Source organism: Thermobia domestica, chromosome 3 (assembly GCF_964235325.1).
Source record: "Thermobia domestica chromosome 3, izTheDome1.hap1.1, whole genome shotgun sequence".
Lineage (NCBI taxonomy): Eukaryota > Metazoa > Arthropoda > Insecta > Zygentoma > Lepismatidae > Thermobia > Thermobia domestica.
The window spans coordinates 87,402,418-87,689,838 of record NC_137456.1 but is presented as its reverse complement, the minus strand read 5'-3'; the positions used below and the strand labels follow the sequence as shown (position 1 = coordinate 87,689,838).

Here is a 287,421-nt window from a genome sequence, read left to right as displayed (position 1 = left end):
TTAATGGCCTCCTCCATCCCCATAGCCGGCCAACACATACCTTTAATTACCATTTACATATTTGTAATGTTCAATATAAGTTATTGTTATTTACACAAAATTTAACATGTAAGTATATAATAATATATGGACGATACAGCAACACATACCTTGACATTGCAAATTACACTTTTTTAAAAAACAATAAAAAGTAGTCAAGAATATATTGCCACCTCTACCTGAGCCTAATACTACCAACTCTGAGACACGTTAATCCTGACATTTACATTTTTAAACAGAATTTTGTTTTGCTTTCAGTTCTTGAATGTGTTCTATGAGAGCGTCTTGTTCTTCTTTGTAACATAATTCCATTTGTTTCTTCCTTCTTCCAATATCTTAACTTCAGCACTTAGTTTTCTTCTTTTATCTTTGATTTTACTTTCCTCTGCACTTTGGATTCGTTTGTTTAAGGTGTTCATCATAGCGTCTCCGAGCTGAATGAACTGAGAGAAGCATTCTTCGATCAATAGGCAGATTCCACAAGTCCATAGTACATAAATACATTATGCTACCATAGAATCTTCGATTTGGTTTTCTACAATAAGTGTCTTATTGATTGAGAACCCGCCCTCCACTGAGGCATTGCCGTGAGATAACATTAAACATATTTTCACAACATGTCGCAAATCGGAATATATTTTTTTCTTGGACATTGCCTTTGCAAAGAAGTCATCTAACCTGATGCTGGCCATCTTCTTCTCGTATTCTATGAAGTGAACTGCGAGAGACCCCTGGAGTTCAGTACAGAAAGACAAATTGACACTGCTTTCTCAGGTACAGAATTACATATTCTGTTATGCTCATGTAGAGTTCATAGGATGAGTTACATCCTAGTCTGAGCAAGCTCGAGATTGTTCTTTTGTAGCCTGGGGTCCAAAACTGATAGAGCACGTACTAGTTTGTACTTCAGAGGGCTCCTTTCCACAATCTTCTTGACTGTACCCAGCAAAAAGTTTCGACAGTCAAGCCTGAAATCTAGTTTATCTTTATCTGATGCTTTCAGTTCTTTCAGTAGTTTTTCTGTCTTAAAGCCAATGTCCACCTTTCTTATTTCTAGTAAATTTTCATTTGCGTCAAACCCGAAGCAAGAAGCTTTACTGCACTGTCAGCAAGTTTCATAATGCTTTGTTTGACACAACGACTCATTAGATTCCGTAAGAGATAGAAGTTCTGAGTACAGGAGACAAACAAATGACTCAAGACTCTGGAATTTCCTTTAAAATGGTTCACACTCTGCTGTGACAGTTTTGAAGAAACATAATTTACACTTCACGAATTGTTTTGCACATTTACTTTTCAGACTTTCCATGACATTTTACGAAAAATGCATGATTTCCCTGGCATGTTTTCATTTCCCTGATTTTTCAGAATGTGGAAACCCTGGAATTAACATACTGACCAATCTCGAAACTTGCCAACACATTTTTCGTTCTTTCAATATTTCATTTCTTTGTCAAACTTTATTCTCATTCAAGTGGCATAGAACATAGTAAGAGTTACTCAACCTTATCCAGATCGAAAACGAGTGGCCAGTTGAATCTGCTAGTAGCATTTCGTTGATTACTACAGAGTTAAGGTCCAATAAGGTCATTATAATTTTCCTACGGTATTCAATTAAAGTTTAGTCACTTCACTCAAATTTTGCTTTCTGAAACCTTCTTCTTCACTATGATAACGGTAGTGATAATAGCAGAACTAGAAAGCAGTATTATAGTTTCGGCAATTTATCATTGCCTTCATTAGACTTTACATCTCATACAAAGTGTCTGATCAAGGCAAAAGTAAATTGCCAAAACAATAAACACAAGTTACTATTGAGAAAAAGCAGAAAGGTTACTACTCACCGCAAAAAAAAATATGTAGCAGAATTTTCTTCTACATGCAACAGGTAGCGCTTTCGGAAGAAGATGCTATTTCCTACTTCGGCCTGTTAAAGACTCGAAAAGGATTTAAAACATGAAGGAAGGGTAAAAAATTGGTTAAAAGGTTAAAATATGTATTAAAAAATCTTAACCTTTTAACCAATTTTTTACCGGTCACAAATATTCTGCTACATATTTTTTGCGGTGAGTAGTAGCCTTTTTGCTTTTTCTCATTGAACATTATCACCGCTAGCAACAGGTTACTATTATTGATAACTAAATCAGATTTTATTTTACTAGTTCAGGCATAAACTTTTGGATTTGTACTCACAAAATATTCTAAATTTACACTTTTTAGAAGGTTAATGCTGATTTATGTGAGTTGGATAATGAACCCTAGTTGAAATACCTATTCTTCCCACGGGAAGAATACGTTTATGGTAAATATTTGAACTCCTTCCCCCCTTTAATGTGTATTTGAATCGAAATGAAGTGAGAAAAACCCCAGTTCAAACTAAGTGATAATCTGCGCCTTTTTGCCGTAAGTAGTAAGACACCTTTTCCTGGAATTTTCTTCTTTAATTCTAGTCATTTCTTTGTTTTTGTGCGTGTGTGTCTTTGTTTTGTGTTTTTCAATTTAAATCGATCTGAAGAGTGTACAACAGCATATTACATACTTGCAAGGTAATACGATAAATAGACGGCAGTAACTGCTAATTTTTAAATTTTGATACTTGCCCTCGCAACTAATCAGAATACTACATTATATACGCAACTATACACAGACTAATATATTCATAGTGAGTACAAGCACCTTATTTTCATAGAGAAATGGATGCTAACTATGTTCAAAACTTCATTTCAAGCGAAGCAGTCGTTATTGCTATAAATTTATTCATCATTTTCCCTCTTAGGATGCAAATTTCAATTAGTGTAATGATACAAACCCAGTCCCATTCAAGATCTATTTATTAAAAATAAATAAATAAATAATAATTTTATTGTAGTATTTGCCATTTTATTGAAAAAATGAGAAACCTAAATATAGAAATTGTCTTCTTTTAGCTTTTAGAAGCAGAATTTTCTAAAATGCTTTAACACGTTTCAGCTTATTTTTAGTATGCAGTTTATACAACAAGTTTCATCTACTTAACTTGAGGAACTCGGGAGCTCTTAATTTTTGACTCTCTCCTCCCCCAGAGCTTGGGATATACGCATTTTAAGAATTCAAAACAGGTTTTTCTACAATTACCACGATATATGCCAAGACAATGGTGGGACCTTTAAAACGGACAAACATTAAACGAGGAAAGGGTTGATATTTTCTTTGGTTAATTAATCTACATAAACACAAAATTACAGTTTAACATAACATTTATTTACCATCACTAAACCAGGGGTACATTTGTGTGCATCGTAAAGTCTGCCTTTCATTCTATGAAACTATTTACAGAACCATTAATTCAAAATTTAATGGCCCCCTGCTTCACCTTGTTCTCGTTTGTAGCCGAGTTGCTCATCTTCAGTATGTGGCCAGAAGGTTGGTTTATTCACTGGATCCAAAGCCTGCAAGAAAAAGGTCAAATCATTAACAGATTCATCAAAAAATTAGTAAGATGACAATCAGGATCATATTTAAGACATATTTCGAATTTCTGCACGACAAATAACTCGTTTATCCATACGTATAGATGTTAAAAATTACATCAGGTACAACAGTTCCCACAGTGAATCATATTCTTGTACATAAATAAAACGCAGGCGTACAGAAGATTGTTCGTTGTATATACGATCATTTTCGATTTGGTGCTGCCACCTGGCGTATCATGCTGGAACTATGAGTTTGCTGGCGGGAACAGTATTATGTCTGACCTAGTAGGTGCGTGAGGGTTGGTAGTGAATGTTATCAAATGGCGCCGAAAATCAACCGGTATTGGGAGGGTTAACGCCCCTTTTCCACGCTGTTTTCGTACGTACGCATTGTGAAACAGTGTCGGGAGAATGGGTTAACACTCGCGGTGACTACTATGAAAGGTATTGTGGCCCGTTACACACAACAGACTCCCCATACGAAATATTTTCCAACGTAAGCCACCAAAAGGGCTGCACGCAAAGTGACAACCGTAGTGCTACGGGGATCCGTCGATTGGCGTGCCACGAAAATCCTCGACGAACCGTGATATGGGCCACAGATTCCATCTCGCACCGCGAACAAAACAATTCGCAGGTGCCTCAAGTTGAAATGTGTGTGGAAGGCCTGTGTACGCCATCTGCTATCGCATCACATTGCCGAACGTAAGACAATTCCCACAATTGTACGGAATGGAAGCGAACCAAGTGATGATCCATATGGACAAGGCTTCCAGTCATACCGCCAGAACATCACTATCTTTTTATCAGGGAATGGCAGAAGAATTAGGAATTCGTGTCATTCCATTTGAAGACATTCCTGTGAAAAGCCAAGATGCCAGTCCAATGGCTTTTGCGCATTTGGACTGATGAAACGTCGTCGTCAACATCGCCGCCCGCACATCCTGGATGGCCTATGGAAAGCCTGTAGGGGACAGAATTCCCATGCCTGTCATTTGCCAGAGATTGCTGCAATGGAACTGCGATGCCATCTAATAGGCCACAATGCTGAAGCTCCAAAACAACATAATCGGTGGTGCCCGCGCGGTATCTCTTAAGATGAGTACCCGTTAAAATAGGTCTGATATAAAGCGAAAAACCTTCTGGATTAATATTCAGTGTTCCTACTTATTTGCAAGCACGAATTCCCTGACTTTTCCAAATCCCGATTTACAAATTTCCTGGTCTATATATAATTTAAGAAACCATACTTTTTTCCCGACCAAAGGGGATTTTTATGAACTGTGCATATACATGTATATAATGTGAGAGTGTATAGACAAAGAAGTTTTGCAAAACGGACTTATTTTATAAAATATTCCCTTCCTAATAGCCAAGTAAAGCAAAATGAGAAGTGAGTTCTACGAAGTACCAGGTATCAGAGTTGTTCGTTTCATATTTTCCAGTGAGAAATAAGGAACCGGTGATTTTGTGCAAATGCATTTTATTCAGCAAAATCATCTTCAGCTTCAATATTCAAATCCATTTTCCCTACGAGATACAAGTTTATAAATCCCTCAACCATAGACATCTACAGCATTCACAAATTACTATAATTGTATATCTTTCTTCATTATTCATTTCAGATCAGTAGCGTTGCTAGAATTTTTTCAAGGGCGGCCAATGAAGAGCCCAAGAAAATTGAGGAGGCCATCTCCAATGAATGACAACTAACTAACTAACATCCATCCATCCATCCATCCATGCTAGAGTTTTTTTTTTTTCGACTCACCCTAATATGCACCCCCATAAATTTTGGAAAGTCGGCGCCGTTGCTCCACAATGTTGTAATTTAGAAAGTTTTCACTTTTTGGATGTAGAGCGGTGATTGATCTAATGATTTTACCACACGATTCAAAGCAGTTTTCCATCTCAGTGGTTGCCTTATCAATAGTAGGCAGAAAAATCTCTTATTATATTATCTTTAGAACATTTGTTTTCTGCCTCCAATGAAGGAAGAGATTCATCCAAAATGAATTTGTGATATTTCGATGGCGAATGTCTAGTTCGTTTCCACAAGGAACCCCTATAGTCTATCTGTTTCCGACTCTGGAATTTCAAGACCATTTTCTTTGCATATCTCCAAATATTATTGATAAATTTGTTCGAATGTTGTTCGTTGAGAGTCATATTCCCCAGATCTTTTTTTTTTTTTTTTTTTTTTTTTTTTCCACAGCGTTTGAACTAGTGTATCTACAAGAATCAAACCTTCCGATATGTCTGCATCTACTTGAGATAAGGCGAAGCTTAAAGTTATAGCATGACAGCAGTCATCTCAAATTTTAAGACCGCGAAAACATTTTCTCTTGTACAGATTACACTAATTTGCCGGATGGAATGATGGAAGTAAATAAATATCACAAGTTCCAGATTTGGTTTAATACCACATAATAATAATAATAAAGTAAAAAGTGATAGACAAGGACAAATGTTAAGACAAACCTCGCACAGAAAACAGGAACTGAGCTCTAACAGGACATTGACTTGACGTCCCAGCCCACTTTAAATTTTAAGCCTTGCTCTTGAAGCTTAAGTTTCACTTTAAAGTAAATTGCCAATAATCATCATGTATTCTTAATATTTCAGAAAAATGTCCCGATTTCACATTCTGAAAATGTGGTAGCCTAATCAGTGACGAAACTAGATATTTGGCGCCCAGGGCAAATTTTGCAATTAGCACCCCCTTCATTTACATCTATACCAATAAACACACAGATTAGTTTGCTGGCTCCCGGGGCAACTACCTCGGTTGCAGCCTCTTGTTTTGATCCCGCCGTAGTTTAAATATTTTTGGTTACTTTTACCCTTGAGCTCTAAAACTGAGTAATGAATTTGCCTTCACTTCATTAAAATGATGAAGTGAACACACACTGAAGAAAGAAAGAAAAAAGAGGAAATGTTTTCCTTTTCCTAATATCAAATAGTGTCATAACAGACATTTCAATGGGAACTCCTTCAACAAAAGAGGTATACGTGGCCTTTCTCTTTCTTTTGTTTACCTTTACTAGTTTTTTTTTTTTCTTTTCTTTTCTTTAAAATTTGTCGTGAACTCAAATACACAAACATTTCATACCCACAACGAATGGCCAAAGCTAAGCGGTAGAGCATCAGCTTAAGATTCGGAAGATGGTGTGATCGATCCCTCATGGATCAATATTTCGACTGAAGAGTTTACCAAGATTCTTCCTCGGTATCACTAGGAAAATTTTTAACGCCCTTTTGACTCATTTCCCTCATTTCTATCCCCTGAGCCTCGGATGTTTCAAAGCCTTAAAATAAATTCAAATGTAGTTGAAGTAACTTAACGCTACTATCCTGTAGTCGATGCTAAATTAACCCTTTAACTGCCACAATGTATTAGCAAAAACTTCCCTAGGATCAAAACGTAATTTTGATTTTCCTAATTGTATTTGGACCGGTTTTGCTTACTGCATGTGTATAATCTTCGAAGGGAAAACAAAGTGTGAAGCACCCATAAGTGCCAAGCGGCACAAATTTATAAAAACAGTGAGGCATAGCGTTGATGCCTCATCGCGGTTAAAGGATTAATATTGTTAGTTTTGAGATTAGATTTGGAGGGGTATTAATTAGTACATTCTGTTGAAATTGCGTCACCACTGATTTACTGTTCTGCATAATTTCTACAATGTAATTTTCTCAGAAATACTTAATGCTTAATTTTCTCAGAAATGGATATTTGGACGAAGAACAAATATAAATGTGATAAAAGTGGCTATTAACTGACTGAACTTACTGAATGGAATATCTGTGGACCAGTCCCACAAACTCCTGATATCTCCAGCAGTATCAGTCTGTGTGTGTTAGGGGGGCACTATGGGGGGCCAAGAATTTGAGCAAGGGAGCCTGGCTCCCCAGGCCCTCCCTTGGCTCTGCCACTGTTCCAGATCTCCCATTACGTTGGGTTGGTGCGACTGAACTTGCCGAATTTTCCGTCTGGTAGGAAATCACCTATTGTACCAATGGATAGACCGAGGTCATGCATCCGTCATCACAAACTCGGTACATGTCTAGACTGAGGTGCTCAGTAGGTCAGAGATGTTGCACAGAGGAACTGTAATTTCCCTTACAAGTTCAAATCAGGACATTCCACATACCTAGCCACGAAAAATATCAACAATGCATTTGGACCAAGAATGATAATCGAATTCACCACACACCACTGGTTTGTAAATATGTGCCGGTGACATTATCAAAACGATCCTTGGCCTGGAGGCTCATTTTTTAAACTGTTAGGTACACATACTTTAGTTCGGAAGTAAAGAAAGCTGAATTAAACTACAGACACTATAATATAAATAGGAGAAAAACGCATAAAAAATATGAGACACTTAACAACAAGGTTTGTCATGAACTGCCCACAAAATATAACTAATAAGAGTATTTTGTTTAATATACACAGTACAGAAGAAAAAAAAAATACTTGAGCTTCAAATATTATTACAAACAATAGTCGAGAAGAGGAAGTTCCGAAATGATTTCTTTCGCCAGGAAGTCTTATATATATATATATATATATATATATATATATATATATATATATAAATTTCTTCCACATGACTACTATATGTTGTTTTACACTTATATTAAAAACTACCCATTGTCCACAGTATGACATTCAATGTCCTGTATCCTTTAAAAAAAAAAAAAAAAAAATCCATACAATGCAATGCAACCTTACGACCTAGAAACAAAAGTACAATATACCGGTTAACTCTATTGTTGTTTCAGTTTTCATTCAAAACAAATACCATTTAAAATGTTAAAATTCTTTACAATATTTCTACTTACATATTCTGGCATATTGTCCCTCACATCTTCTAAAGTCATCTGTTCATATGGCAACATTTCTCTCAATCGTGTAATTTCTGCGCTGTATTTAGCTAAGCGATCATTCGATTCTTTCTTGAATGCCTCTATTTCACGTTCCTAAAATAGAACAATGATAAAATATTGAAAATGAAAATATTTACAGTAAGTCACTTTTAAATAATGACACAAAGGAACAAATTCAAGGACTATGTGATGTAACTTGGTCGTAGGAATTAATATAATGAATCATATTAATACTATTTCGTAGTGTTTCGTAAATCCTAATTATATGAAGAATACAATTGACTGTACAGACGAGAGTATTAGTCAGATGTCAACGAGAATTAAGGGATCTTTCATTACAAAAACAAACTAGTTTCTTGAAATTGCAAAATTTACCTTATTCATTTTGTAATTTAATTTTTACTGAGCCTTGCTACGTAAATACTATTTAATATAAAAAAATTTAAAAAAATCAAAAGCATTATTCTTTTTCCCCACCCAGACCAGCATTTTTTAAATAACAATCACTGAAGAATGGGCTCTCTTCATTACACGATAATATATTGTTGAATCAATTCTCCTCTTAAAATTCTCTTCTATTTCAAGATTGTTCACTCTTACCACTGTATTGCGAACTTGTGTTGTGTATTCGAAATTTCGTTCTGTACACAAATTTCATTTGTAACTTCTGTACTAAAATTTCAACATTTGTTCGACCCGGCGCATAAGTGCAAATGATTGTCGCAACGTTCTGCCGCGTAAGAGTTTTACTCCATTTAAATCCTTGCACAGACTTTACTAATTTTATAAAGAGGTATCGTCGAACTTTCAACATTTTATCTTCGAATGCAACATAGTTACCGCACTCTTAGTGTATTAGTTCGAAATGAATCCTGATTGAAGTCTACAGAGGAATAGTTTACAAATTTTAAAGTAATACCTTAAGCTTCCTTTAAGTGCTAGGAATAGGAATAGGAATTATATTTCTGGTCTGTCGGCAGCTAGGTCATTTAGCCCGTTATGTATATGAGGGATGACGTCCCTCAGCGAACACAATATCCGATGAAAGGGAAGGAAGGCAGCGAAATGGGACCATTATGTTAGATACCATCCCGACATTTGGCTGAGGGAAACCCAGGAAAACCACTCATGAAGGCTGGCCTGAAAAAGCTGTTACACTTTTTCGACCGAGTGTCTCCACCGGGAATCGAACCCGGGACCGCTCGCACCAAAGGCGAGAGCGTTAGTGATTATGCCACGCGGAGCCACTCCTTTAAGCGCTATTAAGTTCTGCACTGCTACATGTAAAACCACATTTACAGTTATTTAATCAGGAAACCTATTAATCACTATTTCGTCCGCTTTGCATTTAGTACTATTTCCGTACATTCACTATGACGCAAGCACCATAGCAACCTAGTACCAACTTTATTAATTCACCATTTCTTTCACAATAGTCTGGATTAAGCTACAATATCCAAGAAACGTAAAACAGGCAAGCAACTTTCCTTTTTCTTCGAATTTCACTGATGACCTACACATAAAAAGATAAAATATTACTATGTGAGTTATACCTTTTCTCCTAATAGTAAATGCAATTCCTGTGTAAAATTCGGAACTATAAAACCCGAAAGTTATCCAAGCATTTAAAGCGAACCTTCTGAACAAAAAGAAACAACTGTTGCATGTTTCAATAATATCTACATGCAAGCACTTTATGGTCCAGAATGAATCACTATAAGAAAAGGAATCAATGCAGCTAAGAAATATAATTTTTGCGCGAAGGGCACATTTCAGCAATTCCATTTTTTGTGAGGGGCAGGGGATAAATAATACCATTTAAGCTCCTCGCCATTAGAGGGATTGGCTCAAAGATAAAAGTTTCTTGCTACATATTACCATACGAAGACGAATGTACAAATGAACCTTGGAATAAATTCACACCATGCATTAAAAAAAAAAAAAAAAAAAAAAAGGCTAATTTTAGTAAAACGTTTACCATTAGGGCACCCTGAAATAATATACAGTTCTTAAAACATAAAAGCTGTGTCAAATATTTGTCCGCTCAATTTTGCTAGTGAAGTATGGAATCCCCCCCCCCTCCATACCATTTCCAAAAGAACTGAAAATAAAGGACCTATGTTGAGAATGGCCAAGAACCATTTGCCGAAGTACTCAGTTCAATAAATAAAAGTTTTTTCATGTAAGTACAAGAATTAAACAAGACCTATGTGATTATTCCTAGAAAGTCCTAGAGTGAAAAAATAAAAAGGACGTCAGTAGGCAGTTATTTTTCGGAATTCAGGACAAAATAGGCAAAATAAATTTTGCTGAAATTGAAGTATAGATTCCCGAAATGAACTTCAACATGTTCATTTTTACCATTAGACATTTCGTCGAACATCCGGTTTCTAGTACTAATAAATTAAATATTTGAAAAATAAATACAGAAAGTATCTTACTGCTTCCTTCTGCTGGGCGTCAATGGATGGCGTTACATTTTCAGATGGATAGGGCACTTTTAGAGCCTGATATTCCTTCTGAAATCCATCCACCAAACCAGGAATCTGTACGCGAGTCTTGTAAAAGTTCCAATCAATCTTTGGTGGCTCTTCCGGGTTGGCGAGTACCCTGAAAATAAACAAACAAAATGGGAAAAAAATTAAAAAAAAAAAAAAAAACTACAACAGGTACGTCATGGATGGAAGATCAAAACAGTCACTAAAAATTGAGAAAATGTATCTAAACAAAATGCCCTTTCTCCACCACCTCCTACATGTTTTCTTATCGTCTGAATAAAGGACAAATTTGAGCACGCTTTTCCACATTAATTACAGAGTATGTCAAAGACCTGAACTCAGATTCGTCCATATTTTGTCTATTTATGATTTTGGGAAAGAAATAGGTGAGAAGTATTAAATTTTTTATGTACTTATTTATTCATTTATTATTATTGGGTGATTGTACATAATCATAGCATTTTACTGTCAGTGTCACGTTCTGACAACTATACAAATAGAAGGATGGGAGAAATGGGGGGGGGGAGGATTTAGGATTTAAGATTTCTAGGCTTTCGGCATGTTAGTCCGTTACGTTTGAGGGATGACGTCCCTCAGTGGGCTCATTATCCAGGGACAGCGAAGGAAGAAAGCGGCCTGGGACCTATATGTAGGTACCATCCTGCCATATGCCTGGTTGAGAGGAAAACCTCATTCAGGAAGCCTGGCCACTTTTTCGACAGAGTGCGCTCACCGGGAATCGAACCCGGTACCGCTCGCACTGAATGCAACAGCGTCAGCGACTATGCTATGCAGGGCTACAATGGGAGAAACAAATCTTATTAGGCTCAAATTTTTTTGTTTCTTAGAACTAATACCGAATTTAGCCTAACAGACAACTGAAGGTGTAGTCACATATTTCAGTTTGAACCGTAATTATAACAGTTCGTCCTAGGATTATGTTGTCAAAAATACAGTTAGAACGAAGGAAATAAAAAAGGGCACACAAAAGTCAATTTAGATGGTAGATTTTAGCTTTTATCTTTGAATAATAATAAATGGTGGCAATGACTATCATTATTGCTTAACCATTTTTATATTTTCATTACCTCGACTATTTTTTATTTTCCTCCAACTTCCTTCATCTTTCAATTCACTACTCTTTCAAACAAGTTTTCTTTTTTTGATTGGTTGGAGCTTAAGGCCCCTTTCGCTATCGCGATTACATAAGAGTGAAATGGTATTTGGACCACATGGTTTCCCATTTGAATCGAATTGGGTTTCCTGCGGCAAAGGCACGTACGCTAACCATACAGCCATGAGGAACTCTGTTTTTCTTCATGCCTCGCTACGTCATTTATTGTCTATTATTTCACATAACAGCTCTTATATCTCTAGTTTCTTATACGCCCTCGCTAGGATTTCTTTGTTTTAACTACTCTGCTTCACAAACCTTAAAAAGCTTAAAAGACAACAAAGTAGACTAAAACAAAAACAGAGAGATTCAATAACGAAAATGAACATTAAATAAATGGTACAGTGTTCTTAAATCTGGATAGCATTAAACCCCATCAGAACGGACTTTAGCGTGACAGGTTAAGACAGCCAATACGGTATATAAACACTTAAAACAGACAAAAGCTATAATACTTTGCCTCTTCTATGTTCTGCACAAAACTAGAGATCAATCACAGAGGGATACGGGCTACTACCTTAAGACAGTTTTTCTCAGGTCAAGAAAGACTCGTGGTGGTAGTGGTTACTGTGCGCTATATTTAGCCCACGAGCATCTTAAATATGAGTCATAAGCTGATGACCATGCAGGTCACTCAATATAGGTACTGTCTTCTGTTTTTAAAGATGCAGACAGAAAATGTAATTGTTTCAGACGTGTATTATCATCCATAAAATACAAACCAAATGTTCCGTGAAAATTCCTAACATCTTGACAGTTTTAAATGATAAAACATTGATTTTCTTTATGGATTCAGACACACTAAATGGTGACAGAAAGTATAAGTGCTGACTATAATAAGAGCAATAAATGACTGGTTTAAAATGAAAGAAAAAAATAGTAGTCCTTCTCCTTTAGCTTAGATATCCCATATAAAAAGAGTTCAGTTTTACTTGTAGATTTTTTATAAACATTTTCTATAAAGAAATCTCTACTTAGCACAATAATTTCTTTGATTAAATTCTCCTTCGTACTTCGAGATGGACAATTATATTTTACTTTTGCTTGGTATTTTTATGCATTTATATTTGTATATTATTTTGTTTTGTTATGGTTTCGTTAATAAATATGTTTTCATATTCTCAGTTTTCATTCTTGTTGGCAAGTCCGTTTCTAAATGAATATGAAGCGAGATTTTTTTTTGAACTTATTCCCCTAGACACTCAACTTATCAGTGGAATTTATTGAGTACGTTTATTTCGGTAAGCCTCAAAATGGGATTTCCAGTGTACAGTTTTTCTTAGCGTCCTTTTAGAAAGGCAATATAGACCAGTTCATAAGCTCTTTCGCTTAACCTTTTCAGGACGGGCAGGGATTTCAAGAAAATCGTAGACCTTTACTTTGGCGGTCCTAGCACCCCTCCTAATTCTTCCATGGGTATGAATTATACCTTGTTGGAAAGCTTATGTAACAAAGATTCTAGTAAGATAACCTTTGAGGCTACCGTACCCAACCCGTAAAAGAAGAGAGAAAAAATGAAAAATTTATTTTTTCCGAAATTTGTGCGAGTCTGGCAATACTGTTTCTAGTCGTACGTTAGAAAAAATATTCTGACCTGTAGGCCAGACATTGATAATAATTATACCAAAAAATGAAGGGCAAAGGTACAATAGCTAGGTAAAAAAACTCGGAAGATAGAATCTAGGTGAATCATCCTGTTCCTATTTTCCCGAGAAATTTTCGTCTACCCTTACGTTGGCAGGCTTGGCGACGCCCCTAAATGTCACACATAAACAAACCATACCTCGTTGGAAACCTTATAGAACAGACATTTCAGCAAAGTAACTTTCGTGTCTCTCGTACCAAACTAGTAAAAGAAGAAGACGAGTCAAAATTTATGCGAAAAAATCTATTTTTTCCAAATTTGTCCGACTATGGCAACACTGGTATTAGTCGTACGCAAGGAAAAAAAAATTCTCACATTTAATCCAGACATTGAGAACAATGATATAAAAAATGACGGGTTTAGGTGCAATAGGAATGGAGAAAAAAATTCGGAACACCCAACCTACGTGAATCATCCTGTATTTTGCTCGAGAGATTGTGGTATACGCTAACATTGGCAGGCTTGGCCACGCTTCTAATTGTCACAAACATAACAGCTATACCTCGTTGGAAAGCTTATGGAACAAACATTCCAACAAAGTAACTTTCGTGTCTGTCAGGCCAAACAAGTAAAAGATAAAGAAGACGAAAATGAAAATTTTAGGGAGAAAATCAAGTTTTTCGAAATTTGTCGAACTATGGCAACCTGTTGTTTGTCGTATGCAAGAAAAATAATTCTCACATTTATCCCCGTTATTGTGAACAATTGTGCAAAAAATAAACCGTGTAAGTGCAGTAGGAATGCAGAAAAATTCTATTTTACTAACGGCAGAGAATAAACTCGCATTGGTTCACCTAACATTGTTCGTCGAAAGATCATTGCTTTTCTTTCCTTTTGCTTCGGCAGGAAGATTTTGGAGTTCAAAGAAATGTATTGCATATTTACGACCCTTAGGTTCAACTGATAACTATAGCTGACCTTGACCAGGCTAAAAATAGAACGGTGCGTTCTGAGGTGATAACTGTTTTCCTTTCGCTCTCTCTCTCTCTTTCTGTATGTGTGTGTGTTCGATAAGTTACCTTGTTGGAATATCTGTTCTATAAGCTTTCCAGCGAGGTATAGCTGATATGTTTTTGATAATTAGAAGCGTGTCCATGTCTGCCAATGTTAGCTTATACCACAATCTCTCGAAAACATACAGGATGATTCACGTAAGGTCTGCGTTCCGAATTTTTTTCTTCACTCCTATTCCACCTAAACACTTCATTTTTCTACATAGTTGTTTCCAATGTCTGGCGCAAATGTGAGAATTATTTTCCTTGCGTACGACAAATTTTAAAAAAATTGAATTTCCACCCAAAATTTTCATTTTCGTCTTCTTTTTCTTTTACTAGTTTGGCCCGACAGACACGAAAGTTACCTTGTTGGAATGTTTGTTCCATAAGCTTTCCAACGAGGTATAGCTGATATGCTTGTGACAATTAGGAGCGTGGTCAAGCCTTCCGATATTAGCGTATACCACAATCTCTCGAGCAAAATACAGGATGATTCACGTAGGTTCGAGGTTCCGAATTTTTTTCTTCACTCCTATTGCACCTACACCATTCATTTTTTTATATCGTTGTTCCCAATGTCTGGCGTAAATGTGAGATTCTTTTCCTTGCGTACGACAAATAACAGAGTTGCCATACTCCGACAAATTTCGAAAAATTTGATTTTCCACCCAAAATTTTGAATTTTCGTCTTCTTCTTCTTTTACTGGTTTGGTCCGAGACACACAAAAGTTACATTGTTGGAATGGCTGGTCTATAAGGTTTTCAACGAGGTATAGTTTGTGAGTCTGTGATAATTAGGAATGTCGCTAGGGCTGTCAACGTTAGAGTACATTACAGTGGATATTGAATAATATACAGGATGTGTCACGTAGGTGTGGGGTTCCGAATTTCTTTTTCCATTCGTATTGAACCGACGGGTTTGACTTTTGTGTATCATTGTCCCAAATATCTGTCGTAAATGTGAGATTTTTTTTCTTGCGTACGATGAATAACAATGTTGCCAGAGTTCCTCAAATTTGATTTTTTTTTTTTTTTGTCTTTATAAGAAAATATACAATAAGAAAAAGGGTAAATTCAATACCCCTCCTATTCACTCCTCTCAAGCCCAAAAGTCATGGACTGGGTATGGCTAGTAAGTATGTTCATTTGTCTCTATGGATGTCATTTTTTATCCTTGTAGCTCCATCAGGGGGTACCTCCCCCCAAATTCTGAAGGGAGAGAGGGAAAGCTATAAACACCCAAGTTTGCCTCCCTCCCCCTTCACGGCGGGACCCACTACTTGAATGATATACACAGGATTAGAAAGATCCATCCTTTCTGAAGAGATACATACCAAGATCATATCTCTAGGTTAATTAGGAGCTGAGCTAGAGAGGTTTGAATTGCTGGCTCAAGGGTTGAGCCGTTGGTCCTGAAAAGGTTAAACACTTCATCAGACAGAGAGGAACAAGTAGGAAGAAAAAAGGTAAAAAAAAAAAAAAAAAATAAATAAAATAAAATAAAATAAAATACCAGGTGAATGTAATGTGCATGTGGTTGTGTGATAGTTCTACCAAATGAAAAAATGAAGTTTTTGGGTTTTGCATCCCACGGTAATGCCGGCTAGGCTAAAGGAGACGGTGATGAGAAATGAATGAAATGGTGGAATGAAGAAAGTGGAAGGAAACGGGAGAACCCCGAGGAAACCCACGCACACGGTGTTTGTCCACCACAAAGTTCACCTGGCGGGGGCTGGGATCGAACCCGGAACCCCACGCACCTGAGGTGAACGCTCGTAACAAAAACTTAATCAAAAATGCAGTTACCAGATATTGCTCGTGAAAAACGATTGGTAAACTGTATTCCGACTGTATGGTTTGTATTATTTCCAATGGAAATAATGATTGCGTGAGAATAGTTTGTTTTGGATGTGCTCTTCTGGAAACTTATGCCAGGTTTAATGAAGATTGAGGGATAACTAATTTCTGCAAGTGGGCCTATAGATGAATTTATCTCGTGTTATGCAAATCGAGCACGGGAGACAAAGCACTACTACGATCTAATAAGAGCAATGATTGTAGTTTCTAAGAAATAATTGTAATTTCCAAGAAAATACTACATTTACGCACATGCCCACTTAGCTTACTCCCTATAAACGAATCCGCGCGCTAGCACTTGGCTTTCCAGTTACGCCCAGCCGTAAATTGTAACAAGAGATAAAAATTCTTGCTTTTAGTGACCACTTAACACAGGTTAGAGCGTGTTGCACAGCAATATTATTTTCTTTATAGCATATCAGTTTATAGGTATATCATCAATCTGAACATTATTTAAGCTTGCGTCAACAAAAATAATACTGTATAATGTATTATTGTGTGTTTCAGATGTAAAGCATCATGGGCAGTAGCCAATGGTGCGCGATGTTGCCGGATATGGCACTCCCCTTTCCCTTCTCGCTCTTCCTTCAGTCGATATTATGACACATATATTGACACAAACTTATGAATTTTGACTGTGTATCCTAGAAGTACACCTTGTCTCAAAAAGGTTGAGCGCATTCTTTATTGCTGTTTCGAGGCAAAAATTTTCTAAGTCCAACTTCGGGTATCTTCGGGAAAAAGTAAACCAGGTTCGAACCTCGAAGCCAACCTTTGCAATCGGGAAAAATCTTGCAGATGTGTTTTTCTTCTTTTAAATATAGTAAGACTTGTTACCAATTATATGTAAAAAGCAACATTGATTGAAATACTTAATCATACAATATTTCGAAACTTTGTATTATGTCAGCACATGCTTGTTTGTCATTTTGCTCTCCATACTTAATGGAACATTTAGATACGTAAACGAATCTTTCCATATGTAAAAGAATGGTGAAAGTTAAGATATAGAACATTATTCTCTCCTGAGTACTAAAGTAAAAGTTAAAGTAGAACAAAAACAGCATTTGCAGTGGATATGAATGTAATTATTATCTTAAATACCCCTATATACCGCTAGAACTATTTTTCGAAAAGCGCTTGTGTTAGCTCAGTGGTACGCCGTTGGATTTCAAATCGTAAGGTTGAGGGTTCGATTCCCATGTGGGGCAATGCTTTTTTTTATGAAATTCTATTTTCCGCAATGCATGAAAAATTATATAAAATAATTACATTAAAATACGTCAGTTGTATATATATAACATATAATCATTGCAGAACATAGTGATTATTATGTTTAAAATATAACAGGTGTTCACAGTACGTTGGTATTCTATGATATATGTGAATGTTAATTACAAATTAAGAAAATAGTAACATCGCAATAAATAAATTATGTAGTGTATTTATTTGTAGGTATTTGTCATATAGAGGTTACTTCTCAACATTCGTATTACAGCATGTCATTGATATTCTTGAAAAATTATCCGAGGCATAAAAAGAGGGTATAAACAGAGAATCCAAAGTCGGAACGCTCGCAAGAAATTCATGAACCCCAAAGGTCACGTGAGCAGACTGGAATTGTCCTTATGAAGCATGCCACAGCAGAAGGTCTTTACATAGATTTTCAATTCAATACTTGAGATATGCTTTTGCAATGTGCAAGTGGTGATGCCTTTGGTCGCTCTCTCTCACTTTCTCGCTCGCTCACTCTGTATTTATATATATGAAAGTGGATGTATGTGTGTGTTTCGACATAATTCTGATATGTCTAGAGCAATTTTAACCATATTTCTTACAATCTGGAAAAGAATACTGTCGGGATACATATTAAAAATGCTAGAAAAAGATCGATATTAGTATCGAATCCATAGTTTCGTGGTCGCTTAGGTAAACAGTTCTACTTTCAATTCAAGTCCAATTAAGCTCCCATTAGCATCCAGGGTGGTTACATAGCGACAAAAAAATATCGAAATCAACCGATATTAGAGTTGTAGGGTAAGTTTTCAGTGCCGCATTTCCCATTAGTCCAACTAGGCCAGTGCCTAGAGGGCAACATATTTGAAGAGCGCAAAGTTTAAAATTTTAATTTTTTTCGTATGAAAAAGTTTTAAAAATCGAGAGCAAATATACTATTTCATGAGCAATCCTCTTTTACTATTCTAATATATTTAATGATAGCGTAAGAAATACAAAAAAAAAAATTCAGAACATATTTCCCATTTATTTTTTGTTACGTAGTTGTAACTGTAGCATCTAGTGAGTGGTATTTAACTGCAATAAATTCACTAATTAAGCATATTCGAATTAAGTTTTATTTGTAAGTTAGGGATCAAGGGGCGGAGAAATATGTAGTTATTGGGGGCGCCGAGAGCAAAAGTGCGTAGGCACGCCGAGCTTCTAAATGCAGCACTGTTCGCTAAATTAATTGGTAGAAATTTTAATGCGATTTAAGACCAAATTTAGTCCTAGCGGTGGCGGTATCCGTTTGCTGTCCTAGGAGGAATGAAAGAGGCTGACATCAAAATTATAAAAAAAAAGACCTACATTAGTGTCGAATCTATAATTTTGGGGGTCTCTTAGATAAAGAGTGGCAATTCAGATGCCATGTAAGTTAAGCCCTCATTAACACAATGAAGGAGTTTGTGAAATTTGCGACATGTAGAAATAATTGAAAATGACCAATGTTAGTATACAGTACAACCCATATCTTTCGTGGCCGCCAAGTTCATTGGGAGCAGTTCTGATTACCTTTAAGTTTAAGTTCAACTTCCAGTAGGAGTGAGATCCCCCAGCACATCTAATAAGGAGAGTTGAGTTGTTGAGTTGATTTTAGTTTAGTGTCCCGTTCAGCAGCGAGGCTATATGAGACGTGGACCTACTGATTAACGTGGAATCTGAACCACATGAGCTCCCGCCGGGAATCGAACCCGAGTCTCGTCTTTTAAATGAAACAAGACATGTTAAAATCAAAGATGGAGTGGGTCAGTGGGTCAGTTGGTAAGTGGGTGAAATGGGTCAAGATTTGTGAGTGGGTCAGTGGATCGTGGGTCAAAAGGACGTGACCTACTGCGAAACACCACTCACTCACCAAAAATATTTCGTCCAAAGAACATTTCGTCCAGAGACATTTAATCCAAAGACATTTGGTCCAAAAGACAATTCGTCCAAATGACTTTTCGTCCAAAAGACAATTGGTCTAAAGGACATTTCGTCCAAAGGAGAATTGGTTCAAATTGCATTTCGTCCAAAATACAATTGGTCCAAAGGACATTTCGTCCAAAAGACAATTGGTCCAAAGGACATTTCGTCCAGGGATGTTTAGTTCAAAGCACATTTCGTCCAAAGAACATTTGGTCCGGTAACGCTTTGGGGTCAAGGGTTTTTTTCTATTAGAAGAGTAAAAGTGATTCATATAACATTATGACTCAGTAGCTTCTTATTTCTAAAGAAAATTTGAAATAGAGATTTATTCCGCAATTTTCATTTCGATAGAACAAATAATGCTGAGATATTCAGAAAAACGTAAACGCCTGAAAACAATATGGCCGAACAACAGGAGTGAGGGAAAGGTTGCAGTGTGAAGTATGTTGCTGTAATAACTGCTAACATGACATCTAAAATTTTCATGTTGTGAATGAAATAGTTCTAAAATAAGTACCGGTAACTAAAATTAATGGAGTTTAAATTTGAGTAAGCTAAATATTAGTTATTCAAACCCTTGTGTTAGAAAAGTGAAAAATTATGTGTCAAGTATCTTTGAAGAAATACTGAGAATAGAAAAATACACATGTGTGAAATATATTCTTACACGAAAGACCTTACTTTACATAGGGTCTCTAAAATGTCTACCCACAATTTCATTTGCTTTGGTCCACTACTTCCTGCGCTATTACGGTAATATTTACTTTTTTTTCGGAGGAGGCCTAGGCCCCAACAGTGTTTTCCGCACAAATTAAAACACGTTTCGTTTATTGTTTTGCGAATTGTCCCTATACGAGGTTTCGTTGCAATTCTCCATACTCTTTAAGAACCTCTGACGTATAATTATTTGCACTTTTGACATTTCGTAATCAACAGTTTAAAAGGTCCGTGATATACGCAACCGCTTTTTTTTTTTTTTTTTTTTTTTTTTTAAGGAAAATACGAAACCCAATTACCTTAATTTACGTCTACAATATCTGTTCACAGTTCCATTCAACTCTGTACACTTCTTCTTGCCTTTTAGGCCTCAAATTTTAAAATTTTGGGTGGGGGATTTTGTCCTTAAAACCGTTTTTCCTCAGAAAATAAACTCGCATTCGTTTATTTTTTGCGTAATGTTGTTTCAATGTGTCGTTCCAATTCTTCATGTCCTTTAAGCACTTCTGACATACTGTTATTCGCACTTTTGATATTTCACGATCAAAGTTTTGTAGGGGTCTGTGTCCCACCCAAACCTTTTTCTTTTTTAGTAAAATACGAAACCAGTATTCCCTTATTTTATGTCTACAATATCTCTGCACAATTTCATTCACTTTGGTTCATTTCTTGTGACCTTTCGGGCCTCAAGTTTCAAACTTTTGGATGGGGGCTTTTGCCCCCTAAAACCGTTCTTCCACAGAAAATAAAAAACGTATTTATTTATTTATTGCGTATTGTCCCTACTCAAAGTTTCGTTGCAATTCTTCATGTTCTTTACACACATCTGACATACAATTATAAGTACTTTTGATATTTCGTGATCAAAGGTTTGGAGGGGTCTGTGCCCCACGTAACCATTTTTTCCAGGAAAATACGAAACACGTATTCCCTCATTTTATGTCTGCAATATCTGTGCACAATTTCGTTCACTTCGTCTACTTCTTCTTGCCTTTCGGGCGTCAACTTTCAAAATTTTGAGTAGGGGTTTTTGCCCTCCCTAAAATCATTTTTCCGCAGAAAAACACGTATTCGTTTATTTTATGTGTAGTATCTACCTGCCTATTTTTTTCAAAATTGGAGTGTTACACTTGGGAGGTATTACTTGTGAGTCATAATGTTATATGCATCACTTTTACTCTTCTAAGAGAAGCAAACCCTTGACCCCCAAGCGTTACCGGACTAAATGTTCTTTGGACGAAATGTGCTTTGAACTAAACATCCCTGGACGAAATGTCCTTTGGACCGATTATCTTTTGGACGAAATGTCCTTTGGACGAAATGTCTTTTGGGCGAAATGTTCTTTGAACCAATTGTGTTTTGGACGAAATGTCTTTTGGACCAAATGTCCTTTGGATCAATTGTCTTTTGGATTAAATGTCCTTTCGACCAATTGTCTTTTGGACAAAATGTTCTTTGGACAAATTGACCTTTGGACCAAATGTCCCTGGACCAAATGTGTTTGGACTAAATGTCTCTGGACGAAAATCCTTTGGACGAAATATCTTTGGACGAAACGACCCCCAACTACCCACCGCCCCATTCTGTTCAGCGCATTGTAGACAGCATCTTCTGAACACTGGTGAGCTTGTCTACATTTTACTTTCAAGATCTCCATTTTTCTTCTTTTTTCATTTGTTTCTAATGAAGAAAGCTCAGGCATTTTTGGCTTTTGATATTTGCAATTGTAAGAGTGGCAATAGCAATAGGAGTTCAATTTTGAGATACAGCTTGTGAGCTTTTAGAGGAGCTAACTGCTGGAAAAAATTGAATCACCTGTAATATATGAATTATTATACCTAGTATAAAAAACTGAAAGTAACTATGTCTGCGTGATTATCACGGTCAAATTGCAAAGTCAAATGAAACGACATTTGGTATATAATCAGGCCCCAATCCCAACTGGGAAGTTATCATACGCGTATCACTTTCATTATAACACATATACTTAGTAGGGAGTAGGTGTCCGAATTTTTGCGAGAAACTGAGTATCTTACAAGCCGTTCAACTTAAAGAGCTGAAATTCAGTATATAACTCTTTAATAAAAATAAACAGAACGTGTCCTGGCATTTTTAAAAATGTGTTTTATGAGCGAAGGGGGGGGGATTTTCTATATATTGGAAATTGGTAGTGGGTTGATTTGTTGTAAAAATTATCGAAAACAATTGATATTAGTTGAGGAACTAATTGAGGAATGAAAACTACAGTCCTTTGCATTTTATACCCACTGCTTTCTATTATAATAATTGCTGAAGCTGGTGTTTAATATATGGATCGTTCAGAGCATAAGGCAATCAAACCATAAAGTTGTGAGAAAAATTGACATAACATTTGTATTCCAAGCCTAATTTCATGGGCATTTTAAATTAGTACGGCATGCTTAATTATATGGAAAACTAGTTTTTCTTTCTTTTTTTCTTACGTTGGTCTATTTTATCTTGATTTGATACTTTCAAATTTCATCCTGTTTTCTACTGAAATGTATATGTAAGCCAAGAAAGAAATAATTATATATGATAAATTTAAATTCATCTTAATTTGAAAGATGAGAAACACTTTACCATTGTATATCGTAAAGGTCAGATTCACCGGTATTGTAACAGAGCGGTGCTTGAGCGATTGACGGTAGGAATTCAAACTCCGATAAGTGAAAATTTCACAGTCTTGTTTTATTTCAAGTGTAACCTCTTTAGTCAATGGGGAGAATGACGTGGATCATGAGTCAGAGTTGATTACGTTGGTGGGTAGGAGTTGGTCACAATGGTTCAGAGTGGTTCATAGTTGGTGGTGGGTCCATTCTGTATTCTACCATTAATTTCATAATTCGAAATCACCCTGTCCTTTAGCTTAAAGACACAATCGTGGAACGTAGAATTTAATATTAGTGATGTAATAAGCCCATAATGGGTGGCTTCTTGTTTTACCTTGGTGCATTATACTTTTGCAATGGTAAGACAAGTTTTTACCTCTTCTGGGTAGTTTCACAGTTTCACATTTGTAGAGGTGGTCACGGAGTTTTCAATGAAGGATTTATTACCATCTTGAACGCTCGCTATTTTGCACAAGTTAGCATAAAGACTCGAGACTCCTACCATTTAAAAAAAATTAGTAATACTCTTAAATTTCATACTACTTGATTCCCCTTGCCATTTTCAAATTTTGAGTTGCATCCCTCCTGAGACCCTCCGGGGAACCTTGGGGCAAATCTTTTTCCTCGACACGGGGTACCTTTCAAATTATAAAATACATGTTTTCCGGTGTTGACATCTGTTTCATCGTTTCAGACTTTTATTAGTGTCAACGGGCTTCATGGATAAAATATACGAGTTGAGATGGTAATTTCTTCTTAAGGTGAGAAATTGATATGATTAAAGAGCCCATCTTGAAGTGGTTACAAACTACATTCCAAAGTTATTAGAAACGCTTTCGCGACCCCAGAAAACTATTACTTCGACAAATATTTAAGTTTTTACATTTTATTAATCATATCTCCAAGCCCCTCATCCTGTGAAGATGGGGATGACTTCGGATATAACGCCATTGAGTGCCTCACTACTCATCTCAACGACCCAGAAAACAATGGATAACACTCTACAATCAGTCATTTTACACTATTTTTACATGTCACTCCTCCCAACTTCCATCCCTTGAGGTATCTGAATTCCACAATATTTTTTTTCTTAGATTGAAAGTAATATGTCTCCCATGTTAGGTAAAAGTTGCTCCAGACATTCCGGAGTTTCGCTGGAATATACACGTATACATACATCAAAACATTTGGAGCTGTGTGAGCAATGCTTTCGATGTTGCTCCTGTAAATTCAAAATCCAGGTGGCATAGTCGCTCATACCAAAACGTGGCATTCAATAACATTGTGTTTGTAATAGTGTCACGAACTCAAACTATGGATTTGACACTAGAGACATTTTATTTTTCATCCTTTATTGTCCGCCATAATAATGGGTGTTGAATCGATTGAATTGATTTTGAGTTTAACGTCCCGTCAGCAGTGAGGCTATATGAGACGTAGACCTACTAATTAACGTAGAATCCGAACTACATGAGCTCTCGCTGGGGGCCGAATCTGGGTCTCCCACACCGAAAGCGTGTGCGCTATACGCTTAACCACAAAGGAGCTTTACGATGAGAGTTAAATTTGGACTGTAAGTTGCTTTCGGAGTTGTAATTATTAATTTCTGCAACAACGAGAACTATGGATTCGACACTAATATCGGTCGCTTTTACTTATATATATATATATATATATATATATATATATATATATATATATATATATATATATATATATATATATATATATATATATATATATATATATTTTAGAGACGGCGAGAAAGGGACCACATCCATATACAAAAGCCTTGCAGATTATTGAACTGAAATCCTTTGGAAAGAAATCCTATTCTGCCTTCTTTCTCGAGTATAAATAAGTCTCTTAGACATGACTTCATGTTCGTAAATTTCCTGTTTACATGGTTTGGGGATCGGGAGTTTTGTGTCTGTAACGAAGATTGGAGTTTGTATAATAATTTCTGTTTATACCCGAATAGTCTCTTTACCTTTCAGAAAGCGTAAATCACTTGCTGTAAAGAGAAAATTCAGAAGTAACTTCCGATGACAAATAGCTGCAAATAAATACACTACATAATTTATTCATTGCGATGATATTATTTTCTTAATTTGTATTTAACATTCACATATATCATAGAATACCAACGTACTGTGAACACCTGTTATATTTTAAACATAATAATCACTATGTTCTGCAATGATTATATGTTATATATATACAACTGACGTATTTTAATGTAATTATTTTATATAATTTTTCATGCATTGCAAAAAATAAAATTTCATGAAAAGAAGCATTGGCCCACATAGGAATCGAACCCTCAGCCTTACAATTTATAATCCATCGGTGTACCACTGAGCTAACACAAGCGCTTTTCGAAAAATAGTTCTAGCGGTATATAGCTGTATTTAAGATAATAATTACATTCATATCCACTGCAAATGCTGTTTTTGTTCTACTTTGACTTTTATTTTAGTACTCAGGAGAGAATAATGTTCTATATCTTAACTTTCACCATTCTTTTACATATGGAAAGATTCGTTTACGTATCTAAATGTTCCATTAAGTATGGAGAGCAAAATGACAAACAAGCATGTGCTGACATAATACAAAGTTTCGAAATATTGTATGATTAAGTATTTCAATCAATGTTGCTTTTTACATATAATTGGTAACAAGTCTTATTATATTTAAAAGAAGAAAAACACATCTGCAAGATTTTTCCCGATTGCAAAGGTTGGCTTCGAGGTTCGAACCTGGTTTACTTTTTCCCGAAGATACCCGAAGTTTGACTTAGAAAATTTATGCCTCGAAACAGCAATAAAGAATGCGCTCAACCTTTTTGAGACAAGGTGTACATATAGCAACTAAATTAATTAGGCCAGTCAATGAATGGTCGAATAAGGAAAAAATATGGTGGAAAGCTGGAACAAATTTTATTTTCTTTATATAAGTGTCCGGAACAATACTAATTTTGCACCACTCTACCACCCCGGATTTGGCTGCCATCTTGGAAAAATAGCACCAAAAATTAGTTTTTTGTAAATATCTCGCATGGAAAGCATTTTAGAGCAAAACATGTTATTACAAAAAATAATCTACATTAAATTCTCTACAAGAAATGTTCTCTACATTCTTTTCTCTAGGATGCACCGTTTAGATGTTATAGGCGTGGCAAATTACGCATTTTTCTTTCAGCATCGCTTTATAGCAGAATCTTAACGAAAATTTTCTGACACTAATTTGTTTTAATGATTTTTGTTATATAAAATATAAATTAATATATTTTTCATTCATTGCAGGTGTGACTAAGGATAAGTAATCAGGTCTATTAGATCATCTATGTTCAAGATGTCAGCTAAAAAATGTTTTATCTGTGACAAACTTCTCGGTGATGATGTTACATGTATAGTAAAAGAACATTAGTAGACTGCAGTATTAAAGTGCAAGATGGAAACGACTGTCAACTTAAGGGATTGAGAAGTGTTACACTTCATCAAAAGAGTAGAAAAGTTTACACAAAAACAAGAAGTAGCAAAGCGTTGCTATTACAACGTACTTCATCACCGATGCCGATAACCCTTAGGTCAGAAGTACTAAGATTTAATTTTCAAGAAGCCTATCTCTTTCGTAGACAATATTAATCAGGAATTTTTAAAGGGACAGGATAAAAAAATTGTGAGTGTGTAAGAGAGTACATCGTGTCGAAACCATTCAAGTTAAAGATTCTATTATGGAAGAAATGACGACTGTTACTATTATGACTGGCAATATTCATGATTTAGTTGCTGCTGAAGCCAGATATCATTCCTCATGCATGAAAAAGTTCTACAAGATTTCTTCTAGAATGAAACGTGGTCGTCCGAAAGATAATGTTGTTTCAGATGTCATGGCTTATGCTTTCAACTACCTTGAAGCTCAAAGAAGAGTGTCAATTTTCATTCAGTGAATTTTTTCAAGATTATAATGATACACTGCCAACTGAAAAAGCAATAAGAACTGAAAGAAAATTAATCAGAAGATATTTTCATATCAGCAAACAAAGAATGCAGGATGCAGAAGAGCCGAAACTTGAAAGAGAGCTTCCTCAGAATACGGTGCACACAGTCCTAACGAAGAGAGAACATTAAGAAAATGCTTACTACCATACTTTTGATTAAGATGCACCGCAAGTCCTACTTGCGATGAGGCTGATAGATATTTTGGTGTAGTTGCTGCAATTATGACATGAGAAATTGTCATACTTCCCCTCCCCATTTTGTGCTATTCCCTGTCTTGTTTTTCAATATAATAGTATCGAGAAGGCATTTTAAGGTTCCAGGAATGAATGAACCAACGTCATTCAAAGATTATCTGCTGATGGCTATTCATCAGTTTCATAAACCTGAGATCTGGTATCTTCACAATTATTTGCTCAACTGTCATTATGATTCTCAACATCTCTTCGTCCATATACTTACGCTTTTGACTATCATACCATGCATCCGTGAGAATTTTATGCCCTGTATCACGGAAGCAAACTATGGACTTCATGTTTTTGTTTGCTGGTATAATAATATCTTCTGAGTAATTTTCTTTCAGTTTAGTTCTTATTGTTTTTTTTTTTTTTTTCAGTTGGTAATGCATCATTATAATCTTGAAAAAAGTCATTGAATGAAAATTGGCACTCTTCCTTGTTACCTTCCATAATAGAATCTTTAACTTGAATGGTTTCGACGCGATGAACACTCTCACGCTCACTCACAAATTTTTTATCCTGTCCCTTTAATAATTCATCTGATTAACATTGTCCACAAAACAGATAGGCTTCTTGAAAATTAAATCTTAGTACTTCTGAACTAAGGGTTATCGGAGTAGGTGATGAAGTACGTTGTAATAGCAACGCTTTGCTACTTCTTGCTTTGTGTAAACTTTTCTCCTCTTTTGATGAAGTGTAACACTTCTCAGTCCCTTAAGTTGACAGTCGTTTCCATCTTGCACTTTAATACTGCAGTCTACTAATGTTCTTTTACTATACAAGTAACACCATCACCGAGAAGTTTCTCACAGATAAAACATTTTTTAGCTGACATCTTGAACATAGATGATCTAATAGACTTGATTATTTATCCTTAGTTACACCTGCAATGAATGAAAAATATATTAATTTATATTTTATATAACAAAAATCATTAAAACAAAATAGTACCAGAAAATTTTCGTTAAGGTTCTGCTATAAAGCGATGCTGAAAGTAGTGTTGTAAAAAAACGTTTTTTTTTTCTGTGAAGTTTTTTTTTCAATAAAAAACATTGTTCTTTTTCATGTTTTTTTTTCAAATGTCTGTTTTTTTTCTGGCAACTATTATTTATTGATTTATGTTGCAGATTATTGAAATAATCAACAGAACTTGAGTCGAAGTCCTCGTAACATACAAATCGTTTGTTTCTTTGTACCTATACGAGCAAAATTGTGTGATTATTCCTTTCGGACCCAGGTCATTTTTGGCGTTTTCCTACATTTTCAGTTAGTGACTTATTGCTCAAAAACCATTCATTCGATTGATATGGTTAAGACCTTGTTTTTTAGAAAATGGATATGGCTATGTTTTGGTGTAAGTTGCTTTGCAGTGTTCCCAACGGGTGGGAAATTATTGAGGTAAATGTAGGGGTGAAAATTTACAAAAAATTCCCTAACCGAATTTCGATTTTTTTTGTATCTAGCACCACTGCTGTTATATGAGTTCAAGTCACCTAAAAAAATTCTTTGGTGTGTTGACAAGGTACAGTGAAATCGTGAAGTCGCTGGCTTCCATTCAAAGAGGGAAAGAAAAAGTTCTCTGTCATCATACACATGAAATTTTGACACTTTTTACGCCTCAGAAGCAAAAATCAAGAGATATGTCGGAGCTACAGCTTCTCTAATTACCCTATTGAAACTTTTTATGGTGCGTTCAGTAGGGCAAAGAGGAAGCTTTCAGGTAGTGGTACGTTTGTTTCAATGTAGCCAGCAAGAGGGTAATAATAGAGGGGAAAAGGGAAATTTTCCGAATTTCTCACCTAAAATCGGGAATTAATTGTTTTGGCTGGAAACACTGCCATCAGACAGACGAAAATTATCTGAAAATAAACCTTAGTAGTCCAAGAATATATCCTACAAGTATCATGGCGATATCTAACAAAATAAGCACGAAAGTTTAAAAAATATCTCATCCTACCTCAGAAATTCACCATTTTCTTACCATTTCCAGAACATGGTTCATTATAAACCTCAACTGTACTTTTTCTAATTATTCTAGTGAAACTTTTTATGATGCGCTGTGTAGGCTAAGGACGAAGCTTTTAGACACTGGCATGTTTGTTCGAGTGTAGCTAACCAAAGGGAAATAATAGAAACAAAAAGGGATTTTTTTTTAAATTTGCCTAAAATCTGGAATTAAAATTTTCTGTAGCTTGCAACATTGCTATCATACACACACAAACTATCTTAAAATAAGCTTTGGTATCCCTCTAATATATCCTACAAGTATTTTGACGATATCTAATAAAGTAAGCATGTCAATAAAAAAATCTCATTCTACCTTAAAAAAATCACAGTTATCTTTCCAATTAGTGAACAAGGTCTACTGTAAACCTCAACTGGACTTCCTCTAATTATCCTATTGAAACTTTCTATAGTATGTTGTGTAGGGAAAAGACGAGACTTCCAGATACTGGTACGTTTGTTCCGATGTAGCCAACAAGAGGGAAATTATAGAGACAAAACAGATAATTTTCCCAAAAGTTCCCCCTAAAATCTGGAATTAAAATTCTCTGTAGCTGGCAACACTGCTACCAGACAGGCGGAAACTATGTTAAATTAAACATTGGTACACCACTAATATATCCTACAAGTATTATGGCGATATTTAAGGAACAAAGCTTCTAATTATCAAAAATATATTACGGTAAACATAAAAGGGAAAAACTAGAAAAATCAAGGTTTAGAACCTAAATACGAATTTTTCGTGCGCCCCCTAATTACCCCATTGTAACGATCTGTACTTGCGTTTGTTAAGGACAAATGTTCGATTGGCCTAAGTTTGACTTGCACTCGGACATATAGGTACGGATTTATAAACAAAAATCTCGAGTTTTTTTGCCAAATTTAAGGAAGTTTTAATTTCCCTAATTGGCAACACTACGCGCAGGCCCGTCCAATTGATGTCAACAGTTAGGTATCCATCCGAGGTATCTATCTGGTAAGTCTTAAGGAGGTCTTTCTACAACGAAGGAAGCTACCGGGAAAAAAGAAGTAAAGGAAATTCGAAAAAATTCTCGAATTTTTGACGGGTGAAATTTGAGAAGAAAATTCGACACCAGAAGAAAAACAAATTAATATGATAAACTATGGCCCAACCATATTTGGCAAGAATAATATCCCGATATCTTAATTAGTGTCTACACAGGAGCGAATTAAAAAAGTGACACACCGTGTGTGCCACTTTGGCCACCTAGTGTACATTTGATTACATTTTTTTTTTACTACTAACCCGTGTTGTTGTAGTTATAATCTCGACTAATAATAATATCGTTGTTGTAAACAATAACTTTATAAGGAAAATTTTCTCTCCTGTTTACATCTTAGCTCCAACACTGTTGGTGAGAAATGCAGGGTGTTTCAAAATGAATATCGGGGTTTTAAGTCTTCGTAGTACTTATTATATTTTACGTACAGTTATAAGCAATGCATCAAATAAAAGAGCATCTCAAACAGTCTTTGCTACAAGTGTCCGATGTGAGATTCATTCGTCACATGGTACACATCTAGTCGATAGGCGAGAAAGGCCCATAAACCTTCCGCCATATGGCACAAAACACATTCAATTTAGGGGAGTCTCGTTTCAACTGTACCATCTCCTGAGGATTTGCTGACGGCCAGATGCAAACATTATGAGTGTTCACATTAGGTGAAATGTCGATTTATCACTGAAGACGACACGATCCAAAAAATCTTCATTGTTATGCAGCAATATTTCACTTGCGAAATTGGCACGTAAACCGTAGTCTTTTGTGTAGGCTTTAGACCTGTAGCAACTGCAAACGATAAGGACGTAGTTGCAAGCGTCTCCTTAATATTCTTCACACAGATGGTTGCACTGTAACTACAGATTCAGTCTTTATTATAACACAAAAAGCTTTCTGCTCTCTAGTCTCCATCTTTGCTACTTGCTCTTTCTAACGGCAGACAGAAGAAACAATGCATGTACATGCGTGCGTACAAAACTGTTTGAGTTGCTCTTTCATTTGATATAATATTTATAATTTTAAGTTAATTGTAATAGATACTACAAAGTTTCAAAACCCTAATATTAATTTTGAAACACCCTGCATTACTTCAAATTCAGTCATCCTATATTCATGTCTTGTACATAGGCCTACATATACAAGAAGTGCCATTATTATCAACTGCTAACTTTCATCATCATACACACGGCCGGCCCTAGGCAATTTGTCGCCCCGTGCAATGGCATAATTTGCCGCCTCCCCCTTTCTCCAGAAAGAACAAATCTTAAAAGTCATGATTTTAAGTATGCTACTCCAGCATGAACAACGAAGGGGAGGGTAAGTGTAGTCGCACTCAGAAAGGCTTAAATACTTACTAAAAATGCAATCCCGTTGTGTCTGTTTTTTTCTTTAAATATTAATTTATTATGTGAAAGATAAAGCAAACACACCTGCAGAAGAAAGATGGTAATCCTCTTTATAAAATTCAATATCGAGCTTCAATCTCAATGTATCGGTTTGCAATTAGAATGCAACTAGTTCTTTTATCTTTATTTCTTGATTTTTCTTCTACATCTTGTTAACATTATTTAAAAAACTTGTTTCTATCTTCAATGATAACGAAATTGTTTCTGACAAAAACAAGACTAGTTGTCATATCAAAACTGTAATAACTTACTAAATGGAACAGATATTCGATACTATTCGAGAATTGAATTCTTGCATTTGAAAACAATCAAGCAATTTGTGCTCGGATGAATTCGACCATTTGCTTTAGCATTGTCCATGTAACCTTAAACTAATGCAACCTAAACATAATTTATGAATGTAGTATTCAAATAGATCAGCTTAGTAAATGTAACTACCATCATCATGAAGTCTGTTTCCAACAAGAAATATTTAATTTAAATAATATACCTACTTATAACTAGAGACCGGATGTTAAGCAAAATGCCTGTTCTTTAATGCTAAAGATATAATCAAAAATAACGTTTTAAAGTTTATATCGGGGATTATAGTTTCGATTTAAGCCAACTTTATTTTGCCTATTTCGCCTCTCACTGCCTAAATAATTGCTTTAGTGCCTAATGTTGCGTATTCTATGCATTTTCTTTGAAATAAGATTTAATTGGGAAATATTATAATTTATATACTGTAAATAACACAAGAACATGGTACATTACAATCTCTCTCTCCCTATATATAATATGAAATACATATCAAGCTTCGTTCTTTACATATAGAATGAAAGAAGACATTAACAAACAGGTATGTTGCTATATTCTTTGAACACTATTTATGACTAATCTATTTTTTAAATTGTATTGAGTATTTATCTTCATTATTTCGAGTTACATTTTAGTGCTATTTTACTGCTTATTTTTTAAAATTTTAAATGCCTATTTGCCTGCCTATTTTTCAAGTTTTTAGTGCCTAAACATCCGGTCTCTACTTATAACAGATTTTGCCGGACCCTCCAAACTTGCCGCTCCACGCAAATGCACGTTACAGGTATGGTAGAGCCGGCTCTGCATATCATATATATCTAGTAGAGAAATTATTTATATATGATATTTAGAAAAATACTATTAGCAAATTAGTATTAGTTTTTACCTTTAGACAAGTTATTTGAATTGAATACTGTTTGTGACATTATTTTCGTACATATTAAAGGCCTGCTTTCAGGAAAAAACAAAATTTCATTTCTACTTTTATTTCTTAGTTGATATTGATGAAAATTGCCGAAACCCGAATTGTTAATAGGTATGGTATTCATGTAAATTGTAAAATATTTGTAGCGTATTAGTATCTAGCGTTTGATTTATGTTGCATTTTACGGTGATTACACCTACATAAAAATATTTCATGCTTAAATAGACGTAAGATGCATTACAAATAACTATTTGAAAAAAAACGAAATTTAGAAAAAAAAACGAGAGGCAATGTTTTTTTTAAAAAAAAAGTACATTTCTGAAAAAATACGAACGGTTTTTTTTCTATTTACAACACTAGCTGAAAGAAAAATGCGTAATTTGGCACGCCTATAACATCTAAACGGTGCATTCTGGAGAAAAAAATGAAGAGAACATTTCTTGTAGAGAATTTAATGTAGATCATTTTTTGTAATAACATGTTTTGCTCTAAAATGCTTCCCATGCGAGATATTTGCAAAAAACTAACTTTTGGCGCCATTTTTCCAAGATGGCAGCCAAATCTGGGGTGGTAGAAGAGTGGTGCAAAATTAGTATGATGTTGTTACGGACACTTATATAAAGAAAATAAAATTTGTTCCACCTTTCCACCTTTTTTTTCCTTATTCGACCCTAAATCATCCTTTATAGACTGGCCTACTTACCTGTTAACTTATTCCAGTGGAAATGCTAAACACTCGTCTTCAACACTACTTTCGCTATCGTCTATGTCAGTTAATATTTCGTCATTGTCTAAATCTGAGTCTTGTAAATTTATTATTATGGGTTCCAAAAATTGTAAACACAAAAAATAATTCTTCGAGCTTGACTTCGTAGCACTTGCCTTTCTTTTCTTTTTTTTTTTTTTTAAAAAAAAAAAAAAAAAGAAAACTCCGCTTTGTACTCGGTTTGCTTAAATACATTGTCAACTATAATTTTGGAGAACAAACGATCTACCATGAAAGAAAGCAACCCAGACAGTTATGAATTCTGTTTATGCTAGAAGAAAAGTTACGTTCCTACATAACTAGCCCCTTTGTTTCCTTAACAGTTTTCATTAACAAATAACACTCTTGAACTTGGTGTACGTGTCACAACAGCAATCCGTCTGATTCCTAAGCAACTCGACATGTTCGAGTTTGTTTTGGTTTACGATAATTTATGACACCATTCAGTCGCCTTATGCTTCTGAATCTCTTCTGGAGGAGGAAAGAGGGAATAAAAGTCGAACATAATAAGGCAGTGAAACGTCAAAGAAAAAAGAAACAGAAAACATACTGCGTTTCTTCTGTAGAATAAGGAAGAATCTATCTTGAAGTAAATTTCAAAATAATATTACGAACTTCCCATACTTTGTTCTTACGATGTTAGGCATATATATATATATATATATATATATATATATATGAATCAGATTTGTAGCCACGGAGGAATAGGGGACCCTGTCTTTCCAAAATATTTACAGCTCCAAAATGTGGTTTGGCTGGCATAGGTTTAATAAACTTATTTAATAGTTAATGCAAATGAAATGAAATGAAATCTGAGTTTTACGTCCCACGGTTATGCCGGTTAGGCTAAAGGAGACGGTGATAATGAGAGATGAGTGAAATGGTGGAATGAAGAAAGTGGGAGGAAACGGGAGAACCCCGAGAAAACCCACGAGCACGGTGTTAATGCAAATGAGAGACGTTTATAATAAAATATGAATATTTAAAAAAAATAGATCATCAATATGGTTTCTGTACCTAATTAAAACAACTAAAATTAATCATATGTTTTATATTCTCATATCCCTAACTTGGCGCACTGTGAACTCTCTACTATATTATTGCACAATAATATCTGAGTTGATATTTTTTCCAGTTTTTTTTTCCTTTACTATTTTAACCCATATAAACACAAAGTCAGATAAACAGACTGCTATAAACAGCGTTTGTTTTCTTATGAATAGCTTATTGATTCATCTCTTACAATCCGGTTTTCAACTTCAGTACTGTCAAGATCCGTCTTTTGATAAGGTAGCATCGTGAAAATATAATATGTGTATAGTATGTATGGTGAGTTAAAATGCTTTCATATTGTGAAAGAGGTCATTTGTTCTGTTTTTAATGTGTGAAAAGCTTTCCTCCCCTGAAAGTAACGTTCCCCTAGAACAACCCGCTAGTTACACCCCTGATTGTCCTGTAATAAAAGTGTAGTTCTATTTCAAATCGAAGAAAAGTCCACTGGAAATTAGACACGGGACTCATCGCTCGTTTCACTAATTGTTTTATATGGAAACCTTTAAAAGTGTGTATCATGACAACCAGTTGACATAAAAAGATATAGTTTTCACGTATATGTTCGTACTTCTTTTCTCTACTTCGTAAAGTGAGCAGTTACTGTGCTAATACAATATTTCTAATAAGCGCCCCTGCTATTGTCAAGATTCGCAGTAGCGCGAGAAGTCAGCGTGCAGAACTGCTTGTCGCGAATTGTCAACACCGCTCAAAGCCAATTGGACGCCGCGTGAAGCCTATTCAAGGTCATACCGCTTGTCATCTGAAACACACAGGGTATTACTGAAAGTAAGAAATAAGTTTTGAGGGATTCTGCAGATATACTAGTTTTAATTCCCCTGAGCTTTCCTGACTTCAATATAAATTTTCTCTCCTTTTTTTCTTGCTGGCCTCCTCCTTCCCTTGTAGCCGACCATACTTTGCCTTTGCGTAAATTTATATGTAGTGATTACAAAAATATATAAATAATTCTTATTTTCTATATACTATTACCATATTAGCAGCAAATTAAAAAAAATCTCAGCTCATTACTGACTGGTGATTACTTTTGTTCAGCACTTGGTACCAATTAATGACTTTGCACACATGTAAACTTATATATGGATGGCATTTAGTACTGCCCCAACTCGTTTCACGGCTCCAGAACAGAGTATCTTGTTTTGTCTAAATTGTGATAAAGGCAGAAGAAAACGGGCCCTGCTGGGCTTCTAACCCCTTCGCTCGGTCAGTTATATTTTATTAAGTAAGTAACATTGGAGATCTTATATGTGTGCAAGATTGGGGAAAATATTGAATATCAGCCCTTATATGTATACCAAATTTCACTTCTTCCAGCCGAAGTTTAGAATGAAGGGGGTGAAATATGTTTTTTTTTTTTTTCCATTATTTACACTCATTACGGCTAAGACAACAGCACTGATACGTAAATCAACAATTTTTATAATGTTTTAAATTTTGAATTTTTTGCAAAGTTTGAAGTATGAGATTTCTAGTGATACGTGGAATAAAAGGTTATTTTTATTTATTTTACAGAAACTACATCTATATGTGGGATAAAAAAAAAAGAAGAAAAGAAAAACATTAGTGAACTACCTTAGTTACATCCCATCTCAGCGTACCAATGAACTAACCCCGAAATACCTAATGCTATTCCAAAAGAGAAATATATATAGGGTCTTTGGCATCCCCAATAACGTTAAAAAAAAATTTACCATACCTGCGCTTTTAACCACGTAGTAGTCTCTAAGGAAGCTATGATGGAGAAGGTTCTAGAACGCAGGTTTCCCCATACAGTCAAAACTTCCCTAACCTTAAGCTAACCCGTTTCCACCCTTACTCTACTTTACTATATCTTTTTTAAAGCGGCCCTAATTACCGATGCGTAGCTGGAGCGTGTATTGTAAAGTCTACCCTTTTGAACTATTATTTGTAGTTGTGAGGTACTTAGTGAGTACTTCAAATTATATGACCGTAGCAAACCTCCCTCTATAAAAATTGTTGCGTGAGTACCGCAGGATTCTGAAACATGTATTTTTGGATAGTGCACATCTTAGTTCCTAAGTGAAGTCTTGACCCGACTAAGGTAGTTCCCATAGTTTTTGCACTATAGACCTTTAAAGTTCATCTTTTCATATTTTCGGCAGCCTATAACTCCGAAAAGAAGCATTTGTGCACCCACGTTGGTCTATACTTTTTGTCTTATCTTGGTGTCAGGAATCATCTCCCAATCATTGTCGGTTGTTTTGAAACACCCTGTATAATTCGTATTTCATAAAGTTAATGTTTTAATATGTCTTAAATGAAACTAAATATCTTACAGCGTAAAATAAATAGTTTTATTAGGGGTGTGGTGGCTCAGTGGTGCTTGGGGTCCCTGGCTCGATCTCAGCTCGCGCCGTGTCGATTGTGGTGGACAAACACAGTGCTCGTGGGATTTCTCGGGGTTCTCCCGTTTTCTCCCACTTTCTTCATTCCACCATTTCATTCACTTCTCATAAGCACGGTGTCCTTTAGCCTAACCGGCATAATCGTGGGACGTAAAACTGAAAGATTTCATTTCATCTTTTTCAAATAGTTTTATTGTTAAGGTATCCAGTTCCGATGCTTTGTGCGTTCAGTTGCGGGAATTTCCCGAGTACTTCTTTCGCGACGAAGTTTTTTTTTTTTTTATTATTATTATTTCCCCCGAAAATAGAAGCTTTCTTTACTGTACAAAGAAACTTCTGCTAGTACGGAAGTTTGAATCCAGCACTTGAAATAGTAAGCGTTACATACTCCTCGAAACTCTGAGCATTAAGCTTCTTAAATTTGACAAGAATTTTTACGCTATTGCTGCTGTTGATTCTACAGAATGCTCATTTGAAAAATAGCAACAAATAACTGAACTAAACTGTTGTTGGAAAACCAAATTTTACTGAAGAATACTTGTGTTACCATCAAAGGCAATAAAAATAATACTAATAGTTTTATTAATACACTACATAATTAGTAGTAGTACCAGCACCTATGGCCCTATACCCATCAGGTGTATGAGGGATAACATCCTTCGGCGTCGCCGAGTGGGCGAGTACACTATTCACGGGAAGTATTTTCTAAAATATAAAATTGCATATTTTACTTCAAATAGGCTATAAGCACAATCCATACATTAATTTGTTCTATAATTATCTCAAACTAAGGTACATCTTTTTAAAATCCATTCAGTGCATTCAGAATTTTATAAAGGATTTACGTTGAATGTTGTATACCTTAACGTGTAAGCACCTAATTCGCCCAAGGAAAGTCCAAAATCTAACAAAAATCACTTTCAATGTGATCACCTTAGTTGTACGGTCTGCAGCAAAAAACCTGCAACATATGCATGTAAGTTTATTGTGAAACGACGAAGTCTTTTGCTCCAAAATAAGTGTGCAGGAGAGGACACTGAGGTTTCTCCTGGCGAGATTCGAGCTACTTAAACGTTACGTTGATTCTCTGGGCTGTTAGGCGTGGTTTCAGAATAAACTTACATGCTCATGTTGCAGACTTTTTGCTGCCGGCTGTACCAATAATATACTCACGAAAAGCTCGAAAACAGTTTTTTTCTTCTTCTTCTTTCAGGTGGGTCCAACCCTGCTTGACAGGGACGGCATTTATAAGTTAGTGACACAGTGGGACAAGTGTTTCAACGCTCATGGTGACTTCTGAACAATATTTTGGGTTGGGTTGGGTGCTGTATCGTCGGACCAATTTTAGGAAATTTACGGGGTCAATTGGAAAATTTAAGTTTGTGAGGAAGAATGAGTGAAAGTAAGGTAAGGGGAATAGTAAAAGTGGTTGCATTTGTTGATTGTTTTTGATGTTGTAAGCGGCATTGTATGTGGAGGCGGATGGACTATTTCGAAGAGAGGTACACTTGTTTTACTATACGGATCCGTACATTTTAAAATGTAGAGAAATATTTGGGCAAGTCTTTAATTCGTCCATTTCTTGTCGAGAACAGAACCCAACAAACTCATGCAGGGCTTCTAACCCCTTTCTACCACTACTACTAAGGTGTACTACTACTCCTACTACTAGTTATACTATGGATCGGTATACTAAAACTACCCATCGAATAACTTAATCTAACGTAACTTAATGTGATCGAACCAAATAGAACCGAATGCAGTACATTTTGGTACTTTTTTTCGATTTTCAAATTGGTCCGGCAATACAGCAATAATGTCAATATTTTTAATGCACACAAACCACAGACGCCTCTAGATAGTTTACAAGTGTCCGCTCGAAATAAAATTTATTTCACGAATTATGACTACTGAACGGGTTTCAGTTGATCGCCCCTTATATACTGGTCCTTGTATTCTTATTCTGGCATTAGTGCTGTATCGCTGGACCAATTTGAAAATCAAAAAAAGTACGAAAAATTACTGCACTCGGTTATATTTGATTGGATTACATCATGTTACGTTAGATTACGTTACATTAGGCGTGCAGTTTTATTATACGGATCCGTAGTATAAGTAGTAGTAAGAACGGGTTAGAAGCCCCGCAGGGGCTGGGTTGGTTCTGTTCTCAACATGAAATGGGCAAATTAAAAGACTTGCCCAAATTTTTCTGTACACGGCCTATGTTTAACAGAAGGGGTCCAGCTCTTTTCTCTAAAAAATGTTACAATTTTGGTATTTTCTGTTCACATTCTGTTAGTTTAGGTAGCTTAGGTTTGGTTAGTTTAGGATAGGTTAGGTCAGTTTAGCTTAAGTTATATTAGTGTAGGGGTCCCGCATAATTTTCCAAAAAAAAAAAAAATATAGAATTTCGCTTATTTCTACTAATATTAGGTTAGTTTAGGTTAGTTCAGGGTAGCTTAGGTTAGATTTGTTTACGTTATGTTACGTCTAAGTACTTCCATCACTCATTTCTCCTGTAAATTTTGTGTTTTTTACGTGCCTCTGGACCCCTTGTACTAAACATACTCCCTGTACACTTTACAATTTATGGATCCGTATAGTAAAACAAGTGTACCTCTCCGCGAAATAGTCCATCCGCCTCCACACAGTGCTGCTTACATCAAAAACCACCAACAAATACAACCACTTTCTTAACTTTTACTATTCCCCTGACCAGACTTTCACTCATTCTTCAAAACAAATAAATAAATTATCCAATTGACCCGGTAAATTTCCTAGAATTGGTCCGGCGATACAGAACTTAACCCGGTCCTTGCATTGTTGTTCTTAATCTGTATGAAGTCGTGTTCCCATTATGAATCTGAACTGAGGTGCAGTTTTATCATAAGGATCCAGATTGTAAAATGTACGGAAAAAATTGGGTAAGTCCTTAATTTGCCTATTTTATGTCGAGAACAGAACCCAACGAAGGCTTAAGTTTAGAGGTGCTCCTCCAGTCCAGATTTGCCCTTGGACTTTGCAACATACAAAAAACAGTGCTGATATTAAAAATTGTTACATTTCACATAACTTCAGTACTCCGTGGGCTTCACAAAAATTTAAAAGGTTTTCTTCATTATTTTTGCGCATCCGTTACACCTGTTCGCCATATTTTACAACTACCATGCTGCTGAAACCTTCCGCGAATGCTTCCGCATCCGGTAAATAGTACTAACTTCCATATATCTTTTCTCGTATTAAACATAACTCCTGCCGAAGTTACATTCCTAAACATCAAATTATCCTTTCTTACCTCATTTCTCCAGTAAATTTTCCTGATTTTTACAAAAAGCGGAGGGGTAACTCTAAACTTAACCCCCAACGAACCCCTGCAGGGCTTCTAACCCATTCCTACTGCTACTGTTAGTCCTACTCAGTTGCGGAGCCAGGAGGGACGCAACCCCCCCCCCCCCCAGAAAAGGAAAGTTTCTTTTTATAAATTAAACCCATCGCAGAGTTTGGAGCTCTTAAAAGTAGCTCTAAGTAGCAGCAGTATAACAACCCTTCCCCCCCCCCCAAGAAGTCCGTCCTGGATCCGCCCCTGGTCCTACAACTACTTACACTATAGATTCGTATAGTAAAACTGTACATGAACTGGAACTCTCTCTTCAAAGCTGTATTATAAGGAAAAGAGAGGCCCGCTCTAACTTCACCTATATTTAAAACGGATAATGTAGCCTAACTGTATGAAAGAATATTTTCCATAGGAATGAAAGGACAAATAATTTTAATTTTTCAACAATTATTTCTAATAGTGTCTTTGAACTTAACATACACTAAATCTGGAGTATTTTGACATACATAATAATTATCGAATATAGAAAAACTAGTTTCAAATTCAGAGAATTGTAAAATGGGCTTCTTACGTAAGCCTTAAAACTAAGTATTTACAATAGAGAAAATACGCACACACCTCCTCAAATAGCCATCGCTTCTTGCTTTAAATGCATTATAGCTTGATTTTTGGGCTGGTGGTACTCTTTCACTCAGTGCAACCCAATCTATTGCCGATTTTGATATTCTCCTCGCTGCAGCCATTTTCGGTGCCTTATCCGCTGAAAGCAGAAAGGGAACACTGTTGCCAAGACGTGGATACAAAAAGCGCTAAACGAGAAATGAAATGATTCGGGTATCTGTTGGCTTCATTCCGCAGTGGTCTTCGCTAAATTTGCAGATCGCACGAGCGTAAATAATGTAGTAAACAATTATAACTGGAATGTCTACTATCACAAACTGAAACACAATTTTGGGTTGCGTTAACGTTATCCATTATGGAATGGGGCCCTATAACCACTGTTCTACTGCCGGTTGCACAATGTCCCTCTACGAGCTACAGCTCAACTATCGTTGCATTTTACATTGCACTATTTTGGCTTAAGCGGCAAATGGGCTATCGCTGAACTTCAGTCAGTTTTTCGAATATGACTAATGCTTCGTTATTTACGAGTTAAGCTGTTGGATCGTACAGCTGTTGGATCAAAATTGAAATTTGTTTGAAACATTGAAAATAAAACAGTCTTCTTTGTTTATTTAAAGTTGAACTATAAATTCAGAGAGAAATTAGTGCTGAGGAAACAGCATGAGTGTGGGTTTTCTCGAAGCTCCCTCGTTCTCTCCCACTTTCTTCATCTCATCATTATTAACCCCCCCCTGCCTTAAGGGGTTCTTTCAGTTAGTAGAGTTGTCATCGATTCAGTAGAACTGACGTCACTTTCGATTCAATCGACCAGACCTGAATTAACCCATTTGGAGGCCCCCGGGTCTAGAAAAAATATGTGGCCCCTGCTAACTTAACCTAATACATTCCTGTAAAAGTACAGAAGGAATGTTATGGGAATATGTTTCATATTTATAGTCATATTTTATTTTATGATGATGATTGCATCTTCATGATTCCTTTTAGATAGCCAGTTGAGATTTTGATCTGAGTGGAGGACCCTATCCACCTGGAGACCCGGGGCCGTAGCCCCTAAGCCCCTCTTTAATCTCGGCCTGCAGTCGACTGTGTAAACAGGAGTTCGACTGAATCGTCTGTGTGAATCGACTGGCAACAGGATTGAAAGAAGTTCTATTTTTTGTAGTCGATTCGATCAGAAATGAAATGAAATTAAATATTTCAGTTTAACGTTCCACAATTATGCCCTTTGGGCTAAGGGAGACGATGACTATGACTAATAGTATAGTCGAGACGTTCTATCGGTCCCCAACCGGCTTCCTTTGTACTCAAGCAGAAAATTTACCCTAACCGCCCTCATAAATAATACTCCAAGTAAGCCATAAACGGCACGTGTTCCGTGTCGAAGTAATACGTTGTTGCCATCGTTAAACTTTTATTATCGATGGATACATTATATAATAATAATAATAATAATAATAATAATAATAATAATAATAATAATAATAATAATAATAATAATAATAATAATAATAATAATAATAAAAAATCAACAATCATTAAAGGAATTCAGTATAATAGTATGGACAGGAGCGGTCAAGGACGGATTTCTCTGAGCGGCAAAGAAAGATTGTATTTTTTTCTCATCAGGCTTCTGCGGCACAGCCTTGCGGGGGGAAGAACAGGGGCGACTACTTAACATGTTTGGTTCGTACAAGCGTTATCGTTATGGAAGTTACATAATATTAACAATATGCTATATTTAAGAGTAATATAAGCACATATCATGAAACTAATGATTGATTTCTTTTTTCTCTTCATTACAACGAATTCAAATTAAATGAAATATTTCAGTTTAACGCCCCAGAATTATGCCCTTCAAGCTAAAGGAGACGGAAGAAGGAGGACGCAATGAAAACAAAAGTAACGAAAAAACTAGATAAATCTGTCTTTCTGCGAAGACTACTGAAGAATCAGTAAGCAAGAGGGTGAAAATTGCAACATCGCTTTCTTTTTCAGCAGGTCAACTGGCAGGCCACCCTCAACTGGAAGGACATGATGAATTATCCCTCCCACGTAACAAAGAAACACGTGGTTTCCTTCAATTGTGTTCTGCTCCCTTTGTAGCCGCCTGGGGATGGTTCGAGCGATTTTACTATAGTAGAACTGGTGGAATGAGAAAGTGGAAGGAAACGGGAGTACCTCTAGAAAATTCACGAACACAATGTTGTCCACCACAAACTCACTTGGCCGGGAATCAAGCTAGGAACCCCACGCACCAAAGGTAAACGCTCTACCAATGAACCATCTTGCTCTCCTCGATTCAATCAGATCGACCGGCGAAGTCGACTACGTTGCCAATAGAAACATCTTACTTGTTTTCATCGAATTCAACAGGATAGGGCAGCTTCAACAGGGACGATTGGGCTACGTTTGTGCTGGATTGATCCGTTGAAATTTTCATATGTGTTACCAACCGAGATACATAATAAACGAACTAAAGTGGTAATGCTGGGTTGATAGTCAAATAAAAATCGTCAGAATTTGAAATAATTCACAATCAATTCCAAATTAGTCTTAGTCATTTGTGTTACGTTTGTGTTGAATTGTGTTATTGCTTCATATTTTCTTGTCAGTACGAATGATCGGTAATAAAGAATAGATAATGATGCTGGGATGACATGAAGTGAAAATCGCCATTACTTAAAATATATATTACAAAATGTTAAAAAATGATTTGGAAACGAATGTGCTACGTTTGTGCTGGATTATGCCATTCAAATTTTCTTTTGCATTATGAATCGGAATAAGTAATAATGGAAATAAAGTGGCTACACTGGCTTGGCAGTCAGGTGAAAATGACCACCAATCCAATATTTTCAAACAAGATTCAAATTAAGCTTAAACAGTTGTGCTGAGCTTGGTGAATTGCGCCGTTGAAATTTTCATTTGTGTTTTCAACCAAAATGCTTAAGCGAGAGAGATTCATTAATAATTGGCTGGAAAATTTTATGGTTGTTTTGTGCACTCTATTGAAATTTCTTTCATTCGAACATATACTCCTTTTAATCTCAAAGTCAATTTTTTTCCTTTTCAAAGTCCATTCTTTTACCAAACATCGTTTTCTTTTTATTTCTTTTTTTTAAAATTTCATCTTGTAATTATTCTGCTACAACATAACGTATTGTTACAGTATCTTTCCGCTGGGACATCTTTGAACTGAAATTGCTGGTCGGGTAAATCGACAAGCTGCTTTTAATTTTGATTGAAATAATTGAACAGAAACAAAAGAATGGATTCGACGTAGTTATTTCGATTTAGTTGCAACTGCAGAGAGTCGATTAGCCATGCGACTAAGTCGAACAAGTGAATACAGGGCTTTAAGGGGTTTCCACTTACCCGATTTCTGGTCGATTCAGTTGAACTGTCGTTACTTTCGACTTAGTCGACTATGAAAGTAATGGGGCGTTTACACTTAGTCGATTTAGTCGCACGACTAAATCGACTCACTGCATTTGCCACTAAATCGAAGCAACTAAGCCGAATCAGATTGATGGATCTGTTCAATTATTTCAACCACAGAAAATAGAACGTCTTTTAATTCAGTTGCCAGTCGATTAGTCGCCTTCGATCAACAAGCGATTAAGTTGAAGTCCCGTTTACACGGTCGATTAAGTTGAAAGTGACGTCAATTCAACTGAATCGAACGCAAATCGACTAAGTGTAAACGCCTCATAAGACTTCGACTGAACCACCTCCTGGTCAAAGGCGATGAGTCGACTGGGAACTGAATTGAAAGAGATTTTAAGTTATTTTTGAGGTGGGTTTGATCAGATCGACAGCGGCGCTGTCACTACGCAGTGCTGTCATTCAAATTATTTAACAACCGGTTCTATGATAAGCGTGTAAGTTAATTTAATATTAATGTTATTACTATGTAATTAACTTATGAGTTTGTCATTATATTATTATTATTATTATTATTATTATTTATTCCAAACAAACTAATAACATGACTAGGATTCAGTCTACAACGTGCTTATACAAAGGTTAATACATTTATATTGATCTGAATTTGAATGTGCCACTTACTTAGAAAATGCCGTGTTTCCACCACCGGGATCGGTTGTGTTCAAACTGCAGCTCACCTCTACTGACTTATCCGGTATCGGACTTCCTTGCAAGAGATTGCTTTGCAGTCACTGGCGGATCCACGGGGAGGGCGGAGGGGGCGACCGCCCCCTCCAAAGGGTTTTTTGAACTTTCAGCATTTATCATTGGGAAATACTAACATGGTCTTTTCCCCGACCGATCTAATATGTGTGACAAGCGTAGCAGAGTCTAATCAAAATGTGTGGTACTTAATAGTACTTAACAGACATATTTGAATTGTGAATACGTTTCCTTGGGGCGGTCACCATAAACCCCAAGGGAGCGAGAATATGATTCATTCGTTGGACGAACAGCTGTAAGAAGGAGGGTAAGACGGCTCACTCTTTGAACTAAAAACGTATATTTTAAAATTGTGTCCTAGAAAAAGGTTATGGGAATGGAATTCGGGTCCTGAAACTTCAAGTACCTTTACCTTGAGTAAAGAGAAATATAGAATCTTCAGCGCTCCTTACCGGAAAGCTTTCTGAAACTGAGACTTTTCAGTTGATTGATTGATTAATATGTATTTACGTCATTTGCCAAAAGCGATGCTTTACAGAACGAGGACTAGAGTTTAAAGTTGGATCTGAACCACTGTAGTGCGTTCGATGCTCACTCACCGGGAATCAAACCACAGAACCCCTTGCATCAAAGATCAAAGGTACGTTCGCTAGCTACTAGATCAACAAAGAGAGCCGTGACTTTTGGAGTTCAACACGGAAACATTAGGAAGGGACCAGGGATTTATTATGACTTCAAATGGCATTTCATATTTTCTTGAGAAATAACACAAGTTTGTTATTGTAATTCATACATAAAAGACGAAATCCTGAGTGAGTAACTTCGTACAGGCCAAACCACATAAGCTAGAAACTTGAAATTAGGACAGTATATAAGATTTGTTACGTAGGGTATTACTAAGGAAGTTTTTTTTTTTTTTTTTTTTTTTTTTTTAAAAATTCGAAGAAAGGAAGGGAGAATGGGGTGGAAATTACTTTAATAAGATGGCCATCTCTTTGAATCCGTTACGACTAGAGTCTTGAAATTTGGCATTTGGATTTCTCATTTAAAATAATTTGACACGCGTTTGAACTTTTTTTTTTTGATATAGTAAAACGGAGAAAAAAGAGATGGAAAGAAAAAGTGGCGGCGATTGCAAATATTATAATAAGATATCAATATGTAAGAATCTTTGAAGGTTACAAACATGAAATTTCGTATATGGACTTTCCACTTAAAATAATTCAATACGTATAGCAGCATTTTTTATATTTTACCTAGAAGGGAAGAAAAGGGGTGGGGTTATTATTATTATTATTATTATTATTATTATTATTATTATTATTATTATTATTATTATTATTATTATTATTATTATAAGATGCCATATCTCGGGATCCCTTGCGGTTAGAAACATGACAGTTGGTAGTTTGATTTTTCATTTAAAATAATTCAACATTTATGTGAACGTTTTTTTTTTTTTTTCACTTAACGTAGAAAAGAAGGAAAAAAGGTGGGGCTGGTTCATTAAAATGCCTTACGAGGTGTTTGAATTTCGTGACACAGACTTAGCTCAATCCAATTCTATATGAAAGGCAGAAGGAAGAACGCGAAATATTGTGCCACAGTACCACGTAGGAACATCTGCTACGGCCGTATGTCGACCAGATTGGGGATCTGGGGCGAGCCCCGCCTAGACGAAAGCTAGTATAATATACCTAGGTAATTTTATTGTTGTTGTAAGCATAACTATAATTATACTATGTTTCTTGGACCCCACACATTTATAGAGATAGATTAATTTTGTATTAATTTTTCTAACTGCTGTCCCGCAAGTTACTCAAAATATAAATGATTAGAGCAAATTGTACACTCTTTCGTTAAAATGAATGATATCGTCAATACAGTATTTTCTTTTGTGCAAGTACTGTGCCAGACAGTGCATCTCATATGTTGCGGTGACTGTGTGTGAAGTGAATCATGACACCGTCACGTCTCCGAAACGGAAGTACGTATTTAATTTAAATCTACAGAAAAAATACTCCCATTACAAAAAAGAAAAAAAAAGAAAGTAAATACAATTTCGGGTCCCAAAGTGGAATCTGGGAATCTTTTTTTTTTTCCAACCCCTTCCAGCCCCGGATTCATATGAGTCCCATTCTTGCAAATTAAATACTGGTCACCTTGAAGCTACGCTCATCTTCGACAAAGCGAACCGCCCCTCCCAAACAATCCTTCTGGATCCGCTAGTGTTTGCAGTTAGATATGGGTATTGCATCCCACTCCTCATTACAGGGTTTCCACAACCCTGATATGCTGTAGACTCGATGGGTTTAGTCACCTTTTGAAGAGTCCGAAAGCATAATAGTTCATCGGGTCGGCATCTGGACTATTGACACGGATGTCAGAGAATGAGATTGCCTAAATTCCAGTTTTCTGTTTCAAACGGCGATATAATTCCAGGGATGTTTCTGGCGTGTGACCGGGTGCCTTGCCTTGGTGCAATTCAACTTGGTTTACGTCTTGTTCGTACAATTAGGATTTCATGGTGGTACATTTAAGTCAGTACATTCCATTAATCTTGTAGTACGCAGCACTGATTTTGACGCTTCACTCCACCTTTTGGAAGTGTGTTTTGCCCCTGTACGAGAAACCGTTCACTATCATTAACTCTTTTGAGAAACTCCCTACGCACTGGTGGAAGAACGTGTTTCGTCCTCTGGTGTCAACAGATTTGTATGTAATGGCAAAAATTACTACAGTCTGTGAAGTAAATCCACAGCTCATTAGGATAACAACAAACTTTTACCGATCACCCCTGAGATGACATTCACACAGCCTCCTGCAATTCCTTTTGGCACAGCCGCATAATACGGTTTCATAAGGTGCACACTGCTCTTGTGAACGACCATGGGTCGTAAATCCCTGTCAATGGCACGGTTGATTGTCGTCTGCGATGTGCAGCATTTGTTGGCTATTGCACGTTGTGTGGAGGAGTTTCGAGGATCTCCATACGCCGAAAAACACACAATACTGGTAGGGTTCTCTTCATAGAAGGCCGATTTCTAGCTGTTCTCGTCAGTGTGATGGGTCCAGGGCTCTGTGTCGCACATTTCGGTATAATACGATTCACAGTGTCAGAACCTCCACAAAAACCACACACTTGACACGTTTCTACGATGCGCGATTACGTGAACTTAATGAAATTACTTTAGTCGATTCAAAGACTATTATTTTGACGCAAATGACGAATGTCCTGGTCAGCCGAAAAAAATATGAAGATGGAAAATTATAGACATTACTGGAAAAAAATTATCATCTTTGACGCATATAGGGTTGTCTGAAACACTAATTGTCGATGCGTCAACTGCTAGCTAACATTTAAAAGCAATGGGAATTATCCAGAAATGAGGAAACTGGGACACATGAATTCACAGGAGAGACGCTACAAAACGTTTAACTGTTTGTGAATTACCGCCTCAAAGACAAAAGGGAAAATCTTTTTTGCATCGATTTTTGGCTGGCGATGAAAAGTGGAATCGTTACAACAACCCAAAGCGCATGCTATCATTTGTGCGTCTCGGATAACCATTAATATCAACTCCACAGTAGGAAACTCATGAAACTAAGGTCATGCTATGCATTTGGTGGGATCAAGTCGGTCTATTATGTACTGTTGCAACAATTAATGCTGAGCGCAGCCGAGTATAATTATTCAATTTGAAGCCGGAACGCAAAGAAAAACGCTCGCAATATGCCACAAAAATGACTAAACTAATGATCTGCATGATTATGCCAGACCACAAATTGCAAATCTATTGAAAGAAATCCTGGAGGTACTTTGGTACTTCGATGGAGTGCCTTACCCCACCCTGTCTATTCACCAGACCTTCCTCTTTCAGATTACCATTTGTTTCCGTCGATGCAGCATGGTCTTTGTGAACAAGATTTCAGATCTTTTGAGTATATCAAAAAATGGTTCTATGGGTGCATCGTCTCAAAACAACGTTTTTTTTTTTTTTTTTTTTTTAATCATGGCAATCATGTGTTACCCTAAAAGTGGAAAAAGCTTGTTTCTTCCGCAGAACAAGACTTTCAATAAAACATGATGTACGCCTACTACCGTTCTTTTGAAATAAACATAAGTCTTCGTTGCAAAACAGCGAATATTAATTCAAACACTTAATAATATAAGTTATAAACCACATGATTTCCCACCGAACATAGTACCAGATCTCCAGCCTCGAAAATTCGTATGCTAACTTTTTAACCATACCCATGAGGAAGCTTTATAATCAGATCATGCTGCAATGCAGGGAAATTGCAATGCAGAATAAGTTTGTAAAGCTTTGTCTTGCATCATTATTAAAAATGAATATGAAATGAAATTATTAGTTTAACGTCACACGTTTATCCTACTTAGACTAAGGGAGACGAATGATTAATGAAAGTGAACGATTATTAAATAATTGGTAAGATGAAAATGTGGGAGGAAACGGAAGAACTAAGAGAAAATCCACCGACACGTTGTTGTCCACCACAAAATCACATGGTCTGGGTTTGAACTAGAGATCCTCGTACCTGAGTGTGATCATAACAACATTTTTGTTTAATGAGAATTTATATCATTAAGCCAGCATGTCCTTCAAATAATAATAATAATAATAATAATAATAATAATAATAATAATAATAATAATAATAATAATAATAATAATAATAATAATAATAATAATGTTTTATGTAGTAATTAATCTCAGTATTATGTCAGTCAATATCAAACACATGGCAATATTTTCAATCAGTGGCGTAGGGAAGGGGGAGCCCGGAGGGGCCTCCCCCCCCCCAAAGAGGTCCGACAATGTACTTTGATACTTTGATGTTTGCAATGTTTTATATATTTTTATGTTTATATATTTTTTGTTTGTAATTTTTCTATATGTACCTATAACAGCACTTGCCCCCCCCCCCAAACACACATCCTGGCTACGCTACTGTTTTCAATATTTCATATATGTTTACATTTTAGCGAACATATATAAAACACATGTAAACAAGCGAAGAAAATGATAGGCTATTTTTTACCTCTGTGGCTTGCTTTTTGTTAACCGGATACATATACACTTCTATACAAATTGTTGGTATGGTCAAAATTAGAATATCCATCAATAGTCTGGAATAGCTTAACATAGACACTTGTGAACAAAGTTGAAATGGTTCAAAAGTGTTTTATTAGAATGTTATGCTGTGCTTAAGTTAGGCTTTGATTATCATTCCAATTCGTCAGACTACTGGAGAAAATATTTTGAACCATTAGAAGATATGAGGAAATTGCTGGATTCTAATTTTATGGAAAAGTTAGTAGACAACGGCTGTTTTGCTAGTTGTTTTTAATGATGAATTAAAAACCCCAAATTATGATACAAGGGCCAGATTGTTTCAATCCAGTGGTTCTCAACCGAATTGTCGCGACACACTGGTGTGTCACGCAGTCCCCTAAGGTCTGTCGGAAAATTTTAGAATTAAAAAAAAAAACATGAAGAATTTAAGAATAATTAGTTAAAATCGAGACAGACTGTACCACTCAACATCTACAATGGTAGCAATAATTCTCAATGCAATACAGAGTCATTATAAAAACTAATTAGTTTCACTACTATAAAATATATTATTATTATTTTTTTAATAACAATATCAAACCAGTGTGTCGCGACGTCCTAGACGCCTGGACGCTCACTGAAGTGTGTCGTCAGTCAAAAAAGTTTGAGAACAACTGGTTTTAACCGAATAAGTGGAAACCTGATTTAATTATGAGACTATAACTAACTATATATATATTAGAATGACATTTGATTTTTATTTCTTAATGTAGTTTAAGAACTGGCGCTGATTATTGTCAAAGCCTATATTTTTTACCGTGTATGGTACTACAATTATAACATTGAATATTATAAAACTAGGTGCTTTATTTTTGCTTTCAGCTATTCTCAACACGTTAATAAAGATTATTATTATTATTATTATTATTATTATTATTATTATTATTATTATTATTATTATTATTATTATTACTTTAATTATTTAATTTTTAAAGACAACACAAGGAAATATCAGTTTTATTATTATTTACAGCCTTTAACAGCTCATAAAACTTAAACCTGATCGACTGCGCTTCCATCTATTGAGGAAATATTGACTATCATGAAGTAGTTCAGAATTGTGCCGATAGATGGTTACTACACCTACTATTCAGCTGTAAAGTGAAATCATCTGTAGGGGGTGAAACTTGAAAAATTGTTTTTCAAAAGTTTTAATAACAGATAGTACAGTGTATTTATATTTTACTAGTTGTCACCTTCAACCCTTCAGCTTGCTGTTATTTGGATTCAATTTGTGCATAATGAAACATTATAATTCTTTCATCGAACTGTTTTTACTTTCTTTTAATTTTTCGGTTTTCTTTTAAAGTTTGCCCAGATGTTACACAAACATTATTTTTCAAATATATATATAGTTATGGTCTCTTCATGATAGTATAGTTTTGTGGGTTTGAATTGAAGCTTGTTAAATATTGCGTTGTCCTAACGGTAAACAATAACAGCTGTCTGTAGTTTATATACTGTGCTTATGTTGCTTAGTTACAAAATTATATTGTACTTACTCGGGATAAACTAAATATATATGAATTTTATGTACGAGTAATTAATTATGGCCCTTGTCTTAATAATAAATAGCACTTCACTAACCATTAGCACTTTCAAATAAAGACAGGCAGGCAGCGAACATAGCGGAGCAATTAAGAATTAGGATTACTCACAGACGTGGATGATTCCCTTTTATAATGATATTCTGTAACATTTCTACGTACTATGTGTGTAACCTTCATTAAATGCTCTAATGCTACGGCTTACGAAGGCTACGGTTGCAAAATGCTCGTTCATCTGAATAAATGGTCAGCGAATCTTAGGTCCCAATATCATAGTTGATGGTCTTGATGAAAATAACATAAAATGCTTTTATCTACAAAACAATATCGCGGTCATTATATTTTAATGAAATTATTAATACCTGCATTTTAAAAATGCCTTTTCTATTGTCATATATGATTGTTATGCCAATTTAAGATGTTCACAAAGCAGCGTATACCCTTTGAAAATTTTATTACTACAGCACTATATATATATATATATATATATATATATATATATATATATATATATATATATATATATATATATATATATATATATATATATATATATGGTCTACAGAGGTTGTTCAGCCTACGTTTGGCCGATTTCGTTCCTTCCCCCTCCCGGGCAGAATGGACTCACCCTTCCTGGCTCGTAGCGTCCTGCAGTGTTGTGCAGTGGCTTCGTGGGAACGGAGTTGTTTTTCCGCGCGGACAACAATAACTCACAAAACAGGACCATTGTTGTCAGTGTTGTGTTAAATTTGTTTCTAAGTGTGTGGGTTTCCTCTCTGTGACCAAAATGCCGCCCAAACTAAGCCGGTTTTGGGAAGTATATGTTGCGGCTCTTTATGACGCCCACTTTAGTGTTTCTGTCATTAGAAAACAATGCAAGAAGAATGGTTCCAACATGGAATAAAAAATGTTATTAAAAAGTACAAGGGCAACGAAGCTCCACCATTTGGATCACCAACAAAGTTGCCTAGGAAGCGGGAATGCACCAAGCCCACCTCCACCATGCAGAGGAAACTTCGCAAAATGGCAATGCAAGAAAATCTGCCAACACAAAGGTGTATGGCTAATCGTCTTGACGTGTCTTTGCGGACTGTGAGCCGGACGTTACACCATCAACTCAAGCTGGAAAAAGTCATGAAAGCTCGCGGCCATCTTCTCACGGATGCCCACCAAAAGGAACGAAAGTGTAACGCCCGGAAGCTGCACGAACGGCATCTGGCAAAACAAAGGTGGATGTACGTCTTAATGCTCGATGAAGCTTGGATTTACCTTTCCGACTGCGGCAAAACCGAGAACCATCATGTACCAAGAGAAAGGCGCCAAGAACTTCAGAAGGTGGGTCCGTGTCTGTAAAGAATACTTTCCAAAAGGGTTCATGGTCGTTACTGGCTATTGTTACCGAGGTAAACTGAAGATTCGTAGGGTGGCGAAGAACTGAAAAAAATTTGCATTATTTTCAGGAGCAGATGATCGGCCGATCTACGAGCATGAGATTCCAACAATGTACGGAAATGACGGCAATCTGGTGCGCATTCACATGGAAAAGGCCTCATCACATACCTCACGATCGTCTCTCGCATTCTACACGGAGGAAGAAAGTGGTATACAGGTGACACCTTTTAATGTTAAATCTCCAGATGCAAGTCCTATGGACTATTGTGGATTTGGATTGCTGAAGCAGGCTTTGGGAAAACGGCGTGTGACAACTGTAGAAGGACTTTGGAAAGCTGTGCAAAGGGAATGGGACAAGATTCCCCTCCCAGTTCTTCAGAGAAGCCTATTACAGTGTAAATTACGCTGTCGGGCTATTGTTAAGAACCAAGGGAAACACATCGAGCACTTACGGACCTGGCGCCATGGATTCTTCTAAATTTTTAGGTAAGTCGAAATTGGCCAAATGTAGACTGAACAACCTCTGTAATAAAAAGCAACAAAATTGAAACCTTCAAGGTAAAAGTGAAGTATTCATTTTTATTTGATTTAATAGTCTTGTTCAAGGCTTTTTCTGGCTATTCTTCAACCTATACAGAGTCTCTAGGGTCTCGTCATCATCATCATAAGTGTTCTGCCATCACTGAACTGGTATGTCACTTATCGCACACTTAAAAACTTGTATGTACTACAAATCTCCGACACTTATTTTTGTCGTAAGAATTGCTCCCTTTAATAATATTTAATAATTTCTTCTATCAATTCCAATCTTGAGTGCCATTGTTACAATGAAAAGTCTATTTAGAATAATTAAAGCTTTGAACATACTCATGGGACGGTGGATATTTAAGTTAATTTCTCAAAGGTTGTTTTAGGTAGAATGACTAGATATTGTATGTTTGTGATGATTGTGATGTGGATGATATTAAAACGAGATTGTTATGATTCTTTACGTTTTTGAGAAATAAATGACAAGAACTGTGCAATCCATTGGCATTAAAAAAAAAAAAAAAAAGCTATTTGAAATAGCCTCCCCAACACAGACTACCTTCCCTAAAACACTTCTATTTGTCGATTGTGGAGGATGCGGTAAAGTGTAGAGCTAAGACAGCTAGCATACTACAATAACTACTACCCGTCCCACGAAGTATTGGTCCAAATAAAGTATTCCCGTAAAAAGTAATGTTGCCTCGTCCTCGCCTCGTCTCGTAATTCTTTGACAAATAGTCTTGCTCGATTCCCTAAGAATTCGTTTTCGTTTCATCTCGATTCTCAGAATGTTGTTCTCGTCTCGCCTCCTGTTGTAAATTTATATTCAAAATTTATGTCCTAATTTTTCTTCTTAATTTAATCTAGTAGTTATCACAATTCATCCGTGTCACAAGAAGTCCACGAAGTATACGATTTAACAACATTTAAACCATATTTATTATAGAAGTATATTGCGTACCTTTAAATCTTAATAAATGCCTTCATTGTGTTCGTATAATCAATTTATCACTTTATAACTTTTACAAAGAATCATACGACATTGAAACATTGTTTGAAACCTAAGGTTTAGATGAACTAGTATCCCCATGAGACCCGGAAAATTTCTAATCTCGCCTCGAATTAAAAAAAAAAAAAACGCACTTCTCGTCTCGTCTCTCGCCATGTTTTCGAGACGGGGCGAGAGGCGCGAGACGTTTATTATCTCGTGGGCAACGCTATTGAAGAGAGTCGTGAGAAAAGACAGAAACGCATCTAGTAAGCAAGTCGGTGGAAATCGTACTGAGTGCTAGGGCGCATTAATTCCAGCCGTGATTAAAGTATCTTACACTACAGAGAACCCTCCTGATGCTCTGCTTTACCCAGAGACATCTGCAGTTGAAGGCATCTGTCTCGGCGTTAAGTGCTATTGCACCCAAGAGCAAATTGGAGCTCTAGACTTCTTGCAAATTTATATCGTGCATTGGGGAATGATTCGTTGACTCTTGTGTGTTTAAGCCATCTGCAAATGTACCAATGAGTAATTAATCAAACTACACATATAATTTCTAATGTAATCAATCCAGGGTAAAATTGGGGGAGAACGCGGGGGGATGTCGTCCTCCCACTTCCAGAAAATAACTGTGGCTTACCCCCACTTTCGAAAAAAAATGGACAAAGATAGGCATCGGGTACCGCGTAACGTCGTGCGTTCCCTTACTTTTTCAGATCCACTTTTACCCCTGAATCAATCCACTAAATCTCTATACATAAAAAAGTCCTGTTTGACTGACTAATCAACATTCAGACTAAACTAATTAAACTCGAAACTTGAAATTTGGACAGTGCATCGTGGTTCTTGTGACTTAAAGAACCACTAAGGAATGATTTTGGAAATTCGACGAGAAAGTGAGGAGGGGAATATGGGTAGCAATTGGTATATTAAAATGTCTATGTCTCGGAATCTCTGAGATTAGAGACATGAACTTGAACCTTCTCATTTAAAACAATTGGACACATTTTTCAGCATTTTCAAAAAGAAATATTTAATCTAGAAGGGTAAGAATGAGGTGGGTATGAAATAACGGTGGGATTATAATTATTATCATATGCCCATATTATAACAACACTGTCATACTTCGGAGTCCTTTAGTATTAGAGAAATGAAAGTTAGTATTTGGACTTTTCAATTAAACATGTGCTTCATTACTTTTTTATATTTGCCCTAAAGAGGTGGAAAGAAAGAAGATGGTGGGTTGTAATTAAGATAAAAGATATTCATATCTCAGAAATCCGTAAGATTAGAGACATGAAATTTGTTGTTTGAACACTACATTTAAAATAAATACATATTTCAATTTCGTCATTTTGGATCTAAAATACTTGAACTCATGTTTCAGCAGTTTCAGATGTTTGATCGACAATGGAAGGAAAAAGATGTTTCTTCAGATGCTCGTATGAGACATTCGAATTTTTTACGAGACTTCGAGTTCCGAGGAATTCTATATGAAAGGTAAGAAGGAAGAAAGCAAGATGTTGTCCACTGAAACATGTGTCTAGTACTAATGCAAAGTCACTTATCTGAACTATTAAAGGACTAAAGTAACTTGTTTATAGGTAAAGTGTACTGTGAAACTTGAAATGAGCACTTAATGCTTCTTTTATGATATGGGCGAAGAATAAAGAACTTTTTGAAAAGTTGGAAACTAAGGAGAGAAAAACTTTTTATTCTTTCTTTATTCATTCCTTATTTAAAAGATAAATATATTTGACAAGTCACTGAAGTTAGAAACGTGAAATTCAGGACATGAAATTCTCATTAAGAACGAACGAACATCTGTTTGAGCATTTTGAAGTATTAAATTCCCAAAGAGAAACATATGGGACGAAGGGATGAATTTATTAATTGGTGGTGAGCAAAAAGGATCAAATTGGAAAAAAATGAAATGAAATCTTTGAGTTTTACGTCCCACGGTTATGCCGGTTAGGCTAAAGGAGACGGTGATGTTGAGATATGAGTGAAATGGTGGAATGAAGAAAGTGGGAGGAAACGGGAGAACCCCAAGAAACCCACGCACACGGTGTTTGTCCACCACAAAGTTCACTTGGCGGGGGCTGGAATCGAACCCGGGACCCCAGGCACCAGAGGTGAACGCTCTACCACTGAGCCACCGCGCCCCCGGATCAAATTGGAGTCTCGGAAGTTGCAGACGTGTAATTCGTTATATTTCAACCTCTAAGTAAAGAGCCTGCAGCACCTTGGAGAAAGCTGAAACAGAAAAGAGTCAATTTTTAATTTTTTATTATTTAAGTGTGACGTCCTACGTTATGCCCGTTAGAATTAGGGAGATGGATGATTGAGGTAATTGGATGATGATGAAATAATTGGTTTAATGAAAATGTAAGAGCAAACGAGAGTATCCCGAGAAAACCCAAGGACACGATGTTCTCCAGCACAAACTTACTTGGCCAGGAATTGAATTGAACCATGACCTCACGCATTAGAAGTAAGAACTCTACCATTGAGCCATCATCCCTTGCCGATGTTTTAAAACGGTGAAGTTTAATAACTATGTATTCATTCATAATAATAAAACAGTGAGACATTTTGTAAGAAGTGTGACATTAAAGGCATGAATATTTAACTTTTGTAAGAGATAATGACATAATAAATTCATTACTTTACATTGCTCTCTTCAAATATCTTTATATTAAGATGAAATCGACGTTGTATGTCTCTTTTCACAAGAATGCTGAGCCATTAGAAATGATTTTTTGAACGTACCATTTGGGTGGGGCCTTCCTTTTTTTTAAAAAAAAATAATAATAATAATTTCACTTTGATAATCAACTACGTATGCACAAATTGAGTAATTAATCACCAAATGTTCATTGAATATGATGATGAAACAGTAAACCCCTGGAATATTAGATTACCCATACGACATACATTATGTAGTTGTAAGAAATTACTCAGACTTCACATCATATTCTGTTTACATAAAAAAAGAAAGAAAAAAACTTTTTCAGATTGGCTTTGGTTGGGAAATTTGTACATTTGTGTGTGGGGTATCGGCCGTTTGTGTGGGCATTTTGACATTTTTTCGTCGGTTTTGGCTATGAGGATTATTATCTGTTATCTCCTTTAAGTGATCGCAGTGCAGCAGGTTGAATGAAGCTAATTTTGAAATAAATATTGCAATTCCAAAAGAATTTACTCGAAATTAATAGTAAATAATCAAATAAAACCTAAAATTAAAGTCAACGATGTTCCGTCAACTACGTTGAACTGGTGTAAATGTCCGTATTCTACAAACTTGTAGAAAATTTTCTTCATTTTACTTAAAAAGAAATAAAACAAAAGAAAAAGAAATTTTTTAAAAAAGTCATGTCAACGTGTTTTTTAAACAATTTTCCTGCAATGTCTCCTTGGTAGTGTTGCCCACAAGAGACTTGTTTCTCCTCTCGTCTGGTATACCTTTGTCGAATTCTCGTTTTGTACATTTTCTCGAGTTCTCGTGTTGTCTCGATTCTTGGAAAGCTCTCGTCTCTCCAAATATCATCTTCAAGTATCGTCTCCAAATCCTTTCTAATTCGTTTTGTAAATTTACGTACAACATTTAAGCCCTAATTTTCTTCTAAATTTCATGTAGAAGTTATCAGAATAATTTCGTGTCACACGAGGTCCACCAAAGGTGTGATATAACAACATTTAAACCATATTTATTATTGAAATATGCGGTACTGTACAAGGACTTGTGCATCTTTAAACGTTCATAAATGCTCTTCATTATGTATATTCAATTTGCACTGTCAATTTATAGTTTTTATAGTATAAATAATGTAACACAAAAACAGTATTTGAAGCCTAAGACTTGGCTGAACTAAAATTACCCACGAGACTCGAAAATTTCTGGTCTCTTCTCGAAAACGAGACGAGACGTGTCATGATATTTCTTTCATCTTAAACCGGTGTCTCAGTGGTGTAGCGTTTACCTCTGGTGCATTGGGTTCTTGGCTTGATCCTAGCCAGAGCAAAGTGAGCATTGTGGTGGAAAAACCTAATGTGTGTGGGTTTTCTAGGGATTCTCTCCTGTTTCCTCTCACTTAACTTCATTCCACCGTTATCATTTATGTCATCATCACCGTCTCCCTTGGTCTCAATGCATAATCATGGAACGTAAAACTTTAAAAATATATATAGCTCATCTAAATTTGAAAACGCACTTCTCTCTAGTTTCCGAGATGAGAAATTTATCGTTTCGTGGACAACACTGCACCCAGGCATTACCGACTCTTAAAGTAAACAAACGTATGTTTGAGCGTTTCTAGAAATTCAGCTCCCAAGGTGGGAAACGGCTTAAATTTATTTTTCAAGGAATGATGAGGTTTCTTACTATTCATGAAGTTGCTGGGGTATTGACATAAAGAAGCGAAGTTTTTGGATTTTATATGTAGTTTTTTTTTCCTCCTTCAGAGAATACAAATCAGCAGTTCACTTCCATGAATGTAATACGGGACATTGAGGGCTGTTTTGAACGTGTTGTTCATAGTAATACGTGGGTGCATTGGTTTGTATCCATATAATTGAAAAGATACAACTTTTTCATACATAAACAAGTTCCTACTAAATTATGCATATCATATTTATATTCCTTTCGAAGGTGACATTTTTTTTTCCTTTATTATTTGTTCAAAATACCAGTACAAAATATATACATAATTTAGGAATTTCGGATCTTCACACAGACACAACTAAAATCAATACCATCTGCTTTGATTTCATTTGATTTGATTAAACTTATTCATTATTGTGTAGACCATATTACATGTACGTTTGTACAAAATGGTATAAACATCAATGTTTAAAACAGATACGACACTTACGTTAGAACAATACAATACTTCTATTTTAACAACTCATTAAAGAAGACATAAGATCTCCCGGTAAATGCTCATGTGGTTCGGATTCCACGTTAATCAGTAGGTCCACCTCCCATATAGCCTCGCTGCTGAACGGGACGTTAAACTCAAAATCAACTCTACTCAAGACATAAAATCATTTCTACAATCTACATAATGGTAATTATATACATAGATTCTACTGCTAGTTATTGTTGTAATTGAGCTCCTTCGCGGCGAAGCGGTTAGCGTATGCGCCTTTGGCGTGGAAGATCCGGGTTCGATTCCCGGCGGGAGCTCATGTGGTTCGGATTCCACGTCAATCAGTAGGTTTCACCTCATACAGCCTCGCTGCTGAAAGGGACGTGGAACTCAAAATCAACTCAACTCGTTATTGAAATTACTATATATGTATGTGTAGTTACTAGGTAATATACACAAGATGTAATTTAATCAGTTTTGAGAATTACAAAGGATTTCTTAGATATTCATTTATACCATATAGAATGTGTTATTTAATATAGTTTGTATATAAAGTTGACAAAAGAACTCTTTTTCTTCCTTCATTTCATTTTTGTCTTTTAAGAATTGGTATCAGGATAGTACATATTATATGCAATCAATTAAATTCATTCGATCTTATCCAAAATTGGGATGATAGAACTTCACGAGCTTAGTACACATATGAAACATTTGGCGAATAGACCTTTGGTCCCTGAGTTATTGGGCATCAAAGTTGGGGTTTGATTTTGATGAAAAGTCATTATATATATGGTATGCTATCGACATACTAACCCAATCTTGACCAAATTTAGGATGGGTCGTTCTCGACTTATTGATCAAATTTCCGTTTGGACTTAGTGAAATGTAGAAATTTTATTAAATCACGATCGAATCATAGAACCCCTCCGGTCTTGACCAAACTTGGTATGGTGTTAAAGGTTGACGTGCTTTGAACACACTCAGGCACAGAAAGATATATTTTAGGTTACCGATCTTTAGTTTTCAAGTTACTGAGTCAAGAACTTTCACTAAAAGCAATTAATGGAACTCGTCCAATCTTGACCAAATTTGTCACTGTAGCAGACCTTTCTGAGCTTACTCGCATATAAAATATTATGTTGCGTAGATTTTTTGGTCCTCGACTTATTTGCCATCGAAGTTTGAGTTTGAGCTCAAGTCAAGAACTAAATGTCTACACACTACGGTGTTTCACAAAAGTATTAAACTTGTTAAGTCTATCAACATTTCAAATTTGTCAAGTGGAAACCTTTATTGGAGTTATTGGCCACCAAATTTTGGGCGTCGACTTAACAAAGCTGTTACGGAAAGTAAATGCAGTGAAATCAATATTTGTTAAAAATCAATGAGGGAAGATTTTTTTCCGCTATAGGCAAATTTACTTGTATAATATCCTTTATATAGCCATGTAGTTAATTAGCTTATTTTAAACCCATTTAGATACGTATGTGACTTTTCATTTTTGTGGCGAAGTTTCCCAGAAGGCGGTAGCATATTCAATATGAGAATAGAAAATGGCATAGTACAGGAATATAATTGATTGTAGATTTAGTATCGGGACCAGAGTTTGTATTACGTATATAGCCTGGGGATAATATTTTGCTTAGCTTCTCAATATTTTCTACTTATGAAAATTTATTATCTAGATACATACCTAATCGTGATTCATGGTTACCTGCTGTAGTAGATGTTCTGCTTTGTGATAAGTGGTAGTAAACGCACTTTGTTTTATCTGCATTTAGTTTTAGCTTACTTGCACAAAATCACTGCATAAGTTGGGATATTGTACTAAGAGTAACAGCTTCTTGCAAACTCATTCTGTCTTTTTCAGATACGTTTAGTGTGGTACCATCAGCAGAAAGGTGTGCAATACTCTTTTCTAAATTTAAGGATAATTAAGAAATAAAAGAAAGAGGACGGGCCCGAGAACTGATCCTTGTCGAATAACTTTTCCACTAGTATGTTCATTGCAGTTTATTTTGTCAGAATTTTATTTGTTTCATTTATATGAAGAATTTGGACAACTTATTTACGAATGTATAAATATAATTTGAACCATTCCAAAGCAATCTACTGACTATACTCTTCTAATTTATTAACGAGTATTTAATAAGTTATATAATCGAAAGTTTTGAAAAATCATAATAGGGGAGACGGGGTATTCACGAACACTTTATATGATTATAAATAAGTATTATTGATTTTAGAGATAAAATTAAAATTTCTTGTGTATCGAAAGCTTGGAGTTTTCCCTGTTTACTAAAGTTCAGAGGAAAGTCAAAAGTAATATTTTTCAACAAATCACTGAGATGTTTTAAACATGTACCTATTTTCGGGATTGCTCCAGTGGTCGGGGTAATCCCGAACATACTGTTAACTTTAAATTATCCTTTACGAAAGAAGCGAAATGTATTAAAATACTTTTAAAAATACCATAATTTATAATTTAGATCTTTAATAAGAATTATAATTGCAAACATAACTCAAATTAACTCAAAATGTCTTGGAAAAGACAATTGAAGAAGACCATATAACGGTAAATGGTGTATTTAAAAACAAGCAAGGATAATGGATTGATAATAGAAACGTGAAATGTACGTACTACGTTAGAGCAAGGCAGAAGAGAACTTTTTTTATGGGAACTTTTACAGGAGTCCTGGATTTTATATATTAAAAGCTAACCGAAAGTCCTGTTTCAGAATGTGAAAGCATTAATAACTAACCATGTATACATTACTTTATATTACAATATTATTATTATTGACACGTTAGCCGCCAAGCCAAATTTTGGGGGTATTTTGGACCACACTATTTGTGCATCAGAATTATGCACATGGCGGCCAATGGCCTATGGCTGGAACCCAGAGGTTCAATGCCGCGTTCACAAAAGCTCTTCACTGACTTCTATCCTTAGACAACTGGATCCAGTTTCTACTTTGTATTCTTATTTCTGCGAGATTCATCTTAATATTGTCCACCCATCTGCGCTTAGGTCTTCCCAATACTCGTTTCCCGGTTGGTCTTCCAGTTAACACTTTGAAATCATTCCTACTTTCTTTCATCCTGACTACATGACCTGCCCACCTGAGCCTCCTAGAATTGATGACCCTAGCCGTATAAATTATGTAGTTCCTCGTTATGAAGTTTCCGCCATTCCTCATTCCTGTTCCTCTTGGGTCCTAATATTCGTCTCAGGATCTTGTTATCAAATATTTTCAGTCTACATTTTCCCCTCAGAGTAAGGGACCATGTTTCGCAACCATACAGACCAACAAGCATGATTATCGTATTATATATTTTAAGATTCAAATTCCGCGAATTCACAGCATTCGCGAGGACAAGAGATTTAGAACTGAATAATAACACGAATTCCCTGCTTTCAGTCGACATTTAATTGCTTCGTGAATATGGTTTTTGTCTGATAATATTGATTCTAGAAAAAACAAGATTATGATTATTATTATTATGATTATTATTATTATTATTATTATTATTATTATTATTATTATTATTATTATTATTATTATTATTATTATTATTATTATTAATACTACTACTACTACTACTACTACTACTACTACTACTACTACTACTACTACTAATAATAATAATAATAATAATAATAATAATAATAATAATAATAATAATAATAATAATAATAATAAAAGTCTGTATGCAGCACTAAAAAGGACAGTAATCCAATCCTTAATATTCTTCTTCAAGCTCACATACCAACTCAATTTAAAAAAAAACTAATTTTTCCGAATAAATTTAAAGTTGGAGGGCCGCTATATTAGCGACTCAATAAAAATCCCTATAAGGTTATACTAGGCACAAGTGATATTCCTTGATTAATTAATGATCTTCGTCGACCGAATTGCTCATAAGAAATATTAGCTGAAAGAAACAGATTTGAAGAAAACAATTCATAAGAAATTATTAGTGTAAGCACCCCTAAATCCTCATAATCTCATTAGTGCCAGTCCTATATGTCCCATTGAAGAATAATAACACATTTAGTTGGATTCTCTTGGCACGAGGTAGGATAAATTCCGAAGTTTTGTTTCTATGACGATAAGCCACCGGGTTACTTAATCCATAAAGTCACCTAGTTATACACGGTAATTCAGTTAAAATAACAAAGATTATTTTAAATCATATTTTGAATTGGGGCCCTAAAGCGAAAAACATTCATACGAAGAAAAAAAGAAGTTTACTTTTTTTTCGTATTTTCAGTTTATTAGTATTATTTTTATTCGTCGGCATCTATGTTCCAGGGGCTATTCACTTGCATGAATATTACAGCTTAAGTCCAATTCAAAATCCTCTTTTTAATATACAATAATTTCAGCTGAATGTAATAACATCCTAAGTCAAAAGACTCGGAATGTTATTCAATTCGGTTGAGGGATTAGGCCTTTTTTTTAATTCAGGCAAACCACATAATTGTAATGGAAAATATTAATAACAGAAAAATTTTATTCGGCTATAATACTTTGCCTTACCTTAGTCATAAACAACGAGAAACTAAAGTTTTGCCTCTCAAATATTTAATAACTCTATTGAACTCTTTCGTTCTCCTTTTGAAGTTGGTGCGGCAATACTTTTCTTTTCTTTTTTTCTTTTTTTTCTGTTTGATTTTTTTCATATTTTTATATGTAATATCACAACAATACGGAAATCACAACAATCATTCACGAAAATGTATTAAATTTCTTGAGATTTTCTTAATACAAATGAAAAATACCAAACATAATACAGCAAGTAGGGAGATCTCCCACTAGAAATTTTCTTCGGGCGCCCATGTTCAATAATATTATAACACAGCACGGTAGCGTAATTTCAGAATTTGCTGGGGGGAGGAGACTAATCCGATAAAAATAGAGTTTTACTTTTTCATTAGTACATTGAAGTGTAACCAATAATTCACACTTTGGACATGTAATAGTACTTAACAACATAAAAATATTTCAAATTAAGTACCTACATTGAAAAATACCCGAAATCCATGGATCTATCTATCTATCTGTCTATATCTATATCTATATATCTATATCTATATCTATATCTATCTCTATATCTATCTCTATCTATCTATCTATCTATCTATATCTATCTATCTATCTATCTATCTATCTATCTATATATATATATATATATATATATATATATATATATATATATATATATATATATATATATATATATATATATATATATATATACAGTAGAGCGTCGATTATCCGAACGACCGCTTAACCGAACTGTGCACTCGCTCGCACCTGTTACTCTCCCACCCTACCGTCCATCATCCCCCTCACTCCCAAACCAAGTTTCCCACAGTAGTCGCCATGTATGTGTATGTAATATGTACATATTTTTGTTTAATGAATTGTAACACATACTATATTATATATTCCTACTAAAGTTGCCTTTGTACGTTACTTTGTAATATTTAAAGAGATGCCTGTTTTTATGAATATCTAAATTTACTGTACAGTACTTCTTTTTGGCAAATAAACATGTACAGTTCGATTTTCCGAACACCCATGTCCCCCAATTACTTCGGATAATCGACGCTCTACTGTATATATATATATATATATATATATATATATATATATATATATATATATATATATATATATATATATATATATATATATATATATATATAATTCATATGTTTCACGTTCATATATATGTTTTACGCAGTTGAAACTTTAGAGGGACCACAAGGAAGATAATCAAACAAATAAAAAAGCACTTACAAACAAAAACATTAAATATTAGTTTATGTTTCTTGTTCCTCTTGGTGGATTTAGGGCATTTTTCAATTTAGATCTTTAATTTAAGTTCATTAATTTCAAATCCATCACTCTACAAATCTATAGAGTGGCAAAAGCAAAAGTAGGTATACAGTCCTGTACTGATCGGTCATGACATTTTATATCATATACTTATTGTTATCCATATAGGTATTGATTTAATTTCTTCCTTATTTCTTCTTAATTTACTTTCACTTATACCTTAAACTCGGAACAAAGCAAAGCAAATAAATTCATTATCTTAATAAATTAATATGTCATACTTGATCAATGCTGGCCTGTTTACTTACTTTTGGGTCATCCTGTATATCATGATCCAGTTGTATACAAGGGCAATAGCACCTTTGTTCCCCTTTAAAGAACTTCAGTTGGTTGTATTGTTAACTATTGATTTAAAAAAAAAGAACCATCGAGAGTTGTACCATCTGGTGTTGAACCCACATACTTCTGCCTTAGGATTTACCTTAAAGATAAAATAAATTAATTAATAAAATAAATGTTTTAAATAATCCCTATGTTTTATTGTACGTAGAATTAAAATTAACACTCTATACTGCGTAAAATAACTACTATTTTTCTTTCTTTCTTTTTTTTCTTTACACACACACACACAGAGAGAGAGAGAGAGAGAGAGAGAGAGAGAGATTGTGTGTGTGTGTGTTCTGGTTCATCTGAAACACAAAACGCACACATTCAACATAAAATTCGGTAGACCAAATTTATAAATAAAATTTCATTCTATTGGGCTTAATAACCTATTCTGTAGTTTATTTATTGGCATGGCCTTCAGATATAACTGATTCCTGAACTGTAAACCTGTTATTTTATAATGGAAAGAGCTAGCAATGAAATACAAAAAGGATTAAAAAAAAAAATGGCCAACGCCTATATTTAAAGAAATCAGCCTGGTGGTGGGACTAGGAGAAAACTCTGGATACAATCTTAGTAAGATCCGTCAGCTGGAAGTCGAGCCCATATTCTCCCTATTTCGAAGCGATATCCCTTATAATAGTTTATCCACATTCGTCTAGTAATAGAAGTTTGTGTTTAGTGTTAACCATAAGGGGAGACGAGGTGATAAATAAGGTTTTCTCGTCTCGTCTCGTCTCATCTCGATTTTAGAATAATTCTTTCTCGTCTCCTCTTGATTCTCGAAAAAAAAATTCTCGTCTCGTCCCGAAAATTCATCCCAATTTGTAAATTTGTATACAAAATGTATACCCTGGTTTCCTTCTTTTAGTTTCATCTAGAAGTTATCAGGAGCCTTTCGCATCACGAGGGGACGACGAAAGATATGATACAACAACATTTAAACTCAATTTATTATTGGAGTACAGGGTGGCCCAAAAGTAGGTATACAGTCCCGTACTGATCAGCTCACTGTATTTAATATTATTTCTTATTGTAATCCATCAGGTAGACTTAGTTTCTTTATTATTTGTTCTTAATGTCTTTTTATTTATATGTTAAGATCGGAACAGCCGAAGTAAAGAAGCCTGTATGCTGCAATGTTACACTTGATCAATGCAGAGGTGTATACCTACTTTTAGGCCACCCTGTATATTATGTAATGACTAACATCTTTTAAAAAAAAAAGTTGGTAAATGCTTTTTATTGTGTTTGTATAATTACTTTATCTATTTGTAGTTTTTATACTATGAATCATGTAACATTAAAGCAATATTTGAGATCTAAGACTTAGATGAACTAATGTTGTCCACGGAGTTTGTAGAATTTCTCGTCTCGAAAACAATATGAGAATTATCACGTTTTACGTCTCGTCTCGTGGTAAATACTACTTCTACCTTTACGAATGTAAGACACACTAGTTACGATGATAAGTTAATAAGTAACTGCAATATATTTCTTTCCGGGTTATCTGTATGACATTATGTGCTAATCAGACGTTAGGTGTCACCGTGGGCTTCGCCTGTGGTAGGTTACAGCGTTATCACATCAGTCTGCTTTACGTTGTTGCAAAGTAAAGATGGCCGCGCTATTCTCTGTATGCACAAAAGAAGAACACGTTCTGTCATCCGTTTATTATGGTCTGAAAGTGTAACCCGGATCGGAAATTCGTAGAAGACTTTCAGCGCAATACGGGGATAATGTGTTGCCACAGTGAAGTGTTTACCAGTGGATTGAACAGTTCAAAAGTGACCGAACGAGCATGAAGGATGAAGAAAGAGCAGGATGTTCAGCTACAGCAACAACTTATGACATTATTGAACGAGTCCGTGCCTTGATTCTGAAAAACAGAGGAGTGATAGTTGATGAAGTGACAAACCGTTGCAGATTATTCATGGATCTGCATTTGACATTATGTACAACAGGTTCAACTTTCACGTCTACGTAAGATGGGTTCCGAAAAACTCGATGGAAAGCAGAAGTGAAACCATGTGAGAATCCGTGAGCACATACTGGACGATTATGCTAACAAAGATGAAGTATTTCTCAGGTGAATCAAAAATGGACATGAAACGTGGTTCATCACATTGAACCAGAGAGCAAACGAATGGAAGCACCTCGAATCTCCCGTCAAGAAGAAATTCGAGAGTCAACCTTCTGCAGGGAAAAATAATGCTATAATGTTTTGGGACTCACAAGGGCCAATCCTAGAATATTACCTGGAAAAGAGGTCAATAACAAACAGTAAAAGGCACAGTGATATGCTGGTAGGCAAGTAGAAGCTAGCAATTCTTAATAAACGTTGAAGTCGTCAAGTCGATTGTCGGAAGGCGTTCTTGTGTTGCATGACAATGCGCATCCTCATACCGCCGACTTCACCGCTCAAAATTTTCAGACGCTGCGTTTCGAGGTGTTGGAGCATCCAGTACCGATCTTGCACCACCGGATTCGGGGCTTGCTGCCCAACCAAAAACTTTTTTTTTTTCAGAGGGTATAGGAAAGCTTGTGCAATGGTGGACCAGGTGTATTGAAAATCAGGGTGACTATGCTGAAAAGAGATATATGAATAAAAACATTGTCTCTTGTGGTAATAAATAATAAACATTGATTACAGATACTTATTGACTTACCCTCGTACTATAGAGCATAAAGTTTGGTCAGATCTGACAATGTTGTATATCTTAAACGAAATTGGTGCATACTTTTCGGTTAATATGTTCAGCAAGGTTCAGGAATAATGTCTCCTCTTTCAAAAGTCGGATAGTTCTATCTGTAAGAAATGTGCTATGAAATTGCTCAATATTGTTTTTGTGGTTTTTCATACGATTTTTTATGGATTGGTCAAGTTTTTTAAAAGGTAACATTTCATTTTAATTTATATAACTTCCTAGTCGTTGACATAGATCAATTATTTCAATACGTAACTTTTTAATATAGAAGTTAAAGAGATCAAGAAAATACTTCTTTGTTTCACTCAGTTATACATATGGTCGAGAGTATTAGACTTTTCGAAGAAATAACGGTAGCAACTTTTTCATGAATACAACTAAATCTATCCTCCTGACAAATTCCCAAGTTACATCATGTACGATTTAGGGTGGACAAAACACGGTATAAGTAAGTACTTTTTACAGGAAAAAATAAAGAATAAGCATTTCTTTTTACTTGACTAATATGGAAATAATATTTGTAGTAAACAAAATAAGCACAGGGACTGTGTCATAGTACCTAGGTATTCCTGAAAATGAATTTATTCGCTGTCATAGATGAAACAATTGTGAAATAATGCTTTTAGCTAATTAGTCATTTATTGACAAATACACCGTCCGACAATTAAGTAATGAAACTTATTTTATTGTAACCAAAGAATCAAAGATAATGTAATGATACCTGTTTATTATTCAAAGTACATCCATCCTGAGTCAATACAGCGAATGGCACTATCAAGCAAGAAGTAGAACGACCTCTGTAACTCAGTTTATGGTATGAAAATGAAATGAAAATGAAGTTTTACGCCCTACGGTTATGGCGGCTAGGATAAAGGAAACGTTGATGATGAGGAAAGAATGAAATGGTGGAATAAAGAAAGTGGAAGGAAACCGGAGAACCCCGAGAAAACCCACGCACACTGTGTTTGTCCACCATACGGTTCACTTGGCAGGCGCAGGGTTTGAACACGGGACCCCATGCATCAGAGGCGAACGCTCTACCACTGAACCACCGCGGCAGTTTCTGGTATGTTCCTTTATCATAGCTGCTTGGATGTCTTCAACTTATCAAGACGTTATTCTTTTAATGGTAACTTTAGTTCAGGGAACAGAAAATAGTCGCAGGGGGACATATCTGGAGAATAGAGGGGTGCTGCAGCACACACACTTGTTTTTGGGCCAAATTATTCCTGAACAAGTATTGCCCGGTGATCGGGTGCCTTGTTATGGATAAGGAACCAGCTACCTCGCGCAGAGTATTCAGGCCGAACACGACGAATTCCCTTCATGAAACGCTCCAAAACACTTAAATAAAACTGGGCATTCACTGTATGACCTTCTGGTACAAATTCATGAAGAATGATACTCTTACTGTCGTAGAAACATAATAGCATTCATTGACTTCACTTTTGAATTTTAAAGTCGCAGTTTCTCCATATCTCCTTACCACCTAATACGTATCCCCATGCACTCTTCACATCAAATCAACAGTCTTTGTGGTACTTTTACCCAGTTTAACACAGAATTTGATATTCTTTCTCTGCTCCGTCCTGCTAGGGTGACGAGGGCCATCCAGTGGCGTCGCGTGCGACAATGCAGTGTTGCCAGATTTTAGTGGAGGGATCGCTCATTTAAACGCACATATTGGCTTACGGCATGCATTCACTGTATTGTAAGAATAAAATCAGTCTCTTTACTTAATTGTCGGACGGTGTAGTATGTGTGTACCTCTATTAGGAGTCTGTGTGTCATTGTTAGCAGAAGACAATAATAATAATAATAAATACAATTTGCTTTTGAACAGTGTATTTTTGGTATATAGATGAATAATCTGTTTCACATTAACGAATGATATACAGTTTAATATCATAAGAATTCGTTTTTCTCGATAAATACGTATAAGAATTTATCCTCAAAACATATCATTTTGTCAACTCATTGTGTTTTATCGATTGCTTATCTTTGTATATAACATTAGGCAATCTTGTACAAAAGTTAAAGATTTAATCATAATTTTGGATTGTGTCTCATTATCCGTACTATATCGTCTTGTAAGTGTCATAATAGAAAGCTTCATGAGATAATACTTCAGAATCAATTCATGAGATAATACTTCAGAGTGACTTCATGAGATAATACTTCAGAATTATTTCATGAGATAATACTTCAGAATCAGTTCATGAGATAATACTTCAGAATCAATTCATGACATAATACTTCAGAATCAATTTATAAGGTAATACTTCAGAATCAATTTATAAGATAATAATTAAGAATTCATTCATGAAATAATACTTAAGAATCCATTCATGAGATAATACTTCAGAATCCATTCATGAGATAATACTTCAGAATTAATTTGTGAGATAATACTTCAGAATCAATTTGTGAGATAATACTTCAGAATCAATTTATGAGATAATACTTCAGAATTAATTCATGAGACACTAATTCAGAATCAATTCGTGAGATAATACTTCAGAATTAATTCGTGAGATAATACTTCAGAATCAGTTCATGAGATAATATTTCAGAATCAATTCAAAAGATTCTGAAGTATTAATAGTTAATCAATACTTAAGATTCAAAATCAATACTTAAGAACCCATTCATGAGATAATACTTTAGAATCAATTCATGAGATAATATTTCAGAATCAATTTATAAGATAATACTTCAAAATCAATTTATAAGATAATACTTAAGAATCCATTCATGAAATAATACTTCAGAATCCATTCATGAGATAATACTTCAGAATCAATTCATGAAATAATACTTCAGAATCAATTCATGAGCTAATATTTCAGAATCAATTTATAAGATAATACTTCAGAATCCATTCATGAGATAATACTTCAGAATCAATTCATGAGATAATACTTCAGAATCAATTCATGAAATAATACTTCAGAATTAATTCATAAGATAATACTTCAGAATCCATTCATGAGATAATACTTCAGAATCAATTCATAAGATAATACTTCAGAATCAATTTATAAGATAATACTTAAGAATTCATTCATGAAATAATACTTCAGAATCAATTCATGAAATAATACTTCAGAATCAATTCATAAGATAATACTTCAGAATCCATTCATGAGATAATACTTCAGAATCAATTTGTGAGACAATACTTCAGAATCAATTTGTGAGATAATACTTCAGAATCAATTTATGAGATAATACTTCAGAATTAATTCATGAGGTACTAATTCAGAGTCAATTCATGAGATAATAGTTCATATTCAATTCATGAGATGAATCAGTGTCATCTTAATAGGTAGCGTGGTTATCGCACATCAATTTTTAGGGTTACAAAGACAAAAATCTTTTCCCGAGTTTCTCGAAATCTACGCATGAGAATATATACCCATCTTTATCATTTTGTTCAGCTCAGTGAGATCTATCGATTGGTATGTGTCTCATCAGTTGACTTCTTTTTTCATTAAAAAAAACTCCAATAATATTATATACTACAATTTATCTTCGAAGTCTAGAATCTTTAAAACGGATAGAAGGAGGAGTGCCTCAGTTCTAGTGCGTTTCTATCTCCCTGGTACGAACAGTATCTGATTTAATCTCAGATCCTCATGAATTTGTGGTACAGTAGATAACTTCGTCTCAGTGGATTTTCTGGCTTCCCGGTTGATTCAATCACTTCTTCAACACCATTCAATTCCATTTTGTAATACATCTTCTTTACTTCATACAACATAATAATTTAATTTAGAGCGAATAGATAAATTTTCTGTAGATTAAAGAGAAAGTGGTCTGATTTAAGAAGGATATGTTCTACTTTACGTAAATATTTAAATCAGCCCTACGAAAAAGATTTTTATCAGAAAACATATACTTTTCTATCATAACGTGATTGTGTAAAATAGTGCTGAATTAAAAAAGCAATTAGCTCAAAGCGTCCAACTACCTCACACTTTTGCTCATATGTTCGATCTTTCACAGAAATGATCAAAAGGAGCCGCCGCTAAATTGTATAATAATTCAGAAAATGAGTATAAATACATACTGCTGCCCTGAATATAACTGTATTTAAGATTGAAATTATTTTGACCATGATTGTATCTCTATGCATTTTAAACACCTTAACAACCAATATTAGTTCAGATAAGTACAATGATTACTGCATAATTACTGGCGTAAGATAGTACATATCCGTGCAAAGAAAATATTCGTTTAAATCTTTGTAGTAAAACTGAATCCATTGCTTGTTTGAAATTCACCTTGAGTTCGCTGACTTTCGAGTTTGCTGAAAGAGAAATGGTGCTTTTGTATGCTGTGCTATGCGAAAGGCAGCAAGCAAGAGAGACAGAGGCTGTTACAGGCGCCGTGAATGAAAGGGATCAATAATTCTCCCGTTTCCATGGTAACTGAAAGAATTAGAGGAGCTCGGAGTTTAGATAGCTACTGCTGTGGCCTCTTGTGATGGAGCTCATCTAGCTGGAATGCTTCACAAAGCGAATGATAAAACTTTAAAAAGCATACACTCACTTTCTTCGTATGTAACTTTAACACAGCTTGCTTTGTTAAAAATTTAACATTGACATTTTGGGAACGAAGTTTGATACTTTTATATCTTTCTATTTTTAGTATTAACAATTCTAAGAAGCATACTTTAATACATTAAATAAATCATAAATAGGTTGATATATTTGTTTCAGAAGTGCTTTCTCAATTATTCCTTTAAGTAGATGAAATTCAAATAGATAATTTTACTTTGGGTTAACGGTGATGTATCAGTTCACAGATGATGAAATGTGGATTCAGGATATTATCAGAAATTTAAAGATTAATACGTTATCCTCTGTGTTAGCCCTGTTTATCATCAAATTTTGCAACAACAATATATGTGGTATTTGTTCCTAAAAGGCGGTTTGAGACTATTATTTAAGCATTAACAGTTTTATTACTGAAATTAATTAGTTGTTAAATTTTGTAGTTAATAAACTGAAATGTTTATTTAGTTTTGGTGTCGCTTCTCATATATGGCAAACTAAAGGAGACGGATGATACATCCAAGTGAATGATAAAAGTTGTTTTGGAACGAATATAATAATAAAAGTGGGAAATTCAAGTACATTAATACCTTGTATAACGTGGGTTACTGTTTCCATGAAATGTCCGCGTTCTGCAAAGCTTACGTTGATCGAAATCTGTTTACAGTGGGGTTAAATTGAATTCTTTCATCACAGAAATTTAGAATAATAAACAAGTTTTATTTTTAAAATATACATTTTTTTATCAACCAAATAATACAGAAATTACTTTTAAATATAAATGTTATATAAAAAGTACGTATAGTCTTGTTCAATAAATCTTATCCAACCATCTTGCTTTAGGTCATATTCTGGCAGTCTAACCTAATACTTTGACCTTTAATAAAGATCAATCGTCCTCCCAAAAAAATCTATATTTGTTTGATTTAATTCCAGCTGTTGGTAAGAGAGCATAGCTTTTCGAAGAGAAGTAAGTGATCAGATCTTTTGGACAAGACAGTATGTTATTTCTGCAATTATAAATGAAAATGAATCTCTCAATAAGCACGTCCCGCGCTTAGTCCTGTGGTCTAAAGGAGACATGATTAATAAAAGTGAATTATTTACGAATTAATGGAATCAGAATGTGGGAGGAAACGGGAGATGCCTGAGAAAACCCACGGACACGATGTTGTCCACCATAAAATCACATGTCTAGGATCAAATCAGAAACCTCACGTACAAGGGATGAGCGCTCTTTCTCTTTGTAAATTGGTAGACGTATAAGTTCTACAAATTAGTTCTCAGGATTTTAACTATACATCCCTAATAGAGATCACAAGCCAAAATTACATTAAAATCCTAATATGAAGTGCAATTTTACAGGTCTCAGTAACTAAGCTAATGTACTCTAAGGGTAACACGCTGTATAATTTTAGAACCCCTGCTTTAAACTGAAGAGACCTATGATCAGGCCCGTATTTATATATTGTGCGCCTCTGTGCTCTAAATAATTTGCCGCCCCCCTCGAAAACGAGCAATATTAGTGTTGAATTCATGGTTTTTGGGGTAGCTGAGATGAATAGTGACAGTTTTAATCCAATTCAACTTCAAGGTCATACTCCACTCCCCAGGGAGTAGGCGAGATTTTAAAAGAAATCGAAAACGACAGATATTAGTGTTGAATTCATAGTTTTTGAGGTCGCTGAGTTTGACAGTATCAGTTTTCACGATACTCAAGTTCATCCTCATCCTTGAGGTTGGGGTGGGAGAGGATTACTTTTCAAAGTAACCAGATAAGCTAGTTAATTAGTAACTACTTAATTAGAGCGTATTAAATACATGAACATATTTTCTCGCGCTTGCGCGGGACTCTGCAGGTTGCTAGTTTTAAATATTACTTTATTGTGAATCTTTAAAAAAAAAATCAAAATTTTGCCGCCCCCAAAATTCTACCGCTCTGTGCTCGAGCACAGAATAGCACTTACCTAAATACGGACCTGCCTATGATAGATACAAATATGATGATTGAAACTATATATAGCTACGAAAATGCTCATTAGAACTCAATCACATGAATATACCATTCAGATGTAAGCTATTCATATACCTACCACGATCCTTGCCTACTGTAAGTGACGTTGCTTGACTAATTTTCCTGTGGACTCCAAGCCCTTACAACTGTTCCGATGTTCTAAATCATCATTAAAGAAGATAGAAAACTATAAATAAGATCTGTATCTGAAATTAATTTAAGTGGTAAAACGGGGCATTCGCACAACATAGAGTGTGATCTATAAATCTCTTGAAAACTTGCATTTAAACTTATCCATGGACGAAGTAGACCGCGAAAACAGTTGTGTATTCTTTTCTTTATATAAAATGCATTTCCTTCGCAAATTTACAGTTTATTTTGCTAGTGCCTGCATCCATGTTAAATGAGAAGATTGCATCGTTTGAAAACCGATGCGGGGTCTAAATGATATCACAAGTATAATATTAATGATTGGATGAGTGGTTTTCAATATATAGTACGTTTTCTTTCAAAATGGCCGATCCTGAATTTCCACTAAATATACTTAATCTTTCATTATTTTCCACAATGGAAGATCCATCGAGATAATGTCTAATAAAAAAGAAGATATCCTATGCAGTTGCCTGTCAATTCACTCATCAAGCGCACAATTTAAGAAATTTTTATTGTGTAACACTATACTGTACCAGATAGTCTTACTTTTTAAAACGTACAACTACACTGCGAATTCATCAGCAATGCTGACCAGTGTCACTTAGATTTTTAGTGTTTTAGGTTCCAGCACCTAAAGTTTAATATCACTTCACTCAAAGTGTTGAAACGTTGTATTTGACTTGTGATCAATCTAGCACTCGAAAAGACTTATTTACGAGAAAGAAGTTTTCAGGATAGTTCGTGCTGAGAAATTCCATTGTAGCGAAGTCGCACTTTCCTATGTCAAGTATAAAGAAATTCAGATTGAATGGACCAGCTATTTGCTACTATGTGTGCCTCCTGCTTCAGTTCTTCAAATTAATTTAGATAATTTTTCAGTTGTTCAAGGCACATTTGTACTCCTTTTGGTAAATGCATTTTTTTTCGATTGAAGTGCGTTAGACATAACGTTGATTGCAATATTTTGCATTGGAAAAACATCAAGTAAATAAAGTTTCTGAAATCACATCAAGAAATGTAATTTTCAACATGCTTCTTCAGTGCTTCAGTTTAATTTATTCCGTCAGAATTGGAACTTAACCGACTTATGTTTTGAAATCTACTTTTAAAACAAAAACTGTGTAGTATCTCCCGATTTATCTTGTTGAATTACATTTCTTCAGAGTTACAGTGTTAGACAAAGGAATCGTGAGTATACTAGACCGCTTGATGTGGGGTCCAAAAATCAATCACTGTGTTTCATTATGATATTCCTCATACATAAGACTAAATCTTCCGCGTTCGTTACTTAAGATATAAGAATGGTATGCACTATAATAGTTAGATTTTAGTACTATGTGTTTACTTCCTTTAATATTAAGAACGCTTTCTTGGAAACAAATATAAAGCAATAAGTAAACAAGTGTACACTGAGAAAAAAAATTGTAGGTGACATACTTAAAAAGATAGGTTACATGCATAATTCCTGTAGTTTTTGGACTTAACGTACAGCAGACGTATAACTGAAAACGCATGTTTTATAATACTTTCTGTATAAGTGTTCCATCAATACGTACTTTCCGTATGAAACAATATAGACGGTCAGCATCTCACATACAAATATACGTATATAACATACAGCTGAGGAATGTAACATAAGTATATGCATGTGAACTACGGAAAACTGTTACATGTCAGACATCCTGCAACGGCATCATGTAACATCGAAGGGCAGTGCCTATGTAGCATATGGATAACGTGTGCTCCGTACTGATTTCTGTAGTAAGCAAGAGGATAACGTATATTTGTACAATATACCGCTGTCCGGAGAACGGATTTTTCTCTGTGTACCGGGTCACAGGTAGGCCCCTGGCCTTTGCCAATCCAACACCCTGTAGTTATGCCCCTTTGTTTTACATCTTCAATTTCGTCAATTTTTGGAGGACGTATAATCGGAGTATAGAGACTTATTTCTTTAAACTGCGTTAGGTGATTAAATGCAGGAAATCGCTTTCAACGATTTTTGAAATGAAAGTAGAAATCCCTGTAATAATGTTCCTGGGTATTTAAATGAGCTGAACATAAAACTACAGGACAGATAGTGGGCTTTAGCGGGTAGGCAGGGTAGGCACGGGCCTACCCAAAAATTTTGAAAAATATATAAACGTTAATAGATACAATAAAGAGTAAATATATTTTCCATTATTTATATTAATGTTAGATAATTATTTAACAAATAGCATCAATCACTACTGTAAAAGTAATTTCCTACTGTCATTTATCAGTCAAATGTGTATATGTATTCATAAGTGAGGGAGCGGGCCTTCCCAAAATTAAAATCCTAAAGCCGCAGAGATCAAATAGTTTGTGATCTTGTTGGACATATCAATGGATCTGAAGCAAGCTGTAGTTTTCCTACTCTGCTTGAGGGAAAATTAATTTAGTACAATTTCCAAGTCGCAGTTGTCTAACATTACACTTCGAAGAAGCATTTTATTTTATTTTATTTATTTATTTGACTTCTGTACTACAGACACAGTTAGTGTCATGAATGAATTTAATTCAAGATTCTCAGATTTTGACGAAGTAAAACAAGATCTTGCATTGTTTACAATATACTAACAAAAACCATTTAAGAACAACCTAGTAAATCACGTTCGAACACTGAGATTTTCAGATTTACCCATTCTTTCAGACAAGGACAGAAAAAAGAGCAGACTTTTTTTTCAGGTTATCTTCTAACAAACATTTTTCCAACTTTGTGCTTTTAGTCAGAAAATAATACCAACGTTTTATAGTGCTTATTAGTGTAAAAGTACTTTTTCCACCCCGAAGTTTGTTAAAATTCACTTTAGAAACTCCCTTCGACATTCTTTTCTTTTATATCTTCTGCAGCTCGCAAAAGAGAAATGGATGTGAATATCTCAGTCCTTCTAAGTGCTACTGGTCGCTTTGCCACATTGAATAGGCATGTAACTTTTCGGACATACTTCGACCTACTTGAAAACTTTACCCCCAGACCCCATTTTCTCGGCTATTGTGGCCTCGCACTTATCATATCTCTAATTGTAAGAGATTCCGATGAACATTTTCGATTTTCGGAAAATCGTGAAGAGATAAATATCTGAAACTGTACCATACGAACATTCTGGTGCAAACATGCATTCCATCGTAACATCAAATCGTGTATATATTTTGTTAAGAAATACTACTCTAGGTTTCCTAACCACGTAACCGTGCCTCTTGCCGAGTATCGAAACGGAACCCATCGAGGTGTTTCTTTACGGATCCAAATAAATAGTAGTCGGAAGAGGCTAAATCAGGGCTATACGGAGGATGCTGAAGAATTTCCCAGTTATATCTGTACGGTTCGGTCGGGCTGCATGTGGTTGTGCGTTTTCGTGCAATAACAACACTCCCCTCTTGCAGTGCTTCTTTTCGTTTCTGACGTTTAGCAGCTTTCAACCTATTTATGGTTTGGCAGTACGTGTTCGCAGTAATAATCGTACCCTTTTCCAGAAACTCAACATAAATAACATGCTGACGGTCCCAAAACACAGTAGCTATTGTTTTCATAGCAGATGTTAAGGTCTCAAATTTCTTGGCCGTTTGTGACGACAGATGTTTCCATGTCATGTTCTGGCGTTTTGACTCAGGTGTCTATAGAGGTATTGGAGTTTCCTCGCCCGTTATAACGCGCTGAAAGAAAAGATTTATTTCGTAGGCATATGAGGTGGGTGATGGAAATGTTCATTCGGAGGATATTGGTCCTCACTCAGATGTTTTAGCACCCAGTGCACACACATATTTCTGAAGTTCGTGGACGATACTCCTCACTGAACCATATGAGATTTGCAATGCACATGAAATGTCATGCAACCTCACTCTTCTGTCTTCACGAATCATCGCATTGATGTCACATACATTTCTCTAGGTGACTGGTCTGCAACTTCTGTCGAAAGAGGCTTGTGACAATGAAAACTTGACCCATAATCCACCCGCACCGTGATCCACGAAACACCATGACTCACTCTGACCCACGACCTACCATGAACCACCACCCAACGTGATCACTCTGATCCATCACCCACCATGACCCATTCTGACCCACTGTGACCCACTCCGACCCACCACCCATCAGGCACCACTCTGACTCACTACCCACTAAAACCCATCATCATCAACCCTGACCCAGATCCACACCTTCCTCTCAACTGAATAAAGAGTTTACACTTGTAATAAAACAATGCTGTGAAATTATCACTAATCGGAGTTAAAATTTCTACGGTTAATCACTCAAACACCGCTGCTAAAATACCGGTGAACCTGAACTTTACGATATAGTGTTTGGCAATATTACTATGAATTTCAATTTAGTTATCATATGTAATTATTTCCTTGTTGAATTACAGATACTTTTAGTGGAAAATAGGATGAAATTTGAAAGTCTCGAAGTAGGCCAATGTTTAAAAAAAAACTTTAAATTCGACTGTCTTGAAAGCCAAGTAGTAAGTCATATTGCTACAAATATTAATAATAAAAAATGACTGAAGTTTTTTTTTCACTTAGATATACTCATCTCAGGTTAAAAACAAATGTAAAACGAAGAAAAATGGAGGCCTTGAAAGTAAATTGTAGACAAATTCACCAGTGTTTAGCTGCTGTCTACAATACACTGAGCAGAGTGGGTCGGTGGGTCGTAGTAGATCGGTGGGTCAGAGTGGGTCACGGTGAGTGGCAGTGGCTTATGTCCTGTTGACCCACGACCTACTCACAAATCTTCACCCACTTGACCCACGACCCATTCCATCTCTGCTTCTGTCATAATCTATTATAGTCCTCCTACTACTTGCGAATGCGTTGTATCTCCATAGACTTCCAGAAATTCTGGATGAATGTCAGATGGTTTCTGTTCCTTGGCCCAAAAAAAGACATATAGTACCATGCGCGTAGTACTGTTTAAGTCAATGTGCCAATTTTAAATTGTTCTAGGTATCAGATGGGTTGGAGTTGAAGACTGTAATTGCTATCATACATCCTTCACCTTCATATATGCAACTTATAATAATAATAATAATAATAATAATAATAATAATAATAATAATAATAATAATAATAATAATAATAATAATAATAATAATAATAATAATCTTCACATAAACCTCTTGATTTTAGAGACAAATTCACTTTAGTTTTTGATACACTGTTATATATAGAGAGAGCGCGAAATGTTTGATCGTCAGGTCGCCATTGATGACCAAATATTTTAGTTTGGCTATAGATATTTCATCGATCACTTGTGTTCTTCTACTTCCATCCACACAAGTGATTGATGATTTGAAAAATAGAAGAAAATCTTGGGAGTTAAAAGAGGAAGCTGAAAATCGAGAAACATGGAAGAAAAATTCCAGACCCAAACTGAAAATTAAGTAGAAGAAGGGAAAGAAAAACCTCATTAGTCGCAGCACCTGCTAAAAGAGAGAATACTTAATAATAATAATAGGCATTTGCAAAATTAGATCTGTGACAGAGAAAAAATAGGGAGTAGAACTGAAATTTCGTGACCTGGATATAGAGTCTCCGTGTATAAACTAAGCAGGAGCTCAGTAATATTTTTAAAAACTGAAAACAATAATTTCATTTTTAAATACTTTTAATTTGCACCCGCAGATAATTTTTTACGTGTATACTACAGAAAAAGCACTGAAAAATACAGCACGTAACTATTATTATTATTATTATTATTATTATTATTATTATTATTATTATTATTATTATTATTATTATTATTATTATTATTATTATTATTGTTTTTATTAGCCTTGTTAATCTGTGTATTTTAGCGAAGCCTTCAACTTAGAAACATTTATTTTCATATTGTATAAACAGCTACAAAGCGTATTTTTGATTTTTTCTCTTTTATTGTTCTTAAACTGTTACTACTACATAGTTAATAATAATTTATTTTTGAATTTCACTTTGTGTATTAATCCTATATGCTATACCATTTTTATATATGCATGTTAATCATGTTTTTTTTTTCACTATTGTTATTTTTGTATTTTCAGTTTGTAACAGATGCTGTATGTTTTTATTTTTTTCAACAAATATTTTATCTTTTTTATCCATTTTTCTATAATCAGTTGTATGATGTTATTCTATTTGCATACGCTCTATGTAAAACATTTTTTTTCTTGTAAGAGGCACTTGTGGCTGTATTGCTGTCTGCTTCTAATAAACATATTTCAAACATTATTATTATTATTATTATTATTATTATTATTATTATTATTATTATTATTATTATTATTATTATTATTATTATTATTATTATTATTTGAATTGTTATGAAGGGTTAAATGTAAAACTCCTTTCAAGTATTTTTAATATGACTGTAGAATACTTATTTTTGAAATAAATTATAAAAAATAACGTTGTAACATAGAAATCATAAATGGAACATATTACATGTAAGCAGAATAGTTTTCAACATTAGTGAACTAAGGTGGGATTTCAGCCGGGTCAACCCTCCAAGATAAACCACTGAACAAGGCCGCAATCATATTTAGATTTGAACACTGATATTTGTGTCTTTCTGCAATAATATATTGTGATGATTTAATTGAATTGTATTGTTCAATTAAAGTCTTGTCATATAGTCATAAGTCTTGTAATATTCTGGTACACAATCAGTGGCGTATACTGGTTTGATGGCTTGGACTACCGCTATCCTTTATAACACCTGTACATTAATAATAATAATAATAATAATAATAATAATAATAATAATAATAATAATAATAATACGAGCTCTCCGTCTTTGGAGTCATTAGTAATTGCTTGGGGCCTAGTTACACCTACGTCCTCCCTACTGGTCTAGTCGCTAGCTCGCGCGCCCTTGCTGCACATGGTCCCGGATTGAATTCTCGGTGGAAGAGTGTTGAACACATTACGATGTATCAGATTCTACCTTAGCCTGTCGGTCCATGTCTCATGTAACCTCGGTGCTGCAAAGGGACATTTCTATCAAACAAACAAACAAGAATAACAATAATGCATAAAAATACGTAGTAATTTGCAAATAATATTGCTATAAATCAATTACTTACTTAATTGAATTGCTGAATAACATACAACCAATAAAATAGATTAGACAACTTAGAGCTACCACACAACCAATTAAACGAACATAGTATAAAATGACGTGTGTACTCATGGTGTTCTTCTCTTACATCCTTAGATAAATTTAAGTCAGGAGTTGCTTTTGCCATTTTCACAATTTCTAGTTTATCGTTATAACTATGAACGACTGTATATTTAATAAACTTTCTATAATACAGTAATTGTCAATAGAACTCCCTCCTGAAACTTGCTCTGGCATTCTTCCCCACAATGTCACAACAGAAGTGAACATTTTATTAGCTTAGATCCAGGTTTTACACTTGAACAGAACCCTACTTCAAAACACAAAGTGCAAATTTAATCGCCTCCTCTGACGATATTTTGCACCACTTTATTTTTATTTTTATTTATTTTACATACTGTTTGCTACACTCTGAAAAAATGATTTTCAGATTTTGTTACTTGAAAATTACCTTTACAATCTTTCATTCACTTTTAAACTTCCTTCTGTAACCATTCTGTTGCACGACAAAAATGAAAACAAACACTTTGTTTCTTTAATTAATTTGTAACTTTTTCATTTTCCTACAAGAGGTACCATAACTTGTATATCATTCATTGTCGTTCCGAGCTTGTCGAGACAATCCTGACTTCGCAGAAAATGAGCCTGTTCCGAAGTGGCTCTGTCGCGAGTTTAAATTATCCCGACTTTCATATTTATTGTTTGGTGACATTATTATTATTATTATTATTATTATTATTATTATTATTATTATTATTATTATTATTATTATTATTATTATTATTATTATTATTATTATTATTATTATTGGCATTTAGTTTTCATGTAATTATACAATCTTCAAAACAAGAGAAAACCTTACAACTTTACCTTTTATCAAGTAAATAAACATGATTTGCTCTTCACTAGGAAGACTTTCACTATCTTATTAGCTATTATTACGGAAAAACGATCGTACATTTCTATCTTCATTTTCTACATGAAGTGTCCCTACATTTTGCTTTGGATGGGTTGTAACCTACAGCGATATATCCCTATTATAATTAATCTATACCTATATTATCAACATTGATCAGAGGCGCAATAATTAAGCATATAGCTTATATATAATTAAAAGAAAGAACGCTGTTATTGACAGGACATGTTGTCATGAGTAAGATTATTAGTTTGTTATTGATAGGACATGTTGTCATGGAAAACATAATTATTGAGAGGATACGTACATAAAACGGTATGGTTGTTATTGATCCATAATATATGTATAAAGGAAAGAATAAATCGACGTTAGTTGGTATGTATAATGATATAGTTCATTGAGATAGATTAACGAATTAGGGCTAGAACTTGAATTAAAAGGAATATTTATCGTTCTATCTGGTGCCGTAGACCCGTGACTATACTGAAAACCTTTAGTTCTGAAGGATAGTAAGAACTGAGTTTATGTGTATACATATATATAACTTTTATGAGTTTCACTACTTTGAGAAGTGGGAAGAGAATCCAAAGAATTAGCAATATGCAGGATTCCGAGATTGAAGAAGTACCCAGTATTTTAAATGAAACCATATCTGGAAATGCCGTAACTGTGTCCGAACGTTCTCATTCTAATCTTATTGATACGATTAGTCAACTACTAGATGCTAAATTTGATCAACAACAAAAATTGAACGATGAAAAGCTAGAACAGATACAGAAATTGAACGATCAAAAGCTGAAATCAAACCATGAAAAGCTAGAACAGACACTAACTGCTAAATTTGATCAGCAGCAAAAATTGAACGATGAAAAGCTAGAACAGATACTAGTGCAGCATAAATCTCTTGCAGATAAAATACAAGGTATACAAGAAAATTTGGATCATCTACAGTATAATTTGAAAGAGGATTTGCATGTATTGATTAAAAAGGTGAACGGTACTGATGTGAATATGAAAGTAGAACCGGAAGAAAGTCAGAAGAAAGCCGATGGACGAAATGAAAATATTGAAGAACAGGATGGAAATGAAACAATTGAACCTGTGACGAATGGTGATGCGGGAGATGCTACAATTGAAGAAGAACCGTCATCTCCGGCCAAGGAAACCTCCACTACTACTACTGGCGTATTCAAAATTGAAGTGAAAGGTCTGCCGAGATTATACCGGTTAGGGAAATTGAAGAAATTGTTGACTGATGATTTGAAGTTGGGAAGCCATACTATTAAGTCGCCGAAAAGAGCGAGTTCTTGGATTTATTTAATCTTCAAAACTGAAGAAGACCAACAGATGGCAGTAAAGATTTTGAATGGATACAGTTGGAAGAAGCGAGTTCTTTCAGCCGAAGTTGTCGAAGCTGATCAACGTAAGCGAAAATTGGAAAACTCTGTTGATAAGGATTATAAAAAGGCGAAAGTTCAGTTATCCGTAGAAGACAGAATAAAACAGGCTACAATACCTTTGTGGGATGTTAATTATAGAGAACAGTTGAAGAAGAATACTGAAGAAATAAAATCTTCACTCACGCGACTAATGGATTTGTTGCCGAGAAGGAATTTAGATTTAACAAATTGGGCGGAAGAAAGAAAAGAGAAGAATGAAGGACTTGCAGGTTTTCTGAGGTGTTTGTCTATAGAGAAGATTACGGATGATTTGAAAGATTATGTCCGAAACAGAGAAGGAAACTGCTTGAATGTAACATCGCTCTATTTCCAGATCTTCATTGGAAAGGAAAAAGGTGAGAAACCTCCACCACTGCATTTGTTGTTCGCAGAAGAATATGTGAAAGAAACTATATGTGACATGAGTTTCCGAATATCTCCAGATTCTTATTTTCAAGTGAATACTTTGATGCTTCATACTTCCATCGCAGAAATGGTTGAAGATGAAGAGACTTCCTTGATAGATGTGTGTTGTGCCATTGGAGGAATTGGATTTATTCTTGCTAAGAGTTGTGCTCAAATTCTTAGCATAGATGTAGTTGAAGATGGCTGTATTCCCGTTTGTGACTTATCGTTTAGCTTGATTGAATCTTTTGGCCATGTAACTTAGATTTGAGTTACGGATGGATAACAATTCCTAATTTATTCTCTCAGATGTTATGAGTTGTGTTGTGAATACTTCATTTGGACTTTATATTTCTGCAACATGTTATGATGTGATTAATTTATCTTATCTTTGTATTAACTTTGAGTGTTATATTTACCTTTATTTTACTTTACATGTTCAAAAGAGATTTGATTATGTTAACTTGAAATCTATGACATTGATTTTAAATTGAAGCCTTTAAATGTAATTATTGCCTTCTGATCTTGTTGTTGTTTTGATAAGATGACAATCTTAATTGTAAATATCATTTGTATATGGATGTTATCGCTCAATGTAAAAAGGAACAATTAACTAGTAACTCTGCGTAAGTCATCAGTTAGTTATAATTTTGAATAGACCCATAAATAATATTTTTAATGAATCGACGTTTTATGATATGTGATTAGTAATAAAAGAAAAATGTTGTTATAAATGAATTGATATATATATATGGAGAAAGAAGAGAAAAGAAAAATATTTATATTGATGTAATAATAATAATTAATACGAGGATTGATGTAATAATAATTAGTACGAGGGCTATTCAAAAAGTGAATGTTTTGAAAATATACAGGGTTCTTTCCTTCACTGTAATACTGTTACGGAATTCCCGTTCTGGGCGACATTTACAGCGATATATCCCTATTATAATTAATCTATACCTATATTATCAACATTGATCAGAGGCGCAATAATTAAGCATATAGCTTATATATAATTAAAAGAAAGAACGCTGTTATTGACAGGACATGTTGTCATGAGTAAGATTATTAGTTTGTTATTGATAGGACATGTTGTCATGGAAAACATAATTATTGAGAGGATACGTACATAAAACGGTATGGTTGTTATTGATCCATAATATATGTATAAAGGAAAGAATAAATCGACGTTAGTTGGTATGTATAATGATATAGTTCATTGAGATAGATTAACGAATTAGGGCTAGAACTTGAATTAAAAGGAATATTTATCGTTCTAAACCCTATTCACTAGAGTAAGTGGAAGTTATGCTAGTAATAAAGAACACTGAAATAGGTGATTAGTTAATGAAGGAACCTCAGCCTGTAGAAGCCTTTGCAAAATAACGCAAACAATGAGATAAGTATATATAACTGCTATACCGACTATCGTAAAATACTGTAAAACCTAGATCTTGGTCTTGGTAAAACATAACATTTGCATTACTTGACGCAAACCGCTACGGAAAGAGGCTCAAGATGTCGGGGAAATTCCCGGAGTCCTCCAAAATGCACTGGCATTACTCGTATAACTTCCCTTTAACCCTCCGCTCACGCACAAGAAACCGATTTCTGTAGAGGAAACTGGCAGCCCGTTCGTAGGCTGTGGGAAAAGTTGGAGGAATGGAGCGAGAGGAATGCGCTGATAACTGCGATACTTGCTGGAGTACTAGAGAGAGGTTTCTTCTATAGATATACCACATTGACTTGACACCTAGTCTTCCGTTCCAAGCGCTGCTATCGGCAGAAAGAATTCCACTCTCTTTCGCTAAGACTGTCTCGTTTAGCAACAGCTGAACCCTTATTGGATCAACGCGTAGATATGTCGAGGGCGTGAGCTTTAGTTCGCATTTTTGACACGGCTCAAGACATTTTGGCAGCACTATAGTTTGTCATGTCGATCTCTTAAGAAGCGAAACAGACTGCGTGCAAAGAAACTATTGGATATTTCTAAATCCAAAAAGTTCTCAAACTTGTATCATTGAAAGAAGATATTAAAGTATAAAATTAGTAATATACATTAGTTTACATTATAATAACTTTATTTTGTAATATTCTAGGGCTACCGCCGGTAGGCCCGGTAGTCCACAAAATACGCCACTGTACACAATATACTTGTATTTAATACAGTACAACGAAACCAGATTAACATTCAAAGTATAGCCCTTTATGTTAGACTGTGGTCTGCTGCCACTTTCCTGCCAGTTCAACGATTGCACGTCTTGTATTTAAAACCAAAGCAGCCAGTCACCTCCTGCTGATGGATCAAGCATCGTAATTTCAGGAAGTGCGCCATGGAATGAAACAGCGAGTAATCTGAAGAAGTTTTTATGTTGGGTGTGACATCAGTTCGATTCCATCTAGCTCCTTCATTTTTTTTTTTCGAGCCAAGTGTGATTTTATGTTGTCCTGTTGCAGCAGGGAACGTTTGCGGTTCAGTAATGCAGAATATTTTTGGCGTAGTACAACATACATCCGCTCCAACTGATCAGAATAAAAGTTGACATTGGTGGTGCGACCAATAAAAACAAAGTCGAAATAATTTACCCCCTCTTAGATTCACCACACACAGAGCATGATTTTATGCTGAAAACGGCCCTGTTTGATTATCAGTTCTGGAAGTTTGTCCTCGCTGAACCTCTGTTTTTGCATATTCGGGTTTCGAAAAAAAAAAAAAAAACACTCGTAGCATGTGACAATTCGTTTCAGAAAACAAACATTACGCGGATTTTGCAGCAGTTGTTCATTTTCACGATATTTCGGTGGCTTATTACTCGGAAAGGACGCACTGTGCAACATTTTGTGCATAAATTTCCTGGCTTGTTCTTAAACGTAGATTCACTTCTCACTTGTTGTAAACGACATTTTGCAACACGCCACCAAAGTAATATTTTTGTATATTCTGAAAAAAACTGAGGACTTGAAATCTGATTTTTGCATTTCCTTGAATTAAAATTTCCCTTTTAACATTAATTTAAAATTCAGAAAGTAATATATTGTTTTGCTTGGCAATAGACAACAATTTAATATTATATGGGGTGCATCGTTCTCCAACATGGGTGCTTACTTCAAAGAGTGTTTTTTTTTTCCTTTTTATTTCTTTTGAGAAGGGATTCTTCTACCCAAAACGGGAACTTTATCCGTTTCAAATGAAGTTTATAAAATGCACTAATTAATTAATTGAAATAATTCTATTAATACTTCGAGGTGGCATAAGGAAAAGAAACTATAGCAAAGAACGTAGTTCGAAACATTTAATGTATTAATATTCATATGCTTAATGAAATGTTTACATCGGACATAACTCGGGCTTTTGCTCTGACTGATATGTTACGATTTTTTTTTAAATGTAAAATGGGCTGAACAAAGGAGTAAAATATCATTTGTGAATACAGCAATGATCAATACATACATGTAAATTAATTGATTCATCAGTGCATAAGCGTAATGTAGTTATGATGAGCTTTAAAATTATAGTGGAAAAAAACACCTTGCTTAACATGTATTCTGTTGTATTTTCGATGTGAGAGCACAGTAGGTCAGTGGTAGAACACTCACGTCTGGTGCGGAGAGTTCCTTGCCTCGATTTCAGGTCATGTTTATGGTGGACAACATTGAATCCTCGCTTTTCTCTGGATTTTGTTTCCTGCCATTCCAATTCTTCCATCACTGGTCATCTGCATTTATCATTTTCTCCTTTAACTTATATATTTGTCATAAAGGTGCGTGATTTGATTCCAGACCAAGTGCGTTTGTGATGGATAACATTGTGTTTGTGGGAATTCTCGATGTTGCCCCATTCTCCCACATTGTCATTCTACCAAGTATCTTATAATCCTTTACTTTCACTAATCATCCGTCTCCTTTAACCCTATATGTTCACTTTACTTTAACCTAACGCATACAGAGACATTTAATTAATAATACCACTTTGTAATCTGAGTTCTTACGTTATTTTGTCTAATGCACCGAAACACAGTTTTGTTCCATAGAATATTCAGTAGGCTACTGTGACGTCAAGGCTGCCTGTAACCTCTTGTGATGAGATGTTCATCTGATGTCGGGTGAAGTGGCCATCAATTATTCAATGCACATAACATTCCCTCTTCATTAGGGTACATGATCAGTTTGATGTACGGAGACAAAATGAGGAAGTTACTGTAGGAACACTGCACAACGTCAGAAGAGATTCATCCCGAGAGGGTGCAGTTGTTTCCTTCTTTTTTACGTAAATCAAGGGTTGCTAATAAGCTCTGGAAGAGCTTTATTATTATTATTATTATTATTATTATTATTATTATTATTATTATTATTATTATTATTATTATTATTATTATTATTATTATTATTATTATTATTATTATTATTGAAACCGTGTAACGTGGGTTCCTATTACCACGGCATGGCGCGTCCTCAGATTGCGGATCGAGGAGAAGGCATCTAGATATAGAGGTTAGCTGCGAATATACTGAATAAGCAGTCGCGGACAGCCGACTAGAAGTGGTCCTCCAGCTTGGGGGTTTGCGTAGGACTAACAACCTCATCCTGTACAAAAAAAAGCACTTGTTCAGAAATACTCACAAAAGCCTCGGACAAGGACTGATAACTTGGCACGAACTCAGCAAAAGAAAATGGACATGAGATTTGGAACATGGAATATTAGGAGTCTCTATAGGGCAGGCGCGTTAAAATCCGTAACGAGTGAGTTAGAGAAATACAGGATGGACGTAGTAGGAGTTCAGGAAGTTAGGTGGGAAGGAAATGGATCTGAGAATTCCGGAAATTTTACGTTCTTTTACGGGGAAGGAAATAAAAATCACCAGTTAGGAACAGGGTTTTTCGTTCATAAACGTATATTACCAGCAATTAAACGGGTTGAATTTGTCACTGACAGACTTTCTTTTATTACTCTTAAGGGACGGTGGTGTGATATTATTGTTTTAAATGTACATGCCCCAACTGAAGATAAGGATGACGATATAAAAGACAGTTTTTACGAAAAAGTGGAACGGATATTTGACCAACTCCCGCGATACCATATGAAAATTCTACTAGGTGATTTCAATGCGAAGATAGGACGAGAGGATATTTTCAAACCGATTATAGGGAACGAAAGTCTGCATAAGGAAAGTAATGACAACGGTGTTAGACTCGTGAATTTTGCAACATCTAAAAACTTAATCGTGAAGAGTACAAAATTTCCACATCGCGACATTCATAAATACTCTTGGACATCAGACGGGAAAACACATAATCAAATTGATCACGTTTTAGTAGATAGAAGAAGGCAATCTAGCATAATTGATGTCCGGTCGTTTAGAGGGGCTGATTGTGACACTGACCACTACCTGGTAGCAGCGATAATACGAGAGAGGTTATCGTTGAATAAGGTAATATTCATTGTCCGAAAGCGGAGAGATTCAATTTAAAGAAATTAGAAGAGAGAAAGGTAAGAGAGAAATACCAGATTGAAGTCTCGAATAGATTCTCGGCCTTAGAAGATTCGGAGTGCACTAGTGTTGAGGATACCTGGATTGAAATTAGAGATAGCATTAAAATTTCAGCAAAAGAAAAATTGGGACACGCGGAAATACGTAGGAACAAACCATGGTTCGACCAGGAATGCATAAAACTAGCAGAGAATAGAAAACAGGCAAAATTACGCTGGCTACAAAATCCGTATGAAATAACTACACAAAATTTCGCAGATATCAGGCGGGAAACTTCCAAAACTTTTAGAACAAAGAAACGCGATTTTCTGAAAGCTAAAATTAAGGAACTTGAAGATAATAGTAAAAATAAAAACATCCGGGACATGTATAAAGGAATCAACGAATTTAAGAAAGGCTATCAACCTCGTGCTTATATATTAAAGAAATCTGACGGTACAGTTCTCACTGACACGGATAGCATCTTAAATAGATGGAAAGATTTCTTTGACGATTTGCTTAATACGCAACCGAAAACTAGTATGGGTGGAGAAAAGGAGATACACATCGCAGAACCGTATATTCCAGAATCCAACCGAATAGAAGTAGAAACTGCTATAAAGAAATTAAAGAAACACAAATCTCCGGGTGTAGATGAAATTCCGGCCGAGTTAATTTTAGCTGGAGGCGAAAAATTGTGGAACAAGATACACAAACTCATTCACCTTATCTGGAACAAGGAAGAATTGCCACAAGAGTGGAAAGAGCCAATCATTGTTCCAATTCACAAGAAAGGCGACAAAACTGACTGTAATAATTATCGAGGCATTTCTCTTCTGTCAACATCCTATAAAATCCTTTGAAATATTCTTTTAGCAAGACTGACCCCATACGCAGATGAAATTATTGGAGATTATCAATGCGGATTTAGACGAAATCGATCAACTATCGACCAAATATTTACCATTCGCCAAATACTCGAAAAGAAGTGGGAATACAATACCCTGGTACATCAACTATTTATTGATTTTAGAAAGGCGTACGACTCGGTTAGGAGAGAAACATTATACAACGTTCTTACAGAACTTGGAATACCGAGAAAGCTAATTAGATTAATTAAGATATGTTTAAATGAATCCCAAAGTAAAGTCCGGGTAGGAAAATTTTTGTCCACGAGCTTTCACGTCGAAAATGGCCTGAAACAAGGAGATGCGTTGTCGCCATTATTATTTAACTTCGTTCTGGAATACGCTATAAGGAAAATCAAAGATAGCAACCAGGGCCTAGAGTTGAACGGTATTCACCAGGTTATGGCGTATGTTGATGATGTAAATTTAATAGGGAATGATAGGAGAACAATAGAAAGAAATGCAGAGATCTTATTAAACGCTTGCAGGGACATGGGTTTAGAAGTAAATGCAGAGGAAACTAAATACATGGAAGTGCGTCGGGACCGGCGTACAGCAAATTATGGATGCGTTAAAAAATTAAATAATACTTTTAATAAAGTGGATAGTTTCAAATATCTAGGATCAATATTAACAGAGGAAAATCATATTCACGAAGAAATTAAATGTCGACTAAAAGCAGGGAATTCGTGTTACTATTCGGTTCAAAATCTCTTGTCGTCGCGAATTCTGTCGAGGAATTTGAAGCTTAAAATATACAAAACGGTAATCATGCCTGTTGTTTTGTATGGCTGCGAAACATGGACACTTACTCTGAGGGAAGAGCATAGACTGAAATTATTTGAGAACAAGATCCTGAGACGAATATTCGGACCCAAGAGGAACGGGAATGGGGAATGGCGGAAACTTCATAACGAGGAACTACATAATTTATATGGTTTACCCAACATTGTCAGGGTCGTGAAGTGTAAGAGGCTTAGGTGGGCGGGTCATGCAGCTAGAATGGAAAAAAGTAGAAACGCTTTTAAAGTCTTGACTGGAAGACAAATCGGAAAACGACCATTAGGAAGACTTAGGCGCAGATGGGAGGACAATATTAAGATGGATCTCGCAGAGATAGGAATACAAAGTAGAAACTGAATGCAGTTAGCTAAGGATAGAAGTCAGTGGAGAGCTTTTGTGAACGAGGCATTGAACCTCCGGGTTCCATAGGCCATAGAGTTAGTTAGTTAGTTAGTTTTATTATTGAAACAATTTGCTTTACCGGTGTATGTACCATCTCTTAAGATATTGACGTTCCAAAGTCTTTGTAGTGATCCTTTTAACATTTAAATATACTGCATTATTTCACGCTTTTTTTATTGGTCGATCAAGTAGAATTACGTATATTAGACGAGGGACCGAAGACCGGCTTAACGACATGGATGACACGACGAAATTTCAAATGTTCCCCATAAAATGCATGTATGTAGTAATTATGAAAGAAAAATGCAATCACGCTAACAGGTGTTGCAACCCGCGCTGCATGGCTGTTTGACACCAATAGATGTCGCTAGCAGCCAGGTAATTTGCGAATATAAAACTATGGCAGTGATTTAATGACAACTTTAAAACTATAATGCTTCAGTTTAATTATAATTTCAAGATAGGGCAATTCCAAGTCCGTACAAACAGTGTTTCTTCCAGACAAGTTTTCTGGGGAGCACTGCTCTGAGAGCTCTGAGAGTGCCCCCCCCCGGAGGAGACCAAAATAATAATAGAAAAGTACCAGCAGGGCCTCCAGAATACTAAGTGTGCCCCCCCTCAGAACATTTTTTCTGAAAGAACGACTGCGTACAAATATTTCAATTTGAGTGTTAATATTTGTGTAATTGTATTATGGTTGGTGGACAAATTAATGAAAATGTTAAATGAAAAGCAATTAGAACTTATAATTAAAGACGATTTTAACATACAATGTACTCTAATGCGGGCTGAAGGTTTAGGTGCAACCAATAATTAATACAAGTATGTTTTATTAGAGGTTATTAACAAGCTGTTGTTATCGGGATAAAAGTATTTCTAATGTGTATGTTTTATAGTAGAGTGGGAGAACTACGCCCACCTAGGAAAAAGCAGGTCATATCTCAGAAACTACTTGAATGAGAATCAACTGATTAGTTGTACGGTATATCTTGGTCCTTCAAGTAATCGATTACAAAGTTTCACATTTTTAAGTATCATATTACATAACATTTGTTCAAAGACACAAAAACAACACAAAGGGCGGAATTGTCCTCCTGTGTGAGGAAAATACGCCCATTAGGAAAATGCATTGTAAATAAATACGCCTTGATGTATGTTTACATATTTTCTATTTATTTACTACGCGAATTACAAGAAAATATAAAAATATACGGGTATTTTTAAAAGAAAAGTAAACTGTAGAATTTTATATCGTCCGTAAAGAAACAATACCGCTTATCTGATAATTCTCAAGCTTTACAGAACGGAAAGAAAAAACTTTTTCAGGTGTTTCTTACCAACATCCAGACAAACAGTCTTTTCTTTCCGTCCTGTAAAACTTGAGAATTGTCAGGTGGTATTGTTTCTTCACCGACGATATGAAACAAACATATAAAAATGACCAGTAACAAAAAGTTTGAGAGGAGAAATGACACATTACAGCAGAACATAAGCAAGCACTAGTATCTATATCTACATATTATTTTTAAGATCTAATATTCTCACATGTTTAACACACAAGTCAAAGGCTAAAAGTATTACATGGTGCAATAGTCACACACATATCCTGTAGCTTTTTCTGCTTCACTACAAGCAGAATGAATCCATTCGTAGCATACGCCACATCTGTACCTCGCCGGGTGCAATAACCCCAGAGTATGGGTGTTACGGCGGTTGTACCAAAACAGGCTCTGGATACACGTGCTTCTCAAACTTTGATAGAAGCCGTATAACTAAAATAAATTCAAATATATTACAATCATAAGAATTCTGATAGATTAAGTAACATACTTTACATCTTAATCTTCTGAAAATGTAATAAGTACAGCTAATGAAACTATATTTTTGTCAAACAACAAAGACGACTTCCTCTGCACTTCTATCTTCTCTGTCACTAAATTGCCTTGTTCTCCGCTAATTGGGAGTAATATGCACGTGTTTCTTTCGTTCACTGTTTAATCGCTAGAAGGATAGGTGGGATTGTCCGAGCGGGCGGGAATCCCCCACTCTACTCTATGTAAGATTTACCTTCAAAATCATATAAATTGAATACGAAGAAATCCACACCCAAAGTAAATAAATAGATAAAAATAGTGTTTGATGTGATCATGTAAAATTGTGATATGGATAATATATCAATATCTAGCAGGGGCGGATCCGGGGGGCGATCTCCCCCAGAAGAGAAAACTTTCTTATTTTATGTATAAATAAAAAAAATCCCAGAATTTGGAGCTCTTAAAAGTAGCAGTATTACAAGCCACCGCCCCCCGAAAAGTCCGTCCTGGATCCGCCCCTGGTATCTAGAGTCCCAACTCTGTTCATCAATCACGCTGCTACTTGAAAGCGCATCAGAGAGTCAGCTGCTGTGTTCTTCTATTCGATGAGAAACGAAAACACACAGCCAGATCTGAACAAGTAACTTCTTTTTGTAATCTGATGATTTTTGTAACGTTCACAAAAGAAAATCTTCTTTCTTGTATCATCTACTTTAATTTTATTTTATCTATCTTCTTCTAAAACAATGATTATCAATCTTGTTTACCTAGCGCCTCCTTCATAACCTCTACATACTTCAGGCCTCTTCCGCTTCTACCCATGACAAAAATAAAAGGATATGTATCGTATCGGAAGTTTGGTAAAGCTAAATTGTAAATGGTCATTACAATGGTGCTTTATTCATAAGCAGCCGAAATTATTCTTCTCAGCACAGGGAGAGTAAGTTTGTGGAAATTATTTGAACTCTCTTTTCCCTTTCACGATACGAATTTCAAAGAAAAGTGTAATAACAATAAAAAAGAGACATAAGATATTGTATTTTTCATACATCTAAAACCCTCTACCCTCCTCAGGATACGCTTTTTTCAAGTTAATAAAAGAAGGTATCATTAACCGAATGATTTGATGCTTCCACCCCCAAGCAGAAACTTAAAAGAGGAGAAAGAAAAAAGAAAAAAATGAAAATAAGCCGAAGAAGTAAATAGCCGGTTTTTATTTTTTATTTTATTTATTTATTTATTTATTTATTTATTACATATTTGCAAATATTTCAACAATTATAGTCCCAAAGAGAATCACTAGTACGCGTAAAAGTCACTCAGAAATTAATCAAACACAAAGACGAATTCTGTAGTTTACATTCCTACGTATCAAAGCATATTTATCTCCAGCAGCAAAAAATATTCTGCTAAAATAAGGTAAATAGTGGACGATTCGCTAATTGTGTGATCAGAAAACCAAACATTTATATATCTACACAATATCCTTCGACCGGTTAGCGTACGTGCCTACGGAGTGGGAGAACCGGGTTCGATTCCCGGCGGGAGCTCATGTGGTTCGGATTCCACGTTAAACAGTGGGTTCACGTCTCATATAGCCTCGCTGCTGAACGGGACGTTAAACTCAAACTCAACCTCTACTGTAGGGGAAGTTACGTTAATATAATACAGAAAAATTAGTCAAACATTCCATTGTTAGTGCTACATTTTTTTGAGCGATATTTCTTTCTCATTGTTTAAGTTTGGTTTGATTAGAGTTTAGCATTCATTTCAGCACAGAGGCTATTTAAGACTTGCACACCTGCAGTTTAACTTGAGACGCGTACACATGAGATCCCACCATAAATCAAACCCGGGTCTCACACACCAAAGGGGCGTACGTTAACCATATAACCAGGAGGTAGTTCCCATATGATCAAGAATTTCCTAATATTACACTATCATTTTAGCAATAGACGGATGATTGTGTACTGAAGTGTAATCGTGCAGTTTTACAATAGGGCATGAAGTTAAAAGAAATAAAAAGAATATATATTGTTTCACTTTTCTCACTGCAAGCGATTTCCTGAGGCATTTTACACTTGAATTTTCCGATCGCATGCCCAAAAAATTGCGTACAGATTGATTTTACGTATGTGTGCAAACCGATGTGTCATAATAAGGTTTATTCATGGTGAACATGAATACCTGTGCTCTCCTTACTTGACGTTCTACAGTCTTATTTTCGTACACTGTGCCCAAGTAATTGCATACAAATTGATTCTGAGCGTGCATACTGATGTCTCAATTAAAATGATTCATTCGAGAAACAAACATTAACTTACGCTAACAGTTTTGAGGACAGTTGATTCATATGAAATGTAAAAACAAAATCCAACAGATGTTTTAGAAGAGTCATTTCCAACTAGCCTACGACGTAGGTGCAGGATTTCAGGATCAAATAAATTGTACAGAGAAACATGTAGAGCACGCCAGAGGAGGGAATGAGATAAGAGAATAAAATAAGATAGTACTGGCAACATGTATTCGTGAATCCACAAGTGGTATGGCTGTTGAACCATCGATTAGGATCGATGCTTTAGTGTGTGCTACCGCCGCTCTTTCTCAATACCAGGTTTCCTGCTAGTCTCTTCTCCTTTCCGTGTGATTTACTGTGAAGGTGAGCAGCAAACTGTAACGTTACAGACAATTCAGTTAGGAAATATATTTTGTGAAATATATAGTTCTCAAATCCCGCTTTTAGAACTTACAAGTCAGAGATTTACTCATAAAATAATGAGATATAAATACATGTGTTCTGATCCTACAGCCATGTCTGTCTCTTTCTAATTATGGTGTTAATAATAATAATAATAATAATAATAATAATAATAATAATAATAATAATAATAATAATAATAATAATAAAGAGCCTGATTTATTAAGCACTACCTGAAATGCCCGTCCTCCACACGGGAAGAATAGTTTATGGAAAAAATTTGAAAGATATATTTGAATCCCCCTCAGGATGTGTATTTAAATCGAAACACAGTAAATTATAAAAATCCAAGTACTATGTTGAAAAATTCATGTTGCAGCCGTTGCTTTTTGAGAAAATTTAAAAGCTTCTTCCCCTTAGTATACCTATTGCAATCAAAGTATAATAATAAAAAATCAATCCAACTGCTATGTTCAAAAAATCATTTTAAAGGATTCAATAGTTTCCTTATGTTTGTCATTTTATGAAAGCAAAGTGGGAAAGCAAAATATTATAGAAACTGCTCTTCACTCCCAACTTAAAATTAAAACTTTCGAAAACGCTGTAATAAGTGATTATCTTTTTAAATGAAATGTTTACATATGGAGTTTTATCTTCCTAACTCGAGGATCTCGTGAGATACTGTGTTTTTGCCATAAATTTTGACCTATTTTCTCCTTGCAGGATACGCATTTTAATCAAAGTGACATAACAAAAACCCTGTTCTATTCATATCTCATGACATTTTAGATATTCGGTTTCTTGAAGAATCGAGAATATAAAGATCGACTTTCAGTTTGGAAAAATAAAACCAATTTGGAAAGCTTTAATAGGTACTAAATATTTTCAAAAATTAATTTCAAACGGTTCAACCGTTCCCCAGTTATACGACAACAAATAATGTCACTTTTATTTTTATTTATGCAGATAAGCAGTATCATTCAAACGTCTTCGATGAAATAATTCGAACAAAGGTAATTTCTGTCAGTAAATTAAACTATATATGAATTTATTCATAGAGAAATTAATAATGCCACGTTATAGAGTCATTAATAATACATTCGAGTGTAAAGTGTATGTATATCTCAAATTAAAGGCAGTTAGGTGAACCTTTTAGTTTAGCAGGTGCATCATATAGCACAGACGTTATCTATTATATTTGCTAATAAGGACGGACGGACTCCTAAAAGATTACAATGTAGCAAGACCTTGTCAGAAATCGTTGAAGATTTCAAAAACATCAAGATCAGTGTTGCCCTCGCCTCGCCTTGCCTCGATGCTCATGTTGAGAATGAGACGAAATACATGGCAACGAGAATCGAGACGAGACCCAAGTCTTAAATCCTAAACGCTGTTTTGGTATTACGTGATTGATAGTATAAACAATGTAAATTGATAAATAAAGTGATTGTACGAACACAGTGAAAAGCATTTATCAACGTTTATAGATACTTAAGTCATTACACAATATACTCCAATAATAAATATAGTTTAAAAAGTTGTTATGTCACACCTTTCGTAAATCTCTCGTGACACGGAAGGATTCTGATAACTTTTAGATAGAAATAAGTAAAAATTTAAAGCGTAAGTTTTGTACACGAATTTACAAAATGAGATGAAAAATATTTCGAGAATCGAGATGAAACAAGAAATAATTTTTCGAGTCCCCCATTTCTCGTCTCATGGCAACATTAACCTTAGCTTGTAGAAAGGGATACAACTAATTCACTGACATGGTTTCTCTCAAGAGCTGGGGGGTACGCTTGATCCAGGACTGATTTACCAGGGGTATATTTTCCCGGCAGTATACCTATCCCGCAACACCGGCAGTTTTGTTAAGGTTGAGAAATTGATTGATTCTAAAAAAAAGCAAGTGTATTTATTTACGTATTTAGTAATATCCCTTTAATTAAACAACTCTTTAAACAATATTAAATCTGGAGGTGGTGTCGTGATTCTTAAACAGTAAATAATGACTAAACTCTACGTAACGTAACAGTCTTACTTCATTCTTTATCGATTTTTATAAAATAACGCCTAAAGCAGTGTAAATATTGCGTTATCGTACTTAGTGATTCGTAACGTGTGATTATTTTAAAGAGATCGATTTGAACAAGGGAACTTATAAATTTGTCTTTAAAGCAGGTATTTTGTTTCGATTCCAGTGTGTCAAATGAAATATAAATACTTCTTTAATAGAAATGGGGTTAACACTATGAGAGATTCAGAATGTTTTCCAACTGAATGTAAGTTGAAATTGTAAGGCACTAACTTTAATATTGCTATTTCTGTATTTTTAGTCCTTTTTGAGATGTCATCTTCAAAAACCTGTTGAATGTTACGAATGTAGAATAATATTTAGTATTAACAACATTAAGGGTTATGTTTATTTAATCTATAACTTTACTTCCGGGATAAGTGCTGAGTGTCTAGTTAGCTACTTCAGAAATTTTAAGACGATATTGCACACGCACTCACGCATAGAAACAGACATAGTACGTCTGGTACGTGCCAAATACAACCTAAAAGCTGCATTTTTTGATTACAATATGCCACTTCTAGGGTTACTAGCTTATATTACAATAAAGCTTTTCAGATAGGGAGCCACTTCAAAATCTGTGTAGAACACCAAAATGGCGCCTATTCAAGATGGCCGCCATCGACTTTTTAAAATTCACTATATCTCAAGTTCTATACTTCCGATTTCAATTTTCTTTTTTTTTTATTTAGAAGCTTATAAAAAGTGGAAACTTTTTTGTCATTTCACATTTTTTCCTAAACCTTAAGGTTTCCACACACTTTTGAAAAAACTAAAAAAAATCACTTTCTTCACAAAACATATTGTCTAATAACTTTTTTATAACTCGGAATTTCACTTTTCGACCTCAGTAGACAAAGAATAACCACTGTATCAGCTTTCCATCCAAGGTATGCAAGTTCCACTTCGTTGCCAAACTTCCTGGATAATAGGCGTTTACTTACGTATAAGCGTATAGGCGTAACATCAGAATCGTCTTTCCACGGAACAGCAATTTCTATATTCCAAATCCCTGCCGAAGGAAACGTTGGAGTAACTCGTAAATTTACTTCCAACATTTCGTGTGTTGATGAAAGGAGGAGGAAAATGCCTGAACTTCCAGAGAGCTACAGTGTTGTTAAATCTGTAACATTGCCTTCTAGGCAGCCACCTGCACCAAAAGCAAACGAAAGCACCTGTTCCAGAATGTCAACTTCTACATTTGGATCTGAATGGAGAAAGGAACAAGAATGGCTAGACCATGTTCTTACAGAAAGAAATGATGGATCTCTAGATATTTCCTGGGCAGCTTTCCATGCTTCAAGGGAAGAAACTTCATCCGTTGAACTTGCTCGTAGTTCCCTTCTACCACTATTCAACCGTAGTTCTTCACCATCAATGCTGAGACACGCGATGGAACAAATAAATAAAATTACAACATTTCTAAATCCCAGACAAATTCCTGTCATATGTGTGGATCAGCCTTTGCTTGCTTTGGCTAAAACCATCCAGTGGAACTGGCCTGAAGTTTATGGTGAATCGAAGCTTGTAGTCATGTTTGCACCGTTTCATATTGAACAAGCATTTTTAAAAGTGCTAGGGCAGATTCTCCAGGGTAGTGGCTGGACTAATGTAGTGGTAAACTCTGGAATCAAGACAGAAGCAGGATCAGAAGCAATTCTTAAAGTTGTTCACGTAACAAAGGCAAGAACAATTCATCAAATTACAGCCGCTGTTTTGTACAGTCTACTGAAGGATGCATTTGCACACGAAAACCCAGAGGTAGCATTTGAACAATGGATTGAAGAAAAACGTTCCAAGTGCCCAACGTTCCGATTTTGGATCTTAGTTTTAAACTTGGAGATACTCCTCTTGTGTTTCGTTAGGTCGATTAGGCAAGGAAACTATAAACTTTTCATCCAAACACTAAAGAAGATAACACCTTGGTTTTTCTTGATGGGCCATTACCACTATGCACGTTGGTTGCCAGTCCATATAAAAGACTTGGAAGAGCAGAAAGACAGAGCACCCATTATACACAAATACTTTTGTAATGGCCAGTTTGTGATTCACAAAACAAACAATCCCTTTTCTGCACTCGCTGTAGACCAAGCTCATGAGCAAATTAATGCTGTAATAAAAGGCGATGGTGGTGCCATAGGCCTATTGCAAGACACAGCAATGTTAACAAGATGGATGCTTGCTGGACCAGAATTAGTTACAATCGTAAATGAGTTTGAGGCCCAGAACAAAACGAACATGACCGATCGTAGGGCTCACCATGAACAATATGCTGCTTACCAGAGAAAGTTTCAGTACAAGAAACAAGCCTTAAAAGAAAGCTTCCTTGATTTCGGAAACCCTTTTGAACTAAACGCTTCCGATCTTGTAGTTTGGGACACAAAAGTTGTGATGGATACAGAGAGAGTGAAAGCTCTAGTTAATGTAGAGGAAACTGCTTTAGAATTATACAACAATTATGTGAAAGAGCGTTTGTCTACAGAGGCAAATGTTAGTATATATGCTCCACTGCGCAAGATTGGAACAAAGATATTCGGATATGTTCGGAAAAATATTTCCTCTGCAATTATTTCTGACTTGCAAAATGATGTTGAACTTTTCTCTAGAGCTTTCATTGTAAGCCAAAACAGAGAGTTAGATTTGGACAAGTTTTTTGAATATGAGAACACTTCTGCTCCACCCTCTCTTTCCTCAAATGGAGTTTTGCGAGCATGTCAGAAATCTCTGCTAAGAAAGATATTAGAAGAAAGTACTGAGTCTCCACAGTTTGAAGGTTTCTGTGACACAATTATTTACGATGGCTCAGCACTAGTACATACCCTTCCACCCAAAGTATCACGCACTTTCGGAGAATACTGTGGCATGGAGTTCAAAAACATAATTTTTGATGATGTTGCAAAGTTTCAAGCAAAAAGAGTACATATATCATGGGATTCTCACTCAACAGTTTGCCTAAAGAAGTTTGTTAGAGAGAAGAGAGGTGCTAGAATTCGTCGCCAAGTAGCACCAGGAAACATGCTACCCAAGAAATGGAATGACTTTCTCTCATGCAGTCAGAACAAGACAGAATTATTTAAGTTACTTGGAGAACAAGCACTTTTGAAGTTTGGCTGGACTCACGTAATCACTGAGATTGATGGCATCATTCGTTCATCCAGATTGGAAAAAACATGAAGGAGTCGAGTGCAGACAACAGGAAGAAGCAGATGGAAGGATATTTCTACACGCTCAAGATAGTGTTCTTCATGGTGCAAAGAAAATATTAATTTACACAGTAGATACCGATGTAGTTGTTTTGGCAATCTCATTTTTCATTAATCTGAAAAGTGCTGGTCTTGAGGAGTTATTGCTTCTTTTTGGAGTTGGCAAGTCTCAAAGATTCATCAGTATTAACGCCATCTTTGAAAGTATTGGTGAAGATAAAGCTGTTGCCTTGCGAGGATTCCATGCATTTACCGGATCAGATGTAACTTCATCATTTGCTATGAAAGGGAAACAGGCTTCCTGGAATGTATGGAAATCATTCCCAGAGGCTACAAAAGCCTTTCATGCTATCTCTGTTCCGGAAGATTCTATATCTGAAGAAACTTCTGGAGAAGTTCGTTGTTTTGTTGTACTACAAAGAAGGCGAAGACATATCAGTCAACCGTGTGAGAAAAATTCTCTTTACTTCAAAAGGTCGAAATCTTCAAAGCTTACCACCAACTAAAGAGGCACTAAGACAACATTGTCTCCGTTCAGCATATCAGGCAGGACAAGTCTGGGGTCGGGCCTGCTCAGTCGGAGCCAACATTCCAGGACCGGAAGGATGGAGATGGACTATGGTTGATGGAGAATGGACTCCAATTTGGTCATCTCTGCCTTCTATTTGGGAAGCATGTACAGAACTGGTCAAGTGAAAATGTGCTGTGTCATGTCGCGCTCGATGCTCTTGTTTAAAGGCCAAAGTTCCTTGCACACTACTTTGCGCAAACTGTAATGAGGGCCAACAATGTGGGAACCCTTAAAACAAGAGCTATGAATTTTACTGACATTCGTACGATCGTTCATTACAAGCATTTAATTGTTTGTCAAAGAGTAATAGCTGTGTCCAGCAGTGAGTCACACGATGAAGATGTGTGGGACTACAAGGAAAACCTAAGCTTCAATAATAAAGTTTTTCACGTATAATTAATCAGTGTTATATTAATAGTGCCAAATAATAATAATAACATTAATTGAACTGAAATGGGTTCAATAAAAATACGCACAAAATCTTTAACATAAGACTTCCGCGAATTTCACTAGAAAATACACTCGATCACTTATACGTAAGTAAACGCCTATTAAACGCCTATTATCCAGGAAGTTTGGCAACGAAGTGGAACTTGCATGCCTTGGATGGAAAGCTGATACAGTGGTTATTCTTTGTCTACTGAGGTCGAAAAGTGAAATTCCGAGTTATAAAAAAGTTATTAGACAATATGTTTTGTGAAGAAGGTGATTGTTTTAGTTTTTTTAAAAGTGTGTGGAAACCTTAAGGTTTAGGAAAAAATGTGTAATGACAAAAAAGTTTCCTCTTTTTATAAGCTTTTAAGTAAAAAAAGAAAATTGAAATCGGAAGTATAGAACTTGAGATATAGTGAATTTTAAAAAGTCGATGGCGGCCATCTTGAATAGGCGCCATTTTGGTGTTCTACACAGATTTTGAAGTGGCTCCCTATCTGAAAAGTTTGCTTTTAATATAATCTAGAAACCCTGGAAGTGGCATATTGTAATCAAAAAGTGCAGTATATTTTTACGTACCAGACGTACTAACAGGCGCGCACGCATATTAAAGCGGACGAAACGTTAGCGAAAATCCCGTCGGCGTTCTATCAGTAGAGCACAGAGTGAAGCAGCCGAACTATTCCGAACACATCCGAATTGACCAAGTATGTTTTCGTGAAGGCCCGTCCATTCCTCTGCCTTCCCGTCGCTCACCCCCGCTAGGGACTGTAGCGCACCGCGCGTTTGGTGGTGGTGGGACACATCCGCCATGTTTTGGGTCGATAGTGTTCGGGTATAAAGAAGATAGGATAATATAGCGCCGCACTCAACGCGGAGTGTGTCTGTCTTCTCTCCTTTTTGTGCAAAAATTGGGAACCATTTAGCGATGTAGCGATGCCAAGAAGGTCTGGTAGGGACGGGAAGGCATCGTTACGAAGGACTAGTTGGAAGTCACGGCTGGTGCGACGCGAATCCGACGACAAGCGACTCGTGAAAAACATTCATATCGGCGCAAGCAATGCTCGCAGATGGATCGTTCTCAAACGTCAGCTGGCCTACAGAAGTGATGTGGATTTCGTTGCATACTTATTAGATCTTGCAGACACACTTTCCGGGTAAGTACATTATAAATAATAATAATAATAGTAATACTCTAAAGTTAAGAATTTGACAGTTAATTTTTATTATTTTATGTTTCGAAACTGGCCCAGGACGTGATGTTTTCTGTGCGGGAGGACATTTCTAGCGAAGGGGGTGTGGTCTTTCCCGTGAGCGAGAGATAGAGAAGGAGAGGTCCACCAGCGAAACAGATCGGGATGCTGGCTGGATGACGATCAATAGATTTCCCGCCATTTTCTACCCAATGTGCTTTGCGAATCGTTTTGTCGTCTGCCGCTAGTCTTATTGCGTTGTGATAGGGCGATTCGAGAGAACATAATAATAAAAAAAAGTACTGTTATTTCATTCAATGCTGTCTATATTTTAAACCGATATATTTGTAAACACAAATCGAACGCTGAGCACATTTTAGTTCAACATAACATCAATATTAGTAAGCTAATAAGTAATAAATGTTTTTAAATGTATTTGATGTTGCGATAGAATTGTCAGTAAATGGTAATGAAATGTATTATTCTCATGAGTAGAATTTGCTATGCAGAGGCACCTCTATAAGAAACACTAGAGAGAAAATCTCAATGATAGTATTATTATTATTATTATTATTATTATTATTATTATTATTATTATTATTATTATTATTATTATTATTATTATTATTATTATTTAAAGTATTTAATCGTTGTGGCAATTTAAGAAACATTCAAGGAGATTGATGCCTTAATACTTCCAGCAAAACTTTTTTTTTTTTTTTTTTACTTAGAATAGAAATTGTTTCGGAAAACTAAGTTGAACAAAGAAACAAAAGGCAGAATAGACAATACCTTCTCCATATATATGCCCTTAAATAAATCTTACATTTCTTTGGAATGTTTCAGATTAAAATATCTTCTTGAAACCAAGAAAAGAACCAACGAATAACACAGTGCATTTATTTATTTACTTAATTTGTTGAGTATTTTTAGTTAAATCCATCACACTTAATAAATTCGGAAGTAATAAGCCTATTATCAGAATCTGATTGTTTACCTTTTTCCTTTGGGCTGCGATGGCTCAGTGATAGAGCGTTCCTTTGATGCATGGGGTCCTTGGCGCGATCGCAGCTCGTGCCAAGTAAGTATTGTGGTGAACTAACACCGTGTTTTGGGGTTTTCTCGGAGTTCTCTCGTTTCCTTCCACTTTCTTGATTCCACCCTTTCATTCCTTCCTCATCATCACAGTCTCTGTAGGCTAGCAGGCATGATCAGTGGACTGTAAAATTCAAAGATTTCATTTTTCAAATTTCTAATCCATCTTTACCATTGTCAACTCGAGATATGGCTTCAGTTATCTTAATGATAAACACAGGAGTGGCGATTAGGGGGCCAAAGGGGGCAGTTGCCCGCCCCACTTTTCGGAAGTGACCCCTCAAAATATATAGTTCCATTTGTAAATGTAAAGTTTTTGTAAGTATTACTGGTTCATATAAAAAAAAATGGTGCAGTATAATATTTGCCATTGCGAGAGTACTTATGGGTTATTTTATCTTCCCGTGGAGTTAAGAAAGCTTCAGGAATTGTGTTTTAATTGCCACGGAAAATGGCCCCAAAATTAACCTATTGGAGCGTAACAATTCCAGCGTACTTTCATTTCTTCTTACTAGGACTCGATATGTTAGTCAGCCGCTTTGAAACTAATTCGAAAAAAAAGAAAAGAAAAGTATTTCACAAGTTATTATTTAATTGCACAAAAATCGACAGTTTTTAAAATGTCATTATTCATTACTAAGATTAATATTATCCTTTCTATTTTTTTGTTTTGCGAATTTGTTATTAAACAATCTGATCCTACAGTTTTCCAGACAGAATTTTAAGATGTTTATGAGCAAGGAATCAAATCTCTTCTTACAAGTTGTTGGTTAAGAGTACAAAATGCTAGTACCTACTTGCGTTGCTCTTGTCAATTTATTTAATAAAATTTAAAATAAGATATACGGCATTTTAACTGAAAAACATAGTATCCTATTAGTTATACAACCTTTCGTCAAGTATCCTATTAGTTATACAACCTTTCGTCAGACAAAGTATTAGAAACAACTAAGATTGATATAGAAATATTCAGATCATATCTTGCCCCCCAACTTTTAACATCTAATCGCCGCCACTGGATAAACAGAATATATTTGTCTCTGTAAGTAGCATTTATTTCGATTTCTTAGATTTGTATTTAGTACTTTTTTCTTAGTTGAACGTCTCACAATTATGCTCGGAGTCTAATGGGGACGGTGATGATAATTATTAAAGAAATGTTGGAATGAAGAAAGTGAGTATAAACGGGAGAACGCTGTGAAAACCCACGCATACCATGCGTGTCCACCACAAAACCAATATGGCACGAATAGGGATCGAACCAATAATCCACACACCAGAGATCAGCGCTTATCTCTATGTTACAGCGCCCTCCCCGTATTTAGTAGCTTGTCAACAAGGAGGCCAAATAGGACAAGACATACAGTTTAAACTCTGAACATTGAACACTGTATTGCGTTCGATGCTGTATTTGTGAGAAATATTTAAATTGATTGTTGTTTCTCTTTTCTTCTATAGCATTACAGCAATAGCTTTTATTAGCTGTACTTACAAAAGTCTCGCAATTACACGATTCAAGCAGTTTTGCAAACTTCATCAATGTTTAGCATGTCTCCGGAACAGTTTGAGATATCGAAGTGCTGTAAACGACAAAATAATTTACACATCTATAACAAACCATGCAAGTAACTAGATATGATACTTATATCAGCATTTTTTCGAAATAAAGGCTTTCAAAAAAATTAACTTTTCAATCCCTGGAACTTCATTCCTATTCATTCGAAACCAGTCATACCATGACCATGGTATCCAACATTAAAATAATTTCGAAGTGCATTATCCTGTGCATCTCTGTTGTGCTGTATGTGCGTAAGAGGCTTCCGAACTTTGAGTGTTTGTGATACTATAACATCCTTAGTTTACAACAATGAATAATAAAAGTGGTATTTTTAAGTTTGTTTTACAAATTGAAACATGTAACAATCTGACATAGTGTCATTCGAAAAAATATATCTTTATATTGTGTTGTTGGGTCTTTCTGTTTAATACATACAAAGATGTCCCTCTCCTTATAGTTGCTTCGTGCAAAGTTTCGCTTTTATCTCTCTTTTGGTTTGTCCGTTATAGAAGATGATCAAGATAAATTGTCCACCCTGTATGTATAATAGCATTGACAATTGGATATAGAAGGAAATGGAGAAAAGTTTTTAGCTAGAACAAAAACCAATGAGAATATTTAAACGAAAGTTCAGAGAATCCAACAGTGGAGACACAAGAGTTATAAACAATCTTTTTATAAAATAGACTTAGTTACATTTCTTCATTTTACCGCAACAAAAGTTATTTTCTCCAATTTTGTATATTTTATAAAATCATTGTTTTTTCTTTAAAAAAAAAAAGAGAGAGAGAGTTCTTTTAATATTTTTTCTATATTCGTTTCCGAAAGTATAAATTATCATACTTTGATAAAGCGGAACAAAAGTAATTCACCTAGATTTCCTGGATGTTATACTGTACATGCCAACTTCAAAGAATTTTTGGTTGCATAACAGAGGAGGGTATACATACAGTTGTTTCATTTAGAAACAAACATTTCTACTATATTGTCGTAGGAGCTCATATGGGCATTGACTTTGGCCCTGTTGTATAACATTATTTAGTAATAATAATAATAATAATAATAATAATAATAATAATAATAATAATAATAATAATAATAATAATAATAATAATAATAATAATAATAATAATAAACAAAATTGGAAGAATTGACGAATATATGTTATGTTTTTGAAAGTATTAGTTCCTTTATCTTAATGCTTCACTTATTAACATACAGCTGTTCAGCAAAGTCCCTGGGCATGTTGACCTTGGTAGTGCCGTGCCATGAGAGGACGAGCGAGGCGACGGCTCCGGGTGCCGAAGTAAGGGGGCGCAAAGTTCGGGAGGAAAAAGGAAGAGATATATATAAAATGGAAGGAGAAAATTATTAATAAGTGCTAAAAATCAAGGAAAAGCAGGGTTTATTTTTGAAAATTTTCTTATGCTTTGCGCCAATCATGGTGACGCTTCGCGGTTTGTCTGTCGAACTCCCTCATGATACAATTCCTTCTTAGCCAATCCCAAAACAGTTCCTCTTCCTTTTCTTAACAATATTTAAAATTGTTCTTTTTTCCTTTACAATTTCTAACACCCTCTCATTCGTTTTCCGCTCGACCCACCTAATTCTCTCCATTCTTCTCCATACCCACATTTCAAAAGCTTCCAGTCGTTTTTCATCATTTTTGCATAATGTCCATGTTTCTTACCCATACAGCAAAATACTCCACACAAAGCATTTTATAAGTCTTTTTCCCAATTCTTTATTCAAGGTCACACAAAACAGTATTTTATTCCTCCTAAAGGCTTCTTTCCCCATTTCTATCCTAGCTTTTCTTTCACGTTCACATTTCATATCAGTACTAATAATACTACCCAGCTATCGAAAACTAGTCATATGTTCTATTCCCAATCCTACTTCTATATATGACAAACCCCTTCGTTTCAATCACCATGGCTTTTGTCTTTTTAACATTTATTTTCATCCAATATTCTTCACAGCCCTTCCTCAAGTTTTCTAACATTTTGTTGATTTTCTCTCTTCAAATTCTGCAACAAGCGCCATATCATCTGCAAACCGTATACACCCAATCATTTTACCTTCTACTGAAATGTCGTCTTAATTTTGTAGGCTCTTTTTCATTATCTGTTCTAGATAGATATTAAATAATGTAGTCGAGCGACAGCATCCCTGTAGAACTCTCCTTCCAATTACACTGTCCTCTGTCATTTCCTCCCCTATTCTAACACTTACTTGTTGGTTCATATATAAGTTTCTTATGAGTCTTCGACAGACCCGTATTTATATATTGTGCGCAACTGTGCTCTGAATAATTTGCCGCCACCCCAGCACAAACTTCTGTCTCAAACAAGGAAATAAGCCGTGAGTTTGCAAACATACCAGATAAAGAATAATATCGGGGTATTTTGAAAATAATCGAAAACGACAAATATTAGAGTTGAATTCATAGTTCTTGAGGTCGCTGAAATGAATACTTACAGTTTTAATCCAATTCAACTTTAAGGTGCAACAGGAAGGGGGTGAAATTTTAAAAGTAATCGCAAACGACAGATACGAGTATTAGTATTAAATTCATAGTTTTCGAGGTCGATGAGTTTAACGGCATCAGTTTTCATGATGTTCAAGTTCATCCTCATCCGTTGGGTGGGGGTAGTAGAGGATCACTTTTTAAAAATAATCAGATAAGCTAGCTAACTGGTAGAGTGAGTTAAAACATTAACACAAATTCTCTGGCTTGCGCGGGACTCTACGGGTTGTTAGTTTTAAATATTACTTTATTGTGAATCTTTAAAAAAATTCGCTGCCCCAGCTCCCTAAATTCTGCCGCCCTATGCTTGAGCACAGAATAGCACTTACCTAAATACGGGCTTGGTCTTCGACCATTCTATTCCAAATCAACCTTCTTTAGAATTTCCGACAACTATTCCCAATTCACGCGGTCAAAAGCCTTTTCTAAATCAATGTAAATACCATACATACCTCTTTCCCTTTTTCTATAAAAATTTCACCGATCACCCTTAACAATCAAATTGCATCTCTTGTGCCCTTACCTCTCCTGAACTTGAACTGTACCTCCTCAACTTCTCCATTTGTTTTCCCATACCTGTACAACCTTCTGTTCAGAATCCGAAGCAAAATTTTTGAGCTTTGTTGAAAACACAATTATTCTTTTACTTTTTAGTGTGACTTGTTTTATGTTATTTAGTATTTTTTTAAAAGAAATCATGTTTTTAATTCTTTACTTCTTAGTAGGAATAGTGTCGAGACGAAACCAAACAAGACTTAATTTAGTCTCGGTCTCGTCTCAATTGCCAAATAACGGTCTAAGTCTCGGTTGCATCTCGAGTCGAAAAACATCGTATCGATCTCGATCTCGTTTCAATCGACATAACCTACATATTTCTAGACCTGGGTCTCGGTCTCGAGAGGCAAGTCTCGATTTCATATCGATAGTCTCGGAATAAATTGTGTGAAATTAAAAATGTATAAGTAATATCACATTACAGTATATTTTCTCTATTTTTTAATAGTTTATTCTTGACTAGAACTATTTTAGGAGAATACTCCTTCGTAGTTAAGTTGCTAACGGTCGTGCTTTCTGTTCATCTGTTCGCGGGTTCAATCCCCGTTGTATCTATTAAGCCTTGAATGTATCAGATCCCGTTTTAAGCAATAGATTTTGTGTAATTTATTCTCGGTATCGAAAACGGGCATTAAACTCTAATTAATCAACTCAAGTGTTTTACATTACTTTCTGGTCTACTGGCTAACACATTCTACATTGTTACAGAATTCTACATTCTATTCCCGATGAGCAAGGAATGAAAAATTTGAACGAATTACGTTGGTTCGGATTCCATTTTAAACTGTGGATCCACATCTTTTACGAAGAGAGACCCCAAAACAACCGGAATCTACTCCTGTGCATCATGTACTTGTAGTACAAGGTTTCTACAATAGGGCGCTGTGGGAGGACTTCTAGTATGCCAAGTGGTGACAACCGACGACGACACGTGTGGTTTTTATTTCAGTTGTGTTTATGTGCATGTGTCTGTAATGCACTCGTGACACGAAGAAATGGCAAATTATTAACGAACAACGTGCAGCTGAGAAGTTTTGGTTTTTACTCGACAGGAATGCAGCAGAAATTGTTGTGATGATGCAAATAGCTTACAAAGAACATGTTGTCAGTAAAATGCAATTTCATGAATGGTTTGCTCGGTTTAAAAGGTGGGAAAATAACCATTGAAAATCAGTTCTGCTCCTGTCGTCCTTCATGTGCGAACCGAGGACAACATCGCCAAAATCCGTGATCTCATCAGAGAGGATCCACGCAGAACAATCGACCAACTCGACGTTTTATCTGCGTTATCCTGGAGCTCCGTTTACTACATCGATTTGGGAATGCGACAAGTGGTTTCTAAATTTTCGCCCATACTTTTCACCGAAGAGCAAAGGGATCGATGCGTGGAAGCAATGAAGGACGTAGTCACAGACAATCCATGCGCCGTATTCGCCAGATTTGGCTCCCGTGGACTTCTTTCGGTTAAATCAAATGATAAGGAACTTGAAAGAAAAGCGTTCTGTCAATGTGGACGAAATCAAATCCAATGTCATGACGACGGTAGTAGGTATCAAAGAGGTCGAATTTCCAAGGTGCTTCCAATAATGGAATGAAAGTTTGGACAGGTGCATAAGTACTAATGGAGAGTACACTGAAAGCGATTAGTTTTTTTTAAAAAAAAGAAAAGTTGCATTCAAAAATTAATAATAAGGTCCATACATTTCATAAGGAAATTCCGGTTATTTTTGATCCCCCTCGTATAGTGTCGCTGCTCAGAGGAAAGCTAATTCCATTCCAACCAACCACCCAATTTGCATTACGTACATTTTCATGGTTCTATCCAATTCTCTCGTTTAATCTGATGTTCTTCCTCCTTTTGTGATCTTCCCCAGTCCTACTCTGAAATTCCTGCTTCTACTCACTTCCAATCTTAACATTTTACACTCAGTTTCAGAACAAAGTTGGTATGCAACATTACTTACACGAGCAGTTGCAGTAAATAATAATAATAATAGTTCTAATAATAATAATAATAATAATAATAATAATAATAATAATAATAATAATAATAATAATAATAATAATAATAATAATAATAATAATAATAATAATATGTTTCCAGGACAATTCCTAAGCTCTGTGGAAAAATGATGGTGAAAATTGAAAGCTTGCATGTTTGCTTTACAAAATTAAGTTTGGGAACATTTTGGCAACATGGTCTTTGAGCCACTATGATTAGAAAGAGAAAAATGTATAACTAACTAACTAACTCTATGGCCTATGGAACCCAGAGGTTCAGTGCCGCTTTCACAAAAGCTCTCCACTGATTTCTACCCTTAGCCAACTGGATCCAGTTTCTACTTTGTATTCCTATTTCTGCGAGATCCATCTTAGTATTGTCCTTCTATCTGCGCCTAGGTCTTCCTAATGGTCGTTTTCCGATCGGTTTTCCAGTCAACACTTTGAAATCGTTTCTACTTTCTTCCATCCTAACTACATGACCTGCCCACCTAAGCCTCCTAGACTTGATGACCCTAAGAATGTTTAGTAAACCGTATAAATTATGTAGTTCCTCGTTATGAAGTTTCCGCCATTCCTCATTCCCATTGCTCTCAGGTCCGAATATTCGTCTCAGGATCTTGTTCTCAAATACTTTCAGTGTACATTCTTCCATCACAGTAAGCGACCATGTTTCGCAGCCATACAGAACAACAAGCATGATTATTGTTTTATATATTTTAAGCTCCAAATTCCTCGACAGAATTCGCGACGGCAAGAGATTTTGAACTGAATAATAACACGAATTCCTTCCTTTTAGTTGACATTTAATTTCTTTGTGAATATGATTTTCGTCTGTTAATATTGATCCTAGATATTTGAAAATATCCACTTTATTAAAAGTATTATTCGATATTTTAACGCATTCATAATTTGCCATATTACGATCCCGACGAACTTTCATGTATTTAGTTTTCTCTGCATTTACTTCTAAACCCATGTCCCTGCAACCGTGACCTCTGCATTTCTTTATATTGTTCTCCTATCATTCACTATTAAATTTACATCAACATACGCCATAACCTGATGAATACCGTTCAACTCTAGGCCCTGGTTATTATCTTTGATTTTCCTTAGAGCGTGTTCCAGGACAAAGTTGAATAATAATGGCCATAAGGCATCTCCTTGTTTTAGGCCATTCTCGACGTAAAAGCTCGTGAACAAAAATTTTGCTACCCGGACTTTACTTTGGGATTCATTTAAACATATCTTAATTAATCTAATTAGCTTTTTCGGTATTCCAAATTCTGTAAGAATGTTGTACAACGTTTCTCTCCTAACCGAGTCGTAAGCCCTTCTAAAATTAATAAATAATTGATGTACCGGGGTATTGTATTACCACTTCTTTTCGAGTATTTGTCGAATGGTAAATATTTGGTTAATAGTTGATCGATTTCGTTTAAATCCGCACTGATAATATCCAATAATTTTATCTGCGTATGGGGTGAATGTTGCTAATAGAATGTTTTAAAGGATTTTATAGGATGTTGACAGAAGAGAAATGCCTCGATAAAATTATTACAGTCAGTGTTGTCGCCTTTCGCAACAAGAAAAATGTATATTGAACCCACCTAAAATTTATGTGCTGTTTGTATTTTCGATAGATCTAGGTATCAAGTGTTTAACGGCGCTATTCGCCCCTCTCTCCCGTGTGTACGCCTATGACTCTAACCATCCAAGAGCTATCGTTCCACTGTCTGATTTATAACATAACTTGCGAAGAATTTTGAGTAAGAAAATATAATTCAGTCATTTCTGTTAATTTTTTAGACAAGACTGAGACTTTTGAGACTGAACTCGAAACAAAAGAAATAAGTGTTTGTCTCGGTCTCGATCTAGGCTCAGCTAAATCTCGATATGTTGAGCCTCTGTCTCGTCTCGATTTATAAACTTCCCTCTCTATCTCGGTCTTGCAGCCATCCTTTCTTTTTAGTACAATTTGTTATATTTTGTTTATTTTTTAAATAAAGTATATTTTTAATATTTTAAATTTATTTTATTTTATCAAATGTGTTGCGAAATATAACGAAAAATTGAAATTTTGTTCGAACTTGTGAAGGTTAATCCCTGTGTACTAGATAATACTGCTTTATTCAAGAGTAGCGCTGGTTGCATACGAAAAAGTTAGTATCAATCTTCAAAATCAAACAAGAGATCTAACTTTAAAATATACAAGATATTTCAAAACAACACGGACAACGATTGGGAGGTGATTCCTGACACCAAGATGAAGACAAAAGTATAGACCAACCTGGGTGCACAAATGCTTCCTTTCCGAGTTACAGGCTGGCAAAGACACAAAAAATGAACTTTAAATGTTCATAGCTCCAAAACTATGAGACCTATCTTAGTCGGGTCAAGACTTCACTTAGGAACTAATATGTGCCCTATCCAAAAACCTATGTTTCAGAATTCAACGGTACTCACGCAACAGTTTCTATAAAGGGAGTTCGGCTATGAGTATATAATTTGAAGTACTCACAAACTACCTCTATAAAAATTGTTGCAGAAGTACCACAGGATTCTGAAACATGGATATTTGGATAGGGAGTATACTAGTTCTTAAGTGAAGTCTTGACCCGACTACGATAGGTCCCGTAGTTTTGGACGTACGGACCTTTAAGGTTTATTTTTTCATGTTTTTGGCAGCCTATAACTCCGAAAGGAAGCATTTGTGCACCAGGTATAATTTTTGTCTTATCTTGGTGCCAGGAACCACCTCCCAAACGTTGTCGGTGTTGTTTTGAAACACCCTGTGTATATATAAACATAGAAACATATCAAATAATAATAATAAAATATTGTTCATCCGACTTATGTCGCTGTACAATATTTCATCATTGTAGAATTTTGAGAAATAAGTTAAATTAAGGCTGCAATTATATTTAAGGACATGGTTTGAAAAGGAAATCATGTAAAAATAGTTGCTATCACATCTATGTATGTGTGTTGTGAAAATCAGGTTTGGAAAGGATGTGCGGTCATCTTTGGCTCCTTTAATTCACCATTCATTTACCTTATTGTAATGCGAGTAATTTAAGCGCTTAGTGATTTGGTAAATATTTTCGGCAGAATACCTACTCACGCGTAAAGAACTTAGTATTTGTAGTGTAGATCATGAGACGAGAAGTGCATTTTTAAATTCGAGACAAGACGAGAAACGAGGTAATTCTCGTATTGTTTTCGAGACGAGACTAGATATTTTTCGAGGCTCGTTGGCAATATCAGTTCACGCAAATTTTCTTTTTTAGAGTTAAGTATATGATTCGTAGAAGTATAAAAAATATAAACAAAATGAAGAGCATTTAGTAACGTTTAAACATACGCTAGTCACTACACAATATATCTTCGCGGACTTCTCGTGACTAAGGATTATGATAGCTTTTAGATTAAATTAAGAAGAAAATCATGGCATAAATTTTCTATATAAATTTAAGAAAACGAGACGATAATTTGACAATACTATAATAGTATAGTTACACGTGTTAACATTCTTTTTTATTTCATTTCTGCAGCAACGTAAGTTCTCTCATCTTCTTCAAAATGTTTGTCTACATATTAGCATCTAATGCTATTTCTGTCTTCTACGAAAAAATACAAATTATCCCACAAGGAGTTGAATCAGCTTGGAATGGCGACTTGCATTTCATAGAAGCAGTTCGCTCCACTTGAGCTACTCGATATAATGTCAAAAAATATCGAAGTGGAAACAGTAACGTTACTTTGCTGGTTTTCTGTCCCTTTTTCATGCTGCTGGTTGCTTGTATGAAGAAATCGACTGATTAGGTTTTCGCGGACGAGCAGAATTCTCAGGAAGCATGTTCTATTCGTAGTGTAAGTGGTAGCAGTTATCCATTTCTGCTTTCAGCGTTGATCGCTATAGAACAAAAACGGTAACAGATAACGGCCAGTAGTTTTCTAGAATCAATTTAGCGTCTCAAGAAAAGATACTATTTTCACTCGCAATTCTTTACTTAAACCGAAAGTGGTAGAAATTTGCTGCTTTTCTGGTTTGAATATTGATATACATAGAACAAAAACGGCAAGAAATCGCGAAAAGAGGTTCTAGCAGTCAATTAACCGTCCCTAGAATCGCTTCCATCTCGTCTGTTAATCCTACATTTAAACCAAAAGTGATAGAAATGAGAACTTCCGGTTTCAATCTTAACCGTCATAAAACAAAAACAGTAACATATAACGACAAGATGTTTTTCAGAATCAATTCAACATCTCAAGGAAAGATATATACTATTTTCTCTCTCGTCTCATTACTAAAACCGGAAGAGGTAGAAATTTTCAACTTCCGATCTCACCGTGAATTTCCATAGAGCAAAAGCGGTAAGATAGAGCTTAGATTACGCTGAGCAATTTTCTGTAATGTCCAAAGAATATATTTCATCGCTCTGGCTTTATTCTTCCATCACAACTAGAAATTTACTACAATTGTAAATTTCTGTAGCAATTACTGGGGAAATCTGTAGAAATTTACTGGAAGTTCCTGTTTGAATATTAATCTTCATATAGCAAAAATCGTGAGAGGGACCAAGAAATGACTTTTTCATATGGCTTCAGCGTCCCAAGAATACATGCCGTGCGACTAAATCGACCAAGTGTAAACGCCCCATTAAGCTGAGATATTGGAGAAATTAGTTAGAGATATTATTGCGTAAACTAACAAAGCACGAAATTCAGAGATATCTTCAACCATGACCACATTTTTGTAAACAGCCATGATTTAAGATATTATTTTACAAAACGACATGACAAGAACGCCACAATCAGGATTGTAACTTTGTGATGATTTGCTACGGTTATCGAAAATGAGCTTAAACGCAGGCATACGTTGCCCTATATTCTTTCGATAACAATTTCCCAGGAAATTACGGAAATCAATCAGTCTTTTTCCTTGTAGAGTGATCTTGACTTTTTCCTGAATCTATACAGTTTATTGTATTCGTTCTCTTGTCGCAAATTACTAAGCACTAATGATCTTGTATCTCGTCCTCACAGTATAGATGAAGTTTAACATCACAGTTAAGTATTTCGTTAAGATTTGGATAATCTCAGTCTTTGTTAACCAAATAACCGTGCAAGCTGGATTCACACGAATGTAAGGCATGAAAGTTGTCTGAGACTGTTGCTTGTAACATGTTAACATGCTTGTAACATTCAACAACTGAATTCTCAGTGAATGTGCCATCAAATCATGCAAATGAAAAGAAGTCGCGACGTCAGTGTGCCCTGGAGGATTTTCGAATTGAATAGACTGTTGTTGTAAAATCTACTCAATACAACACTGTCTTTATCTCTCCATTCACGAATTTGAACTCGCGATCAAGTTGATATAATTGTGCGGGCAGTTTTTCGTGGCGCAGATTTGACTATAGAGCCCGAATTTCAAATACTCTCTCCTTCGTCAATTGACGTGAAATTGGTGTTGCGTTTGTTGTTATTATGCTAAGAATCTGAAGATTCACTTTCTGATACCTCGAGTTTGGAGAACGAACCGCTCAAGTTACCAATAGTGTTTGTGAATATGTTGTCGAATCCCTCGCGACGTTGGAACATTTTAGTGTTTGAATGAGATCCTTTCGTAAAGGAACATTGGTTGGAATAAGATGTCTTCAAACCTTCGGACTAGAGACAAAGCAACATATGATACTCCGAAAGGCATCTCTTTCTCACCGAGATCAATGACAACTTTCAACAATGTCTTGCCTTAGGATGAGTGAATAGTCATATCGTAACAGTGATCGGTATCTGTCTTCGAGAGAAAATTTTACAATTTTTGCTCTGTGTTCTACTTATTGAAGGGATCGCTATGGATCATTAGGGAGTCGAGGTCCACTGTAGTTCGCGGATTCAACCTGGGTCAGCTGACATGCCCGTTCCTGCTTAAACTTGGACCTAAATGATATTTGGACTGTCACCAACGAGCTTAGTAACTCCGAGAACTATGGATTTGACTCTAATATCGGTCATTCCCATGCCGATAGGGGCTGAACTTGGGATTAAACGTCATCGAGAGTGTTACTATTCATCTTATTGATCCCGGAGCTATGGGTTCGACACGACACAAATTTCGGTCGTTTTTGAATATCTTTACATGTCACCTCTCTCCCACTCCCTAGGAGACTAGGGGTATCTTTCTCCCATAATACGACATCGGAAGTGTCACTATTCACCTCGGCGACACCCAAAATTATTAATTTTACACTAATATCGGTTGTTGTTTTTTTATATTTTTACATATAATCCCTTACCATCTCCTGAGGGTATGTTACCCTAATGTATTTGTTTCTAGGTTTTAACTCATATTTATATACTAAGCTTTTTAAATCGCTCCAGGTTCCACAGTTATGCTGGAACATACACCTACATGCATATTTTTATATATGTAAAATATAGTTTCCTGCGATTTTTTAACTACTCCCTTAACATGTACGCAGTAATATCCTTTAAGACCTGGCACTTTTTAGTTTCCTTCTCTGTACTAAATTTCAGCTCGATTGGCTGAATATTTTGAGCTGCAGCCAAGTGGAGTTGTTAGATTCGTTATCCCCTGAGAATATTCTCCTTGCAGTCGAATCAATAAGTAACTGACATTGAGAATTTGCGTTAGTTTATTATTATTATTATTATTATTATTATTATTATTATTATTATTATTATTATTATTATTATTATTAGTAGTAGTAGTAGTAGTAGTAGTAGTAGTAGTAGTAGTAGTAGTAGTAGTAGTAGTAGTATCATCAATGAGCAAAAGTTTACTCGGTATATTTGACATTTGTACCAAGTAATGATCAACGTATTATATTTGTTGTAGTCTTTCAAGTAAATAGTTTTGTGAGCGTATGAATTTTCTGATAAAATTTACATTTACAGATGTAATCTGTTTCGGATGTTCTTACAAGGTGTTCTCGGTGTATTTCAACCGATTAAGACCATGCCAGGTAGTTGATTTAATCACTACCTTTTAACAATTTACTCCAAAATCTGACGGAGTTGAAACCAAACATGCGTCAAAATTTAACACAACTAGGGTAACACAATGCTATTGGGCTGAACTGACACTCATTTTTTTACTGTGTACATCCGTTAGTTGTAAACAACCGGCATATGGTCAGTGTGTGAACACTCGCTACCTCTATGGCCTATAAGCTATTATGTATGTAATATATTAAGAATGTAACAATACCGGTACAACTAATATTCTTCAACACTACTTAAGATGTAGCAATGGGGAAGGGAAGAAATATTTACGAGTAAGTCTGCCATGGCCTATATAATATTTAAAAGTGCCTTTCCGGCATTTCCCTGGTAAGGTCGACGAGAAAATGAGAAACCTCAGCCTTGAAATACGAACCTAAGAAGCTCTGATTGCTAGGAGAAAACTCTCCGATTTTCGCGAAGTGTAAGGAAGTTGCTTTCAAACGAATGTATATAAAGACGAAGCACATGGTGACAAACCGAGACATCGTATTCACGAGATTGTCCTAATGAATCCTTATGATAATAGCAAGTTGTATCAGTCTGTAAGTAACAACACTATGCAAACATAAAAACTTTTAAGAGCTGCAGGTTGCATAACCATCTAGGCGAAAATATTGAGATATTCTTAATTCTTATTATAAACACAAGACACTTCAGTCCGTCAGTCACGCTAATTCATAATAGTTTACAGTCAGGCTAATAGTTGTCGCTAGCTGCGTTGCCTCCAACCTAACGTCAAGAGATATCGCTAGCGTACAGCCAATTCGCAGGCGAGCCAAGGCTTTGGAATGACCAGGATCAAAGAGGAAGCGAATATACCTAGGCTATGTAAAAGAAGTTCTGACTGATTCATCAACGCCTAGGCCAAACTGCTTAAGCTACCAGTAGAAAATTGAAATGTGGACAGTCACATAGGAATTGTGACTTAAGCTACTATTAACTAACTCTATGGCCTATGGAGCCCGGAGATTCAATGCCGCGTTCACAAAAGCTCTCCACTGACTTCTATCCTCAGCCAAATGGATCCAGTTTCTACTTTGTATTCCTATTTCTGCGAGATCCATCTTCCCTCCATCTGCGCCTAGGTCTTCCTAATGGTCGTTTTCCGATTGTACTTCCAGTTAAAACTTTGAAAATGTTCCTACTTTCTTCCACTCTGGCTACATGACCTGCCCACGTGAGCCTTCTAGATTCAATGACCCAAACAAAAGTTTGGTAAATGATACAAATTATGTAGTTCTTCGTTATGAAGTTTCCGCCATTCCTCATTCCCGACCCTCTTGGGTCCAAATATTCGTCTCAGGATCTTGTTCTCAAATACTTACAGTCTACATTCTTCCCTCAAAGTAAGTCATGTTTCGCTACCATACAGAACAACAAGCATGATTATCATTTTGTATATTTTAAACTTCAAATTCAGCGAATTCACAGAATTCGCGACGACAAGAGTTTTTAAACTGAATATTAACATCAATTCCCTGCTTTCAGTCGACATTTAATTTCTTCGTGAATATGTTTCTGGTCTGTTAATATTGATCCTAGATATTTGAAAGTATCCATTAAGGAAATATTATTGAAAATTACACATGGAAGGGGGATGGAATGGAAATAGGAGTTGCAATTGTTCTAAGATTCGTATCTCAGAATCCCCTAAGGTTAGAGACAGGAAGTTTGTTATTTGAACTTTTGATTTAAAACAATTAAACCCGTGTTTTAGCGTTCTTTATTTGACCTCCTAAAAGGGGAGAAAACAATTAAGAGTGGGATGCCTATAGGAGGTGTTTGAAATTCATGCAAGACTTCGAGTTCAAATCACACAAATTCTATATGAAAGACCTAGGAGGGAGAACGCAAAATATAACCCCCAGCAGAATCGGATCTAGAAGATAAAAACTGGGGGGGGGGCAGCCAGAACTCAGACTATAATAGGTATATCATGAGTTTACTATAAAATTTCAAAAAAAATTATAAATAATAGCTTAAATTATTGTTGTCATTCAAAAAACTGGGGGCCCTAGATCCGCCACTGGTCCGCAGTAACATGTGAGAGCATTATATATATATATATATATATATATATATATATATATATATATATATATATATATATATAGATAGATAGATAGATAGATAGATAGATAGATAGATAGATAGATATAGATATAGATATAGATATAGATAGAGAGAGAGAGAGAGAGAGAGATTTCTTGGCGAGAAAAGTAATTACTACTTTGTAAACTTCTATATTACCAAAAATTAAATAAAAACAGTTAAACTACAGGGTGGCGCGTATTGTATCTACCAACTTCAAATGAAAATACAAAGGTGTGTTATGCAAGTTTTAATGCAAAACTGTTATGGAATATAAGTATATGGACTGGCAATTTGTACACTGTACAACACTTGTCGAAGGAGCTCACTAAACTTTAAAAATAACGTCCTGTAAATGTCCGCCTTTTTCCTGGATGCACTGCTGCAGGCGACGTGGGAAGGCATTCATCACACGCATTAACGTATACTGTGGAATGGAACTTATCACATGACGAATGGCAGTCTTCAGTTCGTCAATTGTCTTCACGCGATTGGCAAAGACCCTTTCCTTAACATATCCCCAGAGGAAGTAATCAGGAGCTGTTAAATCTGGGGAACGGGATGGCCATGAGACATCGCCAAATCGGGATATCACGCGGTTTGGAAATGTTTCTCTGAGTATAGACATACTTTGGCGTGCCGTGTGTGCCGTAGCACCGTCTTGCTGGAAATAAACGTTATTGATCACACCCCTTTCCTGCAATTCCGGAATGAGAAACGTCTGTAACATATGGCAGTAGCGGTCGGAATTTACAGTTGTTGCATGTCCGGCGTCATCCTCAAAAAAATAGGGACAAATAATGCCACACATTCCAACTGCACACCATACCACAACTTTTGGGCTACCTTGAGGCTTTTCATGTAATGAACGAGGATTCTCCTGAGACCAATACCGGAAGTTTTGCTTATTAACATACCCAGTCAGGTGGAAGATTGCTTCATCGGACATCAAAAGTTGTTGGAGGAACAGTGGATCTCGGTTAATCAACTCAAGAATGTTCTGACAGTTATTGAGTCTGTTTTCCTTATCAATGGCTCTCAACTCTTGTACCACCTGCAGTTTATACGGATGGAACTTCAAATCACCCAGCAAACGACCCAATGAACGTCGTGTCAAATGTAATGTTCGTGCATGTCGCCGTGCTGAACGTTTGGGACTGCGTTCCATCGCTACGCGCACTCGTTCCAAGTTTACATTTGTTCGAACACTTCGTCCACGACCTGGTGATTTCCGGTTCACAACACTACCTGTGGCCCGCCACTGTCTCACCCATCTCAGAATACTGTGTCTCTCGGGTATAGCAACATGGCGATCATCACTGTTTCGTCGCAGTGCCCGCTGAGCCTCACTGACAGAACCGGTTCGGATAAAGGCTTCCACCGCCGCAATTCGCGTCTGCACAGACCACCGCTCCATGGTAAACTAATTGCCAGAGGCCCTGCTATTCAGTGCCGTAAGCATGCGCAGCATTCGTACGCGCATTTGATCAGGGTTGCCAACTGCAACTGGTAGATACAATACGCGCCACCCTGTATAATTCTGTTCGTGTTGTATTGTGTTGGATGTGGTTGGGCCAGCAATCATAAGTAACAATAGTCAGAGGCTGAGGACCATTGAAAGTAAGAATTTTGAGAAGAATGTTTAGTGTAGTAGAGGCGAGTAGAGAAAGGTAATAAGCAACTTGATAAACAGCAGCGTGTCACAAAATACGTATTAAGTGAATAAGAGATTAAAAAGAAAGTCGAAAATAAGCAGAACTCAAGCCATTGTCAAAGAAATGTGGGAAATGTCAACAAGGAAATATGAGACAGGACTTGTTTGTGCGATGATGAACTTTACTATTTCTTAAGGTGAGTTTAAAGAAGCACTAATAACCAATAGATGGCAGCACGTTTCCTATGTATTTTCAATGGAGTGATAATATTCGCAATAATTGAATCAAATTGAAAAGATCAACATTCAGTTTTTTCCCCTAAAAAAACAATTTAATAATTAATCAAAGTAAAATCTGCCCACTTGTTGATATTTTGTTTCTTTTCTTTGTTGTCAGAGTTTCACTATTGGGAGCATGTTTCTGAAGAGTTAAACTAAGTGCACTCTGCAATAAACAATTCAAAATCATTAAAAGATTGTGTTTTGGAGGGAGAGAAATTGAATATAGATCTTTTGAATTTGATTCATTTATTGTGAATATTGCTGTTTCTTACGACATACGTTGCAAAGATAAGGAAAGCATGTGGTGTTCTATTAGTGGTAATTGATAATCATCTTAAGTTTAAACAATCACTTAGTTATGTATGTGTGTGGCTTATGAAAGGCTATGCCAATGTGGTTCGTACCTGTATTTTATCGTTTGTGATACTTTTATAATAGTCTCAAATTCAAGTACAGTTGTCCTTTTTTGTTAGCTTAAAGGATGAACTTGGGTATTATCAACAACAATATGAAACAACCGATGAACAGCAATGTGTGTGAGTGAGGGAGTGAAGCTGGGTTTTCATGATCTCAAGGTCGCGTCTAGATTAAAGTGAGAAGATCTTTCATTCAAGTACAACATTGCATCCTATGTCACTCAGTAACAAGCATCACTGCCTTCCTTCCTTCACAACGAACAATGATGTTGAACTTCGTGTTAAAAGGATCAGAAAATATTTCCTTTCTAAGTTCATTATCAATGTCTACTATTGTAACTTCATTTTTTTTGGTTTTCATCCGAGTATAGTACTAGTAGTGATATTTTTTGTTTAAATCCTGTAGATTTTCGCGTTTCATGACCTCTATACACAGATGCCAACTTTACGAAGGCAAAACACAGTTTACTCCTAAATTCTGAAGCTGGCATGGTTGAACGCAAAGTGTCTGAAGGAGACCCTACTTCGATTCTTTACGTTTTGTTCAGTCTTCAAAATGGATCTTCATTTCGAAGAATAAGATCTGTTTTGACACCATTGTGGAGATCAAGGGCGAATCACAGATGATATTTAACATGGTTCTAAAGATATACTTCGAGAACGCATTTCAGGAACAGCAGGTCGGCTGCACTGAGAAAAATCCATTATCCGGACAGCGGTATATTGTACAAATACAAGGATTCGTTATGTTTACTAAGGAAATCTGTACGGAGCGTACTTTATCCATATACTACATAGGTACTGCCTTTTACCCGCTTAGATATTACATCATGTCTCTGCAGGATGTCTGATATCTAACAATCTTCTGTATTTTACATACGTATACGTATGTTAAATACTTCAGCTATACGTTATATACGTCCATCTGTGTGTAAGATCCAGACCGCCTATAGACACTCTTTCTTTCGCCATGGCTGACGTCATTGAACTACCGTCTTTTGCTTGCGAAACGAGGTTGTTTACAAACGGAACAGAAGAGAGGAAGGAAACCTGGGAAGCCTGGGTAAGTACAATAGTTAACTATTACTTTAGTTAAATATTCCCATTAATTATATATTCTTTTAGTGTAACTTGCTTTAATATAGTACTAAGTAAGTAATGTAGTTTATGACTACAATTCTTACTATTGTAACTCGTAAATGATTGAGGAGAATGGAATGGGTGAATCTGAATTTTGAAAAAACTTTGAATATTAATGTTTTGAAACATATTATGTTTCAAGGTAGCAAAATGAATGTTATGTGTTTATTCATTCCATTTTATATGTGACGATTTATTACTTGGTGCAGATTTACTACAGGACTGCTTAACATAATTGCTAATAAACCGTTTTCAGCGCGGAAATTTCCTTGTGTAGTGAAGATTTAGGATTTAGATTTCTGGGCTTTCGGCATCAATGGCCTTGTTACCCCATATGAGGGATGACTTTCCTCGGCGAGTACACTATCCGGGGAAAGGAAGGGAAGAAAGGATTGGGGAAGGAAGAAAACGGCCTGGGACCTATATGTTAGGTACCACTCCGGCATTTGCCTGCTGTGAATGAGGAAAACCCAAGGAAACCTCATTCAGGATGGCTGGACTTAAAATCTTTTGATACTTTTTCGACCGAGTTCTCCCCCGGGATCGAACCCGGAACCGTTCGCACCGAAGGCGAGAGCGCTAGCGACTACCCTACGCGGGGCCACTTGTGTAGTCTAGAAAACTCATTTTTACTAGGATATTTGCAATTTTTTTTTTTTTTTTTTTTTTTTTTTTTTGCTTTTAGTTTAACGCCCCATGATTGTACATCAATGTAAGAGAGAAGGTGACAATGAGATACATGATAATGGTGGAATCAAGAAAATGTAAGGAAACTGGAAAGTCTTAAGAATAACCACACCTACAGTGTTCACCAAAAGGCTATTTGTCGGGAGCAGGAATCGAACCAGGGACCTAACGCGTCAGAGGTAAGCGCTCTACTACAAAGCTTTCTTTTGTTTAAAGAACTTGTTTACATTGAAATATATATATTTTACGAAGATACTAACATATTTTACAGCCTCACTGAAATTAAAAAAAAAAAAAGTAGTCAGGGAGAGTTTACTTGTCAGATTTTTATTTTTTAATTTAATTTATTTTTATTTTTATTTATTTTTGCTTTGTTATGTTCCCTAGTTAATTAATGTTTGGGTTACTGAAAATTAAAACCTTTTTAGTATTATTGTTATGTCATCACTTTGGAACCAAAAAAGTTAGATTTTTTTTCTTGTGTTTTCATATAGGAAGTTGGTAAGCTTGTGCCTTAGCATTGGTTTGGTTTCTAGAACGTAATTGAAGGTCATGTTGAGTTGAGTCTTGGCGGGTTTAGAGTTCGTGAAGTGTCAGGCACTGCTTGTGCCCCTGTCTTCTGTCTGTGATGTTTCCTGGCTTTGGGCTGTGAGGTATTTATGTTGAGGAGTACCAACGCAGGCCGCGTGATGTACAGGTAGCTTCAACAGCTACGAGTGCCAGATGTTCATCTTTCGTTACGGCGTGACTAATGCAGTATAGTACTAGGTTCAAATTCTATGGGTGGTAAAAATGGTCGTGGTGTGCTAAGAAATACAACGTAATTGTTATTAGTTTATTAGTGTTTCTTCATAGTATAGTTTCACTATTTCTAGAAGGAATTAAGTATTAACGAAGTAATAAATAAGCAAAAGCACACTTTGATTGGCGTTAACTATTTCTCATACTCCATTGAGAATGTTTTGATCCTCAGTTGCGCAAACATCCAGTGTGCGTTTTTTTGTTTGCTTACACTGCCTTATAGATGAGCTCCCTCGTGGCTAAGTGGTTAGTGAACACGCCTTTGGCGTGGGACACCCGGGTTCGATTCCCGGCCGGGGGCCGCGGTGGCTCAGTGGTAGAAGGTTCACCTCTGGTGCTTGGGGTCCCGGGTTCGATCCCAGCCCCGCCAAGTGAACCTTGTGGTGGACAAACACCGTGTGCGTGGGTTTTCTCGGGGTTCTCCCGTTTCCTCCCACTTTCTTCATTCCACTATTTAATTCATTACTCATCACCGTCTCCATTAGCCTAACCATCATAACCGTAGGACATAAAACTCAAAGATTTCATTTCATTTTTTCGATTCCCGGCCGGAGCTTATGTGGTTCGGATTCCACGTTAATCTGTAGGTCCACGTCTCATACAGCCTTGCTGCTGAAAGGAACGTTAAAATCAAATCAGCACTGTTTTACAGATGCAATTGTTCGATTCCGAGTTCGAATGAAGCTTTTTACGGGCAGGGGGCGACTTTTATATATACAATCCAAGGATTTTAGTTATTAGTCAGTGATGCAATATATAGAGCTATATATATTACAAAATTGAAAGTGACTATGTTTGTGACTCTTAATCTCTTAAGAGCTGCGGTGGCTCAGTGGTAGAGCGTTCACCTCCGGTACTTGGGGTCCCGGGTTCGATCCCAGCCCCCGTCAAATGAACTTTGTGATGGACAAACACCTTGTGCGTGGGTTTCCTCGGGGTTCTCCCGTTTCCTTCCACTTTCTTCATTCCACCTTTCATTCATTGCTTATCATCAGCGTCTCCTTTAGCCTAACCGGCATAACTGTGGGACGTAAAACTCAAAGGTTTCATTTCATTTTTTCTTAATCTCTTTGGAATCTTGTACTTAGGTTCACAGCGGAAGCGACGAAATAACTCGACTCATCCATTGTAGCTCTCTTCGCAACCAGTTTCCAAAATGTTGGCAATAAGTTTGCGAAACGGGATATGACGACTCCAATTTTGGGTGAAAAGTCGCTATAAAAATAATAGAGAAATTCATTGTCTATAAGCATTGTTTTAAAGTTGTAGATGTAAACTAAACAATATGTTCTACTCACTGGCGCAAATCCGTGGGGGGGGGGGGGGGATGACGGATACATGTCCCCTCCAATCTTGGAACTGAGGGGGACTTCTCCCCAATAATCCGATTTGAAATGTGTTTTTTGGGAGAAATTTGATTATTTTTGTCCGATTGCTACAAAGGAACGTGAGATAAAATAGATGTCCCCCAGATAAGCCTCAAATCTGCAGCCTCCCAACGCTGAAAACAACTCTGATCCTCCACAACATTGTTTTTCAACTTCATAAGTATTTTGGACATCGTCAAAAAAAAAGTATGGTAACGGTCTTACCCCCCCCCCCTCCCAATGTTGAAGACAGATTTGCGCCGCTGGTTCTACTCACATCTTTGTAAATAGGGCGCAACCAATCCTTTAATTCAGGGATCATTTTTTTGTAAAAGAAAAAGTGCAGAATAATTAAAAGACCCCAAAGGACAAATATAACAAACATCTTCTTCGCCTTTATTCACGCAATCTATAGCTAATCTTGTTGCTATCGGTAATGATGTATTACGTGTGTTTCTCAACGGAAACTCTGCGAACTAAAGGACATCAAGTTTGTAGTTGTTCTTCGTTAGAGGGCAAGGGTAACATAACAATGCAGGATTGTGGGGCAGTGAGTATGCTGTATTTCCAAACTCTTCATCAGTTGCGCTGATTAAAACAAACAAACAGAAAAAAAGAACGTAAAAACTGTTTTGAACTAATAATGCTTCTCTACAGATGAACATTTTGTTTGGAGCAGAAAGTCGCTAAATGTGTAAGTAGGTAAATCGTCATTTAAAAATCACCCAAAAAAGTCTCCAATCGGAAAAAAATATTTTTTGTCGCTATCGTAGGGCGACCATACGTCCCGTTTTGACCGGGACAGTCTCGTTTTAGTGGCGTGTCCCGGCCGTCCCGTCAGTAGATGGAAAAAGTAGTATTCGTCCCGTTCTATGTAAATGAAAGAAGTAAATAACAAACCCAGTATCTTTACTCCTTTTAAAAGTATTAATAATTAATAATAACAAAGAGGCAAAAATTGAACTGAAATTCCCTATATTAAACATACTCTATAGTTCGCAGTACTGCTCGAAAGGCAGCAGAGGTTTTAGCAGTTGGTTGTGTGTTGAACAAATTTCAACGTGTCTTTCCTTTTTCATAAGTACCCGTTCTGTAACAAAGAGAGAGAGGAGGAAATCTGATATCAAGGCACTGATAAGAACAAAGGTAGATCTAAAAGTCTAGGGTTGCAAGAACCTGTCCCGTTTTTAACTGAAAATTTTATGGTCAACCTACGCTATCGTTGAGGTCGAATTCCCCTTATTTAGCGACTTTACCCAAAATTGGCAACATTGACCCCCACCGAACAACCAGGGTTGAATTCAGGGGGTAGCCCGGGGGGAATCTCCCCCCCCGAAGAAAATTCATTCCCCCCCGGAGAAACTCCCAAAATTTCAGTCACAAAATGTAGAAATTACTTCACCCAATTATTTGCTTTTCTGTCCGTGTACGTGCAGACGAAATCCGATCTCTCAATATACATATAAATGACGCAGACCCATTCTATATAAATGTTAACATGTAACATCTAAGATAGAATACCAAATAGTGAATAAAACTTGTATTTCTTAACGCTATGACTGAGTTTGGCAGAACATGAAATTGTTAACTGTTGAAGAAAGGTTTGTATTTTAGTAGGTACTATACTCTCGCCCTATATTATATATTAGTAGGTAGCACTAGCACAGGTTGAGATACGAAAGGAAAGATAGGGAAGATCTTTCGATCATTCCATATAATCTCTCATGTCAGCAGACTTCAGTTCTTGAAAATATACAGTTCCTACATTATTTGAAATAGGGCGCCTAAATCCCATTTCTCGCATCGGAAGTAACAGACGTAAATGTGTTTTACGATTGTTAAAGTAAACACATCTTTCTTTAATTAAAAATAATTCAGTTAAAGGGTGAGATTCAGTGGGCGTCATTTAGAGGGATCAGGGAGGAACAGTTATCCCTCCTTGATTAGAGACTTATATAGAATTTATCAATATGATAATAGTATATAAGTGAAAGATTGCTATTGAAGGTGGCCAAGATCCTGCTCAGTGCCGTTCCATGGGGAAGGGGCAAGCGGGGCGACGGCCCCGGGCGCCGAAGTAAGGGGTGAAAAATTCGGGAGGGAAAAAGAAAAAAGAAGGAAAGAAAAACAGAGGAATGAAATACATGTGGACATATATAAAATGAAAGGAAAAAAGTAATGAAAAGTGCTCAAAATCAAGGAAAAGCAGGGTTTACTTTTTAAAATTTTCCCACCTTTGGCGGCTGGTCTGTCGACCTCACTCATATATACGGGGATGCCGTCGTATACTCTCGCGCCAAGCGCTGATTTTCCACGACACGGCACTAATCCTACTGAAGATTTCGTCAACTAAACTATTGATGTATATGCAGTGAAGAAACCAAGGCTAATATGATTGATTTAGAATCAGAAGTGTGAGAAAGAATGATAACTTTTTATTAAGATATTCCTAAGTATGTTTGTTTTAGGAGAAAAAATATTTCAGTTAATTTAAATCTTTTTAAAAATTTTTACATTAGTAACAAACAGTAATTACTGAATATAGGAAATAATAAAAATAGTTACTGTAAATAGCAGTTAAAGTTTAGTCTAAACTATTTTTGCCAGTCTTTATTTAATGTTTTAGATGAAATCAAACGATTGTTTTCTTAAAATTATAATCTCATTGAATATTTATCAGCAATTAGTCTCAATATTAGGTAAGATGTGTATGTGAATGGAATTGTTAAATATGCTGCTTTCTTGAAAAAAATACAGAAAAATAACCCTCCCCCGAGCAGTTGACATTCCCCCCCGGGTGTAAATGTCTGAATTCAACACTGCGAGCAACACCCCGTTATCTTTAGCCTAGCCAGCATAATAGTGGGACGTAAAACTTAAAGATTTCATTTCGAACAACACTCCCAGAAACCTATTGTTATACCATTCCCAAAACACCCTTTTGTACAGTTCTCCCTATTCGAAAAAAAAAATGTAAATAGCAGTGTTCATATATAAATATGGAACTCAATTTCCCTGAATTTTCCAGGTTTTCCAGGTATTAATTTTTCAATTTCCAGGTCTAGTGGAAGAAACTAATAGTACGAGAACACATAAATTTTAAGAATACTATATTTATATATTTGAGAATGGCCACCCTTCTCCCCAATGAACGATTGCAATTAAATATTGAGTCACAAGAAAATAAATAATTAAAATAAATAAAATTTAAGTTGAAAAATATGAAGTTGAGAAACCTACTAAGGGAATTATATAATACTTTTGTTCCATACTTGAATACATTCAAAATATACAAAAATATTGGCTTGGGGAAGAAAAAAGGGCCCGCGAGATTTTAACTGATTCTTATAGTACTCGACAACAGAAATAAATTACTGAAAGAATTTTCAAAATCGGCGCAGGTAAACATGCAGAAAATCGCATTTTCATGTACCGGTTCAAAATGGGGAAGAAAAGACGACCGCGAGATTTTAATTGATTCTTGTAGTACTCGTCGAGAGAAATCGATTAGTGAAGGAATTTTCAAAATCGGCGCAGGCAAACATAGAGAAAATCTCATTTTCATTTTCCGGTTCAAAGTGGGGAAGAAAAAAGGGCCGCAAGATTTTAACTGATTCTTGTAATACTCGACGAGAGAAATCGATTAGTGAAGGAATTTTCAAAATCGGCGCAGGCAAACATGGAGAAAATGGCATTTTCATGTACCCGTTCAAAATGGGGAAGGAAAAAGGTTCCGCGAGATTTTAACTGATTCTTGTAGTACTCGTCGAGAGAAATCGATTAGTGAAGGAATTTTCAAAATCGGCGCAGGCAAACATAGAGAAAATCTCATTTTCATTTTCCGGTTCAAAGTGGGGAAGAAAAAAGGGCCGCAAGATTTTAACTGATTCTTGTAATACTCGACGAGAGAAATCGACTAGTGAAGGAATTGTCAAAATCGGCGCAGGCAAGCATGAAGAAAATGGCATTTTCATGTATCAGTTCAAAATGTGGAAGAAAAAAGGGCCCGCGAGATTTTAACTGTTTCTTGTAGTACTCGACGAGAGAAATCGATTAGTGAAGGAATTTTCAAAATCGGCGCAGGCAAACATGGAGAAAATGGCATTTTCATGTACCGGTTCAAAATGGGGAAGGAAAAAGGTTCCGCGAGTTTGAACCGCTACGATGTATGTTCACGAATGTCCCCGTCTTCTCAAATTTAGTTAATTACTGTGACACTGAAACATGTGACACAGAGTCACATTGTGGATGACTGCAATCGGCAACCACTGCACATATACTCCTCCCGCCCCACAGTTTGATTATTTCGATCCATTCCTCACGTGCTAACGGCATGGTTCAACATCTGCAAGAAAGAGGTAAATGTAACGTTCAATTGGCAATAGCTTTTCACCAAATTAAGCTGCATGAAATCTGATTGCATATTTGACATACTGAGAAAATTCTAGTCCGTGGCCATATGTATCACATATCCCATCAATTCATAAAAATTTTGAACACAAAATTACGGTCGTCCGTGTGACGTACTCCCAAAAGGCCTAATGTGTATCACCCACCTCACATTCAATGAAACCACATCCGTGTAGAATTTAGAAAGGAACTTCTTATGATGTATACAGGATGTCTCAAACGTTCCCTGACATAGGATAACTCTGTTATTATCAGAGTTACAACAAAATGTAAGAGGAAAAACATCTCGAAATATGACGTTTTCAATCTAAAGTGAACACTTTTTAAAAAAAATCGGACGAGATGTTTGTGCTGTATACTCTTTATGCACCCAATTTTAAATGAAAATGCAACGTTGTCATTTACCTGGACCCACAACATAAGTGAATGAAGTTACTGTTTGAAACGGGGGCTGGCCATCGACATGTTAGCGTAAAAGACAGTAACTTCACTCACTTACGTTGTGGGTCCAGGTAAATGGCAATGTTGCATTTTCATTTCACATTGGACGCATAGCGAGTGTACAGCGCAAACGGGTCATCCGATTTTAAAAATTCCTTCACTTTAGAATGAAAACATTATATTTGGAGACGCTTTCCAAAGTAGTATAATTTAGTTTGTTTAAATTTACAATTTAATACAAGTAGATTCGGATTTATATGCGTAGGATTTTGTATGCATCTAACTAATGAATTCTTTATTTTCATGCTTAACTTAGTGACTTGGCTTTGGACTGCAACTGATTATTGTAACCCATTATTGCTTGAGAAGAAACAAGATATCCGAATCTTCATTTGGAGAAATCAAACGTCTATTGGAAAGCTGGGGATTACAATCATTAATTTCTACATTTCAAGGTGCGTAAATTATATATTCTGTGTTTGTTGTTAAATTACTATTACTATTATTGAGTTTAGAATCAATCAAGCACTTCATGATATTTTATGGGGATCAAGATGGGTGCCGGATAGATAAGTATTTGAGCGTCAGGCTCTTATTTCTTTTCAATTTAATATTTAATCAATGATTATTTTTCTCCCTCATTATTCCACCAAATCGTATTCCAAGATCATATATCCATTTTTGATCGATATATCCATATTTTTGATCTCTTTCATATTTCTATATTTTCGATTTTTGATATTGTTTATATTTCGATATTGCTGTATTTTTCGATATTTCGAACAAGTTTCGATAGTTTGTCAATATCGATTATCTATATCTAAATTCGGATATCCCAAAGCCCTATCGAACCCCCTCCGAAATGAAGTTTTTGGCTATGGACCTGATTAGGGATGCGCACGAGACAAGACGAGACAGAATTTTTGGTACGAAATTCGAGACGAGATAGAGCTCTTCCAATAGAAACGGATCCAGTTTTCGAGACGAGACATAACTTTCGCGGCACCTTTTCGAGAGGAGACAATCTCAAATCTTTTCTCTTGCGCATCCCTACACTTGATCATGAGGTATCAAAAAAAAAAAAAAAAAAAAGTTAATGAGAAATACCGGTAACATGTAAATACATTATAGGTAGCTAAAACATTTTTGTTTTCATTCTTCAGTAATGCATTATTATTATTCTCAGGGGGGCGCGGTGGCTCAGTGGTAGAGTGTTAACCTCCGGTGTTTGGGGTCCCTGGTTCGATCCCAACTCGCGCCGTGTGGACTTTGTAGTGGACAAACACCGTGCTCGTGGGTTTTCTCGGGGTTCTCCCGTTTCCTCCCACTTTCTTCATTCCACCATTTCACTCATTTCTCATTATCTCCGTCTCCTGTAGCCTAACCGGCATAATCGTGGGACGTTAAACTTAAAGATTTCATTTTTTATTAATCTCTGTATTTTATAGTGTATTCTCAAGCTTAAGGTGATGTATAATTAAATTTTGAATTCAGTTAACTTATTTTGTTTCTCAGATTGTTTTTAAAATGTATGTACAAACGTTTATTTTCATTCTTGAGAGTTTAAAGTGACGTATAGTTATTAAACATAGTATTTAATATTGTACTCTTAACGTGGAAGTGATATACAGTTAACTTTTGAATTCAGTTAACATTTTTCTCTCTGAAATTGCTTTAAAAAGTATGTAAAAACGTTTTTATTTTATTTCTTGAGTGCTAAAAGTGATGCAAAGTTATTAAGCTTACTACTTTATATTGTATTCTTAACCCTAAACTGATACACAGTGCGTTTTTGAATAAATTATGTCAAGTTATTTGAGTGACGAACACTGGTAGAAAATCCTGACTACTACTGGAACATTTTGATTTTAAGGTGACGACTACTGGTGCAAGGATTTTAAAATATTGTTTTTCCTCCAACGGCTACTCCTTTTTTAATTCTAACTACATGGTCATTATAGGAAGGATCAGTGAGTCTTTCCAACTATGGTACAGCTCCGACAGATTCACGATGCTCAGAGAAGAGACAAAATAGTATGTTTTCAACCTTAAAGTGAGAACCACTGGCGTTTTTACCCTGCTATGCAAAAGTAAGTGAGTACTCCAATGGAGTTCCAATGCGGTACTTAATTTCTGCGTTTTAGATATATGGAAATACATGTCTCTAAAATGTAAAGAACTGATTTTTTTTTTTTTTTTTTTTACTGAAAACTGCAACTCGGTAAGCCTTATGGATACCGAGGTATGGGAAAATAAACTATAGGTATGTGGGGCTTGCATACTTGACGCTACAATTCGGAAATTGAATTAAAATATGACTAACGGCTATCAAGATGTTGTCAAATAAAGGGAGGACCAACACAGTTAAGGGGTTTTCGTGTTAGATGCTAAAATTTCCGAAATCGGTCATGGAAAGTTAATAAACACCAGTAGCAATTTCATCTTAAAGTAATTAGATATCTTCATGGGGTGTTAGAACATCATGGAGTCTACCAAAATTAAATTTTAAAAGCTTTTGAAAATATAATCTGACATTTGTAAACAGTATTTGAAATATGTATTTACCCAAAACTTCCAGCTAGTACATCTAACATCTGGAGAAACACTGTGAAATAAAAGCTTGAAATTTCGGAAACAATTATTGGTCGCAACAAAATTAAATAAGATGGTACTTCTATGGGTTAAATCAGTACCTCAGTACAATTTCGATCGAAAGATTAGTTCAGTCCTAGGTTTTCTTCAGGCAATTCCAAGGGTTCATCGAGCTGTGCAAAAGAATGAAAATTCGCTGTCAATATCTAAGATAGTAAATAAGATATAAGGAATTATATATTTTATGACGTGAAAATAGAGATCTTTATGGATTTGTACTTTTGGGTCTTTCCTATAAGAAAAAAATTCAGAAAACTACTGTATATACCTTAATAGACAATTCAGTGGGCGGGGACACAGTAGCTTAGTGGTAGGGTATTTAACTAATCTTTTTTTTTTTTTTTTTTTTTTTTTGCAGAAACTATTGGAGTATTCACTTAACCCATAGAAATACGATCATACTTAACTCCCTATTTAATTTTAAAATTAAATAAAAGGAAATATTTCAGTGTAGCGACCCACGATTATGCATTTTAGTCTCAGGGAGATTATGATTAAAGCAAGTGAATGTTGTTGACAGAATTGATGGAATGCAAAGGTGGGAGGAGAGTACCCCGAGAAAACCCACGAATACGATGTCCACTACAAACTGACTTGGCCGTGGATCGAACCAAGAACCCAATACACCAGAGGTAAGCACTCTACCACTAAGCCACTGTGCCCCCGCCCATTTAATTGTCTATTAAGGTATATACGGTTGTTTTCTGAAATTTCTTCTTCTTACAGCAAATACTCAAAAGTACAAATCCATGTGGGTCTCTATTTTTACGACGTCATAAAATACATAATTCCTTATATCTCGCTTGCTATATTAGATATTGACAAAAAATGTTCACTTTATTTCAGAGCCCGATGAACGCTTGGAATTGTCCAAAGAAAATTTAGAGCTGAATTAATCTTTCGATCGAAATTGTACTGACGAGTCTGAGGTTCTCACTTAACCCATATAAGTACCATCTTATTTAACTTTTGTTAAGATCAATAATTGTTTTCTGAAATTTCAAGATCTAATACGCTTTTATTGTATGGTGTCTCTCTAGCTGCTAGATGTACTAGCTGGAACTTTTAGGTAAATACATATTTCTAATACTCTTTACAAATGTCAAAATATATTTTACAAAACTTTTAAAATTTAATCTTGGTAGACCCCATGATGTTCTTAAACTCCATGGAAATACCTAATTATTTTAAGATGAAATTGCTACTGATGCTTATTAACTTTACATGACCGGTTTCGGAAATTTTACCACCTAACACGAAAACCCCATAACTATATGGATCCTCCCTTTATTTGACAATATCTTGATAGTCATATTTTAATTAATTTTCTAAATTGTACTGTCTAATATGCAAGCTCCACGTACCTATGGTGTCGCTTTTTATTTCACCATATTTCGGTAACTGTTAGGCGTACCGACTTGCGGTTTCGGTAAACACACACCTCTAACGTTCTTTAAAACGTTATTAAGACATATTTTAGAATATTTAGAAATGAGAGTTCTGGGAATATCATGGTACCCGAAAACCCCCATCAGGGCGTGTGTGTAGTGTATTTAATTGAAACTACTTTTGAGGTTGTTGTAAGCCCTCGTAATTACGTTTCCGAAACTGCACCATCTAGTACGCAAACTCCACAGTTCTGTAGTGTCGCTCTTTATTTTCCCATATCTCGATATCCATAAGGCTTACCGAGTTGAGGTTTTCGGTAAACAGATGTCAGTTCCTTACATTTTAGAGACATATATTTTCATATATCTAAAAAATACAGACATTAGGTACCCCATGGTAGCCCGAACACCATTGAGGTACCCACTTACTTTTGAATGGTAATACATTTTGAGTTGTTGTTCAGCATCAATAAACACTTCATAGTTTTTCTACGTGCAACCCAAAAGTCCATACCTGACCGAACAGATTTTGTCCATTTAATCTCAAAAATGTTAAGATACTTTGTATTGTTAAGTACAACCAAATTAAGCACACTGAATATAACATTTTAAATATTTTCTGATTTTTGTTGCAGGTATTTCGTGCATCAAACCAGGATTCTGCTTGAAAGACAGTCAAAAGAAGCAGTGTAGGTTGTGGCTAAAAGTACGCCCTTTCTGAAGACAGACTCAGTTGTACTTACATTATTTTGTACGAATATATAACCCTAATAAAGATACTGTACTACAAATTATTTCTTTCTTCCATAAATTATAATAAAATATTATCTCTGTTTAAAGAAAATGATTGTTAATGTTAAGTCATTTTAATTCTTTTTCTCTGTAATAAGAACATTATCCCTAGCAATATTTTTTATCTTTGTGCTATTGCGATTGGATGAAGTAAAATTCTATACGAAGCACTATTATTTCAGACATGCATTAATAACTAATGTATTGTTCTGTATGTAAGACAATGTGTATACTGAACATTTCTAGCGAAGGTGTTGTTTTAATACAGAATCTATAACTCAGCTTTTCAGTAGTCAACTTTATTGGGAATCCGAAGAAAGAAGTTAAAAAAAAAAAAAAATGTTGGACTTACCAGCGTGTGTGTGTTCGAATTCTGGACTAATCCAAATTATCCAGAGAAATCATTATATATTTCTTTGTTGCTATTTCAGATGTATCCTTTATCCAAGTCGTATGAAACGGAGACTTCATACATCGCTATACTTTGTATGAACTATGTTCCGTATTTACTTAATCACTTTGTAACTTTCTCTAGTGTTGACAAGGCCGCAGGTGTCAATCGAATAGTTTAGTGTTTCACTCATGTCACCTTGTGACTAAGGTACGTCCTGTCGGTATATATATGGTACTGGGTTCAATTAGCGATAAAATACATTTTTAGCGTTAAACAAATGCAAAAATCTATACGAAATGAGATACCGTGATCTCTGACTTACGGATAACACCAAGCAACTAATGGTACTGAGTGTGATTGAGTTGACTAATTACTATTTGGCCAAAATCAGTGTTCCTTTATCTATAGTTCTTTTCGTGCTTTGAATTGCAAAGTTTGAAATAACCGTTTTAAATTATTGTGTATATATATCTTCCGAGTAATTCTGAGAATCATTGCTCTTTCTTTAAGCAATGTATGAGACTGTTAAATTGCTCTTTCCTTAAAATGTTGCACTAAGAAGGATGCATCCAGGAAAGTCCAAATTTGCAGAATGTCTATAGCAGGGAAGAATAAATATGTTTAGTCGATGGCTGCACAACGCCTCCGCTGTCACCACGTTGTCACACAGCGAATACAGCGAACGTTTAAGAGTATTCTGCACTTACTATTAGGTATCGGCCTGGGAACTTTGGCGCATCTACCCAGTCTCCTTCTTGGTGTTTCATTTTTAATGGCGAGTACTGAGTAGGAATAATATTGTAAGCGAATGCGTTTCCGGCTGACACCACACTTTTAATTATTGCGACATTAAAAAAAAAAAAAAAAAAACCTGTTAATTAAAATGTACAGAGAAGTTATTTCTGGAAAATTCTATTCAGGCCTCTTGTGGTAACAACTGCACTTTAGTAGAAGATACTATTAAGGAAAAGAATGAGGTAAAATAATCTTTATATCGTACAAGCAATGGATGATAACAGCTTAATAAATAATTGTACGTAAATCTTGTTTGAGTTTGAATATAGGATTGTATAAGGCTGTGCATTTTGCATTATTATTGAGGTGCTGCAACTAACTAACTGCAAACCATATGATAAATTCTTACAGTAATATATCACATATTGATTTACTCTGTATGGAAACGAAAATAGTTTAATATATGGTTAACCTCCTTTGTGCCAGGGGCGGATCCAGAGGGGGGCGATCGGGGCGATCGCCCCCCCCCACAAGAGGAAACTTTCTTATTTTATATATAAATAAACCCATCCATAACAAGTTTGGAGCTCTTAAAAGTAGCAGTATTACCGCCGACCGCCCCCCCCCCCAGAAGTCCGTCCTGGATCCGCCCCTGCTTTGTGCCCATAATTTTAAAATTAACGCTTGTGTCACTTTTCAACACTTGACTTTGCAGTAGCTTTCCAACGAATTAGCAGGAAGCCCAAACTTATAGGACACCCTGCAGGTAAATACATTTCTTTGGACAGTTTCACTGCTCCAAACTAAGATTTGAAAAGTGTAGTATTGTTAATTTTATTATTATTGGCACAAAGGAGATCAACCATATTTTAAGCTATTTTTGTTTTCATACAGAGTAAAACAATATTTGACAACATTACAGTAAGAATGTATCATGCACTTTGCAGTATGTTGCAGCACTTTAATAATGGTGCACTATACGTACACTCTAGATCCTGCATATGTCCGATCCATACATTACAAGAAGGCAATACGTATTCGATACAGGTAAAATCTGTATATTTCATATGGACAACCTATTAGCTATATACATCCAATCTATACATTACATATGGCCAACCTGTACGCGACATACGTATAATCTATATGCTGCATGCAGACAGTCTGTAAGCTACATATATGCACTCTGTATGGTGCATACGGATATTCTGTATGCTGTATCTGGACAAGCTGTGTGCGACATAAGGAAAATCTGTATAATACATACGTACAATACGTATACTGTATCTAGTCGTACGTATGGGGCACAAGTACAATATAGATGCTGTCTCGGGGTTGAACGCAAGAAACATACGTACAGAACGTATATTGCATACTTCTTGAAATCATGCTCCGTCCTGATAGTCAGTGTATGTCGTCATTATTAACCCACATGCTACATACGACCCTGACGTCACAAAGCTAGATATTACCTCCGTATATACTTGTTACTGCAGATAACGTCACACGAATGACGTCATTGCACTTGTGCAGACAGTACGTATAATACATACTTTTTCAGCTATACGTTTGCTGCAGGATGTTATATACGGTTGTACGTTAAGTCCAGAAACTACAGGAATTACGAATGTAACCTACGTTTTTAAGTATGCCACCTACATTTTTTTTTCTCAGTGTGTATTGATGACAAGGAGACTACTTTGAAAGTAATAATTTGTAAGTGTAGACCAGATGCTTCGATTAGGGGGGACAAAAGGAGGCAGTTGCCCCCAAGTTCTTGAAGTGACCCCTTAATGTACATAGTTTCATTTGGAAATGTAAAGTTTTTGTACATGTATTACTAGTTCATAGAAAAAAATGGTGCCATATAATATTTGCCGTGGAGTTAAGAAAGCTACAGAAACTGCGTTTTAATTCTAATGCAAAGCAATTAATATTGCAATTGCATATTTCTTTAAATGTCGTAGTATAGATTGTAGTATTTACCGTCTTTCATTTTCTGAGAGTAATAACACATATTTAATGGTATGTGTGGAATTAAAAATATAAGTTGTTCATTAATTCCTAGTTTCAATATAACTCTTTCAAAACAAGCCTGATTATTCATTACTATGATTAATATTATCCTTGCTATTTATTTATTTATTTTATTTGTTATTAAATAATCTGACCACACAATTTTCCAAAGAGAATTTTAAGATGTTCACGAGCAAGGAATCAACTCTCTTTTTACAGTTTCGTTGTTTAAGATACAAAGGGTCAGTACCTACTTGCATTGCTCTTGTGAATTTACTTAATAAAATATGAAAGACGATATATAGTATTTTAACTGAAAAAGATAGTATCCTACTAGTTACACAACCTTTTGTGAAACTGAGTATTAGAAAGAAAAACAGGAAAACTAACATTGATATACAAATATTCAGATCATGTCTTGTCACCCCCCACTTGAACGCCCAATCGCCACCTCTAGTGTAGATAAATATTTTCTTGTGAACAAAAGTAGTCCCAAATTTTCTGATACCTCCTCGTATTTAAATGTACCTTCTCTGCATTGAGTCAGAGGTCCCTGTGGCTAAATTGTTTGCATGAGGCCCGAGTTCTAGTCTCACTTGGAGCTCAGACTCAATATCAAAGGGACGTTAAAAGTCTAAACTGAACTAACCAACTTGGCATTGGTCTATTGAAATTTAAGAAAACCTTGGAATAATCTCTGTCAGATTATGACCCGTAGAATCTCCCGGTTGCGAAGGAAGAATGGTAATCGTAATCACATACGCCTGTAGGAAGGTACTACCGCTGAATTAGTGTGTGATTTAATGAAATTGTGGTTTCCTTCATTGAGTGGTTACCATTCTTATCTTACGGACGATTTTCTTTGTCACCCACAGTATTGACATAACGATTGTGATAATCTGAAATATTTCTGGTATAGGTATACCCTTCGCTAATGTTGCTCACCAAAGGTCAAGACCTCGTCAATAGAGTACTATGTTTCTAGGTTTCTTAAATCCACCTGCGCTCAAACGATGCATAAGTTGGTGTACTTTGGATCAGTAACAAATCTCCTTCGTATTAAGCATTTTTTTTAAAAAAATATTGGTTATTATTTAAACGAAAAAGGAAAATTTCTTTCCACATAAAAAAAGGAGAATGTCATAAGCTGACGAAGCCGATTGTACCAATATAAACAGATTTTACTGTATAACATAGTGAGATAATTTTAAAAAAGAAAAATAGTTTTTGTTATTTAAATTCATATCGCTTTTCTTAAATAAAAGTTCGAATAGTGATTCGAAACCCACTTTAAGTAGATAGTACCGTTTCATGTGACCTTGGTTCTCTAAAAAAGTGACGGTAAATTCCAATCTATGAATCAAATTTGTATCCATATGTTTTGGAAATAATAATAATAATAATAATAATAATAATAATAATAATAATAATAATAATAATAATAATAATAATAATAATAATAATAATAATAATAATAATAATGTGATGGAAAAGAGCTCAGAACCCCATACGGTAACTTTTCTTCCGAAATTATGAAATAATGAAATATTCAACGCAAGAGTAAGGTGATACCTATTTTGAACTATAGTAAGAAGAGTCAAAAAACTCATAAACAGTCAATTTTTACAGCAAAAGCTGTAAGTTGGTTAACTCTCTTATTAGTGGCAGCAAATTTGTAAAACCATATAGGCCTACAGTAGACAGAGCTATTAAATTAGACTTCTTTTGGAGCAAGCCATACTGACCAATTTGGACAAGTTTTACTACATGGGAAATTTTTCGAGAATGCTTCGCAAGAGCGGCTGTGTGTGCAAACCATTTAAATTGTGAAAAACGTAGATTTTTTTCGTGTCTTTGGAATTTACGGTAATGTTCCTTTTCAGCGCTTAACTTTTATTTTTTTTTACGTTAAACTATAGGTTCACGTCTCATATAGCATCGCTGCTAAAAGGGAAGCTAAAGCCTAATCCAACCATGAACTTGCATTTCAACCTGGGATCCGAACTAGATGGACTCTCAGTGGACCGGAATTGAATCGGGTTCTCCAGGAAAAAGAAAAGCGGAAACTCGAAATATATCGTAACCAATGATCCCTCGATGATTTTGGAAAACACTTTTATGCTTGGCTGTGAATGAACTTAAGCCGTATTTAGATTTTTAAAATAAATGTACTCATCTAATGTCTTCTCGTGATATCCAAATTATATTATCTACGTAATGTAATTAAGTCGAATTTATATATTTAACTTTCTACTCTTGTGTTTATGCACTTCTAGCACGCAGGATATATAAATTCTGTGAGACAGTTATCAGTTATATCGTTTAAAAAAGGAACAGTCATTTGCTTTTAGAGTCAATTGTAGTCTAACAAGCTGTGAATGAAAGCTGATGAACAGAAGTATCTCGCTCGCTTATCAGATAATACACTGACACTTTGTTTAATTTGCACAGCACATGCTCTCTCTACACAGAGAAAGCGTATCTCGAATGTAACACTTAAACAGTGGTGAATTGAGATGCTTAGCATCGAAGGTGCTTCTTCAGCGAACACACGTAATTATTATATAATAGAGTAGTACGTGCAATTTGGACAGACTTCTTTTTCTCACTAAAGTAAGGGATAAGGAAGAACGTTTACGTACGTATACGTATCCTAAAGGGAGGTTCATTTTATTATTATTATTATTTTGCTAAGAATATGTATTTCACGAATCATCGAAGGTATGAAAATGAAATTACGGATATAAACATACCACTAAAATTTGCTGAAAGTGCTTTTCAGCGCTTTTGATAGTTCCTCACCTACAAGGGAAAAGGGAGCAATTTCTGTAATATTAAAATTTCCTACTATTTATTACGAAAATGCCAAATGTAAGAAAACCACTTATGCCAGACCTCTGCGTTTTAGGAAATTTTCCTTCTAAAAAGAGAAGGAAATTCTATATTTTTATTCTCAATACAGTAAAACTTGTCAACTTGGCTACCTTTCTAAGTTGGCCACCTGCTCATCTTGGCCTGGTTCGTCTTGAATCTGCATTTTCCCATAAGATATTCGTTACTTACTACTCTGTAAGTTGGCCACCTGTCTATCTTGAAAGTTGGCCGCATTGAAGCAATGTTTACCCTATGATGATAATGATAAATTTACGAGCGTATCTTGACCACACAAAATACCATTTTGTTATTTTTCTTAACTGTTTTGTATTCCCATATGAGAGGCAGATGTTATGTATTTGTGACTGGAGACAAAGAAGCATGGATTCCCACGATTTGTTCTTAAATGTCAATGACCAGAACACCATCCTGATAAAGGGGCGGTGAAGGAAGATATGAATAAGAAAAAGCACGTACAGGAATTCAGGAATTGGTTGAACTTATTTGTTTACCCAATCTGTTTTAGTAAAACCATTGGCTATATAGGCTCCTTTCCCCAGTGGGAACCTTAAGGTTAAAACTAACCATCTCAATTGTCAACTATTGGCACCTGACGGATTGTTTACATTTACGTCTAGAATGAACCACCATAAAATACATATTTTTTTTTCTAGTACTGTGTACTGTTATAATTACTCTATATACATTATTTAAGAGTAGCTGCCATGCCATTGCTCACAAAAATCTTACAATCAAGTAATACTAGGAATCCTATTCTAAAAATACACCAATCACACTTATTTTCTGTGAGTTGGCCACCTGTCTAAGTTGGCCACTTTTCAATGGAACCGATGGCGGCCAATATAGGCAGGTTTCACTGTATATGATAATGACATCGACGTTTCCTGTCGCATCGTCACAAGAAAATGGCGAATCATGGCTCCAACTGGGTTTCTTATTATGTCATTTTCAATCAAATGTGTATCCTTAGGGGAAAGAGGAAGTTAAACGTAATCCGAAAATTGAGTATCTCACAAGCTTCTCATGTTAGGAAGACAAAACTCGGTATATAAGCACCTTATTAAAAAGAAGTGGTTATGTGACCAAGTCTTGTCGAAAATTCTACTTCTACGCGAAAAGGGAGGTTTCTCTATATTTTCGATGTTGTGTGTGTCATTATTACAGAGAACAGCTGAACAGTTTGAAATTAATTTCAGAACATAGCACTTTGATTGAGCTGTTTTTCTTTTTCTTTTTTTTTTTTAATAGTCCTGATACTTTCATTAAAATGATTATCCTAAGGGAGAAGAAGAAGTTAAACATGTACACCAAAATTTGAATATCTTCGGAACCTCTCATATTAGGAAGTTGAAACTTGGTATCTACTGCAAACTCCTAATTAAAAATAAATAGTAATCTGGGCCACCGTTGTCAAAAATTTCCTTTCTAAACGTGGTTAGATGTCAATTTCTAAAATATTTTAATTTCCCATTTTATATTTAGAAAATGACTGAATGTAGAAATGTAGAATTTTTTAAAATGATTTTTTTTAAAGATTGTTAGCACTTGAGTCGACCTGAAATTTATCAATTCATTTTGATTTAAACAAAGAAAAAAGTATTCTAAGGGAGAAGGGATTGTTAAACAAATAAAAGGTGTACCATAAAAGCGTCAGAACTTTAAGATGAGATAAATGAAACTGCAAGCAATGAATTATTATTATTATTATTATTATTATTATTATTATTATTATTATTATTATTATTATTAATAATAATAATAATAATAATAATAATAATAATAATAATAATAATAATAATAATAATAATAATAATAATAATAATAATAGTAATAGTAATAATAATAATAATATTGTGAAAAGCAATCAATGGCGTTATGTTTTGAAGATACTGTCGTTCAAATGTCTTCCTCTCCATGGATGAGATTAACTCTAAAGGCCCAATTTTGCTCCACTTTTACAATATTACTTTTTAATTCACGAATTGTTTCTAGCTTATTCTCATAGACTTGAGACTTTGTACATCCTCGTGTCACCACGTTTCGCCTAATCCTCGTTTCGCCTAACCAATTGTGTGACACTTTTATAGTAGATAAATGATAAGATTTGTGTCCGCCATTTTAGGCGAAAAAGGGTCCTCGTTTTGTCTAATCCTTGTGTGTATGTGTGTGTGTGTCCAGGAGACAAAAAGATCACTATTATGTACTTTAGATTCACTATTATGCTATTATGCACACACACCTGTTACAATTTGATTGCAACACGCATGTGTTCAACAATTACTAGGATAGTTTTGGGTAATATGAGCAGTTCGATAACATAGCGGAACTAAGGTTTTCAGAGTATTAATTGTACTACAATTAATCTAACTAAAGTATAGTTAGTTGACAACATTGTGCATACTAGTTAAAAGCTGGATACAAATGTGCACGATGGTTGTGCTGTTATTTTGTGTTATTTTGAAAACCAAAGGAGAGTAATTGTCATTATTTGATTTGTACATTTTGTTGTTTGTAAATTTCAGTATCATGGATAAGGAATTCATGCACTATAATCTTTTGAATACAAAAGTCAGATCATTTGATCTACAGACATTGCATTATTACCACACAGCAAAGGAAGGAGCTACCGGATTATATTCTAATTGCAATGTTGCAAATTACTAAACATTATTATTACGTATAATATGGGCATATTCATTTTGTACAAAATGGGCAGTTATAATAAGCATGCACTGAACAACTATCAAATAATGAAACATTTTCATATTATACATACCGTTTTCATCTTGAAAAAGAATGTTTTTGAAAAATATTGTAAGCGCAAAAATTATATTTTACTTCAAAGTACACTCAAGTGCACTTTACAAACATCAGGATTATTTTGGGACCACTTTCTTCATCTCACCATTTTAATTTGTTGTCATCATCACCGCCGCTGTGAGCTTCAGAGCATAAAAATGAGATTTAAACTAAAAGGAAAAAAAAAAAAAAAAGAAAATGCTATAATTGCTTTACAATACCGAATTCTCAGAAATCTCGAAAGGAAGAAGATTTAGCTTGAAATGTTTAAAAATTGTATATGAATTAAAATTATATAGAATCACAACAGGATCCCTTATAATGCATTATCAGTATTTCTGAAAAAAAAATAAATAAAGCATTGAAACTAGAATTAAATTCTCTGCAAGATCAACAAAATCTCCAATGAAATAACTTCTGCATCCACATAAGAACCAAACAAACAGAATTGTAAAATCTAAAATTATATTTCCGTTTATGATTACACAAACTATATTTCCTTTAAGATACCCATTAGCAGTACTTTGGCAGTATCAGACATTTGAAAAGAAATTGCAAACAAGTTACTTTTGAAAAACACTCACCTATAATTAATTAATAACAGGGAATTAACTCTGTGTAACTTGTTGCTTTTCTCTCATCTCAAATATAGCCATTATACATGCTGTGAGGGCATTAAGTTTATCTAATGTTAATATAACCATGACAAGTATATTTAATGTTAATGTTCTCAAAATGGAAAGGAAAATAACCGTAACTCAACTGTTGAGATATTTCTCCAAAAGCAAATACTCGTTTCGAAATTTCCCTCCATGAAATTTCCGTGACTTTTTGTAGTCCGCCATTTTAGGCAAAACGAGGATTAGGCTAAACGAGTATCCTTATTTCGCCTAAAATTATGGACACAAATCTTATCATTTAATGCAAGATCGGATCGTATATCCCCCATAGAAAATAACCCACACAGGAGAGGTCATATAACCTGTGCCAGTTCACATCACAATTTCTCGACACTTTTATGAGCGCTTTATGATAAGATTTGTGTCAAATTTTAGGATAGGAATGTTTAGCCTAACTCCTCGTTTTGCCTATAGCGGACTACAAAACGGAAAAATTCATGGAGGGAAATTTCAAACGAGTATTATCGGAAATATCTCAACAGTTGAGTTACGGTTATTTCCCTTTCCATTTTTGGTTTTATTTCACCCCTTATACCAAAGAGAATAATGTCTTGGGACATTTTTTAAATCCAATATATTCCTTTTAAGGTGTTAGTTTCTTTCTTTCTATTGAAAGAAAAAATGCTTCTGATTTTTAGTTCCCGGTCAGTGGCGTAACTAAGGGCTCAGTGGCCCCCCGGCAGACAGTGTGAAGCGAGGTCCTTCTCTACGCCCCACTTCACGATTTGGGGTCTCCTGATGGCTTGCCCTTCTCGCATTTCGGGTTTTGCGGGCCCTTATTTACGCCCCTGTTCCCGGTGTAAGCATAGGAAGTTTGTAGTTTCATTCCAGGTGCATCTGTGTGTATGTGTGTGTACGTGGTACTTTATTTCAAAGTAACTACTGGCCAGACCTCAACCTAATTTGGTAGGCAGTTTACTCATTACCAAATGAATAAAAATTGTTATATTTCGTGGCCGGGCTCGTCCCGTCATCTTCTATGTAGTACTTTATTCCTCGGTAACTTCTGGCAAAATCTGAACGAAATTCGGTGGGCAAATAGTCCGTCGTCTATCGGATTGGTCAGAGATAGGCTCGGCTCGACTTGGTTCGCTTTGTATGTAGTACTTTATTCCTTAGTAACTATTGGCAGGATCTGAACTAAATTTGGTAGGCAAATAGCCCACGATCAAGGGAATAAAAACTGCTATATTTGGTGGTCGGGCTCGACTCGGCTCGACTCGCCTTGTGTGTAGTACTTTATTTTTGGGTAAATACTAGCTAGATCTACACGAAATTCGGCTAGCAAGTAGCCCACCGTCTAAGGAATAAAGATGGCCATATTCGGTACCCAGGCTCGGCTCGTCTCGTCTTGTGTATGATCCTTTATTTTTCAGTATCTGGCCAGATGTAAACCAAATTTGATAGACGAATAACCCATGGTCTAGGGAACTAAAATTGCTATATTTTGTAGCCGGGTTCAGCCACAGACAGGCGTGAGTCGTCTCGTTTCGTCTCATCTTGTGTGTGGTACTTTATTTCTCAATAACTACTGTCCAGATCTGAATGAAATTCAGTGTGCAAATAACCTGTCGCGTAGGAACTAAAAATCGCTATATTTGGTGACCAGGCTTGACTTGATAACAGAGGTGTGTTCCACAGCTTTACATGCCGAGAACTTCGAGTTCGTTCCACCTTTACATGCCTGTGCATTAGTTACTCTCAATTTCTTCTCCACGAGTATAATACTTTTTTTTTCTTTGTTCACAATTAGAACAATTTTCTAATCTTTTATTTGCAGACTAATCTGCTGAATCTAAATCTATACTTAAATAATGTCCTTTCTGATTTTCGTATTAAATGCAATACATGCTCTAGTTCTGCAATAACTCATCTGCTTTAAGAATATTTAAGAACAGATTGTTTCGCACAACTGTTAAATCGGTTGTGGGAACTGTTGAATGATAAATGTATACAAGCTAAACACGCATATTTGTTTCATCATGCAACATTTTGTTTTCTTTTTTCTTTTAATGTAGTGTGAAGTGACTTAATTATTTTATGAAAGTACAAATATTATAGATTGAAATAACATTTTCCACATCAGTTATATTCGTATTGAACAAATACGTAGGAATTGCATTAAAAACCTATTTTCTTTAAGTAATTGATTTATTAGGTTTATTCAGTTTATGTAACAAAAGTTTATCGTTATACTTATATATATTAAAATGCTAGGTTTATATGTTTGTCTCCAAAGAAAAGTTTATGTTTATCTGCAATTCTTTCGACAGTGATATGTCGAAAACCACAAGTGCTAGAAACGTGCCGTTTTCACGGGTCAATTTTAAATTTTGTGTAGATTATCCAGTTCTAATTGAATATTTAAAATACATGGACGTTATTTCTTTATTTTTTTAGGGGGACACTGAAAAAAGTAAAGGATCATATCCTATGAAATACATTCCAACACAACACAGTTGTATGATTGGGTTGTATATCTCTCAGGCGTTTGATTCGTTGCCAAATGGTAATGAAAAACAAAGGATAACCATTTCTCCAGTCTAGGATGAATCTTTATTGTTTGAAGTGTTTTGTCTAACGAATACCATATATCACTGACATTATAATTAATTGTGTGTGAAATGTATTTGCTTATTACATACTGCATACAAGAAGAAAGAAAACACTGATCATACATGAGTTAGAAACTCCAACCGGAAGTAGGCTCAAATCTTGCAAACGACGAGGTGTATTGATCTCCCCTTTATGGTACCCCTTGTCGATTTTTATCGAGACTGCTTTCACTTGTGTCTATAAAGGGACATGTACAGATGGTGATCAGAAAAATGGAAACACCTATAGTTGGCAACACGTCAGATGTATGGGTTGGCAGTGGTGTCGTGGCGCCCGCAGCGCCGGACCGCTGGTGGTGGTGTGTTAGGTCGGTCTCCATACTACGTCAGGCGCAGTGGAACAGCAGTGTCCAGTGGCTGCAGCAGACGGAAGTAGTGTAAAACGGGAGACCTCTCAGATTTTCAAAGATAACAAATTGTTGGTGCGCGGTTATGTGGAGTGAGTGTGATGGCAGTGGCTACTGTGTTAGGTGTGTCGCGTGGGACAGTGTCGAAGGTGATGACGGCCTACACAACACACGGGAAAACCACATCGGGGAAGCAGACCAGTGGGCGGAAGAAAATCATGAGTGACAGGTCACGCCGGGTATTAAAGCGCATTGTCACGCAGAACCGTCGTGCCACTGCGGAGCAAGTGACGGAGGAACTCAATCAGCACCTCCCCCACCCTGTTTCGACAATCACAGTCCGCCGCGAATTACATGACATGAACTTACGGGGTCGTGTTGCACGGGCCAAACCGCTCATCAGGGACCATAACGCTTTCGCACGCTGCAAATGGTGCCGCGACCATGCAACTTGGACCGTTGAGGACTGAAAACATGTGATATGGTCAGATGAGTCATCCTTCACCCTATTCCCAACCACGGGCCATGTTTATGTGTGGAGAACGCCCAAAGAAGCTTATGATCTGCAGTGTCTCCTCCCAACTGTGAAACATGGCGGCGGCTCGGTGATGCTGTGGGCCGCCATATCATTGTTTTCATTGGGTCCTGTGGTCACACTTAGCGGACGAATCACTGCCAACGATTATGTCGCAATTTTAGGAGACCACTTGCATCCTATGGTCCGGATGTTGTTCCCGGACAATGACGCCATCTTCCAGGATGATAATGCACCCATTCACACAGCTAGCGTTGTTGCAGCGTGGTTTGAGGAACATCGGGATGAAGTTCAACACCTCCCCTGGCCCGCCCAATCCCCAGATCTCAACATAATTGAACATCTGTGGTCCGTCTTGGAAACACGACTCCGGCGACGATTTCCACCTCCATCCTCTCTCACAGAACTGGCCGATGCCCTGCACGAGGAATGGTGTAAAATAAGATTTGCTACCATTCACGACCTCTATGCCTCCATCCCACGTCCCATCAACGCTGTTCTGAAGGCAAAAGGTGGCCCGACACCATATTAATCTGGTAAGTTGCAATTTCGTTCAGGTGTTTCCATTTTTCTGATCACCATCTGTACATATGTTGTGAGGAAAGACAAGGAAATTCACGTTCATATGTGAATGATGCGCTGTGTAGAGAGCACAGGTTCAGCTAGTAGTAGAATGAAAAATGTTTTAGTGTATTCAGCGCTAATATGTGAATTTTTCATTTATTCTTTGTATTTATCGTCTTTTACTTATTGCTTTTTATTGTAATATCATTGTTTTAACTTTGCTTGTGGTAGCATAGTTGTATTTACTTCAATTACAGATATAGTACTCAGTGACTTATATGCATGTCATGATGGTGATACAGCGTAGTTGAGTGGTTAGTCCAAATACGTTGTTTGATTCTCGCTCAGAGCACATAGATTTTTGCTATTGATTTAGGATGGGATCGTAAGATAATTGAAAGAAGCTACCTAGATAAAGAGATATCGAGCGAAGTTCTGTCTGGAAAGTCGGAAGGTTATTTTGCCAGTCATGGCTTTTCCTGGGCTGTAATGACAGAGAGTTTAATCGTAAGACTGTTATTTCCAACTGACTGCTATGTGACATTACAATTTGCTGCTCCCTTTCGGAGAAAACGAAACGGATAAGAGAAGGAGCAGGATAAACAGTGTTGAAGGTCAAACAACAACATTGGCAGTGTAGTCGACTACTCATAGATCCGTGACTTGTTGTACGCTACCAAAACTTGGTTATTCTTAATTCCTCCTTCCCTAGTTGCACTTTTCTCTTGCTTTCCTTAAATTATAAACGCTTGCTTACACGTCATAGATCGGCCAGTTAGAAATGATTGTTTTAAGACATTACTTGTATATATTTATTTGTGATGTAGATATATTGTTCTGAAAGTTATGCTTTATTTATTTATTTTTGTAATAAAAGCTACAAATTATGAAGTTAAGTGACAATCTATGCATCAGGTAATGTAGGTAGCATAGCCATCCGCTGCGACGGAGAAGGAGACAGTTTCACCCTTCAATTTTCGAAAGTTTAGTTGTTGGAATTATATGCCAATATACTAATTTGCCTATTCACACATTATAGTATTAAATATATGTCTTAAATAGTCTTGTAGTTTAAAAGGGTATGTGTGTATAAAACAAGTTTTATATGTGACGTATTGTGTGTACATTTGCGACTGCGCTTATGTATCGATCTTTTGAATCATCATCAATCGTATCGTTGGAAAAATCCTACGGGCGTCCCTGGTAGGAAGTAGTAGGATAGGAGAAAAAGGGGTTTCCAAATAATTTTGTTAATACACATTATTATTTGGTTTCTTGAGAGAGATTGCTTCATTACGTTTCAATGTATGTTTAGGAAACCCGCTACATCAATCGTTTTACATAACAACAGGTCCACAACTAGGATTTGTGTCATCTGGAGCAAATACGAATCCCATTCCCCCACCCCAATGCGGTGACGAAAATGTCATCAATTGATCTCTATCATACTTTTTTTTTCATAATCATAACCATCCTCACCATCAAACAAAAAAAGCAAAAAAAAAAAAAAAAAACCCTACTGCCACACATACAGGATTTTCATTATCAAAGTGACAATTTATTGGGGAGTGATTCCCAACATCAAAACAAGAAAAAGAAGTATCGGTAAAATGCACTAATGATTAATATTATAATGAGGCATAGTAGCTAAGTAGGGTGACCAGACGAACTGATTTTCGGAGGATAGTACTTAAAGAGCAACTGTGCAGTGCGAAGTCAGAAATGTTCCGAATTAACTTAATTTCTTAGCTAAAATTCATTTTACCCATCTCTTACAACCTGTTGTGAAATCAAGAAAAAGAGAAAACAGCTTAGATTGATAACTCATTGTTTTCGGTGTCAGTTTGCGAAGACAGTACTGGTTGGCTTCACTCGCTAGCGTAGCTGTTCATCAGTCATTTATAGATCTGCTGCTTTTTGTATGTCCTGCTTTTTGTTTATTAAGATCAGAGTTAATTCGCCATAAAATTATTAGGTAACCGAAAATGTTACCTAATACCATTCGATGAAGTGCTCACAGAGACAAAACGAAGTGACTCACGCACCGAAAAAGCGATAGAGCTGTAGAAGTTTAGCAAATATGTACCTGACATACTGCTGGTGACAGCCAACAAGGAACAACGAGTACTAGTATGTTTGTCTTTACTGTCTCGGTATCGTAACACACCCATATTTGATGGACTGCTCACGAGTGGCAAAAAGTGGATCCAGTATGAGACTTCCAAGCGTACCAGATATTGGTTGTTGTCACGTAACCCTGTGCCTTACACCTCAAGACACCTCTGCATCCACGCAAGATCATGTTTGTGTCTTGTGGACTAATCACCAAGTGTTTCATTACGAGCTCTTGCCATGCCACAACATCATTGTGGACCTGTACTCATAACAGTTGCAACGGTTGCAATATACACTGAACAAAAGGAGCCAGTGTTGGTTAATCTCAAGGGTGCACAACAGTGAGAGACCACAATGCAAGGACGACCAAGAATACTATTTAGTAACTTGACTGGGAGACATTCTGTTATCTACCGTACTCACCGGGCCTAGCGCCCTGAGATTACTACTGTTCTATTACCTGGACAACCCACCTTTGTGAAAAGTCCTTCGACAATGTGGCAGACCTATAGCATGCACTCACGGACTTCTTTGCGTCCAAGACTCCCTAATTTTTTTCGCGAATGCATTGCGTAGCTACACGAACGTTGACAAAGGATGCTGGATGCTGATGAAGATTACTTCAAGACCAATACTGAGTTATATCTGTTTGTTTCCGATGATTGCGACGGCAAAATGTTTTTGGTTAACTTATATTTGAAATTCATTTGTCAGCCTTGGTTTATTTTACTAGCAAGCGTCGAAGAAAAGATTTCAACTTATGTCTAGCGTTGTCGCTTAACCAAGATGTCAGAAAGGAGGATGATCGATGCGCAGCTTCAATTAATTCCTTTGGATCTCTTCCTGTACTGCACTTCTTCAACATAACTGATTGATGTGTGAAAGTTCAAAAATGGAGCTGGAAATCCTCAACTGACAAAATCAGTTGTCATGAATCTACATTCACAGATTGAAAAGACAAAGATACATCCAGCCTTCACTTGCCAAATTTGTACCTATCCATTCAACAACACGCCAACAAGTATATCTCATCGTTATCGTCACAAAACTGTCATCTAGTTGAAAATTATTAATTGCACAACATGAGAAAGGCCCCGTTTGAGCAAGACTCAGGCCCGTAGCTAGGGGTAGCCAGGGGGGCTGAGGCCCCTTCTGCGTCCATCTTGATCCCACCCTGGCATTTTCAGTTGCCTGTTGGGGATTTTGTATGAATAAATGTGTGGTGAAGTTAAATCAATCCTCCCAATAGTGATCTCGTCTTCTTATCCTCTGTTCTGTCTACGGGCCTTGGAAGATTTTGAATCATCAGCAACAATCGCTGGCAGGCAAGGAGATAGGGAAGCCTGCGGAGATTACTTTATAGAATGACTTTCTAGCCATGTGTTGCTCATACAAGAGAAAAATACAGTATTATATTTTTAATATATGACATTATATTCTACATTATTTATTTAGATGAACAATAAATACTGGCAGTATACGAAATGTGGTCAGAAAGTACTGTTAATGTAGTTGCAGAGCACCACTTATTAACGTTTTATCTATTTCAACAAGTAAGCCCGGTAGCCTGAACTTTTGGGACAGTTAGTGTCAAGTTTGAATGAGTTGTGACATGTAAGTTGGGTTTCAGAGGCAAAACAGTGCGGATACGTGTCTGTCGCGCATCAACATTAAATTTTGTTTTAAGCAGTTAAAAAAAAAAAAAAAAAGAAAAGAAAAGAAAAGAAAAGAAAAGAAAAAGGAACGTGCCAAAAAAACTCACGAAATATTAAAATCAGTGTATGACGATGAAGCGGTGGGATTGAAGACTATTCGCTAGTGGTATGAGCGATTTAAAAGCATCAGTGAGTCGGTTGAAGACGAGCAACAATCGAGATGTCCTTTGACATCAAAAACAGATGAAAGTGTGCAAAAAGTGGCACAAATTATTCATTCAAACAGGCTAATGACTGTTCGAGAGCTTTTCAAAGTACTAAACATCTTGTATTGGTCCGTGCAAAACATTTTAACCACCGATTAGTAAATGAAAAGAGTGAATGGGAAATTCGTTTCCCACATCTCACTTTTGATCTAAGAGTTTTTGTCCGAAAAAAAAATATTCCTGACTGTTCATATCTGCCGTAGTCTCCTGATATCCACATCTGCGACTTCTGGCTTTTCCTAAAAATCAAAACCATGTTAAAAGGAAGACGTTTTGATATCATTCCCGGCATTGAGAGAGTGAGGACGGCGCATTTGAAGACCCTGTAGAAGGAAGATTTCTAGAAGTGCTTCCAATCATGCAGTCAACGCTGGAATAGGTGCATCGCAAGCCAATGGGAGTACTTTGAAAAAGATTTAATTATATTTGATGTAAGCCTATTACTTCGTTTGTAATAAAATGATTCATTGTACTTTTTGATCATATCCCGTATATATATGATCTTTTATATATACACTCATGCTCAAAAATTAAGGATAATTGCAGATTGTGGTACTACACAACGTGGCACTACACAAAACTGGCGCTAATAGCATAGGCACATAGTGAACACAACATACGAACAAACGAAACATATCGGTATAAAGGTATTGGTGATATCCACGGTATTGGTGATAAGTTGAGAAACACATGTGCTACACAACGCCACTTGTTTCCTGTGCATGTACCCCGACATCAATATGGGATATGATCACCATGCACACGTACACAGGCCGCACAACGGGTTGGCATCCTCTGGATCAGGTGGTCGAGCAGCTGCTGGGGTATAGCCTCCCATTCTTCCACCAGTGCCTGTCGGAGTTCCTGAAGTGTCCTAGGGGTTTGAAGACGTACAGCGATACGTCGACCGAGAGCATCCCAGACATGCTCGATGGGGTTTAGGTCTGGAGAACAGGCAGGCCACTCCATTCGCCTGATATCTTCTGTTTCACGGTACTCCTCCACGATGGCAGCTCGGTGGGGCCGTGCGTTATCATCCTTCAGGAGAAAGGTGGGACCCACTGCACCCCTGAAAAGGCGAACATACTGATGCAAAATGACGTCCCGATACACCTGACCTGTTACAGTTCCTCTGTCAAAGACATGCAGGGGTGTACGTGAACCAATCATAATCCCACCCCACACCATCAAACCACTACCTCCATACAGGTCCCCTTCAAGGACATTATGGGGTTGGTATCTGGTTCCTGGTTCACTCCAAATGATAACCCGGCGAGAATCACTGTTTAGACTATACCTGGACTCGTCCGTGAACATAACCTGGGACCACTGTTTCATTGACCATGTAGTGTGTTCTTGACACCAGGCTTTACGGGCTCTCCTGTGAACAGGGGTCAGTGGAATGCACCTAGCAGGTCTCCGGGCGAATAAACGAAGTCTGTTCAGTCGTCTGTAGACTGTGTGTCGGGAGACAACTGTTCCAGTGGCTGTTGCACTGTCCCGAGCAAGGCTACCTGCTGTACTCCGTGGCCGTCTGCGGGCACTGATGGTGAGATATCGGTCTTTTTGTGGTGTTGTACACTGTGGACGTGCCGTACTGTAGCGCCTGGACACGTTTCTTGTCTGCTGGAATCGTTGCCATAATCTTGAGATCACACTCTATGGTACACGGAGGGCCCGTGCTACGACCTGCTGTGTATGACCAGCTTCCAGTCGCCCTATTATTCTACCCCTCGTAACATCATCAATATGTGTTCTTTGAGCCATTTTCAACACACAGTCACCATTAGCACGTCTGACAACATCTGCACACTTACACGCTGCACCGTACTCTGACATGCACCAACACACCTCTGCGTATATGGACTGCTGCCAACGCCACCGTGCGATGACCGCACCGCATGCACCGCATCGAATGGTCAAATGCACCGCATGGTCATACCCCGAGGTGATTTCCAACCGAAAACCGCCCACCAGAGCGTTGTTTCACCATGTATTTGCATTATCCTTAATTTATGAGCACGAGTGTATATATATATAATCCAAAAGCCATGGTGATTGGAACGAAGGGGTCTGTGTCAAATATAAAAGTAGGAGGGGAGAAAATAGAACAAGTGAATAGTTTTCGATATCTGGGTAGTATTCTTAGTAATAACATGAAGTGCGAACGTGAAATAAAAGCAAGGATAGGAATGGCGAAAGAAGCCTTTAAGAAGAAGAAAAGTCTGTTTTGTGGGACCTTGAAGACAGAGCTGAGAAAAAGACTCATAAAATGCTTCGTGTGGAGTCTTGTACTGTATGGGGCGGAAACGTGGACACTACGTAAAGGTGATGAAAATCGACTGGAAGCCTTCGAAATGTGGGTGTGGAGAAGAATGGAAAGAATTAGTTGGGTCGAGCGCATAACGAATGAGAGAGTGTTAGAAATGGTGGGTGAGAAAAGAACACTTTTAGATATTATTAGGAAGAGGAAGAGAAACTGGTTGGGACATTGCCTAAGAAGAGACTGTATCAGAGGGACGTCCTAGAGGGTATGGTGGCGGGAAAGAGAGGGAGGGGGCGAAGGAGACTACAATTAATGGATGATATAAAAACAGAAAGATCATACGCGAAGACGAAGAAGTTAGCGGAGGACCGTGGAGCATGGAAGCTTCTCAGCTGCAGCAAGTGACCTGCCAATAAAGGCAGAATACCTATGATGATGATATATATATATATATATATATATATATATATATATATATATATATATATATATATATATATATATATATATATATATGTGTGTGTGTGTGTGTGTGTGTGTGTGTGTATGCATATCGCCCTTTTAGACCCCCTCCAACTAAGCGCGCAGGGCGTGTGCCTCCTTGCTTCCTCCCTAGTTGCGACTCTGCATAACAATGTCGAAAGCTCACGTGTTCGTTGATTTGTAGATTTTTAATTCACTGCTGAAAATGAAGACATTCATTTCAGTTAAATTCCGTGAGCATTACATAGTTCTGTTCTGGCAGCGTAATTCAGAGATATCGTACGTACAAGCCTCTGTCGTCCCGCAAGGCTCGACACCTCCTCAATGGAAAGAATGTGAGTTTGTCCTTCCGGACCGGTCAGTAGCCTTCCACCAGTACGCATTTTAAAATATACAGTGAATGTAAAAAGTATTCATACAGGCAATATTTTTGCAAAAAAATGTGATCTTGTCCCGCTTCCATGATATGTAGATCCAACTCACTGGACAATTAGAAAAAGGTGTTCCAGGAAGGAAGACTTGGGGGAAGCATAAACAACAAATGCTATTTTGACCTTGGTTTACAGAGACAAAAAATGGAAAAGTCTGAAAATTCATGAGCAAAAAGTATTCATACAGTACCACAAATCTCACAGGAATACCTCTCTCCGTGTTCAGAAACGAATGACAGGCCTGTCAAGGCAATCTAGTTTATTCTACGTTCCCTTGGAGTGCATTCAAGTTCACAGCATTATCGAGGAGTTTGGAAGTGCCGCAGTATGGGGCATAAAGGTCGTGAAGCTACAGAAGAGGAACGAATAATTATAATTCGTCTGCATAACCACTGTAAGTCACTTTCTGAATTGTTGGTAGGCCTAGAGGGACTATTAAAAGTATTAATGATTGAATTGGACAGAGAAAGACGTTGAAAAATGCACATAGAACAGGTCGTCCGGTGACATTAAATACGCGTTGTCTGTCATTGATAGTTCGAAAAATAAGAAAGCATCCACGGCTAAGTATGGCAGAGCTTGCAAGTGAACTTTATAATGAATTTAAAGTGCGTCTCGCATTCTACGATTCGCAATTACTTGAGAAAGCGTGGCTTTCATGGCCGGGTAGCCCGAAGAAAATATTTTGTGAGTGAAGTCAATAGGAAGAAAAGGTTAACATTTGCCAAAGCACACCGAAATACGCCACAAGGATTCTGGAACTGTGTGATATTTACTGATGAAAGCAAATTCAACATTTTCCCATCGGATGGACGAACCATGGTGTGTAGGCAAAAGAATACAGAGTTTCGAAAACAAAACCTGAAACCTACAGTGAAACATAGTAGTGGTTCTATCATTTTTTTAGTTGTATGAGTGCATCTAGTGTAGGATCCATGCACTTTATAGATGGTACGATGAACCATTATCAGTACATTTATATTTTAAAATCGAGTCTCCATTCATCTGCTGAACAAATGGGCATTAGACAAAACTTTATATTCATGCAGGGCAACGATCCAAAGCATTCCGCTTTAAACACACGCCTTTGGATCTTGAACAATACGCCAAAGTACATGCTAACACCTTCCCAATCCCCCGACATTAATCCGATTGAGCATCTATAGGACCACCTTGACAAACAGATTAGAAAACGACCGATTTCAAATAAACAAGACTTGCAAAATGCTTTGCAAGAAAAATGGCAGAAAATTCCCTCATCAAAGACCAAGGCTTTGGTAACGTCAATGCCAAAGCGTATTAAAGCTATTATAGCATCAAAAGGAAATCCTACGAAGTACTAAAATGGCCCAATGTGACGAAAAGAAAGACAAAAAGTGAAATGTATGAATACTTTTTGTTGATTGATATTTCTTTCTTTTCACTACCTTTTTGAATTTCTTGCACGAATAGCTGCTTCTTTGTTTACTACAGTCCTAATTTGTTTCATATCAGTGTATTTTTGTGTTATATTTCCTACACTTGAAGAAATAAAATACAAATTTTCGTTCAAGTGGTGTTTGTCCACCGTGATATGTTATATGTTATCATTTTCCGAGGTGTATGAATACTTTTTACATTCACTGTACAATAAACAATATAAGAGAAGGTTTAATGTTTCCCAGTTATCACCGAAATTCGCTCTACTCCACACATTATTGGTGTTTGGTGGATCAAAATAGAGAATGTAAACGTACACACGATTACCTTTAGAAAACAATCCGCCACTACTGAACTAACAGTCGTACCAACATGATTCTTTTTTGCGCTAAAACTAGAGTTCATGCTCTTTCCACCAGAAGAACTTTCTGTCCTGCTGGACATACACAACGTACACTAATTTATAGATAAAAATTGTAGGAATTTTAGGACGTTATGCCCTGTCGGAAGGACGTTGCACGTTTTAAGATTAACATGGTTTGTTGAAGTGTATACTAAATCCTCTTTTCAACACTTGGGCTACGAAATATGGGCTACAGTTTAATGGAATCTAAACTGTATAAACTCTCAAGGGAAAATGAAGCCATCAAGAACGATAAGCATTTAGAACGAAGGAACTATAAGTGTGACGTCTATTCAACTATTAAACTTCTACATGTAAGCTATGAAGAAATGTTTTTCAAATCTCAACAGTTTTCGAATTTTGTGTGTAATAGAAGCTCGAAATAAATTATCGTACATATAGGGTGTTTTTAAAGTCGCACCGGATTTGGAGTCGCATCAGTAGTCTACAGGGTTTGTCGCAGAAGAAATGCGTCAGATTTTTTTTTTTAAGTGTTTATTGATCAGATTGGCCCAATCACTTAAAAAATCTTCAAAATATACGTCCTGCGTCAATACATTTTCACCAGCGACATTTCGATGCGTTGTATGCCCCCTGTAATTCATCAACGGATACGTCCTTTAACAGCCTCGTCGAAGTCATTTTAGTGTTATCAATAGGTTGCAAATGACGTTCTTTCAGGTATTTTTATCTTTAGAAACAGAAAGAAGTCTGGTGGGGCCAAACTGGATTTGTAAGGTGGTTGCGAAACCATTGTAATCCCGATCTGGGTCTGGTAGTCGCGCACAACAAAGGCGATGGGGCTGGGAGCGTTGTCATCGTGAACCTTTCACGAATCCTTGATCTCGCTCCTAACACGGTTGATACCTCATTTCAATCTTTTGAGAATTTCCACGTAAAATTTGTTGTTGATGGTTTGAATCAAGGATGTTATAAATAGAGGATCTGCCCATATGTATCTTCATCCTATTAAATCGATGAAGCCAAAAAACAACCGAGCATCGGCACGTCTGATCGGCTACTCTCATTTCTGCCATTGTCTGATTGGATACTTTCGTTTCCGCCATGATTGTTCGCTCAAAACATTGCGATCCCATTGGGCGGAGTGGGCAGAGTAAGGGGTGGCGAAACTATGACGTATGGCTTCAAGATTTTGTTGTAAGGGCAAATCCTCTATTTTATAAGATCCTTGGTTTGAATGAATGGTATAAATTCAGAATGGAGAATCACTATAGCATCAAAAAAGGCAATGAGCATGACTGATTTTCAATTTGCTCTTTTTATATATATATATATATATATATATATATATATATATATATATATATATATATATATATATATATATATATAGCGAGGGGACTGCAAAATGTGCCATTCAGAGCTCTGCCTTTTCATTTCAGGCTGGCTCATATTCAAAAATCCATGTTTCATCACTGGTAATTATATTCTCCAAAAAACTAAGATTTTCTCCACAACACTGCATAAGTTCATTGCAAATAGCCACTCGATTGTTTTTCTGATCGTCGGTGAGAACTCTTAGAACGAGTTTTGCGCACACTTTCCTCATCTACAACTCTTCGGTCACGATCCGGTGAATAACATTTTTCCAAATGTTTATTATGTCACCTAACAACTGAACACTCATTCTTCAATCAAACAGGAGTTCACTCTATTGCGCACCTTGACGCTCCCAGAGCTCGAAGTCAAGCCCGCACCACAGAACCTTTATGGGGAGAAAACTCTGCAATAGATAGTCGCATCAGAAAATAATGTGACACATTATGTCTGAGACAAATCCTATATATGAGGTGCTCCAGCTGGCAAAGGCGAAATCAACAAAGAATTTGTTTTCTAAAATACACTCTAAATGGTCAAAATAATCGTCTATTTACTTTCGAACTGTATTTGCTGAGGGAAAGAGGAACGATTTCTGGATATCAGCAGTGTGCGAGCCGTATTATGCTAACTGCATCTTGACGATTCGTAAAGTGCTTTTCCTATTTTTGATCAATAACTTATAAATCTAGTAAATTCTTTAACTTGGCCTCAGTTATTTATCCAAGGTAAAATGACATTTGATCATGCTGTACCACATCTTGTGTTGTTTCTACCGTAATGTCGAATTTCCTTATTTCACTATGAACTTCTGATGTTATAGCACGTATCGAAGAAGTAATGAACGCTTTTGAGAAAAACGTAATAAAGGAACCTCTATCCCTGCTACCAGACATGTCTTTCAGTTTCAACTTCTTTCTATTATTGCTTTCTTGAATATACCTGATTATCAGGGCCCGGATCTTGTTGACAAGTCAACTTTTTTCTATTACGCATAGGACAAGGCAAGTTCAAATAAAAACGTTATCCATCAACTCCAGGTTCTAAAAATATAGTTTTTTAGGGTCAACTTTTGGTCACTTTTTGTTGTTTCGAAAATTTCAGGTCATTTTTTAATATTTTAAGGTAACTTTTAGGTCACTTATGGTCTTTTTATTCTTTTTTTTTTCTACGTAAAGAAATCTTTAAATGAACACGGTTTACGGATGTGGAAAAGACGAAGTTGAATAATCTCTTTTCTCACTTCCTGACTATTGGAGTGGAAAAACTGCATTCTTAACAAGCTAATGAAAACTAAACTGTAGCTGGTTAACGAAAGGTGGAGGTTGATAGGTGACCAAACAAATAGTTTTGGGTTATTGACTACAAAGGATGTGATCACGTGAATAACTAAAAATGCATTAAAAGGCGTACAAGGGTTTTAAACAGGTTTTATCTATTATTTTCATGTAGTCTAAACTTGCTAAGTTTTATTGCTTAAGAGTGCTTCCTAGTTTCAACTCGGGTGAATTGACGCATGTATGATACCACTAATACCGTTAGTCGATTATCTTGTAGAGGCTCTATTTTTAAAATTTAGATTGGTCCCTCAATCCCTAAGTACAATTAAGGTCCTGGTTTGAGTAACTCATACAACTATATTTAATATAAATATTATGCCAATTCGGACCCTTCAGATTCATTTTTACTTTTTAAATAGACCTAAGCATCGCCTCCGAATTTGAAATCCTGGTCACTACTATTGTATTTTCTTTCGGAAGAGAACAACCACACACGTGATGAAGCAAAATATATAAGGGATCATCTAGTTTGCAAGTGCTACTATCATCCGTACAGTCAGACCCATGGAGAGCCATTTTGGGCCCAGGTGTTATAAATATCCTGGGTTCGTAGCCTGTTCCTTCTCTTAACAACTTTATCTTCTAAGGACCGCGTCAGCAGTAAACAATCTTACATAGTCCTGGTGGAAATCGAGCCGAGGATTCCAGAAACTAGAAATGAATGTGCCAACCATGACACTAAAGCTTCCCCCGTTTAGTATATTTCGTAACATTCCATTCTTGTATGCCCCAGTTGCATAAGCTGATCATATAACCGGTTAACTTTCTGGAATAATTCTTCGGAAACTTTCATATATGTCTTTAGATAAATCAAAAATACTTCATGTTTCTTTAAACTTATTACCTTTGAAGTGATTTCCTTTTAAATAATCGGATGTTTTATTTCTGTAGTTTTTTTAAAACACTCTGCGCATTGCAACGCACGATTTAAATTCCAGATCGCAGAACACACCTTGCTGTCCCCTGGAACGTCGTTGTCTTGTAATCAATTAACAATTTGTTTGTGAGACACCGAAGTCACATTACAAGTTATCCGTCCACTTTACAAGATTTTTAATGTTGATCCGGTTCTTCATTCGAATCCACGATATTCCCAAAGGTAGTCATACTATTTTATTACTCTTACTACTTCTACTATGCACGATACAAAATTGATACAAATCTTCTGCAGGATTTCCAGACGATAGACCTCCTAAATTTCAGAACATTTAATACGCTATCTGAACTATTATTTTCAGCACTTTCAATGATGTTCAATTTTAAGTGCTCGAAAATTAAGAATTGGAGTTCTGCAAACCTACGCTTTGACATACTTCATTGTCTGATTCCTGTTGATAGTGGAAGTCAAGCGACGAATCTGCTGGATCCAGAATATCTTTAATATAACGGCTCCAACGACTAGGTGCAATATTTTACTTTTCACTAAAACTCCACAATTTGCGGAAACGCGCATTTCAGTATGGCACTGTAGACCTATATACAGGGGTGGACTGGCTATGTAAAAAGGGCGCGGTCACATACTCTGGGAGGGCGCCGTCCATCTGAGGCTTTCGCTTGTATGGAGTACCCCCTCCTAATAAAAGAAAGTGCCGGGGGACTTCCCCCGGAAAATTATTACACAAAAAACAACAAAAGATTAACTAGCTATTGCAATTAATCACGATAGAATTATACAAATTCAATTTTTTCATAAACAAACAAAGAGACTTTGAGTACCAAATACGAGGCGTGTTTTTTAAGTAAGGTCCGTTTTGTTGTAGACACTAGTAGTTCGCGCGCATACCGCAACTAGCGTGTGCGTCGTGTACCGACACGCCTCGGGAACAACTGTGCTGAGTTTCAACTCTGTAGCTGACCAGTACGGTTGTGTTCTGTGCTTTCACAATGTTTAAGATTATCAAGTCGCCCGCCGCGTGTGAGGTTCGCTCAGTGATACGGTTTTTGTCAGCAAGTAACCTGTCTGCTGCAGAAATTCATCGGCAGATTTGCGAAGTGTACGGTGATACTGTTAGTTTGCAAGCAAAGTGCGTAAGTAGATACGAGAATTCAAAAATGGCCGTGACAACGTCCGTGATGAGGACCGTTCCGGTCGCCCTTCTTCGATTACAGACAATTTGGTGGCTTCAGTTGAAGCGAGGGTTCGTGAGAACAGGCGCTTCACAATAACAGGTCTCTCAAACGAATTTCCTGACGTGTCGAGATCAGTGCTTTACAAAATTGTTTCTGAACACCTACAGTTTAGGAAACTGTGCTCCCGTTGGGTCCCGAAACTCCTAAAGAGGACCACAAAAACCAAAGATTTGAGTGTGCCATGAAGTTCTTGACTCGTTATCACGAAGAAGGTGACGGCTTCTTGAGTCAGATCGTAACTGGAGACGAAACATGGGTTTCGCATATCACGCCCGAATCGAAACAACAGAGCATGGAATGGAGACACACACACACTCGCCTGTAAAGGTGAAGGTCAACAGACTCTGTCCCAGGCGCAAAATCATGGCGTTTTTTTTTTGGGGGGGGGGACAGGCATGGTGTTTTGTTGGTCGACTTCATGCAAGAGGAACCACTATCAATGCAGAAGCATACTGCCAAACACTGTGAAAGCGACGCAGAGCGATTCAAAACAAACGACGCAGCATGCTGACAAAGGGCATTGTTCTTCTCCATGACAATTGAAGACCTCACACTGCAGGTCAGACCCGCGATTTGTTGGACAGATTTGGCTGGGAAGTTTTAGACCACCCACCCTACAGTCCTGATCTTGCGCCGAGCGATTACCATCTGTTCCTCCACCTCAAACAACACCTCAGTGGCAACCGTTACAATGATGACGACGATGTGAAAACGGCAGTGAACTCTTGGTTATCGGAGCAGGCGGCAAGTTTTTATGAAGAGGGTATTTTGAAATTGGTTGAGAGGTATGATAAGTGTTTGAACAAACTTGGCAACTATGTCGAAAAATAGAGTAAAGCATGTACTTTCTGAAAATACATTTACTTTTTTGAAATAACCTTTCGTTGTGTACTTATGTTCAAACGGCCTTACTTAAAAAACACGCCTCGTATATTAGACCTATATAAATCTGCACACTTTAACTGAGACTACAAAAATCACACCAGTTGTTTAAATTCTTCGGCTACATTTGTTAACAGCCTAATTATAACTGAAGATTTGAGTTAAGTTTAGGGATTATGTTATTTTTCATACTTCTGTCCTTTTAAAGCTATGTTCATCATAGCATTAACTTATTTTTCATCTATTTTTAAAACCGTTGATAAAAAGTATACATGAAACATTTACTACAAATTAACAAAAGTAGAAACAAATTTAGAATTATATACCTACCTAACGAAAAAAGAAATTCAAAAACAAAACTGGAAAATGAAAGTAAAGTCACTGCTTTATGCTTGAAAAAGCCTTCGCATCTCCTTGCTTTTTTCACACATTTTATCAATAATAAGATTATTGTCTATTTTGGTCAGAATGTCTCTTTCTGAGTTCATCAAGAACAATGATTCCAGATGTTCATCTGTAAGTCTTGAACGGAGTCTTGTTTTTATGTAACGCCACTAGCGCCTCTAACGGCGGAAGTGGGATTGAGAGAAATGTAAAAATGATGCAAAATGACCGAGATTAGAGTCAAATCAATATACTGTATTTCGAAGTCGCTGAGATCATTAACCAAGGCCTAAAACAGAAAGGGCAAGGCCGTAGGCCGAGTAAAGACGGGATCTGGGGGCGGAGCAGTGGGGGTGGGAGGGTTGATATATAAAAATCATCCAAAATGACCGATATTAGAGTCAAATCTTTAAATTTCAGGGTCCCTAAGATCATTATAATGACATTCCAAAAGCCAAAAACAGAAAGAGCGAGGCCGCAGGCCGAGCAAATACTGGGATTTGGGGCGAAGCGTGGGGTTGGTAAGGGTGATAAGTAAAAATCGTCCAAAATGACCGATATTAGAGTCAAAGCTATATATTTAGGGGTAAATCTAATATCATTAATAGCATTTCCACGCCGAAAACAGAAAGAGCGAGGCCGCAGGCCGAGCAAATACCGGGGTCTGGGGTGGAGCCCTAGCTGGCCAAAGGCTAGCGAATTTATAAAATAATTATGTAGCTTTGTTTTTTTAAAATAAAAAATGTGTTCAGAGAGAAAACTGTGCGCCTTCCCGAGGCTAAGACGGGTCTTAGCCCCTCCCGAGCAGGGCGCAAAGGCACTGATGTGAGGAGGGCGCAGCGGCCATCGGGCCGGTACTTGATTATGACCAGTCCACCCCTGCCTATATATTCTCCTATTTTATTCTACGAAGAACGAAGGCCCTATTACTTTGTCATCTTTGCGTGAACATGACATTTGAACATTGTCAAATATCTCTTGAAATCAGAAGAGTTCCATTTTGTCCGTTAGTTTAACTGGACCTCCTCATCATTCTCAATGGAACTTGAGCTCTCCGACCTCACTGGGACTTCCATTCACTTAAACTCACGCTCAGTGATTGAAGTTGAAGTCACCTAACCGCGAGAAACTTGTGAGTTTAGACAGTCTCTTGAGAAACGCCAGACTATCTACTTCGGGATAATCATTCACGTCACCTTTCACATCTCATGCTTAGTTTGGCGAGAGGATGTTTCTGTATCTGGTGAGATCATGATATCGATCCCTATGAAATTCGTTGAATTGCTCTTCATGTACTACATATTGCACCTTCTATTACGTAGCCATTATCCATCATTCAGACCCTACAAGATATATACACAAATCACATCAGTGTATGTATAAGTGAGCATTAACTACTCTAGAAACTTAAAGTTCTCGAGACTTTTGTCAAAAATAAAATAAAACAAAGTTACATTTTTGCATGGTAAGGCTAACGGGATTTATAGCCACTCAATAAATACAGAAAATAATAACAATAATAATAATAATAATAATAATAATAATAATAATAATAATAATAATAATAATAATAATAATAATAATAATAATAATAATAATAATAAAAGTTCAGAAGGACAAAATATATCATGAAGAAACAATAGATTAAATTTGTTAAACGCAAAGTAAAATAGGTTTCCTGTATTTTCGTTTTGTGTAAATTTTCAAATACGAATCTAAGTAGAGCAAAACAACTTTTTCTGAACCGTAGGCTGTTTGATCCCTTAACAATAGCAACGCGATCGGAGATGAAGTTGTTAAACAATTTTTGGTGCTTGGAAAATTCACCAACATTTTGGATAGATCCTACAACTGTGAATTTATTATTAAAATTGAAACAACTTAAGAGGTTGTTTACTGTGAAGAACTAAAATAAGTTGTAATTCAGGAATTAGTTCTTGTTTACTGCAGACATATTTACGAATTAATAAATTTAATAATTTATGAAAGGATCATACCTTAGTGTTCATAGAAATATGATGGAGTACAGAACTTGAAGTGGGAGAGCAAGGTAGAAAAATCTATTTTGAACAGTATTTTGAAGAAAAGCATTGTCAATTGAGTAGAAGATTCATAAAGATCATGCCTAACAAGCAGAGGCTTCATTTAGGGAGGACAGGGTGCAATTCTACCCTTCCGCCTCTTAGTTTGAAAAACACACGCTTTTAATTAATTGTATACTAGTATACTAACAAAAATCTTTTATATCTTGCCCCCTATCCCCTCGCAAAGTCTGAAATGGCCGATTACTAAGAACACAATTTTAGATAAAGATGAAAAAGCCCCAGACACTTCAGGAAAAAAAAAAGTGAGCATGTTTTCTTTATATGACGTACTAAAATGCCTTGTAATTTTTCGGGAAATGTTGATACTTGATTACTAAAACTTTGGTTTAAAGGTTACATTACGAGTATTTAGTTCTCCTCTCAAACTCTTGAACCAGAAACTTCAAACAGAAAGTATATAGATCTACGAAGGACAATAACAAAAATAACTACTATGACTTGTCCGGGATTCCTTTAAAATATTCATGTCAAAGTTCACTGATATAGACTTAAAGATTTAGTACCAGATGCTTTATCACATTATACCCAAAACTAAACACAAGAGTTTAATTTACTGAAGCTTAGTTAGATCCTAACTTTGGAAACACTGAAAACCACATACTTAATCCAGTCACTAGTAAAGAATTATTTTCTGAGGTCAAACCTGCCCTGCGACAAAATATTTTATAATGCAGAAAAATATGCTGAGAATAATGTTATCTGTTCTTTTTCAAACACTTAGTAGACCACTAAGTACTAAGTATTAAGTATTAAAGTACTAAGTATTAAAAGCTTAGAATGTTATAATTACCGTGCATACGTATATATTCTCTAAACATCATTCGTACATATGAATAAACGAAATTTTCCACTAAATTCGGACCTACAACAAATTCCAAATTTGCAGTTTAAAAGATATCTTCAATCACTGATGCATAATCACCTGCTCTACAGCACAGAGGAATATCTTAGATCAGATCTTTCTGTATAAAGATTAAGATTAAAATTTACTTTGTGTGTCTAACAAATAAACCTATATTACAAGCAACAATCAATGTTTAAAAATTAAATTACTATTATAAGTATTATTGTTATGTTGCATCTTTATTTGGGAGGCACGGTGGCTTAGTGGCAGAGCGCTTACCTCTGGTGTGTGGGGTCCGTGGTTCGACCCCAACCAAGTAAGTTTGTGGTGAACAACATCGTGTCCGTGGGTTTTCTCGGGATACTCCCATTTCATCCCACTTTTACATTCCCCCATTCTTCCATCATCATTCACTTGCTTTAGTCATTCGTCTTCTTTAGCTTAAAGGGTATAATCGTGGGACGTTAAACAGAAAGATTTCGTTTCATTTTCATTTTTGTATTTTTATTTCAATGTATAGTATCACCTAAAATCTCTTACAGTTTTTTTATGCATTTTATGAATAATTCAGTATTGCTATTATTTACTTCGTAAATGTACCTAAATTATATTTCTGTTTTCTTTTCTAGGAAAGATAAGGTTGCAGTAAAATCTAAAGGGAAGGATGATGAAGAAGGCAGAAAGAACAGCGATGAATTACCAAAACCTGAGACTGAAGAGGATACTACTGACAGGTAAGAAGTGAATGCTAGCATATCGTAAAGTAAATTAGTACTAATATCAGTTTAAAATAACGAACTGATTTCTTTTTTAATTTAATATTCAATTTCGTTTTTTTTTCCCACGAAATCATTACTAACGATAGTAGCTTTTATATTCAAACTGTATATGATTTGAGTAGATTCTTCCCTTGACATATCCATATCTTCATTTGCATATTCTTGAATTTACAAGGAAATTGCTCTGGAGTGAAGAACAAAATAAACATGGAAATTAATTTTTCATTCGTCGATTTCCAATAATCAATTAAACTACGTAAGGCTGTGCTAAAAATAAAGTTGTAAATTGCATTTGAAAATTTCTGAAATCAGCAAAAACTTAGTTATAAATATTAAAATATTTTTCTACTAAAACTCAATTTGACTTTATGAAGATGCAATTGTGAACTAATGTAATTGTAAACAAAGTATACATACACTCATCAATGTTTATAGCGTAACGGATTTAGGATTTAAATTTCTGGGCTTTCGGATTCTATGGCAATGTTAGCCCGTCACGTTTTGAGGGATGACGTCCCTCGGTGACCACACTATCCGGGGAAAGGGTAGGGAGAAAGGATTGGGGAAGGAAGGAAGCTGTCTGGGACCTATATGTTAGATACCAATCCGGTATTTGCCTGGTGTGAATGAGGAAAACCCAGGAAAACCCCATTCAGGATGACTGGCTTGGAAAAGCTTTTTACACGTTTCCGACAGAGTGCCCCCATTGGGCGTATACAGCGTAACTTTTCGATAACGAAGCAACATCTTCATGACATAAGAATGGTTCTCCGTTCAGTAGATATTTTTGAATCCATTGAAGATACTGCTGTAGAATCAAAATGCTACGCTGAAGGCATTTTTTTTTCCGTTAAATGCATACACCTTGTTTACAAAGTTCAGTAGAATATTCTCGAAAATTCGGAAGGTTTTGAAGCGTGGATAAAATCTGAAGGGTATCCGCCAATCTCTCTAGGCACTTTTTTGATGCAGTTTGTTAATAATCGTATCTATTATTCCTTCTACGTAAGCTCTGGTAAACAATCAAACAAACTCTTCTGTTTCCACACACCCTCCTCCTCCTTTTTCCTACTGCAGAAAACGAAAACAAATCGCTGATCATTCGGGAAGGGAAGCTTATTTAAGATACAGTATCATGTCAAATTTAAATCTTCACCCCATCATTGCCTTCTTTTATCCACTATCAATAACTGCTACCAATAATAACTATATTTACCTTTCATCTTTAAAAGAAGTATTGATTATTAATGATTAAGTTTTAGTCGTATTTTTAAATTTAGTTACTGGAAACGAAAATTCAGTCGTCACGAGTTAGTTTCAATTATTCTCACATTTAAGAATCGGATGGGTTTGAAAGAAATCAATCATGTCGAGGTTCTACTTTGCTTCAAATTTTAAAGAAAGATAGTCTTATATACGATTGGATAATCGACTATATAGATTATTGATATGTGTACAATATATTATAAAATTAGTGTCTCATTTATAGATACGAATTGTGTTGTATGTTGATATGTAGTACATTTCATATTAGTTTTTAGTGAAGCGAGAACTCATAATGTCTTGCAGTTAAAAAAAAAATGAAAAAATGAAAATGGTTTATTAAAGGGTCGCATAAGATTCTTTTTGTTTGTTTGTTTTTTTGCTTTCTTCTAATTTTTGAAAATTAGCCTTTGTTATTTGGACTCTGATGCTAACCATACAAATGTTTGCTTTTGGGTTGCATATAAAAATGAAGTTATCGTATGAATATAGAAAGTCTTTCAATTCTCAACTCTGTCGTCGTTTGCCATTTCATTATTTCACAACCTCCGACTACCAAATAAATGACAAATTTTTAATTAAATGTAAAATTATACTACAAAATAGTTAGTTACTTATCTCACTGATACACATTAATGTAGTAAATTGTTAAAAGTATATAGAGCTATATGAAAGTTACAAATAATTCTTTAGATATTTAATAGCATATCTGCATATTATCCGTATTTTATAGGATTATATTTCGACTCCTAATTTCTGCTGGAATCTTTGTCAAGTTCACTCTCTTTTTGTTGAAAAAACGAGCTTGTTTACCTACCTTTTGGATTTTCGTCCTTCTTCATATTTGGAAATTTCTTTCGCTGCTGCAAAATTCCCGTATTAATTTGTTAATGTGTCTAATATATACGCTAAATTAAAAGAAAATCCAGAAACGAAAGGAGTAGTCTTACTACATAGCACACTTGTGTAAACCAGCTACCATCACATTTCCGTAATAATGTTGCTACTCCAAGAATCAGTATAATTTCTGTGATTTAAATTTGCGATGTCACCAATTTCCGTGCATTTCACTTCTTGATGATATGTGCATCGAATTTATCCTGATCTCGAATTATGAAATCCAGTTTCCATTAGTTTATATTTTCCAGAATGTTCAACGTATTTTAAAAATTAATGTTTAGTGTGTGCATAACGTTTTCAATTTAAATGTGAACCTCTGATTTGTTTGTACATGGATGGTTTACGTTCAATCTGTTTATTGATGAGTTGCCATTTTAGGGTTTCCAACTCTGGAAAATAAGAAAACCGGCTCCCCCTCAAAATCTGTTATGATAGGGGTTTAAGTCTGAAGTATCTCTGTTCAGATCCCTCCATGGGAAGAAAATGTATTATCGTGAACAAAAGTGCATTACCACATGTATTCTGCATATTTTAGTACATTCCTAATAAGCTTAATAGATACATTGTTCTATAAATGAGAAACTGAAATCGGCATTGATCACTTTATTGCATTTACCAGTAACTGCCACTTCTTTAAAATTATCGAAACAGATGAAGAAAAGTATATTAATCCTTACGTAACAATTTTGGATTTGGAAAATGAAATTTGTTCTTTAAATTTGTACTTCAACTACAGAAAATTGTTTTAAGAAGTTCTTTTTCACTCTCAGTAAATGTGTAAAATTCCTTACAAGTTAATTTCAAATTTTCCCTGATACGGTCCCTGTCCTCTCTTTAAAATTATCTAAACAAATGATGGTGAAAGATGACAGTTTGGATTTACACAATGAAAGTTAGTTCTTAAATCTGTACTTCGAACTAGATGAAATTGCTTCGAACTAGATACAAATTTGAAAAAATCAAACCCTGCTCCCGCCAAGTGAACTTTGTGGTGGACAAACACCGTGTGCGTGGGTTTTCTCGGGGTTCTCCCGTTTCCTCCCACTTTCTTCATTCCACCATTTCATTCATTACTCATTATCACCGTCTCCTTTAGCCTAACCGGCATAACCATGGGACGTAAAACTCAAAATTTCATTTCATTTCAAATTTGAAAAATATAAAGGGACTGGTAAGAAGTTTGTCCAGTCATCGGCTTTAATCAAAATAACAGCATAATTTTGGCCAGGCCGGCCAAAAACCGGCCAGTTGGCAACTCTATACCATTTTGATCAAGTTGAAAAGCTTCATTGTGTGATTCCAGCTTTTATCCAATGTACCTTGATCGAGATTTAATTCTGGCATTTTTGTTCTAATGAAGTATAATTCAAAGGTTGATCTTTCAATCTCCAAGTCATCCTTATAAAGCATTTGCACTTTGTTAATTGTGTACTTTGTAGACACTGAATGTTTTGACAACCTAAAAACTGCTAGATGTTGGTCCTTGGAATTATTTATATGCCATTTAATTCTGGTTGACACGTTCCTTTTAGCCAGTCCGATATACATTTGTTGATAGTAGGCCGATATACATATTTTTCTTGGGCTTCGCGTAATCTTCGAATGCCTCGACGAGTTCGTCATAGTCACATTTTTGCGCCTCATTCACATTAAACATACTGAAAACTTCCATGGCCTCTTCGTCTAATAAATTTAGTAATACTGCTACCCGAATGTCTTTTGGTTTCAGATTTGTAGCCGTAGTCTTTTCGTAGATTTCATAATTCTGTTTAAACCTTCACCAATTTTCATTCACATTTCCCTCCAACGCTAACGGTTTTAGCAGTATATAGGACTCCATGTTAGCCACCTGTACTGCCTTAGTATGAACAGGAATATGCATACATACACAATAATTCGTAACCTTATTTCATCGTAGATTCCATTTGTACGTGAACTTTACCACTACCACTGCTTCACAGTTCTAATCGACTGCGAGTGCGCCATATCTTATGTATGTCCTTATTGACATATATTATTTATTGTTTTTTGTTTACTTATTAAATAATACGTTCTTTACTATTTGGATTTAACGTACTTTATTAGCAGTCCTCCATACTACAGCAACAACTGTTACTGTCTTTTCGACTATATCGATTATTATCGAACTCAATATATCGAGTAGTTTGATAACTACATTAACTACAATATGCTACAGATCCACTATTAGTTTATTAGTTCTGTTTGCTGCTAGTGTTCTTTTATGGGAGAATTAAAACCTTATTAAAAATAAGGTAAAAGGTAATAAGGCTTTTGTTCACCAAAACCGCAATTAATAGAACAATTGAAAAATATTTCTAGTAAAAATTGAGTTTAGCTTGGCCTTGCGTCTGGATTACATTTCTTGAAGCAGCAAGTTAGTAAAATGACTGTTAAATGTTTGCTGGGTTGTTGTTTTAGTGAAGATGAAATTGTTTGCTTGTTATTTTATTGTCCATAGTGTTAAGTCAAAATGAAACTTTAAATTTGTATAATTAAATTAAATATTTGAACAGTTACAGTAGCATAATGTGAATAATAAAAAGAAACTAAAACTCACATTATTTTGCATTTAAAAGAAATAAGAACTTGACAATGAACAGCAAATAAATTTGTAGGAAGTATAATGGAATGAAATTAGTTATCCCAAAAATTGATGTTAAAATGTTAGATAAAGTGCATAACTTAAATATTAAAAAATAGAAAAAAGATAGAAAAACTATAAAGTATAGATTACTTTGTGAAGACTGGGTACACAAAAGATTTAAAATCTCCCTGAGAAACAGTGCTAACTTCAGCTACATTTAAAGCAAAGGAGATCGCCTTTACCTCTGCTGGTAGTTCAACACATGCATCGTGCATACACAAACCCAAACTCTCGTGTCAATCACGCAACCTCCTTGATCTACTGAATAAACCATAGGTTATCTCTGAACTTAAACACAGATGCTATCCTTCTATTGGTACATTTTTCTTGAACCTGTATTCTGAAGAAGCAAGATTGTGGACTTTGGAATGTAAAGCCTTTATGTGACTGGCAACTCATTTCTTCTTTTTTTGTTTCAAAATAATGGGCCCTATTCTTTGCATTCAGCGCTTCGTGTGCTTTCTTAAAGCGATAAACTTATTATTCTTTCAAGAAGTAATTTTATCGCTGAAGAAATTATATATATATATGAATAATAATAATAATGACTTCTTGAAGAATAATAAGTTTATCTCTTTAAGAAAACACATGAATCGTTGAATGCAAGGAATAAAGTTCAAAATACCAATATATATACCAATATGGTATATAAGGCCAATATAGTATGTACCAAATACATCTAATTAGTACACCTTCAAACATAATTAACAATTTAAAAATAATTTTTTTTCCAGCAAAAAGTTATAAATCAAAAAACTACTTTCCTTTTCTATCTTCTGGTAAAGCTGCTGTTTCCATACTTAACATTGAAAGAAAATAGTTTCCACCGATAAATGACAACAATTGAGAGTTATTAATTAATAGGAATTGCAACTTGACATGCGCGCAACAAATATCGAAATATACAACTAGGCCTCTTTACGATATACAGATAGTTATCAAAATAATGAAAACACTCATGTACTGCAGCACATAATTTTAATAAGTTAGTAACAATAAACATTCGTGTACTGGAACGTTATTTTGTTAGTGTATTATCCGTTTATTCTTCTAGTTTAGTAATCGAAACATATATTCAAGTTCTCTTGTAGAAAATGTAGAAGGAACACCGTTTTTAACGCACAAAATTGATTCATAGATGTTATCAATATCAGTAATTTTAATGTAGGCTTCTTCGATATTGCTAGATTAAAGTGTATTAGCACCATTGATAGTAATCGAGGTCTTCACGTAGCCGGACATATTCGATGAATACATTAGATAAAGCTAATTCATATTGCTTTGGCCTTTATCTGTTCTTCACATCTGAATATGATCAATTGGGTCATATCCACTTTTAATCCAACCTGCTCTGTTGGTTGGTAGAAGTTTGCTTTTTTAAAGAAATCGATGGAATAGTACTTTCGTAAATACATTGTAATTTGCAGGAAGGAGATCGTAAGCGTGTAATCTACACTTTTTTTTTTCAGCAGGTAATCATGGAATTTCTTCATTTCTTAGGAACTTTATCTCTATTTAGACGTCTATTTTAATTATGCTAGAATGTTTTCCATTTATTCACCATCTTTTTTATTATGTCTATTGTAATTTCATCTTTTGGAACTTCTCCTAGTTTAATGTTCCTAATATGATACGCAACTTCCTCTTGCAATGCGGAGGATATCTGCTTCTTCTTCATCTTTATTTTCTTTATTTCAGGCTTACCACTTGAATATCTCTCGTTGTAAAACTGTTGAATCTGTTGTAGTATTTTTTCTTGACTTTTAGAATTATGCCGCCCTCTTTCTTGAACGCTATGATATGTTTGCTTCTATTGCTTAGAGTATGTTTTGTCTTCTTAACACCCGCGTTGTTTTTCATTATTATTCTCCTTATGTCACTATTAAGTTTCCTAACATATTCTATTGTGCATTTCCGTACTAGCTTATGCAGTACTACATACTCCATTTCAGATTTCGAATTTTCGTTCTTGTTCATTTGTTTCTTTTTCTCCTTATCAGAGATTCTTTCCTTATCAGTGTTTCTTCTGTGAGTCTCTCTTCATTCTTCCTAGTCGTAGCACTTTCTATCTTCGTAGTTGTGACTATCAAAATTTCCATTGTTTTGTTACTTGTTCCAGTTGAAATATGTTATGCTGTCTTGAAAATTTTATTCTACAGGCCTTCCAATGCGATCTTGAGATGTTTAGATCTTACCATTTGATGTCACTTCCTGTGTTGAACTGTTCAGAACATTGCAGTCATTTAGCACATATGAGCATGTTCTCTTTGACAAATGTAGTCAATATGGTTGCTTTTCCTCTTAGTTTTTGTCATATTTATTTTCTGTGAGGGTTTTTCTTGTAGAAGGAATTACTGCTTTTTTTTTTTTCTTTCTTTAAGTTTGGGGAAATCGTATCTGAAATTTCCACTTTAATTTTCGTTTGGTCCTTGTTCTTGAGTTTTGGCATTGAAATCTTAAATCTAATTTCTTCCTAGAGTTTTTCCACTTTCTTCTTCTTACTTCATCTACTTCTAACAGTTCTTCCAATTCTTAAAATTATCCTTCTGATGAAAGACATCTAACATTGTACACAGCAATGAGCAGTTTTAAATGACAATCCAGCCCATAATCGGGGTGCCCATTGTGCCTTTTGTCTCCATGTTATGCTAAAAATTGCTTGTCTAACCATAATTCGGCCTCCGGAGAAGTAGCAGCTTGACGATTTTTACCTCTTTTTGTTTTTATATGGTTGTAGAGAATTCATGTGAAAATACTTTTAAATATTAAGTAATGAAAGTAAGGATAAATATTTACACTGAGTAGAGTGTTAGACCTGAAACTATTGAAATTTTTACATCTTAGCTTTAGATCATTTCTTCTGGTAATTTTACACAGTTGGCGTCCATTACTCATTTCAATGTTTCCAGTACGCTTCTCATAATTTTCATTTTAATATTGATGAATTTAAAGGCATTAAAAATTTCAAAAATATAGAAAGTAAGACAAATAGCAGCAACAAAATACTTTTAAATGTCCAGTTCGTTTCTCTGTCCAAACTACAGAAACGGTTGCACTTTTTTATGACATCATAATTGTTGGACACTCGAATTATTGCAGTGTATGGAGAAACTTGAAAACAACCATTACTTCTTTTAATAGCACTTTGGAAATTTTACTGCCTATTTCCAAAATCTTCATGTTGTTTATCGGATATTGAGTTATTTTAAACAACAAAAAATGGTGGGAAGCGTAGTGGAAGGCTGTAATATATAGCTGAGTATATTAATTTTGTGTTTTGTTTATTTTCAGCACAAGCTCTCAGCAGGCAGATGTCAGCGATGATGGTGAATGGAGACCTAGCAGTGAAAGACCTTTACGAAGAAGCCCGCGGAAACAGGCCAAGGCACTCAAACTGCATGTGCGGCGCAGTGCAAGGAATATACACAAGGAAACCACTTCCAAAGAGCGAATTGTCACCAAAGAGAAGGAAAGAGAGAAGCGGAGCGAGAGAAGAAGCAAAAGTCCAACAAAGGATGAGGTGAAACACAACGTGATTGATAAATTAGAAAAAGTACCTGTAGTAGTATTGGCAAACAAAGTTCCCAGCGAGTATAAGATCTTGGAAGAGTTTAAAAGAGAACCAGACCCTATACAGAAAAAGGAAAATGTAGAGAAAGAGGAGGAAACGAAGGAAGAAGAAGAAGGGGTTGAAGCGGATGAAGAAGATGAAGCAGAAACACAAGAAGATGAAGAAAATGTAGAAAATAAAGGTGTTCCAGATGAGGAAGAAAAGACAAATGTAGCACTTCCGCCACCAGAAGTAACGACAACAGAGCTATCTACACAAGAGAAAGAAAAAGAACAAGAACAAGAAACAAAGTTAAGTGATAAGAAGGAAGAAGGTGAAGAAACAGTAAACACATTCGAGGAGGAAGAAGAAGAAGAAGAGGAGGAAGAGGAGGAGGAAGAGGAAGAAATTCAAGGAGAAGGTGGCGAAGAAGAAGAAGAAGAGGAGGAGGAGGAAGCGGAACATGACGAAGAAGGTGATGAAGCTGAAGAACAAGGGCAAAAAGGGGAAGAACTGGGAACAGAAAAGGAACAAGAAAATGACGATGATGATGAAGAAGAAGAAGAAAATAAGGAAGAGGAACAAGTTCGTATTCCTCCCGAATCACCTGACAGTTATTGCAGTCCGAAAGTTCCTGAAGATATTCATATAGAAGTTGGAGAAAGGGTGAAGTTGAAGAGACGAAAGAAGAGGAAAAACAGAGGTGATGGAGAGGAAGACAAAGGAAATGAAAGGAAACAGGAGGAACATGTACATAGTGGGAAGCACAAAAGAAAAAAACACAAGCATGGAGAATCTCACAGTACAAAAAGGTAAGCTTAGCTAATTAGTAGAACAAAATCATGAAAGTGCTAATCTTCAACATTCTCAGGCCTAACTGAAAGGAATAACTTTATTAAAGTAAAGTGTGTTTAGTATGAAAACATTAAATTTTCGTGATATATTCAACAAAATGTAAATTAAATGCTAATAGCTTCTTGGATACAAGGCTAATGGAGAATGTTACTACCACTAAGAATCATACTCGGAACTTCACAGAGAAAAAAAATCACAAGCACTTTAATCATTTAACTTGATTTTCATTCTTCAGGAAAACCAGTTTGCCTATACGTATGTGTGTGCCTTTCAATATTATATTTTACAACTCAATTAGAATCCGGTGTGTGCCATGTCTATTAGACTCATTACTAAATCTACATATTATTATTATTATTATTATTATTATTATTATTATTATTATTATTATTATTATTATTATTATTATTATTATTATTATTATTATTATTATTACTATTATTATTGTTATTATTATTATTATTATTATTATTATTATTATTATTATTATTATTATTATTATTAATATTATTATTATTATTATTACAATGGTAAAACAACTAAATTTGTGAAAGGATACGAAAATGCTAAACGTTGATGTATATATTTCTGGTTACCTCAAAAATTTAAAAAAATTTAAAAAATAAATGTTGGTCAAAAGTAAACAGAATAGGAATAGTTGCAGATATATAATTATTTAGAAGTGATAACTTTATCATAATTATTGTAAGTTATAACGTGTCATCAACTGAAAATATGTTCAAGACCTTTTACCAACGCATAACGTTATCAGTCGAAAATAACATGTTCAAAATATTTACAATTAAATTTCTGACAAATGCCATAATCATTTTTTTTAGCACATGCAATTATCATATTATAATTCTCAGCTAGAAATAACATGTTCAAAACTCTTTCCACTCTATTTCTAAAAATGTGACATAATCATGTTATAACAATATAAAGTAATCATGTTAAGTTTCTCCAATAAAAATAACGTGTTAGAAACTCTATTCCATTCTATTTCTAAGAAATATGTCATGATCATGTTAAAACACCATGAATTTACCATGTTCTCAGTTGGAAATACCATGTTCAAACTTACCACTGTATTTCTCTTAAGTATGTCATAATTATGTAATAACGCCATAAACTTATCATGTTTTATTTCTTAAACTAAATGTAGTATATTCAGAACTCTTCCACTCTATTTCTGAGAAATACAAATGTCACAATCAAGTTACGCCATAAAGCTATCGTGTTTTCAGGTAAAAATAACATGTTCAAAACTCTTTCCACTCTAAGAACACATAATCATGTTGTTATGCCATAAAGTTATCACGTATTTCTCAACGAAAGTAATGTGTTTAAAACTCATACCGTTCTATTTAATCTTTCTGGTTTACAGTTATTTCGAAATTTGTAAAAATTGCGTTAATTTGACATCTAATGGCTTAAATTCTATGTCAGATCATGGGAAGGATAAATAAGGTCTCCACTCTAAAACAGCTCAGAAATATAAATTTAATACTGCTAACTGAACTATAACATAAATTAATATATTTAACAAAATCCATAGACAACAAAAGTCAACTCATATTGAATTTAATTGATTTTGTTTTAAAGAAGTAGATTAATGTATTTTTATTGTAATTGCTATGGCCAATGATTAAGCTTCATTTCCTCTTCTACACAGGAAGCATCACGATATTCGAAAGGCACCTCAAGATGGCATTCCAAATATAGCAGTGCAACCCGTGAGTGTTTCCGTTGAGAAAGTGGAAGAGAGTGACAAAAAGCAACGCGTGGCTATTAAAATCAAATTGTGCTGTGACTGCAATTCACGACATGTGCAGGATGCATGTCCTTTACAAAACCCACAAGTATTTATCAGTGATTCTGTGATATACAACCAATGGTTAGAAACACAAAGAACTAGTCCGATAGGTAAATGTTTGGAAACAAATAGTAACAGCAACATCAGTAACAACAATAACATCATCAACAACAATCACAGCAGGACTACTAGCAACTGTAATGGTGAAAGTAGTGGAACAGACACGTCATCACGGATTGATGATGAGGAAGATAGTAAAGTGTTGGTGACAGCGAAAGAGCTTCCGTGTTCTTCCAGTGATTCTAACGGTCTTTGTGGCGAATTGACTCCACAAAGTACCAAAGAGCAACCATCTCAGGGCTTTGATTCTCCACAAACAATTGACTCTAGTCATAATAAACGATCGTTCGCAGAAGCAACGCTACCGAACATTTTAAGACTCGAAGTGCGTGATGCTGAGCATGGACTTAGTGTAGTGACTCAGTGTAAAGTGAAACAGTATACACAGTTTGGCCCTCTAATGGGAGAGAAGATAAAAGAGATGGATATACCAGACGACTTCAGTATGAAAGACATTTGGGAGGTAAGTGAATAATGTAATTAAATTAAAATTAAAGATACAAATAATCCCCAGCAGCTCAGTTTCATTCTAAGTTTAATATTGATTAAAATTAGTTTTATTAAAATTTTTTGTCAATAATGTTACAGTCTCGGATTTTACAGCACGTCTAACGAATCTCAAAGCACACTTGAGAGTGTCGCAGTACATGTAGCGAATTTACCTTGAGAGTCGTTAGATACGTTGTAAACTTGTTGAGAACTATTATTCTATAGTGGCGTATTACTATGTATGTATATTATGAGAAAATGTGCTTTCATTAATGTAATGTAATGTAATGTAATTGGCCTGTAGAGAGAATTTTTAATTTCTTAAAGATTTTGCTTACCTCTCTTCAGCTTTAAAAGAAACTTTAAGAAATTTATTTCTATTCTTTGTGTTATCTAATATTTCCATTCCCTTGTTTTGTTGTGCTGATCAGGAAAACGAGTTAATTGATCAACATGGTTTTCATTCTTGACATCTTATATGTGTCAAAAAATTTTCATGCTGTTTTCTTCGTGTTTTTAACCTATATATAGCTATTTAATAAACCTTCTATCCTGTAAGATATTCTACACACAACAAATATATGTAAAGAGAGAGAGAGCCGGAATGAAGGTAAATAATGTTAGGGAAAACAAGTCTTTCTTTTAATTTAGCAGTTTCATAGAGCACAATTTCTGAAATTAAGAACAAAATCAGATTTAAGTAAGTAAAGTTTCATTGGTTAATGGAAATGATTACTACTGTTTGATTTTAATATCCTGATTTTTAAAAATAAGCTTTAAATTATTTTAAGAAATATAAGTATTTTAACACATATATTTAAAACTTCAATCACCTAAAACAGTACGGTTCAACTGGCTACCCTTACCCTTTCTTTTTTCACTAACTTTCATTTCTGGTCGTGAAGAACGTTATTATATTGTTTCCATATACATAAGACGTATACTAGTTTTGATCAGTTCAACGTTTAGATGATAATACGAGAGAAATAGACAGGTAGGATTCAGGTAGACTCTTATCTTTTGTTTCTTGGTCTGCCTTTGTTGCCTGTTAAGATATCTCAACAACTGCTGTCTGTGAGCACTTCGGCTAAATTTTTTTTTCTTTTAAACAAACTCACTTCCAGTTTTGGCTCCAGAGTTCTACAATAGAGAAGCTACACTAGCAAAAGCAGCGAAATTGACTTTCCCTTTCCCGCAAAGCACCTCTGACTTTGACACCTCCATTGATTTTTCACTTTGAAGACATTCCTTAAATTCGGATGTAAGCCTGTTGCAGAAACATTACATGAAATATAACAAGAAATTCGCTATTGCATAATGATATATTCAATATATGTCTTACATACAGAATTACTGAACTTAATTTTAAATACTTTTCTTAGCACAAAGAAGTAGCTATTCAAAAGTGCCCAAATGGCTCAATCTGGTTAACTTCAATTTGAATTTCTCAATCGATTCTGTAAAAATAATTCGGTTACATACCCTTAATTCTGTAAAAGTCGGTTACATACTCATTATCATACATATTTATTAAAAGTAATTTGAAACGGATACTTATTAACTTCTAAAATAGGAACAGGATATTATTTTCATGATGTGTTGAAATTCAAATATGCATTCGATTTCGATCGTTTCTAAAGCAAATGAGTTAAATCATTCGACCATTCATTTTCAGCACCAAGATGCAGACTTACTATTTTACATAGAATCTCAATCACACGTGCTTCTACTGAGAATCTAATCCTTGCATCTTATGTCGAAGATGCATTTGTTAACCATATATCCACGTGGAAGCTCCAAATTCCTCAAATATATTGGGAACTGAATTTACCGAACCCCTGCAAGTTCCCTCCTGCCTTAAACTTATCCTACATGACTTGACAATTGACTAGTCTCAGTTTATTAGGATGACGCTAGTGGGTGATATAAGATTGTAACATTATTAGGGTCACGTTAGTAGGAGTTATAAGATTGTAACGTTATTAGGATCACGTTAGTAGGAGTTATAAGATTGTAATGTTATTAGGGTCACGTTAGTAGCAGTTATAAGATTGTAACGTTATTAGAATCACGTTAGTAAGAGTAATAAATTGTAATGTTATTAGGATCACGTAGTGGGCATTATAAGATTGTAATGTCACTACGTCTGTTTGTCCGTTCTCCATACGATAACTCTTGAGCGAAAGCAATTTTTATTTATTTATTTTGCAATAGACAGTTAAAGCGATTGTTTCGGTCGAATTCATTAATATAGTCAATTCGTTAATATCTTTACGGCTAAGTGGCTACCCATATCCCATACTTGGAAATATATGCTTTTGCGTGATCCTCTTTACTGTCCTTACCAGAGTTTATTGATACTTATTTACTTGAATTATAAGCAATTAATACGAAGAACTAGAAAAACTGGACATTTATTCCTGTTTTCAAGTTAAAATTTTAGTTATTTTAATATGGAACCTGCAACCCTGATTTATGGCAATGAGAGACATGGGCGGCGATTAGGGGGGCAAGAGGGGGCAGTTGCCCCCCCCCACTTTTTTGAAGTGACGCCCTAATTTATATAGTTTTATTTGGAAAATGTAAACAGGGTGTTCACACAATTTGGAGAAAAAAAACTGACTTTTCCCTGACTTTCCATGACGAAAGTTCCAGATTTCCCTGACCCGTGAATAACTTAAAAATAAAGAAAAAGAAAGAAACCCCAGCCTCTACACTCCCAATAGTTGGCCTTGTTCTCTTCCGCTTCTGTTTCTTTCTTTTTTCAATTTTCTTTCCAAACGAATGTAAATTTACAAACATATAGATTAGGCCGATATTTATTAGGCCTACATATTACACAAATTGTAAAGTTACAAACGAAAGTGTGCAGTATACAGAGTACGTAAGATATGGAAAAAATAAACATTATAATACCAATTACAATATTATAATATTGCCTATAGTAATAAACAGTTCATACATGATTTTACTGATTATTAAAAAAACACACACACACACATTATGTAACACATACTTTTGCTGGTGCAGTTGTTAAATGCAACCCATTTAGAAATTTGTTTTCATCCTTCATCGCATAGTTTTCTTCTCATTGATCTGAATATCCTTCTTGTTGTCTCCGCAGTTTAATTTTCTTATCTTCTTTCTCCAACACCTTTAGTTGTTGCTGAATCTTCCGTTTCTCCCTCCTCTTCTCGTCTCCAGCATTTATTTCTCTTTTCTTTTCCAAATACACCTGATATTGTCTCATTGAACTTCTCACTGAATTTATCATACCTCTCGTAATTATTAATCCTGATGATCCACATATTCTCATCACAGAATCATATATGATCCGTTGAACCACCAGAGATTCTTCTTGTAAATTGTCAACAATGAGAATTTTATTTATTGTGAAACCACTTTCAAAAAATGCGTTTCCGTGAAAAAAGATAAAACACAATTTCATAACTGACCATCAGTCAACGAAATTCTTCCCATTTCCTAACACTAAGTAAAAAACTCATCAAGTCCAATACAATCTCTGTCATTGGCTATGAATTCACTCGAGTGTTCCTTAAATTCTTCGTGTCTGAGCTTTCACTGTGAGCTGGAGATACTACTACTTCGCGTTCTCAGCCACTTGTCCAGATATCCTCTTGGCACCATGCAATTCTTCTAGAACAGCGTCTACCCTTTTGAGCAAATATGCCAGGATGCAGTTAAATGTGTTTCTCGCAGAAAATTAGTTTCAACAACTATATCAGAGAACACTGACTCCCTCAATATCATCATTGAGAACACCAGATTTTGCATCCATTAACAGTAAAGAAATCAACCCTATTTCATAAATTCAGTAATTGAACAATGGACCTAATTCGATTTTTCCCTGACTTTCCCTGACCAATCTGCGATTTCCCTGACTTCACCTGATACATTTTTACTTCCTGACCTTTCCCTGACTTTCACTTATTTTCGAGAATGTGGACCCTGGTAAAGGTTTTGTATGTATTACTGTTTCATAGAGAAAATGGTGCCATATATTTGCCGTTGCGTGAGTACGTATTGGTTATTTGTCTTCGCGTGGAGTTAAGAAAATTACAGGAATTGCGTTTTAATTGCAATTCAAAGCAATTAATATTGCAATTGCATATTTCTTTAAATGTCATAGCATATGTTCGCAGTACTTACAGTATTTCATTTTCTAAGAAATATACTATTTCATATTAAAAGTATAAGTTGTTCATTAATCCCCAGTTTCAATATAACTTCTGCAAAACAAGCGTCATTATACATTAATATGATTAATATTGTCCCTTCTATTTATTTGTTTTGCAAATTTATTAAATAATCTAATCACACAATTTTCCAGACAGAATTTTAAGATGTTCATGAGCAAGAACTCAAATCTCTTCTTACACTTTCGTTGTTTAAGAGTATAAACGGTTAATACCTACCTGTATTGCTCTTATGAATTTACTTAATAAAATAGAAATACGATATGCGGTATTTTAAGTGAAAAAAGATAGTATCCTATTAGTTATACAACCTTTCATCAAACAGTGTTAGAAACAATCAGGAAATCTAACATTGATATACAATTGTTCAGATCATGTCTTGCCCCCCCCCCCCACTTTTAAAGTCCAACCGCCGCCACTGATGAGAGATATGACAACATAGAGCAAGTCACAATCTTTGATGTTACCTTCTGGTCATGTGTTCTGACTTGGTTCTTTCTAGCGTCCGCTGCTGCCACAGAACAGCCCTTTAAACTCCTGGCCTTACATACAATGTAGTCATACATTTTTCGTGAAAGCCAATTTTTTCATTTTTTATGTCCTTGCGGCCACCCAGAGATGAGAAAGTTGAGTTGAACTAGCCTGTAAGTTGGTGATGTTGGACGCGCGCTGAATGGAAGGAAGGAATTGGGGCCTTGGAATGTAGGATTTTCTTTTGTGCTTCTCTCGGGATATATACTGACTCATTGTTTCAAAGGTGACAGAGCTCCGCTCCACAGTATATTCTCGGTACAACCTTCCTGTATAACAAATTATGAAGAAAAATAAAATACTTTCTTAAGACATTTTACGTTTTCTAAATTTAATAACATACAAAGTATGAATACGTTTTTTTATTATTATTATTATTTCCTTCCATCTTTCATTTTTAAAAATTTAAGAAATGAACGAAAATTCAGCAACTACATTTAAAATTAATTTATCTCTGAAATGTTATTGTGAAGGATGTATTCAGAGCCATAAGCAAATATGTAAGTATTGCTCTTGTAATTCAAATAAATAGATATAAAATACAAATAGAGAATAGCAAAATGTCGAAAAATGGAATTTTAAATTTTACCAAGGGATATGCTACATAAATACGATTGTATCTTGTTTTTACTAACCTAAAGATCAGAATTGTCATGGTTTTGTCAATTATCAAGTCACGTAAAGTAAGTTTAAGACGAGGAACACCCGCCGAGGTTCAGTAAATTCGGTACCGCGACTTGCAGAACTTAATGCATTCCTCGTGGATATATGATTAACAACTGAAGGGTAAGGGGAAAAAACAAGGAATGTCACAAAACTGCATTTTCGAGAAAACGGCGTTTTAATATTGAAAACCGCGTACAAAGAATAGGGTTATAATATATTTTGCCACTTTTTACATGAACATTTCTACAACTACGCATACATGGCATAGACAGTCAAATAGTGCCAAGAGTCACCAACAGATAGAACAAAGCACCCGAAAAAGCACATACATGGACATTCCTTTTTCCCCGTACCCTTCAACTGCATTTTGGGCATGGAATATTAGGGTTTAATTCCAGATAGGTCGTGTGTGTTTCAGATTCTACAGTAAACAATAGGACCACGTCTTAGTGCTGAAAAGGAGTGGTCAAATGAATTACTCATTTGCTTTTGAAATGCTCGAAATCGAATGCATACTTACATTTCAATGCATCATAAAAATATTATCATGTCTCTATTTTACAAATTAATATAAACATTATAAATATATGAGAAATGACGGTATAGTCCGGGGCAAGCGAACTGGTGTATGATCTTCAACGCTCCTCTCACGTCGTCCAACCTGGTTGCAGAGACATTGCCAGTCCAATGAAGTAGAAAGCTGCTTCGACCGAAACTAATACAGTAGACTCCCGAGTATCCGCCTAATGTAGTGCAAGGGCAGGCCAGATAAAAAAAAAAAAAAAAAAAAAAAAGGCGGATAAACCGGAGTTCTATGAACTCGTTAAGCATACTCCAAGAACAACTTACGAATACAGTACTGTACGTATTGTACAGTTATAATCAGGAACAGCGGCATACATATTGTATTATGGTACCTTACACGCTGACGAAACAATGAACAAGAAGCAGAACGCTGCTCTTTTCCTGTCACAAGTTGTATGTTGCACATGATACGTAGGAAAATCATAGCAGAGCCCGCTTCTAATGCCTTGGCAATGTTGCCAATGCAACACCATGCCTTCCTCATTTAATTACGATAAAAGAAAGCTAGGGCGGATAGTCTCGAGCCGGATACTTGGGATTCCACTGTATATAAATATTACGCTCCTGATCTAAAACAATAATTGATAGCTGTATAATTTCCTTTTCTGAGAATATTGGTGAAACAATCATGATTCTAGCTTCATTTGTTCGTATTTTACAATCATTTTATGTTCCCATAATTTCTTATCGTCGTTATTGTTTCATTATGAAAGTTTATTTTACTAATGAGAATTGCTTAAATAGATTAATTTTATGAATCGCTTTAAACTTTAAATTTGTATTGCATACCTAACATTGGTGGTATGAGAACTCGGTATTTAAGGGCTCAAGAAATGATAATTTAAGCATACATTTCTTTTTTTTAAATGGGCATCGGTCGAATTTGAAAGTGAGGACGATCGAATTGATGCTCTAATTACAATGAAGCAATAACATCATATAATCTGTAAACGCAATTTTATTTATATTTCATGAAATTAAATTATATTTTTGATTTTAGTTGCGGTGGCTCAGTGGTAGAGTGCTCACCTCTGGTGTGTGGAGTCCTTGGTTCCATCTCATCTCCCGCGAAGTTGGCTTTGTGATGGACAAAACATCATGTGCATGGGTTGTTTTCGGGGATCTCCCGTTTTTCCCAATTTATTCATTAAGTTGTTTATTAATATCATCACCGTCTCCCATAACCTCTGTGAATAAACGTGGAACTTTAAAAAAGTCAACTCCCTCTTTTATGACTTGTAAAGTTAAGCAGACAGATAACATAAGCATCATTTCAGGTTTTGCCAGGGGAATGAGACAAGACTGTCCACCAACATAGAAGTTTCACGTTTTTTATTAGTATTTTAGTATACAATTTGGTAAAAAGCGCGTGTTCCTTAAACTTAGGAAGATAGTTGATACTGCCTTCCCCAAATGACGCCCCTGATAGATAATAAACCCAAATTAATGATAATGGATTAATTAGTGTAATTAAGATAATGATAGGAAATTGGAAAACCTCGAGAAAACTCTCAAACAAGTTTTCATCACAAGCTTATGAAGGTTTGAATCAACCCACTTAGTATCAGTACTTTATCACTGGACTACCGTGTACTCCGTATTTATATTTCATGAATTGGTGCACAACACGTAATTGCTTCCTTGTACAAGATTCTCTTTGTCTCAAGATAAAAATAAATAAAATTGTAGGACATTGATTTTCGGTTTTTGAGGTCCTAAGTTCGGTCCTCGTATGGATTAATGTGGTTATAAGCGATGTATCTACGCTAAGTAATTTAAAGCAAACTTACATTTATTTGCTTGTTATGTGAACATTTGAACTAATAAATATACAGTATCATTTATATCACATTTGTAACAAAATAGTATTATTAATAAGACACATCCTATGATGATGTTATTAGTGTCATATTTTTATGGTGTTACAACAAGTGAAACGAGTATCTTTGCTAAATTCAATATTGGTTCACTGAAAACTCGCTTTCTTACTCTCTGCGGACTCAGGTTGACATCAAGTGCAAGTTCAAATGACGCGGACTATAGTTAACTTTTCATCATTATTTAGTTTTTTTTAATCCGTTTCTAATTACAGCGTTAATAAGTTTGTATGTTAATGAGTAACTGATTTTTACAGAATCGATTAAGAAATTCAATATTCTCACCGCTGGTCTAGTGGTTAGTGGGTCCTGGATTTGATTCCCAGTGGAAGAGCACAAAAAATTTAATTTCAAACCATTTCGCTTTCATTAATAATTCGCCTCCTTTAGCCTAAAGGGCAGGGCCGGATTAAAGGGGGCTTAGGAGGGCTGTAGCACCGGGTCTCCAGATGGACAGGAGTCTCTACTCTGATCAACATCTCAAGTAGCTATCTAAAAAGAATTATGAAGATACAATCTCATCATAAAATAAAATGACAAAAATATGAAGCACATTTCTATCATTTTCCTACTGTACTTTTACAGAAAAGTATTGGCGAAGTCAGCAGGGGTCACATATTTTTTTCTAGCCCCGGGCCATCAGATGGGTTAATCCGGTCCTGCTAAAGCGCACACTCGTAGGACGTTAAATTAAAATTTCATAACATTAAGAAATTCAAAATAAAGAAATATTCTGTGTAGTGTTAGCAACATCAGTTCTTTTCCACTTCTTGATTTATTTGCGCTGAGCAATGTATTTAGGTTCAATAATTCTGTCTAAAGCCGAATTTGTTGCTTTTTTCTGTAATATTTGTGCTTCATATAAGAATTTAAAGAATGCTCTCAAAATAAAAAAAAAATCACTAAAAGGCGGGGTTGTTGCAGGTTTTACTGTCACCGCCGATGTGACTTCCCCACATAAGATGTTATTAAATTCCAAAATTTTAAAGTGCATTAAGAAACTATTTTATACTTTCCTCCATAATAATTTGTATATGAGCATGAAAAAATACTGCGGAGTCCTCTAGTTCTTGAAACAATATGAGTTAGTCTATTTCTCTGCGAGAAACAGAATTCCCTTCCACGCTGCTCGTGTACAGTGCACGTCAGCACAGAACTTAGATACCACCCTATATCCTCTTCTTCCGCCAGCCACAAGGAGGTAGATAGAAAACCAGATTTTACGGTGATGTTACAAGTATGATTAAAATTACGTAAAGGAAGGTTTAAAGAAGTGTTCTGTCAGGCAGACGAACGCTACAAACAGCCATACCAGAACATTAAGCTGAGGGTAACATCAAGCATCGTGACTCACGCAATATTGCCAAATCTCTTATGGGCATCAATCAGGGTTGCAGACTCCATATTAAAATACTAAAAAAATGTTCGGTCTTTTCTCATTTGTATACAAGAATAAATGTTCATAATTATTTTTTAAATCGTATTAATTCGGAAAGCGTGTGAATTTGTGACTACACTATAGAACTGCACCTGCTGATTTCATAATTAGTTTTCTTCAAGTATTAAGATAATTTGTGTAAGATTCCGATATACAGTTAACTATATTTTAAACATTATTAATAACATTTCTAACAAAATATTGTCCCTCAATGTATCTTGAGCTTGATTCTTAATTTAAGATATATGGTAGCATATCGATCTGAGTAGAGTTCCAAGCTCATCAGGAATATATACTGATAATTTTGTACTTGAAAAAAATAGTCAAGTCATAAATTACGTATATTCTATAAAATTTCGTTATTACTCTACCTTGTACTTTTTTTTTTTTTTTTCATAATCACTAGATGTATCTAACGTAGTGCTTTTAATTTTCATTCATTGTATAGTCTTGTTCAAAAGATCTTGGCCACCGATTTTGTTCTAGAAGACTATGTTTTGACAACCATTCACAAGAAATTCTAATGCTTTGATTCTAAATAAAGATCTCAACTGACTGACATTGTTTGATGTAATTCCAGTTTGAGTAACAATACAAGTTTTTTTTTTATTTTTTTTATTTTTTATTTTATTTATTTTATTTATTTATTTATTTATTTATTTATTTATTTATTTATTTTTAAGGATTTTTTGAATAAGGTTGTACCCTCAGAGAAGTGTTTATAAATCCTAGTGTTTCCAAATCTTAATGCAAGATTACTGATTGTTTTTGAAATGTGATTAAATTATAAGTTCATTATAAATGAACATTGATTCTTTTCATGGGTAGAAACAAATACAGCATGCTGACTAAATATGTTCTCTATATCAATCTTCATATATTTAACATTAAAACTCATATTTTTACTAATTAAAATATCCAATTTTCAAATCTACCTGTTGTTCAATACTTCATCCACTACAACTTGAGCTTTATTCTAATTTTTAGTATCAGCACTCCTTTACTCAGATTGTCAAATAAGAATTAGATAAAGATGGGAGCATTGCTATCTGGAAACCGTATATTTATATTTTTAAAGAAAATGTCCGTGAAGTATTTACCAAAAAAGTATTCAGTGATTAAAAATTCGTTGATTACAAAATTCATAGAAGAATTTAAGAGAAATAAAGCCAGATTTTATACAAAAAAAAAAAAAAAAAGAAAAAAAGAAAAGATGTTAAATCGAACTACCTGAATCTTTTTTTGCTTCTTTGTCTTAAATTCTTCCACGATCGTTCTCTTTCTTCTTCATTCTTTCTTAAAATAATTGTTGCACAAAGCCACAGTAATTCATGTTTCTAATTTACTGGTTGCATACGGTTTACATTGTCTTGTGCAAATAAAATATGTAACAGTGAACAAGTATACACTATGTTAGCAATAAATTTTATTCAGCTTTCCAACTTCCTTGTTATATAACATGGGCGTTCTAAAGGATGCCAGTAAGAGTTAGTCAATGTTTGCATAAAATTCAAATGTTTTACTAATTGTGTATGTTGTTACTATTTATTTAGCGTGTAGTTTAATCATATATGAGAAATGTGTTTTTCATTGTTACTTACCTATGTGTCTTTTTATTCTTGTTGTCTTGTGTACAGATCTATGTTTACTTTACAGCACTGGTACACAACAATGAGATAGGTGTAAAACAGTAAACTAATCAGCAATCTCAAGTTTATTTTACTATTAATTTGAATGTTTTTGAAATGAAAAAAAAAAAAAAAAAAAAAAACTGTAGGCGTTCATGGTATAAAACAAAGAACAAAATAGCAATTCCCATGTTAAGATGTTTTCATATAACATATTAGTACTCTTTTCTTTTCTTTTCATTTTTTCTTCCTCCATCTCTAATTTTAAGAGGAAAGTCACAGTCATTATTTACACACTGATATATTTTGTAGGTGAATACTGCAACTGAGAGGTTTTACTTGAGTACAATGGACTCCAACCGTTCCAATTGGCTTCGCTTCTTGCGCCCAGCACCAACTCGGGACCAACGTAACTTGGCGTCTGTGGTGCAAGGTAGCGACCTATACTTTGTAACCACCACCGATGTGGAGGAGGGAAAGGAGCTTCTTTATTGGATAGATGATTCGGGGACCAGCTGGTCCAAGAAGAAAATGGAGAAAACAAGTAGGGGAACCTTGCAATTAAAAATTATAAGTAATATTTGTTGAAACTTTCTGACTTCAATGTTATTTTTTTTTTTTTTAATGTAGTATTTCTAGCTAAGAAATCTTTAGCTGCAGCTTTTCTGTGATTTTCAATTAAAGCTTAAAATTATATTATATTATATTCATAACTAACTACTTTAATGGTTGCAATTTACTGTTTGGTCATACGGTTTTAGTTAAGAATTATATTTTAAGAGGGTGCCAGTGAGTAAAATTCTATTCTATGATCGTGAATGTTAGTTCCAGAGGATTTGAAATTGAAAGTTAACTTCCATAATGTTACAATAAGTTTCAAAGGACAAATCATTTTCTGCTCTTCAAAAATACAGCAAAACATTTGTGATACATCATTCTTGTGATTTTATTTTTTTTTCAAATTGAAATTTATGTTATTGCGCTAACGATTTTTGTTGCCAGTCCAATTTTTAATAACTGGACAGAGTTTTTTTTTTTTTTTTTTTGTCGCCGCATTGTATATCAACTTTTATACTATACTCAAGCTTCACTGGCTTATTAGGATACCAAGAAAATATCGCAAACAACAGTATAATATATTTCCTTAAATCGATTAATTTATTTCAGTATTGTCGCAATTTGTTTCATCTTAAATATTTTATGCAGTACTGAGAATGTGGAAACACTAAACATACCAGAACACCATATTTGCAGAATTATACCGATATCAACTGACTATTAATGAAGAACCATCTAAAGATTGCTATATATATATATATATATGTTAAATATAAACGATACAAAATACCTGTTGTGTACAAATGGAACTATATATATTATACTGTCACACTGTGTACATATATGGACACACTATATATATACAGTGTGCCCGTAAAGTCGCGTAACCCAAAGTTTGATTCTGTATATCTTTTGATCTAAAAATGATAAAGACCTGAGACTTGAAACAAATGTAAGCATGTACTATGTGGATATTTTCGAGATCATGACCAATGCTGGAACTTGTAATGTTTTTGTGTAGTAACGAAAGAAATTACCGTAAGTGTAAAATAAAAAAATAAAAAAAAATGTGCAAATGAAGAAAATCAATATTCAGTTGCAGAAAACTGATTTCCTGCGCGTGAATTTCTGTGTATATGTACAGTATGCGTCAACATTTATTCATTGGTGCGAAAATGTGACAAGGTTGATGCAGTGTTGCCATATAAAAATACTATTTAATTCAAGTTCGTAAAATGGGTGTTTTTTGACAGAAACGCGGCCCTTGGCAACACTGTTGCCGTAAAATTACTGCAACAGGTGTGTTTTAGGTTAGTTAATGATAAGCAGTGAGAATTTGCTCATTATTGATAAAATGAATTTTTATTCAAAAATTTGCGATATCGGCTGAGGAAACGAAAAATCCGTAATACATCTTATCATTTTCTTGGTATCTGACTCAAGCTAGCTTCATAGAATTTTTTTTCTTTCTTTTTCTTAAATTTAATCAAATTTTCTGCATATTGATGCAAACGGGCATGCTAAATATATTTTAAATTGATGTTTATAGTAACTCCGCATAAAAAACTCTCACTTTCAGTACTACATAGCTGGATATATTGTATCTAGATTAAAATTTATTTAAATGCAACAAATTTTTTCCCCTTATGCTGTCAAACGAACAACTTTTGATTGTAAATTTTAACTTGCAAACCTTTTAACGATTATCATAAAATTTAGCAGCGTCAGCTATAAGGAATGTATTTAGCTATGTCTCGACTTCGTAGAATCTCATATAAGAGCTTGTGGGAAAAGACATTTCAGCAGCACTTCAATATTAAGCAAGGAATTGTTGGTTGATTTTAAGTTTTAGCTTGAAAACAACTCCAATGGTTATTATGAAATTCAGTAAAAGCTGTTTTCAAGTGCAAGAAAACAATTCAGCTATTTCTTGACTTTGGAAAAAATTATTTAGGGATGCCTTTATAAAAAAATGTTTATTGAAACGCTTAAATTTTATCTTGAAAACTACTCGAACAGTTTTAGTGAAATTTAGTATATTGTGTCGTGTAATGCTGCTTGGTATCACTTACTGAACCTATACATATACAAATCTATGAATTATGAAATCAATACTTACGGCATCCAAAGATATGTTAATATCATTTAGATAACATAAGTGGATTAATATCTTTTGGATATAAATCATGAAAGAAACCATTATCAAAACATATAATGAATTTAAAGGTAAAAAAATAGTAAATGATAATATATCGAGGTTCCTACACCAAGAATATCTTTTACTTTTTATTGGCACGTTATAGTCACTAGAATTACAAAACCTTAAACTAAATCATATTGTTGAAATGCCCGTCAACATAATTGAGAATGAACCCAATAAGCTAAGGTCTGAGTACAGTCTTGTACACTCAAGTACACTTTTGCTAACACAACAAAAGACTCCAATCTGACTATTGATGAAGTGAACAACAAAAAAGAATAAAGATGATGTCGTTATGTGAACCACTGTTTATAAAGTCTTGCAACTGATCTTGTATAGAAATTTCAATAACAACTTTTCTATACTTTGCTGACCTCTTTCAAAAATACTAACTTCCGTTTCTTAAACTGTTTTATTCTAATAATGCCTATTCATAAGTTGCAAGTAAAAATTTGCTTTGCAGGCTTATTGTTTGAATTGAATTTTCACCTTCTTATTTAGAAATAAAAAATAGACTTTTTTCTTTAATTAATATAAGTGCACAACAATTGATTCGAGAATAAAAAATTAACGAGCTCTTATAACTTTGCGAAAACCATTTAAGGAGCTTCTGGTTGGAAATATAATTTCGTAGAAGCCTGAAGACTTTGATGGAATGAAGTAAATGTATCATTAGGAACCTAACATATGACAAAGATATTTAGTTAGATCTCTACTCTGGTAATACTCATTGACAGTTTGGTGTAAATTAATGTAGGGTGTAACGATTTTCTGAAGTAAAGCGAGTATATAATATTGGGTGCTGGGCAGTATTTTAACTACACCACTATATTTGTTAAAATTCTGAAGGAACAACTTTGCTAAAACTCATTTCGGGATCACATATTCATGATTAACATTGATGCTATTATTATTATTATTATTATTATTATTATTATTATTATTATTATTATTATTATTATTATTATTATTATTATTATTATTATTATTATTATTATACCTCATGAAGCAAGGCTCTGTCCCTACATGAGCCAATCTTTCCAGCTTACCAATGCTTTCGCATGCAGAAATGGTATCTGGTTTGCGAATTTTTGCTTTAGAAATACTTGGTAAGGTACCACAACATACCATGTAAACATTAATTACTATTGTTTTAACTTGACAAGTTCTTAATCGCATCCTGGATATAACCATAATAGTTTATGGAAGGTAGAAAGGTTTGGGAAAACTAATTGTTCCATAAAAGTAACAAAGTAACTATACAAGAAGTGAGCTATTAAGAACAATGAGGTGTTAGTACCTGTAACAGAAGCGTTCACGATTTCAGATTGTGGTGGATGCAATCTTCGTTTCTGCCACCCCCTCTACTACCGGATGCACTGTACAGTCTTCCATGACCCCAACTTCAGCCTCACCATCCGGAAGTATCACTGCAAAGTATGCGGCATGGCTGTGCTTGGAAAAGAAAATATCATGAAACACGCCGCAGAAATGCATGATGGGAAAGGAGCATATCAGTGCCAATACTGTAAAAAGGTAAGTGCTGACATTTGTCTTTGTTTACCCGTTGTTTCCAGTGATTTCTAAAGCTTTTACTGTTTGTTCATTTTCGCTTTGCAGTGATTTCTAGAGTTTTAGTCTTTGTTCATGTGTGTTTTTCAATGATTTATACAGATTTTAAAAATAGTACAAATCTAACTAAAGTAAATCAGGTTTAGTTAATTCCACATGCATGATACAATTTCCTGCAAATATAGGGTGAAAATAAGGTAAAGTAATAAGTTGGTTAACAGAATCGTATATTTTTTTCTTTGATAGTGTGTTGATTCATTCAACAATTATGAACTTTTATAATAATAATAATAATTTATTGAATTTTTTAGTGCTAAAAACAGCCAGAAGTTCACTATAGCACTATATATTGTACATACATAATACATTGAGTAAAGATGCAAGTAAAAAGTAATTGTCATGGAGATACAATAGATACATTTTGCTTGGATAACATATACAATTACGTACATAGAAATACAATGAAGCTATATATATAATATATTAGGTACATAGTGAGATATTCTCCGCTACCATTTACAATTTGCAAGGTGCATGGTATGGTTTCTTTTGGAAAAGGAATGTACAGTTTGATCTTTCAGGTAACACTGAATTATGTGTTGTAATCTTCTATAAGTACTTTCAGGAGTGATTGTTTATTTTCCTTTACATATGATATTTGGTCTAGGAATTAATTCGTGCGGTTGGTACGCACACATTGAAGCTGTAGTACAAACACAAAATACATAAATACCTTAAGAAAAATATTGTCCATCGCTAGCCACCACTTTCGCCCATCTGTCAGGCAATGTACGGATTCCGTGGCGAAAGAAGTCCTCATCCTTGGAAGCGATCCAGTCAGAGACCCATGTTTCGATATCTTCTGAAGAAGTAAACCGCTGTCCAATCAAATCGTTGTTCATGCAATCGAACAAGTAGTAGTCCGAAGGAGCAACGTCTGGTGAATACGGCGGGTGGGGTAAAACTTCCCATCCGACATTTTCTAAATAGGTTTTGATCGGTTTTGCGACATGTGGGCGAGCGTTATCATGTTGAACAATAAGTTTATCATGTCTGTTCTTCCATTCTGGTCGTGTTCTGGCCAGAGCTTGCTTCAAACGCATTAATTGTCGTCGATAACGTTCTCCATTCACCCGGTTGCAGCAGCTCATAGTACACCACACCTTTCATATCCCACCATATGCACAGCATAACCTTTGCACAGTGAATATCTCGTTTTGGTTGTGATGGACCTGGTTCACCTGGTTTCACCCAGGCCTTTTTTCGTTTAGGGTTCTCGTAATGGATCCACTTCTCATCACCCGTAATAATTCGATGCAGAAACCCCTTTCTGCTCTGTCGTTGAAGCAGCAATTCGCAAATGGTTTTTCGTCTTTCAACGTCTCTGTCTTTCAATTCATGTGGAACCCAATGTGACATCTTTTGAATCATTCCCATGGCTTTCAAGCGTTTGGAGACTGTTGTTTGATCAACGCCTAATGCTGCTGCAAGTTGTTCCTGCGTTTGACACGAATCCTGCTCGAGCAATGCTGTCAATTCTTTGTCTTGAAATTTTTTTGGCTGTCCAGCTCGCTCTTGGTCTGCCAAGCCGAAATCACCACTTCTAAACCGTGCAAACAACTTCTGACACGTTCGCTCAGCTAGAGCATGGTCACCATACACTTCCACCAAAATACGATGACTTTCAGTCGCACTTTTCTGCATGTTAAAGTAATGCAGCAGGACACCCCGCAAAAACACTTTATCAGGCACAAATTGCGCCATGTTCACTTAACTACAAACTGGTGTTGTTGACGCTTTAATCCACTGCCCTATACTACGAACGATACGCGATGACAGGGGTTTGCAACACATGTGTGGATACACGGAACTGTGGGACGCTCCGTTCGTTGCGCCATCTCTTGTCCACCCGCACGAATTAATTCCTAGACCAAATAGATATCTTGCTCTTGTTTTGTGAGCTGGAATTCGGAATAATATCTTGCTCAAAATAAACTGACTGTTTATTTTATTTCCAATTAATCTCTCAGTGAAAATTGCTTTGTTGTATTGCCTTCGTGTTTCAAGAGATTCTTGTTCAAGGTGGTCAGAGAGTCTCTTATAGTCACAGTAAAGATGATATAGTTTGAGCTGACTATACATACAGCTAATAAACCTTTTTCTGCACTCTCTTGATCATTTCTTTGTTTGTTTTACATATATTAGTCCAAACTACATATCCGCATTTCAGCTTAAGTCGGATAATTCTTTTATATAGATATATATATGGGTAACTTTTCACATTTTTGAAATTGGACCACTTTATTCAAATACAATCCATCAACATTAACGCCTGTTTATTGTGTGTTTCATATGTATCCCAAAAGAAAATTTACTATCGAATATTATACCAACGTTATTATGTTCCACTTACTCAAATATCTTGTAATTTAACTTGTAATTTATTACAGATTTTTGGATTTTTCTAGTGATGGATATATGCTTACATTTATTATTTTTTATGTTCATACCATTATTGAGACCAATAATGTATATTATCCAGCTCCCTCTATAGGATTTTCTATCGTCATCACTTTTTATGTCTTTGAATACCTTTATATCATCAGCATACAAGATAATTTCTGTGTTATGTAAATTATGAACTAGATCCTTGATAAAAACTACAACCAACAGTGGTCCTAGTTCTGAACCTTGCGGAATATTTTTTTTTCTGTAAAACCTTTCTTTGATAGAATATTATTTACTTTCACATTAAAACGCCTATTTGTAAGAAAACTGCTGAACCGTTTCAGGAATTTAGGAGATAATCCAATATTAGATAGTTTAGTTAATAACCATTAGTGATCTACTGTTCGAAAACTTTACTTAAATCTATGTATATCGCATCTACTTGACTCTTAGTTTGTAAGGCACAGTGTATATATTCAGTAAATTGGACCAGCTTTGTGATGGTTGACTTTTGTTTAACAAACCCATATTGAGACTCAGCTATCTTTGATTTTAGTTGAAATACTAAAAATTCATGAATTATCACTTCAAAAATGTTGCTAAATGAGTTTAAAATTGTAATAAGCCCATAGTTATTAGCGTTATTCTTTTGTCTCACTTTAAATATTGCAACTATGAAAGACTTTTTCCATGTTTCTAAGATACCTGTTTTCAAAAATTTGTTGAATATATTTGCTAATATAGGTGCATGATGATCTGAACATGCCTTGGTTACATAATTTGGAATACCATCCTGACCAATTGAGGGGGTGAACGCAACAGTGGTCTAACCCACACTTTTAAAATTGGAGAAAAGTTAAACTTAAACATATGTGGTTTTTTTACAATATACCAAAAACAAGCACAAGTGGTTGAATGTGTCACACATTGTACATATATACATTGTACAAGAAACCACATGTGTTTAAGTTTAACTTGATTTTTCTCCAATTTTAAAAGTGTGGGTTAGACCACTGTTGCGCTCACCCCCTCAATTGCACTACGCAGTTTAATATTCTTTATGGCGTTTATGATTTCATAAGAATTTTTTCTCATTACTATGGTCATTCTGTAATAGATAATTTTGTCAATGAATTACAAACAATAAACAAATCTGCCGTATCGAAATTTTTCTCCATTAGGAATGGTTCTGTGAAATATTCTTTTGATAATAAATAAATAAATAACATTGAAACGTTGTGTTAAGAAAGAATGTACAAGTTAATATGTATCATAATGATCATACATTTTCTTTTATAGTTCTTCCTTCGACTCAACTACTTGGAAATGCATCGTACGTATGGGTGTGCAGCCAATCCACAACGAACACGACCTCTCTGTGACTTTTGTGGACGGAAATTTTGCCAACCTCAGAAACTGAAAGTTCATATTAAACGAATGCACAGTGGTAAGTATATTTATTTATTTACTTACAACGTTATACAAAGCACCTTTATACACACTGAAATAACAGCAACAAACTTACGAAGAAAGTCGACCAGAGCGTCTTCTTTCCGTCTCTTTTTCTCTCCGATATACTGTATTTTAAAGGTAGGGTTACCATACACCAACACTTATACAAACAGATCCACGTTTTGAGAGTAAAAATTTTCTTCCTTTCGAAGTTCCCTGATTTATCTACAGTTTCTAAGTAAAGTCAGGAGAAATGGTTAACTATATTCGATTTTGTAAAAATGAAGAAGATTATATAGTAATTGTGAAGATGACTTAATTTCTGTTTGAGTCACCAACTTACAAATGCTAAAAGACTATGTTCTCACATATAAGCGCAATGGATCAAGGAAAGAAACAGGCTTATTCATATAATCTGTGAAAGGACTTACTCTAGCTAAAGTCAATTTCAGACGTTTCACATCTAACAATATCCTTGACTAGTTGTATTCAAAGAAGGATTTGTTAAAAATATCAGATATGTTGAAAAATATGAATGGGCAAAGTCAACATGATGCAGTGTGAGTACTCTTACTTAATCATTTTTATATATTTTAATATATTTTTCATGATGTTTTAAAATCAAACTTTTAAACAATAGATAAAACTTAGCGATCTTGTGTCGAAAGTTATTTTAATTTTTATATAATGAGCTAGCCAGATGGAATTGTGTCAGCATTTTGACATTTAAGAATATGGTAACCCTATGTAAAAGTATCGAGGTAAGACTGTTGAAAACTTTGAAAACTTTCAGTTAAAATGGCTGGCAGCAGGATACATATCCGAGACCTTCCTGTTATTACAACACTAGAACATGTATCATTCACTTGTGCCCATTTGGTTCACAAATACAAGCTAGGTATTTCTTCTAATCCATTTGAACAATATAACCTCAATTGAGGCTCACTATTTTCTTTTTCTTCTCTTAATATTTACAATTGAAGCGTTCCACCGATTAACACTGTATAGCACATTTTAGTGGATTCAAGAAAAACGAAGAAGATCTTAGTATACAGGGTGTCCATAAAGTCCGTTGCCACCCCATTAATATATCGTTTAAAATGTCCCGACAAAAAATATTTTGCCGAAAGTTTCAAGTCCCTATGCAAAATGACGGGGGTTTACATTTCGTGTCCATAAAGTCCGTTGCCACCCCATGATCTTCGAAACGACTGCGAGTATGAGAAAACGGAAAAACACGTCCATCATTATTTTAAGAGGCTTAAATTTTGAGCTATAGAAGGTCTACCCCAGACATTCCCATATAGGGGTACGTAGGGTCAACTTGAAAATTTTAAATAGCAAATGGGGTCGAGTAATATATCGTTGAAAAGGTCTCTACAAGAGAAATATTTTACCGAAAGATTCAAGTCCCTATGTTGCCCCCATCCAAAATGACGGGGGTTCACATTTCGTGTCCATAAAGTCCGTTGCCACCCCATGTACCTTCGAAACGACTGCGAATATGAGAAAACGGAAAAAAACGTCTATCATTATCTTAAGAGGCTTAAATTTTGAGCTATAGAAGGTCTACCCCAGACACCCCCATATAGGAGTACGTGGGGTCAACTTGAAAATTTTAAATAGCAAAGGGAATCGAGTAATATATCATTGGAAAGGTCTCGACAAGAGAAATATTTTGCCGAAAGATTCAATTCCCTATGTTGAATCTATCCAAAATGGCGGGGTTTACATTTCGTGTCCATAAAGTCCGTTTAAACCTCTGCATCTTCGAAACGCATATGAGAAAACACAAAAACGGGCTTGAATTATTTGCTATAGAAGGTCTAGCCCAGACATCTCCATATAGGAGTACATGAGGTCAACTTGAAAATTTTAAATAGCAAAGGGAATCGAGTAATATATCGTTGGAAAGGTCTCGGCAAGAGAAATATTTTGCCAAAAGTTTCAATTCCCTATGTTGAACCCATCCAAAATGGCGAGGTTCACATTTCGTGTCCATAAAGTCAGTTGCCATCCCCTATATCTTTGAAACGACTGCGAATATGAGAAAACGCAAAAAAGGGCTTGAATTTTGAGCTATAGAAGGTCTACACCAGACACCCCATATAGGAGTACGTGGGGTCAAGTTGAAAATTTTAAATGGCTAAGGGGATTAATATATCGTTGGAAAGTACTTGACAAGAGAAAAATATTTTGCCGAAAGTTTCTAGTCCCTATGTTGACCCCATCCAAAATGGCAGGGTTCACATTTCATATCCATTTAAAATTTTTAAGTTGATCCTACGTACCCCTGTATGGGAGTGTCTGGGGTAAACCTTCTACATCTCAAAATGCAAGCCCCTTAAAATAATGATGGACGTGTTTTTGTGTTCTCTCATATCCGCAGTCGTTTCGAAGATACACAGAGTGGCAACGGACTTCATGCACACAAAATGTGAATCCCTGCCATTTTTTATGGGGCCAACATAGGAACTTGAAACGGTCTAGAAGATATTTCTCTTGTCGAGACCTTTCCAACGATACATTACTCTACCCCTTTGCTATTTAAAATTTTCAAGTATACCCCACGTATCCCTATATGGGGTGTCTGGGGTGGACCTTCTATAGCTCAGAATTCAAGTTTCTTAAAATAATGATGGACGTATTTTTGCGTTTTCTCATATTCGCAGTCGTTTCGAAAATACAGGGGGAGGCAACGGACTTTATGGACACCCTGTATAAAAATAAATTAATTACACCTAAAATATATTACATACATAAAAATATATGTAAGGTGTATAATAAATTTAATCCTTATACGTGAATAACGGCGTATAAAATGAATACTATAACATTTTAAAACGTTGTTTAAACTCAATAAATAATTCTTATTCTATTTTTAGTCTCTTCCTGACTACAAGGGAGAAGCAAATGAAACATTGTGGAAGCACATTGTCAATGGTTGAGCAATATTTAATCTTTTGAGTGGCTAATTTGTATGTCAGTCATATTTCATTAGCATGATTTCACTGGCAACTCAGCACATTCCAAAATGTGCCATACAATATTATTCGATGGAATGCTTCAACTCTTGAAGTGTAATTGTATGTTTTCTGCTTTGAAGTATTTTTACGTACCTCATATTCATATAAGAACCATAAATGTACATATATTAGAAAGTAAGATATAACAGTGACTCAGTGGTAGACTATTACATGAGAGAGTCCATCTCTTATACGAAGGGCCTGGTTCGGCTTTACAATATCTCAAAACTTTATGCATGGGGTCATTGACGTTTGCAAAAACATGTCCATACTTTGAGCGATGGATCTGCTTGGTATTGGCTGAGTAAAATAGTTAAATAAGATTAATATTTCGTTTTGATTGATTTTTATTATTATTTTAAATCTACTTGTATAGCTCAAGACGGAATTTTTCAGTTGTTTGTAAACGAAGATACAATATGTTGGAAACATTTGTACATAGAGGTTTAGCCGGGACTCAGTTATTGGGCACAGTCCAAACAAAAGTGTCCTATTGTGACAGAGTTCCATCGTGTTGGAAAATAAAGTTCTTTGCCTTCTTAAGCTTGGGAAATACAAAGTTCTCTAGCATATTGAGCTATGCTACACTACAACAATTTACAGTAGTTGGCAACATCTGTCAATTATGGGAAAAATTACTTATGTACTAACAGCTGATCTTTTATGTGATTAAGTAAATTATATAGGACTCTAGCATTACCGTGAAAAGAATTCACTTCACGTGCACTCAGTACGAAAGTAATTTCTCCCGGAGTGTAGTATTGATTTCTAGATCACAACGTAATTTGAATTATTATTATTATTATTATTATTATTATTATTATTATTATTATTATTATTATTATTATTATTATTATTATTATTATTATTATTATTATTATTATTATTAACTTTTAAGCAGTAATTAACTATTGTATTTTATTTTGTAAATGAAGTGGAGAGAAACATATACTCTTGTTATTTACAGATATGGCTGACGTTCTTCGAGAATTTCAGTGCAAGATCTGTTTGAAGTTGCTTGGCTCTCGAGCTGCGTTGCAGCGCCACATGAAAGAGGTCCATCATAAGGACATTGTAGGAGCATGTACCTGCGACCGATGTGGAAAGATGTTCCAGAATAAATCCAACCTGAAAATTCATATGCTCACTCACTCTGGGGTCAAGCCTTTCAAGTTAGTGTGAGATCATTTTACTTTCAATCCAATGTTTTGTCGCTCAGTAGTCTTCTCATGTCATGGTGGAATCCTTTATTTCATGTCAGGATGTATATTTAAATTTACGTCGTGGGTCGAAGTCTTTTTGGCTTTGTCAACGTGCACTCTTGTTCAAAATACTTATTAGAAATTCATATTATTCTGTAAAAGACACAGCAGCTATATACTTGTTTTCATCTTTTATTGTTTACTAGTTATTTCCTCAAGCTTCGAAGACTTGTCTGCAAATTGTCTGCACGCTAGCGACATATCTTGACGTCATGTTGTAGCACTACAGCTAGTGACAACTACGTATTAACATGACTGTGAACTATTACAATCATGGCTGACAGACTGATGTGTCTTACTTTTATAATAAATTGTGATGCAATAAATTTAACGAACTTCGGTAGTAGATATTTCGTATTTTATCAACGTAAAACTCAAATTACTCTTCTCTTGAGGAGTGAGTAGTTGTGAAATTACAATTATTAAATTTGCTTAAAAGCTAACCAAGATATCAGTCATAATCAGTCTAATTATGACTGGAATCTAACTATTTGGAGATCTCTTGGTTAATCAAATTTTTTCACACTCTCTAATCTCACCACTTGTCCAGTCAAGTAACATACATTTTTTAAGTGTTCCTAAATAATTATTTCAATTTCAAGTTCAAACTCTAGCTGCCGATTTAAATACATTCTAAGTTAACTAAGGCTAGCTGATATAATTATCGATATTTGTGAAAAATGATATCGAGATAAAGTACAATATAAAATAAAATTTTAAAAAATCGTACTAACCAGTAAATGTAGTTAATTGTATCCTGATACTGTTGACTTTAATTAGTCTCACATTAAAATTATTTATTTATTTAATAATATAAATAAAGGAAAATTACTTTTGGGCCACTTCGGTGCGACTCTAGCACCGAGAATCTCTTCTATGGATCTTATAAAATTTTCATATTATCTAAATCCCTACGAAGAAACATCGAAATATTATATATATGAAAATTCTTGATTATTGATTATCAAAGTGTACTTATATTCATCTCAAATTCTATAAATATTACGAATGAATGTAATTTGTTGTTCATTTATTCATAATAAATATCCTTGCATTGAAAGGAATCAAAGTAGATAATGCGAATATACTAATATTCATAATCACTTAATAAGAGCGATGTCGGGAATTTATTGCAGGTACAATTACGCCTTGTAGATAAACCAAAAGGTAGTTTTGTGGAATAATATTACTGTTTTCTGAAAAAAACTTACATGTGAGTTGAAACAACATTATGTTTAACGATGGCCCTAACCATGGTGAAGCTAATATTCGTATCATTTCTAGCATATACGTCAAAATATCGGGCATATTAAAGACGCGGGTTAACAAAATGACTAATATTCTTTCTTCTTATTATTTTAGATCTGACCAAAATATTCACCAGTAATGCGAACACATCAAGACAGTATCTTCTCGAGAGATAGTATAGTGGTTTTTGTCCCTACTACCCAGTAATAGTCAGTATTTTCGAACCTCTTGGTTTTCATTAATTGGTCAATACAGATTCTATCTATATTATACAAAGAATAAAAAAATGCATGGCTGGACTGAGATTTGAACCCGAGATCTTCGGCATTCTGTGCCGATGCTTTAGCCACTAAGCATCAGCACGGTATGCCGAAGATCCCGGATTCGAATATCGGTCCAGTCATGTACTTTTTCACTCTATGTGTAACATTGAATTTGCATTTTTAAAGTAATTGGTTTGTTAAAAATTTGTTCCTCAATTCGTTAAAGTTTTATCTACTAAGATAACAAGGACTGAAACTTATAAGCCCTATGACTGGCTTATCATAAATGCGAAATTCGGAGCGATGATTCAGTTATTATCCTCAGACCTTTCTACGAAGTACTATTGTATATATTATTTTAACTCACACCCTTTAACTCAGATGTTCTGTAATATTACTTCTTAAACCTCTTAGACGCTACGTCGTCTCTCCGATGAAAGATGCACATAGAATCATTGGAATGGCATTTTCCAATATTTTCGAATCCTACAGTATAAGTACAATATTTTGATTTCATTCAAATTTGGAGATGTTAGATGTATTTCGTAAACATAACTATAAAACTCTTAACTACGAAGTTCGACAAGCATATCAAGCAATTTACAATATACAAAGTTCTGTAAAATAACGTTAATGTTTTAGACGTATTTTACAATGGATTCCACCATGAGAGCTGCGAATCTGCTTGCGTCACAATTGCCACCTTTCGTTTAGGTGTAAGAACTGCTGGAGGAGAAAGTGGGATAAAGCAAGAGATCCAAGTGAAATCCCGATTTGTTTAAAATCTAAAAAAAAAAAAATAAAAACTGATATATATAAAATCTTTTTGATTTCTTTCAGCGGATTTTTTCTTTCTTTCTTCTTGTATATTCTTTCTTTAAAGTTATGAATCTCTGTTGAATGATGACCCAGAAAAAATACAAGCTTGAGATCAAATTTCGATGGTCGTCTTTTAAAGAACAGCAACCGTACAGGTACAAGAAACTAAGATACAGGTATAAATTCGGCAATAACGAACGTAAAATTCAATTATTGTCGTGAAAATGCAATTTGTAAATATTATGTAATTAGTTTTAATGACTATTAAAATATTTGAGCATTTAAAGCAATTACTCCGTACAAAAATTTTCAATGAGAAAGATAGTATTTAAAATTTTACAAATTTTACATGTACGTAGAAAATCACTACCACAGAAGATATCTCTAAGAAAGTTTATCTACAAGAACATAACCGCAAACTGCCTTCCTTCCCGTGCTGCATTTCAGGCGGTTCTCTGCGTTCCCCAACTTTCTACATCTATTGAAGTTGGGACAGAAAGCTGAAGAGCAGGAGTGTGTACATACGTGCGGGCGCTTTACTATATTAGCCGCGCTAGTCAATGTAGATGAAGTTCTGCAGCTGGTACTAGGTAGTCAGGTTTAATTCTGTTTGCCGTAGAGATTCAAATACTATCCCACTCAAAATGTAAGAATACAAACCTTGAACTCTGTGACTAAAATTTTTCGAAGGCTCATTGCCATTGAAATAAAAGTTCACTACTGGATCTTATTTTGCGCCAGTAATAATATTTCTTTGAATTCATGTAACACCCCAGTTTCCTTGATATGCTGGCCAAAACCAAACATTTTGTTTTTCCAGCTAGGAATCGAACCGGAACCACACACCTTAAGAATACACAAGAGCACCAACTATGAATCCAAAGTACATTAAACTTTTTAGCTTTCTGATAATTAACCCATACCTAATTACCGTTCAAATTCATTAGATATATAATGCGATTTATTTGAACTTCTTATCATTTATTCTATTATAAACTGAGTTTGTTTGTAACCTTATTAACAGTAACAGCCACAACCTTACTAATTAACCAGATGTTAACCATTCAAATATCTTCTTCCTCTGATTAAAACCTGTAATTATTTTAAAAGTAATATTTAAACTTTGTGGGAAAACATTCCATACAATTCTATTATCACTTTTTTCTACTAGCATTTAGGTATTTTGAGATACCTTAATGAAATATATTCATAGATTAGAAACTAATTTGTTACAAAATTAGAAATTACTACAATAAATTCGAGCTAAGACATTTATAATTACGATTATAAGTACTTCAAGTGGTAAGTATCATTAATTGTAAAACTGATTGTATGATGTGAAGAAAATATTAGAAAATCGGGAATTCACTCTGATGGAGAGATGGATTGGTGGCAACATAGAAGCTGTTATTTTGTAGAAAGGAGTTTCTTTATAAAGCAATTTTGAAAGCTTTTGAAACACCAAAATGTTAGATTCAATATGTAGAATTCCAAAATTTTAGTGACCGTCAAGAGTGGAGCGAATGTACTGTATGTTAATTTTTTTTTAACTTTCTGATTGTTATTCAGTATCTAATTACCGTTCAAGTACATAACTTATTTGATGAAATTTATTGAAATATATTGTATGTAATTTATTCCATTGTAAACTAAGTTTGTAATACCTTTCTTTCATGAAAGAGTTGATAGGAGAAACTCCTTTCAGCATAATTCTGCTGTTCAGGGGCTTAACTTAGAGCTTTATGTTATAAGTAGATTAGAAAACAGTTTATGTGATTTTTTTTTTCTAAAATCCTATGTGTGTATTCAGAACTAGGGCAATTAAAACTGTGCAAAGTAGAAATTCCTTCCTCAAGACGTTTTATGGGCTACTTTATTACTATCTTGATTGTGATTGAAACCAGTGAAGAATAAGTAGGTAAAAAAAGGAATAAGTTCCCTGCTCAACTCGAGATTTTCTTTGTAGTATTTAATGTTAAGAAAAGAATGTTCCATGATAAATTTCACAAGAATTATTCGATTTTGATTCAATGTGCCAAATATTTTCTTTGATGTTTCCAAATAATTTCCACTGCTTGGTGTTCAACTCTGTTATAAATGAAAGGTTGAGTTATCCCCCCTCCCTCCTCCGATTTAAGAAAATGTGCTCCATAATAATTTTCGAAAAAAGAAAAAAAGCACTAGATTTTGGTGAAATATGCCATAAAATTTATTGAGGTTTCTCAATCGCCCTTATTAATTGGGGTTGAACTTTGTCAATAATGATGAAATGAAATTATCCCTTCCTTTCCTCACAATTAAATGATTAATAATAATAATAATAATAATAATAATAATAATAATAATAATAATAATAATAATAATAATAATAATAATAATAATAATAATCTGCCATATTGCATGCGATATCAAACTAATGGTTTTATAGTTTTCAAGCATTATTGTTATTTTGAATAAATCTCTTGCCTCTCGTATTTTATTGCGGAATTAAGCAATTCTTTCTTGTTCATTTCTTCTAGATTTTTAACAAATTAAATTCGTATATTGTCGTATATTATCTACTTCATTGTTTTTCCATTCTTGCCTTGCATATCTGTTTTCTAAACTTGTTCGAAAGCATTGTAAGCACTTTATCATCCTCGCTTACTTTCGTTTTCACTTTAACATGTAGAGTACGCGGTAAATGGACGAGTCAAGTGATTTCGTCACTTCCGCTATTGACCTAAGTGTAGGGTCCCAAAATTCACATTTTCGGTTCCAAACAATACGTCTGCTAGGTAAAAAGGCCGAATAAGCGGAAACATTTCACTTTATTTTCATGTAAATACTTTTCCTTGTATTCCTTATCTTTGATCCATTTGCTCTTTAAAAATTCTTGTTTCGGAAATTTATAACAAAAATTTTAGTTCTGTCTTCCATTATAATATTTATAAGTCAATATAAAACATAAAACATAAAACATAAACCGTCGTAAGTTTCATACTGTTTTCTCGCTACTTCTTCTTCTTCTTTTAAATTATTTTACACACACACACACACACACACACACACACACATATATATATATATATATATATATATATATATATATATATATATATATATATATATATCGTAAAGGTTCTCCTCAGGACAGATATCTTTTCAGATCATAACCCTGCATTGGTCAAAGTGGGCATGGCATTTCAATTCAATTATATATATCTGAAAAGATATCTGTCCTGAGGAGAACCTTTACGATCTTTAAATTATTCTAAAAAAATCTTTCTTGAAACACTTCATCAATATCCTGTTTGGTATCTCCGTTCATCAAATGGGATTTATATCTATATCTTCAGTTCTTGTTCTGTTGAGCTAAGAGTTTTTGACTATAAATGAATCTGTAATTGATCAATATCTCATCTCTTAATTCTTTCGCTCAAACTATATTTTCCTACTATACATTACATGGCTATCCTTCCAACATAAAACCATTAAATCTTCTGTGTTTAATAATAGCTTACCATCTAAACTCTATCGTCAGAAAATTCTACTTTCATTATTTTATCTCTTGAAGTCCTTATTTTGAATTATTTGTTCACTATTACATCCGCCTTTGTTACCTGATTAAAATAATATAATCTAACTTGACTGTGTCTTAACACGTGTACTGGATCCTATTCGGTCGTCCTCTGGAATTTTCATAAAAACTGCAAGAATTAAATCCTTAAAACTAATAAAGAAAAGTTATGGGTCATTATTTTGAACTTATGACAACACCAATTTTAATTGTATAATATAACAGATAGCTATTACTTTCCTGTTTGCACGAATGTTGTAAAAACCAAAATTGGATAATAACATGAAAAGAGATTCCGCCAATGAAATTAATTCTGATCTTCAGTTTCCGAAATAAAGCCCTGAGTCATCACTTCTAGAATAACCTGTATTATTGCGACTGCCACAGTAAATGACAGAAACATTGACAGTGCTGTTCTATATGAAGAGTCCAAAGTGAGATACATGTCTTGATCTTTCGAAGATTCACTCCAAGTACAATAAAAATTACACATTTCACGAAAATACCTTACTTGCAGAATAAGAAGGTGGTTTGTTGTCCACTATTGAGTCTGTCCTTGTTTTGAACTGATATCCAAAGATACATTTCTTCCTGAGTGGTCACTGGTTCGGCTTCGGTCTTCCGTCTATGCTTGGTATTACGAGAATATTATATTTTGTCTTCCATGATATAATGTGGTCCTGAAGTAGAATAGCCTGGCATCGAATTCACATCAATTTGATTGATGTTCTTGATTCCTATTGAATTGAATTACATAATACAATTTTCATGTTGTGTGGCGTATATATTCCAGATGTATGTTATAATATAAAGACACTCGATTTCTGTGAAATAAGACTGAGAAAAACTCATTGGCGATTCGAACGCAGTCTTTTAGAAACTAAGAGCAACTGTCCAAATTATCTCTTCGGACGAACCTTGTATAACTTTGATTGTGATCTTCTTAGCGTCTGTTCCAAAGTTTTGATCTTCTGAAAGTCTCTTCAAGGTTTATGAAGACCAGGGATTGATTGGTTTTGCGGTAACGAGGGTGAGGAAAGTGCAAATTTAAAAAAAAAAACTTAATACAGACAAATGACACCAATTATTGATTACATTTGTGTAGCATTTCCGGCACTTAAGCTAATTAATCAAGGCCAAAATTCAAACATTTATTGCTAAGAGAGAAGCTAATCTTGAAAATACATCTGGTAAGCGTCTAATTATCTGCTTTTGTTGTTTTCGTATAATAAAAGAAAGGAAAAATACAAAGCTCACACAAAATATTAGTACTTCAATTTCATATTTACATGTCTGTGTTTTCTGCTTGGCTATGTCTGCTCTCTACTTTTATTAAATTTTATTAGGGGAATTGCTTTTAATAACATCGTATTTTCTTCGCTTTGCAGTTATCCATTATCTTTCCATTCAACTTCACAAATTTCTACCAAATGTAGTTTATTTTGTTTCATCTCCTCTTTGAAATCTTTTAAAAATGTTTCCCTCCGCAACGTACTACGTTCGCTTCACGTTACTATTCTCTATCTTTTGCTTTTTTGAGTATAGTTTTCCTTCCAGTTGGCTTTTCTATATCTTATTCTCTTGGTCAATATTCTCTCCCAAGAGTTTGACCTTCCGAAGATCCAAATAGGGATTTTTTATCTCCATCACATCTTGCACTTCGAAAAACCATTGTTTATAATTTACTGTCTTTTGTTTTTGACAAACTGAGTAAATAAATAACAAATTAAAAAGATAATATAAAAGTTTTCAGTAATAAAGTTACGTTTGTAAGAATCAGATCATCCTAACAAATTTCTGAACATGTATTTTTTTGGTCATATTTCTTAATGTAGAATGATTATGAGCATATTTGTGTTCGCTTGGTACTACAAACTTAAGTATATGTCAATAAAATGCCAAAGCTTATCTTTGCACCTGTAATCCTCTTCTTTTAGTGCTTGTTAATATTTTGACTCGCTCTGGCGTCATGTTTGCAATCATTTATTATTATTATTATTATTATTATTATTATTATTATTATTATTATTATTATTATTATTATTATTATTATTATTATTATTATTATTATTATGCAGGTTGGGACTCCTATAATATCATGAGTTGTCTTCTTATGTAAGTCCTGTGAAGAAAATGAACCCTGAATTCTCAGATCCCACTAGATTTATTTATCGAGGAATTCGTTTTCTTCACAGAACTTATATAAGCAGACTATGATGGTATTATAGGAGTTCTAGCCTGCAAAATAATAATAATAATAATAATAATAATAATAATAATAATAATAATAATAATAATAATAATAATAATAATAATAATAATAATAATAATAATAATAATACATATTAAATAGTAATAATAATAACAAATGTTTGCCAACATGACTCAGAACGAGTGGAAATATTCACATAAACTAAAAGAAGAGAATTAGTGGTGCAAAGGTAAGTTTTGCCATTTTATTAATTTAAGATGTACCTCATATCATCCATCAGTAAATATTAAGTATAAGTCCTTATCAACAGAATTCCCCACAGGACAAAATTATACTTGGAGCTAATATTTGTAGATTTGAATGTCATGTAAATTGCAGAATGTCAAGAAGGTTTAACGTTTTGCTTTGGAAAGATGGTTAGAATCTTTGGAAAATGACTAGAGAGTTTTTCCTGTTATTAGTAATCTTTTAGACTATAAGATTTACTCCTCAAAATTTTGAACATTGCCTGAGAAGAAGTGATTGGTGCTCACTTGATAAAAACCCCTGGGTGTGGCGTTTAAAACCCCTGGGCGTATTTTAACACTGAATACAGGCAGACAGGAATTGCAAATATAGAAGAAATTCAAGAAAAAAGTATATCTACACGACAATAATACAGTATTCCGATATGTAGATGTAAGGTTAGGAATGCTTTAGTTTCTTTTCCATGTTCTTCATGCCGAGAACAATTATCATAGTATAGAACAGGTTAAAAGCTTTTGGTACAAGACAATATGAAAAGTACTCAGAAAGCAAAATTCGCATTAATAACGGGTTCTGGCGTTCGGAAGTATAACTATTGCAACAAAGTTAACTCACGCCATAAATTAATTAGAAAACACAATGAACAAATCAAATAAAATTTTTTAAAAAAATCGTGGGATGTTGTGTCTAAATTACTAGATATTTCACGTAAGCCAAATTGTGTCAACTTGCAATGTAGAATGTAGTGTGTGGTATTTAGGGCTATGCACCGATTTTCATCTTCATCCTATTTAAGGAGTAATGGTTTATATATATATATATATATATATATATATATATATATATATATATATATATATATATATATATATATATATATATATATATATAATATCATTGAGAGAATGTTCAAAATGTTGGTGCAAAAATCTTGGGAGCAAAACTACGTATGTATTTCTGTATCTAGTTATATTTCTTCTCTTGAAACTTTCTTTTCTTTCAACATTCTTAGATTCATACACATTGTATGTATTGGGGCCAGACTTAAGTTGATTGAACCGATTGATTCCAAATACTGGCCCTGCGCCTAAGGGAGTCCCAAACGAGAGTGTAATCTACTTTCGACTTATGAAACTCACACAAGAACACATAACAATATACGATTTCTTTAACAATCCCAGTGACTGTAGCATCTGGAGAAAGAAGTTTTTCCAAATTGAAACTGATCAAAACTTACTTGGAATCTTTAATTCAGCAAGAACGTTTGAACGCTTTGAGAATTTTGTCCGTTAAATCTGAAATTTGTACGAGTTTTAACTTAGACAAAAAAAAAAAAAAAAAAAAAAAAAAAAAAAAAAAAAAACTGCAGAGAAAAAGGCGACAAAAGTTACTTTCTCATAATAAAAAGAAATAATAAAATAATTTATTTGTAGAGGTTTAAAAATAATATTTATTTCTAACAGTGCATTTAAATTTTTGTTTTTTCTTCTGAACGATATATAGAAATAGACACATTTAAGGTGTGAATGAGTTAACTGTGTTACAGTAACTGAACTTTCAAAAAACTGAAATTCAAGGCATTACTAATACAAATCTTATTGCTTGCAAGTGCTTTTTCATTAAATCATTTAAATTATCAAAAACTTTTTACCTGTCTGTATACTTATGTGAAAGAAAAATGGAGAAAAATCTGTGAATTTAGGAAAGACTTTGTCAGGATGATTACATAACAAAAGTCAAAAGACAAGGTATGTAAAAAAATTGTTAGAGCATGTATATCAATTTCGTTAGAAAAGGAGATGAAAGGCGGAATTGAACGAATTGGAATATTAAATGATTATGATATAAACATTCTTCGAAATGGCACAAATAACCACAAAATTTTAGCAAACACCAATAAGGTAGTTTCAGAACAAGGATAAGGAAAGAAAAAGAAAATAATTTATTTTCTAAGACATCACCAAATTAAAAAAAAAAAAAAAAAACATATTTCAAAAACGTATTTTAAATTCGAGTCTAAAGCCATCTTGTATTAATATTGAGAGATCTTAAACAAGATACGTAAAGTATTTTATGACAGAAGAAATACAAGTTGATGGTTTCACACAAGATGACGTGGAAGTATGATAATACAATACATAAAAATTACAAAACAAGATATGAAAATTTGGTTAAGAAGCATCTGTTATTCCATAATAGGAATTCTAAAATTCAAAATAATATTAGAGCAAAAAGCACTTAATTTCTAAATTGTAGTATTTTGATAAATAAAGATCTCAAATAGAAAGAAGCACTTTCGAGTATTACTATATATGCACAACAGACACACATACACACACATCCATACAAATCGTACTCATAACCTCAGAACAGGTTAGCTTAAAGATTGAGACATGAAATTCCAACTAAGACCATGTTTGAACCCATCTTGAAAATGGATAATATAACTGCTTATTTTAAATTATTTCTTTATTTGGTTGTTTTATTATTTTCTTGTTCGATTCTTGAGCTCCCTCGTGGCTATGTGAATAGCGTACGTGCCTTTAATGTGAGAGATCCGGGTTTATTTCCCGGCTGAAGCTCATGTAGTTCCGATTCGACGTTAAGTTGTCGATCGCTGCTGAACGGGACTCTAAACTCAAATACAGTTCAATCTAATCTTGCTCGATTCTCCAACAATTATGGAACAAAAAGTATAAAAGTTAGATCACAATTATCCATTACAAATTAAATTAAAAAAAAAAACACATTATTACACATTCATAAAATTATTAGAATTAGGTTCTTGTCATTCAGCCTATCGCTGTTAAAGATATGATACCTCGTGTGTCCAATTCGTTAGTTGTTCAGGAGACGAAAAAAACGTCACTATATCTATTCACAATATTAACATTTCAGACCTTCTAAAAGTTGTTTTATCCTTTAAAAGTACGCCGATACAGCTGCTCTCATCACAGCACATATGGCTATAATACATTGAACTGACTGTCGTACGAGGTATCATCTGAAGTTGCCAACAATCGACATGCAAGCAAATGCTGTAATCGATTGTTTCTCAGGAATCGATGTCTTGTGACGCACGAGGCTTTGCTAGAACATGGGTTATTGCTTTCTCACACGTTTATGCAGAAAACTCAAAATCGCAAAAAATAGACATACGAGGTATCACATCTTCAACGACGCTATGTTGAATGAGACTCCTGCGAAGGATAATCGAAAATATAATAAAAGAACTGTTATTATTCTTTGTGCAATATCAATAGGGTGACTTTACATCAGTTTGGACAAAGTCATAAATTTCGTTGATAAAATGAAACGAAAACGTTAACAAGAAAGTATGAAAGATGAAAAATGAAATGAAATGAAATCTCTGAGTTTTACGTCCCACGGTTATGCCGGTTAGGCTAAAGGAGACGGTGATGATGAGTAATGAATGAAATGGTGGAATGAAGAAAGTGGGAGGAAACGGGAGAACCCCGAGAAAACCCACGCACACGGTGTTTGTCCACCACAAAGTTCACTTGGCGGGGGCTGGGATCGAACCCGGGACCCCAAGCACCAGAGGTGAACGCTCTACCACTGAGCCACCGCGGCCCCAGTATGAAAGATGAAATCAAATTTGACCCTACGTGACTCGTAAGGGTTAACACTGATAAGGAAAATTTAATTACAATTTGGGATAAAATTATTGAAAGTTTCATAATTAAATACATGTATCAATGATCACAGCACACACACAAATAAAATAAAATAATGTAAAACATCCATTTACTCAAATATCATGCAATGTTCATTTTATGTTAAACAGTGCTGTATTCCTAAAATCTGCACAGAGTATACGCTGTTTTGTGAATGATTAACATGAAACACCTCGTATATGGCAACAGAGAAGGTATTTTTAAAATTAACAATAATACGCATGCAATTATTGAAAAGTGCTCGAAAGTAAGTTTTATCTCAACCTAGTTGTTGCCTATGAAAAAAGCTAGGGGGAAGAAAATGGCGTCCGGACTCTTCAGAATAGGAGCATTATGCTCTTTAATTTTTTCAATTTTAACTTCGTGAACAATATTAATTTTAGACATTATTTAGTTCATTACAATGTTTATATTATATTACATGGTTTTTATGTGTCCGGCCCCTATACCCTCCAGTAATTTTTACAATTTAGTGTAAAAACAACTCTACTTATCACAGGCCAATTCGTCCTATGTTGGAATGGGCCATTTTTAACATTTATAATTTATATCAAACTAATATACAACAAAAACAGTGAAGAAGTCAACAAGGCCCTATGGTTGTAACTTTAATTATATAATTTCCCGTCAAGGGAGAAAATAGAATAGAATAGAATAGAAGAAAGCTGTTTAATTGTTGCTGTGAAAATATCAACTATCATTTATGTCAGGAAATTTGGGATGAAAATCAATTTTTATATTTAAAAGGTGCCCTTATTGTTGCGTCACTAAAGAAAATTAAAAGTGACCAAATAATAAATAAGTATAAAATAGTATTGGAGAAATTGAACTGAGTGATCTTGCCAGCAACGTACTTTCAATTTCTCCAATTCCAATAAGCTAATTTTGAATCCACAGGAGGGATCACTGGCTACCATTTCTCAAAGATATTTTCAGGGCTTTATATCTCGACCTACAAACATTATTGATCACGGAGTAACTAATTGGTATTATCTGTATGATCCGCTGTGTGCACATGAACTCGTTTCGTGATGTTTCTCAACTTCTTAGGCATTCAAGGTATATCTGACGGTATAACGAATATTTATGATTGTTCCGGCAAATGTTTTGTTCTTACAAGTAAAGGGTTCAAATGAATGAATCGAGTTGTGGGATGAGACATAGTTCGCCTGATAGAGGAGGTGAAAATATGTGCATGTGCAAAGTTATAGCTGCTGAGCGCCATAAGAAACGAAGGGAGAAAGGGTCAAAGTTGGTGAGAGAAGGGCGATGCTAAAAATACATCAAATAAACTGTTGAATCGTAAAAATAGCGAAAGATAGACAACGCAAACCGTGGTAATTCCACATATCGGCAAAAGAAGAATTGGCAGAGTAGATCATGAACCTCCGCGGCCATCTTGAAATCCGCCATTTTGAAATATGATATTTTTTGAAACGGAAATGTAGTCATGTGATATTTCAATTAGGGCCAGCACGATCTCAGAAAGTCAATTATGAACTTTAATGATCATTATCTGCACTTATTTGGAAGATTTAATATCATCTTTGTAGTTATTTACGAAAATCTAGGTGACTGATACTCGTATGTTGAAAGTTTGGTTCGCGATTGATTCGCCTTCGATTATTGTGACAATGTTGGTTCGCGAGTTGGGAAGTTGCAATGATGATCCATCGTCGAAGGACATAATAATCGTGTCCTGTGCTAACATTGTCACAATACTCGAAGGCTTCATATTTCAAACAAAACGATCAAACATAATGCGACACGATAGACACTTAAGAATCCATCTCACCCGATAACTTATTTCCGCTAACTTCAATGCTGTATTCGACTGCAGTAGTCCACTTTTCATTTAGATATCACATGCTACACTCATCCCAAGTTGCTATTGCTTACGAAGGTGGACAAAGAAAGTTGAGTGAAAAATAAAGCAAGTGGTGAAAAATATTGTGGTTTACATACAATACGTAATAATTGCATTCCAATCTATCAGGTTTTATTGTTATGGTTTATGTTAGTAAGTATTTCATTTAACAAAAGGTAGCTATATAAACTCCACTTCGTTTTCGATCAAAAGAAAGAAAAAAAAAAACACACACACACAAGCGAAAGCAGTTCTTCCAGATCGGAACAGTTCTCTTCGGTACTATATGAAGCAAATTGGAAGTAATGTCATAAATAATAATGTAATAATATACAACTTGGATATCAAATTTCATTGTTAGTTTCTTGTCTTGTAGATATGTTTAACTTATATATGTTTTCATGATAATCCAAACTTTCAACATACGAGTATCAGTCACCTAGATTTTCGTAAATAAGTATAAAGATGATATTAAATCTTCCAAATAAGTGCAGATAATGATCATTAAAGTTCATAATTGACTTTTCGAGAACATGCTGGCCCTAATTGATATATCACATTGATTACCTTTCCGTTTCAAAAAATATCACATATTTCAAAATGGCGGATTTCAAGATGGCCGCGGAGGTTCATGGTCTACTCTGCCAATTCTTTTGCAGGTATGTGAAACTACCACGGTTTGCGTTGTCTATCTTTCGCTATTTTTACGATTCAACAGTTTATTTGATGTATTTCTATAACATAGCATTACCCTTCTCCCACCAACTTTGACCCCTTACCCCTCCGTTCCTTATGGCACTCAGTCGCTATAACTTTGCACATATACATATTTTCACATTCTGTATTAGGCACACTATGTCTCATTCCGCAACTCGATTCATTCATTTGGACCTTTTATTTGTTAGTATTTTCGAGTTAGACACTGACTATGGGAACAGCAAGGGCGCCAATTTATCTGTAACTTTGGGGGAGGGTCATTCATAAAGAAACGCATATGATAATAGATATGACAATAAAAAATACATATTCATAAAAATATATGGAGGCCCGGTCCCCCGGCTTCCCCAGGATCTGCACCCTAAGAGAACACTACTCATTTTATACAAAACCAAAGGTGATGAATAATGATTCCAAATTAGTTTTGGTTTTTATCAATGATACCAGGTGGCCAATAACAAGAATCTTCTGCATGACTTAGGCTACATAATTTTGTAGTAAGACGATATAGATTACCGGAGCAAACCAATGAACTAACTGGTATGTCCATTAACAACGATTACAATACATGCATTCGAATATTAGGTATGTGAAGTATATTTTCGACTAGCATTCCTCAACAATGCAGTTGATACTTAAATTATCAGCTTTTAATGTCTTATCGGTGACTATGGAAAAAAAAATGAAAGAAATGTATAAGTGAACTTTCTACTAAAAACTTAGTTGGATCAGCTTAATAATACACTATTATTAATAATAATAATAATAATAATAATAATAATAATAATAATAATAATAATACGACATTGGTAGCACTAAATTCTAAATGTGAAATACTGAGAAAAGTGACAATGTCTTGCAGAAATTTAAACTGAAAATATGTTAAGAGAAATAACAGAGCAATTCTTACAAAAAATTAAACTGTTATGACAAGGGATCTAGCTGCCAATATTGATTTTATTGTTATTATGTATCTGCAGTGGATCTTTATGTTATGTTATAATCTTTTATCCAAAGATCCAATTTTTATGTCGAAATATGATAATAGGTGATCAAAAATTTTTGCATGCTCGATATGCAATTTTAAGCAAGGTTGACTCATTCTTTTAAACAATAGTTAAATGAAACATTAATGCGCATAGTTATGTTACTGATGCATTAGAAATTGACTATCTTTTTAAATTTCAATCTTGTTTTATAAATCAGTTTGAACCTTATAATTTGAATATATTAACTTTCAGACAAGGGCCTTAACTTGATCTAATATTCATTCTATATTATAAATATTGTGGTCTGTTTAAAATTATCATATAATGGTTTTAACATAATGCTATATTTTTGCCTATGAGCTGTTCATAGCACTTAAAATGAAATTATTGTTATTATTATTATTATTATTATTATTATTATTATTATTATTATTATTATTGCCGTTATCGTTATTAACATAATTGTTTAAAGATATAAAAGGATAAGGTTATAGACGGTTCAATTCGGATAATTATAAATACGTGTATATATTAATTACTTTAATTAGTTTGGTACTGAAATTTAATGGCTTTACCTGATCTTTTATCTTTCGAGATTCATGTTTCACCAATTATTATACTGATTTATGAAGAATATGTAATATTTTAGAAAAAAAAACTAATTATTAATATTTTTGTTATTATAGATGTAACGAAAATGGCTGCACAGCGGCATTTACAACCAAGCAATGTCTTCAGTTCCATTACAAAAAGGTTCACGGATTTTCAGAAGACAACATGCCTCCCATCGAACGATGTGTCGCTTACACCTTCGATGCCTATTCAGGTGGAACAGTAGAAGATCCAGGTAGAGGTAAGGTTCCCCGTTTCACGTCAATGAAAGGAGGCCTTCGAAGAGACTCCACAGAGAACACTAGTTCCTTATCGTTGGATGATAGTAGCAGCGCCTCCAGTTTGAAAGCGGATATTTCTGGAACTAGTACAGAAGGCAGAAGTAAAACTGATTCGTTACCTCCCTTTATGTCCCACGAGAAGTATGAGGAAGTTCAGGATCAATCGCAAATCCAGCAACAGCAGCAGCAGCAGCAACAACAACAACCGATGTCAGAACCACAGCAAATAATAGCTTCCCCTACGTCACAACTTACTTCTCAACCACCACTTTCTAGTCAGCCTTCTGCTACGAATATGTTAGATAACTACATCACAAGCTATGCGACGAAAGTAGTAAGTAAAGGCAGTAAGAAATGGATGGGTGACGTTACTTCTGCTACTGCTCCAAAGACGCCAGACAAAGAGAAGATACCAACGGAAAGTCTAATCGATCTGAAATCCAAGGATGTGTATGACTTTGATGACAAAGAAGATGATTCAGCAGATCTCGATGCAAGATTTGATCAAACTGCTAAAGTATTCAGACGACCCACCACGGAATCGAACGCTAGCCTTCTTGTTGAGGCTGCACTCGATGCGGCTGAGAGAGACATGTCTGCTAAGTTGACTCCGACATCAGTGATCACAGACTTAAAAACGGAAAATTTGTACGCGACTGAATCGAAGTATCTCTCACGGTTATCTATGGCAAATGGTCATCATGAGGAGCTTCATGCAACACATGATTTGCAAGGTGAAACTGATCCTTCACAAAATCATGTTGATCCTACTCACAATGAAGCGGCATACGGACTTCCAACTGGACCTGGAGATGAGACTGGTGTTCTTCAGCAAGAAATTGGAGATAATTTGTCGAGTGATGATGGTGATGTGAGTCCTATGGCTCCAGACAGTGTTCGCCAACATGAGTTAGCATCTGTTGGGGGAGATGTGGCACAGAATCTCAGTATTAGTTTAAAAGAGGCTTCAAGTAAAGGTAGTGGGATTCCTTCAGAACATGATGAAATACATCATCAGTTAAACATTCCTACTTCTGAAGGTATGGACGAAGGCTTGGATATGACATATAAACAATACGAACAAAGGCATTTAAGTGGTGGCAACTTGCAAAGTGCTGAAGCAACAGCAGATATGATGCATAGTCCATTGACCCATTCTGATATGGACATTGGAATGTCTCGCCAAGGAATAGAACTGGTTACAGGTCATCAAGATGTGGATGAGCTTTCTCCTCGCCAAGCAGGGCAGGCGATGGATCACCTAAGTCAGCTACCTGAGCTTCAAGAAGATCTTAGGTCAGAATTCCGTGTTCTACAGGGACATTCGCTACGAAGCCCAGATACTGGTCGTTCAGGTTTTGTTCCCCCTTTGACTACAGAGTCGCTAGCTTCGCATATGAATTCTGCCGAAACCATTCGTCTGTCTTTAATGAATCCTCAGGAACAGGGATTGGACATGTCAAGAAGCAGTGGTTATGGATTCACAAGACCAGATCTTGCTACTCATCCACAGTCTCGATACCAGGAGATTCACCGAGGAATGTTATATGAAATGGAGAGACCTCCTAGCCAGAGTGTTGATCTCAGTATGGGTGGACGAAATTTAGTGTATTCTCCTCCTGGAGAGATCGCTAGAACGCCCCCAGGGTATAGTCACACAGAAGTTCTTCGCGTGGCTGAGTTACAGCGACACGTTGTTTCCCAAAGTCTAGATTTAACTCCTACTAGGCACAGTATGGACCTTAGCTTACCTCGGACGATGCATGAATCGAATTTGGAACTTAGTCGTGCGATGTCTCCATTAAGTCCTCCCCACGGACAGATTCATTCCATTCCTGGCCGAGTGGTGTCTCCTCATTCACAGCTTATGAGTCCTGCTCCACAACCTCTGTTAGCATCTTCCCGTGTGGTTACTTCACATCATCATCAGCTACCATCCAGAGTCATGACTCCAAACCCTCAATCGCGTGTGATGTCACCACATCCTTCACAGATGGGTTTATCATCAACTCGTGTTATGTCACCGATTTCTCCTGCTCCAAATTTGGATCCAATGACTCGAATTATGCCATCAAACACTCCAAATCATGTTTCTGATATGAGTCGTATTATATCTCCTGTCAGTAACCAAAACATAGACCCTAGTCGTGTAATGTCGCCACCAGGTTATCAAAATTATCCTGTATCCCCCTCGCCGTATCATCCGCCACGAACATCTCACATTGCCTCGACGTCTCCATCCTCCTACCATCACTACTCAGGATATTATTAGTCTTTAAAGAAAGGTTAAAACTGAAAATTCCAAGAAACCTTAAAATATGCAAAACAGTGGAGTAGAAACGTACGAAAAGTTGTGTGTTGTTTGCTAGTGTTGCCAGATCAATGTTATCCTTATTTAAGTTATCTTTGTTAAGCCTGTTATCTGTGTGATTAATATGGGTTAATATCAAAATTCTTTTTATATGCATTTAATAGATACATGTATTAGTGTCTTCCTGAAATGAAATCAATAATTTGAACTAAAAGTAATACAGTTGTAATTGCATATTAAAATAATATATTCTTCGTTAATGCGAATATAAATAATAGTGATTCCTGTTACGCACATTTCCTTTGTGGAGGTTTACAAACCTAAATTTCTTTCTTTTTTCATTCAAAGTTTAAATGAAATTACATTTATTGAGCATAAAAGTGACTAAATTGGAGGTAGATAAAATTATGTAATGAAATTCAAACTTCTCACCAGAGTCCCATACTAATATAATCAAGAAAAATCACAATTAAAAAATTATAACGATAGTGTTACATTTTTCTATTGTTACTAAATTGGAATAAGTTGGCTTATAAATCGTTAAATGAAATGGTTGGTGTTCCTATTGGTTTAGTAGAAATTTTTGTGAATTGTAATCCTTGACAATCGAGGATGAAGTAACACACGTTTAACTATTATATATTTTCTTTATATTATTATTCTTTCTTTGAAATAATTTCGTTTTAAGCATCGTACATTGTGTCATGTTCATTGTCCGAAATATTTTCTTGCTTGTAAATGTGTAATTGATGTAATTGACCTGTACTTTGTTCATTTTTTACTCCAAATTATTTTGTTTAGTAGCTAAATATATATATATATATATATATATATATATATATATCCTCTTACACTATCTAAATAGTACAGTTCATGGTTTAGTGCTCTTTACTTTCGAAAAAAATTGAAAATAATAATACTTTCAGCAGTTGTGACACATTATCCAATTCTCTTTGTAGAATACATAAATTATTCTATCCTCTTTTGCATATCTTCAGTTTTGTTTCTATTAATCTGTGATTCATGAAATTTACTCTATACGTCTTGGTTAATCATAAAATAGTAGTTGAAGGAAACACGAGAACGGAAACTTTAAAATTAAGATTATTTATATTAATAATTTTCTCAATATTACTTCCTTATTGTGTAATATTCATGTCTATTTATAAACCAAATATTATTCCATTTAGCAAACAAAATTTTAAGTTATTTTGGTGCATAATTTTAATGGTGCTAACGTATAATATTGCTACTACTGCTCTCTATGTATGCGACACAAAAAAGTTGCATGATTTTCTAAGGAGGTTTCTGACTTTTCCTTGTTATGTGTTTCATGTGTATGTTTATTATAAATGGCAACACACAACTTATACTTGACAGTTGAAATGTTTGAAACACCATTTCTAAATTTACTTAAAAATAAAAAAAAAAAAAATATTAGAAAAGTCAAAATATTTAATGCAATTGATTTATAGCATAGGATGAATAACGTTTAGAATCATACCGTTGTCTTCCCGTTGCTTTTAAGGAAATTCAAAGTACGACGGCTCAAGAGACAGTGAAAGGATTTGTTTCAGCGTTATACACTAAGAGAAAAAAATTAAATACTTTCATTTGTAAAGGTTAGTAAGTATAATACACACCCCAAAAAAACTTTTTCCGGCCTAAGTTATCTTCCATTATGGATGCATTATTTTCCATTCAATGCATTATAACCGATCTTTCTGATTTTAATAGTGCAGGTCGGTCGATGTTTTACTGATTTAATTATGTGATAGATCCTTTTACCGCTTTTGTGAAAATATATGTACCGTAACAACTTTCATATGAAAAGTTGTAGAAGCATCTCAGATGTAAAAATTTCAGTGCCCGTAATTATTATTGAGCAGAGACAAAAGAGAGAGAGAGAGAAGACCGAAAAACAGAATGAAGTAAAGGACATTTTTAAAAAAAAATACTTCAAGGCAAACTTTTTTCCGGAATGTCCAGCTTTATTAAGAAAAAAGCCTTCAAAATCTTTCACTGTCAAGTATAAGCATTTGAATTGTTATTGGGGAAGAAATTTCTAGTCAACTGAAAAGAGAAGTAAAGACGAGAACTGATCATTGTATAACAATGAAATCACAGGTAATGTGCATAGTGTAAATAGACTTATTCTGCAAAGGTACATGTTTTGGAGCAATGTAAACATCTGTACAATTCATTTAAAATACCTCTGGACGCGCTAGAAAAAAAAAAGAATGATATTTATAGAAAAATGTTAATTTTTTTATGTAGAAATACGTAAAATGAAAATTTGGGCATTATATACATATATATATACTAAAGATGGCAAATTCATGCAAAAGACTCGTTTTAAATAGGCCTTACGTATGAGATAACATTTTTTAATACTTAAATTCAAGATTTTAAACTGACCTTTCCATTTACAATCAGGTAACTTTCTCCCACTCCCTTCCATCAATGTTTTTAAACAAAGAAAATAATAGTTGTGTATATTATTTCACCTTAGGGGTAACTTGCAAAGTTTTATATAATACTATGATGATTTTTTGTTAATGACAAACTTTGTTAGTGAAATCCTGGTACTAGAGTAAAGAAAGTTCTTTTCTTGAACTGATATTCGTAGAAGATAAAACTTATTAATACATATTAGTGTTGATTATGTAAGTATGTCGATAAGATGTTGTTGATAGTGTGTATGGATTTTTTTATTATTATTTAACAGCTGTTACCAAAGCGCAAAATAAAGAAATAACTCGAATAATTTATGATAAAAATGCGTAATATATAAGATAGAAATATATACATACATATATTTAAACGCATCTCTCGTGTGAATCCGTATTTTAAAACTCCATGATTGTTTCTGTACCGTGGGAAAAAGTTTTGTATTGTATGCTTCCAGAGTATTATGTGTTCATATACTGTTTAAGATGTATTATTATTATTATTATTATTATTATTATTATTATTATTATTATTATTATTATTATTATTATTATTATTATTATTATTATTATTATTATTATTATTATGATTATTATTATTATTAATCAAACTCACAGGTATGCGGAAACACTATCCAGAAATTCCTTATTAAAATGCCAAAGAGTTATGTTATTTCCAGTGGAGGACAATTTTCTTCTGCGTTTTTTTTAGCGCTGCTAAATGTTGTCATACTTTTTATTTAATATAAATAGTTGCTATTGTGTTTTACAAGCCAAAACATAACTTATGTTTATTTTTGTAGCCTACTTTCGTAAATATAATTTTATTTATGCTCATTGACCAATCATAAAACATTATTAATATAGCGCTTTTATTTGTACGCTTGTGTATTAAGGCTGTGATAGTTTCATCTTTGTACGTATGTATATATATATTGTTTCTAATTTCATTGCAGAACATAATCTACTACATTTTTTTATAACATTAAGTAGAAAAGCTTTGTTTCGTAAGTAAGAAGTATTTCTCAACAAGGAAATCATCCTGAAAATGTCTGTCACATTTAACTTCAAACACAAACGTGTTTTTTCTTTATTTTATTTCTTCCGAACTGCTTTCAAAATTGAAAAAAGAATATGAATACCGGCACCAATTTTATTTCAAAATATCTTATGCAGATTCTGATTTTCTTGTGTGGGGTATGTTCACTGTTCATATCTCAGAGTTTCTTTAGTATTAGTGATGTGAAATATTTTCTCATTGCAATGGATATAACTCAAAATATCTTGCTGATTATTTGAGCGCACTATGGGACTTAACACAATTAACCTAAAATCTGAAGTAAAAATATATTCCAAGTGTGAATACCTGTAAATAGGCTACAGGTTGCCTTTAAGCAGTTAGTTGTGCTTAGTAACTGTGACAGAAAAGCGACCAATATATTGACATAATGGAGGCAGCTTTATCCTACTAATCCGCAATAGTATTTCGTAGTAATTGTGTTATTATTATTTATTCCATTTTTAACCTATTTTTTCTTACAACAGAGGACATTATGACATTTTCAAATAACTTGATTTATAACTTTTTATGTGCTTGGTTAGCTAAATGGCAACGACACTCTAATACAATACGATGGAGTGACATTTTCTCAAAACATGCTGAGAATCACCGAATTAATACAAGAACCTCTTAATTATAATTCGAGAACAACTAAAATGGTTTTTATCAGTCTGTGGGAAAAATAATTTTACTATGAGCTCATTGTACACTTATTCGTTATATCTTCAGTAAAAATAATAGCCAATTCAAATTTGGAGAACAACAGCAGTATGTACACTTTGGTAAAATTGGGGGAGGAAAAGTTTCACCTTATGCATGACAGTAAGACAAGAACGAATGAAATTCATTCCCCGTACAGATTACTAAGAACTATATGTAGATTTATATTCTATTAGCAAGAGTTTAGTTTTCTTTATTTGTGGGATGTCAGCAAGGACCTCTGATAATAATTTTGTTTTAAGCAGTATATTATTTAATTCGGAAGTGAAATACCCTAATTTAAATTTCAAGTGTGCAGCAGTCACCGAATTAACTCCTTTTCATAAAAATCTTCCATGTTTAACTATCCTTTTCCATTACTTATACAAATGCTAAGTTACCAAAAAAAAAAAAAAAAAAATGCTATTTATGATTGGTCAACTGAATTGTTGTTTATCTTCCTTATTACTGTTTTAATTATTTTATAATATTATACAAATATATATATACATATAGATATATTTACATATAATTTATATAAGTTATGTCTTTCATAATATATATGTATATATAAATATATTAAATACGTCTTCGATATTTATATATGATTATTATTATATATATAAATACATAGATTCGCTTTCGTGCCAAATAACTGCTTCTTATGCAACAAAAACTTTTTGTACAATGGAAAATTTTTACAATATATGCATTAGTCAAACTTCTTCCTGTTGGCATGTAGTTCGATAAAAATATAAAAGATATATAAATACATAAAAATTTAAAAAATATTATTATTATTATGTAGATAATATGCCTAGCGATTACAGGACTTTCTAAAAACTTATCTGAGCGGACGAGTGGGAGTATTTTCAACACAAAATCAATTACTTTGAAATTGGCTTATCTAAGCCAATGTGTGAGTGTAAATAAAGGATTGTATTTGATGGTTTGTGTGCCGTGTGACAAATATAAAAGCTATTTGTGTTTGTGTTAATGTTGTGAGAATGAGCAGTTTGAATGTATGTATGCGTATTTGTGAGATAGTATGTACATAACAATGTTAGGCGAGATTGGTTGACGAATTGTATAAAGAACATAAATGAAGGAATGCCAAGGTTGCTTGTTGCATGAGGTTTTCTGTTAGAATGTAACAAGAAACAGTTTGAATAGATATTTTTTATTGGTAACCAGCGCTTATTGATTAACTGATAGGCAAAAGAATGGTATTGTTGGTGTTAATGAATGTTTTTATTGTCAAGAGTTGGATCAGTGGGGATACATGTTGATGCTTTAAAGTACAAGGAATCAAAGTATTTTCTTAGATTTTAATGTTTCCTTCTCCTAGTAAAGATATACACATTTTACATTTTCGTTATATATATATATATATATATATATATATATATATATATATATATATATATATATATACTATAAGAATGTAAAATATGTTGCATTTCTTTAGTACCTATAAAGAAAGTTACATTATATATTTTCATGCATATTTAAAATAAGGTTATTCGTTATTTGTACAAGTCTGTTTATTTCTGCTGTAGAAGCAAATCAGGTCTTGTTGTTAGATCATCATCCTCATATTTTTTCTGAAAGAAGAAAACCTTTAACAAAAAGTTGTAAATTTATAGAAAGTTTTTTTTTTTTTTTTTCTTCTTCAAATCTGGAATCCTGGAATAAAGGTAGTTAAATACAAATTCCATACACTATAACTTTTGGGTTAAAAAAAGTAAGGGAAGTAGCTAAATTATCCTTAGTTAAACTTCGTCGACTTGCATAGACTTACTTGCATAAACGTACTTGAAAACGTTCATTTGTGTGAAGTATTTAACATACTAATGATTACTACGAGTACAAACGTTATTTACATACGGTTACAGAAATGAGAAGAAGCTATGCGAAGAAAACTTAAGAGAGAATTATAGTGTGTACTTCTGAATACTTGCAGGATCAGAAATGAATCGAAATGAAATCTTTAAGTTTTACGGTGATGATGAGAGATGAGTGAAATGGTGGAATGAAGGAAGTGGGAGGAAACGGGGAAACCCCGAGAAAACCCACGAGCACGGTGTTTGTTCACCACAAAGTCCACACGGCGCGAGCTGGGATCGAACCAGGGACCCCAAACACAGGAGGTGAACGCTCTGCCACTGAACCACCGCGCCCCCTTGCAGGATCAAAGTGCATGATGTAGGTACAAATTGTCTTCTTCTCCGAAGTATCTTCAGCTGAGCTTTGTTTTCGTAATTTTGACACTGATTTATGAAAGCAATAATGTCGTATAATAGTAAGGTAAATGTGAAATGCTGACATTTTACCTTACTATTATACGACACTATTGTTTTCATTGTTTGCAGTGTCAAATAAACCTGATTTTACTAAAAAAGTTAAGTTATATGATAATACACTGATGGTAATTACGCATCATTGAGGACCAGTTCGCATCGTTGAGTAAGAAACCGTGATTTTCCAAGCACTATTTTTCATTCTGATGACCGAAAATTGTAAGTATTTGAAGAGAGTCGTTAAAAGGTTTTTTGATTATATCTTGAAAACATTGTTAACTTTTTCCTTAAAATAACTTTTTTACACAATATCTGTTATATATGAATCCATTATTAAGCATTTAGGACAGGAGATAGGAAATATTAAGATCTTTGAAATAATAAACAGAATGGTACAACGTAGCTCCCTTCTGCAAAATATTGTATTTTAACAATGATTGTTTATCGAAGGCAACAGGAATTAGGAATTACAAAAAGCAGAATGATTGCTATAGTTGGTGGCATATCTTTTGTATACCATTTTACTTTTTATTTTTCATATATATTGATAAAATATGACGCATTGTTTTTAATACTTATTAATTTCATTATCCATAGTGTAAAGTATATCAGTTGTATCTGTTTTCATAATTATATGCATGCAAATTGTACCTTCACATTAGATATATTCATTGATCTTTTGCGTACTTTCTTATTTGTCTGTACCAAATATAGTCATTGTTCACTGTAAAATTATTGTATTTTAAACTTTATATTGTAATATTTGCTTTCTAAAAATTCTTTCACGATGTCATTTTGAAATCAATAAGTAGTTATTATAACCACATTTGTTTTGTCTTAGAACTACTTCCAGTATGTAAACTGATGTTATTTACAATTTTTTCTTTGTTGTATTCGTATATTAAAAATATATTTTGTCAAAGATAAACGAAAATCATGTACTACATAATGTACACAAAAAATTTAGAAATTTATGTAAAAGTACTATTTTAAAAAGAAGAAATGTTTTTTGATATTAAAGTATGAATCAATAATTCATTACTGTATCTATAATGTCAATGTTTTTGGCATTATACACACATTAAGTTTTGATCAAGAAGTATGATAAATGCTTTATTATAAGAGAAAGTCAAGGTTACAGTTATTAAAAAGTTTTTATGGACAAATTTTGAGTAAAAATTCGCGTCGTAATAATGAAAATGGATCTTTATAAGATATGGAAAATTTTATGTGATAATATGTGAAGTAACTTAGTCTTAAGAATCACTTAATTTCTTTACAGTTTTAATAAGATTAGACATTTGTTCCTGATCTAACGAACCTAACCTACTTTTTCTGAGGATAAAATGTGTCAGAGAAATGTGTAAGATAAGGGGAAATAATCTATCAAACAGATTATATTCACTAGCATAAAAATAGAAAAAGTAAAAATACAACAGATAATTGTCACTTTTCAATACTGAATTGAAATCATTAAGAACCTTTCCTTTCATTTTAGTTATTAGTATAGCTTAATAAATATATTTGAAGATTATCATAGATGATATAACAATAAGATACATTATATTTGAAATGTTATACAGAATATTTTACAAGGGAGTATAGCTGGCGCTTGCATAATCATACAAGTATTTGATAACTTTAAATCAAACAGAAAGTATCAAAATTACAGGAAAGTAAAATTCTTACATTCTAATGTAAGACGGAATATCTAACGCTCTAGTATATAACTAGCTGTTGAATACAGTAGCTTCTATAACTTTAATTTGATAAATATTAATTAACTGTACGTTGATTAGTGTCCGTAAATAAATGAGAAATGAGTATAATGATATGAAAAAGGTTTAAGATATGTGTTGATCAGAAAATTTCACAGTGCTTTGTTTCATTACCGACAAGACACAACTCTCTTCTTTATTACTTAATTGATATTTTTTCTTTCTTTCCACTTTATATCCTATGTGTGTAGACAAGGTTTCTTTTCCGCTTATTTAATACTTCTATTTAAGTAAAATTCATGCTTATCGTTTATCAAAATATATTGAGATGTATCAAATTCTTGAATTATTACAAAATTGTGTTATATTTTCATATAGTTTACATGTGTAGTATATTGTACTTGTTTGTATATCTTCATGATATTAATATCACGAAGCTTTAATAGTGATATTGACAACTAAAACCATTTTTTTCATACTGCTACAGAAAAATTTTGGTGTTAGTAAAAAAAAAAATCGCCGCATTGGTTTATACCATACACAGGCAATCAGATACATTGCCAAAATATATCAAAGAGGTGTAAGCGAAAGTCGATTGGTTTTATGGTCATCTTTTGAATATATATGTTGTATGAGAATGTACAGCTGCCAGCACAGAAATTTATACCCACTTCATACATGCTCTTGTATAGAACTGCAGGGTAAATGAAGTAATACGAATAGAGTTCAAAAATTTTACGCAATTAAGTTCTTTCTATATCTATATAAATATATATACTTTCAAATTATTTCATTCGTTTCTAAGTTATTGACAAATGAGTTAGAATGAAATTTTTAGTTTGATGTTCCCCGCTAAAGTAGAACTCATTAAATGAGATAGAAGATAAATACAAGTGAATGATTGTAATAAATTGGTAGAATGAGAAAGTGGTAGGTAACGGAAGATTCCAAGAAAATCCATGATCACGATGTTATCACTACAATTTCACGAGCCTAGGGTCAAACAAAGGATTTCTTGCGCAAGAGATGAACTCAGTAGATTACTTTATCGTTACCGATATCGTTAAAAAAATCAGAATATGGTTCTTTTTTTTTCATATTTGTGGATCTAATTATAATTTCTACAATGAGGTTTCTTGTCGCAAAGTAATATTAACCATACCCTTATGATGAATTTGTATTTCCACAAAAAACGTGTTAATTAAAAAAAAATCGTTTTAGTTTAACTACATTTAGAATTAAGACCTAATGCAGAAGTGTGTTACGATGTATCAAATTGTGAAAGGTGTTAAAAAAGGAAAGAACGATTGTTGTTTGAATGTTGTCATTTAAGAAAGAGAAATAGAAAGAGGTATACAAAAGGCAAAGAAGGAAGAGAAAGATCAAAACATCAAAAAGCGTATCGTTGGTTCATGTTTCGAATTTTGATAGCCATATGTGTGCTTAAAGGGTACCGCGTGTTGAAATATATTGTTTGGAAGGCAATTAATGATTCGGAATAGGGAAGTCGTTGTGCACAACATGGAGAAAGGGCGTGTTTGTTATTTTTTAACGATATAAATGTGAGAAAATAAAGAAAGAAAATGAAAATTTACTTTAGAAAGAAAATGTAGAAATTTTACAGTTATAGGTATACATTTACTGATATATAAGATGAAATACTATAGATGAAGAAAAACGAAACAGCTGTATTTTTGTTTTTCATATTTGTACAAGGACCCTTGAGTACAAAGTCAGGAGATTAAGAAAAAAAAGTTTAGTAGTCTAGATGTAAGTTTCGTGCAAGTAGTTTTGTTAGAAAACAGTTATTTCAATGACCAAGGTAAATATAAGAAATAAATAACTTAAGTGCAAGGGTTGGATTACAAGAGATATGCTCCGTTGTATTAATCTTTGATAGAATAGAGCATTAGATAAAATAATTTGCCATTTTGTTTATTTATTTTCATATTTTGTTTTGTATTTGTTTGCCCTGTTTAGCGATGGTCTGTATTCACTCTATTCTCTCTGTTCTATATTCTATATTATGGCTCCTATGTATTTTTAGATTCATGTAATAAACATTTGTTCTGTTTGGTAATATTCCTTCCATTATTACATAAAACTGCTTTATATGTGGGTTTTCAGGGACTATATTCTTAGACCACTTTCTTTATTTCATTTACTCCTTGACCAAGTTTATTTTTTGCACTAACAGCTGTCTTATGTTTTCTTCTTTTGTTAGGAAACCCTCGGAATAGTAAAAGTATTAAGTTGCCTCAATTTTGTGCTATTTTGTCCATTTGAAACATTTTGCATAACAATAAATATTGTGAATTGAATTATATTCAGTTAGTAGATAGAGCGACTTTAGCAGCGGTCCATGTTTTACATAGTCGAGAGTTAGATGTGTAGCGACGTATGATAAGTATACTAGTCTGGACGTAGTTTGGCAACGAGTGACAAACACATGCATTTGTTTCTTGCACTACACAGATAGTATTGCTAAGTACTCTGTAAGAAATCTGTTATCTGGTTACCTTAGTATGAGACAAACATAAATTTAACATTAGGATGGCATACAAAATGATCCACTATTTGTTCCTTTGATAAAACGTTTACTTGTATTAAAAACGTTGTAATGAAACTAGTATCAAAAGAAAGAATATACTGTGGAAAAATGGTCTAATGCAGAACATATTTAGTATAGCCGCTATTTTTATTTTGAACTTCATTTGAACTATCTTGTTGCTTTCCTGACGGCATATATTTTCCGTAATTTTACTGCACGCCTGATAATAAGTCTTCTGACCTCCATCAAATTTTGGTGATATTTTGAAAAAATCGTTTCCTTAAGGTACACCTCACAGAAATAATCAAATGGTCAAGTTCTGGACATAAACCACTGCGTGTTGATGGGCAAAACAGTGCTGTGGGACAGTGATTTTGTAGCATGGTCAAGTATTGCTCACTGTTTACCATTTCTTCAAAGAAGAAAGGTCAAATCACTCTGAGGATGGAAACTGCGATCTACACTGTAATCATTCGAGCATTATGTTTTCCATGAAACAATCATGGATTTCCATTAGCCCAAAATCGCACATTTTGTTTTATAGACACACCATCCAAATGAAAGCTGCACCATCCATATTGGCTCAACAGAAAACCAAACGTTGTTATGTCCTTAACGAACGACCATTATCAGGGTGTCTACTAAAATTCCAAAATGAAATTTCGTGACTTTTTCGTGAACTTTTCTTTACCAAACCATAAAATTTCGTGACATTCTCAAGAGGGAATTTGGGTATGAATCAGGCCGAATTTTCATGCATGAAATAGAAGCATGCTTTGCTAGCGATTTAGTAGCGTCTAAAGCCGACCATAGACAATTTTGGTGGTGAATTTTGATGTTTTATTGAATAAAATTTTCCAGTCTGTACTTATATTAGTACAGATAACAAAAAATCGTGACCCAAAAACTAAATTTCTTGACTTTCATGTCCGTTTTCTGATTTCGTGGCATTCGTGACTTTCGTGACCTATAGACACCCTGATTATTTTCTATTGCTTCTGGTCATGTGAGTTCCTGCACAACATGATGTACGGATACATATGGAGATTAGTTTTCAGAATCCGTTGAACACAGCATCTGGATACTCCTAGTTGCTTTATTGCCTTTCTAGCCGATTTGGCGGGACTCTTCTATATGGCAACTTTTACCGTTTTGATATTCTGTGGCGAACATATAGGCTTCTTCGAGGACACGTTGGTTCCAATTTGTTCCTTCGCGCAGAAATTTTCGGTTTATGTTGAGTGGCCCCATCGAGTATGAAACTTTTGAAAACGCCTTTGAAACAAGTTTCATAACAAAATAAAAGAAAAAAGAGCTAAATTTATGATCGCTGTTCCGTTGTAAATCTCCTCCTGTCAGCCATCTTTTTAACCAAGCCCTCTAGTGACGGCGTCGTGAGTTAGACTCCCTTTCGTTATTTAATTGTTTCTCCAAACTATACTGCTGCTACATTTGAGGTGCAAAACTTGATTTCCGGTCCACCTGAAACGATACTGGAGAGACAAATGGCGGAGCATTTCGTGCGCCATCGTGTATTCAAGAAACTGTACGTACTATAGATTGTGTACGCAGAAACACATATTAATAAACTAATGTTAAAGCATGGGGAAAGCTAAAATATCTCACGTAGAGAATTTAAATACTCTACTCTAACTCCGATAGATATTACAACGAAAAAAAAAATCTTTTAGTGCGTAAGTGTCCAAAGATTATTAGCACTACTACTCAATGGTTCAGTATCGAGCGTAATAACTTGTTTCTGGCTTTTCACATTGTCCCAATCTATTTGCAGTAGAATATAAATCAGAAGCCTTAAAGATAATTAAATCATAGTTGCAAAGACAAACCATGGTACTCGATGTTATCTAAAATACTATTTGCTGTGACAGTAATTCTGACATAAATTGACAAAGTTTGTTGTGTATTTAATAATAATTATATAAGACAGAAAAGACGATGAGTTCTTCAAAATATAATAACAATATAAATTGCATCAGAGAATCCAATCTTCTTTAAAGTTTACTGTAAAAAATGTTAGATAATATAAATGCATAAACCTATGAAACTATCGCTAACAGTTGCTCAAATAGTTTTTTTTTTTTTTTTTTCATTTAGATTTTTGTTTATATTACCAAACGAATTCTTTAGTATTGCGTGGAGAATTATAAATAAATATCTTCTGTTGTATTACTGAAATGCTTTATTTCTTAAACCATAGAGCTTCCTTAATCGGAGCATATCTCTGTATACTATCCCAAAGTAAACTAACCATATTTTTTTTATATGTATGCAATCTAAAGTAACAAAATATACAAATGTTTTGTAAAATAAAATGTATAAAAGATATAAAAGAAAAATGAAAGGAAACAAATCCCAGACAAGAGTTGCTTTCTAAACTACCTGTGATACTCGAAGTGTTATCTACTACACTGCAAAGGCAGAGGCTGTAGTGTGCCCTTTAAGCTACACTGTAGGTCTCTTGTCTACTACGTAGCATTTTGTGAATTCTTACATTGTTGTGATACGATGATTTTAACCATGTAATCTCTTTCTATATTTTTGCCATTGAGATTCCGTAGGTGCTAAATAAATATTGTAACACTCGGCACATCTTTCTTATTTCATTTATTGATGTCTGCCGTTTATTTATTAACATCGTGAGCGCTCCCCGTTTCTTAAGATTTAGTTACACTTTAATTACGAAATTACATTCTGCAAATATCTATTGTTATTTCTGTTTAAACTTGTGCGTTGAATTTTACTATTTTCATGTTTAAAAATAAAAGTCAATGTTAAAATTATTAGTACTTACAAATTATTGCGATCTTAGATAAGGTAATCAAGGTAAAAATTTCGCGAGGTTCATTTTGTATAATAACCTTATAAATTAACTATGACTTCACAAGATTAGGTAGCTTACTGATCAACAATGAAGAACTTCTGGGAATGAGGTTATTATAAATCAAACAAGTTCATAATACTAATACCAGTTCCTAAAATGTTGCGTTGTAAAATTTTACGAACAGCTTTAAAAGAAATGATGACCAAGTCTCATTCATGTATATAAGCCCTTAGAAAATGTACAAACCTATAAAACAATTTGACATCAGTATATGCTTCTATATTAAACCGAGCGCCTATATGCATTTGTGAAACCAAAGACAAATCAATGGAAGAAAAATCAACGATGAGTTAAAAATTTGTACCATCACATCAAACATTGTAGATCGGTTGGAATTGAAAAGCGTCTCGCTTAAAATAGGATTCGCTCTACTTCGTAGTACAGAATTCTTAGTAGGTGATTCAACATTGCACCACAAAATTACTCAATACAAACACCGTTACAAGGGATGACCACGCTTGGACTTTACCTGACGAAAATAAAAAAATAATTCTTGTTGGTAAATTAATGCCTTAAATATATATCGGACAACGCTTTTGTGAACGAGAATGATAGGATTCCAAGCACAAGAAACGAGAAAACCTGTGAACTCCGTTAGGAAACTTCTTGCTAATGACAATCATTTGAGCCTCCGGGAAAACAGCAATATTTTCGATCAATAAGAAGATCATTATAACTCAGGAAGATTTAAGGGAAAGGAAGACATGCACCCATTTAGCACCACACTGAATAATGAACAGAAGAGGCAGTGAGCTTCAAGTTGCAAAGACTTCGTCGTGACAGCGAATTTCTCGCCAGATTTCATCAAAACTATTCTCACCTGAGGTGGTGTTTCAAGTACGATCCTGTTACCAAACTACAATCACCGATGTGGGCCAGTCCAGGGAAGCCTTACCCAATCAAGATTCGAATGCAATGATCATTATTTACAAGTCTTAGTTGATTTTCTTCATAGATGTCAAGGGTTTCATTTACCACGAATGTGTCCCAGAAGACCACCATCAGTGGCAGCTTCCATCTAGAGATCACGAGCGACTATATGTAATGACTAGGGCTGGAATCTTTGGTGAAAAAGAAGAAACTGAAATTGATGGGTGGAAAGGCAAAATAAAAGAAAATCATAGTTAATAATTATACTATATCGTAAACATAATTTTAATATTATTGTATCAAATTCTATACGTCTAGATTTTATTTACTTGAAAAAAATATCTGTAATTGAACGTCGAAAAATGTATATGAATATCACAATTTGACCTTAACTTTTCAAGGCGTGGAAGAGTGAAATAATAATGGTTTAAGTTTGACAACGTTCAACATCTCAATGTAGGAAAATGTCACACTTTCTCTGTTTGCCAGGAGCACTTTATACTGCAAGAATGAGCGTTCAACATCTACAGACAACATGACAAATTCCAGCTCCTTCACATTAGTTGGATCTTCAACTTCTAAGAGATCAGAGCTTTTCGCCAAAGTACTAATTCTAAGTTTTGTTGATCCTTGCAGATTACCCTTTACAGCTTGTTCCATTCTTCCTGCTTAGAAATCCACTACACCTCTAACTTTAGAGAGTGTGTATGCGTAACTTACAGGTAAGACAAAATACAGAATAAAATTTGAGTTTATAGCTTCCGCCTGTTTTTCTAAGCTATAATATTCTCTGCTTCCCATTGCTACATTTGTTATGGGTGAATTTGTTTCCAACATTGACTCAAGCTCGTTTACAAGACCATAATTTGTGCTCTTTAGTTAGAGTTTCTACAAGATATTATATTGTCGCATTAGAATGTAAGAGAGTTCCTGAAACCTTTTCATTTCACCACCTCATTTCTTCTTGAGCTTATGTTTCGATTATCTTTTCCACTTTGTTGTGATAAATTTTAAACAAAATTATGTGCTTGTTATAGGTAATGTAAAGACGCAATAATTCAATGTTAATATTGGCTAGGAATGGGGTAGAATTGAAACCTACATCGGTACAATATGTACGGATAACGATTGAAAACTTAAAATTTGATGCTTAGTTCGTGAGAATTTCTTGACTAAGTAGAACAAGTGGGTTGAATTTGGTGGACATAAATTTTGAGTTTGGAACCTCCAAAGTCATGTTCTATCTTGAAAACATTGTTTCATTCTATGATTTGGAGGTGCATCACAAAACCGAGCCCTACTAAGCACTCACATCAGATCGCAAATAATCAGCCCGAGAAGTGGGTCTTCTTCAAGACAATGCTCCTTGTACGACTGCGTTACCATATTCAGGCGGGTTTTGACCACGAGAAAAAGTCAACCACCACCGTATTCGTCAGATTTGGTTCTAATGGACTACTTTCTGCACCTAAAGTTGAAACTCTACCTCAGAGACGACATTTTGATGTAGGAGATGTTTCCATATAACGCTTCGCTTTGTGAAAGGATGGATATATGGACCATAAATTCAAGATGTCTTTTCTTGTTACACCCTTTTTGCAAACAGCTGTCCATAGACAAGGAAGAAGAATACATTGCATCATGTAAAATCCTTTCATAATATTTTTTGTAACATATTCAAATAAACAGGAAACAAGCTTCCTTCTACCTCATTCCTGATATAAGTTAGAGTATCGTCTCTTCCTCATAGAACAGTAGCCAAATTCTATAGCATTAGTTAAACTTCTGGTGAGTCAAAATCAAGGCACATTTGTTCCAGGAAAATTTTGGAGATTAGAGAGAAACCAGTGTGATTATACGTCACGGAACCAGGAATGAGAAGAGAGGTCCAAAGGTCTAGGCAAAGCTCCCAAGGGAAGCTGCCACTAAGTTCATCATGGCAGAAGTAGCAGTATCCAGAATGCAAGTGTGAAGAAGAATCGCGAGACCCAGACCCAACTGACCTGGTCGTCACCTCGTTGCGTCGCCGTAGAAAGGTAGCCCATGCAGAGCTAGAATTACCGAGAAACTGTTTGTCCGACCAGAGCCTCCAGAAACTCAAGAACAAGAAATTGGATAGGGGAACGCCTGGAACAATGCTGGCTAGCAACAGTTTGAGAACCAAATCTAAAGCTAATTGCCTCTTCTTTTCTTTCACCTTTCTCAACTGCCTTCCTCTTTTACATTCGTTTTTGTAACACTTTATTTTATTTTGCAAACTAGGCAATAGATTTCAGTTGTAAGTCGTAGTCAGGAAGTGTCAGTTCATTTCCCCAAATATCTGTTTCCCCTAATATTCTGTTTTTGTATCTGGTATGACAGAATCAGTATAGCTCATTAACAATTTCACTTTATCAACTTCTTTTTTGTTTAAGACATTGTAATAGAAATCATATATAAACAGATTTTAGATATACCCAGAACAGACATTCCAATATAAAATAGGCTTATTAAAAGTAATTTTAGTTTTATACGTGTGAATAGCGACAAGGTTTTCAGAAAAAAATGTTCAGTCTTTAAAAGTAGGTTTGACAATTCATTTTTATAGTAGATCTTTATTATACGAAAATCATATCTACTCTCTTTCCTATGTTTTCTGTGCGTTTACTAAACTCAGCATTATTTGCAATTTTACAAAAATCCTTTTCAAAATCATTCTTTGCTTGTGGTCGAAGTTCTTTATTTCTTTAACCACGCTGATTGATTAAATGCTAATATTCTATTGATTTTTAAGTTTAAGATCTTGCGATATATATATAAAATTTTAGATTTTGATTATGCAATATATAAATTTCTTTATCATAAAGTGTTGTTACAAGTTTTGGAAGGTTCTTATTATTTATATAAGTTTCTGGAGCTAATGGTAAGTCCGAATGTGTATTATGAAGTTTTTCGAATATGCTAGATCTACTTTTAAAAGGTATCCAATATCGGTGTCGTCTTTTGTTTGTAATATTCTGTTTATTCAATATTTCTTTTTATTAATTTATTTCCATTATAATCTCCATAAAGCATATGATAACTCATAGCCCATTTATATTCATTATTTGCATCCACATACTTTATGCAAGAATTCTTCTTATTAGGGTTTATTATTTTCTAAATACTTATTATTTGCTACAGTATCTCGATTTGTAAAATTGAACCTAAAACTTAAAAAAAAAAAAAAAAAAAACTCATTAGCCCCAGGATCTGCCAACAAGCAGTATAGTTAATAATAATAATAATAATAATAATAATAATAATAATAATAATAATAATAATAATAATAATAATAATAATAATAATAATATCAATTTGAACGTTCAGAAATTCCTTCTCATATCTTTTCTATAAAGAGTAATTTATCACAATAGGTTAATAATTCTAATTTCTGTGATCTCATTTTCAACATCGCATTCCAAAAAGTCCTGGATTGGTGTAACTCTAAAATTTTCAATAATGCCTGTAAATTGAAGAACATCCGTTTTGTTTTAAAATCCATTATATTATCGTAAGTTTTTTTTAGATTGAGTGCTTTACAGATTTTTATTTGCTGATTATAATTTTAATCTTTTATTTCTTCTCCCGTTAGTCTGTTTCTAAATTTGTTTATGAATAACGGAACTTTTTTTTTTTTTAATTTCTCAAGCGAATCAACATAACCATATGGATATACAATTTTTCTTTTTACCAAATTAATTACATTTAAGGAAAGGATTCAAACGTTTCTGTAAGTTGTTCTGGTTTTAAATTACCTGATAAATCTGCAAAACTGTTCGATAGAAGTCCAAATGAGTCGATAAATGTTAATTGAGTTAATCTTTATTTTTTTAAATCATTATATCTTATCGTCTTTGAAAATGTAACATGTTTTTTTTTTGTATTAGGTATTATATCTTTTTTTTGTAATGTTCCTCCTCCCAAACTTTATACAAATACTTGCAGATGCATATCGTATCCAGGCAAGTTATGAATAAACACAGGAACAAATTTTGGGTTCGTGTACTTTAAATTGCAATATGAACAAGCCGTTTCTCTAAATTGTCCAGTTAAATAATCATGATCAGCAACTTTTCTTTTGCACTGCCTATATTACCCTCTGTTTTTACTAATTCTTTGAGTTTTTACTAATTCTTTCTTACATTTATCAAATAAATATTATATATTTTCCTTTTCTCTTATTTCTGTTAATAACTCTTTTACATCATGTTCATCTTCGACATTTTTTTCCATATACAATCCTTCTGAATGATCTGATACTTCTTCAATTTTTTTTAAAAAAAACAACTAATTAGAATATTTAAACTTTCTATGTTCTTTTCTAATAAGATGAAATTTCTTCAAATGTTCTTTCACAGATATGATAATTTTCGTTAAATTCAAATATATTTTTCTCTTCTTCTGTAAGACAATTCATATGTTTTATGTGTTATAAATATTTGCAGTTTTAATAGCTTCTTCTTTTAACTTTTTACAAATACATCCGTTACACCATCACCTATATATTCAACAGATTTACGTTTATGAAAATTTAAAATAATTTTAACATATTGGGTAAAACTTGAGTTTATGTGCTTGATAAGCGGCTTAATAAAATCTTTCTAGATCATGTTAGCATGTGTTAATTTGTTTTAATAACGATTCAAAATATATAATTATTATGAATAGAATTCTTGAAGAGAGAATTATAGAATTCTTGTTGTGAATAGATTCAAGTATTTTAATCAACTCTTTTGATAATGTTATTTTAACAGCAGAATATAATCCACAATATTCTACATATTCTTTCAACAACACTTCTGATGCAAACGCTTTGCCAGACATCTTTCACATAAAAATCTCTTTTAATTAATTTAGTTATTTATCTACCTAAAGGTTTCCATAGATCTTTAATAATAGATTTTTATCTTTTATAGATTTTCTTTTTATCTTTTATATATAACAGACTAATACGTTTTTCTTTTCTTTTATAATTCTAAGTGCAAATATTGAAAAGTTTTTATCAAATCCAATGCACTAATGGAAATATTCCTTCCTTTTTCAAACTTGTTTATATCTGTAATTTCAAAAGGGAAAGGAATGCCTTTAAAAATTTCTTTAAATTAATTCTCACAATTTTCATATTTGAATTTCTTTATGCATGTTTATTAACGGAATATAACGCATATTTGATTGACCATTAGAAACATTTTCTTTATCTTTTTACTTAACATTAATACATTCTCTTCTTTTCTTATTTCAACTTTTCTTAATAATATTTGGAAGTTCTAAGTAGAAAGATCCATTCATTAAAACAAACTTATTAATTGTTGGTTCTAAAAACTCTATAGCATGTAACATCCATCTAGATTCTATTTCCTTGAAATTCTTTTATTTCTGTTCTGAGTTTGTACAGAACGTTTGTGTAAAATTAATTTAAGTCAGTAAAGTCAAGCATTATTTCATTTATTGTTTTAAAGTTTTGTTCCTATATTTGGTTTTCTTCTTAAATTTGCAAATAAATAACATATTCACTTTAAGCACATTAAAAAGTTTGGAACTATCTTTCATTTTATTTTTAAGAATTGCATTATCATTGCATTTAAGAATTTGGTAGGGTCTTTATACCCGTGAAGTTTTTCTACTTTGAATATTTGTAATATATTCTTAAACGATGTTTGTTTTATTCGACATTTAGTTCAGGTATAACAGGTTTTGGTTCTTCAGAAATTCCTTCTTTAAATTGAAAAATTTTACTAAGTTTTAATTTGTTGTATTAATCTCACTGTTGTTGCTGCTATTCATGTGCTTTAAAATGTTAAACAGCTCAAACTTTCTTAGTCGGGAATAATTTCTTATTCCCTTTCCTTACAAAGCTTTTTCAATTAAATTATGTTATAATTATTTAAATTTTTAATTATCTTCTTGTTTACTTTTCACTTTGCTCGCTTGGTTTGGTTTGATTTTTTTATATCTTTCTGAACATTGTTAATAAGGTCATCCCTTATTTATTATACAAAAAGCTTTCGTTAACAATTTCAATTTTATAACAAATCTATTTCACAACTTAAATTTTATCACAATTTTATAAATCTTTCACAAACTTCAATTCCATAAAATAATCTGTAAAACTAAAATACTATTAATAAGACACATTTTATTTATTAGATAAAAATCTTTCCATTTATCTTCTACGGTAGCCAGTTCCTCTTCTTCTTCTTCTTCTATTGCTACGTTGATTGCTGTTAGATGCTTCCACATTCACGTTATCATTATCACCACTATTGTGTGTTTCACATGACAAGCGGCATAGCCTTGAGTTGGCTTCACGCGGCATCCAATTAGCTTTGAGCGGTGTTTATAATTCGCGACAAACAGTTTTGCATGTTGACTTCTCGCGCTACTGCGAATCTTGACAATACCAGGGGAGCTTATTAGAAATATTGTATTAGCACATCAACTGCTCACTTTACGAAGTAGAGAAAAGAAGTACGAACACATACGTGAAAACTACATGTTTTTATGTAAACTGGTTGTTATGATACACGCTTTTAAAGGTTTCCATATAAAACAATTAGTAAAACGAGCGATGAGTCCCGCGTCTAATTTCCAGTGGATTTTTCTTCGATTTGGAAATAGAACTCAACTTTTATTAGAGGATAATCAGGGGTGCAACCAGCAGGTTGTTCTAGGGGACCATTACTTTCAGGAGGAGGAAAGCTTTTCACACATTTAAAAGAGAACAAATGATCTCTTTCAGAGTATGAAAGCCAGTGGCAGCCGGTGAATTGTGATTTCGGGTGTTGCAGTACGAACGATTGGAGACAGAAGATATAAAGTGGACTCATTGACTAATCAGCATAACTTTAGATGCAAATGCTATCTGACATGTTAAATTAAATAAAATTCTGTTTTTAAAAAATAAAAACTGCAGAACATTTAATCCGATTAATCACCTTATTTAATTAGTAAGTTCATCCTTCTCTTTTTGGTTGAAACAAATCTGCCTAATACATGCTGGTTGAACTCTAGTATTCTTATTGTCAGGTCTTTTTCGATGGAAAGCATAACCAATGGCGATAACCTTTCTTGGGACATTCAATTTTTTGAAAGTGTCAATTCTTTTTGATGTCAAAAAAAAAACTTTTCTTCTTTTGCTGACGCCATAGGTACAGTTAATATTAATTTCAGAAGCTTTGTAGATTCACTAAATATTTTTTCTAGATTATAGTGAACAATTCATTCTAGCAAACTCAGTCCCTGACAGTGATCCGAATTCCTCTTCAGTGTAGACTGAAAAGAGTTCGTAGCAGAGATTAATTTTATAAAAAATGTACATTGAACACGCTTTATTCACAATTTATCTAGGAAAATTTAAAATAAATTGTGGAAATGTATCTAGTGCATACAACATTACTGCCATAAGATGTCCTGTAAATTTAAACCGTTTTTTTTCAAACACTTCCCTGAATTGCACTTTGCTTGTTTTGTTTAAGCCTTAATTGTAATTTTTTCCTCAGTTGAAAGCAGGGATTTTTTTTTGTAAGTTATTTACAGAAGTCATGGTATGCAATTCATTCAGAATGTATAGGTTATATACAGAATTAAAGCACACGCAATTATTAGTTATTAGAAATTAAATCTAATAACTAATAACCAAAACAGCTGATACAAAAGAGATACTGGTATATGAATTGCGAATGTCACATATTCATACATAGGGTCTGTCAACTGGCCGGCTTTTCATTAGCCTGGCTGGAAAAATTGCTGTTATTTTGATTAAAGCCGGTGAGGGGTACAAACTTCTCACCAGTCCCTTTATAACCGTTTTTTATTTTTTTAAATTTGTATCTAGTTCGAAGTATAGATATTGAAAAGTAGCTGTCATTCTGTAACTCAAAACTGTTACCTTTCACCATCTATCAACGATTAATATATTTTGGTCTAGGAATTAATTCGTGCGGGTGGACAAGAGATGGCTCAACGAACGGAGCGTCCCACAGTTCCGTGTATCCACACATGTGTTGCAAACCCCTGTCATCGCGTATCGTTCGTAGTATAGGGCAGTGGATTAAAGCGTCAACAACACCAGTTTGTAGTTAAGTGAACATGGCGCAATTTGTGCCTGATAAAATGTTTTTGCGGGGTGTCCTGCTGCATTACTTTAACATGCAGAAAAGTGCGACTGAAAGTCATCGTATTTTGGTGGAAGTGTATGGTGACCATGCTCTAGCTGAGCGAACGTGTCAGAAGTGGTTTGCACGGTTTAGAAGTGGTGATTTCGGCTTGGCAGACCAAGAGCGAGCTGGACAGCAAAAAAATTTCAAGACGAAGAATTGACAGCATTGCTCGAGCAGGATTCGTGTCAAACGCAGGAACAACTTGCAGCAGCATTAGGCGTTGATCAAACAACAGTCTCCAAACGCTTGAAAGCCATGGGAATGATTCAAAAGATGTCACATTGGGTTCCACATGAATTGAAAGACAGAGACGTTGAAAGACGAAAAACCATTTGCGAATTGCTGCTTCAACGACAGAGCAGAAAGGGGTTTCTGCATCGAATTATTACGAGTGATGAGAAGTGGATCCATTACGAGAACCCTAAACGAAAAAAGGCCTGGGTGAAACCAGGTGAACCAGGTCCATCACAACCAAAACGAGATATTCACTGTGCAAAGGTTATGCTGTGCATATGGTGGGATATGAAAGGTGTGGTGTACTATGAGCTGCTGCAACCGGGTGAAACTATGAATGGAGAACGTTATCGACGACAATTAATGCGTTTGAAGCAAGCTCTGGCCAGAACACGACCAGAATGGGAGAACAGACATGATAAACTTATTGTTCAACATGATAACGCTCGCCCACATGTCGCAAAACCGGTCAAAACCTATTTAGAAAATGTCGGATGGGAAGTTTTACCCCACCCGCCGTATTCACCAGACGTTGCTCCTTCGGACTACTACTTGTTCGATTGCATGAACAACGATTGATTGGACAGCGGTTTACTTCTTCAGAAGATATCGAAACATGGGTCTCTGACTGGATCGCTTCCAAGGATGAGGACTTCTTTCGCCACGGAATCCGTACATTGCCTGACAGATGGGCGAAAGTGGTGGCTAGCGATGGACAATATTTTTCTTAAGGTATTTATGTATTTTGTGTTTGTACTACAGCTTCAATGTGTGCGTACCAACCGCACGAAATAATTCCTAGACCAAAATACTTTGTTCACCTGTTTAGAAAATTTTAGAGAGATGACAGGGACTATATCAGAGAAAATTTGAAATTTACTTTCATGGAATTTTATACATTTATTAAGAGTGGAAAAGGACTTCTTAAAGCAATTTCCCATAGTTGAAGTAGAGACTATATGTTTAAAGAGTGAATTTCATTTTCCAAATCCAAAATTGTCACGTAAAGATTATTATACTTTTGTTCAGCTGTTTCGACAATTTTAAAGAAATGGTAGTTACTGGTAAATACAATAAATTGATCAATGCCGATTGATCAATTTTAGTTTCTCATTTATAACACATTGTATCTATTAAGCTTATTAGTGAATATTCTAAGGACATTCAGAATATATGTGTTAATGCACTTTTGTTCACGATAGTACATTTCTTTTCCATAGATAGGTCCGAACAAACTTCACGGTAAGACCTATATCATAGAGAATTTTGAGGAAGTGCAGGTTTTTTTTAATTTTATTTTACAGAGTTGGCAACCCTATCCATACATCAACACACACACACACACACACACACACACACATGTGCGTAAAAGAAAAAAAAAACTACATTCCAAATCATCCGTCTTGATTGTTACGCAATGCACGATGAACACAATATACTTCCACATGAGGCGAAACAATGTTTATCAATGTCATAGTTCTGGAAAGCAACCTTGAAACCCGCCAGATATAGGAACAACATGTTAGCTGGGAAGGGTCCAAAGTATTTGAGGAAGGTCCAATACGTACGTAATAACGAACCTGTCTTATACTGTACCCGAAAAGATAAGTAATTCTTAATTACTGTCACCTATATTTTTAGAAAAAAAAATGATAGAACGATTATTTCTATAAGAAAAGAAAGAGTACATGATGAGGCGTAAAATAAAATATTTAGCGTACATCAATCATTTCTCTGTTAAACAAGTATAGTTCGTTAGGAAAGTCTACAAATGTTAGTCAAGTTTCGAAATTTTTGGGAGGTCCAGACCCGGTGGACCCCTCGTGGCTACGCCTCTGAGCATTGCTAACTAGTTCCAAATTCAATGTGGCGTTCCCCACCATACAGTTTTATCAAGAGTATAAAATATACTTATTTTATAAAAGAAATATGTATATACTAAAATACTATCCACAGAGGGGGGGATTCTGCATATTGACTTATTAATATTTGGTTCACAAATTACTGTAGAAGAAACCTTCATTATCTATATGAGCTAAGAATTAACTTGTAAATGCGGATCTACTTTCATTTGATTTCTGTTCTACTACATATTTTCTTTTTTATTTTGTAATTCTGCTATCACTTTTTTTAATTGTCATTATATTGATTTGCTTCAGTATAAGTACCGTAATTTAAAAATATGAATGCATAAAAATAAATTCCATTTGTTAATTGCTAGTGAAATAAAATTCAGAAAGCTTATTTAGCGCGAAAAACCTCATTCACTGGAAACCGTGCTGTGTTGCAGAAGCACTGCAACGACCAGACCCTTTAACTTCTGAGATAGAGGAAAGGAGACTTAACATTTGCTCCAATTCCCGCGCTGAAGGAATCTGGTCGTTATATGCTCGCTGCGACACAATATAAATTAGAGACTCTGTAACGGGTTACTTTTCGCTTTTTAAAACGGATTAACGAAACGGAAGTTACAGAAGTAAAAAATATGTTATCTAAAGTATATATGGGAGTATTAGAAAGTATTTTTTCTGTTGTTTACTACTATTGCTAATAATATTTTTTTCTTGAAATATTTTGGTCATTGCGCAACGCTGCAACACTAACATTAGCCACCACTGATGAAAGCATTTTAACTCACCATACATACTATACACATTATATTTTCACGATGCTATCTTATCAAAAGACGGATCTTGACAGTACTGAAGTTGAAAACCGGATTGTAGATGAATCAATAAGCTATTCATAAGAAAACAAATGCTGTTTATAGCAGTCTGTTTATCTGACTTTGTGTGTTAAAATAGTAAAGAAAAAAACTCGAAAAAATATCAACTTAGATATTATTATGCAATAATATAGTAGTGAGTTCATACGGTGTGCGCCCAGGTAGGGAAATGAGAATATAAAGCATATGATTAATTTTAGTTGTTTTAATTAGGTACAGAAACCATATTGATGATGTTTGATTTTTTTTAAATTTTCATATTCGTTCATATTCATTTTCATTTATAAACGTTCCTCATTTGCATTGACTATTAAATAAGTTTATTAAACATATTCCAGACGAATTTCATTTTGGAAATCGTTTGGAAAGACAGGGCCCCCTTTTCCCCCGTGGCTACACGCCTTTGGAATCTGATTCATATTATATATATATATATATATATATATATATATATATATATATATATATATATATATATATATATATATATATATATATGCCTAACATCGTAAGAACAAAGTATGGGAAGTTCGTAATATTATTTTGAAATTTACTTCAAGATAGGTTCTTCCTTATTCGACAGAAAAAACGCAGTATGTTTTGTTTATTTTTTCCCTTCACGTTTCACTACCTTACATATATGCGACCCTTATTCCCTCTTTCCTCCTCCAGCAGGCATTCAAAAGCACCAGGGGTCTGAATGGTGTCGTAAATTATCGTAACCCAAAACAAGCTCGATCATATGGATTTGTTTAAGAATCAGACAGATTGTTTTTGTGAGACCTAGACCAAGCCCAAGAGTGTTATTTGTTATGAAAACTGATAAGAAAACAAAGGGGTTAGTTGTGTAGGAACGTAACTTCTCTTCTAGCATAAACAGAATTCATCAGTGTCTGGGTTGCTTTCTTTCGTGGTAGTTCGTTTGTTCTCCAAAATTGTAGTTGACAATGTCTAAGCAAACCGAGTACAAGTGCGGAGTTTTCTTTCTTTCTTTCTTTTTTTTTAAAAAAAAAGTGCTACGAAGTCAGGCTCGAAGAATTATTTTTTGTGTTTACAATTTTTTTAGACCATGATAATAAATTTACAAGACTCAGATTCAGACAATGACGAAATATTAACTGACATAGACGATAGTGAAAGTAGTGTTGAAGACGAGAGTTTAGCATATCTACTGGAAATGTTAATAGTTAAGTAATGTAATTGCTATATATATACTTCTAGGAAGCACAGTCAAAATTCTTGAGTTTGCTAGAATAGTATATTTACATTGCGAATATTGTTGCCAATGTATGTGTCATAATCTCAACTGGAGGAAGAACGAGAAGGGAAAGGGGAGTCCGTAATCCGGCAACACCGCGCGGAATATGGCGCACCATGGCTACTGCCCGTGATGCTTTACATCTGAAACACACAGTACTTCAATCTAATCACATATTAAAGAATTACTACTAATGCAATCATTATAATCAGTTGTTAAGGGATTACTATTAATTTCAGACATCATTAGAAATTCAGTATCAATTTCATTGTTACCGTCATCATCAAGTAGATTTCTATTAATCAGATTTGTATCAATCTACTAATTTTCTACACGTCTGATAGTTTATTTTTCCTTAACCACCTAACTAAACTTCGCTTACAAAATACGTTATACATATTGTCTAAACTTTTTATTCATTTCTTTAATAAAAATAGAACATTTTGATTTCGATTTTTTGACTTTTTCTTCATATTTTTTTTTTTAAATTTGCATTTAAATATTAAAGACAAACTGTTTCTCTTTTTTACCCATGTCAGTTTTCCACGACGCTTCTGCCAAACATTATCACGTAACTGTCGTAGAAGACTTACATAATACTCCGCAGTCACTGTTTGCCCCTTTGGAAGATAATCGACTATCACTATCCCTTCAGAATCCCAGAAAATTGCAGCCATCACTTTCCCATCTGACTTGGCCTTCTGCGGAGGAGGATATGAGGAGTGTTTCCACTTACTGGAACTTTATTTGGACTCTTGTTGGTAATGGTGGACACGGACCTCATCTACTGTTATGAATCTAGTGCGAAAGGCACCAAAATTTGTCTAGAAGATATAAAAGTTGTCCCTTGAAATGTTGCGTTTGGTGAGCTTTTAATCAGGTGTCAAAAGCTTTGACACACATCTTGCAGAAACCTTCCTCATTCCCAGATTCCGAGTGATAATTCGGTCAACGCTTGCAGTGGATAAGTCCAATGTCTCAGCAATCTGCCTGATGGTCATTCACCGATCATTCGTGATTATTTCATGCACTTTGTTAATGTTCTCCTGAGTTAATGTTTCCTCGGACCTTCCTGATAAGAGTATCATCTTCAATGAAGGCTTTCTTCTCTTGAATTCGGCTGTCCATTTCTTCACTGTGGTATGTAAAGGGGCACTATCACCTAAAGTAGCAACCATGTTGGCATGGATCTCTTGTGGCTTTAAACCTTTCTTGTGGAGATATTCAATAACAGTTCTCGGTTTCAATTTCTCCATTTGGTTGCACTTCGCTCCCTCTTCTGTCTTTCTGGACCTATAACAACAGAGTAAAAGTCAATATAAATACCGAATTTGGTATGACATCATAGGAAGGTTTACTAAATACAGCCTACAAGTATTACATGTCTAGTTCTAATATTTCTTGGTTACGTTTAGAATTTATGTAACAACCCTCATAGATATCTATTGTCTGCAGTATCGTATAAAAATATATAGTACTACGCTGTTTCAGACCTATGTATGCTGGGCAAAAGCAGATGTCAACTGCAGAAACACTTACGGTATGACATGGAACAATAAAATTGCTTTGTTTTTTCTTGAAAGAATTCGGACGGTATTTCTTTTCTTGATATCTACAGCTATTGAAACGTATTTGAAGAAATATTTTAAATGACATTTTATATCAATGTTTTACATTTATTCTTGAATTTTAAATCCGTATTTTAGTGGAAATCCCCATTATAAAACTATATTTATTGGAACCTAATTGATTTACATTGTGATATTGTTTACTTACAGTACAACATAAAAATCAATCTTTAAAAAGAAGAAGAAGAAGAAGAGGGAGTACAAGTAATGTTTTTATGTTTCTATTAGTCCTAGTTTTACCTCTAGGGTTGCCACTTGGCCCGAATTAGACGGGACATCCCGAATTTCGAGAAAATTGCAACATTCTGAATTACACCTAAGAGGGCCACATTATCTGGAGGTACGTCAAACTGTCCAAAACGATCACAAAATAAGCGACAGAAATTCTTAGTGACATTTGTAAATTGTGATCCATGATGTATACCTATATGACTATCGAGATATCAATAGGGTCCTCTCACGAAGTTTTTTTCGTATTGACAGCAGCAAAATCACCGTTATTTATGTTAGTGTTTGACCAGTTGAACGATTCGACTAATCACCGACAACCTGATGCTACAATTCTGTTTAGTATATTTATGGTTCAAATTTTCATTCCAATTTTTGTTAATGGATATATGTATACTTCTTTTTATTCTTAGATCTAATGAATTGGTCAATGTACAAATTTGGATATGAGAAATCACCGATCTTTACGTGTACAATGTTCCGCTTTAGGCTAGGTAAAAGGTGGCAAACTTAGATACTTTAAGGCAGTGATGATCTCAGGCGATTTCTCTCAGCGGGGAATGCGAAATACTGGTAACCCTTATTATGAGAACGATCATCCAAGATTTTTCCCGACAGGGAAATTTCGTAGCTACAGGGAGGAATTCGCCCCGGGCACCTCCTAAAATCATCACTGCTTTACGGTATCTCCTATACAAATTCTTTCCTAGAAAAAGCATTGGAGTAGAGTAGTCAGTTTAAGAAGTATTTGTTATAACTTATATACTGTCTGAAATTGTATTCCCAAAAGAAATTAGACATAAGATTTTTATGCATATGTAATACTTTTGTTAGCAACTGTACGATGGAAACACAGACAAGGGTTTTAACAGGAGACTAGGATGGAAAAAATCGATGTAACAGAGAAGATTTATAGCTTTGGCTCGTCAAAGATTCATAAAAGGTTGTCAACAGTGTTTTGATGGACAAAGTTTATTGGACATAAAGTATTCCATAGAAGGAAGTACTGAATTATTGAAGATTTTTCAGCTTTTTTTCCTTAATCTTCTCCTTTCTTGACGTTTTTCTACGTACACTTCGTTTGAAGTGAAAGTGTGCCGAGAGTTTGATGGCCCGTGGACAATACAGTATCATAACACAATAAATAGCCCTATTTAACAGAAAAACCGGAAGATTTTTCTTCTTTTCCCCTATTTTAAGATTTCTGCAATATGTTTTAAGGAGCTTGCTTGCAACTATGGCACGGACATACGCGTACACACATACATATGTAAACGGATCGAATTGAGAATCATTTTCTTTTCTTTTCTTTTTTTTTTTTTTTAAGACGGTTAAAAATGGGAGGAGGACATTCATGTGAATGTGTAAGAAAAGATGTTCTGAAATAAAAACGAAGAATACGTAATAGCAAATGATCTAAACATATCAAAGAAAAGAAAAGTTACTTTAGTACTGTATTATCAAACCTTTCGTCAAATCAAGTTTCTGTATTGAGGCTAAGACCCAGTTTATGTGACAACACGTGAATTCATGATATTTTTACTGTTTCTTAACACTGTTCAAGCTATTTCAAATAACTCGATGTTGAAGTTCAAAATATAGACTCTAATAATAATAATAATAATTTTACACTCCCCGAACTTGGGTGACTATTGAGTCTACAGCTTTTTGCGTAAGCTTGCGTAAGCTTAGTAATGTAGGTATATATATATATATATATATATATATATATATATATATATATATATATATATATATATATATATATATATATATATATATATATATATATATATATATATATATATATATATATATATATATATATATATATATATATATATATATATATATATATATATATATATATATATATATATATATATATATATATATATATATATATATATATATATATATATTAAAGTACTAACTTTGTTATTCTACAAATTGTTTGAAATGGCATCTGGTTTTGAATGTTTCCACATGGAACTGACAGTTAAGAAACAAGGAATTGACATTAACCAGCTCACGAAGTGCACAAAAGCACATATGATAATTTCCTAACTTTATTGTAGTCAAATGATGCCCGAGTCAAGTTTATTTTTCCAGTTCTTTTAAAAATTGTAAACTAAATACTACTTCTTTTTCGTTTAATTAAGATATAAATAATACGACATATATTCGGATAAATGTCGTTTAATTTAGGCTATATCTTAAATCTCAAAATGCGTCAAAACATATTTCTGTATAGGTTTACAATTGCATCTAAAATATCCTGTTTCATGAGGAAGGATGTGGAGCGTAGTATGAATGATTCTCTTATGGCCTTATCCATAATTTCAGAATAAGCATATGTTAACAACTTACAAAATAACGTTAAATTGAACTACGAGTATAGTTTGATATGACGATTTTGTGACGCAACTCACTCCCTCAGGATTCATCAACGGGTCACGATCCGAAGATTGAAAACCATTTGTGTACATCAATTTTTATTTTAGATTATCTATGTTGAAATATAACGTTCAATGTATCTGCTACTTTCCAGAATTAAATCTTTGTAATTTTAATGAAGAGAACAAGTTTTTTTCTTTTCTTTTCTTTGCTTTCTTACTTGAAAGGACAAAGGTAACTAATATCAATTTATTGTTGGTCCTTATAAAAGAATGGTCAGTAAACAAGTTGTATGTGGGAAATCACACATCAACACCAGCTGGATTGGTGTCTAAACTAAAACTCTGATTCTCAATAGAAGTCGTCAGCTATTCACACTGGAAAGAAAGAAAACAAAGAACAAAAAGTTGAAAAAAAAATACAAAGGTATTCCGGAAGTGAATTTCCTTTTTATGTCCAATTCCCAACTCATGTCGAGGTACATGAATTCACTTCTGGTGACATCAAAAAGCAAATGAATGAATGAATGAATGAATGAATGAATGAAAACAGGAAAAAGATGTGGCGTCCATGGCAGTATGGATAAATCAAGTAACTTCATTTTCGGTGTCAACGAAAGCCCAGGATTTCAGAAGTTACCTTTTTGGTTTCAGACATAACTGTAATGTAAAGGAAATCTAACTTGGTTTCACAACTAATTTTTTACGTTCCTTTACCTTTATTATCTTTGATCCATTTATCCTCTCTTTCATTATAATGTTCTTAGGTTGCAGACAGCATAATCATTGTAACTTCCATAAAAATCCGCCTGTAACTATGCCTGCCTGACATACTATGATTAATGAGTAATAACTTAAAATTATCATTATATCTTATACTATAGCATAATTTTAAATACCTTTCAATTTATGTTTTGAGAGTTGTTCGCATTTCTTGTAAATGTTCCGTAACTAGCCTCCGGCTATCTGGAGACTTCGATCCTAGACCCCTGCATTTGGTTGGTTTACGGCCTCGCACTTCTCATATCCTTAATATATCTATAATATGAAGGAATTTTGAGTATGTCCATCCTATTATAACAATTACAAATCGCACCTTTTTCTTCCCTTATAAAAGAAAAAAACCGCTGAAACACATTTTAACCATTTTAAATTAAAAGCCTAAATAGGTCTACTAATTTTCACCCCTCTAACCTTAAAAGATATCGAGATATGGCTATCTTATTTTAACAATTGCAATTCTCCACTCTTTTTTTAAACCTGCCTTTCTCCTTCCCTTCTACCAGAAATATTTAAAAAAGCTGAATCATGTTTTTAATTGTTTTAAATCAAAAGTGTAAATACTAAATTTCATATCTGAAACTTTAACGAATTTCAAGATATGGCCATCTAATTATAACAATTGTAACCATATTCTTTTTTCTTCCCTTCTAGCTAAAATACCAAAAAGCGGTGAAACACATGTCTATTTATTCTAAATGACAAGTCTAAAATACCGAATTTCAAGTCTCTTACCTTAGCAGATCCCAAGATAAGGACACTTTATTATAATAATTTTAATTCCTACTCCTTTTTCCTTCTCGCCTCTTTCTTCCCTTCTAGATCCAATATCGAGAAACGCTGAAAGATGTGTATAATTATTTTAAATGAGTAGTCCATATACCAAATTTCCTATCTCTAATCTTCAGAGATTCCGAGATATGGACATTTTAAGATAATAACTGATACCCGTCTTTCCCCCTTACCCGTCGAATTTCCAAGAATCATTCTCCAGTAGGACTTTACATCACAAATCCTATGTTGTGTCCAAATTTCAACTTTCTAGCCTGGTTTGGCCTGGGCGTTAATCAGTCAGTTGGTCAGTCAGAAATGCTTCTTTTGTATGAATAGAGAGATTCCATGTCTTTATGTTCCATAGATTCCGAGATATGGACATTTTAAGATAATAATTGCCACCCTTTTCCGCCCTTCCCATCGAATTTTCAAAAATCCTTCCTTAGTGGGACTTTATATCACAAATCCTATGCTTTGTCCAAATTTCAGGTTTTTAGCTTTAACAGTTTGAGTTGGGCGTTGATCAATCAGTCAGTCAGACAGAACTTCTTTTATAAGCCTACCGTATACAATTAGAATGTAATTTTAGAGATTATTCATAGTTACTATTTCATTAAAAACTAGTTTTTAATGTTTGATAGCTAGTGGCGTCCACGAGGCGAGGAAATCTCGTCTCATCTCGGAAACGAGACAAGAGTCAAGACGAGAAATGCATCTTCAAATCTGAGAGAAGAAGAGAAACAAGACAATTTTTGTCTACTTTTAGAGACGAGATATTTCTCGAGTCTTGTGGGGCATCACTAGTTCATCCAAGTCTTTGATCTCAAAAGCATGTTCTATTGCTACATGGATCATAGTATAGAAAATATAACTTGATAAATCCTTGTATTAACGTAATGAAGAGCATTTATCAACGTTTAAAGATACGCAAGTCATTACACAATATATTTACACTCTAATAATTTAATTGTTATATCACATCCTTCAAAGTCTTCTCGTGACGCGGAAGGATTCTGATGACTTCGAGATGAAATTAAAGAAAAAAAGCAAAGCATACATTTTGTACATAAATTTACAAAACGAGACGAGCAAAATTCGAGACAAGCCGAAAATAGATTTCCCAGAATCGAGACAGGGCGAGAATTCTACAAGAAATTACGAAACAAGATGGGGAAACCTTATTTCTCGTCTAGTCTCGTGAACATCACATTGATAGCACAAAGTATTTATAGACTTGTACTACGTTTTTCAATATTTTAATAAGTCAACTGGGCCACTACAGAGAAGCAGGTCACTGAGGACAAGGTACAAGACTTCAAGTAAGGCAAACTGCCCTCCCCTTATTACCAATGATATCTCCGCCATTGGTAACAGATTACAGATGTAATGGGATTGCTGGTGGAGATCATAGCCATAGCATATATAAATGGTAGATCATTATGGACAATATTTTAAATCTCTAAGATGGTCAGATAGTGTGTAACATTAAAGCCAGCTACAGTAGAAAGTAAACATTGACACAAAAAGTGGTTTTTCCAGCTTTTCCCTTTCTCCTGGAATTCTTACGATTCCAAGTCCCTAACAGGACGCTTGGTAGGACGTAGCCAGCCCAAAATTGTAGAAGAAGCGGTAGAAATTAGGGCGGACCGATCCAACCAGATTATAGTTCATTTGCAAGCCTACTGTGAAAAGTTTAGAGCGATTTCAATAAAAATTTAGGGGAAGCGCCCCCCGTGGGTACGGGCCTGACGCTTGGCACGCCATAGGTACAGTAATGATTCGCTTGGGGGGAAATGAGAACTGCAAGACCAAAAACTTGGAAAATGCATTGGCCCAACACAATTTGAAGTGTGCATTTTCCAACCAACAAATTGCCATCGTTTATCCAATAGTTTCGACTTTTCAATCCCAGTTACAATTTTATTTATTTCGTTGGGGAGGGGAGGGAGGTTGCATATCTCTGTCCTGGTTTTAATCCCTAATACGCATGTCTAGGGTCTTCTGTCTACAATATTGCAATGGTTATGTCTAATTCCTCATCTGCAACAAGCACTTATTTCATCATTATCCTTAGTTTCCATTATTCTGTACTAATTCCACACAACATCAATTTATACGATTTACACTCTTTTTCAACAACTAGGGGAAGGGAAAGAATAAAGAGGTCTTTTATTATTTTCCCTTCGATCGAGGGCTATTCATCCCAGATTGTGACGTCAGAAGGAACGGAAAGGAGTGGGAGAGACATCGGATACAAAGAAGACACTTTTAGTGATACGAGCAATCCCCAAGTAGCCAGTGCTTAGCGCACCGCCTGGATAGCAATAATGATCCACCGAGGTGAGTACCTGATATAGGAAAGTTTTAGGTGGGTCAGTTGTTACGCGCCTATAGAATTAAAATACCAGCCACGAACACAATAATATTGCTTGCAAAATACGATAAAACTATAAATACTGATCATAATTAAATTTCGATTATATAATTTAGTATACATATGACTTATTTTGCAAGTTAGCCACCTGTTTATCGTGGAACTTGAACGAAGGGAATCAAAGTTATTCCTAGCCTATTAATGATAAATTTGTCTCTCTATGTGGGCACATACGTGACCTTCATTTCTTAGAAACCCTTTCGGAGTGTCTTTTTCAGTTGTATGCTTCGGGAAGTCTATAAAATCAAAGGAAAATGAAAAAGAGAAAACTTTTCGATTAAAGGTAACTTCTCCAAAAAAAAAAAAAAAAAAAAAAAAAATGCAAAAGGCAATTGAACTGCTTATTGCTTTTACGCTTATTGAAGGTCCGTGGAAAAAAAAATTGGCGACATGAAGCGATCGCATTCATATTCTACTTTACAAGATGCAGAGGCGGATCTAGTCCAGGGCCGGAGGGGCTAGGTCCACCAGTTTTTTTGAGTGATAAAAATAATTGAAACTGTTATTGATATATTTTTGAAACTTTATAGTAAACTCATGATATACCTAGATTCGGCTCTGGCAAGATGTCTAGTAATTTGTGCAGACTAGTTCTTTGTTTTTGTCACGTATTCGAATTCTTTCTCTTCTGGGATTTAGCAGGAAATTTATTATTAGAGCAACCCACATTATGCTTTATTTTTTGTTTAATTATGCTTTATACTTTTGCAAATTTTGCTTTATTATGCTTTATTGTTGATTTCAATCATTATTTTACATTAATCGTGTATAATATATAATATCACTAGCGGATCCAGAAGGATCGTTTGGGAGGAGCGGTTCGCTTTCTCGAAGATGAGCATAGCTTCAAGGTGACCAGAATTTTAATTTGCAAGAATGGGACTCATAAGAATCCGGGGCTGGAGGGGGTGGGTGGGTGTAAAAGATTCCCAGATTCCACTTTGGGAGCCGATTTCTTTTTTCTTTTTTTTTTTTTTTTTGTAATGGAAGTATTTTTTTCTGTAGATTTTAATTAAATACATACTTTCGTTTCGGAGGCGTGGCGGTGTCATGATTCACTTCACACATAGTCACCGCAACATATGAGATGCACTGTCTGGCACAGTACTTGCACAAAAGAAAATACTGTATTGACGATAACATTTATTTTAACGAAAGAGTGTACAATTTGCTCTAATCATTTATATTTTGAGTAACAATTGCGGGACAGCCATTAGAAAAATTAATACAAAATTAATCTATATATTTGTGTGGGGTCCACGAAACATACTATAATTATAGTTATGCTTACAACAACAATAAAATTACCTAGGTATATTATACTATCCTTCGTCTAGGTGGGGCTTCGCTCCCAGATCCCCAATCTGCGCGGCATACGGCCTTGCACAATATAGCAAATGCTACTAAGGCACAATATTTCGCGTTCTTCCTTCTGTCTTTCATATAGAATTGGATTGAGCTAAAACTGTGTCACGAAATTCAAACACCTCGTAAGGTATTTTAATGAACCTTTTTTCCTTCTCTTCTATGTTAAGTGACGTGCTCGTGGGTTTTCTCGGGGTTCTCCCGTTTCCTCCCACTTTCTTCATTCCACCATCTCACTCATCTCTCATAATCACCGTCTCCTTTAGCCTAACCGGCATAACCGTGGGACGTAAAACTCAAAGATTTCATTTCATTTTTTTCTGTTAAGTGAAAAAAAGTTCAAATACATGTTGAATTATTTTAAATGAAAAATCAAACTACCAACTTTCATGTTTCTAACGGCAAGAGATCCCGAGATATGGGCATCTTAATAATAATAATAATAATAATAATAATAATAATAATAATAATAATAATAATAATAATCCCATCCCTTTTCTTCCCTTCTATGTAAAATATCAAAAACGCTGGGATATGTATTGAATTATTTTAAAGGAGAGTTCGACTTAGAAATGCATTTTTTACAATTTATTTCCATTTGTAGAGTTGAAAATTCTAAAAGGAATGGTGTTTGTTTGATCGCGATACGTTCAGTCGTTAGCGAGTAACAGAGGAAGAAAGATTTTGTGATGACGTCATAGGTGGGCAAAGAGCGAGAGCAGGCTTACAATACATACTATTATGCTGCCAATATGTCTTGAGCCGTGGCAAAAATGCGAACTAAAGCTCACACCCTCGACACACCCACGCGTTGAGCCAATAAGGGTTGAGCTGTTGCTGAGCGAGAGAACCTTGCAGTCGTCTACGCTATTGCCAGATTTAAAAACAAGAAACTATCGTATAGAATTCGCACGTTCTGTACTGACCGCAAGATTCGCGTTCCGAAGTGCGGCAACACTGCTCTACGGATGACGAAAGAGAGTGGAATTCCTTCAGCCGATAGCAGCGCTTGGAAAGGAAGACTAAGTATCAAGACGATGTGGCATCTCTATACACAGTGCCAAGCATTTGGTGTGTGAGAGGTGCGATGGCACGTTCTAAGTGCGGTTTCCTTTTCCAGAACTGGTTGCAAAGACTTACAAATATCATCTGCATGTAGAAAATATCTGATGGTGGGCTGTACAAACATTTTTATAATATTATAAAACGTATTCTATAAAGCATGAGTTCAGCGTTTCAAGAAAAAAAAAATCGAAACCAATATGTAAATAGATGGCGGACGAGATTGCTGCAACACATAAGTACCTTTTCTTTAATCATTCTTCCGATTCCCAAACATAAGTATGTTCATTTTCACGTTTTGTTGCAATTTTTAACGCTGACCCTATAATTTTGTGCTTCAAGGTATGTACAGGAGCGTAACATATGAGGCAAAAATGAAATAACATCTGTAAAGTTTGCCAGAATACGAAAAACACTTCACCAGTTAAATTTCTTTTATTCTCATAGCTGTCCGTGGAACAACTCTCATCACCCGTTTCATCATCATTGTCACATGATACAGAGAAAATAAACGATGAATCAATGTCTTGAGGAACAGTCATCGTCACTGATTCCTTCTACAACCCGGTATATTTCACTCCCTAATTCACATTGTATAGCTTATTTCTAAAGCAGTATATTTAGAATCATGAGTGACATCGTCTCTATTACCCTCTAATGCCTCGTCTTGACTACAACCGTCAATTGCGTCTTGTACGATATTTGTACGTTCGTAACTGGACATAGATCGGTGCTTGTTCAATGGCTCGAATTTTAAACCTTTCAATAATATACTTGGAACAGCATTCTTTCTCAGTTTGCGTGTAAATAATTCTCCTGTCATTAGCCAGAAGTGGATCTAGACGGTAAAAACTCAGAAGGGGGGGGGGAGAGTCAGAACCCAGACTATGATATGTATATCATGTTTCCTAAAAACTTTCAAAAATATCTAAATAATAGCTTAAATCAATTTTGTCACTCAAAAACTGGGGGACCTAGGCCCTCGGCCCCAGTCTAGATCCGCCACTGGCATTAACTTTTCTTTTAGTAAACTTGACTTCTCAAAGGCAGGCTCTTCAAGATGTTTGGAACACGAGTGATTTTATTTGGTACATTTTTTCCCATTGATTTTCTTGAGCCATAATTTATATCGATCTGGTGATTTCTCACGACTTAGAAACGTAAGAAAAGATACTTTACGTCCTCAGCTTCAATTGCACAAGAATTACAACCGAAAACACAGCAGGTGTTAGGCATTTCTATTTCACTTCACAGACACAGCACGCGCTGTACTAACACGTGTTTTCTACTTCACACTAGTGTTCTTTTCAGAAAAAAAATCCGGTGGGGGGGAGAAAGGAACACTTAGTATTCGGAGAGGCACATTATTTTTACACAGTACTATTATATTTATTACATTATAGACGTATTATTTTGGTCTCCTCCGGGGGAATCTCTCAGAGCTCCGGGAGACAATGCCACCATAAAAACATGTTTGGAAGAAACGGTGTTTCACACAACAAACGTAATTACTGCTCTCTCTCTCTCTCTACTTCTTCTTTTTTTTTTTTTTTGCTATAGGAAAAACAACTTACAAAAACTTCCCTCAAGAATTCAACACAGAGCAACTAACAAAGCCAAAACACAATCTATTAAATTCAATGCACTATTAAAGGTTTATCAGCTGCGTACAAGGGAGTGGTTGCTGACTCACATTGAGTTTCTCGCGTATCCCACCAATGACGTCAGCATTTACGATTCATCAGAAACAAATGTCTGTAGAAGCTGAACGAGACGGCCTATCAAGATATAAAAAAATATGGGTCTCTTATTTTTTGTTACTATTTCTATTGCACCAAACTTGTTTTTAACTCGAACTGCTCCTTTAAGTGGAAAGTCCATATACAAAATTTCATGTTTCTAACCTTCAAAGATTCTTAGATAATGATATCTTATTATAATATTTGCAATTGCCGCCACTTTTTTCATCTTTTTTTCTCCATTTTACTATAATATCAAAAAAGACGTTGAAACGCGTGTCAAATTATTTTAAATGAGGAATCCAAATGCCAAATTTCAAGTCTCTAGTCTTAACGGATTCGAAGAGATGACCATCTTATTAAAATAATTTCCACCCCATTCTCCCTTCCTTTCTTCGAATGTTTCTCCCGCGAAAAAAAAATCCTTCCTTAGTACGTAACAAATCTTATCTACTGTCCTAATTTCAAGTTTCTGACTTAAGTGGTTTGGCCTGTGCGAAGTTACTCACTCAGGATATCGTCTTTTATGTATGAATTACAATAACAGCTTGTAGCTTTTCTTATTTCTCAAGAAAAGATGAAATGCCATTTGAAGTCACAATAAATCCCTGGTCCGTTCCTAATGTTTCCGTGTTGAATCCCAAAAGTCACGGCTCTTTGTTGATCTAGTAGTTAGCGAACATACCTATGATCTTTGATGCATGAGGTTCTGTGGTTTAATTACCGGTGAGTGAGCGCCCGCACTACAGTGGCTCAGATCCAACTTTAACTCTAGTTCTCGTTCTGAAAAGCATCGCTTTTGACAAGGTACTTAAATACATATTAATCAATCAACCGACCGAAAAGTCTCCTCTTAGATTCAGACCTTTTCTATATTTCTCTTTATTAAAGGTAAAGATAATTGAGGTTATAATCCGGATTTCCGAAATCCATTTCATATCCTTTTTCTAGGACACAATAACACATTTTTAGTACAGAGTAAACAGTCTTACCCTCCTTTCTACATCTGTTCGTCCAACGAATGAATCATATTCTCACTACTTTGGGGCTTATGGTGACCGCCCCCAAGGAACTACTTAGAGAAGTATTCACAGTTCAAATATATCTGTATTAAAACTATTAAGTACCACACATTTTGATTAGATTCTGCTAAGCTTGCCACACAGATTGTATCGGTCGGGAAAAAGACCATATTAGTATTTCCCAATGATAAATGCTGAAAGTTCAAAAAACCGTTTGGAGGGGGCGACGCCCTCCCCGTGGATCCGCCAGTGTATAATATTTACTATACATTAAATATTCTGAATATCTTGATCTATTTATTATTTTATGCAACCAGTTTCTTTCATATATAATGAACTTCTTTCTTAATCCACTGTAAAGAGATATGCTTTACTCGAGTCTAGTTTGTTTGTTGTTCTTTCTTTTTTATCACTTGTGTGCCCTTAGAGATACATATGTACAGAAAGGGAAAATAAAAGATGCCACCGAAAAGTACAGAAAGTGCTCAAGTTTAAGAGGTACACATAACAATATAGTGTGGTGGAGTTCTTGTGTACTATTCATTGTTGGCGGAAAGTTTTTTTTTTTTTTTTTTGTTCCTTTTTTCTTTACTCCACATGAAAGCATTAATCCGAAAGTTTGCAGAAATAAAAATAATATTTTTCATTGTTGCATTGTTATATTCACAGGAATATTGCATTATAAATATTGGTTTTAAAAGATATTATTAATACAGTGTGTTAATACAGTATGCGATGTATTGAGCGCCCCAACAACTCTAACTAACTAACTCTATGGCCTATGGAACCCAGAGGTTCAATGCCGCGTTCACAAAAGTTCTCCACTGACTTCTGTCCTTAGCCAACTGGATCCAGTTTCTACTTTGTATTCCTATGTCTGCGAGATTCATCTTAATATTGTCCTCCCATCTGCGCCTAGGTCTTCCTAATGGTCGTTTTCCAATTGGATTTCCAGTTCAAACTTGGAAATCGTTCCTACTTTCTTCAATTCTGGCTATATGACGTGCCTACCTGAGCCTCCTAGATTTTATGACCCTAACAATGTCCTGTGAACAGTATAGATTATGTAGTTCCTCGTTATGAAGTTTCCGCCATTTCCCATTCCCGTTTCTCTTGGATCCGCGCATATATTCGTCTCAGGATCTTGCTCTCAAATACTTTCAGTTTACGTTCTTCCCTCAGAGTAAGGAACTACGTTTGGCAACTATACAGAACAACAGGTATAATTATCGTTTTATGTATTTTAAGCTTCAAATTTCTCAAGTAGTGAGCTTATGTAACTTTTACTAAAACAGTAGAGCTACCTCTCTGGCATTCACCGTTACTATGCTGAACCATTAAAACAGAATTAAAAGATGCGTTTACAGAATTCCGATTTAGATGTTTACTTTGTCTTTGATTTCCTAATGTATGATAATGATGTTCAGCGTAATTGCTGATAAAATTTCATAAAATATAATTTCGCCAGAGTCTGACAATGTCAAAAATGATGACTTTGGAGATATTTCAGAACAAAGTAATGATAGTGGCAGTCAATTGGTCTGATTTTGAAATGTTAAAAGAAAGTTTTTAGTTCAACGCTTTTTCATTGTGCTGTGTAGCTTAAGGAAACGGATGGTAGATGTACATGAATGAAGATGCAAGAATTAGTTTATGAAAAAGTTGCAGGAAACGAAAGAGAGCCTTGAAAAAATCCAACATGATGGTGCTTACTGGAAGGTCATATGTGCTGAAAGCTTGATTAATTATTTAAATTTTAAAATTTAGCTCACGTTGAGATGTTTCCATGTTAAGTTCTAGGTTAATTTATTTGCATCGTACTTGCAAGATGAATTAGGGTATTAATAGGATTCTTTTTTGTTGTAAGGAAAGATGTATTAACTTGGTCTCTGAGTTTCTAAATTTTCGAATATAAAATCTTGATAATAATCTATATATGTAAAAATGAAAGTGACTATGTTTGTGACTTAATAACACTTGAACCATCCGACCGAACTCGATCATTTTTACTACATAGATGAGGTTCGGCCCTGGCATTTTTTTTTTATTATTTCACTTTGATGGTGCAACTTAGGAGAGGGGAGGGGCAGATATATAAAAATGATCGAAAATTACCGATATTAGTGTCGAAACCATAGTTTTCGAAATCGCTGAGATGAACAGTGACATTTTCGTTTAAATCCAAATTCAGCCCCGCAACTTGGGGGAGGAGGAGGGGAAGATATATAAAAACGACCGGCAAGACAGAAACATCGTCTATCAGAGAGCATTTTAGTAATAGTAAAAAGTGATTGACTAACATAACATATTACTAATTTTTCTTATTTTAATCCAGAGAAGCGGATAATTGACGGTAGTAATTGATATAAATACAATTATTAACTATTTCTAATACTTAATACAATTATTCTAATTTAACTCTTCTGTACTAAAGTCACTGTTCCCTTTATTAAAATGTGAAAATAAAGAAAGATAAATTTTTCTAGATGAACATAAGAGAAATTGTATGTATTGTTCCTCTCCTCGAGATAATACTGGAAAACCCAGACCTTTTCTTGAGAAATATTCCATTGATCTCACAAAAGGACTTCGAAGTTACCTTCTCTACTAAACCCCACCTCTATCTCGTGATGTCAGAAAAATCTTCACTTCCATTCTCTTGACGCGCATTGAAACAATATTAGTGGCCAAGTTTGAATAGCACCGTAAAGGCACACTGTAAGTTTCACAATAGTACGTACAAATCCCATCAAGCAGAACGCTGCAAGCATACAAACATGTACACTACAAAATAACTTTAACTAAGTTTACATGATAAACTTGTTTTCCAATTTCTTTTTCAAAAGGTGACAGAGAAGAGAAGTCTGTTGGTACATAAACAGAAGCACGGGTGAGAAGACATAAAATTGCCACTTCCAAATTGTACTATGCATAAGCATCGGAAGTCGTGAAGAACAGCTGCGTCCGGCTGTTCTCTTTCGGTCTGTTGACAGGTACCAGTAAGATATATTGCGAAGTAGTTTCCCCCTTCTAGTGTCGATTCAGAGTGTCCTAAGGATAGGTTAAATTTTCTCCGACAACCCTCTATTCAAATCGAAAATGATAGAAATCAACCATTTCAGGTTTCAAAGTTAATAGTCATAGAACGAAGACGGTAATAGATAGCGACAAGCTGTTTTGGGAATTGATTCAATGTCTCTACATCAGAAACATTCTACTAAAACCAGATTTACTAGGACTTACGATTTCAATATTAATCTCCATAAAGCAAAATTAGTGAGACGTATCGAGAAGCGGGATTTTGGAATTGATTCAGCAGTCCAAAAATCCTGCGTTAATCCTCTATTCAAACCGGAAGTGGTAGAAGACAACCATTTCTGGTTTCAATCTTTGAGGCTATAGAAGAAGAATGGATAATCAACAACAACAAGTGGATTACGGAAACACTTCAGCGTCTTAAGAAAGATAAAATTTCCATCCTTAACACTATACTAAAACCAGTAATGCTAGAAATTTACTAGGATTTCCGGTTTCAATATTGATCTGTATATAAAACAAGAAGGTAAGAGATATCGAACAGATCGTTCGGAATCAATTGAGCGTCTCAAGAAGAACTTTCACTTCGACATTTATCCCTGTTCTTTGTCAACTAAAATTAATGGAAATCTGTGATTACCGGTTTCAACACTTATCATAATAAAGCAAACTGGTAGTGTAAATAGACAGAAGCCGTTTTCTAACATGGAATTAATACTCTGAGTGTAGACTTTATCTTCGACTTTATTTCTCTACTGCAACCAGCAATGGTAGAAATATAATATTATTTCTGGTTTCAATGTTTATCACCATAGAGCAAAAACGATAAAATACTATACTGAGTAATGGCTTTCTGATTATCGTCCCAAGAATAAATTTTATCTCTACATGTATCCTCTATTGAGATAGGAATTGGTGGAAATCTATGATTTTCGATTTCAAAATTGATCACTATAGTGAAAAACGGTAATATATAACGAAAAACTGGGTTTTGATATGGATTCAGAACCGCAAAAATACTTTCCATCTCTAACTTTAATCTTCTATTCCAACTAAAAACGACAGAAATTTACTATTACTTCCGGTTTTAATATTATTCCGCATGGAGCAAAAACTGTAACAGGAAGTGACAAACATTTTTTTTTATATATATATATGGATTCATTTTCTAAAGTTGGTTTTCTCGGGGTTCTCCCGTTTCCCCCCTCTTTCTTCATTCCACTATTTTATTCATTTCTCATCATCACCGTCTCCTTTAGTCTAACCGGCATAATCGTGGGACGTAAAACTTAAAGATTTCATTTTCTAAAGAATAGATGTAATCTCAACGTAATTGTTCTATTGAAACCGGAAGTAGTAAGAAATAGAATATAACAATAAACTATTTTTGATATATAATAAATTAAGCGTTACATGAACAGGTTTCATCTTTCACATTATCATTCTATTACAACCAGAGGTTACAGATTTGTTTCAATATTGAAGTCGCATAGTTTGGAAATCTACTAGGCCTATAGTTTCATAGCTGTGAAATGAAACTTTTTTTTATCCATACCCGTGGAAAGCTAAACCAATGATTTCACAAGTAAGCTACAGTTGTTATTGCTCATGAATAGCTCAATACGATTTGTATCTAACTGTGATATCCAGATTTATGCGCAAGATTATAGTTTAATTGGAATCATTTCGGGAATCATATCATAATATATAACAAGTCATAGTGGGTAACTTCTAATGTAACGTACAGATAAAGTCACTAAGAATAAACACAGCAAATGCTATTCGAACTTGATTTATATATTCGATCCATAGCTTCGTGCAATATAATGACTCATACTCTTGTATTTCATGTGAGCAGTTATGGATTGGATTCCAGGTCGGATATTCGATCTAAACGATGTATAAAAAAAAAAAAAAAAAAAAAACCCTTTCTTAAGTCATTCATTTCTACTTGAAGTTTAACATCAGTTTTCCCTCTGTCATTAGTCAAGTATCGGGATGGTACCTTTACTTATAGATTCGTTCCGCTTCCTTTACTGATTGTGTGCTCGCCGAGGATATCACCCTTCGGGATGATAGGCTTAGCCAATAAGTGACAGAATAGCTATAAATGTTAATCAGCTAAGTTACTAGGTAACTAACTAACTAACTAACTAAAAAAAACGGAGAAGCTCCTATTACAGCAATACCATTCAGGTTGCAAAAATTCTTTACAGATCCTTCCGTGAAAGTTTTGAGGCATTTGAGTCGTAACTGCGCAACACTATCATACATATTTGGTCTAGGAATTAATTCGTGCGGGTGGACAAGAGATGGCGCAACGAACGGAGCGTCCCACAGTTCCGTGTATTCACACATGTGCTGCAAACCCCTGTCATCGCGTATCGTTCGTAGTACAGGGCAGTGGATTAAAGCGTCAACAACACCAGTTTGTAGTTAAGTGAACATGGCGCAATTTGTGCCTGATAAAGTGTTTTTGCGGGGTGTCCTGCTGCATTACTTTAACATGCAGAAAAGTGCGACTGAAAGTCATCGTATTTTGGTGGAAGTGTATGGTGACCATGCTCTAGCTGAGTGAACGTGTCAGAAGTGGTTTGCACGGTTTAGAAGTGGTGATTTCGGCTTGGCAGACCAAGAGCGAGCTGGACAGCCAAAAAAATTTCAAGACGAAGAATTGACAGCATTGCTCAAGCAGGATTCGTGTCAAACGCAGAAACAACTTGCAGCAGCATTAGGCGTTGATCAAACAAAAGTCTCCAAACGCTTGAAAGCCATGGGAATGATTCAAAAGATGTCACATTGGGTTCCACATGAATTGAAAGACAGAGACGTTGAAAGACGAAAAACCATTTGCGAATTGCTGCTTCAACGACAGAGCAGAAAGGGGTTTCTGCATCGAATTATTACGGGTGATGAGAAGTGGATCCATTACGAGAACCCTAAACGAAAAAAGGCCTGGGTGAAACCAGGTGAACCAGGTCCATCACAACCAAAACGAGATATTCACTGTGCAAAGGTTATGCTGTGCATATGGTTGGATATGAAAGGTGTGGTGTACTATGAGCTGCTGCAACCGGGTGAAACTATGAATGGAGAACGTTATCGACGACAATTAATGCGTTTGAAGCAAGCTCTGGCCAGAACACGACCAGAATGGGAGAACAGACATGATAAACTTATTGTTCAACATGATAACGCTCGCCCACATGTCGCAAAACCGGTCAAAACCTATTTAGAAAATGTCGGATGGGAAGTTTTACCCCACCCGCCGTATTCACCAGACGTTGATCCTTCGGACTACTACTTGTTCGATTGCATGAACAACGATTTGATTGGACAGCGGTTTACTTCTTCAGAAGATATCGAAACATGGGTCTCTGACTGGATCGCTTCCAAGGATGAGGACTTCTTTCGCCACGGAATCCGTACATTGCCTGACAGATGGGCGAAAGTGGTGGCTAGCGATGGACAATATTTTTCTTAAGGTATTTATGTATTTTGTGTTTGTACTACAGCTTCAATGTGTGCGTACCAACCGCACGAATTAATTCCTAGACCAAATACATACTTTGTATTTCAAGTGTGCCCTAGGAAAATATGTGAAACATAATTCCGTCCCACCCCGCAGCCCTTTTACAGAGGAAACATTTCCTTTGCTTTGAGGGAAAGAAGTGAATGACCTTGGCTGTGTTACCAATTAGTCATTCAGTCGTTTGCTCTTGGCAACTGAAGATTGTATGTTACGCAAAATGGCTAACAAGACCGTGCATAGCGAAGCCGGTAAAACAATTCAATGTGACAACCTTATCCACATCCAGCTGTTAAAGGACCTCGGTCACAGCAATATGTTCCTTCTCTTTGAAAGGAGGCACGGGAAGACACATCGGCAGCAGCGCCAGCAGGGAAATACTTGAAATAGAAAGAATCTACCTCATTCGGAGACCTCATGAGAATATATGCATCAATTACAGAATTTGGCCTATCGGAGAACCATTGTTGATAATAAGTTAAGGTTAGGTTGATATTTAAAGGGGAAAATGACGAAATCAAGAAAGATAATAATAAATTTACTGTGTTTCATTCTAGGAATATTCATTTTGATTATGGTGCACTTGGCGAACATTATCCGTCCTGTGTCATCTACTTCAAGCAACGAGTCAATCATCCGAGTCGTTCGTTCTTCCTGGTGGTTCTGGCCTCAAGTGAACAGTACGACTTCAACCTCAACAACGACAACTTCGTCCACTAGTACATCAACGACAACAACACCAAAACCTTATTACCATCATTACGCACCTCCTGTTGGCTATTCCCTCTTTGGACAACGTCCTCAATCAGAATTTATCTATGGGCTTTTCCCGCCGATTTCATCATCATATCAATCTGGTTCTCTTTCTCATTACTATTTCCCGGGAAACCCTTCGTACCAATTTCCTAATCCATATCAACCCTATTATCCACCATATCCGTACTACTCGACTACTTCTTCATCAACGACGACGCCAACTACAACCACTACACAGCGGACGAATTCAACCAACTGTACCTGCGTGCCTTATTATCTGTGTAATGAAAGCGATGTCGTAGTGGATGGGACAGGGGCAATTGATATAAGGGTACGGCCTCCGCAGTGCAAGTACGTTCTTGAAGTCTGCTGTAGAGCCCCTATGACAACTCCATCGACCACACCTGCAAGTACGACTCCTGCTATTTATCGACGACCAGGTTGTGGCTACGGAAACCCCAATGGGGCACATACAAGAATTCTTGGCTTTAGGTGAGTTTCATTCTTTTATTGTTACTTCAGAGGAATGCTCCTGAGTCGGGGCCCAGCACTAGCGGATCCAGAAGGGTCACTTGGAGGGCTGGAGTCCTGGACAATTAATGTAGGTAGGTTTGAAATACGGAGTTTTACACCACATCAGAATGAAGTGAAATAAAGGCTTATAAACAGATAGCCTTTTGGCAGGCAGTCTCCCTATTACTCTCCCTGCGGATTCGCCAGTGGGACCCAAACAAGACTTGTAAAATGTATACAGACACTAAGCAAAATTGCAGAATGATGTGTTGCAAGGGCTGATCCAGGATGGACTTGTGGGTGGGGCGGTGGGTTGTAATACTGCTATTTAGAACTACTTTTAACAGCTCCAAACTCTGGGATGGATTTTATTTAAATACAAAATAAGAATGATTCCTCTTCTCGGGGGGGGGGGGGGGCAATCGCCCCGATCGCCCCCTCTGGATCCGTCCCTTGTGTATAGCGTATATGCTCGATAGAGTAAATAAAAGTTCGAAGCGTAATCACATTGCAACTATTTTCGGGATATGAGAATTGTTTCGGACATTTTGATTGACTATTCGTCTATTTCAGCATTCTTCATTGGTCATTCCTTTCTCGCTTCGGGAATCGGTTGTCTTTACTTGTACAGTAACTTCAATTATTGTGATACGCGAGATATAGCTACTCATGAAAGAGTTACGTGTAGTGCATGTTATTTTTAAAAACGGTTAATAGTATTAACCTATATTATGAAAATTTCGGTAGCCTATAATTTAATGTTTATATTGTAAAAGAAATAGTACTTTGACTAACTTAAGCTCTGAAATTTTCATTTACTAATTTGCTAGTATGCACAATCACTACTATAGTGAACAGATTATTTTATTAGTATGTTTTCTTGGTAGTTAGGTAAAGTATATTACTGCGGTCTATCATCAGCGGTTTCCAGGGAATTGCAAATAATTGGTAAACAAAAATTTAAGGTCAACGCAGAAATTCCAGTAATTGTCTTTAGTTTTACTAGCTTATTTATTTTATTTCTTTTAAATTTGCACAGTCAATGAAAACGGTTGGCACCTTTGGTTGCTTGCAAAAATGGTTGAATATTTGACTCTAATACCCCGTTCTGAGAGTATGATTCTGATTGAAAGGTCCTAATACAAATTATACAATTTTTAGACATAAAATAGTGTCTAACTAGTTTAAGTGTTTTAACTAATTCTTTCCTGGACCACTCATTCAATACTGATCACTTAATGTTATGGGCCTCCTGTGATTGTACGTAGAATAACTTCTAATTTACTTTAAAATGAAAACAGTAAATTCTATGTCCATGTCCTAACTAAAGTCTACTATTAATATAGAGGCTCGTACCAGTAACGAACACGGAACATGTGTTTCAATACTCACACGAGAAAGTCTGAACATTTCCAAGTTGTAACATCTAATTTCCATTCTGGATGTTCTTTCATTCATTCAGAAGATTTTTAAAAAGTTAATAAGTAAATTCTAATTTCTAAAATAAGGTCAAATTTTTACTTCTTGTTCTACTAATGCATTATAATGTTTGTACTTTTTTCTTAAACAATTTACTATGATGAAGGGACAGCGAGACACAGTTTGGAGAATATCCTTGGATGGCTGCCATTTTGGAACTACAAAAAGTAGGGAATCAAAATGGGTTATTGTATGTGTGTGGAGCTTCACTCATCAACACTCAAATAGCTCTTACTGCTGCTCACTGCGTCAGAGGGTAAGCCATACTCACAAATATATTTAAGTTTCAAGTAACTTATAATACATTTTTAGGTTATGGTAAATACTAGCAAACGCAAATCATGAAGCGTTTGTATAATTAAATAAAAATGGAAGAAAAGTAAAAGAACCCTAAGGAAAGCCACAGACACGATGTTGTTCATCACAAATTGAGGCTTACGGGGAGCAACAGACAACGCCCCCAAGCAAATTAAGCAAAATAGACAATTTAAAGGTTTCAGCTTATTTTGTACCCTCCTAGGACGACAGGAGAGGCAATTTGAAATACTCGTACTTCAGCTCTTTTCGTACCCGCCTAGAACGACAGGAGAGACAATTTAAAATACTTCAGCTCATTTTGCATCCATCTATACATGTGCCTCGTTGTTCTACTTAACTTCACATAACCACAAATATTCCAGTAATTTTTGAGAATATCTTATTTCACCAGTAGCTTCACGCTCCACTGACAATCCCAGTTTTGCTCCAGTTGGTGATTATCCCATTACTCGGGCGAAGGCTTCAATTTATATTGCCTGGGGCAGGGACACAATGTAATATATTCATTTAAATACGTAACATATACATACACGCACGCACCTTTTGGCTGTTAATAGTTGCTGTTTCTCGGCTGTTTTGGTTGCTTGAACTTATAGAAACTTCGGACTAATTCAGTCAGTTGAAAGAGGTTACAAATGTAGTTCCTTTAGGAGGATTTAAACAACTAATTAGTCACAAGTTATCCTAACTTTTCCCAATACACCATACAAACACTCAAAATTCTTTAAGAGCAATGATAATTAAGATCTTCAAACTTACCTAAAGAAAAGAAAATATTGGCAGGGTCCAGAATTCGAACCCACACTCAACTCACAACGCACAATGCCACATTGCATGATTCAGTCATCCACCTACAGCATGTAATTAACTGTATAATTACTCGGGCTGGGTTTACGACCTCTCAAATCTTAATTATTGAACGCCAGCACGTACAGTATGAGATAATATGTTGAGGACTACATACAAATAGCAGCGACATTTCAAATTTCACTAAAGGGCGGCAAGATCTTTTACTCTAAGAATTTCATTTTCTATTAGTATATTACTATGAAATTAATCTAAAATATTTATATCTCAAACTCTGGGAGGACTTTCCTCCTCTGCTCTCCCCAAATGACGCCTTTACACAGAGATAGTGACTACTACACTGGTGAGAAATCATACTGCAATCTTCCGACTGTAGGATAAGATGTGTCATTTGAACAAGTTAAATTTCTCGACATGTGTTTTATTTTGTCTAATACGTTGAACTCTTAACCTGTCCTGCTTCGAATCGGGTCCCGCACCTAAAGGGACCCCGAGCTAGAGTATAAGCTATTCTTGGTTTGTCAAACACACACAAAACCACATAACAATATACCATTTTCTTGACAATCCCAATGACTGCAGCATCTGGAGAAAGAAACTTTCCCAAGTTGAAACCAATCAAATCTCACTTGAGATCATCAGCAAGAACATTTGAACCGTTTAGCAATTTTGTCCATTGAATCCGAAATTAACAGGAGAGTTTGAACTTAGACATAATTTTAAAAGATTTCGAAGAGAAATAGCTTTCACACAAAAATTACTCATTTATTTTTTCGTGAACACACACATTAAATTAGTCATTTCATAGACGTTGAAACAAGTCGTATTGTGACTATGTACTTTTCTGACAAGTTACCTGTGGGCTTACATGTATGTAATTTTATATTAAAATGTAGATTGCACGTGTTTGATCTATTAACTTCCATGCATTTTTCAAGTACATATTTTGATTGCTTTGCATTCTGTCTCAGACTTGGTTTTTATATGTATCTGTGTAGTACGAGTGGCTCGGGCGAACATAATGGTAAACGCCACTTTCGGTAAAATTGAGTTATTAGGTGGCATGGGTTGGAATTGAATCATTGAACAGGATATAAGTAGTTTAATTTTTTGTGTATGTTTGTGCGTATGTGTGTGTGTGTGTGTGTAAGTTGGCTGGGAACCTGTAATTCCACATTTCCTAAGTTTGGGCCTAGAATACACTATATCAGGGTCAAAATATCACAGTCAGACGCACTCGCCAATCCAAAAACGATAGTCGCTAGTATCTCTCACGTACAAATTATGAGATCTTCCTCCATGGCCTTTGGTTTGACAAAGAAAGAGATTGCATAAAGGCATAAACTTTCAAAAGCAGACAATTGGATTCAAGATAATCAATTTTGAATTGGAGAATTCATATACATGCTAAACAAATATCTTACCTTAAGACTTCGCGTTTGTTAACGCTCTCTCTTTACACTGAAGTACCTGTTGTCGATTGCAGTTTTCGGATCGAAGTCCTTAATGAAGGGCCATTGATTGAAATTGTCAGCAAATAATCCAGTGTGTCAGTCTTTAGTGAATTACTGTAGGCAGTCTTAACTATGTTGAGACTGCTAAAACCTCTCTCACATGAAGCAGTACTCACAGGTAAAACCCCAGAAAATGTGACAATTGGAAACAAATTCAGGAATCTCGTAATGAAATTTTCACTGTAAATCTTTTTCTGTCTGATTCTACGTCACTGAAGAAAACGAAAATTTATATTTTGCCCACTCTGCTAACGCAAAATCCACTTTTTCATTGTATAAATCTGGTTGCAAATACCGGTACTTAAAAAACAGTTTTATTTTCTCCACACCAAATCCAACGATTTTTCCATTAGGAAGCCAACCCAAAGTGTCAAATATATGAAGGGACAGAACTATCTCTGATGATACAGATTGTAACGTTCTGTTATGTCCCTTTTTGCATTCTTAATTAACTTTCGTCTTATACTCTCGATCTCGTGCCAATGAGTTATGGCAGAAACCATTCCTACTAAACACTGGTCGCCAGCTCTAAATTTCTAGTCTCCATTGGCGACCTGGCGACCGGAAATTTTGCGCCCTGCACTATATGATATTTAGATATGATCTAAAAATTATGTCATTATAGATTTTAAATGGTCTTAAACCCTTTCTCTAGCAACCAGCCGATCTAAGACGTAGCATACCCTAACTCGTTGAAATTTATTACAAAGTAGTATACGCTAGTAAGACCTTACAGTGAAATACCAACCATTTTTAACTCCCTCGTCGTTATATAGTTGGTGTGTCTTTGGTGCGAGAGACTCGGGTTCGATTCCCGGTGGGAGGTCAGGTCATGTGGTTGGCATCTCATGTTCGATGTAAATCCAAGTTTCGGTGCTTAACAGGATGCTAAACTCAAAATCAAGCAAAAAACGGATTACTGTACTTTGTCCGTTCAATATAGTACCATCACCAGTAACTGAACCAGTAATGGTTAGCTAGGTTTCCAGTTAGCTAGGTTCCACGCAAAAATCTGGTTTATGAATAAAGTTTTCCAGTCGTGTATGTGTCATGTGGATTGAATGTGTATTAGTGTTACAGGTGTAACCTAAAATATAATCTTGTAATCTAGAAAAATGGAAGTTATTTGTGTGCAATCCCTTAATATCTTCTGTTGTTAATACCAAAAAAAGAAAAATCCATTAATGATATGCAACATTGAGTTGTTGCTCGACTTCCGAACAAAATATGTTTATGCTCATGAAGATCAAATCTGCCCAAAGTTCGAAAAATCAACTTTTGAAGTGCTGTAGCACGGAAGTCTATCAAATATAGCTAATGTGGTACAAAAAATTATAAAGAAAATATTTGAAATTCTATCTAAATATTGACGTTTGCTAACCCTGAGGTATCTACGCAAACCATTTAACAAGATGGTTTCTAAACATACTGTTGTAAAATTCGTTATGCAACAACTGCTAAGTTACAAACATGGATAAATTTATGTAGATAGAGTTAGTTCATAATGTGTGGTGGAACCACTGTATCTAGGTCCAGAATTTTTCGATTAGAGGACTTGAATTTTTTATCGAAAGTTCAGTATCTTATTACTATGAACATTCATTAGAATATTTTCTTTAATTTATTCTAAAAGAGCATTTCCGATAATTCTATCATTTAAGGCTTTGTATAAATATCCAAGCTTAGTAAGTTGCATGGGATATGTGTACCTTGTATGGAACATTAAAAAAAGCGAAAGAAAATAATGTATACAAACAACATAATTAAAAGAATACATGTATTTTTTAGGAAGACCGCATCTACGTTGACTGTTCGTCTAGGTGAATGGGATGCAGCTACTACCATGGAGTTTTACGGACATCAGGATGTCCGGGTGCTTCAAATATTGGAACATCCAAACTATTATGGTGGGGGTCTCTATAATGATATTGCTCTTCTGTTACTGGAAAGGAATGTAACTTTGGACAATCATATTGGCACTATTTGCCTCCCTGGACAGGGCGGAACCCCAGACCCATGGAGTTGTGTTGCTACTGGATGGGGCAAGAATGCTTTTTGTAAGTACCTTTTTAAAAAAAATCTTTTCAGTTATCTTAAGTAATTGTGAAAGTTTTCACCAAGTCTTGAACCTGTCAAATTTTAAAGCTCGAATAATTGTGTTGGAATATCGTAGCAACTAATATCTGGATTTATGAAGACATGCTTAAGGACAATTTATTACGTTGGGACACGATGGCTTACTGATAGAACGCTCATCTTTGGTGAGAGGAATCTCTGGATTCATACCAAGCCATGTGATTTTCTGTGGTGGACAACGTTGTATCTGTGAGTTTTCTTTAGGCTCCCCCGTTACCCTCCACATTATCATTCCACCAATGTCTTCATATAATCGCTCACTTTCATTAACCATTCACTCCTTTGGCCTAAAAAACATATCCATAGCACATTAAAGAATTCAGTTCATTTCAATTTAATGTGCAACGGAATTACATTTGGAATAATAATCGTATTAGATATTTATATATAATTAGAAATATAATAAAACGCTAGTGTCATTCGTCCACTTTCCTTTCTTTCAAATTTAAATCATATTCTGTTGATGCTGAGAGGCTACTTGTCTTCTAAATGAAAAAAAAAAAATCCTTAAATGCCATGGCCCATCGTTAAGTTCTTCGTCTAACGTGTATAAAGCTAGTGGGTTGTTCTACATGCTCCTGTAAGCCATTACTCACGGTCTATTTTCACACTCTTTTTGACTTTGTGTGCTCGTATATTTGGGAAGTGTCCAATTATTGGTATTCAGGTTGCGTTATTATGAAATTCCGTAATTTTTTAATGGAAGTTTATATTCTGTGTTTGCTATTCCCATTATTCTATTTGATTTTTTAAAATTAAATTTAATTTTTTTCTGTGTAATTTCAATATGATGTGGGGAAACCTATTTGTCATACTCCAATTCTATACACCTAAATGTTTACAATTCTTAGCTCTTTATATGGATTTGTTTTAAGATTTTATTGTGGGTTCCTTTTCAATTTATGACATCAAAACATATACTTGGTCTCATTAGTTGAAAGTTTTAATTACTTCTTGTGCACCATCTCAAAGGTTTAGTTTATTTTTATATTTATTATTACTACGTGGGGAGTCCTAAAAGTAAGTTTACAAGGCATATTTAACAATAATCATATTTTATGTTGTGCATATAGACAAATGCAGATTGTGTGCTACAGCGAACACTTTTTTTTCAACATAGTCTCAAAGACGATTGAGGCATTTGTCTAATCATAAGACGAGGTTGTTGATCTCACTTTCATAAAATGTGAGCTTCTGACTATTGAGTCATCGTTGCACTACTGTTTTGACATATTCGTCAATTTGAAATCCCTGCTCTCCAAGATGTTCTTTCAAGGTCGGGAAGAGATTATAATCACTGGACATTAGATCAGGGATGATGAAAGATGGACACATTGCCATTGGCTCCCAAGAACTGTTGTGACATGTTCAGTGGGAGTTTGTGTAACATCCATAATACAGTCCTGATCTAGCGCCCAGTGATTATTATCTTCCCCAGCCTTGAACTAACATCTTGGAGCCACACATTCCAACGTATGGAAGATATCAAAACAGCTGTGCTACCCTAGCTAAACACACACACACACACACACACACATATATATATATATATATATATATATATATATATATATATATATATATATATATATATATATATATATATATATTGGCGGGTCCAGGATATGATCAAGGGAGGGGCTAAACTATAGTTTGCAGCTTTATCCAGTGTAAAGCAGGATTGAAGCCCATTTTATCAAGTGTATACCTGAGCGTCAAGGGGGCTATAGCCCCTATAGCCCCCTTTGGATCCACGCCTATATATATATATAATATATATAGCGTACCTCAAATTAATGGTACCCTCTTCAAAACTGAATATCTCACTAATGAAAGTAGATAGGTATACAATTTTGGGGGTTTTGTACTTTAAAGACGTAAATATATATTTATTTTTTAAAATGAAAATCAAGACAAATACTGCATCCAACAGGATGGGGCGCGACCTTACTTTCATCTCGGTATGAGGATTTTCTCGATCGCACATTTCCTGAGGGATGAATAGAACAAAGAGTCAGTACCCACCTCGATCTTCGGATTTAATCCCCTTACTTTTTTCTTTGCGGAACTGTAAAGAACACAGTGTACGCTGAAAAACTACAAATACTATAAGATGAGAGAGCAAATTGATCAGACCCGTAAACTATACCATTAGCAGTAGCGTATTTAGGAGGGTGGCTATCGGGCTCAAGCCCCCCCCCCAAATAAATTTGTTATAGGCACAACTTCATTAAAATTTATCGGCACCCAAAGGAAAAATAAAAGTGCTTATTCACGTGTTGTGCATAGCCCCCCTAAACAAAATCCTAAATACGCCACTGACCATTAGAAACAATAAAATCGGTATTTCGCTCTATTCTATGTCGTTGTTGGCAATGCATTGCAGCTAAAGGTAACCATAGTGAATATTTACGTCCTTGAAGTACACAACTCCATAGAAATGTAGTATGTCTCTGGTTATTTAGTAAGGAATTGTATTTTAAAGAATGTATACATTAAATTTAGACACCCTATTTATGGTGCCCAATCACCATGTAAATAATATAACCTTCGATTTTGATTTTGATGTGGAAAGGGTTAAAATAGACATTTTAAAGCAAAATGAATTCGACACTTTTGGTCATATATACATATATAAATAGATATCAATGCTTATACATAACAAGAAATAAATTGATAGTAGCGGCAATAAGCTAATAAGTTTAACTGATGAGATAAATAAATGCATTTACATATAATCTATTTACTTATTCGACATGTATCTTTACAGCTGCGGACAGTCCTTATCAACCAATTCTGAAAAAAGTAGCCCTTCCTCTGATCCCACGGGATGCCTGCCAGAGAGCACTTCGACGGACTAGATTGGGCGCAGGGTTCAATTTACACTCCAGCGCTCTCTGTGCGGGTGGCCAGCGAGGTCAGGATACTTGCGTAGTAAGTGTCTGATGAATAGTGTTTTCTTTCTTTCTTTCTTTCTTTCTTTTTTTTTTAAATCCCTTTATGATTCGGTTACTTTTGTATTTGTTTGTTTGTTCATATCAAATATTGCAAGTTAAATTTAACGCACCTCCTTTCTAAAGAGAGCTCTGAAGTTTTGTACGGATACGTAAGCCCGATGGCAATACAATATTTTCATTTTAGGTTCTCGTTTTACTGTTCATTTAGAAATAATGATAAACCGCCTGCTGCCTATACAGCCCAAATCATCACTTAAGTTTGGTTGGTTGCAGATAACTAGAGGTTTCGTTGACTTCATATCAATAAATTTTGAGTATTCACAAGAGATTTACCTAGTAAGATTAGTATTGTTTTAATAGTTGTCAGAGAAGATCAGTACTGGTTCGAAACTTTTAGGTAGCGCCTCTAATGGCAGTGGCGGATCTAGCCCGGGGCCGGGGGGGCTAGGCCCCCAGTTTTCAGGGTGAAGAAAATAATTTAAGCTATTGTTTATATATTTTTGAAACTTTATAGTAAACTTATGATATACTTCTCATTGTCTAGGGTCTGGCAGTCCCCTGTTTTTACCTTCTAGATCCGCCACTGAATAATGGATAAATTAGTAGAAACTATTGCCTTTTAGAATGCTTTCATTCATTCTTTCTTTCTTTCCCTTTTCTTTTTTTCTTTTTTCTTTTTCTTTCTTTTTTTTACAATTCTTAATATATTGAAGTGTATGAATAAACGTGACTAATATTATTATACATGACGCGCTCGGTAGTTCAACACCCATGGGGCTAGCAAGGTGCTGAACTATTGGATATATTGGTAAAAACTGTGGAGACGGTTAGATTGAGTGTAAATGCGTAATAAAACGGCATTACTGTATGTACTGTACTTAAAAACGCATTTATTGGCAAAAATTTAAGTCATATTTAGAATCATATTTTTCTATCAAAATCATATACAGTACAGTTAGGCCAGTCAATGAAAACTGAATAAGGAAAAAAAAATGGTGAAAAGCTGGAACAAATTTTATTTTCTTCATAAGAGTGTCCGTAACAAAATACCTACTAATTTTTCACCCCTCTACTACTTCGGATTTGGCTGCCATCTTGAAAAAATGGCGCCAAAAATGAGTTTTTTTGTAAATATCTCGCATGGAAAGCATTCCAGAGCAAAACGTGTTACTCGTATTACAAAAAATAATCTACATTAAATTCTCTACAAAAAATGTTTTCATTTTTCTCTAGGATGCATCGTTTAGAAGCTATAGACGTGGCTAATTACGTATTTCTTTTTCAGCATTGCTTTGTAGTAGAACATTAACGAAAATTTTATGATACTATTTTGTTTTAGTGATTTTTTTTTATAAAATATAAATTAATATTTTTTTTTCGCATGCTACCCTAGCCAGCTGTTTTAAGTTGGTCAGAAGGAAGCAGCTGAGGTTAAATTAATAACATAGCAGTCAAGGTGGAACAAAACGAGCCCTAAGGGGCTTCTAACCCTCTTCACTGGCTGATGCTCGCTCAGCTATGTTTCGTAACGTAAATAAATCACTTTTTTGAGTATTATTTTCATCTTATTTTAATGAAAAAAGTGTTATAAAAATTTAAAGAAAAATAAAACTCTCCGTGGGCTGGGTTTGAACCCATGCCAAAAGGACTTTCATTTACTAGCATGATCACTAGCACATTTTTTTAAAGTTAACGGACTCACCGAATGTGTCTCAGTAACTTACTTGAACTAACTAACTTATTACTAATTTTACTTACTTTACTCGTTTAACTGGCTTTTCCAATCTCCTAGAACGACAGGAACACGAACACAGAAAAATCGAGGACAGTTAACAATCACCAAGACTCTCCTACCGGGAATCGAACCCGGGACCCCGTACACTAAAGGCGTACGTGCTAGCCACTAGACCAGCCAGGACGGCACAGTGTAGAGACGGTTCGGTTCGGCTTCAGTTAACCGTTCCAAACCGTTTAAGTGGCAAAAACCGAAACCGCGGTTTACGTTTTCAGGAACCGTCCACCCCTAGGGCACACGCTCAGCTACGTGGTGCGACAGCATCGGACGTTTGCTTTCTTCTATATGATGCTACGTGGTAAGAAACGGATAAGGCCAACCAATCAGAACCATGTGTTTAGTTCCTACGTCCGGGAGTATTACTTCCCCGAAGGAGTAGTCTTTTATAATGCTAGGGCAGTTAAATTTGATTTTTTTTTGATAGAATGGGAAGAGATCAATGAGAGACGTTTGGTGCATCTAGCAAGAAATATATAATTTTAATCAGATGTGAGTAAAATGAGTCAAGTTAATTTGGTAAACAGTTCATATATAGTTTTACTTCAACTTTTTATTCAAAGAAAACTACAACAACCTGTTTTAGAGGGGTAAAAATAATTTAGGGCGGTTACCACCCACTCTAGGGCCTCCCTATCAACAGGTTCGGCATGACATGTTCATTTCTTTTAAATTGGCTTTATTTTTCTTTCTTTCTTTCTTCAGTGAATTTTTGGAAACAATCTAGCAAAAAGTATAATGATGAATCTATTGTAGAAAATAAGAATATCTCGTTGTTTCTCCTTCGTATATATTTCTTCGCTAAATATTCTTTGTTTTACAACAGGGAGATGGGGGTGGCCCTTTGGTATGTGCAACAACGGAGGATCCTCATCGTTTCGTGCAAGTGGGCATCGTATCCTGGGGAGTTGGCTGTGGAATGTATGGTGTCCCAGGCGTCTACACCAACGTCTCAATGTTCACGGCATGGATCAACCAGAACATCCCGTTGCTTCTGACTAATGGAACGTCTACTAGTACTAGCAGTACCTCTACTACTACTACCACTACTACCAAAAGGCCTTATTATGGAGCTTATCCCCTCAGTTATGGATAAAAATTAGCGTCTTTTGGTATCGCCTGATAGAAAATAAAATTACAAATCTTATATAGAGTTTAAATATAGGATATTTCTTTTGTCAACAACTGCACAAAGTCATCAGCGTAACTAGGATATTTGGCAAGGAGAGTAGGGAATTAAAATTAAAAAAAAAAATCTGTATAGAGATAGTTCACTATTTTTCAAATTAACTCCTCGAAGCAGAATAGATCATAGAATTTTCAAATCGAACAACAAAATTTTCATGTTTAAAATGAATATATTAACGTAGGCCTAGAAGGTCATGTGATTACCCATGGAGAAAACAATACATAGTTGATCTACTATTTAGTATACACACGTGTATACAGTCTTATTCAACAATTCTAGCTATCCATCTCTGTTTTAACCCTTTAGAGACGAGCGTGGCATACAAATATAGCCAATCGTTCCGTTGAGGACTCGTGTAATATATAAACACAAAATCTGAACCTGGAGAGGAGGGGTGTGGTTCATAAGCTTCGCCTATATTTAATTTACATTGTACGTAATGTAATGTAGCAAAACTTCAACTTGAAAATTATATATTTAGTTATTTTTGCGTCTCTAAAGAAAGAATGATTTAAAATAGCAGTCTCTAAAGGGTTAAAAGTTCAATTCACGGAATAGTACATAGAAAATTTTAATAAGCTAGCTTGAAGGCCAGATTTTAATTTGGCCAAAGAAGATTCAAAATTGTTTGATTTAGACGCAGCAATAAACATATAGAACTTTTATTTTTTAAAAACAGAGTAGGTGGCCAGTTCTCTTTAAAGACTGTACATAATAAACCAATATGCGTGCAGAGTAAGTCAATTGACAGCTAAGCTACCAAATTTGGTCAAAAACTTTCTATGGGACTTTCAATGCGTAGTTACCACGCATATACAGGTGTTTTAAAAGATCGGCAAATTAGTAGTATGGGATAAATTTTGTTCAAATTTTTCAGTTTGTCCTATTTTTTATATTATTATTTGTTAGTGAATAACTTAAACACAATGAAGAATATTAAAAGTTTAGTGAGCCAAAATATTATTAAACAGACTATTAACCGTTTTCAAGACCTTCCGCGTAGTGTACAAACGTGAGTGCCCAACAACATATTTCTGATGTATAATAAAAGGCGTGGAGTTGGTTATAGTATAGTTTACTTAATAGTGTTTTGTAGATACTACCCGGCACACAAACTTTCTACATGTTTAATGGTCTTCATTGTCTCTAACTTTTTCACTAAAATTCACACACTGGAGTGAGTTTAGCAAACAATTGAATGGCTCCGCCGAACGACGTTGCAAGCGACAATAATCGAATTTACAGAAATCGAAAAAAAGAAACTATATGTTGATTATTTATAGGCTTTAAGTTTACTTTCTCAGCTTCAAACTATGTCTATATATCAAATGATGTTATATACATTTGGAACTTCTATTACAGTATCATTTAACAACGTTGCAAGCGACGGGGCTAGCAACATTGTTCATAGTTCTAGCTATACTAAACACTGAGGCTGGTATAGTAATGCATGTCAGTTTGAAAATACGACTTTTATGAATACATGAATGTTACTAAAAAATCACAATGAACTGTTGGACATCGTTAATATGAAAAGTTTTGAGAAAAAGGGACAAACTTTTGAGGAATTGTTTAACATTGTTCTTCTTTAATTTTTTCATAAAATTCCACAAACTGTTTAGGGATGTATTTGCCCATTTCTAACAAGTCCTTTTTTTTTTTTTTTTTTTTTTGGCCACTTTGATTGTAAGTTTCTCATCATGCAAAGGTGGGAAACTGCGAATTTTCATCGAAGAGTGTCGTTTGTTCCTGGGACCCTTCACTTTCTTTTTTTTTTGGGGGGGGGGGATGTGTGCGTTGACCAGCTTTGAAGGACGCTATGGGATGTTCTTGCACAAAATGTGTTATGTTTTTGGTCAGAATATGCAGGGGTGCCCACAAGAGGGGGGGGGGTATGACGCAAACTGCGTCATTGAAATATTGGGGGAGGTAAAAATCTATATAAATATGTTTGAGGGGGTGTAAAAATTAATCGAAAAGTTTTTTTTCATGGAAGAACACCTACGGATAGACAATTGAGGGGGGGGGGTGCGTCATGGACATGAGGAGGGGGTCACCACTGGAATATGGACGATAATCATCTAAAGTTAGTAGTATTGTTACTAAAATAGCAAACGTTTTCGCAGTATACTGCATACAAACTTAATGTACCGTACGTCGATTGCAACGTTGTTCTACTTACTTCTTCAGATGATAGTTTGCCAGGCACAGGCTGCTTTGTTTTAGATATTGTAATGTCTTGTAGGTAGAGTTAATAACGGTCCGGGTGTTTTCCCCTTCACCAATTTTATTACAAAATTCAAATACAAATAACTCTGAATTTACAAAGAATAATCTAATAGTGTCTTTCCTTATGATAGACCAAGATGAAGGAAAAGGTGTTTTGCACGGTGTCCCTTCAGCTCATTGCAGCCTCCAGAACACCTGCGGAGATTTTAGGTGAATACTTGTAGGAAAACCTCCTCAGCCCACTGCAGCTTTGTGAGGTTTAGATGTGGATAGGATTCCCTAGTCCCGGGCGACTTCGGGTTTAGGTATAGGTTAACTCCTTAGTCCAAGGCTACCTCGGGAGCTGGTGTCGGCTATTTAATCAGCAGTCAACTGATAGTTGGTTCCTCTTCGGGCTCATCTTTTATAGATAGTCTCCTGGTGGCTCGTTCCTCCTCGTGCTCCATCGTTTTGATTTCGTGTCTTCCTTGTTGTAGTTTCTCGTCTGATTGTGGTGTTTGTAAATAGTAGCACGTATAGTGGTGAAATGTGCTTGCGCTGAAGGTGGGAATCCTTACAATATATATAGATTTCCAGCATTTCTTACAAGTTTATGACATTTATCTTTCCACTCACATTAATTTTCCTCTTTTTACCATTATTTAAACGATTTTTTGGTCACCAGGCGAGAGAATA

The 287,421-nt window shown here is 35.0% G+C and overlaps 3 protein-coding genes across 4 annotated transcripts; 2 read left to right on the top strand and 1 right to left on the bottom strand.

Annotated features, from left to right (window-relative positions):
• Nucleotides 1–3,257: 3,257 nt before the first annotated feature.
• On the bottom strand, nt 3,258–41,300 carry ATPsynD (ATP synthase, subunit D). Its single transcript, XM_081751235.1, has 4 exons — nt 41,139–41,300; nt 10,826–10,994; nt 8,340–8,477; nt 3,258–3,467 (listed from the first exon to the last, which is right to left on the bottom strand). The coding sequence occupies exons 1-4, from the start codon at nt 41,261–41,263 to the stop codon at nt 3,372–3,374; spliced, it is 528 nt and encodes a 175-aa protein (XP_081607361.1). The 5' UTR covers nt 41,264–41,300; the 3' UTR covers nt 3,258–3,371.
• Nucleotides 41,301–84,815: 43,515 nt separating this feature from the next.
• Nucleotides 84,816–85,577, top strand: LOC145681859 (tRNA (uracil-5-)-methyltransferase homolog A-like). The gene has a single exon (XM_081753467.1). The coding sequence runs from the start codon at nt 84,816–84,818 to the stop codon at nt 85,575–85,577; it is 762 nt and encodes a 253-aa protein (XP_081609593.1).
• Nucleotides 85,578–104,474: 18,897 nt separating this feature from the next.
• LOC145680582 (uncharacterized) lies at nt 104,475–237,710 on the top strand. Of its 2 annotated transcripts, none has more exons than XM_081751234.1 (9): nt 104,475–104,828; nt 170,027–170,131; nt 178,296–179,366; nt 181,085–181,808; nt 193,089–193,320; nt 196,862–197,070; nt 200,854–201,001; nt 205,000–205,204; nt 221,599–237,710. In XM_081751234.1, exons 1-9 carry the CDS (start codon nt 104,608–104,610, stop codon nt 224,075–224,077), a joined length of 5,394 nt encoding a protein of 1,797 aa, XP_081607360.1. In that variant the 5' UTR covers nt 104,475–104,607; the 3' UTR covers nt 224,078–237,710. The 2 variants fall into 2 exon arrangements, with proteins under 2 accessions (XP_081607360.1, XP_081607358.1); XM_081751232.1 differs by having other exon boundaries at nt 205,000–205,210.
• Nucleotides 237,711–287,421: the final 49,711 nt, after the last annotated feature.

Excerpts from the sequence above, each read along its gene's own strand:
- ATPsynD (XM_081751235.1), bottom strand. The coding sequence starts at position 41,263 with ATGGCTGCAGCGAGGAGAATATCAAAATCGGCAATAGATTGGGTTGCA. Across the intron at positions 10,995-41,138 it reads AGCGATGGCTATTTGAGGAG|GGTACTCGCCAACCCGGAAG; the intron begins GTGTGTGCGTAT and ends GTTTATTTTCAG. Across the intron at positions 8,478-10,825 it reads ACGCCCAGCAGAAGGAAGCA|GAACGTGAAATAGAGGCATT; the intron begins GTAAGATACTTT and ends GTTCTATTTTAG.
- LOC145681859 (XM_081753467.1), top strand. The coding sequence starts at position 84,816 with ATGGCAGTAAAGATTTTGAATGGATACAGTTGGAAGAAGCGAGTTCTT.
- LOC145680582 (XM_081751232.1), top strand. The coding sequence starts at position 104,608 with ATGCCAAGAAGGTCTGGTAGGGACGGGAAGGCATCGTTACGAAGGACT. Across the intron at positions 104,829-170,026 it reads CTTGCAGACACACTTTCCGG|GAAAGATAAGGTTGCAGTAA; the intron begins GTAAGTACATTA and ends TTTCTTTTCTAG. Across the intron at positions 197,071-200,853 it reads AGTGCCAATACTGTAAAAAG|TTCTTCCTTCGACTCAACTA; the intron begins GTAAGTGCTGAC and ends TTTCTTTTATAG.